A 288358-nucleotide genomic window follows, 5' to 3' on the forward strand; every position below is an offset into this window, starting at 1 on the left:
TCTAGCACGATTTGTTGTAGATTGAAATTTAACAATAAATCAATAAGTGTTTCCGATGACTGTGACGTGTACTGCATGTTGTTCCAATTTATGCCGGGGAGGTTAAAGTCACCCATGATGATTAGTCGAGAATTATGGGCATGACTTTGAAGATATTCTTGGATCGCTATAATACCTCGGTTTCCTGATGAGGGGCTTCTGTAAACGCACCCTGTTACTATGGTAATTCCATCGCAATGAATTTTACAGAATACCGCCTCTGCGCCCATAACATCGGGAAGCACGACAAAAGGAATCGATTTGCTTATCAGCAGGGCCACACCTCCACCACGTGTGGGACGATCTTTCCGGATGACAGCGTACTCCGGGGGAGCGAATTCGTCGTTTGAGATACCAGGCGTCAGCCACGTTTCCGTGATGGCGACTATGTGTGGCTCTTGAACAAGCAGTAGTTGTTCAAGGCTTGCTGTTTTATTTAGTATACTGCGGGCATTTATGGTTAGTAACGTTATTTCTTCGATTGAGCGTGTTGTGGGGTCTTTGGGCGGTTTACTGTGCCGTTTTTTTCTACTGGTACCCTTTCACCCTTTTCATCGTCCCAGATAAAAGTGACATCGTTAATATAAAGCTTGATGTATGCCAGTGCGACTTTGTCTTTTTTTTCCCGATTAGTTTTGGCGCTGTCCCAAAGCTTTTTCCTTGTCTCACGCGTTTTGCGAGCGAAATCCTCCCCTATAGAGAGATTAGTATTCTTGAGCTTGAAGCAATTCTTCAGAATACTCCCTTTCTGTCTCGAGCCAAGAAGCTTCAGAATCACTGGCCGTGTCTTGTTTGGCGCATATCTGCCTAATCTATGAATTCTTTCAATTTGAACCGGCTCCAGCTCAAGAACACTTTCTATGATATGTTTGTTAACTGCTTGCTCCAGTTTATCGCTTGTTTCGTATTTCATTTCTTCTAGGCCATAAATAATTAAGTTTGACCGACGGCTGCGGTTCTCAAGCTCTTCAACTCTTTGCTCAAGCGTTTGAATTGTGCTATTCATGGCAAAAACCTGATCGTGGCAGGCGTTAAGTTTTTCTTCGAGTGCGCCTAGAGCGTCCAGTTTGTTTTCAATATCCGCTAGTCTCTGTTCCTTAATTTCCTTAATGTCTGCGGAAATTACATTCAATTGCTTGATAATTTGAGCGAGCTCAGGTCCGGGATTGGTCTCTACATCACCACCAAGCAACAACAGTTTTCTCACGAACAATAAGCATTCAAACAACAGATCACACAGCCGCGGGCACGGCAGCACGAACAGGCATCGGTCACTAGAGCGGATACATTTACCGAAACGCTTCCTTACCTGCACAAGGAATACGAAGTGGTTAGGGATCCGCATGGCCAAGGTGCCGCCGTGCCCTTTGGCTGCCGCGCTCCTGGGTGACAAACTTATAGGCGGATCCGCGAGGGGCGTCCAGGGGTGGGCGCATGCGCCGGAATCCGTGCGCGTTGACGAGTGCTGATGGCGTTGATTATCCAGGGCGATCCATGCAACTGTATTTGGCACGTGGCTGTTCGTTGCATTCCAGGTGTCGCTAACCGAAAATGGCTTTCCGGCAGCGCTGGTGCAGGGGCGAAACAGCAGGCCGAGTAGAAACTGCACAAGGAATACGAAGTGGTTCGTGCATTGCTCCTATTCTAAGTGATTTATTTCTTGGAGCTCGAGACAAAGTGCTGGTAGATCTTTTAGAAGGCTCAAGTGTTCTTACGATTTTCAGATTTGTTGGTGACTTTTTAATTATTTTTGAAGGTACTGGACAAAAAGATGCATGCATTGAACCTATTTTAGTGAGTTTTAATGAATCTTTTAAGCCTTTAATTTATCCCATGAAGAACCAGAGAACAATAGCATTCGTTTTTTAGACTTGCGCCTCCATTCCCACAATGATCATGTGTGCTGGATTTATGAGCCTCGTGCCCAAAAACCATTGTTACCATTTAACTCAGCCCATTCAAAACTTTTAAAAAGAAGCCTAGCCCACTCATGCCTCACAAATGCACTTACAAAATCATGTGATCACATGACCCAGGAAAGTTTCCGTTCGCAAATTGACCGGCTCAGCAATGCTGGGTACCACCAGCCATTACTTGTGTCAGTGTCTGAAGGCCTGATTAGTAAAATAAAGAAACGTTGCACGAGCCGTCACGATGACCTTGAAGACACAACGGAACCCAGGAAAAAGATAGCGGTCATCCCTTACTACCATAAGCTCTCCCACAATCTTAAGAAGATTGGTCAACGTGTTGGCGTCAACGTTGTATTTTCTGCACCAAATTGTCTCAGCTAAGTAAATGAAGCAACCCTGTCCGCAAAGAAAAAAAACCAAGTGTAGTACTAATCATAACGAACAATTCACTGAATGCGAAAGCGGCGTTGTGTACCGGATTCCTATGGCCTGTGGTAAGGAATATATAGGCCAGACAGGCCGATGCTTGAATGAACGACTGCAAGAACAATGTCCGTCGGGCTTCACAAGGCCACGTGTGGCAGCACTTACGTGACTGCCTGCTCTGTGCTGGTCGAATCCTTGTGTTCCATAACACAACAGAAATCTTTAAGAGCAGGAACCAGACCACGAGGGAACTTGCTGAAGCTGCAATGATTGAAAGAGCTGGTGATAAATGTGTTAGTGTGCCCTCGTTAGCTATCACGCCACAGGAAATCGCATTCTTGGACGCCAGAGAAAAGTGCATGTGGCGATAAATTCAGTGACGCAATAATAGTTTGACAGGCTGGGCATCCTTCTCTTTTTGTGCGCAGTTGTTGCATTTTTCCCCTGTAAGTGTGCTATTTATTTTCCGCAGCTTGCAATAAAGCCATCAGTTGATAGTCAGCGCTTGTGATGTGTAGCTCTGTCCGTCCATTTTAGAATGTGCGCTGTTCCTTCTTTTGTATTGTACCTCATTGAGTCTTATATCCCATCTAAAACGATTTCTAATACACCTAAAAAAACCAAACCCTGGTTCACCAGGGAAGTTAAAGCTCTACTAAATAAAAAGCACCGACGTTTTCGCAGGTATGAAGCTGACAGGAATGAAGATTTGTTTTGCACTCTTGATGCCTTAGGAAAAGAAATTAGGCTAAAGATCAAGGTAGCAAAAGATAACTTTTTCATCGTTGGGTAACAAGCTCAAAGTCCTGAAGAGATGTGGAAGTTTGTGAAATCTAATGGCAAGGGGGAAGGTTCAATAACGCCAATATCAGGTCCCCAGGGTGAAATCACTGATGATATTCAAAAAGATGATCATTTCAATGACTATTTCAGGTCAGTATTCGCCGCCCCTATCACTGACGTCCATGCTTTGCCCGATCCCAACTACAGTCATCCCTCGTTATAACGAAATCGCTTTACTCGAAATACCGCTTTATTCGAAATTTCTTCTGGTCCCAGCCCAAACTCATGTATTTTAGACCGCATTGCTCGAAGCGCATGAACAGCTGGAACCGCTTAGAGCGAAGTGGCGAGCGGAGGGGTAGCCGAGCGGCGGTGACCGATCGGCGAGTCAGGTGGTCAACATGGTGGGTTGGTGTTTCCCGGGCGCTTTTCTCGAGCCGGCCACGCTCGATTCGCGGCATCCGCCTTCAGACAAACGTCCAAAAGCGTGGTAGCGTGGTAGGGTGATTGAATTTTGTTCCTAGAGATTGGTCAATGGCCTGGAGGTGACGGCGCGCGAACACTGACACTCGAAGCGCAGAATTAGCAGTGTCGTCGACAGCAGGGCGAGGAAAAACTCTTGTTTTGCAAACTTAACGGCTGCACACCTCGCAAAAAAATTGTCCAGTGATCATGCAAGACCCCTAGAACAAAACCCATCAGTTTTCATGACTGGGTTGTGTATTCACAATGAGCGGGTTCTCTTTTTTTGAGCTCAACAAATATAACCTCAGACGCAAGCCGCGGCATTTGTGGCGCTTTTCAGCGCGCAACTCTCGCAGCGTTCCGTGACGCCCGCAGCTTCCGCCCCCCTGTAAAAGTGGCCGCTGCCTTCTCCTCCTCATTCGCTCAGCAGACTGCGGGGCGTTCGGTTGCCAGTCGCTGCTTCGCCCATTGGAGCAAGGGTTGCTCACGCCCGGAAAAAAAACATGAAACAGCCAAAACTCACTGCCTTTATCACCTGAATAGTTTTGCTTCACTGAATACATTGTGATTTTATTCTTCGCACTTGTGGCGCAATTGAATCTCAACTACTTAAGCTTTCCTCGCGTGGTCGCTTATATCGAAATACCGCTTATAACAAAATTTTTCGCCTTCCCGCTGACTTCGTTATAACGAGGGATTACTGTATATTTAAGTAATGCCTGAAATCTCAGCGTCCTTTGAGGGAGTGTGTAAACTCTTGTCTAAGCTAAAGTCAAACTCAGCCACTGGACCACACCATATCACGTGCTATGTTCTCAAAACATGTGCTTCCGTGATTTCTAGATACCTTGTTGTTTTGTTAAGATTGTCTCTTGATTCCAGTGACCTTCCTTGGTACTGGAAAACTGCGAATGTCACTCCAGTTCATGAAGCGGGTCTCCGCAAAGACGCAAGAAATTACAGACTCATATCCCTAACAGATATGTGTTGCAAAACATTTGAGGATGTGTTATACTCAACCATTTTTCACCACTTAGAGGCGAACAATTTTTTTCAACCATGCCCAGCATGGCTTTCTTGCGGGTTTTTCATGCGTCACCCAGTTGGTTGAATTCTCCAACGATATTTTTTCTTCATTGGACGCTGGTAAACAAGTTTACTTCATTTTGCTATACTGTAAAAAAAGCCTTCGACACTGTCCCCCATTCTCTATTGTTCCTTATGATGTCCCTCCTTGGCCTTCCTGATTACGTGCTTGGCTGAGTGCGAAATTATATGTCGGGTCGTTCACAAAAAGTGGCTATCAACGGCTCTGAATCAGATCTTGCGGCTGCACTTCGGGGGTGCCGCAAGGATCTGTTTTAGGACCACTTTTATTTCTCATCTACATCAATGACATCACCGTGAACATTACATCCAAAATAAGGCTGTACGCGGTTGATTGCGTGGTTTATAGGGACATAGAAAATGACGTTGATGCTTCCTCCTTACAATGTGACCTTGACCGAATCCTAGTTTGGGGCCATAAGTGGCACATGAACCGAAAAAATGTACCCATATTAACTTCAGCAGAAAGCGGGCTAACATTATCCAAAACTACCACTTAGGCAGCGTTCCAATTGAAAAAGTAGATCACGCTAAATATCTCGGTGTATTCTTTTCATCAGACCTTTTATGGAATAAACATGTCGAGTACATCACCTTAAAAGCTGGACGTGTTCTTAACTTCATTAAGGAAATTTTAGTAAGGCTCCTCAACACGTCAAACAAATATTGTACTCTTCTAACCTACATTAGATTTTAGAGTATGCTGTTGTGGTATGGGACCAACACTAAGATCCTTATAAATAAACTGGAGGCAATTCAAAATCGTGCTGCACGATTTGTTACTAACTCTTACAGTTATAAAGTTAGCGTTACAGACCTTAAACGTTCTATTTCATGGGACACTCTACAACTGCGACGAACCTTTTCTAGGTGTTTATTTTTGAAACAGATTGTGCGCGAGGAGGTGGCAATATTTATTTATTTATTTATTTATTTATTTATTTATTTATTTATTTATTTATTTATTTATTTATTTACAGATATCTTACAGGCCCTTGGCGAGGGCATTGAGTAAGGGGGGCTAACAAAGGCATGAGTACAAGTTTAACAAATACCACAAGTAAATGCGTAAAAGGAGCCAGGAAGCAAGCGCGAAACATACAATGGAAACTAGAAATAAATATCTATAAGTGAAACATGACATATAATCACCGAACCACATAGACTCAACTCAAGGCACATAGCATTAGAAAAACTATACAATATCTGTAACTGGCCGTGACAAAACAATGTTGCATAACAAACAGGAAATGTTATAGCAGCGCTTACAGCAAATCTGAACAGATTGTTCAGATAGGGTTTTACAAACAAAAATGAACCAAGAAAGATCAGTGGGCAGAATGATTAGCAAAAGAACTTTCGCAGATCACAAAAAATGTCATATACAATCAAGAACAAAGTACTAACACCTTAAGTTATCAACTGAAGTGCAAGACCAATTTGTTGCGGAAGGAAAGTGGGTTGGGGTCTGATACCAAGTTATCGGGAAAATCATTCCACAACGTAATGGCTCGAGGCAATGCGGATGCGTTAAAAGAGTTTGTTTTACCGTACATGCGGGAAAAGCTAAGCTCGTTGTGTAGTCTAGTTGATAAGTAGGAGGGTAGTTCAATAAGAAGTCTGGTCATTTTAGTACTATTTGCATATTTATGAAAGAAGCATAAAAGAGAAATATTGCGGCGAGTGGCTTATGATTGAAGGGAATAATCCCTTTTAACTTGAGTTAAACTGAAGCAGAAATTATAGTTTCGAGAAATATATCGGACTGCCCTATTTTGGACTGCCTCGATCATGTCAGTTAAGTAGTTTTGGTGGGGGGACCAGATTGGTGAGGCAAATTCGAGTTGAGGTCGAACAAAAGTTTCGTAAGCCAACTTGCGGACGTTAGCGGGGAAAGAATGTAGGTTACGACGTAGGTATCCCAGGGATCTCGTGGCATTCGGACAGATATTAGTAATCTGAGAGGACCATGAAAGATTTTGTGTGAAGTGTACGCCCAAATATTTGTACGTGGAAACATGAGAAAGCACTTCGTTATTTATACGGTACGAGAAAATGGAGGTGTCACGCTTACGACTGAAAGAGAGGGTTTTACATTTTTATGCGTTCAGCACCATTTGCCAAGATTCACACCATTTGATAATTACGTCTAGACTTTTCTGTAGTGCGTAATGATCGTTAAAATTTTGATAGGATGGTAGAATATGCAGACGTCGGCAAATATTCGTAAGAATGATGTTACACCATTTGTCAAGTCATTAATATAGATGAGAAATAGCAGCGGCGCGAGCACGCTGCCTTGCGGCACTCAGGAAGTTACATCACACATTGGTGACGAATCATTATCGATGACCGTGAATTGTTGGGCCCTCTGGGCCGTTCAGAAATCTGCATAAAAGAATTTCCGCCTCCTCCTCCCCAACTTCGTCCTCTTCTAGTCCTCCTTTCGCTCCTCCTCATACTCCTCCCTCCTCCTGATCCTCCTCCACCGTCTTTGCTGCCGATCTCGTCGTCTCCGTCGGCGGTGGCAGAGACGGAAACGTGAATCGTCTGACACATGGCTTGAGCTTCCTTTAATTTTATAAAAAAAGAGTTTGCTCTCACGTGCTTTACCAATACAACTCAACCAGCCGCCGTTATTGAATCATGCAGGGATTTAACCTTAACAAAGAATATCTCTTTCAAGTATAAAGGATGCAGTTAAGTGCATTTCACTTGTCTCTGGTTTCACTATTTGTAGAGGCCCGTGAGTGAATTTAAGTGACGTCGTATGCGTAATCGTTTTAGGTGCAGTTTGCAGCTTTGCTTTCCAACCACATTTACAGGGTGGATTGGCGCGTTTTTTTTTTCACTTATTTCATTCTTAGTCTCTTCTAGGCCATAAACGATTAAATTTGACCGTCGGATGCGGTTCTCAAGCTCCTCAATGCGTTGTTTAAGCGGTTGGATTGTGCTACTCATGGAAAAAATTTGGTCTTGTTTTTCTTCGAGTGCGCCTAAAGCATGTAGTTTGTTGTCGATATCGCCCAGTCTCTGTTTCTCGATTTCCTTTATATCCGCTGAAATTTGTTTCAGTTGTTTCATAATTTGAATAAGTTAAGGTCCGGGATTAATCTCCACGTCACCTCTCAGTAACAGTCTGCCGAGAAACAATGCGCAGTCATACGCCAAGTCACAGCCGAGGGCACGGCAGCACCAACAAACAGCGGTCACTTGAGCGGATACATTTACCAAAACGTTTCCTCAACTGTGCGATGAAGACGAAGTGGTTAGGGAACCGCATCGCTAGGGTGCCGCCATGCCCTGTGTACTAGTTCCATCTCCACCGTTGCTGCGGTCACATTGCGGTATACCCAGCTCCAAGTATTACGTGGGCTGGTCTTGTCGATTTTCACAGTGACTACTACCTCTCTGGGTTGTCCCCTTCCCCAGCCAATCTGAGGGAGAGAAGGGGGGGGGAGGCTACTGAAGAGGAATCCGCCTCTCTTTTCCCCCATCCCCGACCCGGGCAAGATAAAGTTCTTCACTCACTCACTCGAGCCAAGAGTTCAGTCTATTACCCAAATGTGATGTCTCTTTGTCGGCAACATCAAACTAAGCAACGCAAAAGCGAACGCTTGTCTGGTTGCCCAACGGCGGACGCTTGATGAGCGCTCCAGGAGCTGTGTCGTTTTATTTTATTTATGTTGTACATAAGAGACACGGCTAAACTGCGCTGCAAAACACTTGAAATTCTATAGAGAGGAAGTTTTGTTTATTGTAGGCGGCAGTGGTGGCTGAGGGTGCTGTGTTGATATATCGATAAGATGTAATACAAACTATGTAATATGTCAAATACTTACTAAGTTCACCCAAAACTATCTCTATTAATCCCTGCAGGGATATGAACCCAGAAGTCGGTTACCCTGACACACGCTTATGCTTGTTGCCCATGGGTGCCGAGCGTATCACGGTTAGATTGTTTTAACAAACATCACTTTTTGCAGTAAAGCGAGCAAAATAGCCGCTATACACGATCCCGGGAACACACACGCAAACAAAAAAATTTTGACGAAGTATTGCCGACATACGTTCGACAAGGCATCGTTTACCCACCGTGGACCACGCTACCTCGAGGGGAATTTCAGCTCTACCACGGCCCAAAATGGCGCCGATTTAGGCCAGATCGCTTAAACTGTCCTATGCAAAAACGTTTCCATAAAGTATACTGCAGTAGAACGGAAAGTTGAGCTACTTGGATTTGATTCATGTTTCAAGCGCGGACAGACGAAACACAAGAAGAGGACAACACGAGCGCTTGTGTTGTCCTGTTCTTGTGTTTCGTCTGTCCGCGCTTCAAACATGAAACAATTGGCCGCGTATCTGCTCCTTTCGTTGCAAATGCCGTCAAAAGACGATAGTCTTTATCGGCTTTTGCGAAGTAAATGCTTTCCTTCGCTTTCCCGCTCACCTCGCATGTTGTTCCTTTTGCGTCGCGCTCCTCCCAAGGTAAAGACGCCAAATGTTTGCTTAAATCATTTTAAATTTCCCGCGTTCCACTGCTCCAAACCGTACTACGGAAAAGAACGTACAACGCGCTACAACAGAAAATTCACCCAGCCGCCCCTGGCACCCATGCGCCGCAGAGCAAACGCCGAAGCTGCTACAAGAGGGCGCTGCGCACGCAAGATGGCGGCGCCCTCGTTGGAACGGGTGAGCCTCATTTCACACACGATTTCTATACCTGCCCTTCAGGAGAGGAATTAACCAACCTTTTGGGCGGGTGAGGAGCATCGCTAGGTGGATGTGACGTCACGTTTGCTCGCAGCGTTCCCGCGCGGTATGTTTACATTTTTCCGAGTGCTGCCTACATGGCGTACGTGCCGTAGCGATTCAAGTAGTCGCGTTCGACTTATGCGGTCAACGCAAGAATTCATAAACTGGCGATGGTTGTCGCCCTGTCAGTCGTCGTTCAACAGCTCCAGCGTCTTCTGGCACTACAGCTTTGCAGTTATCTGTGGTCGTTCAACTGTCCACCATCGGCCGACCAGGTCAGTGTTTTTTGGCGGGTTTGCAGTCACTTCGCATATCTCCTACTGCAAAGCTTGCTTTCTGCTCGCGTCAGTTATATTAGCGACGTTTACGTTTACGGCTATCGCGAGCTGTTGACGGTTTGTTGCACGGCGTGGAAACTCGCTCGCATTGCAAACCCGTCTCGCCCATGACGTTTCCTTGTCTCTTTAATGTGGCGTCATTAACATCACTTGTTTTCCTCGACGCTTTTTCTAGACAACGTGCCTTGTGCTAACCGATCTTAATATTGTAACGAACATGAACTTGCAGTACGATCTGTTGCTGAAGTTAGGAGCATGACAGGTCCCTGTTGGCAAGGTTTTCGTGTGTGCGTGTGGTTCGTGAGGGCGTTGTAACACGCTATTTTAGCCTGTTGCACTCGTTGCTGCATCCAGCACTTTTGCTGCCAGGAGTGCCTGCCAAGGGATGCTTACGTCGTTATGTGTTTTCATATTTAATAGTGGGGCCAATTGGCGTACAATAACCGATGGAAATTCAGCGGGAACGACCCGGATAACGCAGGGCGGCCAAGGGCACTGCTTGTGTGGTCTTCGCTTTCGTTTGCCCTTTTTTTAGTCATCCTAGATTGTTTATTTACTGCTGCCTCAACGGTGCTTCATTCCTCATATTCCATTTCTTTCTCTTGCAGCATCTCCTGACTGCAGTCACGGTGCCCCTAGCCTGCCTGCAGCACTCATCCTGGCATTCTAGTGGGAACTGCCATTCTAGTGCAGGCCACTTGTCCCAACCAAACGGGTTCCCGACTTTTCCTGGCTTCTATTTGATGGTATACTTTAGATCCACCAGTGAGTTCTCACTCCGTGTACATTTAAAGCGAGGGTTTACAGTAACACGGTAGTTGATAGCCATGAAGGCAGCAGCGTGTGTACTAAAAATCAAGTTTAGTTATTTATGCCAATGTCAAAAAACCAACCTGGTCTATGCATCCATTCCAGCCTGACATTTTCAAATACAAGTCTTCAGTAACTAGTGAAACAATGAAGAGGTAGGGATAGCTCATGCACTGCTTAATTACTACCTTCATTTTTTTACTGTTGAAAATTTATGGATGATGCTATATGTACCACCTAGTGAAGTCCCACCAGAAATTGTTATATGCACTACCGATATAGCACAATCTATGAGGTGGGCTGGCGTGACCTTCGTGCAAACAGCACCGTACGTGGTTTCCGTCACGACAAAGTTTGCACTGTAGTCTTGGGCGTGTAATGGGTTATGGCTGACCACAGGGCCGTTTACAGTGCTTTCCAGCTTCCAGTGGAGGCAGGAACATAAATTACGTGGTCGGCCAGGGCACAGTACATGGTGTTAGTCAACACCATAGATATACCGTGCCTCGGATGCCCGCGTCATATATATATATATATATTTTAATTTTACTTTTGAGTTTTGTGTACGCAAGGATGTATCTAGTGCCCCTATGCTGTCTATCCTTGGTTTTTGTAAACACTAAGTAATATCGCACGGTAGCTTTATTCATCGTAATGAGATTTCTCAGGTGCCAGATTGCTCAGATCTCACATGGTTTCCTATGGCTGCAGGGATGTACAATGTCTTGGGTTCGATTCTTGGCTGCCGTGGCTGCATTGAATTTATAAAGCCAAAAAAATTAACCTTCTGTACACAATGTCTTGGTTTACGCTAAAGATCCTTGAGTGAGAGGTCTACCACACTGCCCTGTGCCTCATAGTGCGAAGTGACCTCAGTTTACTCGATTATGATGCAATTACTTAATGCCTTCTCATGTAAACTCTTGAGTGCAAACGGGAGAAGGTGCACCTACCTCGCCTTGAGCTGTCAGACTAATTAAGTTGCCTTTTTCGCACATCTAAGCTGTCTGAGAAAGCCATACAGGGCTAAGAATGTTGTAAGAAATGCCTCTTACTTGAGGCAGCTCATACATAATATTTAAAAAAAGCGTGTCACATTATTTAGCAGTGCGCTCTTTAAACGTTTTACACCCCTCCTATCACCCTGCTTTTATTGTTAATAAAGGCACTTTGCATATGTAGACACAGGAAAATGAGGCAGAAAGACATGTAGATATTTTTTTCCGCTGCAGTGTCGCAGGCTATGCACCTGACGCAATGCTGTTTGTTCATCACGGTTTGCACTGTGCTTTGAAACAGTTTGTTACCAAGGTCCAAAGATTCACTTGGCTATTTCATGTCAGGATTGATACAAAGGGATCATCTGTGGAAGCAATGCCCATCTTATTCTTGTCATTTTGTAGTTTATGAGAGCTGCTGCAGCCAAGCATTCTATGGTATATTTATGAACTAGAAAACACATGGAAAAGGCAGTCTCTAAGCTGGAGGGAAACCATCGAGTAGCATATGCATTTAGTTTAAATAGTGGCGGGTTGCCCAACTGCTGGGCAACCGCATTAAGTTTATGCCGTGCTTGTGATTTGCTCAAGTATGTGAACTAGTCTTAGGCATTTACGTGTTGATAAAAGAATTCCGTGCTATCTTCATTCATTCACTGCAACTCGTTTGTGCTCATGGGGAGCATTTGGAATATGACCCTTAGCATGATAAAAATCAGAATACGCTTTACTCAGTTGGACTCCAGATATACCTGATCAGGACACGTCTACTCCTGAATGCTTAAATACCTGATCACCTAAAAAATGGCCAACTTAACAAGCTTCAGGAAAAGAAGCAGCCCCCTTCCTTCACCATAAAATAAAAAGAAGACAAGAAGAAACTATTTTACATTTTCAAAATGTCCAGGCGAGGCTGTTGTTTCTTACGCTTTCAAGAATACATTAATACTGTTGTTGTCTTACAATATAAAGTGAATTTTCCTTACACTACTTCCTCCACTTCAGTTGTTTTCCTTTCTGGGTGACCTATGAGACCAAAGGTGCAATGTAATTAACAGTATGGCTATGTTGGTTGTAAACATGATAGAAAAGGAGCACAAAAATATGCATGGCAAAACTCAGGACTTTTGTTGTGTTGTTTTTCATTTATAGTTAATTTTGTTTTGTCCTATGGCACATTGCAATTCTCGAAACCAGCTTTCCTCAGAAACCTATTGAGCACAATTTTTCATACTAGGCAACATTACATGCAATGCCTGCACAACACTTTTTGCCTGAATATAAATGTGGCTAAAAAATGTCTTTGTTATTTTGAAGCAGGCAGTTTTCATTGCCAGTCAGACAAAATGGGGCCAGATGCCATCTGCGCAGAACCGCATGTGACCCCACCATGGGAGGAGGAGGACAAACATTTTATTGAGCCTTTAAAGGCCCCTTAGTGGACGTGGTGACCGGCGTACCGGTGTCCGCAGCAGCCCTCGCCGTGACCACCCGTTGGGTAGGCAGGTCGGAGCTGCCCAGGGCCTCAGCCCAGTGCCCACCGTCTGCTAAGAGAGGATAGGGGTTTTGGGGACAGTTCCAAAGAAGATGGTCCAGTGTTTCCACTGCTCCACTGGCCGTGCAGTTGGTGGAGGGGTAGACGGAAGGATAAATACGGTGCAGGTGGTAGCGACATGGGAGGGTATGGGTTTGCAACAGTCGCCATAGCCGTTCTTCCCTGTTGGATAAATCCGGGTGTGGGGGGGGGGGGGGGAGCGAGCTGGCGGCGTGAGAGGCGGTAATGTGCCGTAATGTCTTGGAAGGTCAAGAGACTGCCCCGAGCTGATAGGGCTCCGTGAAAGGGTTCGAGGCTAGGGCCTGCTCGGATGGTGAGCTCTCGAGCGGCCCTATGTGCTGCCTCATTTCCCCCCACGCCCATGTGGGCCGGAGTCCAGATCAGCTTTATTTGTATGGTAGGAGGATTTTTCAGGAGAATTCCGAGCGCCAGGGGCGAGATCATGCCTCTGGCGTAATTTCGAATGGCCGTTTTCGAATCCGAGATGATAGTGATAGGGGGCGGCCTATGTGTAAGGGCTAACGCGATAGGTGACCGGTAAAAAGCGCAAAGGCTCATGGGTACGTTGTCTGCTCCAGCCACTTCCGGTTCGAGATCTCGCCTGGCCTTCCGTACGCCGGCGGCTTTCCCGCGCGTGTGTGCGTGTTGTTTATTTGCCACAGAGTGCTAACCTTTCAGAGAAGCCCCTAGTAGAATTCACTGTTGTTACACATTGAATGTGCGATGCATGATCGGTTTTTTTTCAGTGGAAACAGATAAACAACAAGCACAAGCGCGCGTGAAAGCCGTCGGCGTATGGGAGGCCAGGAGAGCTCTCGAACCGGAAGTAACAGAACTCCGCGGGAGCAGACAATGCACCCATGAGTATTAGCGCTTTTTACCTGTCACCTATTGCCGCCTCTTCCGCCTCAGCGGGTCAGTTGGTGGGGTCTGTTAGGGATATAAGACGAGGAGTGTTGGGATGGTTGATTACTACTGCGGCAGCATGTAAGTGCTTGTGCTCGTAGTTCCCTACTCTGCTTGTTGAAAACAGGGTGATATTCCGCGGTAAAGGGTGGATAGTGAGGGAGCCATGAATGTCGGCTGGTACCAGAAGTCTGTCATCACAGAGGATAGGGGCTTTAAGGTTAAGAGTAACAAGGAGAGTGTGACCGGTGGGGGTGGATGAGAGCCAATTTAGCTGGCCGATAAGGTGGGCTTCAATGAGTTCCTCCGCAGTATTGTAAATGCCGAGTTTCTCGAGTCTGGCAGTGGTAGTGCTATGAGGGATTTGTAGCGCCGTTTTTTAGGTCTTTCGAATGAGGCAGTTGACTTTAGAGAGTTCGGTACGCGAGGGCAAGAGATACGGGAGGGAGTAAGTGAGAAGGCTGAGCCCAAATGCCTGTATCAGCCGGATACGCTCCGTTTCTTTGAGCCCCTTGTTGAGGGCAGATATCCTGCGGATGAGGGCGATCGTCTGATTCACCTGAGAAGTCAGCTGTGCTAGGTACTTAATGTTTGCGCAATTGCGCTGTATGCAGAGCCCAATTATTTTCAGGACTTCCACTTGGGAAACATCCCTACCCCGAATCCGGACCTCAATGGTGGGTGTCTGGGCTGGATTGCCGGTTGATTTGGCGGGGAGGATTAAAAGCTCAGATTTTTCAGGTGAGCATCCAAGCCCAACTTGCGCGGCGGCGGTAACTAAGTCAGCTCCCTGTTAGAGAACCTCCTCGATTTGAAAGTCGCTGCCTCTGGTGGTCCACAGCATAATATTATCGGCGTATATGCTGTGGAGTAAGCGAGGGATCGCGGCGAGCTTACTGGGAAGGTGGATTGGGGCAATGTTAAATAGGAGTGGGGATAATACTGCTCCTTGAGGCGTGCCAATGGTTGGGAAATGGATAGTGTCGGATTGTAGGTCACCGAGATGAATAACAGCCGTGCGGTTCGAAAGGAAGTTACGGATATAGTATGTTCGGCGACCCGGAGTGAAAGTGGCAACGTTACACCAAATAGCCTGGTGTGATACGCGATCAAAGCTTTCTGAAGATCAAGTGCCAAAATGGCTCAATTATGTACCTTTGAAGGGGCAGCGATAATTCCGTGTTTTAATTGCAGGAGTACATCTTCGGTTTGCGCACCATTGGAAGTGTTGTCCAGTTTCTTGATAAATCGCTTGTTAGCCCTATGGGAACCCCAGCACGTGTAGTGACTGCCATAATCTTTGTCTCAGCCTTATAAATTGATGCGAACCTTTTTCCTCCTTACTTAAAACACATTTCCTTTTTTGTTGTTTGATCCTGTTTACAGCAAGCACTTTTTTGTAGAGAAAAGGAACTGCCACCTGAAGAAAACCACCTCTGCTTCAAAAATGCACTGATCAAGCTTAGTATCATACTACAATGAGAACATATAAATGTTAAAATGTAAAAAAATTAGCCATATACACAAATAACTAATGAAGTGTGCCGCTGCACAAATTGTTTTTCAATACATAAACAAAGGAGTGCTTCAAAGAGAAAGGACAAGAAAAAGGGCAGGGGTGTTTTCTGGTCTGTTTCACTACAACCTAAAATGATGCTTTGGCTCTCGGGAAGATTAAGTACACTGTTTATATGGTACTAGGAAGTGTCCAAGCATCATTTCTGACTCACCCCGTCTTTCTACGAGCATTACTGACAGTTTCTCTCTTGTTGATCGAAGAAAGAACTGAAACGCGCTGAAAGCATCAAATCTGCATTCGCACCGTTCAGTTGCATGGTCTGGCTCATTAACAAGGAACCACACGACAAACAGATGTGCTCACACGTCAGCTCAGAGTTGCGTATCGAGAAATTGTGGGCGAGCTAGAGAAGCTTGCCAGGTCTTGCACTTAAACATCAGTAAAGCATGCATTATGCGACAAACCAACGACGACAGAAATAGCTACCTTCATACTGGGCAAGTGTTCGAACCACTGTGGCGTGTTAACGCCGCGATCAGAAAGTTGCCACGCCAGCTTGACAGCCCTGGCGCGAATCGTGTGTGTCAGTCCGGCCCACAATTGAAGACTTCCGCGTTATTACCGTGATTTGTGGCAGCCAGATTGGTGGGATTGACCCATGGATGATCGGTCAGAAGCAGTGACAAGCAGCCATGTTGACCCTCCGAACGCTTGAAAGTACGTGTAAACATATAAAAAAGTGTTTCTGACTGCCCCTAGATAATGCTATATCGGTGGTGGGTATAGCACTTCGTAGGTTGTATTCACTGGTGTGGCCCACAAGTGGGCGACCGTGTCTGTGCGCCGCCATGTATGTGCAGCAGCGTCTGTGATACGTCGGACTCCATGAGATTGCGGTAATGGACCTTTTTCTATTAGCAATCTGCACATGCGGGGGCTGGTAATCTGCCATTCTAGGCAGTCGTCTCGGGCAAAACAAACAAAAGGGTGCCCCCTCCACTTGTTGCTGGGGTAGCAGCTATGCTTTCTAGTGATGCACGTTTTTATTTCTTCTTTTTCGACAGCATGTGGTGAGTTGTGCGTGCACACAAAGAATTTCAGAGGAAAGGGGTGAAGACTTGAGGTTGACCACGGTACGAGCACATGGCTACCAGCAAGGGGGTGAGCGGTGCAAGCATGGCACAACTCGGGAGATGGCATCACGTGCACTGGCTTCATTTAATATAAATATAGAATATAAATATAAATCGGCGTGTGCATAAAGCATTTCTTCGAAAGGAATATTTGGTTTTTGTTTTCAGCTGTGCATTAAACGGCACTTGTGTCAACATCGGTAGTCGCAGGCGACTGCAGCGTTGCCTCTGGCATGCCGTGTCGCTTTCGTTTATAGCCACAGTTTCACTCTACAGTGACGCAAAGTTCTTGAGGGCAAGGAGAGCACCACCACGTAATTTGAGTGCAATTAATAGGTCTTCTCTTAATACTAAGGCCGACAATCGGGTTGAAGTGGTGCAGACGATATGCACCGAGGTTTTCTTTTTTCTGCGAGGTGTGGGCACAATGCGCAGGCACAGACGTGGTGGTTTCCAGTGTTGTCGGGTGAAGAAATCTCCCTCTGAAATTTTCAGTGAATAGCATCTACTGGGTTGCAGTCCAGTATTTCTGAAAGGTTCACTGCTATTGTGACAAATTTTTTAGAGCAGTCATGGTCGCTAAGATGGTAGTCATGAGAAGCAGAATCACTGTTCCAGAGGAGGCTGGAACAACTGCGCTATTGCTCCGCTTGTTCCCAGGCTTGGGTTGCGACATCAGTGTCCTGACAGCACCACACCTAGCTTGCTCATCCCAGACCTTGCAGTCTCCTCCTGATGCATTTTTCTTGCTATTTGCTCCGCCTCCTTTCCATCTTGAGGTTCGTGCTTAAATACTCTAATCATGTCTTTGCAGCACCTGCTGACTGGGCTCTAGCCTGTGCCTGCTGGTGAAGAGAAGTTTGTTGTGAGACGAGGGTCTTGACGAGCACGTAACTCCTGTTGTTAAAGTGAAGCTTTCAGGACCTCACTGATTGCATTAAATGTGGCTACATAATGCACTGCAGGAAAGCTAACTTTACACAGTGAGTTTCACAAAGCGATGAGGATGATAAGCAAAAGCACATCAAGCACCTCAAGAAAAAACACTTTCCATGGTCATAATGGAACCAGTGTCCCTTGCATTACGAAACCATTGTCTGTCAGACTGCGCCCTTCTGATACGGTCGAAGCAGTTTATATTTTGGACTTTGACTCAAGTCGCAAGAGAGAGAGAGAGATAATAAACTTTAATTAAATGCACAAAATGCTTCAGAAGGTGTCCTCATTCCAGGATGCCTTGAGCTCAAGCCGCGTTGACAGTCCTTTTGATCAGGCGCAGCTGACCTTGGAGGCCGGAGCTGGCCAGAAAGCTTCGAGTTAGAAAGGAACATCAGTTTTTGATCAAAAACTTTATTTTTACAGTTATGATGATAAGAATCGGGGGATGCATATGGTTTTTCATTGAAACTGTAAATATAAAATTTGTTTCTGTGTAATACGACTCTATTCACATTTATTTGGATTTTTATGTTTGATTTTACGACAGCCTTTATAAAAACTGCTGGAGTGGCGCAGCTGAATAAAGTACCAGTTAACTGTGCACAATTCAAGGAGTGCAATAATACTAGCTTTATCATTCTATCTGGTCTGTAGCAGAAGTTACAGCCATGTGAAGTTTGGGCCTAGAAAATGGGAACCAGGAAAACTGGTGTTGCCGTCCAGGCCCAAACTTCAAACAGCTGTCACTTCTGCTACAGACCATATATAATGATAATGTTAGTCTTATGGCAGTCAGTCCTTGATTTGTGCACAGTTCACCTGTACCTTGTTCAGCTGCATCCCTCAAGCAGTTGTTCTACAAAGGCTGTCAAAAAATCAAACATAACAGCCAAATAAAGTTGAATATAGGTGTTTTACACAGAAACAAACTTCATATCTACAATTTCAATGAAAAACCACCTGCATCACCGAATTTTTATCGCCCTAACTGTAAAAACCATGTTTTTTTGTTTAAGACCAGGGTGCCCCCTTAGAAAAAAAGAATTTGAGTTTTTTGGTAGACAGCCCGGTAAAAGACCTCCCAAAAGCAAAGATTGCGGTGTGTTTCCGCCATACTACTCTAGGGTGCTGGTGGCAACTGCCCTGGACGAACTGCTTTTAAACTTTATTTCACGAAATGAGTGAAGATCCACCCCCTTTTACGGTGGGGTGCTACATGAATGGTTCATTTTTAGCAACTAGATTCAAATGTCATGTCTTCATCCTCTCTCTAAAGGGTTTTGGCACCTCCCCTTAAGGGTGATTGACCTTGACTTGTGACAGCCACGCAGCACTTTTTTCATTTGTAACATCATGGCAATTCGCAGTCCCACTTCCAGTTTGTTTCCTCCTACTGTGTACTGTGGAGTACAGAGTACTGGGTGGTAGTAGTGTCGCCAGCAAGCAGTCCTCTAGCTCCCACGTTGCTGTTCATCTATACCATCCAGCCACACGCCTGGTTGATAAGAAAGTACAGTGGCTACTAAGACTCCCAACCCTTAATTTTGTCCATTTGCCGTATTCTTCGCCTCTGTTCAGCTGCGTGGGAAGGTTCAGCCGCAGCTGCTGTGCTCTTCTATTGCTCAGTCTCCTATCCAGAGAGTTACTCTCCACAGTTATATGCAAATCTGTGGTTGTCAGTTTCATCATTGCTCTCTGTTACTTGTTCTGTCATGTGTTCATTAGTTGCTGTAATTGCAAGGGAAAAAAACGTGCACGCTTTTGTCTTAGGACAATAATGGTTTTTAAAGCAAAGCTTTTTACCTCTACCCCCCAAGGGTTCTTTCGCGACCGTTGGTGTCACCAGAAAACTCCAGCGAACAAATAAAAGAATTCACTGGAACTGCCGGGAATCGAACCTGGAACTAATAGACTAACAAAGCGAGAACCCGTTGTCTTACCGATTCAGCTACGAGCTCACAGCTCCTTGTCGTCCGCCCTCACGCCAAACCAAGGAACACATTCAAATACTCCTTGATGGCCAGGCCATCACTCCAAGCCCCAGCATCAAGATCCTGGGCCTACATCTCAAAGCTAACACCAAGAGTGACGTCTCCTTGCAGCGCGTCAAAAACAGCATTAATCAAATCAAACACATGATCAGGCGAGTTGCCCCCAAGAAGCGACGCCTAAAGGAATCCGGTACCTTTTGATTAATTGAAGCTATTGTCCTCTCCAGAGTTTCTTACGTTAACCCCCTGTCTTCTTCTCGACAAGGAAGACATAGAGATGCTTTATATAATGATTAGAAAGGCAGTCGAGCAGGCCATTGGTCTTCTCATGAGTGCGTCCATAGAGAGGCTGCTTAGCACGGGGCTCCACAACACGGCGGAAGAGCTAATAGAAGGCCATCTTTCTAACCAGAAGGTCCGACTCAGAACTACGATGGGTAACCGCATGCTTCACCAGATTGGCTGGGCAGCCCAGAATGTCACTCCGCTTGACGTGCTCCCAGACTCTTGGTGACTAATACTAAAGATGCTCCCTTTGCTTAGAAACATGAACCCTTCACATGACGAGGGTCACGGAAAAGCATGGGTTCAAGCGCTAAACACCACCCTCGGTGGGGATCATGCAGCTATCTATCTACACAGACGCCTCCAAAAATCGAGGGCAGCAATACGCCATCATCGTGGCTACCAACCAACCTCCTTGCGTGTACCTCGCTTAGGAACCAAAAAATGACGGCAGCAGAAGAGGCAGCCATCACCTTGGCTCTCGCTCAACCAGGGGTTCGGACGGTAGTCATCGATCCCCAGCAAGCCTACTGGAATTACCAGTAGGGTTGGGTGTCCTGACCTGCACTGCGCGTGCTAAAAAACCACTCCACAAACGGTTGCATTCAGCTCATCTGGACACTCCTTCACGCTTCAATGGAGGGCAACAAATACGCCCACCCAACAAGCCTGCGGTTTTACCTCCCGTGCTATGGAGCTGCAGGAGGACAGCCACCCGCTTGTCACGTTCAGGCAGATAACCCAGCATTATCGCCTTCTGAGACAGACCGTACCTTCGCCTTACCCTGACCTTTCCAGAGAACAACAAACTACCCTACGGCTCATACAATCCGGGCTCCTTCCCACAGCCTACGCGTCTTCACTTAATGTATCCGAATCGCTACGACGCTGAATATAAATTTTGCTCAGAAGTAGGAACACTCCGCCCGTAATCGGGGTGTATGACTTTAGCCCTGAGAACCCTCCTCTCTTTCCGTCAACTAGGTACCCAACAAGAGCAATGGGAGATGCTGCTGTCCAGGCCTTTCTACCTACCCAGCTTCAGCGGGTAGACAGAACACAGGCCACACGGACTGCATATGGGCCCCACAGAAGAAGGAATCACTCCCCAGGGCTGCACTCTGGGCCGTTCAGAAATCTGAACACAAGTATTTCTTCCTCCTCCTCCTTCTTTGCGGCAAATCTCGTCGCCTCCGTCCGCGGCGCAGAGGCGGAGAAGACAGATCGTAACACCAGGTGGGAGCTTACTTTAATTTAAAAAAAAGTTTCCACTCTTGTTCTACACCAATACAACTCAAACAAACACCGTTCATGCTTCATACATTGATTTAGCCATAACAAGAATATCTCTTTGAAGTAATAAATGGTGTGGTTAAGTGCATTTCACTTCTCTCTGGTTTTGCTATTTGTAGAGCGATGTGAGTGAATTTAAATGACGTCGCATGGGTAATCGTTATGGATGCCGTTTACAGCTTTGCTTTCCAACCACATTCACGGGGTGGATTGGCGCGATTTTTTTTAACATTTATTGAAATGTAAAAAAAAACACCCGGGGGCCTCTTGCTGGTGCATCAGACCCCCTTAGAAGTAGCAATTAGTTAAAGTTCACGACGGGTATGGGTGGGAAATAGCAAGGGAAAAATACTGGGTCGGTATATGAAATGCAGGAGTGTGTCCCACACTGCCTCCGCTAAATTAGGTGGGTAGGAGGGACGCAAGAGATCATTTAAGGAATTTGGTTGTAAGTTAGTGGGAAGGGTGTCTAGGAGAACCTGTCTTTCAGTTTAACTCAGTTTTCTCGTGAGGGATTCCTTGCTTGATTGTCATCTGAGCTTGGACGTTGCCTGTTTGAGCTATCACTTTTACTTGCATGCTGTTTGGACTTTTGATCGCAGTGGCTTTGAAACTTCGCCGCTTGATTTTGCTTGACGAAAGCTTCGCGTTCAACTGTCGTCGTCATTAGAATGTGAGGTGCACCATTTTTGTCTAATTTTGCATCTCGATGCACCGCTATCCAGATTCAAACTACTTCGACCATGTTGCAATGGTGTCACGGAATAGATGTTGGTTTCACACCGCGAAAGTCCTGATTTGTTTCTGACTGCAGGAAGCCTTTTTTTCTGCACTTTTTTACCCACGATCATTATCATTGTCAGAGAAAGTTGGCTTTTCTGCAATGCCTTTTTGGCATGGCATATTCCACTGGTGAGACATAGAAAGTTTTGCTTTAAAATCAGGGTCTTCAAGCACTTTTGGTCCAGTGAGTAGCAATCTGCACGTATTTGTAACCATACAATACTGAGTTAGCACCCTTCGATCCTTCCTGTCTTGTGCCAGCAGTCTCGTCATCCAACACATGAAAGTGCCCTCGACTTTTGCCCGCACTTTTCACTTATGCCTGACCCAATTACTTTTGCTGATTTCCAGTGTTGCGCACGTCACATTTTCATTCAGGGTCACCTTGGGGCAGATAAGCGCCTGCTTGTATTTTTATCAAGTGGTTTTAGCCACGGAGCATGCTTCGCACTCTTATGTGAGCAGCATTATGGTGCCTTGTTGCTTGTCCAGCAAGTGATGTGATGACATGTCAATAAACATTCTTCAGTGTTTGTGATGACTTTGGTGTTTTCTTGGCTTCACTTTCATATAGTGAGAGTTGCTATCCATCAAGAAGCATGCACTTACAAATGCTAGGTATTCTTATTTTTTCTTGGGAAGACATTTACAAAGTTTCGTTGACAACACAGCATAACATCAAAACAAATAAAACCAACTAAAATGGCAAATGTGGCATATTTTTAAAATTAATAAACGGTAGAAAAACAACACCGCACGAGAGAGAAAGCACGAAAAGTGACAGCACTGCTTGTTTGTACCATTCTGTTGTTTTCATGCTAAATATTTTCAAATAAATAAATATGCAAGGAATGCAGTTGAAGTAGGGTAACTTTTTATTTGAGCTTGTCTCTTGGACATACAAGTACATTTCTTGAATCGATTGCTAGATGCAATTTTCGATATTAGGAAATCACTGGATTCTCGAATGGACACAACAGTACGTTTGTTCAATTCTTATTTGCAATTGCATTGTGCAGTTTAACCCGTACAAAACATTTGGCCAAAGTCCAAAGCATTGGTTTAGGTAGAACAAGAAAAATGCCTGTGTGCCAAGATTTCGAAGCATGTCAAAGATTTATAGGTGGGCTGACTTAACCTATAGCCCTCCACTGCAGTTACCCTTCATAGCTGGCCCAAGTTATGCTCAGCTTTCCTCGTGAAACCTAAAAAGTTGAATTTTGATGTTTACAGCTACGCTGTGCAATGTATAAACCTAGCATAATTTACTCTTCAGTATTTTTATTCTATCCAGGTTTTATGTTTATTACACCACAATCAAAGTTTGCAGGCAGTGTTGAATTGACGAGCGTCAACCAATTCAGGTTGAAAGCACAAAATGCTCTAACAGAAATCGCAGTCTTCACATGTGATCAAATACATAGTTCTTTAACACTAAACAAGGCTACTGGACAAGAATGCTAGCAGCGTAAAATATACTCGATGAGGTGCAGTTGGCCAGTGTGTAATTTAAGCAGCATTGTTTTAAGACAAACGGGAATTGGTGAAACAGCCATGAGCTTCTGACAGCAGCTATCATCGTGACTGGCCAATTCACCTCAGTGGGGATGTTACGGCTATGTGCTATGGCTATTGCCAAGAAGTTTAAAACTCATTGTATGTCGGGTTGCTTGTACCTGTGGACTTTTTTCAGTTTAAGGTCATAATGCGCTCCCTGGGTCCACCTTTAGTCAGCTAGACCAACTGAGCTATAGTGGTGTCAAGGATGTGGTGCTGGACTTGCACTAGGGATGTCCTGGGTTTGATTCCCATGTGGTTTGAACTCTTCCCAAAGTTTTGAACTCGATCCACTCTTTGCTCTCTTTGCACTGCCGGCCGGTTTAGGAGCTGTTGTGCTAGTACAGACAGCGGATAGTGGCACCTTAGTCAATGGGCCACTTATTGCTTTCGCGTTGATAAGGTAGAGTTTTCAAGATTGTGTGTTACGGTCGGTTATACTTGCCACATTTAGGGTGCTTAAATCCGACCATGTGCAAATTTCAGGCATGTGATAAATGGGTACAGGTGATTATCTAGATGCATAAACCTGCGCCTACTGTCAAGGCATGCCGTGAATTTGTTGGTGGAATGGACGTTTACAAACATGCATTCGCATGATTTCCACTGCAGCATAAAAAATTGAGGTAAAAAAGGTCCATTGTAATAAAAGGTGCATAAAAGGTGCATTGTAATTTTGCAGCTCCAAAGTAGTACACTACATAAGACCAGCACTGCTTCCCCTTGTGGTGCTTTGGACGGCTCACAGCAAAGTCCACTAAGCATCAGAATCAGCTAGTGCTTGATGTAGTTGCTACATCTATTCCCTTTGAAACGCAAGCTGCTGGACACCAGATTTCCCTGCACTAATAACATTAGAATTGGGTTAGAAAAGTGAAATGAACTGCAAAGCTGTGGTGAAAAACATGACAATTCCAACAGGGACAAGACCACCTTGTTTTGGGAGCGTTGCCAAGGCACTTGGCAACGAAAGGAGCCCCAGCTGAAAATAGAGCAAGGCCTCACGGCTTGTGGAGGGTGCTTCTCGTGGTAGAATATAACTGCCGGTCACCATGCGATTTCGACTGCCCAGGAGTCTTCACCACCACTGTGTTGACATTGAAGGAAGGTGACAGGAAAGCGTCCGCAAAGTCGCGCATCAAGGCTACTATTCCTGTTGACACTGGACAGATAAAAGCGAAAATACAACTAAACTAGTTTTCTGCACAAGAAAGAGGTCACTTTCTTGTTTTGCCAAAGCTAATAACATGCCCTTAAATAATCCATGCATGACATATGTTCATCACAGATGGGTTTGGGTGCACCAAATTATTTGTTATACGGAACCTTTTTTCCCCGCACTGAGCAGTGCGAACTCGCAGGAAGCAGTTTTATTTAGTGTAAGGCATTTCTAAGAGCAACGCAATCACTTTGTTCTCTGTCTACTTTACTCATACTATCAATTCCTAAATTTATACCAGCAAATAGAAAACAAACAGAAAGAAGAACACAATTTAGCGCACGAGATACCCCCAGCTGTCCATTGCTTTGACACTCGCTGAAAGATTTGTAATGGTCAAGCTGGCATAGATCTGTAGACCGTTTGGTTTTGTTTTCACTGGCATTTCTAGTACACACGCTGCTGTCTTCATGGCTATCCACTGCTGTGTTAGTGTAAACACTCGCTTTAAATGTATGCAGACAGAGAACGCAGCAGTGTATCTGAAGTATACCATCAATTATAAGCCAGGCAAGGGCGGGAACCCGTTAGGTCGTGACAAGTGGCCTGCGAACATCACTTCCCACTAGAATGGCAGGATTGGAGGCGAAAAGCAAAAACGCCCGTGTGTACGAGATTTCGGCGCACGATAAAGATCCCCAGGTGGTCAAAATTAATCCGGAGCCCTCCACTACGGCGCGCCTCATCGCCTGCGTTGCGTCGGCGCGTTAAACCCCACAATCAATCAATCAGAATGGCAGGATGAGTGCTGCACGCAGGCTAGGGGCACCGTGACTGCAGTCAGGAGATGCTGCAAGAGAAAAATGAAACGTGAAGAATCAAACAACGTTCACGCAACAGTAAATAATCTACGACGACTGAAAAGAAGGGCAAACGACAGAGAAGACCACACAAGCACTGCCCCTGCCCTGCGTTGTTATCGGGGTCGTTCCGCCTGCGTTTGCATCAGTTATAAAACGCTGAGTGGTTCACTATTAAATATGAAAACATATAACGAAGTAACCATCCCTTGGCAGGCACTCCTGGCAAGCAAGAGTACTAGATGCAGGAAAGAGGTGCAAGAGGCTAAAGCAGCGTGTTACAACGCCCTCACGAACCACACGCGCACACGAAAACCTTGCCAACAGCGTTCTGTCACGCTCTAACGTCACGTATAGATCGCACAGCAAGTTCATTTTCGTTACAACATTAAGATAGGTTAGCACAAGGCACGTTGCCTAGAAAAATCGTATAGGATAACAAGCGATGTTAATGACGCCACATTGAAGAAGAGACAAAGAAGCGCAACGGGCGAGACGGGTTTCCGCGCCGTGCAACAAACCGCCAACAGCTTGCGATCGCCGACAGACGCGAACAGAGCAGCATAAACAGCAACAATAATGCAAGACGGTGAGAACGCGCCGTTAACAATTTCGTAAACGTTGCTAATCTAACTGCCGCAAGCAGAAAGCACGCTTTGCAGTAGGAGATCTGCGAACTGATCAAACCCGCCAAAAAATACTCACGTGGTCGGCCGATGGCAACTGGTAAACGGCCGATGGTAACTGGCCGATGGCAACAGATAACTGCAAAGCTGTTGCGCCAGAAGACGCTAGAGCTGTTGAAAGACGACTGGCAGGGCGACAACCATCGCCAGTTTATGAATTCTTGCGTTGACCGCATAAGTCGAACGCGACTACCTGAATCGCTACGGCACGTACGCCGTGTAGGCAGCACTCGGAAAAATGTAAACATACCGCGCGGGAACCTTGCGAGCAAACGTGACGTCACATCCGCCTAGCGATGCTCCTCACCCGCCCAAGAGGTTGGTTAATTCCTCTCCTGAAGGGCATGTGATTTCTATGACACCCCCTCGCGCTCCTGTCACGTGATCACAAAGGTCGTGACGTCAAGACCAAACGTCACGTGACAAAGATCGTTTCGTCACTTTCTTGTTTAACCCAAAACAAATCGTGCCGTGCGCGTTTTCTCCACGTTGGCGTCGGCGTTTGTCGGTTCGGTGCTATCCACGTTTGGTGTCAACGGCGGTTATTTAAAACAAGTGCAGCGTCGATCTGCAAACGTTTCTGTCAGGTAAATAAGCGAGCGAGAGTGAGGGAGAGCTATTTTCCCCTTGTTTCCGTCGTTTCGTGGTTGCGGGCGTCGCGTTCGTGCCTGGCGGTCGATCGTTCCGAGTGCGCGGCTGGCCTTGCGCGCCGGGAAGCTGACGCCCACATGTAGTAGTTATTAACCTTACCTTACCTGTTCTTACCTTACCTTACCACACTTATACTGCACTATTGTTAGTCACAAGAGTTACCAAAGCCTGAAAGGAACTTTACAAATTTTTGGTGTGTGTCAGCAGCAGCTGAAAATGCCTTGCTGTAAACAAACTTTGTACCAAACATTATGCTTGCATTATGGCGCATACAGTTGGGATGTTTCGTTGCCGCTGCTGTACATCACAACTTCACATTAATCAGGCAGAGTTCGAATGACAGCAAGCATACCCCACATTTTTTTTTATTGCGATAGTATGCCCATTGGCATAAATACTATGTCACAGGTATGTAAAACAAAATATATAATATAAAATCAGCAAATGTACAAAAAGGCCATTAACTGCGAAAGTAAAATTAGAATTCAATAAGTACACTTGAAACAAAAGAAAAAAACAATATTTTTATGCACAAAAGTGCAATAAAAACAATATCTTGCAGGTAGGTAGTTTATTGTTTATGTGACTGACTTCTTGTTTCTACCTGTAATTCTGCCTTAACAGTGTGAAGCATTCATTATGTCTGTCTAAGGTGTAGCTTATAAGCCACTTAACTGCTCTTAGCAATGCTACAGATCTGTGAGACAGGATAGTTAAGCAGACACCAATTTATTAGAGAGCAGGCCTCAGGTACGTGTCGGTGTACAAACATTCAAATTCAAATAACATACTGAAAGACAAACTAAAATATACATAGGTAAACAATCCAATGTGGAGTAATATGGAAATCAAAGAACAAAAGACCACTCGCACTTTGTTGTACAGATACCAGGACACTGCACCTGTGTGCAATTAAAACTCACAGGCTTTGCACAAAGCCTCCACAAAAATTGTTACAGGCGTTAACGATTGCGCGCCGCAATCGCAAACGCCTCGTTACACGACCGTTAACGTGTTCGCTAACGCAATGGGCGCGCTAAAGTGTTGCTTTCCGCTGTACTAAAACTCTCTACTGTCTGTACAGTGACGACTGCCTCATCGTCGACTCATGGAACCTTTTCTCGTTGTCCGAAAGGTAGCCACGAACAACGGCTGCGATCCGAGACGTCAGTGACCGCTTTCCACTCGCACTTTTGACATAGTGGGCCTTGAGCACCCTGTTTTGGGCTTCAATGCCGTTATTTGTCGTTAGAACGTCAAATTCAAGCCTGTGAAACATTACCCACAGCTCCTTCACACTTAGCCACACCGCTTTAAAGTAGCTGCGAAATTTCTCGTTGTTCCAGTACTCTGAGCTAGAAGCAAGAACAGGTAAGGTAAGGTTAATAACTACTACATGTGGGCGTCAGCTTCCCGGCGCGCAAGGCCAGCCGCGCACTCGGAACGATCGACCGCCAGGCACGAACGCGACGCCCGAAACCACGAAACGACGGAAACAAGGGGAAAATAGCTCTCCCTCACTCTCGCTCGCTTATTTACCTGACAGAAACGTGTGCAGATCGACGCTGCACTTGTTTTAAATAACCGCCGTTGACACCAAACGTGGATAGCACCGAACCGACAAACGCCGACGCCAACGTGGAGAAAACGCGCACGGCACGATTTGTTTTGGGTTAAACAAGAAAGCGACGAAACGATCTTTGTCACGTGACGTTTGGTCTTGACATCACGACCTTTGTGATCACGTGACAGGAGCGCGAGGGGGTGTCATAGAAATCACATGCCCTTCAGGAGAGGAATTAACCAACCTCTTGGGCGGGTGAGGAGCATCGCTAGGCGGATGTGACGTCACGTTTGCTCGCTACGTTCTCGCGCGGTATGTTTACATTTTTCCGAGTGCTGCCTACACGGCGTACGTGCCGTAGCGATTCAGGTAGTCGCGTTCGACTTATGCGGTCAACGCAAGAATTCATAAACTGGCGATGGTTGTCGCCCTGCCAGTCGTCTTTCAACAGCTCCAGCGTCTTCTGGCGCAACAGCTTTGCAGTTATCTGTTACCATCGGCCAGTTACCATCGGCCGTTTACCAGTTACCATCGGCCGACCACGTGAGTATTTTTTGGCGGGTTTGATCAGTTCGCATATCTCCTACTGCAATGCGTGCTTTCTGCTTGCGGCAGTTATATTAGCAACGTTTACGAAATTGTTAACGGCGCGTTCTCACCGTCTTGCATTATTGTTGCTGTTTATGCTGCTCTGTTCGCGTCTGTCGGCGATCGCAAGCTGTTGGCGGTTTGTTGCACGGCGCGGAAACCCGTCTCGCCCGTTGCGCTTCTTTGTCTCTTCTTCAATGTGGCGTCATAAACATCGCTTGTTATCCTATACGATTTTTCTAGGCAACGTGCCTTGTGCTAACCTATCTTAATGTTGTAACGAAAATGAACTTGCTGTGCGATCTATACGTGAAGTTAGAGCGTGACAGAACGCTGTTGGCAAGGTTTTCGTGTGCGCGTGTGGTTCGTGAGGGCGTTGTAACACGCTGCTTTAGCCTCTTGCACCTCTTTCCTGCATCGAGTACTCTTGCTTGCCAGGAGTGTCTGCCAAGAGATGGTTACTTCGTTATATGTTTTCATATTTAATAGTGAACCACTCAGCGTTCTATAACTGATGCAAACGCAGGCGGAACGACCCCCATAACAACGCAGGGCAGGGGCAGTGCTTGTGTGGTCTTCTCTGTCGTTTGCCCTTCTTTTCAGTCGTCGTAGATTATTTACTGTTGCGTGAACGTTGTTTGATTCTTCACGTTTCATTTTTCTCTTGCAGCATCTCCTGACTGCAGTCACGGTGCCCCTAGCCTGCGTGCAGCACTCATCCTGCCATTCTAGTGGGAACTGATGTTCGCAAGCCACTTGTCACGACCTAACGGGTTCCCGCCCTTGCCTGGCTTATAATTGATGGTATACTTCAGATACACTGCTGCGTTCTCTCTCTGCATACATTTAAAGTGAGTGTTTACACTAACACAGCAGTGGATAGCCATGAAGACAGCAGCGTGTGTACTGGAAATGCCAGTGAAAACAAAACCAAACGGTCTACAGATCTATGCCAGCTTGACCATTACAAATCTTTCAGCGAGTGTCAAAGCAATGGACAGCTGGGGGTATCTCGTGCGCTAAATTGTGTTCTTCTTTCTGTTTGTTTTCTATTTGCTGGTATAAATTTAGGAACTGATAGTATGAGTAAAGTAGACAGAGAACAAAGTGATTGCGTTGCTCTTAGAAATGCCTTACACTAAATAAAACTGCTTCCTGCGAGTTCGCACTGCTCAGTGCGGGGAAAAAAGGTTCCGTATAACAAATAATTTGGTGCACCCAAACCCATCTGTGATGAACATATGTCATGCATGGATTATTTAAGGGCATGTTATTAGCTTTGGCAAAACAAGAAAGTGACCTCTTTCTTGGGCAGAAAACTAGTTTAGTTGTATTTTCGCTCTTATCTGTCCAGTGTCAACAGGAATAGTAGCCTTGATGCACGACTTTGCGGACGCTTTCCTGTCACCTTCCTTCAATGTCAACACAGTGGTGGTGAAGACTCCTGGGCAGTCGAAATCGCATGATGACCGGCAGCTATATTCTACCACGAGAAGCACCCTCCACAAGCCGTGAGGCCTTGCTCTATTTTCAGCTGGGGCTCCTTTCGTTGCCAAGTGCCTTGGCAACGCTCCCAAAACAAGGTGGTCTTGTCCCTGTTGGAATTGTCATGTTTTTCACCACAGCTTTGCAGTTCATTTCACTTTTCTAACCCAATTCTAATGTTATTAGTGCAGGGAAATCTGGTGTCCAGCAGCTTGCGTTTCAAAGGGAATAGATGTAGCAACTACATCAAGCACTAGCTGATTCTGATGCTTAGTGGACTTTGCTGTGAGCCGTCCAAAGCACCACAAGGGGAAGCAGTGCTGGTCTTATGTAGTGTACTACTTTGGAGCTGCAAAATTACAATGCACCTTTTATTACAATGCACCTTTTTTACCTCAATTTTTTATGCTGCAGTGGAAATCGTGCGAATGCATGTTTGTAAACGTCCATTCCACCAACAAATTCACGGCATGCCTTGACAGTAGGCGCAGGTTTATGCATCTAGATAATCACCTGTACCCATTTATCACAGGCCTGAAATTTGCACATGATCAGATTTAAGCACCCTAAATGTGGCAAGTATAACCGGCCGTAACACACAATCTTGAAAACTCTACCTTATCAACGCGAAAGCAATAAGTGGCCCATTGACTAAGTAGCCACTATCCGCTGTCTGTACTAGCACAACAGCTCCTAAACCGGCCGGCAGTGCAAAGACAGCAAAGAGTGGATTGAGTTCAAAACTTTGGGAAGAGTTCAAACCACATGGGAATCAAACCCAGGACATCCCTAGTGCAAGTCCAGCACCACATCCTTGACACCACTATAGCTCAGTTGGTCTAGCTGACTAAAGGTGGACCCACGGAGCGCATTATGACCTTAAACTGGAAAAAGTCCACAGGTACAAGCAACCCGACATACAATGAGTTTTAAACTTCTTGGCAATAGCCATAGCACATAGCCGTAACATCCCCACTGAGGTGAATTGGCCAGTCACGATGATAGCTGCTGTCAGAAGCTCATGGCTGTTTCACCAATTCCCGTTTGTCTTAAAACATTGCTGCTTAAATTACACACTGGCCAACTGCACCTCATCGAGTATATTTTACGCTCGTAGCATTCTTGTCCAGTAGCCTTGTTTAGTGTTAAAGAACTATGTATTTGATCACATGTGAAGACTGCGATTTCTGTTAGAGCATTTTGTGCTTTCAACCTGAATTGGTTGACGCTCGTCAATTCAACACTGCCTGCAAACTTTGATTGTGGTGTAATAAACATAAAACCTGGATAGAATAAAAATACTGAAGAGTAAATTATGCTAGGTTTATACATTGCACAGCGTAGCTGTAAACATCAAAATTCAACTTTTTAGGTTTCACGAGGAAAGCTGAGCATAACTTGGGCCAGCTATGAAGGGTAACTGCAGTGGAGAGCTATAGGTTAAGTCAGCCCACCTATAAATCTCTGACATGCTTCGAAATCTTGGCACACAGGCATTTTTTTTGTTCTACCTAAACCAATGCTTTGGACTTTGGCCAAATGTTTTGTACGGGTTAAACTGCACAATGCAATTGCAAATAAGAATTGAACAAACGTACTGATGTGTCCATTCGAGAATCCAGTGATTTCCTAATATCGAAAATTGCATCCAGCAATCGATTCAAGAAATGTACTTGTATGTCCAAGAGACAAGCTCAAATAAAAAGTTACCCTACTTCAACTGCATTCCTTGCATATTTATTTATTTGAAAATATTTAGCATGAAAACAACAGAATGGTACAAACAAGCAGTGCTGTCACTTTTCGTGCTTTCTCTCTCGTGCGGTGTTGTTTTTCTACCGTTTATTAATTTTAAAAATATGCCACATTTGCCATTTTAGTTGGTTTTATTTGTTTTGATGTTATGCTGTGTTGTCAACGAAACTTTGTAAATGTCTTCCCAAGAAAAAATAAGAATACCTAGCATTTGTAAGTGCATGCTTCTTGATGGATAGCAACTCTCACTATATGAATGTGAAGCCAAGAAAACACCAAAGTCATCACAAACACTGAAGAATGTTTATTGACATGTCATCACATCACTTGCTGGACAAGCAACAAGGCACCATAATGCTGCTCACACAAGAGTGCGAAGCATGCTCCGTGGCTAAAACCACTTGATAAAAATACAAGCAGGCGCTTATCTGCCCCAAGGTGACCCTGAATGAAAATGTGACATGCGCAACACTGGAAATCAACAAAAGTAACTGGGTCAGGCATAAGTGAAAAGTGCGGGCAAAAGTCGAGGGCACTTTCATGTGTTGGATGACGAGACTGCTGGCACAAGACAGGAAGGATCGAAGGGTGCTAACTCAGTATTGTATGGTTACAAATACGTGCAGATTGCTACTCACTGGACCAAAAGTGCTTGAAGACCCTGATTTTAAAGCAAAACTTTCTATGTCTCACCAGTGGAATATGCCATGCCAAAAAGGCATTGCAGAAAAGCCAACTTTCTCTGACAATGATAATGATCGTGGGTAAAAAAGTGCAGAAAAAAAGGCTTCCTGCAGTCAGAAACAAATCAGGACCCTCGTGGTGTGAAACCAACATCTATTCCGTGACACCATTGCAACATGGTCGCAGTTGTTTGAATCTGGATAGCGGTGCATCGAGATGCAAAATTAGACAAAAATGGTGCACCTCACATTCTAATGACGACGACAGTTGAACGCGAAGCTTTCGTCAAGCAAAATCAAGCAGCGAAGTTTCAAAGCCACTGCGATCAAAAGTCCAAACAGCATGCAAGTAAAAGTGATAGCTCAAACAGGCAACGTCCAAGCTCAGATGACAATCAAGCAAGGAATCCCTCACGAGAAAACTGAGTTAAACTGAAAGACAGGTTCTCCTAGACACCCTTCCCACTAACTTACAACCAAATTCCTTAAATAATCTCTTGCGTCCCTCCTACCCACCTAATTTAGCGGAAGCAGTGTGGGACACACTCCTGCATTTCATATACCGACCCAGTATTTTTCCCTTGCTATTTCCCACCCATACCCGTCGTGAACTTTAACTAATTGCTACTTCTAAGGGTGTCTGATGCACCAGCAAGAGGCCCCCGGGTGTTTTTTTTTACATTTCAATAGACGTTAAAAAAATCGCGCCAATCCACCCCGTGAATGTGGTTGGAAAGCAAAGCTGTAAACGGCACCCATAACGATTACCCATGCGACGTCACTTAAATTCACTCACATCGCTCTACAAATAGCAAAACCAGAGAGAAGTGAAATGCACTTAACCACACCATTTATTACTTCAAAGAGATATTCTTGTTAAGGCTAAATCAATGTATGAAGCATGAACGGTGTTTGTTTGAGTTGTATTGGTGTAGAACAAGAGTGGAAACTTTTTTTTAAATTAAAGTAAGCTCCCACCTGATGTTACGATCTGTCTTCTCCGCCTCTGCGCCGCGGACGGAGGCGACGAGATTTGCCGCAGAGAAGGAGGAGGAGGAAGAAATACTTGTGTTCAGATTTCTGAACGGCCCAGAGTGCAGCCCTGGGGAGTGATTCCTTCTTCTGTGGGGCCCATATGCAGTTTGTGTGGCCTGTGTTCTGTCTACCCGCTGAAGCTGGGTAGGTAGAAAGGCCTGGACAGCAGCATCTCCCATTGCTCTTGTTGGGTACCTAGTTGACGGAAAGAGAGGAGGGTGCTCAGGGCTAAAGTCGTACACCCCGATTACGGGCGGAGTGTTCCTACTTCTGAGCAAAATTTATATTCAGCGTCGTAGCGATTCGGATACATTAGGTGAAGACGCGTAGGCTGTGGGAAGGAGCCCGGATTGTATGAGCCGTAGGGTAGTTTGTTGTTCTCTGGAAAGGTCAGGGTAAGGCGAAGGTACGGTCTGTCTCAGAAGGCGATAATGCTGGGTTATCTGCCTGAACGTGACAAGCGGGTGGCTGTCCTCCTGCAGCTCCATAGCACGGGAGGTAAAAGCGCAGGCTTGTTGGGTGGGCGTATTTGTTGCCCTCCATTGAAGCGTGAGGGGGTGTCCAGATGAGCTGAATGCAACCGTTTGGGGAGTGGTTTTTTAGCACGCGCAGTGCAGGTCAGGACACCCAAACCTACTGGTAATTCCAGTAGGCTTGCTGGGGATCGATGACTACCGTCCGAACCCCTGGTTGAGCGAGAGCCAAGGTGATGGCTGCCTCTTCTGCTGCCGTCATTTTTTGGTTCCTAAGCGAGGTACACGCAAGGAGGTTGGTTGGTAGACACGATGATGGCGTATTGCTGCCCTCGATTTTTGGAGGCGTCTGTGTAGATAGCTGCATGATCCCCACCGAGGGTGGTGTTTAGCGCTTGAACCCATGCTTTTCCGTGACCCTCGTCATGTGAAGGGTTCATGTGAAGGGTTCATGCAAAGGGAGCATCTTTAGAATTAGTCGCCAAGAGTCTGGGAGTACGTCAAGCGGAGTGACATTCTGGGCTGCCCAGCCAATCTGGTGAAGCATGCGGTTACCCATCGTAGTTCTGAGTCGGACCTTCTGGTTAGAAAGATGGCCTTCTATTAGCTCTTCCGCCGTGTTGTGGAGCCCCGTGCTAAGCAGCCTCTCTATGGACGCACTCATGAGAAGACCAATGGCCTGCTCGACTGCCTTTCTAATCATTATATAAAGCATCTCTATGTCTTCCTTGTCGAGAAGAAGACAGGGGGTTAACGTAAGAAACTCTGGAGAGGACAAAAGCTTCAATTAATCGAAAGGTACCGGATTCCTTTAGGCGTCGCTTCTTGGGGGCAACTCGCCTGATCATGTGTTTGATTTGATTAATGCTGTTTTTGACGCGCTGCAAGGAGACGTCACTTTTGGTGTTAGCTTTGAGATGTAGGCCCAGGATCTTGATGCTGGGGCTTGGAGTGATGGCCTGGCCATCAAGGAGTATTTGAATGTGTTCCTTGGTTTGGAATGAGGGCGGACGACAAGGAGCTGTGATTGTTTACGTCAATACTGGAGGCCACAGGCTTTAGCACATTGGCGTACTAGAAGTGAGATTCCATGCATTGGTGTGAGCTTCCTTTAATTTTTGTAACTCTTAGCACATCAGCAAGGTGCGCACAGGGCCGCTAGACGGGCGTGAGTGGTCGCGTGACGCTTTTACATGGCATTCAGAGAGAACGCAGGGGGTAAACCCATAGATGTGCTTGGTGAGTACACCACCTGTCTTCCCAGTGTTCGCGTGGGCTCGTAGCTGAATCGGTAAGACAACGGGCTCTCGCTTTGTTAGTCTATTAGTTCCAGGTTCGATTCCCGGCAGTGCCAGTGAATTCTTTTATTTGTTCGCTGGAGTTTTCTGGTGACACCAACGGTCGCGAAAGAACCCTTGGGGGGTAGAGGTAAAAAGCTTTGCTTTAAAAGCCATTATTGTCGTAAGACAAAAGCGTGCACGTTTTTTTCCCTTGCAATTACAGCAACTAATGAACACATGACAGAACAAGTAACAGAGAGCAATGATGAAACTGACAACCACAGATTTGCATATAACTGTGGAGAGTAACTCTCTGGATAGTAGACTGAGCAATAGAAGAGCACAGCAGCTGCGGCTGAACCTTCCCACGCAGCTGAACAGAGACGAAGAATACGGCAAATGGACAAAATTAAGGGTTGGAAGTCTTAGTAGCCACTGTACTTTCTTATCAACAAGGCGTGTGGCTGGATGGTATAAATGAACAGCAACGTGGGAGCTAGAGGACTGCTTGCTGGCGACACTACTACCACCCAGTACTCTGTACTCCACAGTACACAGTAAGAGGAAACAAACTGGAAGTGGGACTGCGAATTGCCATGATGTTACAAATGAAAAAAGTGCTGCGTGGCTGTCACAAGTCATGGTCAATCACCCTTAAGGGGAGGTGCCAAAACCCTTCAGAGAGAGGATGAAGACATGACATTTGAAGAGAGAGAGAGAGAGAAAACGTTTATTGTGAGAGCATTTATGGGGTTCTTGTAGGAGTGGTTCCCTCTTCACATCTAGTGGCTAAAAATGAACCATTCATGTAGCACCCCACCGTAAAAGGGGATTGATCTTCACTCATTTCCTGAAATAAAGTTTAAAAGCAGTTCATCCAGGGCAGTTGCTACCAGCACCCTAGAGTAGTATGGCGGAAACACACCACAATCTTTGCTTTGGGAGGTCTTTTACCGGGCTGTCTACCAAAAAACTCAAATTCTTTTTTTCTAAGGGGGCACCCTGGTCTTAAACAAAAAAACATGGTTTTTACAGTTAGGACGATAAAAATCGGGGGATGCATGTGGTTTTTCATTGAAATTGTAGATATGAAGTTTGTTTCTGTGTAAAACACGTTTATCCAACTTTATTTGGCTTTTATGTTTGATTTTTTGACAGCCTTTGTAAAACAACTGCTTGAGGGATGCAGCTGAACAAGGTACAGGTGAACTGTGCACAAATCAAGGACTGACTGCCATAAGACTAACATTATCATTATATATGGTCTGTAGCAGAAGTGACAGCTGTTTGAAGTTTGGGCCTGGACGGCAACACCAGTTTTCCTGGTTCCCGTTTTCTAGGCCCAAACTTCACATGGCTTTAACTTCTGCTATAGACCAGATAGAATGATAAAGCTAGTATTATTGCACTCCTTGACTTGTGCACAGTTAACTGGTGCTTTATTCAGCTGCGCCCCTCCAGCAGTTTTTTTATAAAGGCTGTCGTAAAATCAAACATAAAAATCCAAATAAATATGAATAGAGTCGTATTACACAGAAACAAATTTTATATCTACAGTTTCAATGAAAAACCACATGCATCCCCCGATTCTTATCATCATAACAGTAAAAATAAAGTTTTTGATCAAAAACTGATGTTCCTTTCTAACTCGAAGCTTTCTGGCCAGCTCCGGCCTCCAAGGTCAGCTGCGCCTGATCAAAAGGACTGTCAAGGCATCCTGGAATGGGGACACCTTCTGAAGCATTTTGTGCATTTAATTAAAGTTTATTATCTCTCTCTCTGTCTCTTGCGACTTGAGTCAAAGTCCAAAATTTAAACAGCTTCGACCGTATCAGAAGGGCGCAGTCTGACAGACAATGGTTTCGTAATGCAAGGGACACTGGTTCCATTATGACCATGGAAAGTGTTTTTTCTTGAGGTGCTTGATGTGCTTTTGCTTATCATCCTCATCGCTTTGTGAAACTCACTGTGTAAAGTTAGCTTTCCTGCAGTGCATTATGTAGCCACATTTAATGCAATCAGTGAGGTCCTGAAAGCTTCACTTTAACAACAGGAGTTACGTGCTCGTCAAGACCCTCGTCTCACAGCAAACTTCTCTTCACCAGCAGGCACAGGCTAGAGCCCAGTCAGCAGGTGCTGCAAAGACATGATGAGAGTATTTAAGCCCGAACCTCAAGATGGAAAGGAGGGGGAGCAAAGAGCAAGAAAAATGCATCAGGAGTAGACTGCAAGCTCTGGGATGAGCAAGCTAGGTGTGGTGCTGTCAGGACACTGATGTCGCAACCCAAGCCTGGGAACAAGCAGAGCAATAGCGCAGTTGTTCCAGCCTCCTCTCGAACAGTGATTCAGCTTCTCATGACTACCATCTTAGCGACCATGACTGCTCTAAAAAATTTGTCACAATAGCAGTGAACCTTTCAGAAATACTGGACTGCAACCCAGTAGATGCTATTCACTGAAAATTTCAGAGGGAGATTTCTTCACCCGACAACACTGGAAACCACCACGTCTGTGCCTGCGCATTGTGCCCACACCTCGCAGAAAAAAGAAAACCTCGGTGCATATCGTCTGCACCACTTCAAACCGATTGTCGGCCTTAGTATTAAGAGAAGACCTATTAATTGCACTCAAATTACGTGGTGGTGCTCTCCTTGCCCTCAAGAACTTTGCGTCACTGTAGAGTGAAACTGTGGCTATGAACGAAAGCGACACGGCATGCCAGAGGCAACGCTGCAGTCGCCTGCGACTACCAATGTTGACACAAGTGCCGTTTAATGCACAGCTGGAAACAAAAACCAAATATCATGTTTTTATTTTCACCAGTACAGCATCCAGTGAAAAAGGGGGTGTGGCCGGAGAAAAAGCCGCTTGGTTACGGCTTGACAAAGCTCCGGTCTCCCACACGGTCGTGACAGGTCGACGCTCAAAGGAAGTAAAATAATTACAATAAAATACACAATCACAAACGCATGCGTTTTGATGACGGGTCCTCAAAATTAAAACATAATTGCAAACACTCAATGACAACAACAGAAATGAAGCATAAAAATTGAAAGACACATTTCTGGCATACTCATGTTATTTCAAAGCCACAGACATATATTTGCGCGTATCTTAGCCTTTTTTTTTTTTTAATCATTGCCGTAATTAATGCATGTCTACTACAAAAAGTTCCTGTATATGAGCTTTGCTTAAGGTCATGACTTCCCTGTGATGACGGTGAAAATTATTTAGTATGTAAGGTAATGTATGACACAGTCGTTGCTGACCGTAGTTGGTGCGGGAAAACGGTATTTGCCATGGTGGTTGGTATCTGTAAGAATATACAGATTCACTCGCACGTAAGTTTGCTAAACATAAGAAAGAGTCCAAATTTCCTTGTACTGCCCTTTTGTAGCTTTGGATTACCTTATATGCGTATATGAAAGGAGCTTTTATAATTTTATTTTTAATGAACAACTCTCTGGTGTGTTCCAGGTAGGGAACATTTTCAACGGCCCGAACTGCTTTCTTCTGTAATAGTGTTAGTTTTTGCAGATTCTGGGCAGTGGTGGTTCCCCAAATTAACGAGCAATAATTTAGTTGCGAGTTAAACAATGACTGGTAAAGTAGCTTTTTTATAGCTTGGGGCAACACGTAACGATGTCTTCTAAGGGTACCGACAATCTTTTGCAGCTTCGAGCTCAAATTATTAATGTGCTCATTCCAGGTCATGTGCTCTGAAAACACAACGCCGAGAGTGTTCACATGCTTTGCTACATTGATTTTGTAAGGGCCTAGTGTAATAGTATCTGGCAAGGTGGGAAGGATTCCTGGTGCTCGAAAAACAACACATTTAGTTTTTGTTTCATTAAGGACAAGGTGGTTCGAGTGTGACCATTCTTTAAGTTTGCAGCAAACTGAGCTAGCCAGGGGCACAATACTTGTTAAATCTTTACCAGGCACAAATACAGTGCAGTCGTCCGCGTATATAATAAACTTGCACTTTTTTTCGAGTTTCGTAATGTCATTGACATAGAATAGAAAAAGAATTGGTCCCAAGATACTGCCTTGTGGCACCCCATTTTTAACTGGTTTTATTGTAGATCTAACGTTATTGATTTCAACGAATTGAACACGTTGCTTTAAATAAGAACATAGAAGATTCAAGGCCAGTCCCCGGAAGCCATATCTTTCCAGTTTTACCAGCAGTAATGTATGGTTTACTCTGTCAAACGCCTTACTGAAATCGAGATAGAGGCCTAGCGTCAGCTCCTTTCTCTCAAAGTTTTCGAGGATGGCTTCTTTTTGCACGGATAAAGCACTTTCAGTTGAGCGCTTCTTTCTAAAGCCGTGTTGGCATTCAGTTAGGAGGTCATGTTTCCCGGTGAAGTTGTCTATACGGGCGTTAATTATTTTTTCTAGACCTTTAGAAAACACCGGAAGAATAGAAATTGGTCGATAGTTTCCCATTTGGTATTTGTCGCCTCCTTTATGTACGATTGTTACCCGTGCGACCTGCATGCCCTTTGGAAATGTACCAGTCGACAGTGCCAAATTAAAAATGTGGGTTAATACAGGGGTCAACAGATCCATAACATATTTAATTGGTTTGATTTCCAAGTCGTCTGCATCCCTACTGCGGCTATTTTTTAGGTTCAAGAAAATGTTGCTAACTTCGGAGGGACATGTAGGCGTCAGGAATAAAGTTTCTGTTAGAGGCGAAATATCTGGCATGATTTGGTCATCATCTACTCTGTTTCCTATTTCTAGAAAAAAGTCATTAAACATGTTGGCAAGTTCTTTTCCTTTTGAAACCTTTCCATCTATATTGATTTCTTCTATTTGACTAGCAGTTTTAGGATTCAAGATTTCATTTAGCCTTTTCCAGACATTTTCACTTCTGCGAAGGCAGTCCGTATCAAATATGCGATGATAGTATTCATTCTTTGCTTTTTCCATTTCTTTGTTTAATTTATTCCTGAATTGCTTGTATTCATTCCACTTGTCTAAGTCGCGACACCGCATGAATGATTGATACAACTTATTTTTCCGCTTAATTTTTCTTAGGAACTGCTTCGTGACCCAAGGCTTACGTGCATTTTTTGCACGTGAGAGCTTTTCTGTGGGAAATATTTTAATAAATATTGTCACGAAGACAAGGACGAAGCTGTTGTCTTGAATTAGAAATACGTTTATTGGAGCGAACTTGCAATGTGCTCCCCTAACAACTCAAAAGAATACAGAGGCGGCGAAGCAGCGGTCAACAAAGTGACTTGCACAGGCGAGTGTCGTCGAATCGAATGCCCCGGCGTCCGCACTGCAGGCTTTTTATCTTTCGGCGCGCGTGGTTCTCGAAACGTCGATTCCCATCGAGAACATAGTAGATCCAAGAAGATTATTCTGGGCTGTTCACGTTAGATCGGAATGCTCTCCCTATCACAACAGATAACACATGCGGCACAGAAAGAAAGAATGGAACACGCGCTTCCCTTGGCGCAGAGATAACGCAGACCGGCGCAGTCGGGCGGTAAAAGCAAAACACAAATAAACAAACCCAATGTATGGTTCGCGGCATTATTGCTTTCGAAGAAATGCTTTATGCACACGCCGGTTTATATTTATATTCTATATTTATATTAAATGAAGCCAGTGCACGTGATGCCATCTCCCGAGTTGTGCCATGCTTGCACCGCTCACCCCCTTGCCGGTAGCCATGTGCTCGTACCTTGGTCAACCTCAAGTCTTCACCCCTTTCCTCTGAAATTCTTTGTGTGCACGCACAACTCACCACATGCTGTCGAAAAAGAAGAAATAAAAACGTGCATCACTAGAAAGCATAGCTGCTACCCCAGCAACAAGTGGAGGGGGCACCCTTTTGTTTGTTTTGCCCGAGACGACTGCCTAGAATGGCAGATTACCAGCCCCCGCATGTGCAGATTGCTAATAGAAAAAGGTCCATTACCGCAATCTCATGGAGTCCGACGTATCACAGACGCTGCGGCACATACATGGCGGCGCACAGACACGGTCGCCCACTTGTGGGCCACACCAGTGAATACAACCTATGAAGTGCTATACCCACCACCGATATAGCATTATCTAGGGGCAGTCAGAAACACTTTTTTATATGTTTACACGTACTTTCAAGCGTTCGGAGGGTCAACATGGCTGCTTGTCATTGCTTCTGACCGATCATCCATGGGTCAATCCCACCAATCTGGCTGCCACAAATCACGGTAATAACGCGGAAGTCTTCAATTGTGGGCCGGACTGACACACACGATTCGCGCCAGGGCTGTCAAGCTGGCGTGGCAACTTTCTGATCGCGGTGTTAACACGCCACAGTGGTTCGAACACTTGCCCAGTATGAAGGTAGCTATTTCTGTCGTCGTTGGTTTGTCGCATAATGCATGCTTTACTGATGTTTAAGTGCAAGACCTGGCAAGCTTCTCTAGCTCGCCCACAATTTCTCAATACGCAACTCTGAGCTGACGTGTGAGCACGTCTGTTTGTCGTGTGGTTCCTTGTTAATGAGCCAGACCACGCAACTGAACGGTGCGAATGCAGATTTGATGCTTTCAGCGCGTTTCACTTCTTTCTTCGATCAACAAGAGAGAAACTCTCAGTAATGCTCGTAGAAAGACGGGGTGAGTCAGAAATGATGCTTGGACACTTCCTAGTTCCATATAAACAGTGTACTTAATCTTCCCGAGAGCCAAAGCATCATTTTAGGTTGTAGTGAAACAGACCAGAAAACACCCCTGCCCTTTTTCTTGTCCTTTCTCTTTGAAGCACTCCTTTGTTTATGTATTGAAACCAATTTGTGCAGCGGCACACTTCATTAGTTATTTGTGTATATGGCTAATTTTTTACATTTTAACATTTATATGTTCTCATTATAGTATGATACTAATCTTGATCAGTGCATTTTTGAAGCAGAGGTGGTTTTCTTCAGGTGGCAGTTCCTTTTCTCTACAAAAAAGTGCTTGCTGTAAACAGGATCAAACAACAAAAAAGGAAATCTGTTTTAAGTAAGGAGGAAAAAGGTTCGCGTCAATTTATAAGGCTGAGACAAAGATTGTGGCAGTCACTACACGTGCTGCGGTTCCCGTAGGGCTAACAAGCGATTTGCAAGAAACTGGACAACACTTCCCTTGGTGCGCAAACCGAAGATGTACTCCTGCAATTAAAACACGGAATTATCGCTGCCCTTTCAAAGGTAGATAATTGAGCCATTTTGGCACTTGATCTTCAGAAAGCTTTGATCGCGTATCACACCAGGCTATTTGGTGTAACGTTGCCACTTTCACTCCGGGTCGCCGCACATACAACTATATCCGTAACTTCCTTTCGAACCGCAAGGCTGTTATTCAGCTCGGTGACCTACAATCCGACACTGTCCATTTCCCAACCATTGGCACGCCTCAAGGCGCAGTATTATCCCCACTCCTATTTAACATTGCCCCAATCCACCTTCCCAGTAAGCTCGCCGCGATCCCTCGCTTACTCCACAGCATATACGCCGATAATATTACGCTGTGGACCACCAGAGGCAGCGACTTTCAAATCGAGGAGGTTCTCTAACAGGGAGCTGACTTAGTTACCGCCGCCGCGAAAGTTGGGCTTGGATGCTCACCTGAAAAATATGAGCTTTTAATCCTCCCCGCCAAATCAACCGGCAAATCAGCCCAGACACCCACCATTGAGGTCCGGATTCGTGGTAGGGATGTTCCCCAAGTGGAAGTCCTGAAAATAATTGGGCTCTGCATACAGCGCAATTGCGCAAACATTAAGTACCTAGCACAGCTGACTTCTCAGGTGAATCAGACGATCGCCCTCATCCGCAGGATTGCTGCCCGCAACAAGGGGCTCAAAGAAACGGAGCGTATCCGGCTGATACAGGCATTTGGGCTCAGCCTTCTCACTTACTCCCTCCCGTATCTCTTGCCCTCGCGTACCGAACTCTCTAAAGTCAACTGCCTCATTCGAAAGACCTAAAAAATGGCGCTACAAATCCCTCAGAGCACTACCACTGCCAGACTCGAGAAACTCGGCATTTACAATACTGCGGAGGAACTCATTGAAGCCCACCTTATCGGCCAGCTAAATAGGCTCTCATCCACCCCCACCGGTCACACTCTCCTTGTTACTCTTAACCTTAAAGCCTCTATCCTCTGTGATGACAGGCTTCTGGTACCAGCCGACATTCATGGCTCCCTCACTATCTACCCTTTACCGCGCAATATCACCCTGTTTTCAACAAGCAGAGTAGGGAACTACGAGCACAAGCACTTACAGAGAAATACCCCGTCCACCCCACTACGGTTTACGTGGACGCAGCTTGCTATCGATGGCAGGATGCATATGCTTCCGCAGTAGTAATCAACCATCCCAACACTCCTCGTCTTATATCGCTAACAGACCCCACCAACTGACCCGCTGAGGCGGAAGAGGCGGCAATAGGTGACCGGTAAAAAGCGCTAATACTCATGGGTGCATTGTCTGCTCCCGCGGAGTTCTGTTACTTCCGGTTCGAGAGCTCTCCTGGCCTCCCATACGCCGACGGCTTTCACGCGCGCTTGTGCTTGTTGTTTATCTGTTTCCACTGAAAAAAAAAACCGCTCATGCATCGCACATTCAATGTGTAACAACAATGAATTCTACTAGGGGCTTCTCTGAAAGGTTAGCACTCTGTGGCAAATAAACAACACGCACACACGCGCGTGAAAGCCGCCGGCGTACGGAAGGCCAGGCGAGATCTCGAACCGGAAGTGGCTGGAGCAGACAACGTACCCATGAGCCTTTGCGCTTTTTACCGGTCACCTATCGCGTTAGCCCTTACACATAGGCCGCCCCCTATCACTATCATCTCGGATTCGAAAACGGCCATTCGAAATTACGACAGAGGCATGATCTCGCCCCTGGCGCTCGGAATTCTCCTGAAAATCCTCCTACCGTACAAATAAAGGTGATCTGGACTCCGGCCCACATGGGCGTGGGGGGAAATGAGGCAGCACATAGGGCCGCTCGAGAGCTCACCGTCCGAGCAGGCCCTAGCCTCGAACCCTTTCACGGAGCCCTATCAGCTCGGGGCAGTCTCTTGACCTTCCAAGACATTACGGCACATTACCGCCTCTCACGCCGCCAGCTCTCCCCCCCCCCCACCCGGATTTATCCAACAGGGAAGAACGGCTATGGCGACTGTTGCAAACCCATACCCTCCCATGTCGCTACCACCTGCACCGTATCTATCCTTCCTTCTATCCCTCCACTAACTGCACGGCCTGTGGAGCAGTGGAAACACTGGACCATCTTCTTTGGAACTGTCCCCACAACCCCTATCCTCTCTTAGCAGACGGTGGGCACTGGGCTGAATCACTGGGCAGCTCCGACCTGCCTACCCAACGGGTGGTAACGGCAAGGGCTGCTGCGGACACCGGTACGCCGGTCACCACGTCCCCTAAGGGGCCTTTATAGGCTCAATAAAATGTTTGTCCTCCTCCTCCCTTGGTGGGGTCACATGCGGTTCTGCACAGATGGCATCTGGCCCCATTTTGTCTGACTGGCAATGAAAACTGCCTGCTTCAAAATAACAAAGACATTTTTTAGCCACATTTATATTCAGGCAAAAAGTGTTGTGCAGGCACTGCATGTAATGTTGCCTAGTATGAAAAATTGTGCTCAATAGGTTTCTGAGGAAAGCTGGTTTCGAGAATTGCAATGTGCCATAGGACAAAACAAAATTAACTATAAATGAAAAACAACACAACAAAAGTCCTGAGTTTTGCCATGCATATTTTTGTGCTCCTTTTCTATCATGTTTACAACCAACATAGCCATACTGTTAATTACATTGCACCTTTGGTCTCATAGGTCACCCAGAAAGGAAAACAACTGAAGTGGAGGAAGTAGTGTAAGGAAAATTCACTTTATATTGTAAGACAACAACAGTATTAATGTATTCTTGAAAGCGTAAGAAACAACAGCCTCGCCTGGACATTTTGCAAATGTAAAATAGTTTCTTCTTGTCTTCTTTTTATTTTATGGTAAAGGAATGGGGCTGCTTCTTTTCCTGCAGCTTGTTAAGTTGGCCATTTTTTATGTGATCAGGTATTTAAGCATTCAGGAGTAGACGTGTCCTGATGAGGTATATCTGGAGTCCAACTGAGTAAAGCGTATTCTGCTTTTTATCATGCTAAGGGTCATATTCCAAATGCTCCCCATGAGCACAAACGAGTTGCAGTGAATGTATGAAGATAGCACGGAATTCTTTTATCAACACGTAAATGCCTAAGACTAGTTCACATACTTGAGCAAATCACAAGCACGGCATAAACTTAATGCGGTTGCCCAGCAGTTGGGCAACACGCCACTATTTAAACTAAATGCATATGCTACTCGATAGTTTCCCTCCAGCTCAGAGACTGCCTTTTCCATGTATTTTCTAGTTCATAAATATACCATAGAATGCTTGGCTGCAGCAGCTCTCAAACTACAAAATGACAGAATAAGATGGACATTGCTTCCACAGATGATCCCTTTGTATCATTCCTGACATGAAATAGCCAAGTGAATCTTTGGACCTTGGTAACAAACTGTTTCAAAGCACAGTGCAAACCGTGATGAACAAACAGCATTGCGTCAGGTGCATAGCCTGCGACACTGTGCAGCTGAAAAAAATATCTATATGTCTTTCTGCTTTATTTTCCTGTGTCTACATATGCAAAGTGCATTTAATAACAATAAAAGCAGGGTGGTAGGAGGGGTGTAAAAGGTTTAAAGAGCGCACTGCTAAATAATGTGACACGCTTTTTTTAAACATTATGTATGAGCTGCCTCACATAAGAGGCATTTCTTACAACATTCTTAGCCCTGTATGGCTTTCTCACACAGCTTAGATGTGCGAAAAAGGCAACTTAGTCTGACAGCTCAAGGCGAGGTAGGTGCACCTTCTCCCGTTTGCACTCAAGAGTTTACATGAGAAGTCATTAAGTAATTGCATCATAATCGAGTAAACTGAGGTCACTTCGCACTATGAGGCACAGGGAAGTGTGGTAGACCTCTCACTCAAGGATCTTTAGCGTAAACCAAGACATTGTGTACAGAAGGTTAATTTTTTTGGCTTTATAAATTCAATGCAGCCACGGCAGCCAAGAATCGAACCCAAGACATTGTACATCCCTGCAGCCATAGGAAACCATGTGAGATCTGAGCAATCTGGCACCTGAGAAATCTCATTACGATGAATAAAGCTACCGTGCGATATTACCTAGTGTTTACAAAAACCAAGGATAGACAGCATAGGGGCACTAGATACATCCTTGCGTACACAAAACTCAAAAGTAAAATTAAAATATATATATATATATATGACGCGGGCATCCGAGGCACGGTATATCTATGGTGTTGACTAACACCATGTACTGTGCCCTGGCCGACCACGTAATTTATGTTCCTGCCTCCACTGGAAGCTGGAAAGCACTGTAAACGGCCCTGTGGTCAGCCATAACCCATTACACGCCCAAGACTACAGTGCAAACTTTGTCGTGACGGAAACCACGTACGGTGCTGTTTGCACGAAGGTCACGCCAGCCCACCTCATAAATTGTGCTATATCGGTAGTGCATATAACAATTTCTGGTGGGACTTCACTAGGTGGTACATATAGCATCATCCATAAATTTTCAACAGTAAAAAAATGAAGGTTGTAATTAAGCAGTGCATGAGCTATCCCTACCTCTTCATTGCTTCACTAGTTACTGAAGGCGTGTATTTGAAAATGTCAGGCTGGAATGGATGCATAGACCAGGTTGGTTTTTTGACATTGGCATAAATAACTAAACTTGATTTTTAGTACACACGCTGCTGCCTTCATGGCTATCAACTACCGTGTTACTGTAAACCCTCGCTTTAAATGTACACGGAGGGAGAACTCACTGGTGGATCTAAAGTATACCATCAAATAGAAGCCAGGAAAAGTCGGGAACCCGTTTGGTTGTGACAAGTGGCCTGCACTAGAATGGCAGTTCCCACTAGAATGCCAGGATGAGTGCTGCAGGCAGGCTAGGGGCACCGTGACGGCAGTCAGGAGATGCTGCAAGAGAAAGAAATGGAACATGAGGAATGAAGCACCGTTGAGGCAGCAGTAAATAAACAATCTAGGATGACTAAAAAAAGGGCAAACGAAAGCGAAGACCACACAAGCAGTGCCCTTGGCCGCCCTGCGTTATCCGGGTCGTTCCCGCTGAATTTCCATCGGTTATTGTACGCCAATTGGCCCCACTATTATATATGAAAACACATAACGACGTAAGCATCCCTTGGCAGGCACTCCTGGCAGCAAAAGTGCTGGATGCAGCAACGAGTGCAACAGGCTAAAATAGCGTGTTACAACGCCCTCACGAACCACACGCACACACGAAAACCTTGCCAACAGGGACCTGTCACGCTCCTAACTTCAGCAACAGATCGTACTACAAGTTCATTTTCGTTACAATATTAAGATCGGTTAGCACAAGGCACGTTGTCTAGAAAAAGCGTCGAGGAAAACAAGTGATGTTAATGACGCCACATTAAAGAGACAAGGAAACGTCATGGGCGAGACGGGTTTGCAATGCGAGCGAGTTTCCACGCCGTGCAACAAACCGTCAACAGCTCGCGATAACCGTAAACGTAAACGTCGCTAATATAACTGCCGCGAGCAGAAAGCAAGCTTTGCAGTAGGAGATATGCGAAGTGACTGCAAACCCGCCAAAAAACACTGACCTGGTCGGCCGATGGTGGACAGTTGAACGACCACAGATAACTGCAAAGCTGTAGTGCCAGAAGACGCTGGAGCTGTTGAACGACGACTGACAGGGCGACAACCATCGCCAGTTTATGAATTCTTGCGTTGACCGCATAAGTCGAACGCGACTACTTGAATCGCTACGGCACGTACGCCGTGTAGGCAGCACTCGGAAAAATGTAAACATACCGCGCGGGAACGCTGCGAGCAAACGTGACGTCACATCCGCCTAGCGATGCTCCTCACCCGCCCAAAAGGTTGGTTAATTCCTCTCCTGAAGGGCAGGTGCTTAGGGATTCGCGCCGCTGTCGTCTGCTACACTCCGCTTGTGAGGGGCAACAGTGCCTGGGCTAGAAATCGCCCGCTTTGTTGCCGTAGTGCGTTAAAAAGCGTATTTCTAGCGACTCAGTTATTATGCCAGCTTCTGACGGATCTGAATAATTTGAAGCTGTATCCTCCACAAGTTTGCAACACACGAAGAGATAGAGAACAACTTTCTTCAGAGTATCGGTCAGAAGATCGTGTGTAACTCGTCCTTTCTTGCTTATTCGCGAGGATCAGCGATCAGAGCTTCTCGATAAGTATTCAAAATGCGTAGGCTTCCCTGCAGTATTTTTGAGATGCTCCTATGAAGACTCAACAGTCTAATACTAGGTACCAAGCAGCGGCCTCTACACGCTCATCGCACAGCAGGAAATAAAGCGGCTTTCTTCTGTTTCTTTCGTTGTTGTCTTGTATCGGATTAATGTTTCTTGCTTTTTTTTTCTGCCCAACGCATTAATTTTTCTGTGCCGTCACCAACTTCTTATTAGGAGGTTTCTGGATCTTTGGGAGCCTCACAAAGGTCGTGTGGATATTTCCTTCATTTTGTATGGCATACATTCCCTTCTTCACAAATTGGCTTTCATTACGGCTGCGTGCAAGAAGGTGCATATCCGCCGCGTGCTTTGTTTATTCACATGCAAATACAATGAGAAGGTTTGTGCTACGCCACCGCGATCGCGCCCTAAACAACGTGGTCCACAGTACTCGAAGGCGGCTTTTGTGCTCCGAATTTCTATTGTAATTATATCGTTATCATAACAAACTGACTCTCAACTCGAACAATGATTACATGATTACGGTGTTGAAGGCATGATATACTCGCTAACTAACGTAATAAATAGTATACCTGTATATATTACAAGACTCGAAACCGAAGAATTCCAAGTAGCTCTTTATTGCTTTTCAACCCTTCCAGGCGCGAAGAACAAATCCTATTCTACTCGGGATGGCGTTCTATGATTTGAAGAAAATTACTTGTACTCTCTTGTCCTGGACTGAGGACCCGGCCCACTAACCAGATCGATTTAATTGTTAAACAAAGTTTCCCCTCCTCCCCTTACTCCTCTTCCTCCTCTTGAGTGCAGTTTTCCTATAACGCATATCCGAATATCAGGAAGATATGGCTGTGCAAAATGTTCCGAAATATCCCTCCAGGTCTTAACAAACATATATGTGTTACTATAAATTTAACGAAGACGTGACTCGTTTTGCTCAATAAACCTCCATACTGGTTAGATGCCTGGTATAGAATCAGCACGCGCGTATATACACACTGGGTTATTTGGAACTCAACCTACAGTTTTTGCAGTCTATAGTGCATGTCGGCAAACTTTCATGCCTTGACAACGTAAAGTGATGTGATAAAACGCGTTCGAGCGTTCGGCAAGGTTGCAAAAACTGTTTTACCTTACATATGATTACAGGGAATCGTGATGCCTTCTGCCAAAGCCGACAGCCCTGAAGGCCTAGAATTTGTTTTGGTCTTCCATTTTCGCTGTTGTCGGTTACTAGCAGCTGACTGTTCCTTTTGTTCGAATGCTTACATGAGATGCTCACGCCTAGCTCCGACTCTTCGCGCTCCGCACAAGACCGGCTTCGCAAGGAATGGGGTGGCGCCGGATAGGTTTCTCCCGTAGCGGTATCCAAAACTATACTTTAATTGACACCATGAGCTAGTGTATGCGATTTTAAGCCTATTATTATGATAAAATGTTACCCACACGCCAATTCTGGTGCGGACAAGCATCAGACGTTGACCGAGCGCAAAGAAACAGCAGGGAGAGCGATCCTGAGTGAAGCAGACGACAAATGCGAGAATCCCTAAGCTGACGTCACGGAGACGCGCTTCGCAGCGCCGCCTCTGTTCGCGCTCACCGCCAATAGGGACTGGGCAGCTGGACGGGTGGCGCAGCTGGACGGATGGCGGCACTCCCCTCGTCAGTGAAATGAGCCGGTGAATTGGACTACACAACCTCCCGTGGTTTTTGTCGTGTTTACTTTGGTGCTTTGAATGTTTTGGTGGTCTTGTAAGCGTATATTTGCGGTGAAACAAAGTCTAGAAAGTGTTGGGTTCTTAAATGCAGTAATGACTACGTAAACTTGTCGGACGCTTCCGAAGTTGGGTATCGGCTGCAATGGCATAAGCGCTTTTTGCAGCAACCTGCGCTTGGCTACACCCGTTCTGAGTGCGAATAAAACTACTATTAGTAGTATTATTTTCTTCTTAAATGCACTAATGGCTACGCAAACTCATTGGATGCCTGTAAGGTTGGGAATGGGCTACATTGACACGAGCGCTTTTTGCAGCGCTCTGCGCCTGGCTCCGCGTGATCTGAGTAGGAATAAAACTATTAGCAATAGTATTATTCATTTCTACCACTTTAAATTATCTTCACTGGTTTCAATGACTACGGTTTACACGCCAGCCTTAGCGCTGAGATACCTCGATACGTGTGCTTTAAATAGAAAGGCACCTGTAAGGTCCACTTACGAGGTCAGTGGCCAGGCGCGCAGGCTGCGCGTGAGAACCCGCCTCTCTGTCTGGTGGCTCAACACTGTGGACTCTACGCGGCAACCGTCGCCAATTCGTCACGGCACGCATGTGCGCCGCCCAAGCAGCCGAGGCCGATTGCCAATGATTGGAAACCCCATGGGTCCCCATTGGCTTCCGAGCCGTCGGCCACTCATCGGTAACTTGGCTGAAAGATTGAGTGAGCGCCAAGCAAACGGCGACCGGAAGTAACGTCACACGGAAGGCTAATCGGAAGCCGAGCTTCAGCTGACGGATAAAAGCGCATTTTGACCTTGAGCTTGCCGAGCCCGTGACGGCGATGGTTAGAGCGGGTGAACAGGCCACAACGCAGCAAAAAGTAGTTACCTAAAGAGCCACAGCACCGGGCCATGAAACAAAGCGTACTTAAACTAAAGTGCAGCGTATTAAAAAAAGCGTGAGATAGTGTTACACGTTCAGTAGGAATGGGTCATTTGTGTGTCCTAAAACAACTGTGACCGTCGAACTACTTCAGCGTTGTGCCTTTGCGCGTTCTTTGAACCCGCGGCGGGGCCGGTGGACGGACGCGTTGCACCGGCCGCTCCGTCTTATTTGTGGCATTGAAACTGCGGTAGTACTCCTGTACGTGTCTGTGAGGTGCATTTTGGTGTCGGTGGCTCTGTGAAGTATACCTGACTGGTGGAATAACATCGTTTGCCTGCTGTGGCCGCCGCTGAAAACGTAAGTCACCGTAAGTGCGGGAGAGCTCGCGCTCGTTCCCGGCAAAACTTCAGCTGTCGTTTATAACAACTGGCGCCCGTGAGTGCTGCTTAGCGTTGTTGGTTCTTGCGAAGAAAAAAGCGGTCACATACATGTGCTTCCATTTGTGTGACGGCAGTTCTAGCTATCCTTTTTCCGGCTTTGTGTGTTTCGAACAAGCGGCCGTGCTCCCACTGCAGGTTCACGACGTTCAGCATGCGTTGAAGCAAGACTCGTGTGCAGTATTAGAGTTGTGGATGTTCTAAGCTGACTTGCTTAAACTCTAGCTATAAATGAAGCTTTCGTTTCATTAATTTCTTGAGCAAAGTAAAGATATTGTCGAGCGACAAAGTAATTACACTGCCGCTCGGCTTCTCCGTCGGTTCCGTTCGCATCTGGCGCGTCTGACAAGGCAGATGTCGAAGCGACTGAAACTTGACTGCAACACCGTACAAATTTAATACTTTATTTGCGGCTTTGTTTTGTTACCCCTTAAAATATAACGCATTCAAAGGGCACAAGGTTTGTATTCAACCTCCAAGTTTGCATAGATGCCTTGCAAAAAAAAAAAAACCTGGACGTTCGTGCGTTCCGATTGATTGTGGGGTTTAACGCGCCGACGCAACGCAGGCGATGAGGCGCGCCGTAGTGGAGGGCTCCGGATTAATTTTGACCACCTGGGGATCTTTAACGTGCGCCGAAATCTCGTACACACGGGCGTTTTTGCTTTTCGCCTCCATCAGAAAAGCGGCCGCCGCGGCCGGGAATCGAACCCGGGACCTCGTGCTCAGCAGCGCAACGGTTCGTGCGTTCCGAACTCATTGTGTAGTGCGTTGCCTTGTAGTCTCTGGGTCCCGCGTTGTTAGCGAACAAAACTTACGCTAATAAAACGTTGACGGCACGACATTTCAGTCGCGATTAAATGTTTATGGGGTACAGTAGCCACAACTAAATTTCGCGGAACCGCTGCCGTGTTGCTTTGTGTATTGGACTTTTGAATTACCTTGCGTGACTGCAACAAGAGTGAAGACCATTTTCGTTGAAATTCCGGACTGTTTTCTCAAAAATGAGCCAAGTAACTGCTACCGTAGAACGCAGTATTGAGAAATGAATAGTGCAGTACGTTTTATGTTTCATAGCGATTGTTAACAAGCTATAACTTTAGGCACGGACATATTTTCACACGGACATGTGGTAAGGCTGGTGCAAAGTGCTGTATTTAGTAAGCAGCGTGCATTTAGCATTGCAGTGAACTATTTTTTTACTTATTACAGATGCTACGTCGTAAAGGTGTTTCCCGTGGACAAGTGGCGGATGCAGCCGAGACATTCCAAGCTGGCCTATTCTACAATAGTGCTGTTGAACAACATATCGTGATCTTGGCAGGTCGGAGAATTACCGGGGATAATGGTCCTGTTTTCATTTACCTGAATGCTTCTGTTTTTATGGCATCTCAAGCATAATCGGTTCGCGCTTCATGAGCAGCGCATTTTAAATTTTTTTCTCGACTATTGTATGTGCTTGCTTTCGTGTTTGTGTTCGTATTCTTGCCACTGTTAAGCCAGGTTTCTTGTAAATTTGATATGCATAATAAAAAAACTACAGAGAGAGACTCGGCGTGTTGTGTTGCTCAATTGTTTTTGACAAGTCACGTAATTGCTTCGCAAAGTTGATGCAAGTTGTTTATTGTGTCTCGCGGTCCAATTTCTGTTTTAGACATGTCATCGTACAAAAAATTATTTAACGAGTGCGCTATAAATAAATAATGCGCACTCGTTAAATAATTTCCTGTACAATGGCATGTATAAAGCAGAAATCGGGCTGCGAGGCAACTCATAAAATAGGCATTGGTCATAAGGACTGGCCACAAAGCCAAAAATGTGCATGAAAATAGCCTGGGGTCCACCTATAGGCAATATTATGGCAACATACTTTGCCAAGCGTTGTCCAATATTGGCCTTCCAGAGCTTGGCCAATTGTTGGCTTGTCACCTTTCCACAAGCGCCAGCCCATGATGGCGGCCGAGGTATTGCCAAGCTCGGACACATTGGCCACTGATGATTTGCCATGCTTGGTATTGGCAATTTCTGCTGCTTGGGCGGATGGTCGGGCCAACGGAATTCCGCTGGGATGATCCCCCATTCAGGACGCAGTCGGTGCCGAAGGAGTTGTAAGAGCCACTGATGAGATCAGCGGCCAGGCGCCCGGGCTGCGCGTGAGAACTCGCCACTCTGTCTGGTGGTTCAACACTGTGGACTCTACACGGCAGCCATCGCCAATTCGTCACGGCATGCAGGGGAGACGGATTGTCTAGCCCACGGATTACCTCGGGGATAATCCCCCATTGAAAACGCAGACGGCGCCGCCGGGTTCCGAGAAGCAACGGGGAGGTGTAATGGCCGACGTCGGGGTGTCCGCCGCGCGAGCCTCCATTGTTAACGCGCTCCTTAAGCATAGTGCACTGTCGCCGCCTTTCGCCCTCACCCCGCGGGGTCGCGCGCGCTTGCTCGTCCGCGAGCGGGCCGTTGACCCAAAGATGGTGGCGCCTCATTTATTATTCCGTACCGCGCTCTGTCTACGTGAATTCGGGCACTCCCTTACGCGTGTACGAACGCTTCAGGGGCGTTCCCGAGAGAGCGTGAGCTCGAGGTGTTATAAGGCCGAACTTGGCTGTTAGAATTCGTTCTTGTCTGAGCGCCGAGCTGGGCAGTTCCCGGCTGGACAAGCAGTCTCGACCGTTGAAGCTAGGTTGGGATTTGTGAGCCCCCTATGCTAGAGGTTAGGATCGCGTCGGAAGTTTAGGGTACAGCGCCGTACCCGGACTCTAGATGGATCCTGCGGCGAGACAGGGTCTCGGCCCGTTTCTCGAGCGGTTTGTGTACGCTCTGAGAATAGGAGAGTTAGACGAAGTTGAGAAGCTCAAGTGATTTGTGCGCACTTGGAGCTAGCGTGTATCTGAAGTTTGAAGTTTTTCTTTCTATTACTCATGTACCCAGTTTTCCTACTGTAAATAACTGTATATAAACTCTTCGTTTCTCTTAATCAACCTCAACGCCTCGAGTTTGTTAATTCGACCACCGCCTCCAAGAACTTCAACACCATCGCCCTGCCAGCCTCCTGCCAAGTCAACCGGAGCCCAGGCGATTGGGTTCCTGATCGACACCGGACTTCGGGGAAACGAACCACAACCATCTTTACTGGCGCAGTCGACAGGATTTGGCAGAAGAAATCGCCAGGCCACGACCAGGGGATGCAAGCAGACGCAAGCCCGCCCTCATCGGCAACAGCCGAACTCCGCGCGGAGTGGAGCAGCAGAGCCAAGCCAGCGCACGGGGCCAACGACGCGGCAGCCGACCACCGAAGGTGCTGGTGAGTGCGATTTCTTGCGCTTCGTTGTGGCGGTGTAGGCTGAGTCTGGGGTTGCACGGTAGTCATGCGGAGCATGCTGGCGAACATGGCGGAAGGAGACGGAAATGGTCAGACGCATGAAGCGCCACCTCAAGGAGGAACAGCGGCAGGAGGGGTGGTCCAAGCGGAGTCTTGACGATAATTCTTAGACGAATGGAGTTGGAGTTTCAGGAACGGGAGAGAAAAGCAGCGCGCGAAGCGGAGGAGCGAGAGAGAAAAGAAGCGCGCGAAGCGGAGGAAAGAGCGCGAGAAGCGGAGGAGAGAGAGAGAAGAGAGAGGCGCGAAAATCGAAGGAGCGCAGGCAAAAGCTGAAGCTCGAATCTCAAGAGTGGTTGCGAAGGTATGAGTTCGAGCTGGAGCGGAAAAGGTAGACGCCCTTGCGCTAGGACACCCGCGAGCGGAAGCAATGGGGCACAGACCCAGCAAGTCGTATAGCGACAGCGAAGTTGAATGGTTCCGGCCAGTGTTTGGAAGTTGTACATTGCGATGACAAAGTAAGCAGCCATGACTGCGTACACGAGGCTAGCATTTCCGCTGGTGTCGAACGGGTGGAGACGGACGTTGGGATGAGGAGCGACGAGGTAAGCGCGTCCGGTGATACCGTAGAGCGGCGTAATGAAGCGATGCTCGAACATGACGAGCAGCCTCGCGGGCGAAATTTGGGGATGGAGCTGCAGCGCATGAGACAGAACCCTTCGAACAGGCCCAGTTATGCAGTGACAGCAAAGGTGAATGGGGGCAGCCTGTTTTCCAACTTGAAGCCGCGCGAGGACGAGAGAAGCGGCCGTCGCTGCGCACAGGTGGCGAGCGGCTCAGCCGAGAACAGCTGCATGGAAAGGGAGGCGCACACGCGGAGTGTTTTAGCGAGCGAGTCCGGTATAAGAGCAGAGTCAAGGGGTAACCCTGTTGTTGCAAGGGTAGGGCCGCAAGTTACGTTTGCACCAGACACTGAGCTAATACATGCCGAACTTGCTGGCGCGGGCAGTACCCAAACTCTAATCGGTGGACCTGAGGAGATTGGCGTCGCACAGGAAGGTCCTGGGGCCCGCCACGTTCGTAATTCCGCTCAAAATTCGCACGAGAAAGGGAACTCCGTGTCGGGCGTTCAGGAGCTCGCCCCGAAGCGAACGGAGAGAGAAGACGAGGAAGCATGTGACGAGACGGGGCGAAAAAGAGACGGAGTTCACAATCAGGCTGAGGGAAAGCACGAGTTAAGGGCGGATAAGGGAGCTGAGAAGGTTGACTGGGTTGAACATGGAGAAATTGAGAGAGAACGCAAGAAGGCGGAATACGAGGCGCTGAGAGCATTTGACGAGGGTAGGAACGATACGGAGATGTCGCATGGGTTATGTAGTCTTGATGGTGAGAGTGTAACCGAGGAGGCTGATGGAGAACACCAAAACTCATGCGTGGAGACTGCGAAACCAAGAATGAGAGCTCCCGAGGAGGTTGCGAAGGAGAGGGAAAAACCATGTGAGGAGGCAGCTACACTTGAAACAGAGGAACGAGACGCAATCGGCGATCTCGCGAAGCCGGTGTCTGAGATAGAGCTTCGTAGCCTTAGTGTCGGTTGCGGCCATTACCGAGATTTAGTCGGGAGCCGCGCTGGAAGGGTTGACGCACTACGTTCTGCGACCTGGCAGTGTGTCACAGGCCCTAGTTCTGAGTTGTGCCAGGATGAGTGCGTGCTGGGACAGCTGAAAAAAACCCGCCCCCATCTTCCCACGGGGGGAACTCAAGTAAATGCGTCGCAGAGTGGTGGGGGTATCGCGCGAATGTTGCGTAATTGGGTATGGTTTGGGAATGCTTAATTGTTATTTCGTCTTTATTATTCTTATTTATTGAATGACGGAGAAGCGAAGGCAAGGAGTGTAAAGTTAAAGTCTGTCTTTATTGCTTGGTGCCGTCAAGCAAAGCGTCAAGTCAAGCGAAAGCCAAGCAAAGACGCCCTTGACTGAATTCCGAACGCGCGCACCGCCTTTATACAAGCCGCCCGCGTTCGAGGGAGAGGAGTACGGGGGAGAGACGCGCATGCGCACACTTCCGTACACAAGCGCGCGAACTTTCCACGCACCCACCACGCCGTTATCACGTGTACACGCCCTGCCGCCGTTACTGTTGATCGCGATGCAGCGCACGGGTAGCTACGACGCATGCGCGCACAGACGCGCTCCCCCCGCACCGCCGCAGCTGTTGTTGAGAGCGACGGAGCGCACGGGGTACACGCGCTCCTCCCGCACCGCCGCACCTGTTGTTGAGAGCGAGGAGGGTACGGGGGAGAGACGCGCACCTGCGCCTCGACGCGACGCGCATGCGCAGTGAGCGTGTGGACGGCGCCGACAACATCGACGAGTGACATCGCGAGCCTAAGAAATGCTCCGAATTTAAAACTGTCTTTGTCAGGCCGCTGCTCAGAATGCACTCTTTTGAGGGTAAGTTGCGCTTGTTAAGAACACTGAGACGGACACGGGAAAAAAACGTAGACTTTCACGAAAAGACGGCCGTCTTTTCGTGAAAGTCTACGTTTTTTTCCCGTGTCCGTCTCAGTGTTCTTAACAACCGCAACTTACCCTCAAAAGAATGCTACACCAACTAGCCCGACATCAAGCTTTACTGAACTTCAGAATGCACATAGCGTGCAAGAGCGGTTTTTGGTAATAACAGATGTTTCTGAGGTTGTTGCTGTGGGGCAGTCTGTACGTAAGGGAAAGAATGATCCCGAGAAGGTCGTCGCGTTCGCGGGCCGCCATTTCGCTCCAACATCAGCCCTTCGCTAACGCTATCAGCACGCAGCATTGCCTTACGTTGGGGCATTGGGGAGGCATGGTCACTTGGCCTATAGAACAGAAATCGAAGTCGCATTTTACGATACCACTCCGTCCTCCCCGAAGTTGTGTTCGCCGGCTAAATTGTCGAGACTTGCGTTGACATTGCAACGTTAAACGGTCTGGATCATCTGCAGAGGGGGCTCGAAGTACGCGAATGCACTCCCCTGCTTTCAGAATGTTGTTTGGGGAGGCTAGTATTGAATTGCCTCCCAGCTTTAACACCGCCACGACGGACGTGAACGTTCCCGTTCAGCCGCCCTTTTTCGTCGGTGGTGTGTGTGTGTGTGTGTGCCGTGGTTGTGCGCGACGAGATGCCTTGGGTGCTCGATCCGTGCGCCGAATTGATCGATCGGCGCACCGAACCGAACTTTCTGTGCACCGCTAGTGAGCGAAAGCACAGCCGAACATTCTTGAAGGAACGTTATCAGGCTACGCCGTCAAGGAGGACATTTGCACGCGTGCGCATAATGGCAATGCAAACTTTCTTAACGTTTTATTTTTGTTGACTGCAAAATTGCCCATGTTGTTTGCCAGTCCTTATTCCTTTCGTTCTTGTTGTCGAGTGCCGGAATGTTTGTGCGTGTTTGCCGTTATAGCGCACATCAGTGTTATAGGTTGAGTTGTCTCGTTGTTGGTGGCGTTTACGCGCCCCGGAGACACGACCCAATTTGTTTTTACTCGCACTTAGTGGTTTTAGCATTTTTTGATGTGTTTCCGGTTTGCTAGAGTATTCCGTCCCTGTTGAATGGCTAGTGAATAGGTTGTGTTGGTAGTTGAGGTGAGAGAAGGTTCGGATCAGCTGCAGAAATGGTAGAGCGCTCATTTGTGGTTATACCTAGCTCCTTACACGTGTTTTTTTTTTGTTTGTTCCGCTGTTATTGCTGAAGGAGAGATGAAACGAGTGGCCCTTTTAAATTCTTTTCGGATTGACTGAACCAAGAGGTCCAGTATCCCTCTTGAAGGGGGGAGTTGTAAGGTCCACTTATGAGGTCAGTGGCCAGGCGCGCAGGCTGCGCGTGAGAACCCGCCACTCTGTCTGGTGGTTCAACACTGTGGACTCTACGCGGCAGCCGTCGCCAATTCGTCGCGGCACGCATGGGCGCCGGATGGTCGGGCCAACGGAATTCCGCTGGGATGATCCCCTATTGAAAACGCAGACGGCGCCGCCGGGTTCCGAGAAGCACCAGGGAGGTGTAATTGCCGACGTCGGGGCGTGCGCCGCGCGAGCCTCCATTGTTAACGCGCTCCTTCGGCATAGTGCACTGTCGCCGCCTTTCGCCCTCACCCCGCGAGGTCGCGCGCGCTTGCTCGTCCGCGAGCGGGCCGTTGACCCAAAGATGGTGGCGCCTCATTGAATATTCCGTACCGCGCTGAGTGACAGCTGTCTACGTGAATTCGGGCACTCCCTTACGCGTGTACGAACGCTACAGGGACGTTCCGGAGAGAGCGTGAGCTCGTGGTGTTATAAGGCCGAACTTGGCCGTTAGAAATCGTTCTTGTCTGAGCGCCGAGCTGGGCAGTTGCCGGCGGGACAAGGAGTCTCGACCGTTGAAGCTAGGTTGGGATTTGTGAGCCCCCTAGGCTAGAGGTTAGGATCGCGTCGGAAGTTTAGGGTACAGCGCCGTACCCGGACTCTAGATGGATCCTGCGGCGAGACAGGGTCTCGGCCCGTTTCTCGAGCGGTTTGTGTACGCTCTGAGAATAGGAGAGTTAGACGAAGTTGAGAAGCTCAAGTGATTTGTGCGCACTTGGAGCTAGCGTGTATCTGAAGTTTGAAGTTTTTCTTTCTATTACTCATGTACCCAGTTTTCCTACTGTAAATAACTGTATATAAACTCTTCGTTTCTCTTAATCAACCTCAACGCCTCGAGTTTGTTAATTCGACCACCGCCTCCAAGAACTTCAACACCATCGCCCTGCCAGCCTCCTGCCAAGTCAACCGGAGCCCAGGCGATTGGGTTCCTGATCGACACCGGACTTCGGGGAAACGAACCACAACCATCTTTACTGGCGCAGTCGACAGGATTTGGCAGAAGAAATCGCCAGGCCACGACCAGGGGATGCAAGCAGACGCAAGCCCGCCCTCATCGGCAACAGCCGAACTCCGCGCGGAGTGGAGCAGCAGAGCCAAGCCAGCGCACGGGGCCAACGACGCGGCAGCCGACCACCGAAGGTGCTGGTGAGTGCGATTTCTTGCGCTTCGTTGTGGCGGTGTAGGCTGAGTCTGGGGTTGCACGGTAGTCATGCGGAGCATGCTGGCGAACATGGCGGAAGGAGACGGAAATGGTCAGACGCATGAAGCGCCACCTCAAGGAGGAACAGCGGCAGGAGGGGTGGTCCAAGCGGAGTCTTGACGATAATTCTTAGACGAATGGAGTTGGAGTTTCAGGAACGGGAGAGAAAAGCAGCGCGCGAAGCGGAGGAGCGAGAGAGAAAAGAAGCGCGCGAAGCGGAGGAAAGAGCGCGAGAAGCGGAGGAGAGAGAGAGAAGAGAGAGGCGCGAAAATCGAAGGTGCGCAGGCAAAAGCTGAAGCTCGAATCTGAAGAGTGGTTGCGAAGGTATGAGTTCGAGCTGGAGCGGAAAAGGTAGACGCCCTTGCGCTAGGACACCCGCGAGCGGAAGCAATGGGGCACAGACCCAGCAAGTCGTATAGCGACAGCGAAGTTGAATGGTTCCGGCCAGTGTTTGGAAGTTGTACATTGCGATGACAAAGTAAGCAGCCATGACTGCGTACACGAGGCTAGCATTTCCGCTGGTGTCGAACGGGTGGAGACGAACGTTGGGATGAGGAGCGACGAGGTAAGCGCGTCCGGTGATACCGTAGAGCGGCGTAATGAAGCGATGCTCGAACATGACGAGCAGCCTCGCGGGCGAAATTTGGGGATGGAGCTGCAGCGCATGAGACAGAACCCTTCGAACAGGCCCAGTTATGCAGTGACAGCAAAGGTGAATGGGGGCAGCCTGTTTTCCAACTTGAAGCCGCGCGAGGACGAGAGAAGCGGCCGTCGCTGCGCACAGGTGGCGAGCGGCTCAGCCGAGAACAGCTGCATGGAAAGGGAGGCGCACACGCGGAGTGTTTTAGCGAGCGAGTCCGGTATAAGAGCAGAGTCAAGGGGTAACCCTGTTGTTGCAAGGGTAGGGCCGCAAGTTACGTTTGCACCAGACACTGAGCTAATACATGCCGAACTTGCTGGCGCGGGCAGTACCCAAACTCTAATCGGTGGACCTGAGGAGATTGGCGTCGCACAGGAAGGTCCTGGGGCCCGCCACGTTCGTAATTCCGCTCAAAATTCGCACGAGAAAGGGAACTCCGTGTCGGGCGTTCAGGAGCTCGCCCCGAAGCGAACGGAGAGAGACGACGAGGAAGCATGTGACGAGACGGGGCGAAAAAGAGACGGAGTTCACAATCAGGCTGAGGGAAAGCACGAGTTAAGGGCGGATAAGGGAGCTGAGAAGGTTGACTGGGTTGAACATGGAGAAATTGAGAGAGAACGCAAGAAGGCGGAATACGAGGCGCTGAGAGCATTTGACGAGGGTAGGAACGATACGGAGATGTCGCATGGGTTATGTAGTCTTGATGGTGAGAGTGTAACCGAGGAGGCTGATGGAGAACACCAAAACTCATGCGTGGAGACTGCGAAACCAAGAATGAGAGCTCCCGAGGAGGTTGCGAAGGAGAGGGAAAAACCATGTGAGGAGGCAGCTACACTTGAAACAGAGGAACGAGACGCAATCGGCGATCTCGCGAAGCCGGTGTCTGAGATAGAGCTTCGTAGCCTTAGTGTCGGTTGCGGCCATTACCGAGATTTAGTCGGGAGCCGCGCTGGAAGGGTTGACGCACTACGTTCTGCGACCTGGCAGTGTGTCACAGGCCCTAGTTCTGAGTTGTGCCAGGATGAGTGCGTGCTGGGACAGCTGAAAAAAACCCGCCCCCATCTTCCCACGGGGGGAACTCAAGTAAATGCGTCGCAGAGTGGTGGGGGTATCGCGCGAATGTTGCGTAATTGGGTATGGTTTGGGAATGCTTAATTGTTATTTCGTCTTTATTATTCTTATTTATTGAATGACGGAGAAGCGAAGGCAAGGAGTGTAAAGTTAAAGTCTGTCTTTATTGCTTGGTGCCGTCAAGCAAAGCGTCAAGTCAAGCGAAAGCCAAGCAAAGACGCCCTTGACTGAATTCCGAACGCGCGCACCGCCTTTATACAAGCCGCCCGCGTTCGAGGGAGAGGAGTACGGGGGAGAGACGCGCATGCGCACACTTCCGTACACAAGCGCGCGAACTTTCCACGCACCCACCACGCCGTTATCACGTGTACACGCCCTGCCGCCGTTACTGTTGAGCGCGATGCAGCGCACGGGTAGCTACGACGCATGCGCGCACAGACGCGCTCCCCCCGCACCGCCGCAGCTGTTGTTGAGAGCGACGGAGCGCACGGGGTACACGCGCTCCTCCCGCACCGCCGCACCTGTTGTTGAGAGCGAGGAGGGTACGGGGGAGAGACGCGCACCTGCGCCTCGACGCGACGCGCATGCGCAGTGAGCGTGTGGACGGCGCCGACAACATCGACGAGTGACATCGCGAGCCTAAGAAATGCTCCGCATTTAAAACTGTCTTTGTCAGGCCGCTGCTCAGAATGCACTCTTTTGAGGGTAAGTTGCGCTTGTTAAGAACACTGAGACGGACACGGGAAAAAAACGTAGACTTTCACGAAAAGACGGCCGTCTTTTCGTGAAAGTCTACGTTTTTTTCCCGTGTCCGTCTCAGTGTTCTTAACAACCGCAACTTACCCTCAAAAGAATGCTACACCAACTAGCCCGACATCAAGCTTTACTGAACTTCAGAATGCACATAGCGTGCACGAGCGGTTTTTGGTAATAACAGATGTTTCTGAGGTTGTTGCTGTGGGGCAGTCTGTACGTAAGGGAAAGAATGATCCCGAGAAGGTCGTCGCGTTCGCGGGCCGCCATTTCGCTCCAACATCAGCCCTTCGCTAACGCTATCAGCACGCAGCATTGCCTTACGTTGGGGCATTGGGGAGGCATGGTCACTTGGCCTATAGAACAGAAATCGAAGTCGCATTTTACGATACCACTCCGTCCTCCCCGAAGTTGTGTTCGCCGGCTAAATTGTCGAGACTTGCGTTGACATTGCAACGTTAAACGGTCTGGATCATCTGCAGAGGGGGCTCGAAGTACGCGAATGCACTCCCCTGCTTTCAGAATGTTGCTTGGGGAGGCTAGTATTGAATTGCCTCCCAGCTTTAACACCGCCACGACGGACGTGAACGTTCCCGTTCAGCCGCCCTTTTTCGTCGGTGGTGTGTGTGTGTGTGTGTGCCGTGGTTGTGCGCGACGAGATGCCTTGGGTGCTCGATCCGTGCGCCGAATTGATCGATCGGCGCACCGAACCGAACTTTCTGTGCACCGCTAGTGAGCGAAAGCACAGCCGAACATTCTTGAAGGAACGTTATCAGGCTACGCCGTCAAGGAGGACATTTGCACGCGTGCGCATAATGGCAATGCAAACTTTCTTAACGTTTTATTTTTGTTGACTGCAAAATTGCCCATGTTGTTTGCCAGTCCTTATTCCTTTCGTTCTTGTTGTCGAGTGCCGGAATGTTTGTGCGTGTTTGCCGTTATAGCGCACATCAGTGTTATAGGTTGAGTTGTCTCGTTGTTGGTGGCGTTTACGCGCCCCGGAGACACGACCCAATTTGTTTTTACTCGCACTTAGTGGTTTTAGCATTTTTTGATGTGTTTCCGGTTTGCTAGAGTATTCCGTCCCTGTTGAATGGCTAGTGAATAGGTTGTGTTGGTAGTTGAGGTGAGAGAAGGTTCGGATCAGCTGCAGAAATGGTAGGGCGCTCATTTGTGGTTATACCTAGCTCCTTACACGTGTTTTTTTTTGTTTGTTCCGCTGTTATTGCTGAAGGAGAGATGAAACGAGTGGCCCTTTTAAATTCTTTTCGGATTGACTGAACCAAGAGGTCCAGTATCCCTCTTGAAGGGGGGAGTTGTAAGGTCCACTTATGAGGTCAGTGGCCAGGCGCGCAGGCTGCGCGTGAGAACCCGCCACTCTGTCTGGTGGTTCAACACTGTGGACTCTACGCGGCAGCCGTCGCCAATTCGTCGCGGCACGCATGGGCGCCGGATGGTCGGGCCAACGGAATTCCGCTGGGATGATCCCCTATTGAAAACGCAGACGGCGCCGCCGGGTTCCGAGAAGCACCAGGGAGGTGTAATTGCCGACGTCGGGGCGTGCGCCGCGCGAGCCTCCATTGTTAACGCGCTCCTTCGGCATAGTGCACTGTCGCCGCCTTTCGCCCTCACCCCGCGGGGTCGCGCGCGCTTGCTCGTCCGCGAGCGGGCCGTTGACCCAAAGATGGTGGCGCCTCATTGAATATTCCGTACCGCGCTGAGTGACAGCTGTCTACGTGAATTCGGGCACTCCCTTACGCGTGTACGAACGCTACAGGGACGTTCCGGAGAGAGCGTGAGCTCGTGGTGTTATAAGGCCGAACTTGGCCGTTAGAAATCGTTCTTGTCTGAGCGCCGAGCTGGGCAGTTGCCGGCGGGACAAGGAGTCTCGACCGTTGAAGCTAGGTTGGGATTTGTGAGCCCCCTAGGCTAGAGGTTAGGATCGCGTCGGAAGTTTAGGGTACAGCGCCGTACCCGGCAACCAGACGGATCCTGCGGCGAGACAGGGTCTCGGCCCGTTTCTCGAGCGGTTTGTGTACGCTCTGAGAATAGGAGAGTTGGACGAAGTTGAGAAGCTCAAGTGATTTGTGCGCACTTGGAGCTAGCATCTAGCTGAAGTTCGAAGTTTTTCTTTGTATTACTCATGTACGCAGTTTTCCTACTGTAAATAGCTGTATATAAACTCTTCCTTTCACTTAATCAACCTCAAGGCCTCGAGTTCGTCAATTCGACCGCCGCCTCCAAGAACTTCAACACCATCGCCCTGCCAGACTCCTGCCAAGACAACCAGAGCCCGGGCGATTGGGTTCCTGATCGACACCGGACTTCGGGGAAACGAACCACTACAATCTTTACTGCACCTGCATACGAGATGGATTACCGTGTAGCCGTAGACATGTTGCGGTAGTTTACACTTTCTGTAACTCTGAGCTTTGTGCCTTCGGTTTTGGTGAGCGACACTGACAGAATGGGAGCCTGAAAGCCGAAGTGTAAATCCCACATTTGTGGTGGTAATTTTATCAAAAGCCAAAGTTATTCACCAACTCAACAGCCCAAGCTACAAACCATCCACCATCCCTCCTTCTCTTCCCGTTTTACCTCCTGCGTAGAATAAAGGCTGGCACCGATAGTTAAAAAATGTGGCAGCGTTAACGTCAGCCGGTGTTTTTTAAAGCTTAAGTATTCTTTATAGAGTACCTAAAAAATCGTGTAATGCCTGGTGAAGACACCAAAAACGCGCGATTAGTTGCCTCAAATATGGGTGCATCAGCCCGAGTCCTCCAGCACAGACACATTTCCGACACGCTGGACAAAGTTTAGATTTTGAGAGGGGGGCATGGAAGTTCAAAATAAACAGAAAAATCATCTAGCTCTAAGTCTAATGATTATGATGGTTGAACGCAAAGCTTTCTTCCTGCGAAATCGAATGGAAATGGTCAAAGTCAAAGACGCTGCGATCAAAAGACAAAACTGCGTGCTGGTCAAATTCGACGGTCAACTAGTCAAAGTTTAAATCCAGAAGGCAACGAAGGAAACCCATACGATAGAGCTTTGCGATAAACCCTCATCCTCGTTAGACGAAGGTGTGCATGATTTTTCAAGCATAGGTGGCAGCTTGTAAACCGACCGCAGCATTCTGTTGTGAAGAGTACAGGATTCGGGCACCCTCCTGTCTTGCGTCCTTCAGCCACGCAGGAATTGGTTTTTGAAAAACCATTTACCAACTAGCCAGCAACCATTGCAATTCTTGTAAAGAAATGCTTCTCCACAACAAGCAATAACGTTCTACTATCATGCAGTATTCATTCTATCAACGATTCCCGATGACTGTACTAAGAGCATTTCTGTGAAATTAAACACGTTTCAGCCGCAGGTAATGAAGTTATGGAAGCGTCGTCCATCACAATTTCTGTTTTGAGGTAAATCTTAGACGACACCCCCCAACTTTGTATTTCGCTTGTGCACGACGTCGACGCCGTTTCGTCATCAACTGCCCAAGGCCAGCGACGCAACATTCCTAAATCGGTTGCACACACGGGCTTTGTGGGAGCATTTAGCTGCACTATCCTCCTCGATACGCAAAACTGCATGCAGGCATAAAAAAAATTGCATGAAGCAACGAACTTTCACTGCCAGCTTGACTTCCAGCTTGGCGCATTGGGCGTCGTCTGCTATTTGTAAATACTGAGTATGGGCGTAAATCACACGCATGGCATGCCTCGTAAAGGTAACATGCACGCTCAAGATTTACCGATCTGAAAAATGCACGTGGGGTTACGTACGCTTTGCAAGCCGCACCGAAGAAAAACGACAGAAAGCCATGCACAGTTACGCTGCGCTGACCGCCACCGGCATTCCACTGACGAGTGGTTCGCCACGGGCGGCGCTGTTCGCAGAAGCGACGTTGGTGCCATACAACGGCCGCCCGGTCCCTATATGCGCAATAGCAGCTGTCCACGACCCCCTTCCGCGCAGCAACGGATCCTGAAGGAATCTCACAAACGACGACGTTCACGGATCATTTCCGCATGCCTGGCGGCGCTATTGTGTCGTCGGGTGGGCGGTTAAGCGCATGGGCAGTACCACCGTGGGAGAACACTATAAAAGAAGATCTTCAACGACCTCCTGGCAGTGGGCACGGCCGCAATGCCAAGATTCAGTCGTCCAACCCATTTCTCTTCTTCATTCAGGCCCAGCTTGGATCGCTGTTCGTATCAAACTTCCGTGCGTTTCGCACTTGCGGCGAGAAATCTTCCCCAATAGAAAAATCGGTATATTTATGTTGAGGACCATTAGGTTTTGAAAAAGGTGAATTTTTCTATTACGGGCCGACACCGGTCTGGCGAGTGGCGACCAAGACGGTGAGGCACGCTCAATTTCCTTTGATTCAGTATATATTTTGAAGTGGTCCCTGCAGAACGCAGTGATTAGCTCCTCAGACTGTACGTAGGTCTCGGATGGCGTGTCGTCCGCTATTCCGTAAAACAGCAAGTTGTTCTACCGGGAACCGCGTCGTCCAGCCGAGCCTCCAGAACCAAGACCTGGCTAGCAGTCTGGGAGGTGTTGCTTGTTACGGTGCCTAATTCCGTTCTGAGGGCTTGAACCTGATGTTAGTGATTCTAAGCAGTCGATTCTTTTGCCTAGTACGGAAATTCCTTTATCGGTGTTAGAGAGCTGGCTTTTTAGGTTGTGCAAGTCACCAATAAGCTGAGCTTGACCGGAGGACAAGTTTTAAAGAAAACCTTTTTACCTCTAGCCCCAAGCGTTTTTTCGCGACCATTGGTGTCAACAGAAAACTTCCGCTAACAAATAAAAGAATTTACTGCCACTGTTAGGAATTGAACCGGGAACTGACAGAGTTACAAAGCCAGAGCCTGTTGTCTTACCGACTTAGCTACGAGCCCAGGTGGAGGCGGAAACAAGAAGTGGTGCACTCAACGAGCACATCTACGGGTTTAACCCCTGAATTCGCCCTGAAAGCCACGCGATAGGGATTAAAGGAAGCTCACACCAACCCATGACATCTCACTTCTACTACGCCAATGTGCTAAATAAAGCCTGTGGCTTCCAGTGTTCACGTAAAAAATCTCAGCTCCTTGTAGTCCGCCCTCACGCCAAACGACACCTCAAGGAACACATTCAAATAATCCTTGACGGCTAGGCTATCACTCCAAGCCCCAGCATCAGAATCCTAAGCCTACATCTTAAGGCCAACACCAAGAGTGCCGTATCCTTTCAGCGCCTCAAATACAGACAAATCAATAAAATCATACACATCATCAGGCGAGTTGCCACCAAGAAGCGAGGCCTCAAGGGATCGGATACCTTTCGATTAGTTCAAGCTTTTGTATAACTGAATAACTGAATAACCAGAATAACTGAATAACTTACGTCAACCCCCTGTCTTCTTCTCGGCAAGGAGGACATAAAGATGTTTTATATAATGATTAGAGGGGCGGTTGAGCAAGCTATTGTTCTTCCCATGAGTGCGTCCACAGTGAGGCTGATAGAGGGCCATCTTTCTATACAGAAGCTCGAGCAGAACTGCGGCGGGCCGCCGCATCCTTCACCAGATTGGCTGGGCAGCACAGAATGTCACTCCGCTTGATGTGCTCCTGGACTTTTGGCGACGAGAAGAAAAGGTGCTCTCTTTGCTTATAAATATGAACCCCTCACACGAAGAGGGTCGCCAACAAGCACGGGCTCAAGCGCTCAACACCACCTCGGTGGTGATCATGCAGACGCCTCCCAACATCGAGGGCAGCAGTACGCCGTCATCGTGGCTACCTCCACAACCAAACTCCTTGCTCGTGATTTACCCAAGACCGACGAAATCAGGGCAGCAGAAGAGGCAGCCATCGCCTTGGCTCTCACTGAACCAGGGGTTCGTAAGGTAGTCACCGATTCCCATGCAAGCCTACCGGAATGACCAGTCGGCTTTGGTGTCGCAACCTGCACTGCGCGTTCTAATAAACCACTCCCCAAATGGTTCCACTCAGCTCATCTAAACACCCGCTCACGCTTCCACGGAGGGCAACAAATACGCCCACCAAGCCTGCACATTTACCCCCCGTGCTATGGAGCTGCACGAGGACAGCCACCCACTTGTCTCGTTCAGGGACATAACCAAGCATTATCGCCTTCTGAGACAGACCCTACCTTCGCCTTACCCGGACGTTTCCATAGAACAACAAACTACCCTACGGCTCATACAATCCGGCTTCTTCACACACCCGACGCGTCTTCCCTTAATGCACCGGAATCGCTACGACGCTGAATGTAAATTTTGCTCAAAAGTAGGAACACTCTGCCACATAATCGAGGTGTGCGACTTTAGCCCTGAGCCCCCTCTTCCCTTTACACGGAACCATTACTCCATTCCACATTCCTCTCACTACTTCCCCTTTGTTATACCCCCATAGAGCTCTATGCTTCATTATAGCTGCGTTTCGCTTTCCCTTACCCTTACGTTGCTCCTCGTGAGTTTTTAAGTACTGATCCTTTTCGTTTACCCACACTCCCAAATATTTACATTCCTTCACTCGGGGTAATTCGCCTTGCTGGATAGACACAGCGTCAGTGGAAGCGTCATTGAAAACCATTATTTCCGATTTTTCTGCGCTAAAATTTAAGCCAAGGTCGGTAGCTATCTGACCGCTAATATCTATTAGCCGTTGCATATCGGTTTGGTTATCAGCTAAAAGAACAATGTCGTCTGCGTATAACGTTCCCGGAATAGCTTGTTGTACCACTTCGCCTTGCAGCATATGGGTTAGACTGAACCCTACTTGACTTACTTTCAGTTTCTTTTCTAACCCTGCCATGTAAAGCATAAACAGTATTGGGCTCAAAGGGCATCCCTGTTTCAGTCCCCGATGGGTGTTGACCTGCTCGGCGCATTTCTGTCCTTCCCATGTAAGGTGCACTCTATTGTCTTTACAGATTGCCATAAGGAACTGTATTAACTCGTCATGCAATTCCTGTAGTTTCAGCAGTCTCCACCACAGTTTTGTGTTTACGTTGTCATATGCCCCTTTAATGTCCAAGAACGTAATCCATAATGGTCTATTCTGCGCTTTCGCAATTTCAATGCATTCCGTAATCACGAAAAAAATATCATTCAATCACCAGTCTTGTCCAATCCATTCTACAGTTCCCCAAGTGTTTCGTTTTCTTCCATCCATGCTTGAATTTATGATTTTATCGCCTGCATTACGAATCTATACACCACTGACGTTACTGTAAGTGGTCGGTAATATAAATACCGGCTTTGTTGCCTCTGCCTTTATATTGCCGCGAACCATACATTGGGTTTGTTTATTTGTGTTTTGCTTTTACCGCCCGGCTGCGCCGGTCTGCGTTATCTCTGCGCCAAGGGAAGCGCGTGTTCCATTCTTTCTTTCTGTGCCGCATGTGTTATCTGTTGTGATAGGGAGAGCATTCCGATCTAACGTGAACAGCCCAGAATAATCTTTTTGGATCTACTATGTTCTCCATGCGAATCGACGTTTCGAGAACCACGCGCGCCGAAAGATAAAAGCCTGCAGTGCGGACGCCGGGGCATTCGATTCGACGACACTCGCCTGTGCAAGTCACTTTGTTGACCGCTGCTTCGCCGCTCCTGTATTCTTTTGAGTTGTTAGGGGAGCACAAGTTCGCTCCAATAAACGTATTTCTCATTCAAGACAACTGCTTCGTCCTTGTCTTCGTGACATCTGGTGGAGGTGCGGGGTACACGTCCGTTTTCGTGATTTTGTTCAGTCGCCGGTAGTCAACACAAAACCTTAATGTGCCGTCTTTTTTCTTTTACGAGTACGACGGGCGCAGCCCAGGGGCTTTTCGATGGCTGTATAATGTCGTCGCTGAGCATGTCGTCGACTTGAGTCCGGACGGCTTCCCGTTCGTGTGAAGAGACGCGGTACGGTGACTGTCGGGTAGGTCGGGCTCCATCTCCGGTTATTATTCGGTGCTTCGCTAGAGGGGTCTGACGTAGTTTTGCGCTCGACGAAAAACATCCGCTATAGCGACGCAGCAAAGCCAATAATTTGTTCCGTTGTTCCTGCGGTAGCGCCGGATTCACGTCGAAGGGCTGCGGGAGCTTGAAGGTTTCTACGGGGGTGCGTTCAAAGTCGGCGACCGCGATCACGTCACTTGCTTCTTGCGTTTCTTCGAGGAATGCAATTGCCGCGCCCTTGTTTATATGCTGGTACTCTTCGGTGAAATTAGTAACCAAAATGTGGGATTGGTGTTCCTTGAAGCGCGCAATGCCTCTTGCGACACACACACCACGGTTGAGAAGCAACCTTTGGTCACTCTCCACGATAGCGTCAACGTCAGGAGCAGCACCATCACAGTAGACGGTGATCATCAAACTTGCGCGGGGTGGCAGGGTGACATGATCATCGGCTATCCTTACAGCTGCACGGTGTTCGGGGTTCGGTTCCGGCGTCATGGAGTGATCGGAGGAAAAAGTTATCGACTTGGTCTGCAGATCAACTATTGCGCCGTTGTCCGTCAAAAAGTCCATTCCGAGAATTACGTCGCGGGAGCAGTTAGGCAAGATGACGAACGCGGCAGGGTACGTCGTACCGTCTATGGTGACGCGTGATGTGCACGTTCCACTTGGCGTCACGAGGTGGCCTCCTGCTGTGCGTATATGCGGACCGTCCCATCTGGTCATAACTTTCTTCAGTTTAGACGCAAATGGTCCGCTCATTACCGAATAGTCAGCTCCCGTGTCTACGAGGGCTGCGAAAGCAAAGCAAAGCGGCTGCGAAAGGGTAATCGCCTATGCCAGCCGTGGTCTGTCGAAGGAGGAGAAAAACTATTCTGCCTCTGAGAAAGAGTGCCTGGCTATTATATGGGCGATTTCAAAATTTCGCCCATACGTGTATGGAAGGCCATTCAAGGTTGTAACAGACCACCATGCGCTGTGTTGGCTCGCCAATTTGTTCGGACTATCGCTTATGTTAGCATCGGGTTGATGCACTTTTAGAGGGGGGGTAATGCCGCGAACCATACATTGGGTTTGTTTATTTGTGTTTTGCTTTTACCGCCCGGCTGCGCCGGTCTGCGTTATCTCTGCGCCAAGGGAAGCGCGTGTTCCATTCTTTCTTTCTGTGCCGCATGTGTTATCTGTTGTGATAGGGAGAGCATTCCGATCTAACGTGAACAGCCCAGAATAATCTTTTTGGATCTACTATGTTCTCGATGCGAATCGACGTTTCGAGAACCACGCGCGCCGAAAGATAAAAGCCTGCAGTGCGGACGCCGGGGCATTCGATTCGACGACACTCGCCTGTGCAAGTCACTTTGTTGACCGCTGCTTCGCCGCTTCTGTATTCTTTTGAGTTGTTAGGGGAGCACAAGTTCGCTCCAATAAACGTATTTCTCATTCAAGACAACTGCTTCGTCCTTGTCTTCGTGACAATATATTACATTCATCCTACTTCCTAGCCAGTCCTCTGGTATTTGTTTGGTTTGTATTACCTTATCTATTGCCCTCATAAGCGATTTCTTACTTTTAGGTCCAAGCAGGTTTATCACTTGCATTGGTATTCCGTGCGGGCCAACTGCTGTCGGGGGAGGGAAGCATTTTGCTCTGCTTTTTTCCAATCAAGGTTGCTCAAACTTATTTCCCTTTCCGCAGTCTTCTGTGGCGCTGATGTTATCGGTGCAGGCTTCCCCATCACTATTGCCCTAAACTTGTCACTAATCGCTCGATGATTATGCGCCAACGCGTGCTCTCCTTCTAAATGTTTCCCCTCCTCATCAATCAAAAATTTTTTATGGGTATCGTTTTTTGAGCTCAGTAATTTTACATGGTTCCGAAACTTCTTGGATTCGCTTTTGTCCTTCTTTGCTTCCACCATTTTGCTCTTTGCTTGCTTGCATCATGTCCTTCCTTATTTGCTTGCACCATTTTCGGCCCTTCTAGTTGTTTCCCCCGTTAAATATTCCATTTTTCCTTCACTACCTCCGGTTCCATGCCAGTTCTTTTTGCTTCTCTAAGTTGTCTCGACGTCTTTCTTCGCTGATAAATAGCCTCTTTTATCTTCTTATTCCACCACCTTTTCGGTTTTCTCTTCCCTTTCCATCGGTTTCGTTGTTTTGCTTTATTCATCTTACCCTTTATGAACGCAATCACTTCGTTGTAATCCCAATTTTTTCTGGGTATTTATTGATTTCATCTTTCATTCTATCAGCGATGATCTTTAACTTCTCATTGTTCAGATTAGTTCCTGCGATTGTACCTATTTCTAAATTTGTCCGGGTTGCGCCTCCAAAGTGTAAGGTAAGCCGCTTGTGGTCGCTTCCTAGGCTGTCTGCTCCATTTTCATCTATTTTCATTTCCCGCAACCTTGCGTATACTGTCTCGGATACTAAACTATAGTCTTTGCTGGACTGTCTGTTACTGCTTTCCCAAGTTATTTGTCCCTCACACTTGCTTTGCGTGTTTACTATTAGATGCCGGTTTTCCTGACATAGATCAATCACTAGAGAACCGTTGCGGTCTGTGTATCCATCCAAAACTTCTATTTGGTCATTCATATCTCTAACTGAGATTATTTCACCGAAATCTTTGAACTCGTTTATATCTCTTCTCAAACAGTTTACCTTTTCCTCATTTTCCTCCCTAGCGCTACTTTCGGTCCACCGATAGACTACTCCTAACCATGTATTTCTCCCCTCTATGGTCCCTCTAACCCATGGATGCTCTTTACAGCTTTCGTGCACTCTCTGCCAGTCGGTCCCTTGTTTGATGAGCATGCCAACACCTCCCCCCCCCGTCTCGTCATTCTTGTGGTCCTGTTACAACCTTCCCAGACAAAATTGTCTATGACAGGGGGGCTTCCAGGTCTCGGAGGTGAGGCTCGGCTAACGCGTACGCGTTTATTTCTTCCCGTTCAAGTTGGTTTTGAATTTCTACCCACTTATCAGGCTTTCTGCCTCGCTGCATATTTATGTAGCTGATTAAATATTTATTGCATTTGTTTTTGTGTTTCCGTTTGAGGGGTCTAATTTTGTCTTTTACCAAATTGTTCGATCCATTGTTTCCACCTAAATGGCTTCTGTCAACGTTCTCAGTTATTTCTGTAGGTTCTCCAGTTAACTCTAGGCCTGGCTGCCTCCCAGTTTTGAGTGTGCATGTGTCCCTCGCTCTCCCTTCGTCTCCTAGTTTCCCTTCCTTAACTGCGCGGGGACCAATAAAAAAGCTACCGTTCTCCCACCTAAGCGCCACCCAACCTTGTTTTCTAGCCTGGGGCTGAAGTGAATCCCGCCCCACTGAAAAGCGTGCCTATAAACAATACTGCCTATCACTTCAAGACCAAGTTCCCTGCCGCGCCTCACGCTCTCGCTGTTAGCAGCGAGCACTGCCCGTTCGGTGTGCACGCCCTGATTTGTCACCTCCGGCACGGTGCAGACTGCATTGAGCACATTTGGGGCCGTCGCCCGCAAGGTCATTTACCCCCTTCACTATCTCGCGGCCAAGTTTTACCTCCTCTCCCTTCAGACATTGTTAAGCCCCGCGACAATCACCGCAAGGTTTCTAGCTTTACTGGAGAAGGCCAGCTGCCCCTCGCTCGAGTCCTCACCGTCTGCATCGTTTGACCGGGGAAGCACCCAACCTTCACACGCTTATCCCCCTTTACCCTTTCCACTATGGCAGCGCTGCTCCTCTTCAGGTTAGAATCTCCCGCAATGATTACCACGCTATCATCTGCCACGTGCTGCTCTTTACTAGTACCGGGCTTATTGACTGGTTTTGCTGGCCTATCGTGCAGCACGTGGGAGTAGCTGTTGCCTTTCGTTGCTTCCACTCCGTGTGTCACCTCACTGCATGCCTCCCTTCCACTGTACGGGCCGAGGTGTTCGTGATTTGTTGGCGAAATAACGCTCCTTTCTAACTTCCTCTCAGCTGCTTTCTCTCAACGGCCCTCCGTTCGTCGCGTTCGTTACTTAGCGCTCCCTCCAGTTCTGCAACCCACTTAGCTAACCCCGAGTTATCCGCTTCTACGCGTTCTAGCCGCTACACCACTAAGCATAAACGACACACACCTGCCCCTTCGTCTGCCTTGCCGGCATCCCGCTGAAGCTTCTCTGCGTCTACTTGCCGCGACCAGCTTTCTACGCGTCATTTCGGCTGAAAAACCCGACACAGCGAGAGAGAACCGTGCAGGTAAATACTCAGCTTGGGCTGTCCTCCGCTGTCTCTGCCGTTCCGCTGTCCTTCACTGTAGAAACACGCTGTTGTTGGAGAACCAGAAAAGCACGTCCGCACAGGTTGACTGCGCACTGCGCACCCTGTTGTTCTTTGGCTTTAAAATGCCCCATTGCCTCGGCAGCAATAGTTATTTGCAGGTATTGGTGCTTGTTCCACACCTTTCATCGGTGTCCACAAAACACTGCTATAAAATGTGCCAATAATATGTGCCACTGCCTATCTGAAGGTAACACAGGTGTACATAGACACAGTTGTACAGTGCTCAGCGATTGAAACGCGATACTCGGAGCGCGTGGCTGCCGGTGCTTGTTGCGCCACAGGAGAGCGCTTGTGAAAGCGAGCTGATGCATTGTGGTATACGGTGAGGGTGAGAGCGTTCGTGACGCATGCTGACTGCATCCGGCAGACAGCCCTTCAGTGTGTGGTTCTTGGCGGCGTCATAGGGGTGCTACATGCCATGGCTTCAAAACGCTGCGCCTGCGTGCCGCGCCGCGCAAAACTGGGTGAGCTGGCACCGCGCGCGTTATATAAGAAGAATTTGAATGCGCATTTATCGCGATGTGTTATCGTGGCGCGCACGGCACGCAAGCGCAGCGTTTTGAAGCCATGGCATGTAGCACGCCTATGCCACCGCCAAGAACCACACACTGAAGGGCTGTCTCCCGGATGCACTAAGCATGCGTCAGGAACGCTCTCACCCTCATCGTATACCACAATGCGCCAGCTCGCTTTCACAAGCGCTCACCTGTGGCGCAACAGGCAACGGCAGCAACGCGCTCCGAGTATCGCGTTTCAATCGCTGAGCACTGTACATAGAGTTTTCGCACCTGAAAGTGGATCAGTTTGAGAAAGCAGCTTGTCTCGATCAAAACGAACAGCGACTGCATTCGTACGGGTACGCCGTTGCAGTGCAGCGTGTAAGGTGCAATATAATTTGCAAAAAGTTTCTGTGGGCGTGTGTGTGTACAAGGGGAAGCACTCTGCACTAACTCTGCACCAGGTCAAAATTGTTACGCAATATGCGTACGTGTCGACCAATTTCAGAGCTTGATACACCACTAATGTAAAAAGCATCTAACATGCTGAAAATAGGGCTAAATGATTTTGTACTGTACCGCCCAGGCCTAAGCGACGTGCAGGCGGAGATTTGGAAGAATAATTGTGCGGCAAATCGGCAAATTTTACGCCAATTCACTCCGTACGCGTGCGAGCGAGTACGTATGCTTGCAATCACTTACGCCCTAGCTGCATGCAGAGCGGCGATATCTAGGTTACTGTTTCGCGATTCCAGTGCTGCGGGGACGTAATGATTTGGAGTAGATGCACCTAGCACTGAAGGTACCAGCCAAACGATTGCGTGCGCATGCTTCCTAGGCGGAAGCGACGTGCAAATCACCGAGATTCAGTTTCGCTGCTAACTGCGCCAGCGCGGCGCGCCTCTCAGGTCAAAGCAAACGGGCAGCGAACTCTCGCAAAGGCGTAGCGACGACTTCAGCAATACCAGAGTCCTTCAATGCTTTACTGGTCACGAAACTGCTCCCTAACTAAATGGGAGAGCTTCACATGCTGCGTTTGGCCGCCGCGCGGTGGCGCCACCCTCTCATTGAGGTCACTCCTCTGGCGGCGTTGCGCTGGCTTGAACGGCGGAGCCGCGGCGAGTTGTGTTTGTTTTGTGCAGGAAAAAAATGTGACGTGCATATCGCGCTCTGGTGATGCGACTTGAGTACAACGACGATGCCGAACATGTGTTGCGTCCCGGGATGTCGTTCCTTGTACAACGATACCACAGAAAATGTTTCCTTGTTCTGTTGACCGAGCGACGGGCAGCTGCGTGTGAATTGGAGGGGCGCCATTCCATGGCAAGCAACGGGAGATTTCAGCTTCGATAATAAGTGTGCGAAGTGTGTGGAAATGCACTGTGTGTGAGAATGAAAAAAAATCCCCGCACCTCCCCGAGGGGGATTGTGAGGATGCACAAATGCATTGGGTGCACCGATGAGTGTGATGCGATTAATGGCGAAGAGAGAGGCGAGAGTGTGAGCGTAATCATTTATTTTTTTCTTTTCCCACACCCGTCATTTCCGCTTCGTTATAGAGAAGCGTCTTCGAGACCGCGTTGAACGCAACCGCCAACTGCAGAGGATCGTTCACGTCAAAGTCGTCGGGAATCGTTTCGAACTCACCGTCAGCATCATCGACGTCGTCTTCCTGCGGTTCCTCTCGTTCGCCGCCGTCATCGAAGTGATCGAGCCGACTCCAATCGACCCGAACGTTGATGGCGCGATACAGCGGGGTGTGTTCCAGGTGCTTGAGCCAAGCCAGGATGTTGCCGCGCTTCACCAACCCGCGCTTGTACGTTGCCGGACTCATCAGCCTCCGCTTGATGTGAACGTCGAACGCAACGTCCTCGGGTACCATGCGAGGAAGGCACCGCACAACCTTCGATACGTCGATGGGCACGTTCACCGCCTGTCCCTTGATTCCAAACTGCCCGTTGCCTCGAGTCAGCCGCCTGATGCTCATGAAGGGGAGTCGAGGCGCGATGAGCCGCTCTTCGACCGGGTTCAGATCGGGAAGATGCGCCGGCCGAGGAGGATAACGGTAGCCAAAACTCACGAAGCCCTCCTCTTCGCAGCTTTGTCTTCTTCTCCTTCTTCTTCTTCAGCGGTTCCCCTACGGGAAGATGACGACGGTGGTTGAACGCGAAGCTATCTCGTGATGGATTGTTTGGTTGGCCAATCCCTAGGGGCATCATGCCACAATCATCATCAGACGCGCTGCGCACGCCGGCCAAGGGACGCACGACAACCCCCGACTATAATGCATTTCTGCATAAAAGCAATGTACCATTTTGAGAGCACCGTGGACCTAGAATTGTACATTGCTAACTTAAAGCCGGATTTTTGTCATATAAGTCAGGTTGTAGCAGTGCTTCATTATCTGGTTGCAAACTTGTATTACCTTGCGCTCAGGCTCGCGTGTAAAAAAGCTTTGGGACGTCCTTGGGCTTTTACTTTTCATATTTCCGCGAATTATCCCTTACGGTTTGTTTTGTTTGTTCTGTAACCGCCCGTGGGCGATTCCGGTTTCTTATCTCGCGTTTCAACTGGAGCGCCCGTTCGCTCTGTTTGTCGTACGTCCCGTCGGGCAATATTGTTTGATATGGAAAGGGTGCCACCTTGTCGCTAACTTGATTTTTTAAAGCCAAGCTTTTTACCTCTAACCCCCAAGGGTTCTTTCGCGACCGTTGGTGTCACCAGAAAACTCCAGCGAACAAATAGAAGAATTTACTGCACCGCCAGGAATCGAACCTGGAACTAACAGAGTAACAAAGCAAGAGCCCGTTATCTTAGCGATTGAGCTACGAGCCCACTTTTTTTTTCTTTAATGCATTGAAATGTTAGAAAACTTCAAAAGACGAGACACTTAACACACAATTTAAGCACTAACAGACAGTCGAACAGAGATCAAAACTCAGGCAAGCAAACGCACGTATCCAAAAGAGGCAGCCACTCTGGTGGATCACTCTGCGCCGCATAAACGCTCCGCACCAACGCCGCCTGTTCCCGAAAAATGCACTTGGTCGGCCTAGGGGGCTCCGCATGCCTATCAGTCATGCGGCACTTCCACAAGCTAAACAATCCTAGGAGAACGAAAACGTCATATGGCACCCGATTAACATCTTCAAATGGCAGGAAGCGAATGGTGTACGGGGTGATGCGGAAACGGGGAAGAAAAGTGGTTCACTCATCGAGCACATCTATGGGTTTAAACCCTGCATTCACGCTGAATGCCACGCGATAGGGATTAAAGGTAGCTCACACGAACCCATGGCGTCTCACTACTAGTACGCCAATGTGCTAAAGCCTGTGGCTTCCAGTGTTCACGTAAAAACTGTCAGGTCCTTGTCGTCTGCTTTCACGCCAAACGACACCTCAAGGAACACATTCAAATACTCCTTGATGGCCAGGCCATCACGCCAATCCCCAGTATCAAGATCCTGGGCCTACATCTTCAGGCCAACACCAAGAGTGACGTATCCTTGCAGCGCCTCAAACACAGTATCAATAAAATCATACACATGATCAGGCGAGTTGCCACCAAAAAGCGAGGCCTCAAGAAATTCGATACCTTTCGATTAATTCAAGCTGTTCTGCTCTCGAGAATCACATACGTCAACCCCGTCTTCTACTCGGCAAGGAGGACATAAAGATGCTTTATATAATTATTAGAAAGGCGGTTAAGCAAGCCATTGGTCTTCCAATGAGTGCGTCCACAGAGAGGCTGCTTAGCACGGGGCTCTGCAACACGGTGGAAGAGCGGTTAAAGGGCCATCTTTCTATCCAAAGCACCGAATGAGCAGAACTGCGGCGGGTCGCAGGATCCTTCTCCCGATTAGCTGGGCAGCACAGAATGCCAATCCGCTTGATATACTCCTGGACTTCTGGCGACAAGAAATAAAGGTGCTCCCTATGCTTTGAAATATAAACCCCTCACACCACGAGGGTCGGCGACAAGCACGCGCTCAGCGCCGAACACCAGCCTCGGTAGCATCATGCAGTTATCTACACAGACGCCTCCCAACATTGAGGGCAGCAGTACGCCATCATTGTGGCTACCTCCAGAACCAACCTTCTTGCTTGTGCCTCACTGGAGACCGAAGTAATGACGGCAGCAGAAAAGGCAGCCATCGCCTTGGCTCTCACTCTAACAGGGGTTCGTAAGGTAGTCACCGATTCCTAACGAGCCTATCAGAATAACCAGTCAGGTTTGGTGTCCCGACCTGCACTGCGCGTGCTAAACACCACTAACTAAATGGTTCCATTCAGCTCATCTGGACACCCCCTCACGCTTCAATGGAGGGCAACAAATACGCCCACCCAACAAGCCTGCGCTTTTACCTCCCGTGCTATGGAGCTGCAGGAGGACAGCCACCCGCTTGTCACGTTCAGGGAGATAACCCAGCATTATCACCTTCTGAGACAGACCGTACCTTCGCCTTACCCTGACCTTTCCATAGAACATCAAACTAGCCTACGGCTCATACAATCCGGCTCCTTCCCACACCCTACGCGTCTTCACCTAATGCACCCGAATCGCTACGACGCTGAATGTAAATTTTGCTCAGAAGTAGGAATGCTCTGCCACATAATCGGGGTGTGCAACTTTAGCCCTGAGCACCCTCCTCTCTTTCCGTCAACTACCGCACAAGAGGAATGTGAGATGCTGCGGTCCAGCCCCTTTCTGCCTACCCAGTTTCAGCTGGTGGGCAGAGCACAGGCGGCGCGGACAGAATATGCGCTACAGTGAAGAAGGAATCAGTCCCCTGGGCGGCACTCTGCGCCGTTCAGAAATCTGAATAGAAGTATTTCCTCATGCTCTCCCTCCTTCTCTTTCTCCTCCGCCGACTCTGCAGCCGATCTCATCGCCTCCGTCCGCGACGGCAGAGACGGAGAAGTCAGGTTGTCTAACCGGGTTTGAGATTTAATTTTATAAAAAAAGTGTTTCCTATAATTTGCTACACCAATACAACTCAATCTACGACCGGTAATGCATCGTGCATTTATTTAACGTTACCAAGAATATCTCTTTAAAGTAATAGAGGGTGTGGTTAAGTGCATTCCACTTCTGTCTGGCTTCACTATTTGTAGAGCGACGTGAGTGAATTTAATTGACGTCACATGGGTATTCATTGTATGTGTCGTTTACAGCTTTGTTTTCCAGCCACATTCACAGTGTGGATTGGCGCTAATTTTTGTTTCTTCGACAATGTTCTCGATCGTATTTCCATGGATCTGAAATTAATAACGTTCCGAGAGTAATGCATGCATAGCAAACGCCGCGCAACTCACTTTATCGACGTTCATCTGTGTACGTCACACTGCAGACTGCTTCTTCGACGTTTGTGTTTCATTCTAGTCTTTTGTAGTGCAGGAGATCGCTAGCTCGCTGCGTTCAGAAAAGCTTTGCTTCATTCTTGGCTACGTGGAAATATTCTGTTTCCTCCATGTGCTGCACATCGCAGCGCGAAAAAATAATTTTTTGTACGCTGGACCACGCTCTTTTTTCTCCCTTCGTAACATTGAATTTTTTTGCTGCGTGTGATAAAATCAGTTTTATTGTTCTTTTTTCGCTTCCTGTTTTTGCAAGTATTGCAAAGCGTGGATGCAGAAAGACACATGGTGCAACATATATGTCTTCGTGTTTTGATCCTTCGCGTTTCTGCAGCGTTTTTAGATGTTCTCAAGTATGTACCCACTCATCGAAGCGACAATACTATTGGGCTATCTCTTTTATTGTTCTGTGCATACGGATTCATTAAGCGTAGTCTGAACGACGCGTACTTGGTTTCTTTCAGTTTTTTTATTGCATTATCGATAGGCCCGCAGCTATCCGTGACTACACTGCTACCGTATATGTGGTAATTACAACTTTGCTTTAAGAAAAGAAGCAAAATAGATTTAAAAATCCGTAAACACGACGGCGCAGCGCTTGTGCCAGAGCACACACAAGCCGTTGCCGTTCGCGGCCGAAGTCTACGGTAATTTACTTCGACAAATAAAACCCCATTGAAGGCAGGTGATATACACAATGACTGGACTATTCATCGCTAACTACTACAAAAAAACACACTTAATCAGTGCGCAAACACCAAAAGCAGCAAGCGTTTGCACGCCAAGAGCTGGTCAATACGCCGCACGCGCGGCGGCTGGATGACCTTCGTTCGGCGGTGGCGCCTGTAGTGGCGCGCGCGGTCCCTATATGAAACGAGCGCCGAAGTTTCGTGACCAGTAAAGCATTGAAGGACTCTGGCAATACGTAACGGTGCGTGTAGTTTGCCAAAGCACGCATCCTGAGCTATAAAGCAAGCGCAATTCCTGAGAGGCTGAGACGCCACAGCAGGAATGCTTTCAAACGGGCGCCGCCAGTTTGGCTACAGCTTCAGTGGAAGTGGCGTCACGATGCTGGACCGCTGTTTAGGGGTGTGTGGTCGGCCTGGTCCCCTACGGGATATGGTTTGGGCATAGTCGGCCCGCCTGGAATACCAACTTAGGAACTCGCAAGGAGCAACTTAAGAGTAAAGGAAAGAGAAACGCAGCTATAATGAAGCATAGAGCTCCGGGAGGTATAACAAGTTTGAAGTAGTGAGAGGAATGTGGAAGGCATTTATGATTCCGGGCCTCATATTTGCGAATGCAATACTCTCCTTAAAATTAGACGCTCTAGCATGCCTTTTAGTTCATCAGAGAATTGTAGGAGTGCAAGGTAAAGCAACTAACGAAGCAGTGCAGACAGATGTGGGCTGGGCGTCGTTTGAAGCTCGACAAGCTCAGAGTAAAATATGTTTTGAGGGGAGGTTTAGAGCATTGGATCAAGATGGGTGGACAGCTAAAGTTTTTAAGCACCTATACATGAAACGCGTGGACACGCAGTGGTTAAGGAAGACAAGAAGGCTCTCGATGAAATGCGGAAAAAACCGTGGAGAATCAAAGACAGCCAATGTAACCCAAAAAGAAGCAACGCAGATAGAAACGAACCAATGGAGAGTGGAGTGGAAGAAACGTTTATTTAGCCTGCAAAACCGATGCGGGGCGAGCCTTGGCCCGCGTAACGCCCGTCGACCGGGCCTAGGTGGCCTTCGGGGGAGCGTCCCGATCCTGTCTGGCCGCTGCCTCTCGGGCTTAATGGACGGCCCAGAGCTGTTCGTCTTGGTCGTACGAGGACAGTGCCGCTTCAAGTCGCGGCGGTAGCGTTCCTGTTTTTGCTTGTTCGGGATGACCCTTGCAGACCCACAGCACGTGCGTGAGAGTCGCCCTTCCCTGCGGCAGACCTTGTACTTGGTGGATCATGGGGTACGTCTTGGGCAGGAGTTGTGGTGTCGGGAAGGTTCCCGTCTGTAGTTGTCGAAATGTTACCGCCTGGGCTCTGTCCAGCTTGTCGCTGGGTGGAGGGAGCTTCTTTCAAGCCAGTCGGCGCGCCTTCGTGATCTCGTTGTAGGTGGTCATTTTGTCCTTCGTGCTGTGCCAGAGTCTTTCTGCGTCTGCCTCGTTACCCGCGGCGCGGAGAGATAGTGCGTGCAATGGAGAGAAAAAAATGTCACCTGAAACGTCGTTAGGGATTGTGGGGATCTTAATTGGGGCTACTCCCAATTACGCGAGCACGCTAGCCTACAATCCCCTCTCCAAAAGGGGCGAGGATAGCCCCTCGCGCCCTCTCCCTGCAAGGGGGTGCGGGCTGACCAATGCGCGGCGGTCCGTGGGCCACGTGGTGCGTGACGTAGTGGCCCCGCCGAAGGGCTCGCGGCGGCGGGCGCGCGCTTCGGTCGGACCCAGGAGAGATTGGCTGGGTGCCGACTCCTATAGGTACTTCGTGATCGCACGCTGCTCGCTCACTTCCGCCTGAGCGACCGCCGCTTTCTCACTTCCGTGAGGTCGGCGAACGTACCGGGATTTGGATTTCTCAGTCAGTCTGGCGGTCGGTTCCGGTCATAGCCGGGCCCATCCCCCGCAGCGCTTTGGTGGCTTACGCCACTGGACCAACAGATGCCGATTACCCTCCCTGCGCGTCGGGCTCTGTGGCTTGAAGCGTATGGTCGGCGGGTACCCCCCTCTCTGCCCCAGGGCTGGGAGTGATATACCAGGGCTGGTTGCTGTACCGTGGATTACCCGGAATTAAACCAAGTTCTGAGGAGCTACTTCGTCTTCGCGGAGTGACTGCGCACGTGTGGCGAGTACCGCCGCGGCCGTTTACGGCTTGGCTCGCTCGAACCCGTGATGGGCACCTTGGCAGGCTGCACTGCATTGCACAGGTGAGGCCCACAGGATGCACAGGGAAGGGAAATTGGACACCAGAAAGAAAATTTTCTACGATATTTCCCAGTGCAGTGCTTTGCTTTTTGAGGACGAGCAGGTTAGTTAAGAACTAAGAGCTTTGTGGGGAAGTATATACGTATATATACACGAAGTATATGCGTGGTCTGCGGAAAAGAAACCGAAACTATGCGGCACATAGTGTTGGAATGTGAGTGTATCCATCCAAATCTACACAAGTGAAATATTCGGCTTCCAGAAGCCCTGGGATATAAGGGTAGCACAGGTGGAGTTAACTTCAAGGCTGTCAAGGCGACAAAAGAGCATTAGAATGCGGGACGAAAAGCAGAGGGTAATATTGCCTAGCACAGCTAGCACCTGTAACAGAAAAAATAAGTATTTTATGCCTGCCCTAAGAGCAGCGGTAGTATGAAACGAAGATCATAAAACATTGATATATAGTTTCTTTTTACACTCAGTATCCCGTTACAAAGAGGATACTGCAATTGATCATCAGCAGCAGCATTGTCATAGAAAGTTGTCCCGGCTATAGCTGTTTACATATAACAACCTAGCTAGCCGTGTGCAGAGCGGCGGCCTCGGTGCAGCCATGTTGGACCAGTGGCTGTTAGACCGTGTTGGTGGGTGCGGCTGTTACCCGCGTTAGACCAGCCAGCGGCCATTAGTGAGCCGGGGTGAATCGGCGAACGCCGGAGTGGCTCTATGGGCGACTTAATTGTGCCCATAATTTGCAGTATCGCTGTGAGTGAGGACTTATCGGACACGAATATATTCTGTGTCAGACTTCGAGGACTACTTCGTTCCGAGAAATGTTCCATGCAGCTTTTAAATGCATAGCATTTTAGTAACTCACAATGTCACGCGGCGTTGGCGTGCCTTGTCGTAGTCCGCATGCGCGTCTTGTCGTAGTCCGCATGCGCGCCTTGTCGTAGTCCGCAGCCAGGAAGAAATAAAATAACAGTTTCCGGCGCCCGGTTTCGAACCCATGACGCCGCGGGCGGAACGCAAGGTGCCCGGCGCCCTACCGACCGAGCCACGAAACCGACACACATTTCGACGCACCGAACGCGCCTTATATCCTTCACTCATTTCTCGTGTGTTTCGAAAGCGCCACAAGTTGTCCCGCGCCTCCAAAAGATGGCGACACGGGTCCCGCAATCAAGAGATACGACTTGCCGGCGCACCCCCTCGGAAATGCTGTGCATTTGATCGTGCCCCTCGCGAGGGGGATGTCTTTTTCAGTTAGGTCCTTTTGTTGGTTGAATAGGAGATGTATGTGGGTGGCTGAGGTTTCTGTATATTTTTTTCTGGGTTTCTTTGGGTATCCAGGGATTGCTTTATTCTTAAAGCAGTACTTTGTTAAACACATTGGAATAATGGTGCTCCCATAATAAGATGGTGGTTTCGCATTTGCTCATTTTTACAAAAGCTACCCACTAAAAAGAGGGGAATAATTTGAGTGCCACTTTCAATTGCCTGGTCAAATTCTTTAGAAATTTCTTTGAAAAATCTATAAATGGTTGCGTTCGAGATGTGTTTATTTTTAAAGCGCTCTTGTGACTGGCGCCCATCGCCAAACCCTAGCTGCTCACGCGTCTTATAGCTGTCTGACGGCCTTTCGTTTTCTGTCTCTACGTACACAGCAACAACGTATATGAGGGGTTGAAATATGCGGCTCACGGGCAGCACGCGGGGAATATTATGCGGACCCCGCCATTACGTCAGGACCTCCCTCCCTGAAGGCTGGCATGGCAATTCTAACCTCAAATAGGTTTGTACAGAAAGAAACCAAGGTCGCTTCCAGTTGGCATTGCTTCCCATCTGCACACTTAGCCAGAAAACGTCTTCACTTCCTTTCTTTGCACCGCCTGAAAAACATCCGCATTAGATGTTTGTGATCTCGGGTGTCGGAGAATGGCCAGGTTACAAGCCTGTGGGAAAACATTGGCCGCGTGTCTGCTCCTTTCGTTGCAAATGTCGTCAAAACACGTCTTTGTAGACATTTGCCAAGGAAATGCCCCCCTTTGCTTTCCCGCTCACCTCTCATGCTGTTCGTGTACCGTCGCGCTCATCCCAAGGTAAACACACTAAAGGTTTGCGCAAGGCGATTTGAATTTACCGCGTTCCACTGCTACAGGCCGGGTTCCTCGATGCCAGCGCTGCAGTACGGCGGAGACGCGCGTGAATGCAGGCGGCCGACTACAAGGTTTATAGCACCGCGTGGCCGTGCTCCACGTGCGTTCCAAGCAGAACGTGGAACCTAGCTAGTGGAACCTTTCGTTGCTGTTGCCGTGTGATTTTTCATATGCCGCCAAGAGGCGGCGGTTTCCTGCAGTAGATGTAGAATATCATTTGTCATAGAAAAACCAAGCATCCATAAATTTTTTAATAAAGGAACACTGTAAATGTTTCCGGTGTATTAATTTTCGGTCTTATATTTGCGTAATGTCTTGTTCATGTTCAACAAAGTTGACAAGTATGAACATATAAGCTGGGCTTAGACGTTTACATTCGGCGGTGAGTATATAAGACTATTGCGCAATATCAATTTTACATTGGCCGGATGGCTGAATCGAGTTACAGACAGACAGACCGACAGACCGACATACAGACAGACCAAAAATTCTGGGTTTAAGTAGCCTAAGAAAGCCTATCGTCTTTAATAAAGGCGGCACTCTGAATGCAATCGTTGTGACCTCTGCTTCGTGTACAGCGGCGCGTTCGCGCTAAACGCGAAGGCATCGCCTCCCGGGACGACTGGATGAAGTCACGAACACGGATGGCGCTCTGTCTCGTTAACCGCTGTTCTGGTGCTCGATAGATAATGTCTTGGTTATTTTCGCGCATATTAAGCGCACACAACCACAACAACCTACCTATATGTACGTCCTCGTAACTGAAACCGACCAGCTCTTTAGACTTTTCTCGCATAACACGCCTGGCTTAAGTAGCGCCGCCATTCTGCTTTAGGGGAGGAACGCTTCTTTTATTAGCTCACAATCTTCCTCTACTCCCAGGGGGAGATGTGCGCTCACCTTTTTGAAACGAGAAAATTTCTACCTTTTAGGAGGCAATTATGAGACATTCCTGTTTCACCCTTAAAGGAGTACTGACACGAAATTTCTCGCTTTCAGTTTTTATGCTGTAAAGAATACCTATTGGCCCAGTAATTACGAAAATCGAACCGAATGCCGTCAGCCGCCAACACAGAATTAATTATAGCACGTTTATTGCAACCAATTTCAAATTTGGTCGCCGCGCGGGAAAATGGCCGTTCGAAGGCCAGCCTGCAAGCGGGCAGCCTTACGTCACGGTCTTACCCGTGACGTCAGGGACGTTTTTCTTTCCTCCATGCGTTCGCCGCATCGTCTGCTACGATTGTACATGGTCCGCGACTCGCCCGCGCAGTCGACATGTCATATGAATCTTCAGACTCGGATGAGTCACTGCCACCCGACAGACAGAACAACTTTATTTGGCCAGGCGATTAGGCCGGCGATGTCTTTGCCGTCGTCCGTTTTTTAATATCACTGCGGCTCGAACCGGCGCAGACCGTGATGGCAACAGCTTGTCGCCACTCTTCTAATCAATCTGATCACAAAAAAGAAGCTCTACATGCGAGAAACTAGATGTTAGTGTGTTGAAAATTGTGCTAGGAGTTGTTATCAGAGCTGAATTTAAAAGTGGCGTTCAGATATTTGCCGCGATGGGAAGCGTAGGTTCGGCGCTCCGACCCAGCACTGTCGGCACCACGGTGCGGCGAGCGGCCTCAAGATGGCGCCACCTGCGCGCTAGAATCAAAACAGGCCGCGGCAGATGTCTTGGTCACCGATCGCAGAAACGGAAATTATTGCCAAAATAAAGCTTCATATGCGAAAAAGGGGATGATAGTGTGGTGAAAAGTTGTGTAAGGGATGGTCATTCGCAGTTGTACAGATACCAGCGATCAAATAGTCGCCACGATACTAAGTTCCCAACACCCAAGGTGACCCGTGCAACCCCGAGCCCGCTGGCTTGGGCGACAGTTCTTGCGGCCGCCGGCGTGCACGAACTCCACGAAGTCCACATTTAGCGCTGCATGTCGTCGCGTGGAAAATAATGCATCTTGGCGTCGTCGTCGATTTGCTCGGGCAGGCTTCCACGAGCAGTACTTCGCATACCGCGAGGTTGCCATAGCACAACTTGGGCGAGCTTGGCGACGCGCACCGCCGCGTCACCGCGGTGCCCGTCGACATCGCGCACCACGCCGTTTTCGGCACCAGTGTCGAACACCATGCGCCGGCAACGAACTGAAGAGCAAAGACGTCGAACACGCAACGTTTACAAGCATTGCTCACACAGCTACGCCCACGTCTCCTGCCCAAACGAATACCACCGACAACAGCAGCGCAGGATATCGTTTCCGGTTCTGAAAACGACTATATGACGTCACCCTGAACCGGCCAGACATGTAGGCCAATGTTTCGTCACGACGAAAGCGATTGCGCTAGTGCTGCCGATTTGTGGAAGCTCGCGGCCTGGACAATCAAAATCGATTTTAGATGTGATTCCGGCCTCGGATCGCTGCAAAAATTTCTGTGAGGCATCTGTACAAACTACTGAAGCCAATTATATCGTTTTTTAGGTATCAAAATTTGGTGTCAGTACTCCTTTAAAGGAAGTTCTGACACAAAATTTTGAAGGCGAGATAACTTCGAAGATAAATTGGTGGGAACACACATACATCATCCGCAATATATCAGCGGCAAATAAAGCCTCGAACATATTTAAAATCAATTTTTAAGTGAGGGAAACTCAATCGAACAGCCAGCGGAGCTCCTCGCGCAATCGACATTCCCTGGATGAGGAGTAAATAACGCCGAAACACGTCACGAGTTTGTGTTAGCCGCTTCCGCACTGACGGCGTTTCTCGCCGCTCCGGTCGTAGGTCGGAACTTCTGCTCTCGAGCAACGAACGATTCGATCGTTGGCGGCGGAGGCGCCGGTTTCGTTGGCTCATTCGGCAGCTGGCCGCCACTTGAGTTCTGCAGTGATTCCGGGCACTGTAATTTTATTGCTTTTTATTAGACTGGATGAGAAAACGCGCCGGGGACAGAAAAAGCGCACTGAGCGAGCCGCACGGTCGCTGCGCAGGCGACGGCCACGGCCGCGAAGCGGAGCAGGCCGGCGCAGGTAGCTCGAGCGATAGGTTGTTACCTCCGCACGAAATGTGACAGAAAACCAAACGATGCAGCTCATACGAGAAAGGGGTTAATGATGCGATGGCGAATTGCATTAAAAATCGTCATCTGCACCGCTAACGAAAGCGGCAGTCGAATATCCGCAGCAATGTCAAACCTAACACATCAGTAGGCAAACCTGTAGGCAGACCGGCCGGCTGCTCCCACCGTGCGTCTCCGCACCCAGTGTCTCGAGCGTCGGGCGTCGTTCTCTAGCCGAGGCAGCAATTTTCACTTGCGACGCCTGCATCACGTCCACGGTCACGTTTTAATTAGGCGGCAGACGAAACAATGGCTAAGCTCGGTCTTATTCAGGTGGTCACGTTTCCAACGCGAATACATGCGGCAAGTTCGACAAAACTGGGTTTATTGTTTCTATCCGAGGGGACGTTTGATTATGAAATTGATGTGGAAGAAGGAATATCCGACAACAAAGCAGTAATTGCGTCTCTTAAAGTCAGCAATAAACTCTTAATAAAGAAATCGGCTAGCAAAGTATTTGATTTCTTACGAGCCGACGACACATCAATTCTCGACTGCATGGAAAACGGTGTCGATTAAATGCCACATCATGCAGACGTAAATGTGCTCTGGCGCCACTTTCTGGGAGTGGTAAATGATTGTTTGTTCAAATATGTTCCCCCAAAAATAAAAAGAACTGATAGGCCAAAACCATGGATAACACGAGATATTATTAATCTAAAACGACGACTGGGCCGCGCAGGTAAGAGAATTCAAAGAGATGTGACAGCTATCAGTAACCTCAGTGCGCAAGTGCATAGCGAGTCAAAAAAAGCAAAAAAGCTTTTTCTTTTTTAATACGTTGACTAAATATATGCAAGAATCGCCGCAGAAGTTTTGGAGGTATATGTCAAGGAGTAAAGACACAATCGAAGCCGTTCTTGTAGATGGTATGCCGTGTTCTGAGCCATCTTTTATGGCGGAAGCATTTAACAAATACTTCTGCTCTGTATTCACTGCAAAGGACGACAGCACTGTTGTAAATCACTCAGACATGAATCTTTCCGACAATGATATTGTTATCACGAAAGAAGGCATAATTACTGCCTGGCTAAATCTAGACGACAAGAAGTCACCGGGCCCGGGCAAGATTCCAAACGCTTTTCTGAAACGTTATTCTGAGTGGGTAGCGTGCTTTATCGAAAAGCTTTTTCCGTTATCGCTTCATAGTGCTATCATACCTACTGACTGGCTGATGGCAGTAAAACCAGTTTTCAGATCTGGAAGCAAGCTTGCTATTGGGAATTATCGCCCGATTTCTATTACGTGCACAATATGTTAGGTCCTGGAACACATAACTGCTAAGGAGTTAGTACAGTGCATACAAAATAATAATCTTTTTACAGTAAGCAACATGGCTTTCGCAGAAGCCTATCAACTGTGACGCAATTGTTTGAAACTGTCCACAGCTTCACTGAAGCTGTCAACTCGAAAGTGCAAGTGGACGTAATTTCAATTGATATGCCAAAGGCATTTGACAAGGTCTGCCACAGGAAACTCACAAGGAAGCTTTATGACCTTGGGGTCCACCAACAAATTATTAATTGGATTCAAGCGTACTTGTCAAATAGGCTGCAATTTGTTGAAATTAATGGTCAACACTCCCCAAAGTTTACCGGTGTTTTCGGGTGTACCGCAAGAGTCAGTGTTGGGGCCAATATTATTCTTGATTTATAATAATGATATAGCCGAGCATGTAGATACCAGTGTTGAAGTTCGTTTATTTGTAGACGATTGTATATTGTACTGCCCTGTAAAATCAATAGATGATCAAGAATTATAAATCCTTGGAAGTAATTCATAATTGGTGCTCCAAATGGAATATGGAAATTAATTTTGAGAAGACCACGTGTATGACTGTGTCGAACAAGAAGATGCCACTTAGGTTTAATTACTCTGTAGGCAACAAGCAAATAACCCGCACTACAAAGCTCGGTGTCACCATTTCGAATAGCCTCATTGGAAGGATCATGTAAATAACATATGTGGATCTGCTCAGCGAAAACTTGGATTTTTGAAGCAAAAAATTTCCGCGCCTTCCTGCAAGGGGAACTCGAGTAAATGCAGAGCATTGGGGCCTCAGTACTGGTTGAAGGCGCTGTTGCTTCCATCGCTTCTCCCGTGATGCTGGAGTAGCAGACACGAGTAAACGTGGGAGCGAGCGTCAACCAAGGAAGGAAGGAGCAACGCAGTGACTGAAGCACGAGCGACCGCTAGCCGCTTTATATTTGCAGCACGCGCAGTAGAGGGAGAGCAGTACGGGGTGGAGAGCGCGCATGCGCAAGCAGCGAGCGCCCTTCCACGCCCCACCGCGCTTCTATCACGCACCTGTTACGCCGAGACCGCGACGGAGCGAACGGGCTGACTACGACGCATGCGCGCGCCAGCTGCTGTTGAGAGAGAGGAGGAAAGGAGGAGAGGCGCACCTGCTGCGGACGCGGAGCTGTGGACGCCGTCCGACGCAGGAAGAGGCGAGGCTAAGAAATGCTCTGCATTTAAAATTGGTGCATGCAACACCTGCAGTAAAGCTTAAGGCGTACACAGCCGTCGTACGTCCTTCTTTGGAATACGCTAGTGTTATATGGGACCCTCACCAGTAATACCAGATTAACCAACTTGAACGCATACAGAAACTTGCAGTGCGGTTTATATTTTCAGCGTATCGCAAAACACAGTCCGTAACCACCTTGCTCGCTAGGGTAAATTTATCAACACTGGCAACACGCAGAAAGATCGCCCGACTGAAGTTTTTGTACCAGCTCTCTACTAACAAATTCAGTTTAGATCAGTCGCGCTATTTGTCCCGCCCTGGCAGAGTCTCTCCCCGTGTGAATCACCCGTATATTTTTACGTCTTAAAATGCCAGAATTGATGTTTTTAAATAGTCTCCCCTTGTTAAGACAACAGAAAATTGGAATGCGCTTGATGCACAGATTTTCGATGACGCAATGACTGTACAATCCTTTGAACGAAAGTTGGAAATGTACCTCTCGTTATGTGTTTATTTTGTTCCATGGCTCAATGTGTTGACAAAATGTAACTCGCCCTGCATGGCCATATTCGTGAAGAATGCCCTCCCGCGTCCCCATATAGCAATGGAGGCACATCGTGCGACTTTTCATCGAAGGGACTACTCAGGGGAAATTTGCCGGCCTACCGGGAGGTCTAGTATTTCGGTAAGCCGCATTATCTAAGCTTACCGTGATGATCAGGGAAGACTCATTGACGCAGAGCAAAGCGGGTGGCCTAAAGTCACCAGTGAGGAGCAGGAACTACTGATCGTCGCCGCCGCTGTGGCAGATTCCTTCCTGTCCGCAAAAGAAATTCTACAGGAGCTGTCATCGAATATTTTCTGCGAGACCATTCGAAGACGACTGAAGGAGGCGGGACTCGGGAGTTGCGTGGCAGCGCAGAAACCGCACCTGACGGACCACCAGTGGCTGGATAGGAGGCTGGAGTTCGCACGGGCGGTGGAGCAGTGGACAGTGGACGAGTGGAAGGAAGTTATATTCACAGACGAATCGACTTTCTCCACTCGCTGGTATCAACAGCGGCGTGTTTGGAGTCCGATGAGCTGCAGGTACGCAACTGAACTGTGAAACGTAGCTGGTAATGTGCATTCTAGACGATACATAAACTACTATAGCGTAAGAGGACAAATTGAGAGCACAGTTTAATGTGAAAATTGCTGAGCATTCCTTCGGGGGTCCCGAGTGCAACGCGAAGCGTAATTTTTAAGTCTAGCAATGCATAACTGCCTCTTAATAACTACATTTCGGAGCAACCGATAAACAATATCCCTGTAAATTTTATTCAGCTGGGTTCATTTGAAACGTTTTAATCGTAGTTTTAATCGTAGCACCGTTTGTTAAGCGTTTCTTGTCGCTGTTTTTACGAAACGCTTCAGGTAACCCGCATCGGCTAACGGGGAATTTCGTAGTTCTCGCCGTGGAAAGCGGATGAAATCGAAGCATAGTTTTATACAGGATACTGTTGCCTACGTGGCAGGGGGGGGGGTGCAGCCTCCTACCAAAAAATGTGCCAGTAATTTCAATCGATACGAACTAGCAATCACGGCGAATGTCCTTTCATTGATTTAGCTATTATACCCTCCGAATATCTTTTAAGCCACTCTCGGAAATATCTTTTATTTATTTTATTTATTTATTTATTATCATACTCTCAAGGCCCAGATGCATTACAGAGAGGACTGGGTACTGTTACAAACAAATTTATTGACAATATTTTTAAAGTGAGTGGCTTCGGTGATAGGAGCAATGGAGGAAGGAAGATGGTTCCAGTCATTCGTTGTTCGTGGTAAAAACGAATCAAAATGAACATTGGTGCGAGATGCAGGAACTTCAACCTTGAAACGATGATCTGTGCGCGATGAAATGTATGATGGCGGGAGCATTAGCTCGTTCCTGAGGGTCTCATTAGAATAATAAATCCTTTGAAAAAGACACAAGCGAAAGTATTTACGACGTAGTTCTAGGTTAGGCAAACCAAGGGTTAGTTTCATCGCGAAACACTTGCATGGCGAGAATAATTACGAAGAATAAACCGAGCAGCTGGATTTTGGATTGATTCAAGAGTATTTTTGAGATATACAGCAGAAGGGTCAAAAATAGAGCATGCATATTCCAGCTTAGGCCTCACTAAGGATTTATACAAAAGCAACTTGACAGCTGGAGTTGCCGATGAAAAATTACGCCGCAAGAATCCGAGCATGCGGCTGGCATTACTGTAAATGTAATTTATATGCGTGTTCCAGGTGAGGTTATGTGAAATGTAAATACCAAGATACTTGTAGGAGGAGACACCTTCTATAGCTACATTGTTAATGCTGTACTTAGGAGGAGCAATATTCTTCAACGCGCGAGAAACACGCAATGCCTTGCACTTATTAATGTTAAGCTTCATTTGTGATTTAGAGCACCAGGATGTTACTATGCCAATATCTGATTGAAGAGCATTGCAGTCACCAGGATTGGAAATAACTCGATACAGAACACAGTCATCAGCGAAGAGCTTAATTGACGAGTTAATTTGGCCCGGGAGATCGTTAATGTAAATTAAAAGTAATAGAGGTCCTAAGACAGATCCCTGAGGTACTCCAGAGGTTACACGAGCAGTAGAAGAGTAACATTCGTTAGCAAAAACAAACTGTGAACGATTGGACAAAAAACCCTTAATCCAGGAAAGTACATTGGGATCGATGCTTAGCTTTCTTAGTTTAGCCAGAAGAATTGTGTGTGAAACAGTATCGAACGCTTTGGCGAAATCTAAAAAAATACAGTCTACAATAATGTTAGCGTCCATCGCTTGAAATAAATCATTTGTGAAAGACAAAAGCTGGGTATCACAGGAAAAGTGTTTCCTAAATCCATGTTGGTGCGGAGTAACAAATAAGTTTGACTCAAGAAATGAAACCAGGTGTGAATAAATTATGTGCTCCATTAATTTGCAGGGGACGCTAGTTAAGGATATAGGCCTATAATTGAGCGGAGAGAAACAACTACCAGAATTGTGTACGGGAATAACCATTCCTGCCTTCCAATCACTTGGCAGAGCGCCGGTTTGAAGTGACTGAGCAAAGATTTCACGCAAGATGACAGATGAATAAGCAATGGTGCCCTTCAGAAATTTCGAGTTGATACCGTCAACACCAGAGCATGCAGACACTTTTGAATTCTGTATCAACTTCACAACGCCATCAAGATCATCGAAAATCGGCGACATTGAAATGTGAGGTACATCAGGAAGGTATACATCTTTCCTGAATGCATTTCTGTATTTAGAATACGAATTCCCTTTATTCATTTTTCAGATTCCAGCCCGGCTACAATCAAAGCGTCCTTCTCAGTGGGCGGTGCTCCCTCAGCGTATGGGGCGCAATTAGTGCGGATGGCCTGGGACCCCTCGTCAGAATTTCTGGGCCATTTAATGCTTCCCAGTACTCCAACATCATTACGACAAGTATGCTCCCCGGGTGCTTCATCCTGCAACAGGACCGAAGCCCTGTCCACACAGCACGAGCCATGAGCGCACTGTTCGAGGACCACCGGGTGCGACAGCTGTGGTGGCTTCCATGCGGGGCAGATCTAAATCCAGTAGAAAATGTGTGGAGGATTATGGAAATGAATCTCGGTAAACGAGATGACTGCGGTCGCACGGCAGACGAGTTGTGGCAGGCGGTGGCAAATGAATGGGGACGCCTGCGCTCCCGTCCCAAAATAATAAAGTCGCTTTACGAGTCGCTCCCCCGACGCATTCGTGAAGTTATCTAAAACGACGGAAACTTCACACACAATCACCGAAGTTTTTTTTTTGTTCCGAAGCGAATAACACATCGCTGTTTTCACTTCTTGATATCCACTGCATGTTCATCGCGTAACGACCAGCACTGGTTCAGTCATGTGTGAATCGTTGTCGTAGCCTTTCTTCAACGCCAGTTTGCGTTCCAGTCAATAAAATGATAAAAAGAACGCCGAACAAACATTTTCAGATGACGCACAGTTACGCGGCACCAGCGCGCATGCCGCACGCTGCTGCCACGCATCTCGCCGCTCCGTAGGCATTCGAGAGGAACGAAGTGCTGCAGCCGAAATCAAGGAAATGGACATGCGCAAACTGTAGGGAGGGACACGCATGCGCCCTCCGCTATGTCGACAGCAGGCGCTGGGCCGGAAATTCCGATAGTTTTCGCGCACAGCTCGCTTGGTCCCGTTTATTCTGTGGCCGCCTGTACACCGCATCTCACCAGATGTCACGTAGCCAAGGACGACTCAGGCTTTTTTTAAGGAACAAAAGTTTCTTGGAGCGAACTTGTCCTCCACAAAAACTCGAAGGAAATACAAGCGGCGTAGCAGCAGCCAACCAAGTGACGTGCGAAGACTGGCGTCGGCGAAACGAATACCGCGATGCGAGCATTTATCTTTCGGCGTTAATGCTTCCAGAACCGTCTAATCACATCTAGAACATTGGTGTTCGAGTGGCGACAGGGTGACACACTGTTCCTATCAAATATGGTAGCCTGCGCAGGATACAAAACAAACTGACTGTAACACGCACTTCACTTCGAACATATATAAGACAGCTGCGTGCTCCCAGACACTGACGACAACACAGAAGTAAACAAAACAGAAGGCGTGAATTCCACCCGTATCCCACTGTTAGTATAATTGATTTTGGTTTTGGTTTCTAATATGTAAACTTTACCTTTTCAGCTTTGTCTGTCTGCTCTTTTGAAGCAAAGCTTTTTACCTCTACCCCCCAAGGGTTCTTTCGCGACCGTTGGTGTCACCAGAAAACTCCAGCGAACAAATAAAAGAGTTTATTGGCACCGCCGGGAATCGAACCTGCAACTACCAGGCTAACAAAGCGAGAGCCCGTTGTCTTACCGATTTAGCTACGAGCCCACGCGAAGACTGGGAACACAGGTGGTGTACTCACCAAGCACATCTACGGGTTTACCCCCTGCGTTCTCTCTGAATGCCACGTGAAAGCGTCACGCGACCACTCACGCCCATCTAGCGGCCCTGTGCGCACCTTTCTCGTGTGCTAAGAGTTACAAAAATTAAAGGAAGCTCACACCAATGCATGGCATCTCACTTCTAGTACGACAATTTGCTAAAGCGTGTGGCCTCCAGTGTTCACGTAAAAAATCCGAGCTCCTTGTCGTCCGCCCTCACGCAAATCAAGGAATACATTCAAATACTCCTTGATGGCCAGGCCATCACTCCAAGCCCCAGCATCAAGAGCCTGGGCCTACATCTTGTGGCTAACACCAAGAGTGACGTCTCCTTGCAGCGCCTCAAAAACAGCATTGATCAAATCATACACATGATCAGGCGAGTTGCCACCAAGAAGCGAAGCCTAAAGGAATTTGGTACCTTTCGATTAATTGAAGCTTTTGTCCTCTCTAGAGTCACTTACGTCAACCCCATGTCTTCTCGACAAGGAAGACATAGAGATGCTTTATATAATGATTAGAAAGGCGGTGGAGCAGGCCATTGGTCTTCTCATGAGTGCGTCCACAGAGAGGCTGCTGAGGATGGGGCTCCATAACACGGTGGAAGAGCTGAGAGAAGGCCATCTCTCAAACCAGAAGGTCCGACTCAGAACTGCGGTGGGTAACCGCATGCTTCACCAGATTGGCTGGGCAGCCCAGAATGTCACTCCGCTTGACGTACTCCCAGACTCTTGGTGACTAAGACTAAGGATGCTCCCTTTGCTTAGAAATATGAACCCCTCACATGACGAGGGTCACCGGAAAGCACGGGCTCAAGCGCTAAACACGACCCTCGGTGGGGTTCATGCAGTTATCTACACAGGCGCTCCAAATATCGAGGGCAGCAATACGCCATCACCGTGGCTACCTCCAGAACCAACCTCCTTGCTTGTACTTCGCTTAGGACCCAAGACATGACGGCAGCAGAAGAGGCAGCCATCACTTTGGCTCTGACTCAACCAGGGGTTCGGAGGGTAGTCACCGATTTCCAGCAAGCCTACTGGAATTAACAGTCGGGTTGGGTGTCCTGACCTGCAGTGCGCGTGCTAAAAAACCACTCCCCAAACGGCTCCGTTCAGCTCATCTGGACACCCCCTCACGCTTCAATGGAGAGCAACAAATACGCCCACCCAACAAGCCTGCTCTTTTACCTCCCGTGCTATGGAGCTGCACGAGGACAGACACCCGCTTGTCACGTTCAGGGAGATAACTCAGCATTATCGCCTTCACAGACAGACCGTACCTTCGCCTTACCCTGACGTTTCCAGAGAACAACAAACTACCCTACGACTCATACCATACGGGCTCCTTCCTACAGGCTACGCGTCTTCACTTCATGCATCCGAATGGCTACGACGCTGAATGTAAATTTTGCTCAGAAGTAGGAACACTCCGCCCCGTAATCGGGGTGTGCGACTTTAGCCCTGAGCACCCACCTCTCTTTCCGTCAACTACCCAACAGTGATGATGATGATGGTTTAATTTTGTTGGCGCAAGGCCGAAATGGGCAAAGAGCGCCAAACACAAAGTGATTTGATGAGGAGAGAACATGAAATAAAATCAGTTGAAAACTATGAGCACGGCTGGTGTAAAGGGCCAGGGTGAAGAACAAGAGTGGTTAAAAGATAAATAAGGTGGCTGGGGTATAGGACCAGGGGTAAAGCTATGGGTGGTATGAGATGAGTTGTAAAAAGTGAACTTCTGATAGGAAGTTAAAGGTGCGCTGAACAGAAAACATGGCATCATCTCCTAAGAAGTATGATGAGTGTGGTGGAATATGTCGTGTGTGTAGTTGAGGGAAGTGTTTGCGTCGTGTAGTGTCGAGTGCCTTACATTGTATGAGGATGTGCATCACGGATAGGGCCTCTCCGCACCTGCTGCACAGAGGTCTTGGAGATCCAGTGAGAAGGTGCGAGTGTGTTGCATGAGTTTGCCCTATCCGTTATCTAGCCAAGGCGACTTCAGTGTATCTATTGCGTGTGTCGGTGGTGTATGGTCCCAAGTGTGGTTTTATTACGTGTAACTTGTTGTCTGTTTGTTCGCTCCAGTGTGTTTGCCATGTTTTGCGAAGTTGTTGTCTGATGTGTAGTTTCACGTCGGTGTAGGGTAATGTGGTTATGTCTACTGTATTCAAGAGTGTAGCAGCAGCAGCCATTCGATCCGCTGCTTCGTTACGGGTTATACCACAGTGGCCAGGGACCCAGCAAAGGACTAGTTCAAATTTGCGCACATACACAGACATAATACCCTTGACTATTAGATTTACAACGTGATTTTTTGAAGAATTTGTTGACGACAACTCCCGCACGACACTGAGGGAGTCTGTATATATAATGGATTGTGGGATGTGACTTTGAAGGATATGATTAACAACAAGAAGTACACCATAAGCCTCTGCCGTAAAGATACTGGTATTACTATTAAGAGTTCTAGTGACATTAAGGCCGGGCCCATGCGCCGCGCAGGACACAGAGGTGGAAGTTTTAGAGGCGTCCGTATAAAATTCAGAAAATTGATACTTCTGTTGCAAATACAAGAAGTGCTGCAGAATTGCACATGTGGGAGCTCGGTTTTTATCTACATGTGTGAAAGATGTGTCGCATAAGACTGGGCGGAGATTCCATGGTGCTATAAAATCTGTTTGAGAACTTTGTATGGTGTCTAAAAAGGAGACAAAAAGCTCTGACGCTTCCTCTCTAACTCTGTAAGAGAGTGGCGCAGAGAACGATGGTCGGTTTAGGAGTAGTGCAGTCATATACGTATCATAAAAAGCTGATTTAAAAGGATGGTGTGGCATAGATGAAATTTTAAAAGCAAAAAGGCGATCTGTGTATGCTCGCTGACGTTGTAGGTTCCACTTATTACACTCCACATAGAGGCTTTCGACCGGGCTAGTCCGGAAAGCGCCACATGCCAGCCGGAGCCCCAGATGAAGCACTGGGTCCAGCATTTTTAGTGATGTCTTACTTGCTGACCCATAAACAACACTTCCATAGTCCAATCGTGAACCTATCAGGCTAGTAAAAACACGTAAAAGAAGTTGTTTGTCAGCACCATATGAAGAGTGGGAGAGAACCTTGAGTATATTCATGGCCTTTAAGCATTTATGTTTAAGTTGTTTTATATGTGGAATGAACGAGAGCTTTTCGTCAAGGACTACACCTAAAAACTTGTGTTCATTTCTGACTGGAATTGAGACACCATTGAGTTTGATGTCTGGATCCGGCCGAATGCCACGCCTTTTCGAAAACAAAACACAAGTACACTTTACTGGATTAAATTTAAAACCGTTTCTATCTGCCCAGCCAGCTAGCTTGTTAACACCAAGCTGGACTTGGCACTCGCAGATAGACAGGTTACAAGACTTAAAGGATAATTGCACGTAGTCTACATAGATTGAGCAGGAAATGGTTAGTGGCAGAGCCTTCCGAAGAGAGTTCATTTTTACAATAAACAAAGTGCAACTCAAAACTCCACCTTGCGGAACACCGTTTTCCTGCACATGAACTCTAGAGAGTGCAGTTCCAAATCGCACGCGAAACGTTCTTTCAGAAAGGTAACTGGCAAGCGTGTTCCACATGTTACCCGACATACGAAAGGACTTCAAATCGCTGAGGATGCCGTACCGCCAAGCAGTGTCGTACGCCTTTTCAAGATCAAAGAATACTGTCATACAGTACTGCTTATAGAGGAAAGCATCTTTAATATATGACTCTAACGCAACGAGTTGATCGTTCGTAGATCGCCCCGCCCTAAAGCCCGCCTGGCAGCTCTCGAGAAGACCGCTGTACTCTAAGAAGTACACGAGTCTCCTGTTTATCATCTTCTCGAAGAGCTTACACAGGCAGCTTGTCAGGGCAATGGGGCGATAACTGGCGGGAGAGGAAGGGTCCTTCCCTACTTTTAGGAAAGCCACTACTATGGCCTCCCTCCAAGAGCGTGGGAAGTGCCCCGAAAGAAATATTTTATTGTAGAGGTGAAGAAGTGTTTCAAGCGTGTCTGCATGTAAGTGTTGTATCATTGTGTATGAAATCCTGTCTGCACCTGGAGCTGAAGGTTTACAAGTACCGAGTGCGACCTTCAGCTCATGGAGTGAAAAGGGGGTGTTATAGGGTGAGTTCGACTTATTACTGTCTCGCAAAGACTTCTTCTCACATGATGCTTTGGGTTTAATGAAAGTGTTGGTGTAGTGTGCTGAGCTGGACACGTGTTCGAAGTGTTGTGCAAGCGTGTTGGCCTGGTCTTCGAGTGTGTCCCCTGTTGTGCTAACCAGGGGCAGGCTGTGTGTCTGTTGTCCTTTTAGCTTGCGTATTCGTGTCCAGACTTTGTGAGTGTCGATGTATGAGTTGATGGAAGTGAGGAAGGCGCGCCAACTCTCCCTTTTCGCCTCACGACGCACACGCTTCCCAAGAGCCTTTGCCCGTTTAAAGGAAATGAGATTATCTGGCGTGGGGTACCGGCGAAGGGCACCCCACGCGTTGTTCTGGGCCTCCCGCGCCCGCCTACAGTCCTCGTTCCACCAGGGCCTCCTTGGGGTGCGGGACGCACTGGAGGCCTGGGGCACGGACTTTTCGGCGGCGTCGAGTATGTGTGCCGCGACGAGTTGGGCTGCTTCCTCCACGTGTAGGTGTTTTATGGTTGTGTGGTGTAGTTTAGATGTTTCTGTGAATGTACTCCAGTTTGCTTTTGAGTCATTAAACCTGTTATGGGAAGATGGACTGCTCGGGCCTATACCTATATACGTTAATGAAGTGGGGAAATGGTCACTACCATACGGGTCTGTGCCCACAACCCACTCAAGACATGGAAAGAGAACTGCGGAACCAATCGCCAAGTCAAGATGAGAGTATGTATTGTGTCCTAAGTTATGGTATGTAGGCTGTTTTTTGTTGAAGAGGCATGCTCCGGAGGATGTAAGAAACTTCTCTATCAGGCGACCTCGGGCATCCGTTCTGGAGGAGCCCCAAAGATAGTTGTACGCATTAAGGACGTCTGTTAATATGTATGGTTCGGGCAGCTGGTCGACCAGCGCCTCGAAATCAGAGCTCGAAAGTGCATGATCAGGAGGAATGTATATGGAGCATACCGTTATCAACCTATTAAATATTATCGTACGGATCGCTACAGCCTCGAGGACAGTGTTTAAAGAGAGAGGGTGGCATGCTAATGATTTCCGGGCGATAATGGCCACACCTCCTTAAGAGCGGGTGCAGCCAACCCTGTCCTTTCTGAATACCATGTACCTATTTAAGAAATTTGTTTGTTTAGAATTGAGGTGGGTTTCCTGCAGACACATGATACTTGGCTGACTGGCATGCAGAATGTCATACGCATCGTCAAGATTTTTAAGGAGGCCTCTGCAGTTCCATTGAATGATGTTTTCTGTTCCCGTTATTTAAATTTAAGAATGACTGGAGTGTGTGTGTTCGTGTGTGTTCATGTGTCGTCTTTCGGGGCTGTTACTCTTGGATTAGGCTTTTTAGGCCTTTCTACTGGCTTGGCCGTCGGAGCCGCTCCTTGCGCTGCGTTGCAGGCAGGAACGGCCCGACATCCATTTCGTCGTCGGATGTCCGAGGGGTGCCCGACGGACCGGGCCCCCCGGACTTGGCCCCCCTTCGGGAGCCCTTCGTTTGAGCCGCCACCACCGCGGGCGTTGGGGACGCCAAAAGTGGCACGGGCGGTGCGGTGGCGGTGGGAGCCGATGCGGGGCCTGTGGTGTCCATCACCTCGGTACCCTCCAAAGCACTGGAGGACGGGGAGACAGAGGCGGGAGCGGCACCGGTCCCGACAGAAGTGGTTTGCGCTACAACCGCTGCTGCCTCAGCAAGCGGCTTGGTGCCGGGTTGGGCTGCGTGAGGCAACCCAGCGGGGGGCGGGGGCGGGACCAGGTCAGACTCGCTGAACTGGGTCCCTGTGGACACCAGACGCCGCTCCGCCCCCCGGCGAGCCGCGTCAGCGTACCTCCCCAGAGGGAAAGAGGCGAACCTCTTTCTCGCCTCTGGAAAGGTGATGTTCTCGGTTACCTTAATGTTTATGATCTTTTTTTCCAGTTGGAATTTTTCGCACTTGCGGGAGTATGCCGCATGCGGGCCCCCGCAGTTTACACAAGTTAGGGTTTCGGATTGGCAGTTGTCACTAGGATGATCGTGCGCTGCGCATTTTGCACAGGTCGTTCGGCCACGGCAAGAGTTCGTACCGTGCCTGAACCGCTGGCACTTAAAACAGCGCCGCGGGTTCGGGATGTACGGACGTATTGAGCACCGGATAAAACCTGCATATATATGTTGTGGTGGAACTGCGCGGTCAAAGGTCAAGATGATGTGCTTAGTGGGAATCTCCTTGTCGTCTCTACGGATAGTGATGCGTCTCACGGCAGTGACGCCCTGATCCTTCAACCCGGCAAGGAGATCCGCATCCGTTTCGTTCAGAAGGTCTGTCTCGGATATCACACCCTGCGAGCTGTTGAGGCTCCGATGGGGTGTGACCCTGATGTCGAGATCAGCCAGTCTAGTCTGAGCTAAAAGCTTTGCAGACTGCTGCTAGTCATTTATTTCAATTAGGAGTTCACCAGACCTTTGTTTTTTGCACTTATACGATTTTCCTACTATTGCTTCAAGATACTTGGCGATCAAGAAGACTGACTGAGATGCAAGAGGGTGGGTTGGATTGAGGGATTCCATGACAAGAAATAGAGAAAAATGATCCGGTTCAGGAAAGGTTAACGACGTCAATGGAGGAAAGGATACTTCGGTGCGGCCCCTTTTCAGGGACCGATCACGGTTGGGGGGGGGGTGGTTTAGACCATACCATAAAGCATAGTATAAAAGCAGGGAGACGGGGGTGCTTTCTCCTTTGACCTTACCCTGGTAGTCAAAGAGGTCCCGGAGCACCCTGCTTGGTAGACAGGCAGGGAGCCCATCGGCCGGAGCTTGAGCAAGGCTCCGACGGCCACCGTTTACGGCTTCTACCCTCCACCTTTAAACACCTCGCCACGGTTGGACACGGCTTATGTTGGGAGCTCGGGGTCCGAGGTGTCGCTGCTCACCGTCACCATGAATGCTCAAGGTGCCCCGTGCGGGGAACTACCCAACAAGAGCCATGGGAGATGCTGCTGTCCAGGCCCTCTCTATCTACCCAGCTTCAGCGGGTGGACGGAACACAGGCGGCTCGGACTGCATATGGGCCCCCCAGAACAAGGAATCACTCCCCGGGGCTACACTCTGGGCCGTTCAGAAATTTGAACAGAAGTATTTCTTCTTCCTTCTCTGCCGCAAATCTCGTCGCCTCCGTCCGCGGCCCAGAGACGGAGAAGTCAGATCGTCTTACACCGGGTTGGAGCTTACTTTAATTTTATAAAAAAAGATTCCACTCTTGTGCTACACCAATACAACTCAACCAAACACCGTTCATGTAACATGCATTGATTTAGCCTTACCAAGAATATCTCTTTGAAGTAATAAATGGCGTGGTTAAGTGCATTTCACTTCTCTTTGATTTTACTATTCGTAGGGCTATGTGAGTGAATTAAACTGATGTCGCATGGGTAATCGTTATGGGTGCCGTTTACAGCTTTGCTTTCCAACCGGATTCACGGGGTGGATTGGCGCGATTTTTTTTTTCAAGCGCATGCACTTCACAGCGGTTCTACGGAAAACGCGTATAGTTTTTCAACGAGTGAAAAACTGTCGCCGCATTTTAAAGGTTAAAACACGCTCGTTGGTCTGATGCTTTACTAAGTTTAGGAAGCTACTGACATGCGAGTATTCGCAAGTGAAAACAGTGAAATTACGCCAGGAAACAGAAAGATGCAAAAACCACCTTCTCCCTGACCCTCACGCCCTGCTTTGTAGTACATTATTGCGCCTTCAATACTCGTCCTGGTGGGCGTCTTATCACGAGAACAAAGGTGGCACTGCACAATATTTCGGTGAACGTCAGACGGCAGCACCTGGAGGCTGCGCAGTTACTGCGAAGCCCTCCGTGAGCAGCGCAGGTGCGCTGCTTCGACGAGCTCGACTTACCATGGTATCAGTGCCCGTGTGTGGCGTATCCGGCAATGTTCAACGCGCACATGCCCGCGTCGTTCGCACCGGCAAAACAGGCCACTCTAGGGCGATATATTTTCGTATGCTCATGAGCCGGCAATATGAACTCTCGTGATGTTATGAGTGGTTGCTGTTTTAGCACTGCTCGCAAGTCAGCATGCTCAATCAGATATTCTGGACAAAAAATTATTTTCGTAGGCCTTGTCAGAATCCCGATGTAATTAAAAATGTTCATGCAACAGCTCACCAAGCAGTGTGTTTACGAAAGAGGAAATCATTTTTACGTGCTATACACATTACGATTTTGAAACTTGGCGCACGCGGGTTGCGATACTTCGGTGAGAGTGGTAACTTCTGAATATTTTCTTGAACAGTAGCGGCAACAGGACATCAGAAATGTTTAGCTCAACGTATGGCGTCTGAAAACAAAAACTCGATAAGGCACGTGTCATTTTACTTTAGTCGGAAGGATCAGTCGTAAGCTTTTACTCGAAGAGGAGGCCGCCAGAACCTCTCCAGTGGATGCGCTCTGCTGGGAATTCAATTTTACGCCTGTGTTATTGGAAGTGGTGTCCACCAGAATCGAGGCGTCGTGATCAGTAGTGGAACGTGTAACTCAGCCACGCAGGCGTTACGACTAGACTGCACTGTAAGTGTACATGCAACGTAAACGAAAAAATAGTTCCTTTCCACTCTGTGAAGGATGACCTGCGAAGCTAGACGCAGGGTATACGGCGAGCACGAAACAAAACACACTTATTTGTAATTTGCGACTGAGCATACTTCCAAGAAAATTAGCTGACTAATACTCGGAAGGACCCTAGCTTTATTCTAGCGGACAGACATGGAGCTGCATGTTTCACTTCCGCACAGTAGTACGCATCTTACTGTTTCTGTAACACACCAACCCAACCCGCTCGAACACAGAGAACGGACAGGTTGCATTGAGCTGTGTGACATCCACATTTAAACCCTCCGCCAGCACAACGGTCGTGTCATCAGTAAAGGCCTGACACCTATAGTTGCGCGTGCACGCTCCCGGTGCACGCATATACCGGCCACCGGTTATGTGCGCGTGCTTAGCAGGGAAAGGCACCGTCGAAAATATCGCTCTGAAATCCTTTAAATTAAGCTGGACAAGCAATATTGGCTCACGTCGGTGTTACAAGCGAGCAAGTTGTTCATTCGGGAGGGATTCGCAGCTACTCGACGAGCTGGAAATTGAGGCGGTAACAGTGGAGGCCGCGGCTTTCTATTGTTGTCGCGCCCATTTCCGCTTCTGTTCAGGCCGACGCTTCTTCACTTCCTGCTCTTCTTCAAAGCGAACGCCATGCGTCCGCCTCATAGCGAGTGAAACCTGGAAGGACTCGAGCTTTATTCTAGTGGACAAACATGTGGCTGTCCGCTTCCCTCCCCCGTCGTCGGCATCTTACTGTCTGGGTAACACACCAACACAGAGCCATATTGCTCGATTATGGAAGACAGCTGACAGGGCGCATTAAAGGCATGAGTCTTCCACGTTTAAATTTCCCGCCAGCGCACCGGGCATGTCATTGGCAGCGGCATGAAGTCCAGCTGCGTGTGCACGGCCCCCGCTTCCTCCCTCCAAACCTGGCACGCATAAGCCGGCAACCTATTATGGACGCATACTTAGGTGTGAAATACACCAGCGAAAATATCGCTCGGAAGGCCTTTCAAGCTGAAGAATAATTATGTGCTCACGCCGGCGTTCCAAACGGGCGAGTCGCTCTTCAGCCGAGAGGGATTCGCAGCTACACGGCAAGGTAGAATTTCAGGGGGCAACGGCGTTGCCTACATGTTCGGCGGCGGCGGCTTTCGGTCGTTTCTACGTCCATTCGCGCTTCAGTTGACTTTCTGCAATACTGTGATAACGCGCTACCGCCGAATAACAGTTGTGGAAGAGGGCTCGGCGGTTTCCAGGAGGTCGAGAGTGAAGCGGCTTCACCGTGATGAAAATTCCCCGCATTTCCCCGAGGGGAAGAATGTGAAAGTGCGAATGCACGAGTTGAATTTGCGCGGTTCGGTAATGTTCGCGAAAGAGAGATCACACAGACACACACAACTACAAAGAAAGAAAGATGCATTTAAGCGGGTGCATTAGCCCTTCTCACGCCCGATTCCTGGCCAATCCCCCACGTGGGTATGTGCCATGTCAGCGGCCAGGCAGCGCGCGCCCATCTCCCCTCGTTGCCAAGGAAGATGAGGAGATTTCTGGCCAATCCCCCACGTGGGTATGTGATGCGGACATCGCCGGTGGACGCAGGTTCAGGGTCGCTTAAGAAGTGCATTGCACTTAAAACAGGGCGGGGGTACACATACACTGCTTCGTAGTAACAAATTGGGGCCAATCCACGCTGTGAAGGTCGTTGGACTATGTTAGCTTCGTGCAATTCTATCAAACAATGAAACATTTCTAAACGCTAAGCTGTAACAATGCGTGAGATTAGAACTCACACGAAACGCAAAATCCGTGCGAAATCAGCGAAATCATGCCAATTAATACGCTTCTGCGGGTATGTTCCGTCTTGTGTGTAGAGGAGGAGGAGGAGGAGGAGGAATAAACGTTTATTGATTCCTATAAAAGGAAGATTGAGAGCTGGATGATCTTCAGTGTAGTAGCGTTGACCATCCATGGTGGGTGGCGTCCCTAGTCCAGGATGCCATGGCCCTCAGCTGCTTGTCTGGCCCGGATCACCAGGCCGCGCTGGTCATCCAGGACCTCGCTGGAGAGCAGGGCCTCCCACTGCTCCGTCGATGGCGCCAGGACCTCTGGGACTCCAGCTCAGGGCCGTCCAGCGGCTCGAGGCTGCTCTGGCGCGGCAACGGCGAAAGGAGGACCCGCGCTCCCCCTCGGTTGCTTCCCTCGGGAATGGTGACAGGAGGCGGGGCGGGGACACCCCTAGTAGCCCGAGCCGCAGGCCAGGCCCATTGCTTCGAGGTCAGCCCGATACCTAGAATAGGTAGATAGACAGGGGTGACGGCGAAGTCCTGCGTGGCCTGACCCGCACCCCCCGCCGGACAACGCAATAAAGGTCATTTCTCTCTCTCTCTGGGAGTTCCTTCACACCCTTGCACTCCCACACCATGTGGTAGAGAGTGTTGGGGGTGCCGCAGAATTGGCAGTCGTAACTGTACAGGCTGGGATGAATCATGTGCAACTGTGAGGCGTGCGGGAAAGAGTTAGTTTGAAGTCTTCTTAACTGCGTCGCTTCTTCTTTGGTGAGTTGTGGATGAGGAGGTGGATATTTCCGTCTGCTCAATCTGTAATGTTCTATTATGTCCCTGGTGCGTCGTGGGATAGGTGGGAACATCGGCGGGGGAGTGGCTTGAGCTTCTGTGATGGGGGTGAGGGTAGCGGTTGTTGCCCGGTGGGAATGATCTCGGGCAGCGGCATCAGCCGCCACATTACCCTCTAGAAACTCGTGCCCCGGTGTCCACACGATGTATATGTCCGGTACATCTTATTCTTTTTGATCCTTTAGCTTCAGGAGTATATTAAGCGCTACTGTGGAGATGAGACCCTTCTGAAAATTTCTGCAGGCTGTTTGGGAATCTGTGATTATGATCATCCGAGCTTGGCTTTGCTTGATCGTCGTAGTAGCGAGAGCAATCGCTGCTTCTTCCGCGGAGTCAATGTTTTCAGTCGGGACAGTTGCCGAGCTTAGTTCTTTTTCTTTGCAGTCGGTCACGGTTATCGCGTGTGCTGCATGGTTTGCGCTTGAATATCTTGCGGCGTCGACGTACCTCGTTCCGCTATCCTTACCATAAGCTTTTTTCAGTGCCTTTACCCTGGCATTTCTCCTTCCTTTGTGGTAAAGAGGGTGCATGTTGCGAGGGATATTGGAAACCGTGATGTAGTCCCTCAGACAGAGTGGGATGCGGCTTTTTTGGGTTTGGGAATCCAAGTTCACCTCATACCCGAGACGACGTAAAGTTGGGTGACCTGTTTCTGTGAGTTTCAGCCGTTCAATTTGGCTAACCCTGTGGGCCTCTACAAGTTCCTCCCACGTGTTATGTACCCCTAGTTGCAGGAGCTTCTCCGTCGAAGTCTTCGCCGGTAGACCTAGTGCCAATTTGTATGTTTGCCGGATGAGGATGTTGAGTTTTTCTTTTTCGGCATTCTTTATCCCCAAATATGGGGTACCATATGTAATTCTGCTGATAATTAATGCTTGTATTAATCGAATTGTATCTTCTTCCTTGAGGCCATGTTTTTTGTTCATAACCCTTTTGACCAGGTGGGTTACCTGGGTGATGGTGCTTTTGAGCTTGTAGAGTGTAGCAGCTCCTGTTCCGTCCTTGTGGAGAGTGAGGCCTAATACTCGCAGTGTTTCGACTTTTGGGATAGGGATGCCATGAAGCTTCACTTCCGGGTCTGGTGCTTCCGGCGGGGGTGTGCCTCTCGTCCTCTTTCTTAGTACAAGAAGTTCCGATTTTTGTGAGGCGACGGAAAGTCCACACTGCTTGAGGTATGCCTCGGTGCGGTCTGCAGGGAATCCTGCAGGGAATCCTGTTGGTTTCCCGTTTGTGAGACCGCGTGTTAAGCAGGCGGGCGTGTGGCCCACGGAGGATGATCAACGACAAGTGATGCCATGGGTTCAGCACATGTTGAGCGGGTATTCCAACACTGAATATATTGGGGACGGAACGCGCACACAAGCGAAATAAAAAAAAAACACTAACAGGTCCGATCCACAAGAGTTCGGGAGAGAAGCGGGGGAAAAAAACAATGCCACGCTCACGGCTCTGTCCCACAGGGATGGCGCTCAGTCGCCACGGCGTTGACGCCCTCGCCACAGGGTTTCGGAAGACGGTGGACCAGTCGCGGTTCCGCTGAGTCACGCGCCGCTGGCTCCGCTCGCTAGGCCTTGCCTCGGAACTGCGGCCACGAACCTCGAACCTTGAAAGCCACGAAAGCCTCGACCCGCCTGCCGGTCGTTTTGGTCCAGCTGCCCTCCGGAACCTCCGCCGCTCGCTCCGCTTCCCAGGCCAGCCCTCCATGATGATGCTATTCCCCTCCTGGCACACACCCTCTAATGGAAAATGGCCCGGTCACCATCTTCTTCTTCTTCTCGTGGAACCTGCTCTGCGCCGTCGTCCGGGTTTTTCCCCACTCGTGGGACGCCAGTCATCACACCGTTGACCCGTTTGCTGTCCAGAATGTGAGGTCATCAGCGTAGATGGCATGTCTAAGACCAGGGATTGCATTTAGCTCGTCAGGTAGGTTGATCATCGCGATATTGAAAAGTAACGGCGAGATCACTGAGCCCTGTGGGGTGCCCTTTGCTGGGACCTGGAATTTGTCACTCCGAAGCTTTCCAAGGCCCGCAGTCACCGTCCGAGACGAAAGGAAGTCCCGAACGTAGTTATAGGCCCTCACCCCACATTCCGAGTCTTGTAAGTTCTTCAGTATGGCCCCGTGCGATACATTATCAAACGCACCTTCAACGTCAAGCGCCAGGATGGCGCTTTTGTGTGACGTGCTGAGGTTGTCAATGACCTCCTCTTTGATCTGTAGCAGAATATCTTGCGTCGATAAGTATGGCCGGAAACCGTACATGGAGTCTGCAATCCTTATTTTGTTGTTGTGCTCCATGTGAAGGGTTAGGCGATCCAGAACCATGTGCTCCATGAGTTTCCCTACGCACGATGTCAATGAAATCGGTCTGAGGTTGGACAATCCGATAGGCTTGTTGGGCTTTGGCAGCATGGTCACGTTGGCATGCTTCCACGGCGCCGGTATAGTTCCACTCTCCCATACCTCGTTTATTCTGTTGAGAAGATCCTCCTTGATTTGTTCTGGGATGTTGCGGAGTATTCTGTTGGTAATTTTGTCCGCTCCTGGCGCAGTGTTCCTTGTGAGCTTGGCGAGCGCCGCATCCAGCTCGGCCCTGGTGAATGGGGTGTCGATGTCGAGGTGTACAGGACGAAAAAATTTATTGAAGTCACGGATTGCCCTGTGAAGTATATGCGCGCCTAGCTCACTGCTTCATCTGTATCACTTTCTTTCTTCGCGTTTTCTACTTCTAATTTTCATTAAATGGTGTTAGTTTTTACTTTTTTATTTTTTTCTCTAATCTCCTCACTTTTATTTCACTAGTCATCTACTACTAATCTATTCTAATATTTAAATATTTTTTCCCTACAAAATTTCGGTAAAGCGGCCATTTCCTGGCCAACCCCCCTGGGTGGGTATGCGCCATTTCACTGGAACCACCACTACCACCACGATTACGAGGTGGCTGTGTCCGGTAGTTGAAGCTTGCCGGTGGCCAAGGCAGACTGTCCTGTCAGACTTTTCTGCCTCTGCGGCTCTGAGCTACCCAGTGCCGCCTCCCATTACTCTGTCGTACAGATTAATGGGAAAGAATCTTTGTATCATGCCCACATGGTGTGATGGAGGGTGTCCTTCAAGCCAAATACGGGGAATTTCGGGGATTAATACAGGGTGGGGTGAATTAGGTGCAGCCGACATGAGACGCCACAAGCGTTCTTCAGAGACGAGCAGGCGGGATTATGCGGGGCGGCGAAGCGGTAATATGTTAGGCAGCTCGAACGGCGTGTCTTGCGTGTAACGGCGTGTCGTGCAGTGTAAAATTAACTTATCCTCAAGCTGGAAGTCCCTGTTCCCGTCGTCGAGCCTAATGTATGTGTAGCGCCAGGCCATCGCATATCCCCTCCTCTCACCAGCCCAAGCACACTCACCAACCACCACTGTCACGGACGAAACGAAAAAAAATCACGCCATATCCACGGAATGAATGATGATAAGTGGGGCGAAGCTCGAGAGGGGGAGATCATCGGTAACCGTAACTCTCCCGTGAAAGTTCGCCCATTACATCATTAAGAAAGACGTAAGACTGTGTGCGTACATTGTACAAATCAACTTTTATTTTCGGAGTCAATGCTCCCAGGCCCAGACCTGGTGAAAGACCCCGCGCCATCGACGACTACTCCGCACCTCCACCACAATTTGTCACGTAGGATGGGACACAACGGTAAAGAAAGAACTTTTATTTAGGGCGACCTTGTGCCCGAACAAGACGAGAGGAAACGAGCAAGGGTCCTTGCGTCTCGTTCGATCTCCGAGAACGACTGCCTGCGTTTGTGGCGTGATCTCTTGTGTGACCTCCCCCTCGCAGTGCACGTGCGCTCGCGCCTCCGTTGGCGAACACAGACAAGCTCGCGCTCCCGGTGCCGAGTTTGCGCTGCCGGTTGCAGCCGGTTCTTGCGCGTGCAACGCGGCCCACTTTGCGACATCTCCGAAAGCATGCGGCGGTCACGTACCACGAGACACAAGGGATGGACAGACCCATGACTTAAGGAGCTTCGCCCCTAAAATCCCCAGGCGAGAGCGGTATACTGCTAACGTGCTAAAGAATATTTATCAGAGTGCAGTATTGGGGAGTTGGCAATACATCTTAATAATGCAGCGCAACAAAAACAACGACTAAAGCTGAGGCACACAGGAGGAGCCCTCATTTCCAGCTGAAGTTTTATTGTGGAGATATTTCATATTTATAAACGCACACCTGATTAGCAATTGATAGCAACTATGCCAAAAACCCGAGATTCAAAGACAAAAACCCAAAATGCTTACCCGCCCCTCGCACGGTGCACGTGCTGTGTCCTTTGATGTGGCTGTTATGTCGTCTCACCCATGTTAATAATCTCGTTCCTGGGTGGACAGAGCTATAGAAGGCTCACTGACGGATTCTTGGCTAGTCTTCCGTTTTCCACAGCCTCCACGATTTCCCTCGTCATCTGGTCAGAATGACGCTGATTGACTTGGCATTCGTCGAATTTCGTAATGCACTGTCCGGCGGCGCTCTTGCAATCTCGGCAGCGTATGTCTAAGTGCCCTTTCTGACTTCTGTGGGCGTCGTTATTATGTTGTCTGAGCCTTGCGTTTAGAAACCCGCCCGTCCGGCCCACATACAGGGGGAATTAAAAGAAATTCGAATAACGGAGCGCACAGCCTACGACGCATGCCGCACCATCTTTCTGCAACGTCAGAATACTGCGCGTATGCGCACTTTTTCGAAGGCGTTTGAGAGTGTGACCTGCATTTATGGGAAATGCTTGATCAGAAAGCGACGGCGGTCGTTTATTTTGAGACGCCTATTCAGGCTGCGTCGCCACTGAGCAGGATGATCGTTGAAGGGCATCATGCTAGTTCCAATCAGCCTGCTGCCTGCTTGGCCCCGGAATGTAGTAGGTAACAACAGGATGCTCAGTGGCGGCAAGGCTTAAAAGGCGCCTCAAAAAAATTACGCCCACCTCCCCTCGCGGGAACCCTGGTGTGATGCGACGCTGAAGGGGGTTCCATTGTGCGTTTCCGTTGGGTCGATTACTCGAATTGCGTGAGCAATCGTCGGGTAATGCGAGAGAGAGAGAGAGAGAGAGAGAGAGAGAGAGAGAGAGGAGAGAGAGAGCAAGCGTAGCGCGGACGACCGTCGACTGAGAAACCGGCCGGAGCGCGGCACGCCGCTTATATGCGCAGCGCGCCCGAACAAGAGGAGACCACGGAGAGAGAGGGCGCTGCACATGCGCACAGCGTGCTTGCGCCGCGCGCAGCGCCGCCCACCGGCGGAGTGAGAGTGCGCTGCGCCACGCGCCCGCAGATGTTGGGCGAGAGTGTTCGCTATCGGAGAGAGGAGAGGGGGTGAGCGGAGGAGAGACGCAGCTGTGCGGACGCGGACGACGACGACGCAGGAAAGACAGGGCCGCCGGCAAGAGATGCCCCGCCCAAACTGCCCGGCATGTGGCGCTCGAGATACCACGCCACACGCCATTTGGTAATGCCCCTCTTTACCCCCGCTCCGTTTACCCAACCCTCCCACTACCTGGCTGGAGGTGACCGGGAGCTCCTCGCCCGAGCTACAGCTCCTGACCGCCACTAAGGCTCAGGATTACCTGGCGCGCCTCCTTCACCTGAGGGACACTCGCTAGGACGGAGCCTCGTCGCAAATAAAGTTATTCTCTCTCTCTCTCTCTCTCTCTCTCTCTCTCTCTCTCTCTCTCTCTCTCTCTCTCTCCTCTCAGCGTCACATCTAATAAATTTCAGGCGTCGCTTCTTTATCAAGCATTTCCCATAACAGTATCCCACACTCTCAAACGCTCCGAAAGAACTACGCATGCCCGCAGTTTCCTGACAGTGCAGCCAGACAGTGAAGCATGCGTCGGAGGCTGTGTTCTCTGTTGTTCGTATTTCTTTTAATCCCCCCCTGTACTTTTTTCTGCCTGTCAAGGAAATCTTGTTGACTACCGACATTGTGCATGCGACAAATTCCGTTTTGTGCTCATTGGAGCACTTGTGGGGTTCCTTTTTCGGGAGGTGCGCCTTTTTGCGAAGGGCTGCCAAGGGGCCCTTGGCTAAAAAAAGTACTTTTACATCGGCGGCGTTCGGCATTTTCATTAGCCTATAGGCTACATCATGTATGTGGGGAATCACCGCTACCTTCCTCTTTCTCTTTTTCTGATATGCCCTCGCCCTCGCTGCGGCGGTGCTTTTGCTTGGGCTTCCTGAGAATTTACCCTGCCACAGACGTCACCACGTAAACGTCACCACATGGTGACGTGAGGTCCCCACATGAAAAGGGTGGTAGCAAAGATATGCCTGCTTAGTGCACTAAAAAGATCATGCCAACAGGATGCTACAAAGCATACAAGTACAACGAGCACGCCTGCACAGATCTTGCTATCCAACTGACGTGGTAACGTCTGCGGCGGGGCAACTTCTAAAGAAGCTCAAGCAAAAGCGCTGCCGGGCGAGGTCGATGGCATGGTCAAATCAGAAAAAAGAAAGAGGAAGGTAGCGGTGATCCCCTACATTCATGATGCAGCCCCTAGGCTAATGAAAATGGGAAACGCCACCGATGTAAAAATACTTTTTTTAGCCTCTCGCAAACTGGCGGCCATTTGTAAAAAGCCGTACCCCCATTTTCATTAGCCTAGGGGCTACATCATGAATGTAGGGGATCACCGCTACCTTCCTCTTTCTTTTTTTCTGATTTGACCATGCCATCGACCTCGCCCGGCAGCGCTTTTGCTTGAGCTTCTTTAGAAGTTGCCCCGCCGCAGACGTTACCACGTCAGTTGGATAGCAAGATCTGTGCAGGCGTGCTCGTTGTACTTGTATGCTTTGTTGCATCCTGTTGGCATGATCTTCTTAGTGCACTAAGCAGGCATATCTTTGCTACCACCCTTTTCATGTGGGGACCTCACGTCACCATGTGGTGACGTTTACGTGGTGACGTCTGTGGCAGGGTAAATTCTCAGGAAGCCCAAGCAAAAGCACCGCCGCAGCGAGGGCGAGGGCATATCAGAAAAAAAGAAAGAGGAAGGTAGCGGTGATTCCCCACATACATGATGTAGCCTATAGGCTAATGAAAATGCCGAACGCCGCCGATTTAAAAGTACTTTTTTTAGCCCGCAAACTGGCGGCCATTTGTAAAAAGCCGTACCTCTCTAAAAAATCCCCCCAAAAGTGCACATTGAGCCCAAACCGAAGCTTGTCGTATGCACAACGTCGGTGGTGCACGAGACGGGCAGGTGTCCAAACACAAGGCTAAGAGATTACAACGACCCGCCGCGGTGGTTTAGTGTTAAGGCGTTGTGCTGCAGCGCCCAAGGACATGGGTTCGATTCCCGGCCACGGCGGCCGCTTTTCTGATGGAGGGGAACAGCAAAAACGCCCGTGTGTTCGAGATTCCGACGCACGTTAAAGACCCCCAGGTGACCAAATTAATCCGGAGCCCTCCATTACGGCGCGCACCATCGCCTGCGAAGTGTCGGCGCGTTAAACGTCATACTCAATCAACATAATAAAAGCGTCCATAAAAGTGGGGCACTTAGGCATACAATGCCGAGATTGGAACAGAACCGCGGGAAAGTCAATTCCGAAATTAGACGAATGTTAAGTCATTCAGGGTCATTGTGACCAGATGACAAGGGAAATCGTGGAGGCTGCGGAAATTGCAAGGCTAGGCGTCAGCGTGCCTTCTATAGCCCTGTCCACCAAAGAACACGATAAAAACGACGTAACATAGCTAGCCATATCAAAGTATCAAAGGACACAACACGATCATAGTGCGAGGAAGGGGGGGGGGGGGGTAAGCATTTCGTGTTTTTGTTTTTGTGCCTCAGGTTTTTGGTATAGTTGCTCTCAATTACTTATCGGCTCGACTGTCTTCATCATTAGTGTGTGTATGCGCGTCTATAAATATGTATATAAATATATACATATATAAATGAAAATATAAAATATATATAAATATATATATAAATATAAATATATAAATATAAATACATACATTTTTTACATCTCCGTGGCCTAAACGTATCTCCCCCCAAGTGCTATTCGTTCAATCATGCCTGGATTGTATTTCTGTTAAGTTATATGAGGTCATTCCGGTATCCACAATCGAGCGAGAAACTGAGTTTTACTTTCAAAACCCCTTCTCTTCCGCTGCAAAACTTCTACCAGGCTCGCTATTAGCCGCTATTTTAAATGAATATTTATCCAAGTATCCTGCTTCAGAAGGGAAAAGGTTTGGGCGTGTTGGTTCATCGGCAGACGGAAAACAAGCGCTAAATAAAAAGCTATTTCTTTTGCAGTGCGAAGCCAGAAGTGGCGAAGACCGGAGATGCTGAGCGGAACGCGTTCCGCTCCCCGCTAGCAGACGACGCTTGCTTTCCTAGCGCAACTCGCAACCGCAGCGCCGCGGTGGCGAGAGTCACGGCCGGCCGCCTTCTCTCCACGGCCGCGGCGGGGAGATACGGAACTGAAACTAAAGCGTGGCAAACTGTTCGCATGGCGACGCAGTGAAACATCCCCCTCGCGAGGGGCACGATCAAATGCAGAGCATTTCCGGGGGCGCACGACGTTAAGTAGTTTGCGTTACGTTAATGTTGTTGCACTTGTGGCAACTGCTGACGAGAGAGCGCTCGTCAGCAGTAAAATTGGCAGCCTCGGCGCACGTTGAGTCCGAGAGAGGGGAGAGAGTGTCCTTGAAACGTGCCTGGGCGCGCTATCGAATGTTGATCGCGCCGATACCGAAACGTCTGAGCCGGGCATGTCGAGGCGAGCGATGCGGACAACTACAGACGCCAAGAACGGGTGACATCGTGAGTTAAAGAAATGCTATGCATTTAAAACACAGGACGAGAAAGCTGGAATTGGTATTTTTTCACAATCTTTAGACTGGAGTTATTGGCTGCGAATCCCGGATTACACACCCATTTTTATGGCCGCATTTTTAGCAATAGCTCTCCCTCTATGCAAGGTACCGCAGCATGTATCAAAAATCATCATATTATCTGATTCGATGGCAGTTATATCGGCGTTAAAGGGGCACTGACACAAAATTTTGAAGGCGAGATAACTTCGGAGATAGATTGGTGGGAACACATATACATCATCTGCAAAACATCAGCGGCGAATACAGCCTAGAACATATTTAAAATCTATTTTAAAGTGTGCGAAACGCAACCGCGCAGCCAGCAGAGGACCACGCGCAATCGACATCCCGAGGATATGGTGTAAATAAACAACATCTAAACACGTTACGAGTTTGTGTTTGCCGCTTCCGCACTGCCGCCGTTTTTCGCCGGCTCGCCCGGCTCGCCGCTCCAATCGGAGGGCCGGAGGGCGGAGCTTCTGCTCTCGAGAACGAACGACCCGATCGTTGGCGGCGGAGGCGCCGTGATTTCGTCAGCTAATCGGGCAGCTGGCCGCGACCTAAGTTCTACAGCGATTCCAGGCACTCTGTTTCTATTACTGTTTATTACCATTGGATGCGAAAACGCGCCGGAAGCACGAAAAGCCCACTGAGCTAGCCGCACGGTCGCTGTGCAGGCGGCGGCCACGGCCGCGAAGTGGCCCAGGCCGGCGCAGGTGGCTCGAGTGATAGCTTGTTACCGCTGCACGAAATTGACCCCAAGTCCCGACCATGGTGGCTTACATGAGAAAGGAGTTAATGATGTGATGGCAAGTTGCATTAAAAATTGTCATCTGCACCGCTTACGAGAGTGGCACTCGAATATCCGCCGCAGTGCTAAGCGGAACACATCTGTAGGCAGACCGGCCGGCTGCTCCCATCGCGCGTCTTGCCACCCACCGTCTCGAGCATCGCGCGTCGTTCTTTAGCCGCGGTAGCATTTGCACTGGCAGCGCCTGCGTCACATCCACGGTCGCTTTTTAATTAAGCGCCTCACGAGATCAGTACGTGGGGGCATTCGCAGAAATTGCCGTCGATGCGGATTCGGCAGTGCTACGGCGGCTCTCCTCTGTGATATCCCTCCGACAGTCACGTGGTCATCTTTGTTCACACAAAATCCACAAAATCCATCGATTCGCGGCACTCGCTGAAACCGAAACTGCGACTGGCCGCATTGAAAATGCCTCTAATTAAACAACCATCGCACGCTGAAGCAAATGAGGTTTCTACAGGTTATAAGTAGGTCACTAGCTACTATCGCAACAAAAAAAACAAGATGCAAAATTTTTGTGTCAGTGCCCTTTTAACTTCCTCTTCGGACTCTCCGTTGTACCACACACTATTATATTTTGTTCCCAGGCACGTGAAGGAGGTACGCTTGTCTTGGGTCCCAGGCCATACGGACATCAGGGGCAACGAGCAAACGGACCATTTGCTAATCTCGCCGTCACAGCTCCCATTCAATTCGGAATTCCTAATCTGGCTCTATTTGCATCTGCGAGACTAAGACGATATTGGCATTTAGACGCCACCCGTTCCGATTCACTTTTATCATTTGAAGAGTTCCAACATTTAAAGTTCGGGTGGAGTGTTGATTTTTGTGGCTCTCGGCAATGCGAGGTGACCTTCACCGAGCTGCGCTGCAGGGTTCCAAGGCTTAATTTCTTTCTGTTCAGATCAGAACTTTCACCTACAGAACTATGTGTGCGGTGCCAGGTCCCCGAAACCATCGAACATTTTTTTCTCGACTGTCGCCGTTTCTCAACAGCTAAACAACTGTTTTTGAAGGAGCCGATTGAGCGGTTGGGGTTTACTTTATCGATAACTCTTATATTATCTATTGGCGCATCAAAGCTGGGGTTTGGAAGAACGGATATATATAATTGCATTCAAAATTTTCTTTCTGCCTCAGGTCGTTTGAATTGCTAAACGGTGCTGATTAATGGGTAATTCGGGTTTCATTCACAACTAAGTTTCCATTTACAGCCTCTTTCCGGAAATAAGTATTTTGAAGTCCCCACGTATTTAACCGGTTTAGCCCTGGCCAATCCCCCCTTGTGGGTACGTGCCAAAATATTTGAGGACATCATAATCATCATCAAATATGTCATGTTTCCGCAATAAAGTTCAATTGCAAGTCAGCGCTCGTCCTGTGTGCTTTAGAGCCTTTGTGGTTGTTTTTGTTGCGCTGTAATAAAAGTATTGCATTAGGTTTCAATCAGTTTGCATTCGTGCGCGAGTGAATAGCAATAGCGAGTGAACAACAAACTTTTAGTCGCTGAGCAGGAGATTGCGGGTTCAAGTGGCGGCCGCGCCGGTCGCTTTTCTGATGGAGGCGAAAAGCAACAACACCGGTGTGGTCGAGGTTTCGGCGCGCGTCAAACATCCCAGGTGGTCTAAATTAATCCGGAGCCCTCGACTACGGCGCGCCTCATCTTCAGTGTAGCGTGGGCGCTTTTAGCCCTCCAATCAATCAGCTAACGTTTCGTTCGCTCCAAGCAACCAGCCCGAGAGGACCGGCCAAGAAAGCAGTCGACTCCACGTGGGGCACAACCAATCCTTTATTTTGAAGGCACACCAGCGGCAAAGACAGCTCAGCACACTTTGTCTAGAGTTTTTCGCAAGCACCTCTCAGTAATCCACAGCACCCGAATCACTCGTCTTGTCCGCGCCAGCCTTTCCTTCCGCAGCTCAGGTGTCGCAGTGGCCGGCCGCCAGCGCATCCGCAGCAGACGCGGGCACTGGCACTGTGGCTCGCGATTCTGCAGTCACGTGACACCGACGACCGGCACTTGGGCAGGCTGAGCGCAAAATCCCCATCTTTCGAACGTTCCAAGTGGCTGCGTTCTCCGGCTTTAATGCTGGCACCGCTGAACCACGTGCGATCGTCGACTTCCTTTCTTGTAGAACTCGTTGATTCAGTCGTGGACCACTGGAGAAGCACCGCGCTGGCTCTAGGTTCCCGGGCACGAAACAGCGGATCGAGATGCCCCAAGGCGGTGATGGGCGCGCCTTCCGAGGCCGTCACCCGCGTTTCGCCGGCGATGTCCGCGGTCGTTGGGGGACGACAGTTTCCGGGGGCCGTTGCCGTCGTGCATGCTTGACTTGGGCCTCGGCGGCTCCGCGTGCTTGCCCAGGCTGTTCTTCGAGCCATTGGCGGAGCCAGGAGCACCGAGCCTGCTGTCTTTGCCGCCGGGTTTGAGCTCCGCGGGCCAGGCGTAGTCGATCCAGGGCTCGGAAGGCCGAGGTTCGCCCCCAGCCGTCGCTGAGTCGTTCCTACGTGGCGCCACGTTGAGGCTTTTCAGCGTGCCAGCGCTGTACACGCGTACAGCTTTCGGCCGTGCACCTCCATGGGCCACTGGCGGCGGTTCAATCGGGGCCACATTTTGGGCAGCGCGCTCTGCTTTGGCCTTTGCCTCCCTCTTTGCCAAAAGCCGGTCCACCAGGTCGTGGTCCGGCTCGGGTTCAGGCGACGACAAGTCACGGGACGGGCTCTCCCGGTACAGCCACTGCGGCGTGGCGGCGCCTCTGGGGCCCTGAGGCGGAGCGCAGTCGTAGCCTCGCGGCGGGGTCGACGCAGGCGGCGGTGCATATGGCGGAACGGGGTTGAACGGCGTCGGCCCCCGCACCAGGAGTGGTTGCGGAAACCAGGTCGGGCCCCCCATGTAGGACAGGCCTGCAAGCAGCTGCTCGCGCGAGAAGTGCGGGACGAAGACCCTCGGGGGTATGCCGTAGAAGGCGCTGGGTCTGATCCACAAGGGAAGCGGCGGGGCAGGCATTCCGGTCACGCCATCGTACGCCGTGTACTCCGTGGGGAGGGTTGGTCCCGGCGTCCAGGGGAAAGAGGGAGGAAGGCCCATCGCCTTCTGCACGCTGGCTATGCCACCACTCGATTCAGGATCCATGGCGTAGCGGAGGTCCTCGAGGGGGTGCCTAGGTGGAGCCGGCATAAATCCCCCAGACAGCCCGCGCATCGGCCCGGCGAAGTTGTTTGCAGGAGCCCCGCCGAAGAATCCGGGAGCCCCGGCCGCGTTCGGTGGCATCCCGCCGCCGAAGAACCCCTCGGCCGCAGCTGCGCCGCCGAATTCTCCGGGAAGATCCTCCACTTCAAAAGGCACCTGGCCACCACTGCCGCCGGTGGCCATATCTGCGGAGGCTGATGCCAAACGGGTCCAGCCGGCGATGGAACGCGCTGCCCTTCGACTGGAACGGCGACTGCTCTCGTAGAGGTCGAAGCAGCAAATGCGCCCGTGGCCTCGCGCTGTGCTGGCACGCGCTGTGCTGGCACTTCGCCTCTTCTTCGTCACTCGGGCGCACAACTGACTTTCTTTGCTTTCTTTCCCGTGTGGTACGTCGGAAGTTTTATCTATATTTCTTTTACAGAGCTTTTATAGCTTCATCAAGCTGTTCGTGTCGTTCCCTTTCGTTTACGACTGGTTTGACTGCATGTTAACCAGTATTCTCAATTAGTGGGTAATATATTTGGGAAAAAGGATTAGCGTAATTTCCTCCCCAGAGTGCGTAGCCCAATGCTTCTAACGCAAGCTCTATAAATATAAGCGGCTGAATGGTGATGATGACCAAGGTCTCTATGCTTCAGGGAAGCAATATGTGCGGCCGTTCCCGGGGGCCTGAGACTGCGATACTTCGCGATTTTGGTGTGTTAATACTACCCACAATAAAATGTTTTTTCACATTTGGTTCCTCCGTCGCCTGCTATCCTTAGCACTGCTTTTATCCCCATGAATTCTTCCACTCTGATTTGTAATGAACCTATCCAAGGAGTGAACCATGAACTCAGACTCGTGCACTCTCTGTGTATTCCTCTGTTTGTTGAGTGTCCTGACACCAATCTATTAACTTAGATTTGGGCTCTTCGCTAATCTAAACCAAGAACAGATTGTTCACCTTGAAGAACAGTACCTGCGGATCATTGTAAGACCTCTACGCTCGCTCGGCGTTTTTCGCGCACCTTCACTCCCTTGATTAATTTGTGGACGGTCACGCGTGAACGAGCCTTTCACTTGTTGCAAGCACGTTTAGTACTACAATGGAGAATGAGCGGGTGAATCAGGGATCTACTTTTCCGAAACGCACGCATGGAGGCAGTACGTAGGTATTCCCGCGTTTTGATAATCGTCTGAAAGGAATTTATTATATAGCCCTTTAATTGCATGATCCATCTACAGAGAAGTGGGAAAAACTAAAAACGCATTTTATCCTAAGCCATACCTGTCTTATGAAAGTAAGAGTATTCACAGCGACGTGGTTCGCTTAGACCTGAGGAGGATAACGGGATGGAGCAATCTGGTCCATGGGGCGCGCTCTGCTTTCTCCACAAGTCAACCCAATTTTTATGATGGCCATGCTCAAAGCCAAGAGCCATCCTGCCTATGCTCGCCATTGCCCTTTCTTCTCACCTAAAGCACACAACAACCACCGCACTATTTGGAACAAGCGGAGCCCCCAACCTTAAAGTTTCGTAAGTGTTTTTTTTTTCTGCGATAAGGAAACCACTGCAGCCAAGATTCGCAAATGAAACCTCCGGCGTTGATCCCTACTGCGTTAGACCCCGCCGTCAATGAATTTCGCGGTATATACGTAGCACCTTCGCTGAATTATGATATGTACGTCCAAAAAGATCAGACCGAATCTAAAATTCTTGTCAGCCACTCTGCTTCCGCTGCGCATGCGACATTCAGAAGGAAGTCACAACGGTCACAGTCAAAGAGCTTTTGTTAAAAGGACCCAGAAAAGCTTTGTAAAGGTGGCAATCAAATGCATTCAGGTGGTAGAACACATAACGGAGGATTTTTGAGCCAAGTGTGAGCCCCATACGTTGTACGGATAATTTGTAAACAATTTTTGAAGATCGCCTTTCTCAGCCGATCAGCGCGCCGCCGCAGCGAGCCGACCGCGGCTGACGCAACGGCGACCGCGGCTGACGCAACGGCGATCGCGGCTGACGCAACGGCGAGGCGCCCCCCTGATTCGGCCGATCGTCGGTCGCCGGCAACGTCACTGCCATTGGCTTCCGGTTGCTCTTCCTCCTTCCTGCGAATCCCGAAGCAAAGGCGGGTCTCTCAGCGATTGACGCGTGCCTATAGCACAGGAATGTAGCTAGCGAAGAACGGAAGTCGAGCGTCGCGATGTCACATGGCTATTCCCAGTGTTTCCAGCTGCTTTGAAAGACGCAGAGAGGGAGGAGGAATTGATAGGCAAGGGGGAGAGGTGCGCTTAATTGCTTCTGGCAGCTAATACTAAATGTAGATAAATAATTCCAACGGCATTGCATCGCTATATTGGTACTACGCGACAAGAAAGGCCTTTTGTAACTTTTACAAAAGGCTTTTCTGGGTCGCTTTAAGATTGCTCATGCAGGAAAAATGTCCTCAGCTGACAATTGGCTCACGAACAGAAGTAAATCGGTGAATCTCGCGGTGATTGTAAAGTCGCCCCTTGTCAGAAAATCTTCCATTTGAAAGGTATTCTACGCATTTTGATGGGGAGGAAAATTTTTGGGGACAGTAGGGAAGATTTTCGTTGTAGCCGAAGGAAGCTCAGAAACCCTTCAAGAAGCTCTTTTTTTTCGACGCATGTTTCTGCAATGTGTGTATACGCTCCAGTAAACAAGGAAACTGAAACTCTAACAGAAAAATAGTCATATCATTCATTTGAATACCTCAAAACTGAAAAAAGATAATTAACAAAGAAAAGCAATATTGTAAATGTCTCACAAAAATAAAAATACGAGGCAAAAAAAAAGAAAAAGACCTGGACCCAGCCAATCCCCCTTCGCGAGTGCGAGCCACTACATAAGGTGAAGAAGAAGAAGAAGGATAAGAAGAAGAAGCAGAAGAAGAAGAAGAAGAAGAAGAAGAAGAAGAAGAAGAAGAATCAAATTTACGATTAGCTCAAACGATTTCTTATTCACCTGCCGACGGTTCTCCTCTATAAGGGGAAGGTACTTAGAAAGCACATGTAACCGGCTAAACATCCCACTGTCTGCTACACTGATTTTGTCATTCGGGGCGAAAGAACTGGGATTCTGCCACTGGGATCTTTGCCGTGCGTTACACTGATTCATCCTAGATCAGGCCGTCTGCCGGATTAGATATCGTTGGGCCCTGCTGGATTCCCCTGTCAAGCCTATGCGCGCCTAGCTCACTGCTTCACCTGCACCACATTGTTTCTTCGTGATTCTTACTTCCAATTTTCATTCAATGGTGTTCGTTTTTACTCTTTTTATTTCTTTATACAATCTTCTTACCTTAATTTCTCTAGTCATCTACTGCCTAATATTTAAATATTTTTCTTTCCCTACAGAATTTACATAATTTCTTCCGCAAAGGCGCCCATTTCCTGGCCAATTCCCCTGAGTGGGTATGAGCCATTTCACTGGTACCACTACCACCACCTACGGTATCGTAAGTTTGTCGTTTTTGTCTTGCTGAGAAGTGACCGCTTGGCGTTAAAAATCCGAGCGACTTCTACGCACCTGCATACTCTGGGTGTACAACGAGGGACCTTTCCTCACAGAACACTCGACATATCCGATTCAGGTAGCGAAACGATTACTTCCAAGGAATACTTGCAAGGGGACGGCTGGGCTTTCCGCCCGAGCTCAGCGGTTACCTTGAGCACTGTGACGTCCTTGCGGGAACTCGTCGCGTCTCTGACTAAAAGTTGGTTTCAGCGTCTCTCAGCCTCGGTGACTGCGTGCCCCGTCACCAGATTTGGCGGATGGATGCGAGCCGGCCAACCGACAGCGTCAGTGTCTCGGACCGCGTTGAAGGATGCGCTGTACCCGCCGTGTCACTGCCCCACTACGATGGGATGAGTCTCGCTGGAGCCCGCTTTCAAGAAAGGTGAGCTCCACCTAATGACACAGTGTTAAAGTTTATGTTTGTCGGGTAGGGTGGAACGTTAATTCGCCATGTGCGATGGCATTAGCGTGCGTGAGGCGAGATGTGAGAACCTCTTACAGCAGTTTTTTTCGTGCCGTGAGTTGCGCGCAGATTTTAGTCCGGCCCGTGTATGACCCGTTTGTCGGGCATGGCGAATGGCCCCAGGTTTTTTACCAGGTGGTTGGGCCCCCCGCCAGAGCAGAAGGTGTGAGCGATGCGTTCAGTTGGAATTTCGCTCGCCTCCTCACGAGGGAGAGTGCGTAAACTGACGTTTTGGGCGTTTTGAGGAGCGTCTAGCTGCCGCGTGCTCCAGATTATATGGTTGCCATGCTTTTATGTGTCAGACGTTTGCACGTCGCGTCGGGGCCTGACCCCGACGGCATTCGAGGCCACGGATCAGGCTAAATAAGCGTGCCTTCATTTACTGTTCCAAAGGTGTGGACAGAGGTTAACTTAGGTGAATGTGTTTGGCGCGATCGAATTGAGAGTTCAGAAATGGCAGCCTTGAAACTAGTTAAAGAAGCTTAGTAGTAATTAGAGCATAATATGTATATCAGGCTTCTTGGTGACTCGTCGACTTCCTATAGCGGGTCCTGTTTTAGTTCTAGTAGATTCTCTTTTGACCCATTCTTGGCAATCTACAATTGCCAAAGTGACATAAGTTATTTTTATTTTATCTCAAAAAACCCCTGAAGGCCCTTGGGGAGGGTATTACACAGGGTAGGGGGGTTACACAGGTGTCACAAAAAATACAACAAGAACAAAATAAACACAGAGCTAAAAACGGCAAAAAATGTACATCACTAGAGTGGAAACAAATCAAAAAACATTCGGTAGAACAATAAAAACAGCTATTGGTACAGTAACTAGAACAAACTACACAGATTATAACCACGTGTAATATTAGCACATATCATTTGACAACGCAAGAACTGAGTGAAAGGAGGCACTGAAATGATGCATATTATATATTGATATTTTTGCTCAAAGCATTAGTACATTTCATGGTATTCGGTTCAGTAACAATGTTTGATGGTAGATTATTCCAATCTATTGTGGTACGAGGAACAAATGATTCGGCAAAAGCAACGGTACGACATGTGATGCGTTTGATTTTGCATGAATGATCTCGACGCGGAAAAATCGCTGCGGGTTCACAGATAAATTCGTTACGAAAGGATACATGGTAGTACAGTTTATGAAATAATGTTAAGCGAAATATGTTCGATTTCGAGTTCAGCACGATAAGGGTTCGAGTTCAGCACGATTTTTTAATCCGGTTACGCTGGTATAGGGTGAGTAATCAGAAAACATGAAGCGGACAGCACGGTTTTGTAAGGCTTCTAAGTCATTTATTAAATATGCCTGATGAGGGTCCCAAATGGCAGCCGCGTACTCTAGTTTAGGGCGTATTAGTGTAATATATGTCAACTTTCGCTAACGCGCGAGGGCATGTCTGAGGTTACGTTTGAGGAAACCAAGCGAACGGTTAGCAGACGCGTGGATATGGTTACGGTGATTATTCCATGTCAAGTTACTGGTTAGACGTACGCCAAGGTATTTATAGGTGGAAGTTTTGTCCACGAGGCTGTCGGTTAATATATAGGATGCTGAATTTTGGGAGGCGTGATTGATAAATGACACTAGTTTTGTTTTAGCAAGGTTTAGAGGCATTAGCCAAGTTGAGCACCACGTGTTTATAGCATTAAGGTCAGATTGAAGAATGTCGTGGTCATGGTGAGATTGAATTTTGCGGCATAATACGCAGTCATCCGCAAATAGTCTGATGCTAGATTTCCGCAGTCTGGTAGATCATTAATATAAACTAGAAAAAGCAAGGGCCCGAGCACACTTCCCTGAGGGACACCAGATGGTACGGGGTCTAGAGATGAGTTGCGATTGTCGACTGATGTAAATTGAATCCTCTTAGAAAGAAAGTCCTTTATTCATGTTATAACAGCAGGGTCGATGTTCAGTACCGTAAGCTTGTGAATAAGTCGATGGTGAGGAACACGATCAAATGCTTTTGAAACGTCTAGGAAAATTGCGTGAACTTTAATTCCAGCGTCTACAGATGAATGTAATTCGTGAATAAAGCCAGCTAGTTGGGTGTCACATGAAAAGCCTTTACGAAAACCGTGCTGATGCGGAAAAATAAGATTATGTTTTTCGAGGTAGTTAATGATCTGGGAGTGTATAATCTGCTCGATGAGTTTGCATATGGTACTGGTTAGTGAAATGGGGCGATAGTTCAGGGGTGAGGTACGATCACCAGATTTGAAAAACGGAACAACCTTCGCCACCTTCCAGTAATGGGGTATAACGCCGGTGGTTAGAGACTTTTGGAATAGGGCGGATAATATTGGGAAGATGGTTTGTGCTACATTTTTTAGAATAGTTTTATTAAACCAGTGTTGTCAGCGGAAGAAGCAATCGTCTTTCAACTTCAAATTTATTCAGAAAAGTACAAGAGTGTATTAACATTGGGGGAATTTACTGGAGGAGGTCCCAAGGTTTCAGAACCGCAGGCGGGACCTCCCATGCTAGATGTTTTGGCGATAACAAGTTGTGAGCACAATACAACCAGTATATATAGCATACGTTATACAAATGTTATAAAACGTCGTGTAAGAATGGGATATTAAAGAAAATACAACACATTGTGGAAAAAACAGGAAAATTGTAATCGATTGACAACAGAACACGCAGGGAAAGATGTCACACAAGAAAAATATTTTAGAAGTTACTGGTGAGTAGCTAAGAACATTTTGAATTTTCTTTTAAAGGGTTGAAGCGAGCTAACTATCTTTATTTCCAGTGGTACGTCATTCCAAAAAGAAACAGCAGAAAAAAATTCGACTAAATTTGCCATAATTAGTTCTTACATTGGGCAATAACAAGTTCTGACGGGAGTAAAATCTAGTGCAATTAGGGTTGGTTAACATGTGGCGAGGGAAAATGTCAAGATCTAGGAGGCTATGCAGCACTTCAAACAACAGAACTCCAACGCTATACAAATACATCTTTGGCAAAGGTAATATATTAAGTTGAGTAAAGATAGGAAGAGATGGTGACATTTTTGGGGAAAACATTATTATACGCATTGCTCGGTTTTGAAGGTTTTCTAATGCTGAAAGGTGATTTTTATACGATCGTCCCCACGATGTGATGCAGTAGTTCAAGTGGCTATGAATAAATGCATAATATAAATCCAACAGAGTTTTCGTACTGAAGTACAGTATAGCTCTAAGAAGAGCTCGAATGCCAAATGATATCTTTTTGCAAATTGGGCAGATATGGCATTGGAACCTTAGGTGAGTGTCAACAATAACACCTAAAAAGGGTGTTTGGTTCCGCAGTAGAATGGGATTGTGACATAAATGGTGGCAAGGATTTATTTGAAAATTTTTATTCGGGGAGTGAAATACCATTAGGGACGATTGGGATAGATGGGATTGTGACCTATATGGGGGCAAGGATTTATTTGCAACTTTTTATTCGGGGAGGGAAATACCATTGGGATCGGGGAGTGAAATACCATTAGATAACTAATCTTGAGATTAGTCAGTAGAGAATATATGCCAGCCTCGGTTATAGCTATTTCTGGCATAAACGCATCAGTGCAACTGCATGCCTGTGGGTGGAAAGATTCAACTGCAAATACTAAGGAAAATGTTTTGTTCAGTAGTTCCGAACAGTCACTGCCGGTTATTATTACACCATTCTGATCAGTAAACACGATGTCGGGGTTATGCTTGGGATTGATGACACGCCAGAAACGCCGAGGATTATTTGTGTTAGCATGGACGATAAATCACGATGGAAAAACTGTAAGCGCGTGGTTTTGAGCAATTTTTGATATTTTCTGTCACATTCCTTATACCGATGCCAGGAAACAGTTAATTTATTTTTAGAGCTTGCCTGAATAATCTATTCTTCTTGTTGTTTAGGCGGCGAAGTTTCTGTGAAAACCAAGGAGCAGTATTATCGGATTTTATAGAGACGACCAGGATGTACTGACCTCTCAGATTAGTGAGAGCGTTTTTCAGTAGTAACCAGTTTTCTTCGACAGTCCGTGACAAGTTATCTGTTAGAAAGTCAATGGCAAAAAGTGATAGTTTGTGGTTAATACGATCGAAATTAGCTTTTTTGTAACATCGAATGAGCTTGCTAAATGGTTGCCGTTTGATAAAAGGAGGAACTATGCGACCGGCTAACCCGTCATGATCGGATAAACCATTAAGATGTGTTATATCAGAGCATATATCTGCGTTGTTAGTCCGTACTAAGTCAAGAATATCCGAGCAGTGGGTTGAACGCCGTGCTGGGCTTGTAACTAATCGGGTGAGGTTGAAATCAAGACAACATTGTAGAAACGCATTAGACTAGTATGGTGTGCTATAAGTTAATTGATTAGACCACGCTATGTCAGGGAAATTAAAATCCCCCAAAATTATGTTTGACTGCGGAAACCGACGAGCAAGTTCGGCAAGAATACGATAAACTTCTGCAGTGAAACAATGTGTACAATCTGGAGGGCGATAAAAAACGCTAACAATTATATTACTGGATTTGAATTTTAAAGAAATTACTACACATTCCAGAAAAGTGCTGATGATCACTGGCACAACCAACTTACAGCAAGAAGGACACCGCCACCCCGGCGGTTTTGCCTATCGCAACAAAAAATATTGAAGCCTGATTAACAAATAAATATGCCATTGCTAGGAATAGAATCATTTAACCAAGTTTCAGTTAAAGCTATAATAAGTGCCATTCACTTCAGTAACCACTTCTCCAAGCCTAAAACAACATTCCTATATTGTTATGGATTAATTAGACACATATTATATCTAGAGAGAAGGGCAATCCCCTAAGGGCTGTGAGATAGAGAGATGGGCTGGGGAAGAGGAAGATGAAGACGAAGGAGGAGATCGCGCGACTGACTGGTTCGGGACGGATGATTAAACCTGTTACTGTGTTCGTGTTAACCGGTGTGTACTTGTGAATAGTTACCCGTAGCATTTTTGGTGGCAGCGGTGGGATAGACATAATGACCCGCCGTCAAGCTCGAGCCATCGCCGAGATGCCGTCCCTTCTTGCCGCGCCTGCATCCAGCATCGAGGAGTCCCCTGAGAGGCAGAGCCGCGCGACTACAAGCCAAGATGGCGGCCTGTTCTTGCCACAAGGAGTTAGATCGGCGAGTGACCCATCCGCATCGCTTCCCGTGAATGGTCTCCCGTCCAGCAGTCCGGCCGCCGCCCAATACATCCAGCGTGTCGACGACGGGGCCCACGCTACAGGTCAGGATCTGCGCGAGCCTCATATTCAACCGACGGCAAGCCCCAACGTTGTCTCTGATTCTGCTGCAAGGAGCGAAGCATATTCGGGCATTTGGCAGCTTCGTCGACTGCCTGGACCGCCATAACTGCGCCATCGACGAAAAGATGAGCTCAATCACTGAGATTGCCGCCTGGTTAGCGGATGCCAATGGTCGAATAGCTGACCTGTCCAATCGTATGGCACTCGTGGAATCGTCGTATCGGCCGGTTGCCCCGGACCTGACTGCGCCCGTTGTACCTTCCACGCATGTTGTACCGCAGGTGGCAACTCAGCACCAGTGTGTGCCACTTCGTCCACCTGTTTTTGATGGCTCTACCTCGTGGGCAGCCTTCCGTATTCACTTTGAGTCGGTGTGTTCTGGTGGTTCGTGTTCTGGTGGCACAGCTACGCCCTCCTGCCTCTGATGTATTGGAATACGTGTCGGAATACACGAGACTCGACTAGCGCTGCTTGATTACGGCCATGGAATACCGCTTTGTCGACGTCCGTTTCCAGCAGCTACATTTCGCCGAGCTGAAGCGTGTGCGACCGCAAGGTATGATTTTTGAGGACCTCGCGAATCGCGTGGAGAGCCTAACGCACAAGGCACTCGCTGGTTCTCTGAACACCACAAAAGATCTCATTGGCACCGGAGCACTTGTTGACGCCCTGGAGAACCACAACGTTTAGCGTTTTGGGCTCTCGCTCGGCCGATGACTGTCCGTGCGGCTCTTGGATTGGCGCTCGAAGCTTCAGCTGTGAAATCTCCTGCTGCACAGCAAGTTGAGCCCATCGCTTCGACTTCCAACTGTCGGCTACCTTACGCCGGGGTTCGGCAGCCTTCTCCTGCCAGTGAACCTGTGTGGTGCCCCAGGTCACTATGCGCGTGATTGTGACCGCCGAGCAGATTCTCTGTCTAGCCGACCGGAAAACGCCAGCGGGGCTCGTCGAGGGCCGGAACCCGCGTAACTTACCAAGCCCCTCGCCTGTCGCCAGAGGTTACTTCGGGGCGTACGGACTCGGATGTACCAGAAATGGCCAAGGTCAGCGAAACAACTACAGACGAGGTAAACCCTGTAGTGTTGTCAATGCCCACTGTGGCTGCGGGAGTGCCGGACAAAACTACCGTTCGGGCGAAGGTTTCCCACGATGCACCTTACGTGTGTCTCGACGTGGTCGTGCTGGGCTAATCACTAAAGGCTCTAGTGGACACGGGGGCTACCGTCAACATTTTGGACCGTTCGGTCATCCCTCATGTGCCTCACTTAGTCCAGTCCGCATCCACGACACGGTTGCTTGCCTTCAACGGAGCTATGATACAACCGATCGGTTATGCACTTCTGGATGTGAGGGTTCTCGGTAGGCTCCACCATGTTGAGTTCGTGGTATCCGAAAGCCCAATCTGGCCTGTAATCATCGGATGTGGCTGGTGCCAACAGGCTGGTGTCGAAATAACATTTTCGCCAAAGCCCAGCTGCATGCGCCTTGATGACATTACTGCTCGTGCAAAAGCTGCTGGTTGGTACTACCTGCTCGCAATTATGCTTGCTTTCGTTGTACGTCCATTAATGTGTATCTGTGCTAAATGGAAGGGTCTTCTCGATCATGTCTTCGTGGGGTTTGCTACACAAGAGGCACACGAATGTTATATCGGAGCGGCAGCAGCTGTTAGCACAGGTTTACCGCCAATGGCAGGGGCTGTGGTGGAAGCGCAAGCACAAGGCAACATGACTGAACACGTATTGTTTGAGCCAGTGGTTTGCGCAGCCCCATTTAAGCGAGTTGCCAGCAGACCAAGGCGGCAGCGGAGCACGACGACGACGCAGTGCTACCAGTGCCACAAGCTGGGACACTTTGCCCACGAGGGCTTCCAAGACGGAGCCGGCGGAGGAAGCAGGGGCCGAGACCTGGGCCCACGCGGCGTGGTCTGCGGTGGGGGCGGCCGTGGTGGCTATTACGGAAGGACGACACAATAGAGACCTGGGCCATGGCTGAACTTAGCGGGGACGATCACTTTACTCGCACGGTCTACACGATGATGATAACAATGGTAATGACTGGTTCATACCCGAGATTCAACACTCCCGCGCCCAGAACGTTCGTATCCGGCCACGAGTAGAAACGCTGTACGGACGCCGATAAATCAATCCACCATCCTAACAATTTGTTTTCCGGTCCATTATGTCAATCCTAATGAAGCCGCCAGTGAACGCTGTCCTTTTTTGTCTCCACCGGTGCATACACCGTCTCGCAGCTTTCACTACAGCCAAACGCCGCCAAGGTGCAGCAGCCGACATCCAAACTGGGCTCCAAGCCCACTGAGACGTGTCCAGTCGTTTGGTCGAGTACATATCCCGCTGAAGCTGCTGCTGTGAAAGTCTCAACGGTTCATTGCGCCTGCAGCTCTGATGCAACGAATCGGTCGGTGGATTCTGACTTGTCTTGTGCCTGTCTCGTGTTTGCGTTTGAGCGGTTTCCGATTCTGGCGAGCAAATTTTCCTGATGGGAATAAAGTCGGAATATGGCTCGGCTGCTTTGAGACCAGGCCTCAATGGCTGCTCGCTGTGACAAGAAAGGGTCATCAAGTGTGATTCAGAGTTTCCACCCTCAGCAACACGGAAGAACTCATATTGGCACTTAGGTGCACCCTCTTGGACTACTTCTACGAACGTAGCTAGCTGACTTCCAGGAAGGCCCTGTAAGGATTCATCCTTCATGAAGTCGGGAACAAAGATGTACTCAAACGGAAACTGCCTCATCTTTTTTGTCTTCCAGTTGAACGGAAGCAGCCGAGTCGTCCTTGTCTGTGGAACGCGTATCCTCGCGGTCTTCACCCTTGCCTTTTGTTGAGACACTCGAGGCTACCGCATTCTTAGGTCCCACCTGCATGTTCGTGTGTTCGGCCTTTTGGTATGAAGATTCCTGCGCTGCGACGATGTCTTGTTCCTGTACGGACACTTGAGGGGCGCTTGTGGACGAAATGCTCAGGGTATTGGTCTGTATCGTGTTCTCTCGTTCTCGCAGGGTCAAAAAGAGCTTCCGCTCGTCCCACGTCGCGTTGGACTGAACCGGTCTTTGCACTGCCGTCCTGGAGCAGTTCTGCGGACTAGCTCTTTGCGCACTGTTAGAAGTAGAGATTTCCGACGTCGCAATGTACGGGAAACGGCAGAATGGGTTCTTGCTAGGTTTTCGTCGCGTGGTGGACGTAAACGTCGAATCCTCTGGCCGCTGCATGTCGGACAAGACCGTGTGGTCATGGGACGTCACCTGGAAATGGTTCCCAAGCCTCTGCAGTTCATCCAGCCCACCTTTAACCGTGCTAACCTGCAGCGTTGGTGGGACAGCTTGCAAGGTTGGTGTATGTAAGTGCACGTGAGAGGGGGGTCGCCTCTGCGGGTTGCTGTGCGAACACTGTTGGACATAATGGTCAGTGGTCGAGGGAAATGTGGCCTGCTAGGAGTGGCGTTGGTGGTACCTCTCATGCCGGATGCCTTTGAGACCTTCAAGTCACTGCGGAGCCGGTTCTCGAAGCCAAGGCCTCGAAGTATACGCGCTCGACTTCCTCATGGTCAAGAATATCGATAATTTTCTGGTCTATCTTATACATTTTTATTTTATTTATTTATTTATTTCCAGGTACTGTTGGCCGATTGGGCCGTTACAGGGGTGGGGTAGAAAAATGACGTAACAACCGTCATGTCAAGCGTAAAGAAGAAATGCATAGCCGATACAAAATGAATACATCACTACACTACATTCTACAACTTACATGCTACATCACATACATCACAAAATACACTTCACAATATTACATCCTACAATGTACATGAGTCAAGTTACAGCAAATACATTCAAATTTACAACAGAACACAGGCGGATCAAGCAGATCAATGGTCGCTTGCAAGTCGTGCGGAGATAGAGACGGGGCTCCCAGAAGCTCATTAGCTGCCTCCAGCAGTCTAGATACGCGAAATATGCGTTGCGGCCGGCGCAGCTCATCCGTTCGACACTTACTGTCGGTCGTCACTGGACGGTCTGGGCCAGCCATGCCGACCTCCGGCTGAGGGCGGGGCTGATCAGCGGAAACAGTCAAACGAGCGGGGTTCTGCGAACCTCAAGCCGGAGGGGACGTCGGTGGTCTCCTTTGTCGCGTGCGGTCATCCTCCCGGGTTTAACGGCACCAGAAAATATTAACGGAAGAACGAGAGAAGCGAGACATGGGCTATGGCTGCCCTTAGCGGGGATGATCACTTTACTCGCACGTTCTACACGACGATGATGACAATGGTAATGACTGGTTCATACCCGAGATTCAACAGTGGCCGCATGGACTACAAGCCGCCCATCAGGAAGAGGTGCTACAAGTGCAACCGGGCAGGTCACTTTTCCAGGGACTGCAAGGAGGCTGAGGGCCGGTGTTACAGCTGCAACGGCACGGGCAACATCTCCAAGGATTGCAAGCATAAATTGGACGAGATATCGTGCTACAACTGCGGCAAGAGGGGCCACATTGCCCGCGGGTGTAAGGAGCAAGAGGAGACGTGCAACATCTGCCACCAGCTGGGCCACCTCACGCAGGACTGCCCCAACAGTGAGCGGAAGAACCGCGACTGCTACAACTGCGGCAACCTGCAGCATATCAGACGCGACTGCCCCGAGGCCGGCGGCAACGACCCTGTCGAGAACGTCTACTACCGCTGCAACAAGTGCGGGCACATAGCGCAAAACTGCCTTGCCGCGTGCGCTAGGCAGTCACCGCGAACATTGCCGTGAGCTGTTATCATAGGGGCCACCGTTATACAGGTCTGCTCTTCGGCCTTCTCACGCCCCTCCGGGGGAGGGGGGGGAAGAAAAATGCTACGGGCAACTATTCACAAGTACACACCGGTTAACAGGAACACAGTAAGAGGTTTAGTCATCCGTCCCGAACCAGTCAGTCGCGCGATGTCCTCCATCGTCTTCATCTTCCTCTTGCCCAGCCAATCTCTCTAACTATCTCACAGCCCTTAGGGGATTGCCCTTCTCTCTAGATATAATATGTGTCTAATTAATTCATAACAACATGCAATGGTGTTTGTGCAACATTGTGAAAATAGTGTGACGCCGCGAATATTTCTTATGTTGAACTGTCGGGTGAAGCTAATGCTGATAATCGTAGCACTGAGAATCATCGCCTCCTTTTTTATTATTCTTCTCGAACTAAGAGACCCCAGGACCTACGCTCGTCTAAATCATTCAACTGTGGCGTCTTTCAATGCGGGCGACTGAGCTGCGCACTTGAGGTAGTTTAGTGATGTCTAGACGCGGAAAGGTAAGCCTCGGACATGGTTTGATGAGGAGCACTAGTCCCCTTCGCGAACTAAAAACTGGGGCGGCTGCACCCTTTGCATGGGTGAGTGATAATTTCGGCCATAAGACTGCCCCATTGCCACATATAGCACCTTTATAGCACTGAAATATCTTAGTGTACAAAACAACAGTTCCACGACTGTTACGGCTACTTTGCTATTTTGTCTGGAGCATGCATGCATTATGGACTGCGTAAGAACACAATAGCCGAGCTTTCAGGCAACTGGACGTGCAGAAAAATCATCATGCGGGTGGCGCCGAAGCTCATAGGTCGACAGACGTTGCAGAAAAAAGTGCCGGATGTTATTTCTTCAATGAACAGCATGCTCGGGCCCCGTGTATTGGATGTGGGGGGAGGTGGATCGGAGCAGATTTTCAAGCGGGCCTTCCTTGGTCCCAAAAACGTACTTCCTTCCTTGATGCATGGGACTCTTATAATCACGAGCCTGAAGACGAAGTATGTATAGGCAAGTCGTTTCCACTGGTTCATACATGTCCACAGTGCTCAGCGGCGTAGAGGCGGTTATTGAGGACGGAAGGACAGAAGCTAGCGGGAGCCGGCACGCATGCTGGAGCGACCCCGGTGTGAGGACCACCGCAAGACGTGCTTCGGAGGCGTAGGCCCGAGACCGTGGCCAATAGGCACCCCCACCGGGCCGACCAGGGCATGTCATCTTGGCGCCGAGCCGTGGCCATACTTGGGCACCTCCGACCACCACCCCCGGCTTTGGTTCTTGCAGCCACCCCGGCATTCGTTCGCAGTACACGACGTCACACACACGGTGAGGCTCGGCAGCGTTCTTTTATTTAAAAACAACTCGCACTGCATTCTTTCTTGCGAAAATAGGGTGTCACACGTGGAGCTGCTCCCACAAAAATTTATTTATTTATTTATTTATTTATTTATTTATTTATTTATTTACAGATACCTCAAAGCAGCGATGGCGTAGAGGTAGAACACCCGCCTCGCGTGCAGAAGGACCGTGGTTTGAATCCCGGTGCCGGACAATTCCCACCGGATTAAAAAAAAATCCGCGCATTGATGGAATTGCACAAAGGGGCTTGGGGTGCGGCCTGACCCCGGCGACCATTGCCGGCAATGCACTCCCTCACCAGAGCAGGATTGGCCACCCTGGTGTAGTAACGGCCACAACCTCCCATGAATACGCCAATTAACCCTCGGCCCTCACTCCCCAACGGCTGCGAAGCAACTGACCACGGCGGCGGTCAGACCTGTGACGCAGCAGAGGGTGCTAAGAATCCCTGGATCCGGACAGGCCGCCAATGGAGTCTGAACCTGGCAACGTTTAACGCGCGAACCTTATCTAGCGAAACAAGTCTCGAGGTGTTGTTAGAGGAATTAGAGGGCATTAAATGGGATGTAATAGGGCTTAGTGAGGTTAGGAGGGCAGGAGAATCCTTTACGGTGCTGAGAAATGGACACGTCCTATGTTACCGTGGTCTAGAGGCGACATGAAGGACTTGAAAAATTATAGGCCGATTATTGTCAGTCAACTACAAGGTATTTACCAAGGTAATCGCTAACCGAATCTCTGCAACCTTAGATTTCAGTCAACCTAAAGAACAAGCAGGGTTCCGTAAAGGTTATTCAACAATGGACCATATTCACACGATCAATCAGGTGATAGAAAAGTGCGCTGAGTATACTGAACCCCTATATATAGCCTTCATAGATTATGAGAAAGCATTTGACTCGGTCGAAACCCTAGCAGTCATTGAGGCATTACGGAACCAGGGGGTAGATGAGCATTATGTAAGAATACTAGAGGATATCTACAATGGGTCTACGGCTACCATCACCCTCCATAGGGAGAGCAGCAAAATACCTATAAGGAAGGGTGTCAGACAAGGAGACACAATCTCTCCAATGTTATTCACAGCATGCTTACAAGAAGGTAAAATACAGGTAAAATACAAGTTTGCTTTACTCGGAAGATTTCGTGTTTTATCGGGCCCCCTGCGCATGTCCGGATACAAATGATGTTTTATTCACTGAGAAATCAATCAATTTAATTTAAAATTATTATTATTCCACTAAATCGTGTGTTTTCGTGGTCCGCAATGACATCACAGGAACCGACCGCTCTGCAGCCTGGGATCCCTTAATTCAAACGTCCGCCGTACAGGATGGAGACACATATACGCTAACGCCGCCATTTTGGGTCACTCGCTCTCCGCCCAAGCAAGTCATTGTATCAAAACCGCGATAAAATTATCGCCAGAACGCGGTTTAGAGGCGAAATTTGAATCATTTTGTCTGTTTCGCGTTGCTGAGTCTCGTGGCAAACTAAAAGAACAACGCGTTGAGAACGTTGACCCAGTTGCGGCGGCACGTAACCATTCAAAGGGTGTCAGTCCGTCCACCCTGTACGGCAGCGCTGGCATGGAGGGCCCTACGGCGGCGTCGCGCGTTTGTTTACGTTACTGAACCTAGATGGCGCCACCACACTGTAGCAAGCCGTATTTAAACCAGGCTTCTTTTTGTTATGAGAGAAAACAATGGTCTCGTAAAACATACTGTTCGCTCAACAAATATGGTCACGTAAGACACCATTAATTGCTTGCGTCAATCGGCAGTGTCGTCTGAGACAACCTCAGAGTCCCGCAGTGCTGTGCAGCTAAATCAAGCATAGTGCGCGCAGTACCAACAGCAGTACGCATCAGTACATCTATGTTTACTGTGCTTTCGTAACGTCCACTGCTTGTCCCACCATTCTTATTGCTTTAAAAAGAATATGCCCTAAATGTAAGCACAAATAGCTCGTTCTGCAAGCTTATAAGCTCAGCCTAATTTGCGTTTGCTTTTGCCGGCTTCCGTCAACCATAGAGCAGGCTGGTATGACATCATACGTTCTGTTGCGGGAAATGAGCGAGTGGGTCGCATGGCCATTCCCTTTTTTTCTAATTATATTGAGAGACGATGGAAAGCGTGACCTGTTTATTCGGACACTCGGACGAAAGACCCCATCAAGTGCTGATGATGATTATGTACAGGTGATGATGATGCCGGGGCCATGAGAGCTAGCACTGATAATAATGTACCGATTACGAGGAAATGTTCGTAACGTGTTGAAGAGCACAGGCTGTCTCACATAATTACCCCTCCGCGGCCGGAAGCGGCCACCTGGCCGCGGCTGATTGTTCTGTCCTGCGGTTGAACGGCTTGAGGCGAGACACGTGTACGATTTCAGTACCACGGCGGCGCCGATCTGACGACTGTTCAACTGGCGTCACACGGTAATTAACTGGCGAAGTCTGTTCTGTGATTTTGTATGTACCAAGAAAGCGATGAAGGAATTTCTCGCACAGACCGGGTACACGAACAGGGGTCCATAACAATACTTCATCACCTGGCCGAAATTGAACAGAGCGATGTGCGACGTCGTAGCGAGCTTTGCGTTCTTGTTGTTGACTTTCGGTTCGACTTCGCGCGAGTTCGCGGCAGTGGGCGAGCCGTGAAACGTACTGCTCCCGGGATGACATTTCAGAGGGGACAGGAGCATAGAAGAAAGTCGACTCGAAGGTAATAGAGGGAGAGCGGCCAAATACTAAGAAGAATGGTGAGTATCCAGTCGTTTTTTGCGTTGCAGTATTGTACGAAAAAGTCACAAATGGCAGGATGGTATCCCAGTTGCGATGATCAGGGCTGATGTACATCGAGAGCATGTCCGCGAGGGTTCGATGGAATCTCTCTGTTAATCCATTCGTCTGGGGATGGTAGCTGGACGTTGTCTTGTGCACGGTCTTGGAGGCACGCAGAAGCTCTTCGACTACAGCGGACAGAAAAGCCCTGCCGCGATCGCTGAGGAGGACGCGTGGCGCGCCATGGCGCAAAATAAGGTTGTGCAGTATAAAGTCAGCGACTTCAGCAGCCGTTCCAGAGCGAATGGGTGCTGTTTCAGCGTATCGTGTCAGATGGTCTACAGCCGTAACTATCCAACGGTATCCAGATGGCGTTGGAGGTAGTGGTCCGAACAAATCGATGCCGACGGTCCCGAAAGGCTCTGGCGGACAAGGGAGAAGTTGAAGTAGTCCGGCAGGAGGAGTAGTTGAGCGCTTGCGGTGCTGGCAGGAGGCGCACGAGCGAACGTATTTGGCAACAGAACTGAACAGGCCAGGCCAAAAGTAGAGACTACGTATTCGCTCGTACGTTTTTGCAAAACCAAGGTGCCCAGCGGTAGCTGCATCGTGGTAGGCTTCGAGAATAGGGCGCCGGAGTGTACGAGGCACAACGGGGACCCATTTTCTGCCATTTGGATGGTAATTTTGCCGGTAAAGAACGCCATGAAATAGTTTGAACTTACTGAGTTGGCGATGCGCACGGCTGTTAGGAGGTGTTAAACGACCGTCGAGATAATCAATGATGGGGCCACAATATGCGTCTGCGCGTTGCAGCGACGGCAAATCGACGCGTCCCTCAATGTTTGAGAAGATAACGGGGGCCAAACAAAGTGTGTTATCGGCAGGCTCCTGCGCATCGTAAGATGAAGAGGACAATGGGCAACGAGAGAGAGCATCGGCGTCCATGTGCTTCTTCCCTGACTTATACACCACGGAAAAATCGTACTGCTGGGGGCGGAGAACCCAGCGGCCAAGGCGTCCAGAAAGGTTTTTCATGGTGGACAACCAGCATAGCGCATGATGGTCGGTCACCACTGTAAAATGACGGCCATGAAGGTAAGGGCGAAATTTCTGAACAGCCCAAACGATGGCAAGGCACTCCTGTTCAGTTATGGTGTAATTCTCTACAGGTGTCAACGACCGGCTTGCGTAGGCGACGACCCTCTCCCGAAGTTTATCATCACTTTGGAGAAGAACACCGCCAATGCCATGGCCACTAGCATCCGTGTGGAGTATAGTGGGCTTTGTTTCGTCAAAGTGGCAGAGCACCGGAACAGACGTTAGGGCGGCTTTCAGATCGTCAAAAGCACGTTGACAGTCATCGGACCAAACGTACTGGGCGCCAGACTGTAGGAGATGGTTCAGTGGGGACGCAATGGTGGCAAAATTCCGGACAAAGCGGCGAAAATACGAAGCCAACCCGAGAAAACTACGGAGGTCTTTTTGTTGATGGGGACGAGGAAAGCTGACAACGGCAGCGATTTTCTCAGGATCGGGTCTGATGCCATCTTTACTAACGACATGGCCAAGCACCTTGATGGTTTTGGTAGCAAAGCGGCATTTTTTTTAGTTGAGTTGAAGTCCGGCGTTAGAAATGCATGTGAGTACCTCGTCCAGACGCTTAAGATGTTCTGTAAACGTCGACGAGAAGACAACGACGTCGTCCAGGTAGCAGAAACAGGTCTTCCATTTCAGTCCTCTGAGCACCGAATCCATCATGCGTTCAAATGTCGCCGGAGCGTTGCACAACCCGAATGGCATGACATTAAATTCGTATAGGCCATCGGGAGTTGCAAACGCGGTCTTTTCTTTGTCGGACTCATGCATCGGGATCTGCCAATAGCCAGAACGCAAGTCAAGGCTCGAAAAGTATTCGGCTCCTTGAAGGCAGTCCAGGGCGTCGTCTATGCGTGGCATGGGATATACATCCTTTCTGGTAATCTTGTTGAGGGCACGATAGTCAACGCAAAAGCGCACGTTGCCATCTTTCTTCTCGACCAGCACGACCGGGGACGACCAAGGACTACATGAAGGCCGGATAACATTGCGTTTCAGCATGTCAGCCACATTTTCCTCGATGACTTGCCTTTCTGATGAGGAGACGCGATACGGGCGACGGCGAACAATAGACGACCCTTCGGTTTCGATGCGATGCGTGGCCGTGGTTGTGTGGGGAAGAACGGTTGAGTAGGAGTCGAACGATGCACGGTGCTTATTTAAAAGCTCCAAGACTGATCATTTCTGTGACTCTGTGAGGTCCGGGCTGACGGTGACTGCAAGAGAAGGCTTCGAGGACGTAGTAGCTGAAGCCAGGCATGTAAGGGGACGGGAACGCGAAGGCAGAATGGTCACCTCGACATCGGAGACAGATGCAATTGTGGATCCTTGCGGAAGCAGAACGTCTTCTGCGGTGGTGTTTTGCACAGGTATAAGAGCTTGCCCTTCGCAAAAACGAACGAGACACGCGGCAACAGCAAGTCCACGGGAAAGGAGGCGGCTGCAGGGAACGACCAGGACATCACCGTCAAGTATAGTGCTAGCAGAAACTGAAAGGATGTGCTCACAACGGGAGGGTACGACGTGATCGGTCGTCAGCACCAAAGAAATCGGCTCTATCGGGGAAACAGTTGAATGATGAGTATCTGTGATGCTAATAGCAGGAGTTCGACAACAAATGACAGCGGACGTCGATCAAAGAAAGTCCCAGCCAAGAATTAGGTCGTATGGACACGTGGAGGGCACGGCACACTGGATATGATGACAAATTCCTTCAATGGAGACACGCACTGTACATAATGCAAAAGGATCGATGCGTGCCTCATTTGCACCACGTAATGAGGGACCCATAAACGGTGTTCTCACCTTGCGTAACCTTTTGCACAGATCAGCATGAATAATTGAGACGCTTGCAGCAGTGTCCACCAACGCTTCGATGCGGATGCCTTCGACGAATACACACAAAATGTTCGAGGGATGCTTTGGAGGAGTTTTTATCTTTTCCCTGTATGCAGTTTCCCCTCCAAAAACTGCATGGCTTAGTTTTCAGAGAGACGAGCGCTGTCGTGCACGACGGGGCGAAGCGGCGATACAGATCGGCGAAAAGGCGAAGGAGAGCGGCGTCGTTGATCACGTGAATTGCGCTGTATCCCAGGGGAATCGGCTGGGGGAGGAGTCTGGCGGGTCGGAGATTGGTAGCCTCGCTGGCGATATCCATAACGAGGGCTCGTTACGTCGCGCTCGTAGGTGTCGTAGCCACGCCGTTCATCCTTGGCGGTCCCCAAGGATGAACGGCGGGCTTGGCGGTCCCCACGTGCGATAGTAAGGCTGCGGCCAAATGGCATGGTTGATCGTTGCCACATATCCGGGCAGAGGCTGCGAGGTAACCGGGGCCATGGGCAGGGGCGGCCTTCCAGCAACTTCCGAATAGGACGGTACGGCATAAGGGGCGGCAAGATCAGGCACTGACCGACCAGGTACACAGGCAAGCTCCTCCTTGATTATCTGTCGAAGATTGGTGCTTGCTGAGTGGTGAGCAGGAGCAGAAACACACACGGAGGCTCGGCCGTCAAGCTCCTCCCGAATCAGCTGCCTTATAAGCACGCGAAGGTATTCGTCGCCTAAGCGCGTGGCCGATGTATCCTGCTGAATGCGGATCGACTGCAGATCGTCAAGACGTTGGCAAGTAGTGGTGACATCCGAGACGGCTCTTGGGTTCTGAAGGGCGAGCGCAGTGAAAGCGAACTGGTTAATACCTTTCAGTATCTGGCGTACGCGGTCCGACTCTGACATATCCTTGTTGACCTTCCGGCACAGTGAGAGAACATCTTCGATATAAGAGGTGTAGCTTTCGCACGGCTGTTGCACGCGCGCTTCCAGTTTCTTTTTCGCGTCCTCAGAGCGAGCTGCGGATGTCCCAAAAATCTTGCTGATCTCGGTTGTAAAGGTCGTCCAATCGGGTAGGCGCCCCGCGTTATTGCGGTACCACGTCTTCGCGATCTCGGTGAGGGAAAAGCCGACAGTCAGCCGTTTTAGCTTGTCGTCCCACCCGTTATATGCGCTGACCCTTTCAAAGTTCTCCAACCACTCTTCTACATCATCCCCACGAAGGCCAGCGAAGTCGGGCGGATCTCGCTGCCGGCTGATAAAACATTGCGGGGGAGGCGTAGTCGTGGCGCTGGCTGGATCGAGCGTCATGGGCATGGTCTCCTGAGGCAGACGGCGGCCCGAACGGAGCTCCAGGAGTGGCGCTGCAGAGGTAGACTGCGGGACCGAAAGGCACCCTCCCCCACTTGAGAGACGATGGAAAGCGTGACCGGTTTATTCGGACACTCGGACGAAAGACCCCATCAAGTGCTGATGATGATTATGTACAGGTGATGATGATGCCGGGGCCATGAGAGCTAGCACTGATGATAATGTACCGATTACGAGGAAATGTTCGTAACGTGTTGAAGAGCACAGGCTGTCTCACAATATAGCTTATTTGAGCGAGCTTTACGTTAAAACCGATGACAGCATGATTCTAACGAGGCCGTCTTTTGAATGAACCAAACATGTTTTGTCTTCATGGCTCCTTTAAAATGGCGCCAGAAGCCATAGTGGTGCGGGCTACAGCAGGCGACGGCGGAGTGAATTTTTTTCCTGTAGTTGATGAAGTATTTAATTTCGCAAAAATCTAGCATGTATGATTTTTTATAAAGGAACACTGCAAATATCACTTCTGTAATTATTTGTTGTCTTACATTTGCGTAATGTTTTGTTCTTCTTGAACAATGTTGACAGGTATGAACATTACATCGGACTGAGACGGGTAGATTTAGCTGTGACTATATAAGACCATTGCGCATGCCTTGTATTACTTTGGCCGGGTGGCTATATCGAGTAACACACAGACGGACAGACATACAGACAGACGAAAATTTCTGGGATTATGTAGCCCAAGAAAGACTGTCGTCTTTAAAAACGATATTGCCGTCGTTGCCTTCAGGGTCTCCGTTTGACGCCGCGTCCGCACGGTGTGTTAGTCTGCGGTGTTAAGTCCTCTTTCAGCTTCGGCCAAAATTGGAGTCGGCTGCGCTCAATTACAAAACGCGCACGTTATCGGCGGGCAACTTTTCAAATAAAATTGCATTTTTTATGAGCGCCTTTCTGAGTATCCTGGAAGTGGCGTAAACACTATACGTTTTTAGGGCTACGAAGTTAAATGGCGCAATGAGCGATCAAGGTGGCGTCCGGCGTTCGTAACAAAAAAAAAATGGCTGGCGATTGCGATACTCCCTAATGCGATAATTGGGCGCAGCTGTTTAGCTCTTTTGACTGCGCAAAATAGGTTGAGGCAAAGAATAGACCCTATGCAAAATGCGCCCCGACATCTCACGTCGACTCCGGTGACTAGGTACGCCATTTTGGTACGGTCGTTTGAAACCGAAACCAATTAGCAAAACATAGAAAGCGGGCATTGACCGCTCTTGGTGATGGACTACAATGCCGGAGCATTGCTTCGTGCCGCAGTGCACGCAATGCGGAAATACCGGTCCAAATGGAGAAAGGGTACGTGAAGTTCCACGCTCTCGAACGAACTTTCTGACGCGAACTATGCCAGCGCGAGCAACCTTTGTGACACGCTGGGCGCGGTGCGCTGGGAGCGAATATTTGTCGTTGGTTCGCTAAGCGCGGGATTCCGTAGTCGCTGTCTGGATGAAAAATACAGCTGCGTTGGAGTTCTGTGGTCCAGCCTTTGTATTCTAAATGAAGCCTGAGCGTGCGCCACCTTTTCATGCGACTGACAGCGGCGCTCGACCGGGAAAACAGTACCACACGTTGCCAAAATTAGGCTGTTTCTTCACTCATCCCTGTGGCGCTGCGCCCGCTTCATTTCATTGTTGAATGGTAACGCTTAGCCCCTACACGAGCCTTTATCTTACCTAGGGCTGTAAACAAACTTTTCTTGTCGCAATACGCCGTCACGGCGCGGTTGACAATTTCATCTTTGGCGGCCGCGCACGGTACGTTGCATTTAGCTGCGTGTCGTTGCAGTAGTGGCGTACACTGTTTTATGATGATCTAACGGTGGAAAATTTGAGCTTTTGCACTTGGTTCCCGATTTGCCGGGCTGAACGGTTCGTTGTTACGTCAAGTTAACTTGTTGCTCATTGTCATTTCAGCCACGATGTATTTACTGTCGAATATTTTGCGACTAAAATACACACTCACTCCTCTAGTTTGTCACATGCTGCATGCATGCCTCCGACGTAATGATAGTGGCCATTGACGTAGGTAGCTGAGTCAATTTTCAAGTTTTATTCAAAAAAAAGAAAAAAGAAAACGGCCAAAGTTGCATCAGGCCGCCGCGCATCAGCTTGAGTGCTTTTGCTTTTTTTTTGTATCCACAGTGAAAATCCCGGTAAATTAAACTACTTCGCTGATTTATAGCGCGTGCAGTATTGCAAACTGTGGATATAAATCGAACAAAGGGAAGCATTCGCGCAGCCTGCATGCCGCGATCTAGTAAACACGACGTTGCCCAGCCTCTGCGTGCTCGCGAGATGACCATGGCGTAATGTGGCATGAATGCTTGCTGGTAGCTCATTGGTGACCCTTCAGGTGCCATGCCAGTCCTAGTTTCTGTCACTGGGGGTGGGGGGGGGGGCAGAAAAAGTGGGGCAAAAAGCCCGATCCCAAGTCTACCAAGTTTTCTCCCAAGCGCCTGCACGGCACTTTGTTGCTGCTCGCATTGCTCGTGTACTCGACGTGCATCGAACCGACGCATTGGCAAGGAAAGGGAGGGGTAATTTTCTCGCGGGCGTCTCCTGTAAATGTCTTGGACGCTCGCTGGCTTAATGCCCTGCTGTCTCGGACGTCCCCACTGTTATGGCAGCTCAGTGCACGCAAGCTCCGGTGGCGCCTCTTAAAACCTTTGGCTTGCAAGAGGGCACTGCACCTTCCTTCGGGAACTGCACCTTCCTTCAATGCCCAGTAAGCGCGGTCAATCTCGACAAATTTACGTGAATCGTATGCGTATACGTAATGTACTTTTCGAGAAAATGAAGGCCACATACCTTGCATGTTTTGCCTATAGCTCTTTGTCCGCGCGGGGAATCACTCTTTTCCATTGGCTCATAAGGTATACAGATCCGATGGCGGCGCTAAAAACTGACGCTTCTGAATATTGCTTCTGTATCCGCTCGTACAGCCGGGTGCGAAACACAATGGCATTGCGGTAAGTCATGCTCGATCATCAGAGAAAACAGCGTGTTGACGGAGTCAAGAAATCCTCGATGAAATCGGCACTGTTCAATAGCGTCATACATCGAACGCACTGAAAGGGCAAGGTTCACGCACAGGGGTCAAGACAAGCGCAAACGAAAGGAAGAAACTTGTAGAGCAGCATGAAACTGCGCCGCAACTTTGAGCTCAGCCGACTGGCGCACGAATACATACTCTTCTGGAAGAGTGGACTCGGAAGAACTACACAAGGGGCTACAAAAAAACCTAGCAGCAGCCTGGAAAAAAATCAGGGGAACTTGCACTTACGGGGAAGACTTCAATGGCGATGCTTTGATAGATTAGCTTTGCCGGGCACATTGCTAAGTTTCGGTATCACTGTTAATTTGCATAGGTGCGGTGCTAGTAATCGTCGTCATACGCATCGAAGAGGTCGTCGTCGTCTTCGCGGGGAGCAGTACGGAGCAAAGTAATCCTCAGCATTGTAGACTTCCGTCAGCTCTTCGTCATAGACTCGAGGCAGCGGTGTCGGGATCTGCAAGTCGTCTCGGGAAGGAGTGGCACACTCGTAGCCATGTCTCCAATTACCCAAAATGGCTTCTAGAGAATGCGGCGGCTACAGTGACCTCTCCCAAGCAGGGCGTGTTTTCACCTTTAGCATTAGCATGACCACAGCGCTGAAGTTTTTTTTTTTTTAAAGCCACTGCGCGAGCCGTGGACTAGGCGGTCGCCGCGAGGCACGCGTTCATGAGCACTCGGCATTTTCTTGGTATTTTTCCCTGCAGCGTTGAACTTAAGGCTCCGATGTTAAAAAAATCGAGGCTACATGCTGACCAGACGACGACCGGGTAAAAGTGTCGTAGTGTAGAAAAGATATCACCTTGGCAGGAGGTGGTGCAAGAAAGTGCAAGGCGCTTTCTTCGCCGATTAGCACCGCCTGAACCTCCCACCATGGCCGTTGGGTGAAGTTCTCCTTTGACGTGCGTGAAAGGAGAAGTTGAGCAAAAGAGGAGAGGCCGTGTTTCCTCCCCCCTGTTTCCTGTTGAATTAAAAAGTTTAAGGGCAGGCGAGCAGCAATGCTGACTGGATGCCAGCATCGGTGAGTGAGCATGCATGCCCTTTGTTGTGCAGAAAGTAGCGGGCGACTGTAGACCTCCTGGGACCAGGACTGGCATTTTTTGGGAGGTGCACGGTTCAAGGTATTTTCACTTTTCAGTCTTCGCAACCGCCGTGAATCAACACATCCCGTTTATACTCTCAGAAATCGCCGCAGGTAGGCTTTAGCCCAAAGCCACTGAACGGCCAACCAGCCTGACCGAACTTGGCAAACGACCGAACTTGGCGACCTTGGCGAATGACGATGCCCAGCATGTGATTAGAGTCAAAAAAAGAATCTGCGCAGGGACAAGAGAGCAAAGCGTGCACGCTTCGCACCGATTCTATTTTTGACTCTATTCACATGCTGGGCCTCGTCATTCGCCAAGTTCGCACATTTGGTCAGGCTGGTTGGCCGTTCAGTGGCGTTGGGCTTAAGCCTACCTGCGGCGATTTCCCTGCGTGTAGAATCTTTGTCCCTTCATCTAACATTAATCACCTGCCTACGGGGATATGGGTGTGGATTCCACGACTCCATTACTCGTAAATGCATGCATAGCGCTAACAACTCTGTAGGAGTTATCAAGTTCCCTATTAACGGCACAGCCGTCTTTCGCCATTCCCCCCTTTTCCACTTATTCGTCCAAAACATGCTCGCAGAATCGCGCCACAAGCAGCACCGGTTCTTTTACTCGTTATTGGAGAGGCAAAACGGAGCAAGCGCGGGTACTTCTAAAGCCATGGTTAGCCGCAAGCGCAACAGAGATGAGTCGGAACGCGGTTCGTTTCAGCTCGCCCTTTCGACGTTCGTTATGCTCCGGACATTGAGGATTACAGATTGGTCTAGACCAATAATACCAATTAGCCCCCCCATGAAGACGGTGACGTGTGACTCAAAATGTCTACTTCAAAATGTCTACTTGCGATGTGAAAGGATCCTAACTCAATCGTCGGTCACACAGCCAGCTGAGGGTAAAATTCTGCCCCCAGTGGGCAAAGCGCTCGAATTCAAATACGAAACGCGAATTTCCTTCGTTAATGATCGACATAAACGTGACCTCATAGCGGTGTTCTCACACTCCTCAAATGAAGAGGCTGTCGTGAGCACCCTAATTTCAGCGGAGCAGCTTTGTTAATCCCCACTGCCGTTCTCGAAAAAAAAATTCAATGAAGCACCCCACCCCGCCGGGCTACTCAAGCGCAGTACTTACCTTTTTACGACTGCCTCAACAGTGACGCATTTCAGCAGGTGTTCCGTTGCAGTGCCTAACGCAAGGATGTTGATTACGTCCCTCTTCTATCTGAATTCTGAGCTCACGTGATGCAACGACAGCCTGGGCTCGTTCTGCGGATTTCATTGCGACGCAAAGGTTCTTTTAAAGCAAAGCTTTTTACCTCTACCCCCCAACGGTTCTTTCGCGACGGTTGGTGTCAACAGAAAACTCCCGAGAAGAAATAAAAGAATTTACTGGCAACGCCAGGAATCGAACCTGTAACTAATATAGTAACAAAGCCAGAACCCGTTGTCTTACCGATTTAGCAACGAGCCCACGCGGAGACGGGGAAGACAAGTGGTGCACTCATCAAGCACACCCTCGGGTTTAAACCCTGCATTTTCGCTGAATGCCACGCGATAGCCATTAGATGAAGCTTACACCAACCCATGGCATCTCACTTCTTGTACGCCAATGTGCAAAAAACTGTGGCTTTCAGTTCACGTGAAAAATCTCAGCTCCTTGTCCTCCGCCCCCACTCCAAACGACACCTCAAGGAACCCATTCAAATACTCCGTGATGGCCAGGCCATCACTCCAAGCCCCAGCATCAAGATCCTGGGCCTACATCTTCAGGCCAACACCAAGAGTGACGTAACCTTGCAGCGCCTCGAACACAGTCAAATCAACAAAATCACACACATGATCAGGCGAGTTGCCACCAAGAAGCGAGGCCTCAAGGGATCCGATACCTTTTGTCTTGTTTCAAGCTTTTGTCCTCTCGAGAATCACTTACGTCAAGCCCTTGTTTTATTCTCGGCAAGGAGGACATAAAGATGTTTTATATAATGATTAGAGAGGCCGTTGAGCAAGCCATTGTTCTTTCCATGAGTGCGTCCACAGAGAGGCTGTTTAGTACGGTGCTCTACAACACGGTGGAAGAGCTTATAGAGGGCCATCTTTCCATCCAGAAGTTGCGAATGAACACAACTGCGGCGGGCCGCCGTATCCTTCACCAGATTGGCTGGGCTGCACAGAATGTTACTCCGCTTGATGTACTCCTTGACTTTTGGTGACAAGAACTAAAGATGCTTCTTTTGCTTAGAAATATGGTTAAGTGGTGGCAGGACAGACAACATGAACGATGTATTTATACCTTATTTACATGGCGACTAAGGCAGAGCCCGTGCAGGCAGCGCGCACCCACAGATCTGCTTCATCGTCCTAAGCTGGGATGAGAGCCACGCTGCGTTGCCCTTTTCGTCGTCTTTTTGTGACAATATGAACCACTCACACGACGAGGGGAACCGACAAGCACGAGCTCAAGCCCTCAACACCTCCCTCGGTGGGGATCACGCAGTAATCTACACAGAAACCTCTAAACATCGAGGGCAGCAGTACGCAAACCTCCAGAACCAACCTCCTTTCTTGTGCCTCACTCAAGACCAACGACATGACGGCAGTAGAAGAGGCAGCCATCGCCTTGGCTCTCAATCAACCAGCGGTTCATAAGGTAGTCACCGATTACCATGCAAGCCTACCGGAATTACCAGTCGGGTTCGGTGTCCCGACCTGCACTGCGTGTGCTAACAACTCACTCCCCAAATGGTTCCATTTAGCTCATTTGGACACCCGCTCAAGCTTCAATGGGGGGCAAGGAATACGCCCACCAAGCCTGCGCTATTACCCCCCCCCCCCCGTGCTATGGAGCTGCACGAGGCACGTCACCCTCTTGTCTCGTTCAGGGAAACAACCCAGCATTATCACCTTTTGAGACTGACCCTACCTTCGCCTTACCGTGACCATTGCATAGAACAACAAACTACCCTGCGGCTCATACGATCCGGCTCCTTCTCACACCCGACGCGTCTTCACCTAATGCACCCGAATCGCTACAACGCTGAATGTAAATTTTGCTCAGAAGTAGGAACACTCTGCCACATTATCGGGGTGTGCGACTTTAGCCCTGAGCACCCTCCTCTGTTTCCGTCAACTATCGAACAAGAGCAGTGGGAGACGCTGTTTTCCAGCCCCTCTCTGCTTACCCAGCTTCAACTGGTGGACAGAGCAAGGCGGCGCGGACCGTATATGGGCTACAGTGAATAAGGAACACCTCCCCTGGGCCGCACTCTGGGCCGTTTAGAAATCTGAATAGAAGTATTTTCTCATCCTCCTCCTGCTGCTACTCCTGCTGCTCCACCGTCTCTGCCGCAGATCTCGTCGCCTCCTTCCGCGACGGCAGAGACGGAGAAGTGAGATCGTCTAACACCGGGTTTGAACTTTAATTTTATAAAAAGAGTTTCCACTCATGTGCTACACCAATACAACTCAAGCAACCACCGTTCATGCATCAGGCATTAATTTAACCATTCCAAGAATATGTCTTTGAAGTAATAGAGGGTGTGGTTAGTGCATTTCACTTCTCTCTGGTTTCACTATTTGTAGAGCGACGTGAGTGAATTTATTTGAGGTCGCATGGGTAATCGTTGTGGGTGCCGTTTACAGCTTTGCTTTCCAACCACATTCACAGGGTGGATTCGCGCTAATTTTTTTTAAGCGAACATTCTTTGGCTACAGTTCCGTGCATTTTTCTTGCTAGCGACAAAAACGCCCATGCGGCAAAGCCAACTTTATCGCGACTGCTTGGCAGAAAATCTTGGGAAAAAGCGCGAGAAAACGACTACACGTAGAAAAGAACAGAGGACGGCGGGCTACTAGAAACTGATTTTTATTTGGAAAGAACAGACATTTATAATGTGAAAAAAATCGCGCCAATCCACCCCGTGAATCTGGTTGTAAAGCAAAGCTGTAAACGGCACCCATAACGATTACCCATGCGACATCAGTTTAATTCACTCACATCGCCCTACGAATAGTAAAACCAGAGAGAAGTGAAATCGATTCGATGGTGGTTTATTTATCACAAAAAAACAACATACAAAGGGTATATACAGGAGGAGGTCCCGAAGTCAATGACTGCAGGGGGACCTCCTATAAAACAAGCATCAACAAGTAAAAGTTTTAACAAACAGTGGTTACAGTATTATGTTGAAACCGACAAAACATATTACAAAACAGATTGCACAATCAAAGTAAGAAAGCAAACAAAACATGTGATAAACGCGAACAAAATGAACTCAAATTGACTGAAGATGAGCACGTAAGCTATTTTTGAAAGAAAAAATATTTGAAGCACTTTTTGTCAAGTGAGGCAAACAGTTCCATTCGTAAGTAGCAGAAAAATGAACAGCTTGTTTACCATAATTAGTTTGAGCTTTAGGAGGTAAAACATTGTTATGAAGGGCAAAACGAGTGCAGCTCTGAAGTGGGAGTTGGTTAGCAGTGATAATTTCGATGGGAAGCCTACCGCTGAAGAATTTAAATACTATGATGCAAAGAGAATACTTAACCAAATTAGAAACTGATAAAATGTTATGTGCACGAAGCAGCGGTAAAGAACTGCAACGGAAATGACTATGAGTAATAATCCGTATGGCTTGATTCTGCATATGTTGCAAGGGGGATAGGTGCGTCGGGTATGTATTGCCCCACGACGATATGCAATAACTAATGTGACTATGAATGAAAGCATAGTAAAATGAAATTAGAGTCTTCAAGCCAAAATAAGGACGAACCTTAATTAATATTCGTATTCCATATGCTACCTTTTTAGTTAAAAAAGAGATGTGTTTTTGGAATTTGAGATGTTTATCAAGCTCAACACCTAAAAAAGTGGCGTAGTCCGAGCAAAGAAGTTGAGTATCATTTAGGCAGATGGAAGAGTTTTCCGGGATTATTTTGTGTTGAGATCTAAAAAAAACTCCCACCTCCCCTCGCGGGAACCCCTGTGTAGATGCGACGCATAGGCGGAGCGGCGAAGGGACCGCGTTTTATAGCGCGCATAACGTTGAGGGGACTGCGTAAGCCGGTCCCAGTCGATGACGACGTTGGCGTACTTGTAAAGCGGCGTGGACTCTAGGTGTTTGAGCCAAGCGTGGATGTTGCTTCGCCTGAGAATGGCACACCGGTTATATGCGCAGCGCGCCCTAAGGAGAGGAAACCGCGGGAGAGAGAGTACTGCACATGCGCCGGCCCCAGCGCGTCTGCCGCGGCTATGACGCAACACAATCCAACACAATTCACTTTAATCCAATCCAATCCAATCCAAATCCAATCCCTGCCAAGCCAAGCCAAGCCAATCCAATCCCCTCACGAGAGAGTGTTCGCTATCGGAGAGGACAGGGGGTGAGCGGCGGAGAGCGCAGCTGGCGCGGCGAGGAGAATGCGGGAGGGGTGGACAACGCCGACGACAACGACGACGACGCCGGCGGGACAAGGCGAGTGAATCAGATGCTCTGCATCTAATAATAAATCGAGATTTGGACGAGTTAATGGTTAACATGTTTTCCCGACACCATGCAGCTAAATTATTACTATCAGCATTAAGCTTCACAATTAGCGATTCTAAATTCATATCAGTTGTAAAGATAGTGGTATCGTCAGCATAAAGTACACCAGTTGAAAATTTAAGGCATTGCGGGAGATCATTGATAAAGATTAAAAATAAAAGAGGACCAAGAAGAGATCCCTGTGGTACGCCTATATTTGTTAATTTGAATTCAGAGTAAGTACCAGAGATGCATACGGTTTGTTTCCTATCAAATAAATAACTTTTTATTAGGGTTAGAGCAGGGCCGGTAATTCCAACTGCATTTATATTTTTAAACAATATGGTATGGTTCAGAGAGTCGAAAGCTTTAGACAGGTCAATAAACAGCGCACCAACCAGATATCCCGCATCAATGGCTTCTTTAAATTTATCAGTTAGAAATATTAAAGCAAGTTCAGTGGAATACCCAGCCCTGAACCCGATTTGATTCGCCGATAGTATGCTAAATTTTGATATATAACTTGTGAGCCTCAGAACAAGTAGCGTTTCAATAATTTTGCTAAAGAAGGATAATACGGCTATGGGGCGGTAGTTTGATATGTGAAGTCTGTCCCCGTTCTTAAACACCGGTGTTAGCTTGGCGTTTTTCAAAACGGATGGGAATACACCAGTCTTAAAGATAAGATTTACAATGTGGGCGAATGCTCCAGAGACGAGATGCGCAATCAACTTGATATATGAAGGCTTAAAGTTATCTAATCCCGGACCCGTGTCGTTCAAATTCTGAATAACCCTATACACTTCTTCATCGGGCAGACCGGCCTACATCGGGCAGACCTACATCGGGCCTACATCGGGCAGACCGGTCGGTGCCTCAACATCCGACTACGTGAGCAGAACAGCTCTTTGAAGGGCAGACCTCACACGCACTTAGCAGTGCATTGTAAGGAGTGAAAAAAGGATGGGTGCAGGCCTCTCTTTGATAAGACGACAGTCATGTACAGACACAAGGGAAGAACCCAAAGAAAGATAATTGAAGCGCACCATATCAGCCGGTGTCACCCTTCACTGAGACTGCAGAATGCGGAACTGGAATTTTTGGAACCGCACGTGAAGTGACCATGTTGCATAACACGTTCTGTTTTAAAGCAAAGCTTTTTACCTCTACCCCACAAGGGTTCTTTCGCGACCGTTGGTGTCACCAGAAAACTCCAGCGAACAAATAAAAGAGTTTACTGGCACCGCCGGGAATCGAACCTGCAACTACTACACTAACAAAGCGAGAGCCCGTTGTCTTACCGATTTAGCTACGAGCCCACGCGAAGACTGGGAACACAGGTGGTGTACTCACCAAGCACATCTACGGGTTTACCCCCTGCGTTCTCTCTGAATACCACGTGAAAGCGTCACGCGACCACTCACGCCCATCTAGCGGCCCTGTGCGCACCTTCCTCGTGTGCTAAGAGTTACAAAAATTAAAGGAAACTCACACCAATGCATGGCATCTCACTTATAGTACGCCAATTTGCTAAACCGTGTGGCCTCCAGTGTTCACGTAAAAAATCCGAGCTCCTTGTCACCCGCCCTCGCGCCAAATCAAGGAATACATTCAAATACTCCTCGATGGCCAGGCCCCAGCATCAAGAGCCTGGGCCTACATCTCGTGGCTAACACCAAGAGTGACGTCTCCTTGCAGCGCCTCAAAAACAGCATTGATCAAATCATACACATGATCAGGCGAGTTGCCACCAAGAAGCGAGGCCTAAAGGAATTTGGTACCTTTCGATTAATTGAAGCTTTTGTCCTCTCTAGAGTCACTTCCGTCAACCCCATGTCTTCTCGACAAGGAAGACATAGAGATGCTTCACATAATGATTAGAAAGGCGGTGGAGTAGGCCATTGGTCTTGTCATGAGTGCGTCCACAGAGAGGCTGCTGAGGATGGGCCTCCATAACACGGTGGAAGAGCTGAGAGAAGGCCATCTCTCAAACCAGAAGGTCCGACTCAGAACTGCGGTGGGTAACCGCATGCTTCACCAGATTGGCTGGGCAGCCCAGAATGTCACTCCGCTTGACGTACTCCCAGACTCTTGGTGACTAAAACTAAGGATGCTCCCTTTGCTTAGAAATATGAAACCCTCACATGACGAGCGTCACCGAAAAGCACGGGCTCAAGCGCTAAACACGACCCTCGGTGGGGTTCATGCAGTTATCTACACAGGCGCTCCAAATATCGAGGGCAGCAATACGCCATCATCGTGGCTACCTCCAGAACCAACCTCCTTGCGTGTACTTCGCTTAGGACCCAAGAAATGACGGCAGCAGAAGAGGCAGCCATCACTTTGGCTCTCACTCAACCAGGGGTTCGGAGGTTAGTCACCGATTTCCAGCAAGCCTACTGGAAATAACAGTCGGGTTGGGTGTCCTGACCTGCAGTGCGCGTGCTACAAAACCATTCCCCAAACGGTTCCGTTCAGCTCATCTGGACACCCCCTCACGCTTAAATGGAGGGCAACAAATACGCCCACCCAACAAGCCTGCGCTTTTACCTCCCGTGCTATGGAGCTGCACGAGGACAGACACCCGCTTGACACGTTCAGGGAGGTAACCCAGCATTATCGCCTTCACAGACAGACCGTACCTTCGCCTTACCCTGACCTTTCCAGAGAACAACAAACTACCCTACGACTCATACCATACGGGCTCCTTCCTACAGCCTACGCGTCTTCACTTCATGCATCCGAATCGCTACGGCGCTGAATGTAAATTTCGCTCAGAAGTAGGAACACTCCGCCCCGTAATCGGTGTGTGCGACTTTAGCCCTGAGCACCCTCCTCTCTTTCTGTCAACTACTCAACAACAGCCATGGGAGATGCTGCTGTACAGGCCCTCTCTATCTACCCAGCTTCAGCGGGTGGACGGAACACTGGCCGCTTGGACTGCATATGGGCCCCCCAGAACAAGGAATCACTCCCCGGGGCTACGCTCTGGGCCGTTCAGAAATTTGAACAGAAGTATTTCTTCTTCCTTCTCTGCCGCAAATCTCGTCGCCTCCGTCCGCGGCCCAGAGACGGAGAAGTCAGATCGTCTAACACCGGGTTGGAGCTTACTTTAATTTTATAAAAAAAGATTCCACTCTTGTGCTACACCAATATAACTCAACCAAACACCGTTCATGTATCATGCATTGATTTAACCTTACCAAGAATATCTCTTTGAAGTAATAAATGGCGTGGTTATAGTGCCTTTCACTTCTCTCTGGTTTTGCTATTCGTAGGGCGATGTGAGTGAATTAAACTGATGTCGCATGGGTAATCGTAATGGGTGCCGTTTACAGCTTTGCTTTCCAACAAGATTCACGGGGTGGATTGGCGCGATTTTTTTACAATGTTTTTATGTTTTTATTTGTATTTTTTGTTTCTATGTACTCGTGCGAGAACATTGATGAGGTTGCGCTTTTTACATTTCTGTTCTTTCCAAATAAAAATCACTTGTAGTGCGCCGTCCTGCGTTGGCTTCTACGTGTAGTCGTTTTTCGCGCTTTTTCCCAAGATGTATCACCAACTCGCCCAACTTTGAATTGTGGCAGAAAATGGCTGTAACTCCTGATTTATGATTAGAGACCGGAAGTTTAGCCCCCAAATTCCATGTTTTAGGCGAATAGGCATTTGGGCATTCATAGGCACGAAATACTGTCGTTTAGTCACTAACTCGCTCAATTCGTGTTTATTTGAGCAGCATATTTTACGACAAATATTTGAATTGCAGTAACAACCACGGACAAGTCTTGCGCTTTGGGAAAGTAAATTTTTTTTCTTCGTGAAGATTAGCCACTCAACAGTTTCTATTTTAACAGATTTACGTGACATTCAGGGTGATTCGACAACAAACGAAAAGCGTGAAAGACATGACAAACCAGAGCCATATTAATAATTTGCGGCTTGGGGTTGTAGCTCATTTTAGACATCAATTGTTTGCGAAATACAGCACTCAACGTTTATTGAAGTTCGGGGAGCATCCTAGTACTTCGAGGCGCTCCACCTGATTTCATCTCGATAATGAGAATGTTAGGTGCTCAGAACTTTCGGCAGTTCTTTTACCACATGAATCCTGGAATTTCGGTTCAGGCAGAATGGCATATTGTCAGTCAGGAATAGCTATGTCAGCAACGGGTCCTTTGGAGATGATAGCGGATCTGTCCTGGACCTTCGACATAAGCTCAGCATTCTTAGAGTGGCGCCGAAGTCCTCAACTGCGGAAATTATTTCTGCTAATAGTGTGAAATAAGCACACGAATGTGCCAAGTCACGTTCAAGTGTAGCGTGGTGTGAGTAATTCCAGCTGCGACGCTTCTCCCGCCTGCAATGCTGTTAGTAATACCGGTGAGTGCATTTGTAGTAGTATTTTGCCCTTACCCGAGTTTTTTAAAAGGTAACACTCGGCTCTGGTGGAAGAGGCATCATCGGTAACTGCTGCTTGAAGACGCAACTGCAGAAAGACAAAGCAGAACGACCTCCTCGGTTCTTCAGAGCACCAATTAATCCCATAGATCTTTCAGGGAAGCGCAATATTTAAGTACAAATTACTGAGCTATTCTGCTCTGCAGAAGCGGATGATTAGGGAAGCTACGGGAATACCACTATTCAGCTACTATGCATTCTATGATGATTATCAGTACTAGGCAGCACGCAACATTATTTGCAAATAATTCCCTTATTGCTAGGTTTGCAAATGCCCTTGAAGGTTACCGGGCACGGGAAATGATGGCTGTGCCGAAATGCTCATTCTGGTAACGTCCGTTTATCGTTCCTTCTTCGTCCTACACGTGCTGCATCTTGCCCTCCGGTGGCGTTCTCGTGATCAGCGGATGACTGTGCACATGTTCGCCCCGCGCCGGCTATAAATTCGATGCGTCAGATGAGCAGGTTTTCCCCTAGAAGGTGTCTTTGACCTTCAGTGGCTTGTGCGTGGCTGGGCGGCGTTGATTTTCTTCATTTTTTTGGTTTTCTATGAATAGAGCATATGGGCAAAAGTTTTCGCCGTTAGCCCTCGAACACAGTGCGTCAGAAGGACATGGAACAAAACAGCTCGTGTGTACAGGTGTGACGTCGGGAAGGGCCTCTGGCGGATCGGCCGATGTGGCTCGTGCACGGTTTGCTCTTCTCGGCTTGTATCGCATGGCTCGTGGATTTTTTAGATGCGACTGCATCTCATTCACTCGCCTTGTCCCTGCATCCGGCGTCGTCGTCGTCGGCGTCCGCCCCTCCCCCATTCTCCTCGCCGTGCGAGCTGCGCTCTCCGCCGCTCACCCACTCTCCTCTCCGATGCCCCTCTCTCGCGAGGGGCATTGGATTGGATTGGATTGGATTGGACTCTATCGATGTAGAGGACCTCTTTTATTCAATTCCTCAAGGGGAACTTCTGGTTGCAGTCAGAGATGCAATTGAAGAGTCTGGGCCAGTATCCTTCCAGAACAAGGTGGGTATAACTGTAGGTAACTTTTTAGAATTGCTGTCATTTTATCTTCTGCCACTTTTGTCACTTTTAATAATGAATCTTTTATCCAGAAACAGGGCGTCTGCATCGGGTCGTGTATTGCACAGGTTTTAAGTAATTTGTTTTGAGCAAAGTGTGACAGGATCATTGCGACGCATATTGACACGGCTAAGATAGCAAAGATTTTTAGGTATGTCGATGATTACATGGTTGTCACTAGGTCGGTGTAGCAAGAGGAAGTAAATGTTTTAGTCAAGACCGTTAAGCAAACATTTCTAGAGTGTACGGACGGCTTGAAGTTCACCCATGAATTAGCAAATGATGGGTCCTTGCAGTTCCTCGATGTGTGTTTTAATTTCAGTGGAACACAAGTGTGTCGGGCGTATAGGCCGCGGTCAAAAAAGGCAATTTTGGATTATCGTTCAGCTCATTCGAAGATAGTGAAAAGGGGTATTGGCGTTAGCTGTCTTCGCGGTGCCCTCGAGAAGTCATGTCAGCACCTAGTCGCCGATAGTGTTCAGCACCAAGGTGCACGTTTGAAAGATGCCGGCTTCCCTCGGGAAGTAATAGCATCAGTGGTGGAAAGCCTATTGCGTGACGTCAAGTCAGGGGCACGACGTCAAAGGCGAGATGAACCTCGCAAAGCAAAGAGGCCTGTGGTCGTCCCCTACGTGCACAATTTCTCCAACCACCTTAAAAAGGTTGCGGGGAAATGTGGTGCCGACGTTGTGTTCTCCGCCCCCGATAAACTAGCACGAATGTGCTCCGCGGTGAATGGCGAGAAAAAGGGCAACCGCTGTGCTAAGAGACATGCGACGCAGTTTGTTGGTTGCAAACAAGGTGTTGTGTACGAAGTGCCTCTATCCTGTGGAAAATGCTATATCGGGCAGACTGGTAGGTGCATTAACGACAGGCTCCAGGAGCACCGTACAGCTGTTCAAGCGCTCTCTGCGGGGGGCCATTTAGCTGACCATTGCCGCCGCTGCCGGTGAGTTCAACAATGTGTTCCACTTTACGAGAAGACACAAATATTGCGTTGTTTTAAGGACCAAGCCAGCCGTGAATTGTTCGAGGCGTGGCGCATCATGAAAGGCGGTGTTAAGTGTGTAAGCACGGCATCTATTAAATAGTTTGTCAAAAAAAGAAATAGAGTATCTGAATGCGAACTTGCCACGTGTGTAACCGAATGCACCACTTGACCCTGTCATGATTTGTCTTTGTATTTTGAGCATGTTCACGCATGCGCGCTCCCGTATATATATTTCGATACGTGTAGTAAAAATTCAGTTGATGTCTAGCGCTAGTCCTGTGTGGTCTCTACTTTTGTTCCGTCCCTACCACGCTACTTAACCATGTTTCAATGCTGTGTCGTCCTGCGTCACGGCTTGGATCGCATAAAAGGGGCCCCACACTACTCCTGGCTTCACTTGGCATAACTACTTCTTAAGCGCCAAAAACTACAGGGACATAGAATGAGACAGGGACACGCGCTATCGATAGCGCGTGTCCCTGTCTCATTCTATGTCCCTGTAGTTTTTGGCGCTTAAGAAGTAGTTATGGAACACCAAGTAGCCCGAACGCAAGCCCTTCTTCACTTGGCAGTAGCGGCGAACCATGTACGCACCGCTCGGAAAACTTTGTGTTTTTACTACAGGGCCCCACAACCAAGTAGCTGCACGCGACGCCCGACACGGTCCATCACTGCGTCTGCGTGGACGCAAGAGTCAATCTTTTGGCACCGGAGGTGTGGCCGTCAGCTGCACCAGTCACCTGCTGTGTCGTCCTGCGTCACGGCTTGGACCGCATAAAAGGGGCCCTACACTACTCCTGGCTTCACTTGGAAGTACCGGCGAACCATGTACGCACCGCTCTGAAAACTTTGTGTTTTTACTACAGGTTAGTAAGAATCTATACTGTACAAACTACGTTTGCTTTGTGAATATTTCGTCGCTGCTGCCAAGTGTACAAGTGTATAGCATTGCTATAGTAGAGTGCTTTGTTTCACCGTGCTTGAGAGCTTCTGTTAACCACTTGTACAATGACCAAAGACGCGGGAAAACTGAAAGAGGAAATGAAAGGTGAAATAGCTAAACTGAAGGAAGAAACAAAGCAGGAACTGAAGTTATTTCGAGAAACCATTGAGAGGGAGATGCGGATCGAAATCCGTGACCTGAAATCTGAACAGAAAGAAATAATTAAAAGTCTCGATAATGCCCATGACGAAATACGTGACCTCAAAAAGGCACTAGACCAAGCTGCTGAAAACAACAGGCAACTTGAGAAAATGAACGAGGCCCTTCGCGCCAAGTGTTCGTTCACAGACACAAAGGTACAGGGCATAGACAATAGGTTAGTTCAGTCCGAACAGTACTCGAGGCGAAGTAACCTTGAAATTTAAGGTGTCGTGAGAAAAGGACACGAATCTGTTGGAAGCATAGTTGCAAAGATCGGTTCGGCAATCAGCGAGCCGATTAACGAGAGCGATATCGAGGTCTGCCATCGCGTTCCAACTCGGAACGCCGAAAAGACTAACATCGTTGTCCAGATCCGCTCACGGGCGAAACGCGATAACGCGCTAACAAAAGCCAAAAACAAACGCCTCACCAACAACGATCTCGATCTAAACAGCCCAGCGGCTGTTTATGTGAACGAGCACCCCCGCCCCACACTGAAGAGGCTTCTTGCAATGTGTGTCAAGAAAACGTACGAGTGCAATTGGAAGTCTGTATGGACCAGTAACGGCAAAATTTTTGCCAGGCAATCTGATGGGGCAACCAAGGTGCAAATATCGAGCGAGAAGGAGGTTGAGAGGGTGTTTGGTGCTGGGAGTGGTAGCCAACTCTTTGAGCGATCCCCAGAAGACGGCAACGGCCAGGCGCGGCCACTGGCGGGGGCTTCTAACCCTGATGGTCGGGCGAATTCTGGTGTAGATAATGTTTGAGCCGCTACTTGTCTACTAGCACCGCTCTGATGAGTTGTCACAAACTCTTAGCTCCTTCGGCACTCAAGAGGCTTGTAAATGAAAATACACTAGGAATTTTTCATCTAAACTGTCGCTCAATAAACAACAAGTTTGATGATTTGCAGTTGTTTTTTGACTCGCTTGGTTTCTCTTTCAATGTGATAATGTTCAGTGAAACATGGTATGATGACGAATTCGAATACTTTGCCCTAGATGGTTATAACCACTTTTTCCTTAGCAGACCTGATCGCAAGGGGGGTGGCGTGTCGATGCATGTTCGTAATTCAATTCGCGCTGAGCAAAACTTGCAAGTTACGTTTGCAAAGGATGATCTCGAACTATTGACTATAGAAAGTCGAAATAGCACTTTTAGTGTTCTATATCGTCCCCCAAATGCCAAACTAGGCGCGTTTTTTTAGACATTAGAAGCCCTTTTCGATTACGCGTCTTCAAATGGAAGATCCCTTTACCTGGCAGGCGATGTGAATGTAGACATGAAATGTGTATCGAAACCAGGAAAGGAACTTGAGGCATTAATTGTTGCCTATGGTTTTTGCAACGTTATCGAAGCCCAGACGCGCATTACATGTTCCACGGCAACGCGTATTGGCGTTATCATCACTAATGCCGATAAACCCAACATAAATGCCGGTACCATTGCCGGTGACTTCAGCGATCTCCTGCCAATTTTTGCTTTCGTTAACAATGCTGGACCTGATACCGCTTGCAGGCCGAATAATTTGACGTATCATCGTATCGATATTAACACATTAAGCAACTTTTCGGAACGTGATTTCCGCAAATGACTGGAACTACGTCTTATCACTAAATGACGCTGACAGAGCCTACGACGTTTTCTGTCCAAAATTAAGGCCGCTTATGACGCTTCCTTTCCTCTCAGGCATGCCAGGAAATGTAAAAATAGAAAACCCTGGATAACGGCAGAATCATTGCGAAAAATTAAATTTAAAACTAAGTTATACGCGCAGTTCATAAAATCACGGGATCCTCAAAAACTAGATATATATAAAAAAACACCGAAATCAGCTAAACCGAGAACTGAAGAGAGCAAAACTGGAGTACCTCAGCAATCTTTTCGATCGCTCTTCAAGTAACAGTGCGAGAGACCACAACTAAAACGCTCGCTCAACTTCGGGTCGCACCGCCAAATTGCTTCGATTGAAAAAAAGAGGAAGTTCTATGCGGGAAAGAACTTTCCAACCAGTTTAATCGGTTTTTAGTCAAAATAACGAAAACGTTGTGCGTGCAAATAGATGTCCCTGTTAGTTATGCCTGTGGGACACCAAGCGTACAGGAAACGCTGTTTATGTTTCCAACGACCGAATCTGAAGTGGTATCGATGTTTTCAAACCTCCGATCAAGTGCATCCAGGAATAAAGACGGTTTTCAAATTCAACCGTTTAAATTTGTAATAGACCTATTGGCCCCGACAATGTTAGATATCTATAACCTATGTCTCAGTACTGGCGTCTTCCCAAAACAAATGCAAATTACAAAGGTTGTCGCCATACATAAAACTGGTTCTGTTTCAGACTTTTCTAGCTACAGACCGGTATCTATTCTTCCAGTATTATCTAAAGTGAAAATTATTCATTGCAGATTATCTAACTTTTTAAGTGCGCACTCTGTTCTTTCCGATTGCCAGTTCGGATTTAGAAAACAGATCCACTGAAATGGCATTAACGAAACAATGGAATGGAATGGATGACTTTATTACAGGAGGAGGCCAATAGGCCCTGGTGTGGGGCACGGGGAAAAGGGGAGGGGAAGATTGTTCATATAAAGTCTGCACTACACTGTGAGCGTTCACTTAGCACGATATGCACAGGTGAAGTTGTGACGAGGGCACTCTACTACGACCATGATTGGGGTATCCAAAAGGAGCCGTTCAGGAGCCACAAGGGGTGTGTTTGGGGGTACATCTAGAGAGAGGGTGAACGATCCGCCATCATACTACTTTATAGAGACCTGTTTTGAGACCGAATTCTGTAATCTTCTGTAAAATTTGGGGGTTGTTTCTGACGTGTTGGACATGTTCTTCAGAAGTCGTCGGGCGTACGTGCGTCGTAAGGAACTGGTCGCGGTCAGTCGAGTAAGCTGAACAAGCCCAGATGAGGTGGAAAAGATTCGGTGTATTGTTGCTGCCACAGTAGGGGCACCGAGGACTAGCAAGGTGCCTATGCGTTGTCCATTTGGAGATGACGTCCGGAGTGTAGGCCGAGTCAGCGTAGACTTTATTAGCGAAAATTTCTCCTGTTCTTGGCAGGGACTGCAGAGGAGCAAGAAAACCAGGTGGTGAGGCGTCGGCAAGCCGTTGCCGGCTGAGGTTCTTAATTCGAAGGTATTTTTGCTGCCAGTCCATTTCGCATGCCTGTTGGGGCTCAGGTCTTCCTTGGATGGACACGGGAACCATGGGAGGATTGCGGAAACACTCCCGGGCAGCATTATGCGCCGAATGGTTTCCGTCCGCTCCATATGTGTGAGCAGGAGTCCAGACCAGGCGTATCTTGAACCCTTCGTGAGTGAGGTCACGAATTTTGTAAAGAATGTTGGTGGCCGTAGAATTGGGCGAGAAGGACCTGTTCAGTTCCCGTATTGCGACATGGGAGTCAGTGATGACACGGAACTTGTTGGTGGTGATAAATGAGGTCGCACTTTGTATGGCCTGAATGGCGCCGAGGATTCCGAAAAGTTCGGCTTCATCAGTGAGACCGTATGTGTTTGTTATATTGCGAGAGCCATTAAGCTGGGGGATGTCAGGGCAGGTCCAGGCCACCGCTGCTGTTGTTCCGTTGATGGATGCGTCGGTAAAAATGTCTATTTCATCGGGAGCTTTGTCGTTGGCGAGAGTGCGGACATATTGTTCCCGTACGGCGCGGTTACGGCGAGAAGTGGGTCGGCGCCTGAGGTGGCCCAGGGCGGGTGGCTCCCAGGGTGGAATAGCAGGTGGAAAAGTGTCAGCATTAAAAGTACTGTTTAATGTGTCCCACTTCAAAATAGATTGTCCTTGAGGCACGTGTTCAAGGTGCTTCTGAAAGCGGAGTGTCGTCTCCTCTACCAGGTTAGCGATGGGGGGAAGCGAAACTGCTTCCGACAGTACGTCTGTTTTGGTATGGAGTGGAAGCTCCGAGATGGTACGGATTAGATGTCTGTTGAGGATGTTCAGCTCGTTTAAATGGCGGGGACGCAATTCATAAACGGGGAACCCGTACGTCAGTCGTCCGTGCGCAACGGCACGAGCAAGCGTGAGACATGCATTCTGACGTGATCCGCCATATTTTCCAGAGATGCGAGCTATTAAGTGTAATGTGGAGCGCCAAGTTGTTCTTAAATGGCGAATCCACGCAGCAGGACTATTACAGCTGCTTATCTGCAACCCCAGGAGCTTAATAATGCCATTTTTAGAGGTAATAACCTTGTTGGCCACTTGAAGTTCGATGGTTTGATCCGGGTTCGTCGCGCGCTTGCCGTCCACGCTGAGGAATTCTGTCTTATTAGGAGATAATTGCAGATTGAATGTAGCGAGGGTGCGCTCCAAGCTGAACACAGCAGCTTGAAGCTCAATTTGCATACCTTCCTTGGAGTCATAGTCGGCAGCTTCTGTCCACACGACGATATCATCTGCATACATGGCGAACCGTGCAGTAGAGTCTGTTTCGAGTGTGCGAGAAACGCGGTTCATAGCCAGGTTGAATAGTAGAGGTCCAAGAATCGAGCCTTGAGGAACGCCTCTGTCAAGGTAGTAGGTTGTGGGCGTTGCGTCCCGCGGGTTTAGACGAATGGGTCGGTGCTCTAGAAAGCAACGAACCCATTTCTGCGCCTTTTTACTGGGGAAGGCAGCGGCCAATTCTCGGAGTATGCCCTCTTGGCTGACGTTGTCGAAAGCCTTGTGAATATCGAGAGCGACGATGTAGTCAGGAGTACTCTTGCGGGATGTTCGGTTCACTACTCGACGGAGAAGCCAAAGATAGTCGTGCGTTCCCAAATTAGGGCGGAAGCCAGTTAAGGCCGGGTGAAACCAACCAGTCGTCTCGAGATAATGTTGAAGCCTGTTATTGATCATTCGCTCTATTAATTTGCATAGGACAGGGGTTAATGCAATAGGCCTAAGGTTTTCGGGTTTACGAGAGTCTTTGCCCGGCTTGGGTATAGGATGAATAATCGACGTTTTGAGATGCTCAGAAACTTCTCCAGTGTCCCAGGACTGGTTTACGAGAGCCAAAAGTGCCTCTTGCCCATTAGGTGGTAGGTTACGGACATCCTGCCATTTAATTCGGTCGTGACCTGGTGCTGACTTCGGCTTTCCCTGTGACATAGCGACTTGGAGCTCGCTCAAAGTGAATGGGGAGTCGAGGTCTCCAAGGGTCGTAGGAATCTTGATAACAGGCAGGGGACGAAGAGGCAGCAGCGGCGACGCACAGTACGGCCACGCTGAACGCTCTTCTTCGTGCAGGTTCCCTTTTCGCCGGAAAGCTGCAAGTTTTGCCCGCCCCCGCTTCGGTGTCAACTGAAGCAACAGTGATAGCCCAGCGGCGACCAAGGGGCGAGACTATCAGCCTGGCCATCACCTGCTGCATCGAGCCCTACGTCACAGCTTCATCGGATAGAAAAGGAGTGCTCCTTCGGCTGCCGCTCATTTGGCAGCAGCGGCGACGCACAGTACGGCCACGCTGAACACTCTTCTTCGTGCTGGTCAGTCTATTGCCTAAAGGGATATTGTCATTAATGTAGTCGTCGCTGCTGCTGCCAAAAATTGTTGTTCTTTGGTTGGAAGTGTTGCGTGCAACCACTGTTCAGGATGAGCAAAGACATTGCCAAGGTGAAAGAGGAAATGAAAGCTGAATTTGCTCGCCTTAAAGATGAAATGAAACAAGAGATGAAGGTATTTAAAGACTCTGTAGAAAGAGAACTACGCAATGATCTAAGAGAAATAAAAAACGAACACAAAGCAATCACTCAAAGCCTAGAGTTTGCCCACGCTTCAATCAAGGAGCTTCAACAGCAGTTAAAGATAGAGCAAGAAAAGAATGTTGCACTTAACAACGAAAATAAAGCCCTCCAGAAATCGTACCACGACCTAGAAGGTAAAACGGAAGGACTGGAGAGCTGCGTTGTGCAGTCACAGCAGTACTCGAGAAACAAGAACATTGAAATCCGAGGAGTTGTCGAGTGCGAGAACGAGAATACTTTTGCGGTCGTAGCAAAGATTGGCGAAGCTATCAAAGAGCCCATAACGAAGCTCGACGTTGAATGCTGTCACCGTGTACCGGTCCGGAACTCGGATAATGGCAACATTATTGTGCAGCTCAAGTCAAGGGAAAAGCGCAATGCGATACTACAGAAGGCTAAAAAAGTGCGGCTCACAAATGATGCCTTGGAACTGCAAAACAGCGAGCCAATATACGTAAACGAACACCTCTGCCCGGCTCTTAAGAAACTGCTAGGCATGACCGTCAGCAGGAAACGAGAATATGCGTGGAAGTCGGCCTGGACATTCAATGGAAAAATTTTTGCGAAAAAGACGGACGACTCGCGCATGATACAGATTAATAACGAAAGGGACCTAGAAAAGATCTGCTGAAAAGAGCGCAGCAGGTAGCGCACCAGACCAATTCTAAAATGCGCTATCTCGAACTTGCCTCGCCCTCTCAAGTTAAACAGTTTCAACCTTCCAATGCGTCTGCGTTACACTTCAACGCACGTTCTGTAAGAAACAAAGTTGATGAAATAGATCTATTCCTTCACCAGTTCAGTTTTAAATTTGACTTCATAATGGTATCGGAAACGTGGTGTCAAAATGATGTTGGCCTGCCTACCATAAGCGGATACCACCCTTTTAAAGCAAAGCTTTTTACCTCTACCCCCCAAGGGTTCTTTCGCGACCGTTGGTGTCACCAGAAAACTCCCAGCGAACAAATAAAAGAATTCACTGGCACTGCCGGGAATCGAACCTGGAACTAATAGACTAACAAAGCGAGAGCCCGTTGTCTTACCGATTCAGCTACGAGCCCACGCAAACACTGGGAAGACAGGTGGTGTACTCACCAAGCACATCTATGGGTTTACCCCCTGCGTTCTCTCTGAATGCCACGTAAAAGCGTCACGCGACCACTCACGCCCGTCTAGCGGCCCTGTGCGCACCTTGCTGATGTGCTAAGAGTTACAAAATTTAAAGGAAGCTCACACCAATGCATGGAATCTCACTTCTAGTACGCCAATGTGCTAAAGCCTGTGGCCTCCAGTGTTGACGTAAACAATCACAGCTCCTTGTCGTCCGCCCTCACGCCAAACCAAGGAACACATTCAAATACTCCTTGATGGCCAGGCCATCACTCCAAGCCCCAGCATCAAGATCCTGGGCCTACATCTCAAAGCTAACACCAAGAGTGACGTCTCCTTGCAGCGCGTCAAAAACCGCATTAATCAAATCAAACACATGATCAGGCGAGTTGCCCCCAAGAAGCGACGCCTAAAGGAATCCGGTACCTTTCGATTAATTGAAGCTATTGTCCTCTCCAGAGTTTCTTACGTTAACCCCCTGTCTTCTTCTCGACAAGGAAGACATAGAGATGCTTTATATAATGATTAGAAAGGCAGTCGAGCAGGCCATTGGTCTTCTCATGAGTGCGTCCATAGAGAGGCTGCTTAGCACGGGGCTCCACAACACGGCGGAAGAGCTAATAGAAGGCCATCTTTCTAACCAGAAGGTCCGACTCAGAACTACGATGGGTAACCGCATGCTTCACCAGATTGGCTGGGCAGCCCAGAATGTCACTCCGCTTGACGTGCTCCCAGACTCTTGGCGACTAATACTAGAGATGCTCCCTTTGCTTAGAAACATGAACCCTTCACATGACGAGGGTCACGGAAAAGCATGGGTTCAAGCGCTAAACACCACCCTCGGTGGGGAAAATGCAGCTATCTACACAGACGCCTCCAAAAATCGAGGGCAGCAATACGCCATCATCGTGGCTACCAACCAACCTCCTTGCGTGTACCTCACTTAGGAACCAAAAAATGACGGCAGCAGAAGAGGCAGCCATCACCTTGGCTCTCGCTCAACCAGGGGTTCGGACGGTAGTCATCGATCCCCAGCAAGCCTACTGGAATTACCAGTAAGGTTGAGTGTCCTGACCTGCACTGCGCGTGCTAAAAAACCACTCCCCAAACGGCTGCATTCAGCTCATCTGGACACCCCCTCACGCTTCAATGGAGGGCAACAAATACGCCCACCCAACAAGCCTGCGCTTTTACCTCCCGTGCTATGGAGCTGCAGGAGGACAGCCACCCGCTTGTCACGTTCAGGCAGATAACCCAGCATTATCGCCTTCTGAGACAGACCGTACCTTCGCCTTACCCTGACCTTTCCAGAGAACAACAAACTACCCTACGGCTCATACAATCCGGGCTCCTTCCCACAGCTTACGCGTCTTCACTTAATGTATCCGAATCGCTACGACGCTGAATATAAATTTTGCTCAGAAGTAGGAACACTCCGCCCGTAATCGGGGTGTACGACTTTAGCCCTGAGCACCCTCCTCTCTTTCCGTCAACTAGGTACCCAACAAGAGCAATGGGAGATGCTGCTGTCCAGGCCCTCTCTACCTACCCAGCTTCAGCGGGTAGACAGAACACAGGCCACGCGGACTGCATATGGGCCCCACAGAAGAAGGAATCACTCCCCAGGGCTGCACTCTGGGCCGTTCAGAAATCTGAACACAAGTATTTCTTTTTCCTCCTCCTTCTCTGCGGCAAATCTCGTTGCCTCCGTCCGCGGCGCAGAGGCGGAGAAGACAGATCGTAACATCAGGTGGGAGCTTACTTTAATTTAAAAAAAAGTTTCCACTATTGTTCTACACCAATACAACTCAAACAAACACCGTTCATGCTTCATACATTGATTTAGCCTTAACAAGAATATCTCTTTGAAGTAATAAATGGTGTGGTTGAGTGCATTTCACTTCTCTCTGGTTTTGCTATTTGTAGAGCGATGTGAGTGAATTTAAGTGACGTCGCATGGGTAATCGTTATGGGTGCCGTTTACAGCTTTGCTTTCCAACCACATTCACGGGGTGGATTGGCGCGATTTTTTTTTCCATGAACCGAACAAGTAAACGAGGTGGCGGTGTAGCACTTTACGCGATAAATTGTCGCCACTGTGAAGTAGTACCAGAGTTTTGCTCATTAATGCCGGATTACGAAATAATAATGGTAAAAACTGGCAATGAAATTATTTCAACAGTATATCGCCCCCCAACTGGAAACATTGAAAGGTTTTTGAATTTCTTTGACGGGCTTCTGGAATATGTTTCCCTAAACCGTTTTCTTCTTGTATGTGGAGGCGATTTTAATATCGACATTCTTAATGATAACAATTATTCACACGTATTTATTACGAGGCTTTTTTCGTCTGGCTTCATGAGCACGATAACCAGGCCTACGCGTGTTACACCTTCGCGCTCGTCTTGTCTTGACCTGCTCATTACAAACTTTAATGCTGATATTTCAACAGCAGGAACAATTTCGTCAGACATTAGTGACCATTGCCCGGTGTTTATGATTTACCCTGGTACAAACAAAAGAAATACCAGCAATTCATTCACGTTTCAATTGGTTTCCGAGAACGGATTAGAATCATCTAAACAGGAAATAAGCACGTATGATTGGAGCTGCGTGATGCAGAAAAGGGATGTCAATGAAGCGTACGCAAGTTTTATCGAACCTTTCGTCCGCATTTATAGGAAACATTTTCCTTTCACTACCGTTAAACGCTCGAAAAGACTCAGGAAGCCCTGGATAACGCAAGAGCATAAAAAAGCTATAAAAGAAAAAAACCGCCTTTACCATACTTTCTTGAGGACACGTTCGCAGGAAAAATTGAAGGAATTGAAGCAATTAGGAATAACCTAATAGAACACTGAAGCAAGCCAAAGCAGTGTATTATAACAACCTCTTAACCAGTAATGGTAGAGTACGCCCTGATACAGTATGGAAGGTCATGAATACTATTCTTGGTCGAAATAAAGAAAGCCATGTTCTTCAAACGATAAACGTAAATGGCCATGAATTTCGCGGAACGCAACTTGCCGACTACTTCAATTCGCACTTTGTAAGCGCAGCGTTATCTGATGAGCAATATTATCAGGATCTAACCACGCTAAAACACAGTCCCATAAATAGCTTGTTCCTTGAACCGACTGACGAAACTGAAGTTTTCAAAACATTCAGGAGCTTAAACAACAGCAAAGCTTTAGACAAGGACGATATACAAATCAGACCAGTAAAGTATGTCCTCGAATCAATTGCTTCAGTATTGTCCTACATTTATAATTTAGCTCTTGAATCGGGCACGTTTCCCAATGATATGAAGGAAGCTAGAGTTCGTGTAATTCATAAAGGCGGTCATAAAAACGATAAGAATAACTATAGGCCGATATCTGTGCTTCCCACTTTTTCTAAAGGTTTAGAAAAAATTATCTCGTGCCGCGTAACCGATTTTCTTGATAAGAACCAAACACTCACTGCTTCGCAGTTCGGTTTTCGGAAGGGAAGATCTTCCGAAACCGCCCTTTTAGCACTTAAAGAGCGTATAGCCCAAAATATTGACTCTGGATTATTTTCGCTTGGCCTTTTTATCGATTTTACCAAAGCGTTCCATTGCCTTAATCACGATATCTTAATCAATAAACTTTCGTTTTACGGCATACGCGGAAGCCCCCTAAGTTTGATGACATCCTACCTAAAATATAGAACTCAATGCGTATGTATAGGGGATCAAAACTCATCGGCTCTCCCAGTGCAAAGCGGTGTACCACAGGGTAGTATACTGGGTCCGTTATTGTTTAATATCTATATTAATGACGTAGTGAATATTGACCTCATTCCACACTACTATATATATGCAGATGACAGCACCCTGCTTTTTACTGGCAGTGACCCTGACTTCCTAGTGCTACAATGTAATAACACTTTGGAGAAATTACACAAATGGTCTAAGTCAAACTCTATTAAAATAAATCCACTAAAAACGAAGGCTATACTTTTCAGGCCTAAAAATAAGGGGTTCATCTTACATCAGAAAATATCACTCTGTGACAGGGACATTGAGCTTGTTGACGAACATAAAGTTCTTGGATTTATACTTACTTGCAATCTGAGTTGGAATAGTCATATACAATCTCTGTGTCGACGCCTATCTGTCGCGGTGGCCGCATTATCTTGCAGTAGAGCATTGGTGCCGGTTAATGTCAAAATTCAACTATACTATGCTCTATTTGCATCTCAGGCTAACTACTGCAGTCTCGTTTGGAGTTCGACTACAAAAAATAATATAGATAAAATCACTGTGCTTCAGAAAGCAGCTTTACGCCATATAGCACGTGTTGACCGAATGGCTAGCACTCGAGAACTATTTCAAAAATATAATATCATTCGATTTGAAAACCACTATAACTACAGGTTGATGCACTGTTTCTTCTTTTTCCAATGTATTTTAAAAAATTTTTTAATACTTTTATCATCCCTACGGCCACACGATACAGCTGTCCACACTAGAGATCCTGAACCATGGTTCGTTCCCCGTTTTCGTACACAATACAAATTGCAATCATTAAAACACAACCTCCCTGTGCTACTTAATAAATATAAAAATGTAAGTATCGTTAGTCGCAAGTGCTTACGCGAGTATTTTATTAACTTACCATGTGTACCTTAGTGTGTTTGTGTCATAAAATTTTATTGCTTGTGACGTTGCGTACTTATGACGCATGTATGTTTTATGTCCCTGTATAGAATTCTCAATGTATGAGTGTGCATTGATTGTATGAACATTACTTAGGTCAGTGAGAATGTATCGGTATTTTTTGTGTTTGTTTCGTTACTTCGAGCGAGATGTAAGCGTACCGTAATTTATTTTCTTCTTCTTGTAAATTGTCAATGTTGGATTGTTGCCATTATGTACAAAGGCTCCCGGGCCCCTGTCAAGCTGCTCATTGCAGCTTTTAGCCCAGGAGACCATCCAGAGCTACACTTGTGTGTATCTGGTAAATAAAATTTGACTTGACTTGACTTGAGCCGCTTTGTCGGTAGTAGCATGGGGGAAAAAGGTCGTTATAAGAGTTTTTTCAAATTCAGGGTAGTCATAGTGCAAGCACATTTCCTGTACGATCTGCAGTCTTGCCTTTGCTCGACCGCTTAGACTTTGAAAAAGGCCCCATAGGCGCGAAATACCTCTCTCCTGTCCAAGGCGTTGACAGAGATTGTGCCAATTTTCAGACTGAAGAATTTTCTGGTATTCATTTATCTTGTAGTGGCGTTTAAGTTTCATGAGATCTTTGTGGCGTTTTCCGTGTGTTCGATATTTTTTTGTGAGGCGTTCAGCAGTACGCAGGAGTCTGTGCATGTGCGCATCCGGTAGATCGACTTCGACGGTACTAGTCACGGACTCTAGAGCCAAGCTGCGTGCTTCATTCAGGGTGGCGACAAACTCAGATAGGTCAGGTTGAGGAGCCGTATGAAATAGTGAACGGAATACATTCCAGTTGACGGCAGTATACGTATTCTTAGTGCGTAATTTTTGACCGTTTAGGTGGATTAGAATCGGGAAGTGGTCGCTGCCCCACGTACACGTCAGGGCCTGCCATCTTTTTACTATGCCCGGTGTAGCGATGGTAAGATCCGAAGTGGTATCTTGTTGTGAGCTGTGAAGACCGACTCGAGTAGGAACGAAAGGTTATTGCACAGTTGTAGGGGGCTAAATTCCAGCGTTTGTTGCAAAAGCTTTCCACGGAGATCACAATGGGAGTAACCCCATAGTGTGCTTTTAGCATTAAAATCTCCACCAATAATAACCGGGCCGTTAAAATTTAGAGAAAATATATGCGAAATCCAATCATATGAGTCCCTTGTTCCTGAGTTGCATTGCGGCCGGTAGTAGACTGATACTACGAGCAGAGGTTTGCCACGTGGCGGTTCAATGCGAACGACGACGACTTCTCTGTTAGGATTACTTGCTGCATCCCATCGGTGCTGAACAGATTGGCAAGAATTATGTACCAACACGGCTGTCTGTCCAGGTGCATTGGGAACTTTCGCCGGGTTTTTGGGGGTGTAAGTGATTTTAGGATCCATGTACGTTGTATAGTTGGGAATCCTACATGAGCCTCTCGTCTCCTGCAGAAGTACGGCGAGTGGACAAATTGAAGATATCTGTGAGGTGAGTAGCGGTCCATTTTGAGTGAAACTACGACAATTCCATTGCATTATTAAACGGCTTGGGGGCATCGAGTGGGGCATCTATTGAGGCGGCTTATTTTTACATATCGTAGTATGCGGAGTGACCATTTGTGTGACTTTGTGCATTTCCTCCACGATCTTCTGTATGTCTTGTCTCAGAGTGGTAAATTGACCCTGAAGATCCGCAATATTGTTCAAAGCCTTTTGCCATTCCTTGGATGCTTCAAACTTTAGTTGCGCTTCTCGTTGCGCCAACACTTCTTGAGTAATGAAAGGCGTGGAGCTGAAGCCTGTCGATTGCGAAGCTACATCTGCTTTTTTGCGTGAAATGCGAGAACGGCTCTGTCGGGCAGATTTAGGTGCAGATCGGGAAGGGGAAACAAACTGACGACGTGTAGCCGCTCTTCGGAGGAATGCAAGCTCTTTACGCAATGCCTCGAGCTCCAAACGAAGCTCCTGAAGGTTTTGTTTTAGCTGCGAATTTTCCAGCACTATGGGATGGTCATTCGGTAGCGGCATTATGGGGTTATGGCCGGCTTTCTGGGTGGATCCTGTGACGGCGGTAGCCCAGGAGACACCACTAGTGACATGTCGATGCAAGGCTTTACTGCTGCGTTTGGGTTCTTGATCGTTTTGAGGGCCCGTTTTAGACACTTTGTCTTCCTGTTTGGGAAGGCGACTGGGACAGACTTTGCTAACCACTAGGTGACCATCTGCTTGACACGCGACGCAAAAGGTCGTGGACTCGCACTCTCCTTCAGCAGCGTGGGTGCGACCGCATTCTTTGCACACGCTGGGTGACGGACAGTACTTGGACATGTGTCCCACACTGTGGCAGTTAAAGCACACCAACCTTTTGGGGCGGTACTCAGCCACGCGTACCAGTTCCATGTAGTATTTCACTACTCTGGGCAAGGTAGTCGAGTTAAATGTAAGAATGGCTCTGTCCGATTTGCCGATCTTCTGGACACGAAGAACTTCAGCTTGTTCACATCGAATCCAGCTGTGGATTGCTTCATTACTTTCATTCGGGTCTACTCGGATGACACCTCGTATGGTGTTCTTGTTGGAGGGCATGAGTTCTATCGCCACTTCGATAGTTTCGATCTTCCCGTTCTGGCGGAATGAAAGGTGATCTATTTTGGCTAGCTTGTTTGCATGGCTTTCATCGTACAGCGTTATATGCGCGCTGTTTGCAGCATCATCAAATGTTACGGCTGCCATTTCAGCTAGTTCGGGGCTGGGGGCTGTGAGTCCGATTGCGCTAGCGATAGCGTGTCGGGGGATGTTCCTAATTTTAATCTTGGCCAAAGGTCTCAGTTGTAATAGATGCTGGGATCGACTCACCCGATCAGTGCGTGTGGGCTGCCTTTTCTTGGCTAGGGGAACTCGTTGCCATCCCTCTTCGTCAGTAGTTCCGTCGTCCTCTTCAACTTCTTGCATTTGGTCTTCGGTGATGTCCTCTTCGTAGTTGTCCGTTTCAGAAACTTGTCGGGTAATGGGGGTCTGGTTGAGTTGGACCTCTTGCAAGATTGTTGCGCTGGCCATTGTAGACGCTGCGTCGTCTTGAAGTTGCGTCGAACAAAGCGCCAACTTAGATGTGCGGCTGCCCGCATCTGCCGTGACAGCCACGCATGCAGCCTCTTCGCCGAAATCTGCAGTCCGAGTGGGGCGAGGCCATGAGAGGCGGCGGAAGGTTAGGCCTAACCGCCGGCTGGGGTAGTCGGGCCTTGGTTTTGGGCGGCTGGAAGATCCAGTGGGCGGAATTTTCGGTTCAGTGGTGTCAGCACACATTCACGAAAGCTATGGAACACTGCATTAGGGCCAACGTCGCAGCAAAAAACGCGGACACAAGCGAAAAACTCAGGAGCATCAGCGAAGCGCGACCGCTTGCAGAAACTGATGATGCAGAAACGAAACAAAAAGAAATTATAATTGACGCATTTGAAGAAAAGCTCCTTGCTGTCGGCATATACGTAGATTTATCCAAGGCATTTGACCTGATTGATCACTCTGTCTTATTTCAAAAGCTCAGTCACTATGGCATTCGGGGAATTGGCCTTCCTTTAATACAGTCATACCTAATGTACCGTAGACAAATGGTGTCTTTCAAAAAAAGATTGTCAGACGATGAGTCCATCAGTCTGGTGTACCACAGGGCAGCATTTTGGGGCCTTTGTTGTTTCTGGTATATCTAAATGATATTTTTGATATCCCTTTTCCAGTTCATATCGTAGCTTACGCTGATGATATTACAATGCTTGCCACAAGAAACACACTAGCTGAGTTATCACTCTGCGGCAACCAATTTTTGGAATATTTGCGTTGCTGGTGCAATAGAAATCGTCGTAAGGTTAATACGTGTAAGACGAATGCTGTGATATATACAACAAAAAATAGAGTAGTAAGTAGTGACATCGAATTGCTTTCTGGAAATGACAAGATCTACAGTCCTTATCTTGGAATCTACCCAAATACTTAAATATTCTCGATGGTAATAACTTTAATATTCGAATGTTTTCTACGACAACTTTCATAGAATTGACACATCTTCTTGAGCCTTCAACCGAATAGGCTCATCTAAGTAACAATTTTACAATGAAATGTCATGATGTATTATTTTCGCTGTATTTTTCTTGCCTTTGACATTAGAATTGTGTAATGGTACTTGTGTGGAATTGTGTACTTGTATATATTTAGAATTGTATAACAATGTTATTACCGATCTGAATTTCTGTAGTTGTGTATATTTTTTCACATTGTCGCGTTGCGTTTGTACTCTAACCACATAACTGCTAAGTGGGGCGTAAGGGGTCTTCAAGCTGCATATGGCAGCTTCTTCCCTTCCGTCCTCTCTCATTGTGTACTTTGTGTACTTTGAAGTACATAATAAAGAATACGCCGACCACCACAGAAACTAAAACAATGACGTTTCGACACCCCGAACGGGAGCCTTGTTCACACTAAAAGCAGAGACAGAAAGCTAAGAGTTTAAGTAGTATGAAGCACGTGACCTAAACACCTTGCGTAAGCGGGGGGAAGATTGCCGTCAGTGCGGTTCAGGGTGTTTTTGTTCGTGTGTATCATTATGGATTCAAGATACAGCCTAGAGGCGAAGTCCTTCTCGGTGGCGACAACACGTGCCTTGCCCCAGTCTATCTCATGGTTAGACGATTGTGCATGTTCCGCGAGGGCGTTAGTGGACACTTTTCCTTTCTTTACGTCGTTACAATGCTCTTTTAACCGTCTTTCAAAATTTCCAGATTCCCCTATGTATAATCTATCACAGTTCGCGCATGGCACTTCATATACAACACCGGGAAATCGTTCTTTCGGTAATCTATCTTTCACTTTCACAAGAGCGTCCTTTAGCTTCTGGGTAGGAACGTGGGCAACGTGCACGTCATACGTGCGCAGGACTAGGGCCAAAGTCTCACTCAATACCGGCACATACGGAATGCTGCAAGTTCATGGTACAGCCATGGGGGCGTCAATTTCGGTAATAGCCACCAATTTGACAATGGAGTTTGTAGAACGACGAGTGCTTTCGTTCGCTCCAGCCCCGAAGATTTTCCTTCGCTGAGTTGACGATTGCTTCTGCAAAATTAAGAAAAAAAATTTGGACTCATTTGCGCATCACTTAAACTGCAGTGAAGATTCCATTCAGTTCAAAGTGGAAAAAGAAAACAGAGAATTGCCCTTCCTGGACGTTCTAATCAAACGGGATGGTACTAAACTATCTTTCGCTGTTTTTAGAAAAAGCACGCACACGGGATGTTACTTGAACTTCAAGTCGGTGCACCCTGCAGCGCACAAGAGGTCCGTGGTGTCTTCTTTAATGCAACGTTCCCGCACTATCTGCTCCACGGCTGCCGACCACTCGGCTGATGTCCAACGTGTACGTCGCGACCTGTCTGCAAGCGGCTACCCGGATTCCTTCGTGACTTCGGTGGAAAAGAAGTTGGATCGCGCCTCTGCAGCCTCACAGAGATGCTCAAAAAGATGCAGCAGTCCGTATGTGCCAGGAGTGAGTGAGACTTTGGCCCGAGTCCTGCGCACGTATGACGTGCACGTTGCCCACGTTCCTAGCCAGAAGCTAAAGGACGCTCTTGTGAAAGTGAAAGATAGATTACCGAAAGAACGATTTCCCGGTGTTGTATATGAAGTGCCGTGCGCGAACTGTGATAGATTATACATAGGGGAATCTGGAAATTTTGAAAGACGGTTAAAATAGCATTGTAATGACGTAAAGAAAGGAAAAGTGTCCACTAACGCCCTCGCGGAACATGCACAATCGTCTAACCATGAGGTAGACTGGGGCAAGGCACGTGTTATCGCCACCGAGAAGGACTTCGCCTCTAGGCTGTATCTTGAATCCATAATGATACAGACGAACAAAAACACCCTGAACCGCACTGACGGCTACCTTCCCCCCGCTTACGCAAGGTGTTAGGTCACGTGCTTCATACTACTTAAACTCTTAGCTCTCTGTCTGTGCTTTTAGTGTGAACAAGGCTCCCGTTCGGGGTGCCGAAACGTCATCGTTTTATTTTCTCTGGTGGTCGGCGTATTCTTTATTATGTACTTCAGTGTCATTCCCGACCAGACGGGCGTCCGTCGAAGCCTCGATTTGCGCACTTTGATTGTGTACTTTGTTTGAGAGAAATAAAACATATCATATCATCATATAAGCCCATTCAGTCAAGAGAGGCGCTAAAACGCCCAAAAAATCGCGCCAATCCACCCCGTGAATCTTGTTGGAAAGCAAAGCTGTAAACGGCACCCATAACGATTACCCATGAGACACCAGTTTAATTCACTCACATCGCCCTACGAATAGTAAAACCAGAGAGAAGTGAAAGGCACTTAACCACGCCATTTATTACTTCAAAGAGATATTCTTGGTAAGGTTAAATCAATGCATGATACATGAACGGTGTTTGGTTGAGCTGTATTGGTGTAGCACAAGAGTGGAATCTTTTTTATAAAATTAAAGTAAGCTCCAACCCGGTGTTAGACGATCTGACTTCTCCGTCTCTGGGCCGCGGACGGAGGCGACGAGATTTGCGGCAGAGAAGGAAGAAGAAATACTTCTGTTCAAATTTCTGAACGGACCAGAGTGTAGCCCCGGGGAGTGATTCCTTGTTCTGGGGGGCCCATATGCAGTCCGAGCGGCCTGTGTTCCGTCCACCCGCTGAAGCTGGGTAGATAGAGAGGGCCTGGACAGCAGCATGTCCCATGGCTCTTGTTGAGTAGTTGACGGAAAGAGAGGAGGGTGCTCAGGGCTAACGTAGCACACCCCGATGACGGGGCGGAGTGTTCCTACTTCTGAGCGAAATTTACATTCAGCGTCGTAGCGATTCGGATGCATGAAGTGAAGACACGTAGGCTGTAGGAAGGAGCCCGTATTGTATGAGTCGTAGGGTAGTTTGTTGTTCTCTGGAAAGGTCAGGGTAAGGCGAAGGTACGGTCTGTCTGTGAAGGCGATAATGCTGGGTTATCTCCCTGAACGTGTCAAGCGGGTGTCTGTCCTCGTGCAGCTCCATAGCACGGGAGGTAAAAGCGGAGGCTTGTTGGGTGGGCGTATTTGTTGCCCTCCATTGAAGCGTGAGGGGGTGTCCAGATGAGCTGAACTGAACCGTTTGGGGAGTGGTTTTTTAGCACGCGCACTGCAGGTCAGGACACCCAACCCGACTGTTATTTCCAGTAGGCTTGCTGGAAATCGGTGACTACCCTCCGAACCCCTGGTTGAGTAAGAGCCAAAGTGATGGCTGCCTCTTCTGCTGCCGTCATTTCTTGGGTCCTAAGCGAAGTACACGCAAGGAGGTTGGTTGTGGAGGTAGCCACGATGAAGGCGTATTGCTGCCCTCGATATTTGGAGCGCCTGTGGAGATAACTGCATGAACCCCACCGAGGGTCGTGTTTAGCGCTTGAGCCCGTGCTTTTCGGTGACACTCGTCATGTGAGGGGTTCATATTTCTAAGCAAAGGGAGCATCCTTAGTTTTAGTCACCAAGAGTCTGGGAGTACGTCAAGCGGAGTGACATTCAGGGCTGCCCAGCCAATCTGGTGAAGCATGCGGTCACCCACCGCAGTTCTGAGTCGGACCTTCTGGTTTGAGAGATGGCCTTCTCTCAGCTCTTACACCGTGTTATGGAGCCCCATCCTCAGCAGCCTCTCTGTGGACGCACTCATGAGAAGACCAATGGCCTGCTCCACCGCCTTTTTAATCATTATGTAAAGCATCTCTATGTCTTCCTTGTCGAGAAGACATGGGGTTGACGTAACTGACTCTAGAGAGGACAAAAGCTTCAAATAATCGAAAGGTACCAAATTCCTTTAGGCCTCGCTTCTTGGTGGCAACTCGCCTGATCATGTGTATGATTTGATCAATGCTGTTTTTGAGGCGCTGCAAGGAGACGTCACTCTTGGTGTTAGCCACGAGATGTAGGCCCAGGCTCTTGATGCTGGGGCTTGGAGTGATGGCCTGGCCATCAAGGAGTATTTGAATGTATTCCTTGATTTGGCGTGAGGGCGGACGACAAGGAGCTCGGATTTTTTACGTGAACACTGGAGGCCACACACTTTAGCAAATTGGCGTACTATAAGTGAGATGCCACGCATTGGTGTGAGCTTCCTTTAATTTTTGTAACTCTTAGCACACGAGGAAGGTGCGCACAGGGCCTCTAGATGGGCGTGAGTGGTCGCGTGACGCTTTCACGTGGTATTCAGAGAGAACGGAGGGGGTAAACCCGTAGATGTGCTTGGTGAGTACACCATCTGCGTTCCCAGTCTTCGCTTGGGCTCGTAGCTAAATCGGTAAGACAACGGGCTCTCGCTTTGTTAGTCTAGTTGCAGGTTCGATTTCCGGCGGTGCCAGTATACTCTTTTAAAGCAAAGCTTTTTACCTCTACCCCCCAAGGGATCTTTCGCGACCGTTGGTGTCACCAGAAAACTCCAGCGAACAATAAAAGAATTTACTGGCACCACCGGGAATCGAACCTGGAACTATTAGGCTAGCAAAGTGAGAGTCCGTCGTCTTACCGATTTAGCTACGAGACCACGCGAAGGCGGTGTACTCACCAACTACATCTACGGGTTTACCCCCTGCGTTCTCGCTGAATGCCACGTGAAAGCGTCACGCGACCACTCATGCCCGTTTAGCGGCCCTGTGCGCACGTTGCTCATGTGCTAAGAGTTACAAAAATTGAAGGAAGCTCGCACCAATGCATGGGTTCTCACTTCTAGTATGACAATGAGCTAAAGCCTGTGGCCTCCAGTGTTCACGTAGAAAATCGCAGCTCCTTGTCGTCCACCCTCACGCCAAATAAAGGAATACATTCAAATACTCCTTGATGGCCAGGCCATCACACCAAGCCCCAGCATCAAGATCCTGGGCCTACATCTCAAGGCTAACACCAAGAGTGACGTATCCTCCCAGCATCTCTAAAACAGCATCAATCAAATTATACACATGATCAGGCTAGTTGCCACCAAGAAGCGAGGCCTAAAGGAATCCGGTACCTTTCGATTAATTCAAGCTTTTGTCCTCTCGAGAGTCACTTACGTCAATTCCCTGTCTTCTTTTCGACAAGGAAGACTAAATAATGATTAGAAAGGCGGTCGAGCAGACCATTGGTCTTCTCATGAGTGCGTCCACATAGAGGCTGCTTAGCACGGGGATCCACAATACGGTGGAAGAGCTGATAGAAGGCCATGTTTCTAACCAGAAGATCCGACTCAGAACTGCGGTGGGTAACTGCAGCCTTCACCAGATTGGCTGGGCAGCCCAGAATGTCACTCCGCTTGACGTACTACCAGACTCTTGGCGACCAAAACTAGATGCTCTTTTTGCTTAGAAATATGAACCCCTCACACGACGAGGGTCACCGAAAAGCACGGGCTCAAGCGCTAAACACCACCCTCGGTGGGGATCGTGCAGTTATCTACACAGACGCCTTCAAACATCGAGGGCAGCAATACGCCGTCATCGTGGCTACCTCCAGAACCAACCTCCTTGCGTGTACCTCGCTTAGGACCCAAGAAATGATGGCAGCAGAACAGACAGCCATCACCTTGGCTCTCACTCAACCGGAAAGTAGTTAGGAGGGTAGTCACCGATTCCAAGCAAGCCTACTGGAATAACCAGTCGAGTTGGGTGTCCTGACCTGCACTGCGCGTGCTAAAAAACCACTCCCCAAACGGTTTCATACAGATCATCTGGACACCCCCTCACGCTTGAATGGAGGGCAACAAATATGCCCACCCGACAAGCCTGCGCTTTTACCTACCGTGCTATGGAGCTGCACGAGGACAGTCATCTGCTTGTCACGCTCAGGGAGATAACACAGCATTATCGCCTTCTGAGACAGACCGTAGCTTCGCCTTACCCTGACCTTTCCAGGGAACAACAAACTACCCTACGGCTCATACAATCCGGGCTCCTTCCCACAGCCTACGCGTCTTCACTTAAGGTATCCGAATCGCTACGACGCTGAATGTAAATTTTGCTCAGAAGTAGGAACACTCGGCCCCGTAATCGGGGTGTGCGACTTTAGTCCTGAGCACCCTCCTCTCTTTCCGTCAACTACCCAACAAGAGCAATGGGAGATGCTGCTGTCCAGGCCCTCTCTACCTACCCAGCCCCTGCGGGTGGACAGAACACAGTCCGCGCGGAATGAATATGAGCCCCACAGAAGAAGGAATCACTCCCGAGGGCTGCCCTCTGGGCCGTTCAGAAATCTCAACAGAAGTATTTCTTCCGCCTCCTTCTCCTTCTCTGCCGCCAATCTCGCCGCCTCCGTCCGCGGCGCAGAGACGCAGAAGTCAGATCGTCTAACACCGGGTTGGAACTTTAATTTTATAAAAAAAAGTTTCCACGCTTGTGCTACACCAATGCAACTCAACTAAACACCGTTCATGCATCATGCATTGATTTAACCTTACCAAGACTATCTCTTTGAAGTAATAAATGGTGTTGTTAAGTGCAATTCCCTTTTCTCTGGTTTTACTATTTGTAGAGCGATGTGAGTGAATTTAAGTGACGTCGCATGGGAAATCGTCATGGGTGCCGTTTACAGCTTTGCTTTCCAACCACATTCACGGGGTGGATTGGCGCGATTTTTTATTTGTTCGCTGGAGTTTTCTGGTGACACCAACGGTCGCGAAAGAACACTTGGGGGGTAGAGGTAAAAAGCTTTGCTTTAAAAGTTCAAGTAGGCACTGATGGGCACAATAAACTATTGCAGATTAAAATGTCCCCATTCCCTTAGTTCATGCGGGTATGTTAAACAACGTGTTGCGGACTCGAGGGAAAAATAGGCATTTTGCCGAAAGTTCCCGTCTCTATTTATGATCACTTCTCCACACGCGACTATCGTTGCGGCGAGTTTTATTTGTATGTCACAGTTAGTTCACCGTTCCGTCTTCTGTCTACTGTCATACACAAGATGTATACGGATGGAGTATGGTTGCAGAAAACGGCTGTGACTTGTTTTGTGCAAACGTTCCCAACAAAACTCAAATTACAATTGTCCACTGAGAGTCATTTGCCGAGTTTCATTCACCCATCATGTTTAGTTGGTTCAGAATATATGAGTTTGTAGCTTTGTTCAAAATTATGTCACCTTTGCGTGGAGTGCTTCGCTGGTCATCCACATCTCACACAGTGGAGTAATAGCTCTAGACACTCCCGCCGTGGTGGCTGAGTGGCTAAGGCTTCCTACTGCTGAGCCAAAGACGCGGGTTTGCTCCCAGTCGTGGTGGCCGTTTTTGATATTTAGGCGAACAACGAAAGCGCCCGTGCCGCGAGATTTCGGCGCACACTAATGACCCACAGGCGGTAGAAATTCATCCGAGGCCCCCACTAAGGCCCAGGTGTGACATCGGTGCGTGAAACCGCAAATTTTTTTTGCCCTATACGGGTGGGAGCCTTTCGGTTGCTACCCCGCGCTCTTCCCCTTTTTGTGTCTAGGTCCCACCAGAAACACTTTGAATTGCAGTAAAATACGGTTAAAACCCGATCTAACGACGACACGGAGAACCGCGAATTACTTCGTTAAATCTACCCGCCGCGGTGGCTCAGTGTCTAAGGCGTTGCACTGATGAGCACGAGGTCGCGTGTTCAATTCCCGGTCGCGGCGGCCGCTTTTCTGATGGAGGCGAAAAGCAAAAATTACCTCATCTTCCCGAGGGCAACCCTGAGTAGGATGCGGAGCATCGCGGGGTTCACCTACATTTCCCCCAAACCCAACTACTAGCACAACGGAACGCAACGGAACCCCCGCTGGGAATGTAGACGTTGTTGGCGTTTACAAACGGCTTCCCGTTCTCGAAGGTTCGGTTCCGCCGCTCGCTTCGTATGTTCGCGTTCCACTTCACGTTGTCGAAGTTCCAGTACCGCCGCTCGACGTTCTCGAACCGACGCTGCTTGACGTTGCCGAAGCTCAGGGTCCGCTGCTCGACGTTGACGCTTCGAAGCTGCTTCGCGCTGACGAAGTTCCGAGTCCGCCGCTCGCTTCAAGCGTTTGCGTTCAGCGTCGCGTGCCCTTCGCTTCGCAGCTTTGTATTGAGTGGACGTAACGTTGCTATTAGTGTTTGGGCTGATGCTGACGCGTGCTTGCGTCAGCCCACTCACTGACGGGAACGTTGCTTCCATCACACTTCATCGGAAGCATCAACGGAGTAAACCGAAGCAAGCGCTGCACTGAACGCGCGCAGCGCTCTACCCGCTTATTTTCACACATGAAGGAGAGCAGACTAGAGGAGGAGAGTAGCGCATGCGCCGCGAGAGGAAAAGCGAGAACGCAGGAGAAGCGCAAGCAGGTGGTAGGAGAGAAGTGGAGAGAGTAACGCGCAGCTGTTGGAGCGCGGGGAGGAGTTGCGCGTGCGTAGTGTGAGTGCGGACGCCGACGCCGCGGGACATACACCGTGCAAGAGATGCTCCGCATCTAAAACGCCCGTGTGCACGAGACTTAGGAGCACGATAAAGATCCCCAGGTGGTCAAAATTAAGCCGGAGCCCTCCACTACGGCGCGCCTCATCACCTGCGTTGCGTTGGCGCGTTACGCTCCAATCAATCAATTTTCCCGAAGGACACATGTTACTGATAACGTTTCATCTGCTGGCCCCCAACACACTACCGCATAGCTATCTCCCACACAAAGCGTAAACAATGCACCCATCATGTTCACAAATGTAATGAGACCCCTATTACAAGGGGTCCCATTACAGTGCCAAACTCTGGGACCCCTTTCTGTATAATATTTTTTCACACATTGTATACTGTGTTACGAATAATAAACTGAAACTGAAACTGAAAAAAAAAAATGCTCGAAGCGTTCTTAACAAATCCATAGCACTTTCTTCCTCTGTTGATTCTTGCTCCGCTGATATTGTCATCCTGACTGAAACATGGCTTTCAGCAAAAATTAAGAACAGCGAGATATTAGACTGTGAAAAGTTGTACTGTTCCTACAGATACGACCATGACGTTCGATCCGGAGGAGGAATGCTTATAGCGGTCAACGATACACTTGTTTCGCATGTAATTTCGGAAGTGACGCCCCTTGAGCTTGTTTACGCGCGCATACTTCTTGCTAGCCGAGAATTCATTATCTGGGCCTGTTATTTTGCACACCCTCCGGTCAGAGTGCTGAAGGCAGTGTCGGTATCTGAGGGACTGTCTTCGAGTGGCCAATTCTTCTGAGGTGGTCGGCAGGAAGGACTGGAGAGTGTACACCGTGAGTGGTACGACTGTGCAGTGAACCTCACGGAGGTTTTGTGGCGCAAGGTTTGGTCCTCTTTGCCAAAAAAGGAGAAGGTCAACGCAGAGCCACAGAAGCTGGTGACGCACACGTGGATGAAGAGCAGCAAGAAATTCTCAGGTTGGGAGCCAAGTTCTGCACGGAACCGTCGCTACAAACACCGGAGAAGCTGGCATTAGCAAGGCACATCTCCAGGAACGTGAGTGAAGCGGAGAAGGAGTTGTGTGTCAGAGACTGTGTTGAAGTCGTAGCTGATGCCAAACGCAAGTGTAAACGGCAACTGTGTATCACCTCGTTGGCTCGCTCTTTACATTCAAAGGAGGTTGGACAAGTAAGAACAGACAAAGAAGGGTGCCTTGTGGTGATGACTGATACTATGTACTCTGAAAAAGGCCTGGACGTGATGCACAAGTGCTTTAGGGAAGTAACAGTAAAGCCTCAGAATGCAAAGAAAAAAGCATTGGCTTTGCTAGAAAGGTGCAATCTAGAGAAGTTGGCTTCACAAGTAAAAGAAGGAAAAGGGAAAACGCTGGAGGTGTTTCTCGCAGCAAAAACACATAAGCTTGAAGTTCCGTTCAGAGCCATTGTTTCAGAGCACAACTCGTGGCAGTTTCTAATATCTGCCTTCCTTAAAAAAATGCTCGCGTCGTTGAGAGTGAGTGACCCATTTCTTGTTAAAAATTCTGAAGAAGTTGTGGACTATGTTTCGGGTATGAAGGAAGGGAGTTACATGGGTTTCAGCGTTGACATACAAGACCTGTATTATTCTCTGCCTCAGGGGGGTTTACTGCAGAGAGTGAGAGATTGTGTTGAACAGTACAATGATGAAGTCGCGTTTCCTAATATAGGTGGAATGTCGCTGGAAGCCTTTGTAGAACTACTGGGTCTGTATCTGGAGAGTACTTACGGGAAGTACAAAGACAAGCTGTTCCTTCAGAAACAGGGCGTGTGCATTGGGTCGAAAGTAGCCCCTGTGTTAAGTACAATTTTTTGAGTAGGGTGGATAGTCGTGTAAAGACTGATTTAGAAAGAAGTGTGCTCAGAATCTCCAGATACGTAGACGATTATTTAGTACTGGGCCAATATACAGAGTTGGAGGTGTTCAAAGCACATGTGTTAAAAGTCTTCAGAGTTAGAGGCGAAGGGTTAAGTTTCACGTATGTGGTACCGAAAGAAAACATGCTGCAGTTCCTGGATGTGAGTTTCACATTTGAAGAGCACCACATGTGCTGGAAATACTCGCCACGTACGGAAAACCCACTCCTGGATTACACGTCTGGGCACTCAAGGATAGTAAAAAACGCTATCGCCATGGGATGTTTCAAATCCGCTCTCACCAAGACTTGCAAACACAAAATGGGTGACGCATACCGTGAGCAAGAGCACCGGCTCAAAAAGGCTGGGTACCCAACCTCAGCATTGCTGACTGCTTGCGAAAGGCTATTGAAAAGAATGAAGTCGGAGTGCAAGGCGAAGGAAAGAAGCCCAGAAAATAAAATTTCAGTAATCTCTTACGTGCATGGACTGTCACACAAACTTAAAAAGGTTGCAGCCAAGTATAATGTAAATGTCGTTTTCGCGGCAAAGAACAAGGTGGGGAGTGTCTGCCCGGCAGTGAATAAATTGTACGGAGGACAAAAAAGAGCCGAAACTAGGAAGTGCACGATGAGTGCCAAACACAAGTTTTTGGACTGCAGAAAGAACGTAGTTTACAAGATTCCTTTCCCTTGCGGGCAGCATTATGTCGGTCAAACAAGCAGATGTGTAAATGTTAGGCTTAGGGAACACTTGTCCAGCTTGAAAGGAAGGCCATGTACGCATTTGGCAATGCACTGTGAGCAATGTACGTTAGACAAGTGCGAGCCTTTGTTTAATCGAACTACCAGAGAAATTGTTGAAGCATGGCACATGGCTGCAATCAAAGGAGCATGCGTGAACCCAACCTTCAGTCGCCTTGTCAGAAAAAGAAATCCAGTTGCTGAGCAATACTAGATAGTTTAATATGATTGTATGGTTATCATGTTTTTAAAGCAAAGCTTTTTACCTCTACCCCCGAAGGGTTCTTTCGCGACCGTTGCTGTCACCAGAAAACTCCAGCGAACGAATAAAAGAATTTACTGCCACCGCCGGGAATCGAACCTGGCACTAATAGACTAACAAAGCGGAAGCCCATTGTCTTACCGATTTAGCTACGAGCCCACGCGAAGACAGGGAAGACAGGTGGTGTACTCACCAAGCACATCTACGGGTTTACCCCCATTGTTCTCGCTGAATGCCACGTGAAAGCGTCACGCGACCACTCACGCCCGTCTAGCGGGCCTGTGCGCACCTTGCTCATGTGCTAAGAGTTACAAAAATTAAAGGAAGCTCACACCAATGCATGGCATCTCACTTCTAGTCCGCCAATGTGCTATCAAGCCTGTGGCCTCCAGTGTTCACGTAAACAATCACAGCTCCTTGTCGTCCGCCCTCACGCCAAACCAAGGAATACATTCAAATACTCTTTGATGGTCAGGCCATCACTCCAAACCCCAGCATCAAGATCCTGGGCCTACATTTCCAGGCCAACACCAAGAGTGACGTCTGCTTGCAGCGCCTCAAAAACAGCATTAATCTAATCATACACATGATCAGGCGAGTTACCACCAAGAAGCGAGGCCTAAAAGAATCCGGTACCTTTCGATTAATTGAAGCTTTTGTCCTCTCGAGAGTTACTTACGACAAACCCCTATCTTCTTCTCGACAAGGAAGACATAGAGATGCTTTATATAATGATTAGAAAGGCGGTCGAGCAGGCCATTGGTCTTATCATTAGTGCGTCCACACAGAGGCTGCTTAGCACAGGGCTCCACAACACGGTGGAAGAGCTGATAGAAGGCCATCTTTCTAACCAGAAGGTCCGACTCAGAACAGCGATGGGTAACCGCATGCTTCACCAGATTGGCTGGGCAGCCCAAAATGTCACTCAGCTTGACGTACTCCCAGACGTTTAGCGACTGAAACTAAAGATGCTCCCTTTGCTTACAAATATGAACCCCTCACATGACGAGGGTCACCGAAAAGCACGGGCTCAAGTGCTAAACACCACTCTCGGTGGGGATCATGCAGTTATCTACACAGATGCCTCCAAACATCGGGGGCAGCAATACGCCATCATCGTGGCTTCTTCCAGAATCAACCTCCTTGCGTGTACCTCGCTTAGGACCCAAGAAATGACGGCAGCAGAAAAGGCAGCCATTACCTTGGCTCTCGCTAAACCAGGGGTTCGGAGGATAGTCAACGATTCCGAGAAAGCCTACTGGAATTACCAGTAGGGTTGGGTGTCCCGACCTGCACTGCGCGTGCTAAACACCACTAACTAAATGGTTCCATTCAGCTCATCTGGACACCCCCTCACGCTTCAATGGAGGGCAACAAATACGCCCACCCAACAAGCCTGCGCTTTTACCTCCCGTTCTATGGAGCTGCACGAGGACAGTCTCCCGCGTGTCACGTTCAGGGAGATAACCCAGCATTATCACCTTCTGAGACAGACCGTACCTTCGCCTTACCCTGACCTTTCGAGAGAACAACAAACTACCCCACGGCTCATACAATCCGGGCTCCTTCCCACAGCCTACGCGTCTTCACTTAATGTATCCGAATCGCTACGACGCTGAATGTAAATTTTGCTCTGAAGTAGGAACACTCCGCCCCGTAATCGGCGTGTGCGACTTTAGCCCTGACCGCCTCCTCTCCTCTCTTTCCATCAACTACCCAACAAGAGCAATCGGAGATGCTGCTGTCCAGGCCCTGTCTACCTACCCAGCTTCAGCGGGTGGACAGAACACAGGCTGCGCGGACTGCATATGGGCCCCACAGAAGGAGGAATAACTCCCCAGGGCTGCACTCTGGGCCGCTCAGAAATAACAGAAGTATTTCTTCTTCCTCCTCCTGCTTCTCTTCCGCAAATCTCGTCGCCTCCGTCCGCGGCGCAGAGACGGAGAAGACAGATCGTCTAACCCCGGGTTGTAGCTTACTTTAATTTTATTAAAAAAAACGTTTCCACTCTGGCGCTACACCAGTACAACTCAACCAAACACCGTTCATGCTTCAAGCATTGATTTAACCTTAACAAGAATATTTCTTTGAAGTAATAAATGATGTGGTTAAGTGCAGTTGACTTCTCTCTGGTTTTGCTATAAGTAGAGCGATGTGAGTGAATTTAAGTGACGTCGCATGGGTAATCGTTATGGGTGCCGTTTACAGCTTTGTTTCCAACGACATTCACGGGGTGGTTTGGCGCGATTTTTTTATTCTGTTGGAACCTGTACTCATCCGGTCATGCGCGGTGATCAATTGTTGTTAGTGAGTGTATATATATATGTGTTGCTGGTCTTCGTGTCCCTTTTTGTATCAGTCTCCGTCTAAAGTTGCTCAAAAGTTACAGCCATGAACTGTCAACCTCTTTAAAGAAACCCGAATGGTAGATACAGACATAAAGATCACGCCCCACCGCACGCTGAACAGGTCACAGGGCGTTATCTCTGATCCTGACCTGATGAACGAAACAGAGACAGATCTGCTCGAGGGCCTTCGAGATCAGGGCGTGACGGCAATGCGAAGAATAACCTTGCGTCGAAATGACACCGAAATCCGTACAAAACAGTTGATCTTGACATTTGACTGCTCAACGCTCCAGAGTCGGTCAATGCAGGCTTCATACGATGTCTAGTCCGACCTTACAAACCAATCCTGCGTCGCTGCTTCAAATGCCAGCGGTTCGTGCACGGCACAAACTCTTGCCGCGGCAAAACGACCTGTGCCAAATGCGCCGCACAGGACTACCCGACAGATAATTGCAACTCCACCACCTTCAATTGTGTTAACTGCGGGGGACCACAGGCGGCGTACTCCCGCAAATGTGAGAAATTCCAACAAGAAGAGAAAATAATCAATGTGAAAGTAACAGAGAACATCACCTTCCACGAGGCGCGAAAGAGATTCGCCTCTTTCCCCCTGGGGAGGCACGCCGACGCAGCTCGCCGGAGGGCGGAGAGGCGTCTGGTTTTGGCGGGGACCCAGTACCGAGAGTTGAACTTGGTCCCGCTATCGCCCCCCCCCCCCTGGGTTGCTTTGGGCAGCCGAACCCCCTTCCGCCCCCCTCGCTGAGCCAGCAGCGGCTGTGGTGGCATCCACGTCCGTTGGGGATGCTGCTGCATCCACCGTTTCCTCTCCACCGGCCCGAAGCACACGTGAGGGCACACAGGAGATGCAGGCAGAAGAAGCCGCAGTAGTTCCCACCCCCGCCGCACCGCCTGTGCCACCCGGGGCGCTCCTGACGCCCTCGGAGGTCGCGGTTCGAAGGAAGGGCACCGGAAAGGGTGCCAAGTCTGGAGGGTCCAGTCATCGTCCGGGGGGTACGGTCACCACTTCAAAATCTGATGATTGCATAGATGTGGGACCTTTCCTATCTGCTTCGGCGTGGAAGGAGCGCGTCCCTCCATCTAAACCTCTAGAGAAGGATAAAAAACCCTTCTCAAGAGTGCAAGCCCCGAAAGACCTTACGTAAATAGTCACACCCCAGCAGCTCCGAACACTTCATAATGGGAAGAGAAAACATAATACAATGAAACTGCAGAGGCCTTAAAAATCTTGACGATGTATACGAAATACTGAATGCTAATCAGCCCAGTGTAATGGCTGTTCAGGACACAGATTTGCATTCCAAACACACAAATTTCTTAAATAGTTACCTGGTATACAGAAAGGCCAGGGATGGCTGCACACTCTTTTGGGGGTGTGGCCATAATCGCCCGGAAATCCTTAGCATGCCACCCGGTGACTTTGAACACTGTCCTTGAGGTTGTAGCAATTCGCACAATAATATTCAATAGGTTTATAACGGTATGCTCCATATACATTCCTCCTGATATTGCACTTTGGAGCTCTGACTTCAAGGCGCTGGTCGACCAGCTGCCCGAACCATACATCCTAACAGGCGACCAATTCTCTTGGGGGCTCTTCTCGCACGGATGCCCGAGTTCGCCTTATATAGAAATTCCTTACATATTACGGAGCATGCCTTTTCAACAAAAATGAGCTTACATACGTTAATATAGGATACAGCACACACTCGTATCTTGACTTGGCTATTGGCCCCGCAGTTCTCTTTCACTTTCTCGAGTGGAGTGTGGACACTGCCCCTTATGGTAGGGACCACTTCCCCACCTCACCAACATATATAGGTAAGGGCCCGTCTTCCCAGAACAGGTTCGATGAAGCAAGAGCTAACTGGAATACATTTCCAGAGACATCCAGACTACTCTACGTACCATAAGACACCTACACATTGAAGAAGCTACCCAACTCCTCACGGTGCACATCCTCAACGCCACCAAAAAGTCCATTCCCCACGCCTCTGGTGCCCCGCGCAATCAGAGGACGCCGTGGTGGAATGAGGACTGTAGGTGGGCGCCAGAGGCCCAGAACAAGGCGTGCGGTATTCTTCGACGCTACCCCACGTCGGATAATCTCCTTTTATTCAAGTGGTCAATGCGTTCGGAAAACGTGTGCGCAGTGAGGCAAAACGAAAGAGTTGGCACACCTTCTTGACATCCGGTAATTCATACATGGACACACACAAAGTTTGGACACGTGTACGCAAGCTCAAAGAACAACAGACACACAACCTGCCCCTGGTGAGCACAACAGGGGACACATATGAAGACCAGGCGACACACTTGCACAACAATTCGAACACGTGTCCAGTTCAGCACACTACACAAACACTTTCATGAAACACAAAACATCTGCAGAAAAGAAGTCACTGCGTGATAGCAACAAGTCACACACTTCCTACCATTCTCCTTTTTTAATTCATGAGCTGAAGGCAGCCCTGACCAAATGTTAGGCTTCAGCTCCAGGTGCAGACAAAATCACATACACCATGATACAACACCTACACTCAGACACCCTTGAAACACTTCTACATCTATACAATAAAATATGGATTTCGGGACACATTCTACGCTCTTGGAGGGAGGCAATAGTAGTGGCTTTCCTGAAAGAAGGGAAGGACACTTCCTCCCCTGCTAGTTATCGGCCGATTTCTTTGACAAGCTGCCTATGCAAGCTTCTCGAGAAGATAATGAACAGGAGACTCGTGTACTTAGAGTACAACGGTTTTCTCGAGAGCTGCCAGGCAGGCTTTAGGGCGGGGCGATCTACCAACGATCAGCTCGTTGCATTAGAGTCGCATATCAAAGATGCTTTCTTCCGCAAGCAATATTGTATTACCGTATTCTTCGATCTGGAAAAAGCGTATGATACCGCGTGGCGGTACGATATCCTAAGCGACCTGAAGTCCTTCGGCATGTCGGGTAACATGCTAAACACTCTTTCCAGCTACTTGTCTGAAAGAACCTTTCGTGTTAGAGTTGGAAAAGCACTCTCAAGGGTTCATGTACAGGAAAATGGCCTGCCGCAACGGGGAGTTTTGATTTGCACTCTGTTTATTGTAAACATTAATTCACTCAGAAAGGCATTGTCACCATCAATTTCCTGCTCAATCTATGTAAACGACGTGCAATTATCCTTTAAGTCTTGTAACCTGTCTATCTGCGAGCGCGAAGTCCAGCTTGGTGTTAACAAGCTAGCTGTTTGGGCAGATAGCAACGATTTTAAATTAAATCCAGGAAAGTGTACTTGTGTTTTGTTTTCAAAAAGCCGCGGCATTCTGCCGGATCCAGACATCAAACTCAATGGTGTCTCAATTCCAGTCAGAAATGAACACAAGTTTTTGGGCATAGTCCTTGACGAAAAAATCACATTCATTTCACATATAAAACAACTTAAACATAAATGCTTAAAGGCTAAGACTATTCTCAAGGTTCTCCCCCACTCTTCATATGGTGCTGACAAACAACTTCTTTTACGTGTTTTTACTAGTCTGATAGGTTCACGATTGGACTATGGAAGTGTTGTTTATGGGTCAGCAAGTAAAACATCCCTCAAAATGCTAGACCCAGTGCTTCACCTGGGGCTTCGCCTATCATGTAACGCCTTCCGCACTAGCCCCGTCGAAAGCCTCTATATGGAGTGTCACAAATGGAGCCTATAACGTCAGCGGGAACACACAGATCTCCGTTATGGTTTTAAAATTTCTTCCATGCCTCACCATCTTTTTAAATAAGTTTTTTTATGATACCTTCATGACGGAACTCCTGCTAAATCGACCATCGTTCTCTGCGCCCTTTTCTTTCAGAGTTAAAGAAAAAGCGTCACGGCTTGCTGTCTCCTTTCAGATACCATCGAAACTTCTGTAACAGATTTTATATCAGCATAGCATCTCCGCCCTGTATTATGCGACACATCTTTCATACACGTAGATAAAAACCGAGCTCCTAAATGTGCAATTCTGCAGCACTTCTTGCATTTGCAGCAGAAGTATCATTTTTCGGAATTTTATACAGATGCCTCTGAAACTGCCACCTCTGTGTCCTGCGCTGCGCATGGACCCGGCCTTAATGTCACTAAAACTCTGAATAGTAATACTAGTATCTTTACAGCAGAGGCTAACAGTGTACTTCTTGTTGTTAATCATACTTCAAAGCCACATCCCACAATTCATTATCTATACATATTCACTCAGTGTTGTGCGGTTTTGTCGTCAACAAAGTCTTCGAAAAATTACGTTGTCAATCTTATTGTCAAGGGTGTTATGTCTGTGTTTGTCCACAAATTTGAACTGGTCCTTTGCTGGGTCCTTAGCCACCGTGGTATACCCGGGAACGAAGCCGCGGATCGAATGGCTGCTGCTGCTACACTCTTGAATAGAGTAGATATAACCACATTACCCTACACCGACATGAAGCCACACATCAGACAACTTCTCAAAACATGGAAAACACACTGGAGTGAACAGACAACAAGTTACACGTAATAAAACCATACTTGGGACTATACACCACCGACACACGCAATAGATATACAGAAGTCGCCTTGGCTAGATTACGAATAGGGCACACACATGCAACGCACTCGCACCTTCTCACTGGAACTACAAGACCTTTGTGCACCAGGGGCGGAAAGGCCCTATCCGTGTTCCACATCCTCATACAATGCAAAGCACTAGAAAAAACACGACACAGACACTTCTCACCACCATACAGACAACACAATCCAGTACACCCATCGCACTTTTTAGGGAAGGACCCCATAATCACCCCCAAGCGTACTTTTAAGTTGCTTAGCGGTGTCAAGCTTTGCATCTCATTACTTACCATGCATATTGACACCCTGGCCCTCTACACCAGTCATCTACATTGTTTTTTATGTCATTTCACCTATATTCTTAGTTGAATTTTTAGTTGAATTTATTGAATCATCTAATCCTCATAAAACCACTTTTTCTTGGCGCTCTTTGCCCGTAGTCGGCCTTGCGCCAAAAACAACCAACCATCATCAAGTGTCTGTTTCCAGAAATGCTTGTTTAAATCGGAAATGGCGCTCAGGCTATTTCGTTTGTCGAGTTCATAAAAGCATGGAGCCGAATAGGCATGCCTGCGGGGGAATCCAAATTTGTTCGTTAGCTCGGGGAATTTGCAACATCGGGTTTCGTTAGGTCAAGTTCTGTGCGTAAAAAACTGCAATACATGTTACACGTTAAGCACCCCGGAAGGTAGAACACAGCTAGGGCTTTGGTGGAACCAAAAGAGCCGAAGCCGAATCTGAAACACAACATGATTGCTGCAGGGAGCACAACGAAGTTTATATGGACAGCTCAACATTGGTTTAACAGCACGCCTGGAACTGACCACGGAGCTATGAAAAGAACTTTTCATGTAAATAAATGAAGGAAACGTGATAATAAAATCTCGCGCATTGAGATGATTTCGTCACGTAAGAAAGAACGCAGCGTTACCGATGCGTCTTTGCACCTGCATTGGGATGAAATGCTTGAAGTGTTTTATTTATTTATTTATTTATTTATTTATTTATTTATTTATTTATTTATTTACTTATTTATTTATTCAATACTACAACGCCTGTGGCATTACAGTGGGGGGCGGTACAAGGAAATGTACACTAATCAATGTAAGTGATTTAACAATAAATGCAGAGTAAAACTTAAACAACATACACAACTTGAATACACAACTTGAATGTTACAACAAATTGGGCCACAACATGGAAAAGAATGCATCGTTAGACATGAATGTCACAGCATCGCGAGCTAGCCGATTCCAATTCGATATGGTCCTGGGGAAAACTTTCTTGGGCCATCTGTTTTACACTTCATTTCTCTTACCTTATTCACATGATCCAAACGTTAAGAGACAATCAGGCCTAAAAAGTAGTTTTCTCGCTCTATGCCAGTACTGGAGTGAAAGATATTATGAAATAACTTCCGCCTAAGAGTCCTTCTACGTTCTTCTAATGGTTCCTATCCAAGAATCTCTTTCGCACGCTATACAATGAAATTCGTAGTGCAATTTCGGAACACAAAACGGACCGCTAAATTTTGCACTCTTTCGAACTTTTGGACGTCATTCTTTAGCCAAGGGTCCCATACAGTGCAAGAATAATCAAGAATAGAGCAAACGTTCATAAAATACAGTAGCTGTTTAGTTTGGAATGGATAATGTTTTGTATTGCGTCGCAAGAATCCTAATACTCGACATGCCTTGGCTTAAATATACTCGATATGGCGGTGCCACGACAGAGTGGAGGTAAAGAAAACACCAAGATACTTGAACTCAGGAATATATGAAAGCTGCTCAGAGTTAATTGTGTGTTTAACCTGATAGGGAGTACGCTTTATTGAAAAACACAAATGTACAGTTGTCTGCAAATTTATACGCATACCCACTTTTTTCACCACTCTGCTACCCTGTTTAGGTCATCTTGCAAGGCAAAACAATCACTCGTATTATGAATAACTCTATATAACATGGAATCATGAGCGAATAATCTTACATGAGATGAGATGTTAACACTTAGATCATTTATGTAAATTAAGAACAACAGAGAGCCCAAAACAGATCCCTGGTGTACACCTGATGTTACTTCTATCTCGTGCGGCTGTTGACTGTTTAATACTACTTTCTGGTGCCTTGAGGTTAAATATCCCTGAACCCAAGAAATAACTGATTTATTCAAATTATACCAAGATAAATTTTGTACCAATATAATATGCGGAACAACGTCAAAAGCTTTTTTACAATCCAGGAAAACCGAATCAACCGAGCAGCCGTTATATAATGCACTAGCTACATCGTGAGTTAGCTCTGTTGGCTGAGTAACGCAGGAAAAACCGGTACGAAATCTTTGTTGACAAGTGCTTAGCAAGGAGAATCTGTTTACGTGATTAATAATGTTAGTAAAGAGTATATGCTCAAGCACTTTGCACACAGTACTTTTCAAGGAAATCGGCCGGTAATTTCAAACTCTGTTACGTGGTCCCGCCTTGTGCACAGTGTTACGAATGAGCTCACCGCTGGGCTTTGTTTCACCACTCCTTGGCTGTGCGGCGAAGACTCCACTACGTGCGCCTTTCAAGCAGCCTCCTTCCCTACCCCCCCCCCCCCCGCCCTGTCGGTCGCTTGTGGCCTGAATGTCCAACGAGACGAAAGATCCAATCGAGCCTGAATGTCCAACGAGACAAAAGATCCACCGAGACGAAATGTCCAACAATACGTTTACTGCGCTCATTCGGATAAACAATCAATAAAACAGCTTTATTTCCTTTGAAAAGGAGGAGTAAGGGACTAAAAGCTGGAGCAGCTTGACGAGGTCCCGACCCCATTTCAAGTCAGCAAAACAGCAGCTTGATGATCAATCAGGAACAATGAATGCAAATAAATTGACAAATTTTACATAACATCGAGTAATACAAAACTTATGTGACATAACGCACCTACAGTACAGAAAAGTTCCTAGGCATAGTCATGAAGTGACGTGAACACTAAAAGCAGCAATCTAAAAGAAAAGGGAATAAAGTTCAAGGCTTGTACTATTCCCGGGATGAAATGAGCTGGGCGAAGCGTTTGATGAGATCATTTGGATTATATGACGGATCAAAATCTTCATGGTTTATTAAATTTAGCAAGGAAGGTAGTTTGTAAGACAGAGATTGTTCATCATAAGCTGTTCTAGGTGTGGGTACAGGAAACATTTCTTTGTGCCTTGTTATGCGAACACTTGTGTTGCCTTTTAGCTTAGCAAGTTTTATTATGGTATCGGTACCATACTTAACGAAAGCTTTGTAGCACAACATTAACCGATAATCATACAAACAAAACAGAGGAAGAATTTCGTACAGTGGAAACACGTGTTTTGTTGAAGAAGTATAATGCACGGTAGCAATATGACGTATGGCTCTTTTCTGCAGTAAATACAGCTTGCGTAAATTTGTGACACCAGTAGTACACCACACTATGCTGCAGTAATGCAGCAGAGATGATACCAATGCATTGTAAATCATGATTTTTACCTTTGTAGGGAGAATGCGTCGCATACGTGGAAGGACTCCAATTGCGGATGACAACTTTGAATGGAGGTTATTAACATGTTCATTCTATGCAAGGTGCTTAGAGAAATGTACGCCAAGAGTACTAACTGAATCCGCCATCTCTAACTGCTGAGAGGCCAGAAATAAATTCAGTTTTTTTGTGGCTGTTCCTTTAGTCGTGTACAAGATAACTTGCGTTTTCGAAGGGTTAATTTTTAAAGAATTTACCGAGGCCCAGGCATCTATGTTAGACAGCGTTTTGTTGGCCTTCACTTCTATCTCTGTTTCCGGATTTCCTGTAATAAAAACTGTCGGGTCATCTGCATATGAAACAAATGTGGCGTTGTCTGTGCAATGTAAAACGTCATTTATGTAAATTAAAAACAAAATTGGTCCTAGACTGCTTCCTTGTGGCACACCTTGAACAACCGGCGTCCGCGAAGATGTTACATTGTTGTTATCTACGAATTGTGTTCTGTTTGAAAGATATGATTTTAGAAGCGCATGCGCTGTTCCACGCACACCATAGTTTTCTCATTTGCCAAGAAGAATAGAATGATTGATTAAGTCAAATGCTTTGGAGAAATCTACGTATATACCTAAAGCCATTTGTTGGCGATGGAAAGCATCTATAATTATTTCTTTTTGAGTCAAGAGGGCTGTTTCAGTAGAGCGATGCTTCCTAAACTCATGTTGAAAGTCTTGTAATAAATTGCGGCGGTTAAAAAATGCTAGCAGTCTGACTTGAATTAATTTTTGATACCCTTCGAAAACACTGGAATGATAGAAATAGGTCGATAATTGTTCAGTGCCCGTTTATCACCGTGCTTGAAGACAGGAACAACACGCGATGTCTGCATTTGTTTGGGAAACATGCCGGTGGATAATATTAGGTTATAAATATTGGTGAGGACAGGGCATATAATATCAAGCACATACTTTACGGGGCGAATCTGGATACCATCGGCGTCCAGAGACCGGCTATTAGCTATATCGCTAAAGGTAGAAAAAACTTCTAAGGGGCTAGTCAGGGCAAGAAATAGAGTGTTAATAAACGTGTTTGTAGGAAGGAACTGAGCATAGCTGTTTAGTGCGTCATGATCACTAGACGAAGGTTTTAATGAGCAGATTTCGTTAAATGCGTAAGGTATAGCATTTCCAGATAGTTTCTGTCCGTTATGGTACAGAACATCCGGAATAGCTGAATTAGAAGTTGGCTTTTATAGACCATTCAATTTCGCCAGACTACCTCACTTCCTTGATTGGCTGGGTCACGAAACATTCCCATGAAATAAGTATCCTTTGCAGCCCTACGCTGATTTGTTACACTGTTTCTATATTGCTAAAACTGCTTTAGCAGAGCTGGATCTCTTGATTTCACAAATTTGGCATATAAGGCATGTTTCTGTTTCACCATTTCAAGAAGCTCAGGTGTTACAAGGTTTTCGTGCTTTGGATGACCTTGTTATTTTAAAGCAAAGATTTTTACCTCTTTGCCCCAAGGGTTCTATCGCGACCGTTGGTGTCACCAGAAAACTCCAGCGAACAATAAAAGAATTTACCGGCACCGCCGGGAATCGAACCTGGAACTAATAGACTAACAAAGCGAGAGCCCGTCGTCTCACCGATTTAGCTACAAGACCACGCGAAGACGGGAAGACAGGTGGTGTACTCACCAAGCGCATCTATGGGATTTGGGTGGGCTTGGCAGCTGTGACACAATGCAGTTCGCTTACCCGTTCATCCCAACAATGCAGGTGTTCCTTGTAACCGTCGTTCGCCTGCTGCTGCCTGGCCTGGCAGTCACTCCGTTGGACCCGTCGTCGAAATGCAGCTTCCTTCCTGGCAATGGCGAAGCAGGCACTGGCCCTCCCCCCTGCGCTACCGCTCCGACGCTGTTGCCAGCGCCATGGCTTGACTACTCCTCCCCCACTTCACCTTGGACAGCCCCATCGAAGTCATCACCACTCCGAGCACCTATATATCGCGAACGGTCACCGGCGTCAGCTTGTGGGCTTGGCAGCTGTGACACAATGCAGTTCGCTTACCCGTTCATCCCAACAATGCAGGTTAGTAAGCACAGCAGTCTCTACGCGAAAAAATCAAGTGATTACTTTCTAGTGCAGCTGCCGGGCCCACAGTGTCTTGTCGCTATCCTTGCCGAGTGTTTACATGCTGTTTTCTCTGTACTCTTGTTGTTATCCGGCGACATTGAAACTAACCCTGGTCCGGAAATGAAAGAAATCCTCGCAGAACTCGGAAAAATTAGCGCTGGACAAAGCAAACTAATATCAGATTTTGAAGAAGTGAAGAAACAGCTCCTAACAACCGACAAAACATTGTCGGATTTGGGGAAGCGCATGACCGAACTAGAACGCCATTACCAGAATATTGTGCCCATTCGAGCTGACATCGCCGCTATTCAAGCCGACACTACCGCAACCACACAGTTAGTTTCCGAACTTGAAAAACGGTTGGATGACGCAGAAAACCGGTCACGCCGCAATAACTTAATCTTCTATAACCTTCCAGATACTAACGCCAAAGAAACAAATATTGAAACAGAAGAACTTATTATTAACCACTGTCTTGAAAACTTGGAAATAAAAATTGACCCGAAAGAAATAGATCGATCGCATCGCCTCGGCCGCCACAGCCCTGATCGTTGCCGCCCGATAATTGTCAGGTTCACATTCTACAAAACCAAAGAAAACACCCTCTCAAATGCCAAAAAGTTGAAAGGAACAGATTTCAGCATTGGCGAAGATTATTCCCTCTCGGTTCGTACTGCCCGTCGTCATCTCGTTGCTTTCGCCAAGCAGAAATCAGAAAAATTCCAGATACGCTTCAAAACTTTGCACATGGGCTCCAAACGGTACATTTTTGACCACGCATCACAATCGGTCATAGAAGTCGCATAGCGATCACCGCGCCCGCAGACCAAACCGCACCACCGCCAAATCCAATCACGAAATGAACTTTCTTTTTCTGTTATCTTTACTAATATTCGCAGTCTCATGCCGAAGTGTCAACTCGTGTCTAACTTTGTGGCGTCTTCCACCAGCAATATTTTGGTACTAACAGAAACTTGGCTAACCAATGAAGTTACTGACGCCGAAGTGCTCTCGGATTTACCAGATTTTCAGTTATTCCGCACCGACCGCAAACGCGGCCGGGGAGGTGGTGTGCTAATCGCTGTTGGCCCAGAAATACCCTGTTCTGCTGTCGACATAAAATCTGACCTCGAAATTTTGTGGCTGATTTGCCATGCTTCCCCTCAAACATTCTTACTCGGGGTGTGCTACAGGCCACCAAACACCAATACAGGCTTTTCACGTGATTTAAACAATATAATGAGCACACTCACGACCACCTACCCTAACGCTCACATCTTACTTTTCGGTGACTTTAATTTTCCGAAAATTGATTGGCATAACCCTGCACCCTCGTCGGCATACGATGTCGAAACGAAAGATTTTATAGACGTTTGTTTGAATTTTAACTTATCTCAAGTAGTGTCAGAGCCCACGCGCATAGCAGGCGGCTGTGCTAACATCCTAGATTTAATACTAACCGACCGTCCGGATTCCTTATCGTCAATTTCATGCCTACCCGAAATTAGTGACCACAAAGTAATACATGCAGATTTTTCCTTCCCTCTTGAGCGGCGCGACAAACTCAAGAAAACAATTACCTTATACGATAAAGGTAATTATGAGGCCATAAACAACGAGCTCGAAAACTTCTTTCCAGTCTTCGAACATGGCTTTCATTCCCGATCTGTGAACGATAACTGGGGGATCTTTAAAAGAAAGATGAATGAACTAACTGGCAAATTTATCCCCACAAAATCATTCCGTAGCACGCCGCAGAAACCGTGGTTTACAAACAAACTAAAGAGACTAGCGAATAGAAAAAAGCGCCTTTTTCGCACAGCAAAAACAAAAGAAACGCCTGACGCTTGGGCAAAATACCACACAGCCGAAAAAGAATATACCACCGCTATTACTAACGCGAAATATACGTTTTTGAACAATGATTTACCAGCCCTGCTAACCGATAACACACGAACATTCTGGCAAATCGTGAACCCTCGGTCTACCAGCACCATCCACCTTACTAATGACTCCGGTCACGTGCTTTCAGATAATCAATGCGCTGATGTTTTTAACGCCTCGTTTTCATCTGTATTTACTAACGAATCTAGCGTACCTTCCCCTCCTGCCCCGGTGCTGATGACATCCTGTATGTGTTCAATTGTTTTTTGCGCAGATGGTATTTCATGTGTTATTCAAAACATGAAACTGTCCTCATCAGGTGGCATCGATGATATTAATTCAAAAGTGTTAAAAAACATCCATGAAACCATCGCCCCATTTCTGTGCTTGATGTATGCGCAGTCGCTCTCCACAGGCATTCTTCCAGATGACTGGAACATGGGCAAGGTCGTTGCCATCTACAAATCAGGTGATAAGAACTGTCCATTGAACTACCGCCCCAGTTCTTTAACAACCGTCCCGTGCAAAATCATGGAACATGTCATATACTCTCAGATTGTAAACTTTCTAGATTCTAACAACTTTTTTCACCCCAGCCAGCATGGTTTTAGGAAAGGATTCTCCTGCGAAACACAACTAGCAATATTTCTACACGATTTGCATGCTAACCTTGACAACAACTTACAAACTGACGCAATCTTTCTTGATTACGCAAAGGCATTCGACACAGTACCCCACCAAAGACTAATGCTAAAACTATCCCAGTTAAACTTAGACCCAAGTGTACTAAATTGGATCGAAGCATTTCTAACTAACCGTTCTCAGTTCGTGCATGTCAATAATAAATCTTCCGCGTATCTCAAAGTAACATCAGGTGTACCTCAAGGTTCAGTTCTTGGCCCCCTCCTGTTTCTAATATATATTAACGACCTACCCCTCAGCGTATCCTGCAAAATCCGCATGTTTGCAGATGACTGTGTAATCTATCGAACAGTAACTAACACTCACGATCAAACTCTTCTCCAGAAAGATCTTAACCACATTCAAGAATGGTGCGATAATTGGCTTTTGTCTCTTAACCCTAACAAATGCAAACTTGTTACGTTTTCCCGCCGTAAAAATCCTTTCATTTTTTCTTATCATATCGCCAAAGTCCCTGTAGAGTCGCAACCATCCTTCAAGTATCTTGGTGTCACATTGCATTGCGATCTTACTTAGAATGCGCATATTACTAACGTCATTTCATCGGCAAATAAAACTCTGGGCTTCTTGAAGCGTCACCTACGTCATGCACCAAAACATGTGAAGTTACTGGCATATCAGTCCCTCATCAAATCAAAACTCGAATATGCCTCCCCCATATGGAACCCGCCCCAAACATACCTCATTAACGACCTGGAATCTGTCCAAAATCGCGCCGTTCGATTCATTCATTCGCAGTACTCGTACGACATCAGCGTTTCATCCTTGAAAGCACAATCCGGTTTATCATCCCTCTCTGTTCGCCGTCGTATCGCCACCCTTTCCCTCTTTCATAAATTTTTTCATTCTTCCCTCAATGCAGCTCCTTACATCCTCCCCCCGACATACATTTCACACCGCACAAGCCATCCACTTCAAGTGTCCCGTTATCGCAACAGAACTGTCACTTTTGCCGCTTCTTTTTTTCCCCGCGCCGTCAAGGATTGGAACGACCTTCCCTGCTCCATTGTTTCAACCACCTGCCCATCATCCTTCATTACAAATGTTACAAATCACCTGTGCTGCGAAAATTAATGTGTTCAAATGTTTTCTTTTCCTGTGTATCCACCCCTTATGTAATACCCCCCAGTGGGGTCCTTAAGGAAATAAAAATGAAATGAAAAAATGAAATTACCCCCTGCGTTCTCGCTGAATGCCACGTGAAAGCGTCACGCGACCACTCATGCCCGTCTAGCGGCCCTGTGCGCACCTTGCTCATGTGCTAAGAGTTACAAAAATTAAAGGAAGCTCACACCAATGCATGGCATCTCACTTCTAGTACGCCAATGAGCGAAAGCCTGTGCCCTCCAGTGTTCACGTGAAAAATCACAGCTCCTTGTCGTCCGCCCTCACGCCAAATAAAAGAATACATTCAAATACTCCTTGATGGCCAGGCCATCACTCGAAGCCCCAGCATCAAGATCCTGGGCCTACATCTCAAGGCTAACACCAAGAGTGACGTCTCCTTGCAGCATCTCTAAAACAGCATCAATCAAATTATACACATGATCAGGCTAGTTGCCACCAAGACGCCAGGCCTAAAGGAATCCGGTACCTTTCGATTAAATCAAGCTTTTGTCCTCTCGAGAGTCACTTATGTCAATTCCCTGTCTTCTTCTCGACAAGGAAGACTAAATAATAATTAGAAAGGCGGTTGAGCAGACCTTGGTCTTCTCATGAGTGCGTCCACATAGAGGCTGCTTAGCACGGGGATCCACAACACGGTGGAAGAGCTGATAGAAGGCCATCTTTCTAACACAGAAGATCCGACTCAGAACTGCGGTGGGTAACCGCATGCTTCACCAGATTGGCTGGGCATCCCAGAATGTCACTCCGCTTGACGTACTACCAGACTCTTGGCGACCAAAACTAAAGATGTTCTTTTTGCTTAGAAATATGAACCCCTCACATGACGAGGGTCACCGAAAAGCACGGGCTCAAGCGCTAAACACCACCCTCGGTGGGGATCATGCAGTTATCTACACAGACGCCTCCAAACATCGAGGGCAGCAATACGCCATCATCGTGCCTACCTCCAGAACCAACCTCCTTGCGTGTACCTCGCTTAAGACCCAAGAAATGACGGCAGCAGAACAGGCAGCCATTACCTTGGCTCTAACTCAACCGGAGAATAGTTCGGAGGGTAGTCACCGATTCCAAGCAAGCCTACTGGAATAACTAGTCGAGTTGGGTGTCCTGGCCTGCACTGCGCGTGCTAAAAAACCACTCTCTAAACGGTTACGTACAGATCATCTGGACACCCCCTCACGCTTCAATGGAGGGCAGCAAATATGCCCACCCGACAATCTTGCGCTTTTACCTCCCGTGCTGTGGAGCTACACGAGGACAGTCATCCGTTTGTCACGCTCAGGGAGGCAACACAGCATTATCGCCTTCTGAGACAGACCGTAGCTTCTCCTTACCCTGACCTTTCCAGGGAACAACAAACTACCCTACGGCTCATACAATCCGGGCTCCTTCCCACAGCCTACGAGTCTTCACTTAATGTATCCGAATCGCTACGACGCTGAATGTAAATTTTGCTCAGAAGTAAGAACACCCGGCCCCGTAATCGGGGTGTGCGACTTTAGACCTGAGCACCCTCCTCTCTTTGCGTCAACTACCCAACAAGAGCAATGGGAGATGCTGCTGTCCAGGCCCTCTCTACCTACCCAGCTCCAGCGGGTGGACAGAACACGGCCGCGCGGAATGAATATGGGCCCCACAGAAGAAGGAATCACTCCCCAGGGCTGCACTCTGGTCCGTTCAGAAATCTCACCAGAAGTATTTCTTCGTCCTCCTCCTCCTTCTCTGCCGCCAATCTCGCCGCCTCCGTCCGCGGCGCAGAGACGGAGAAGTCAGATCGTCTAACACCGGGTTGGAACTTTAATTTTATAAAAAAAAGTTTCCACGCTTGTGCAACACCAATTCAACTCAACCAAACACCGTTCATGCATCATGCATTGATTTAACCTTACCAAGAATATCTCTTTGAAGTAATAAATGGTGTTGTTAAGTGCAATTCACTTTTTTATTTATTTCATTTATTAGTTCCTTAAGGGCCCGAAGGCATTACATAAGGGGGGCAAATACATATAGGGAAGACAACAAAAAAAAAACGAAAGAAAAAATTAGTGACTGACATGCATCAGTCAGCACAACTAACAACAACAAAAAAAAGCAGATCAGAGAAAACTAATACCAAATTACCAAATACACATGTTCAGTTATAAGACATAAAAGCACAGAAAAAGAAAAGACAAGCAAGAGCAATTGTGCAGGTTCCAACTAGTAAGGATCTATGTTATGAATCAGCATTGATGTTCGGATCTTTAACAACAGCGCAATAGACAAGGACTAGAAAAGAAGCACAGACAAGCGCTGACAAACAACTGAGCGTAATTTATTGCTGCTCGCCTATAAATACGCTTGTCACACGTAAAAATACACAAAAAACAGAAGATTTACACAACCATGAGAAAACGTAATCACGTCTTGTCATATCTACAACCACACGTTTACCCATAATGTAATTTATCTCTTTTTGTGTTAAAGCCACTGACGGCTTGCTGACGCATTTTTCTTTCTTCACCGCAATCTCGAACGCTTCGTGTATCTCCCTCGTGTCTGTATCTCTGTATCGCTTCCAAATGGCGCAGTCATCCAGAAAGGGCACACGGCCGCATGATGTGCAATGAAGAACGAGGTTGCTTCCCGTGCATGTTTTCATCGAGTTTGCGTGTTCAGGCAGCCGGTCATTCACGCATCTTCCAGTTTGCCCGATGTACGATCGACCGCAACGAAGGGGAATGTCGTAAACACCTTCTTTGGTGCACTCCGTAAAGCGTGTGGCATGATTCGTGGTGCACGTTCTTCGATCTTCATTATGTGACTCAGCATTCACTTTGCCACACAAGTTACCCAACTTTTTTTTGCTGAGAAGACCACATTCAGGCCCGCCCGGTTTCCTACTTTCTTGAGGCGATACGATACGCCATGAATATACGGTATAACTGCGACCTTCTCGACTAGCTCCGGCACTTTCTGCCTACGAGTCCTTCGTAGGCAGTCCTTCGTACCCAAGTGAGGCGGTTGGGGGCGGCAGGTTTTCCGAACCAATGCCTGACGGCGGTAGCGGAAAGGCTCCTAGCCGAGTTTACTGGACGAAGGACTCGTAGGCAGAAATTGCCGGAGCTAGTCAAGAAGAAGGTCGCAGTTATACCGTATATTCATGGCGTATCGCATCGCCTCAAGAAAGTAGGAAACCGGGCGGGCGTGAATGTGGTCTTCTCAGCAAAAAACAAGTTGGGTAACTTGTGTGGCAAAGTGAATGCTGAGTCACATAATGAAGATCGAAGAACGTGCACCACGAATCATGCCACACGCTTCACGATGTGCACCAAAGAAGTTGTTTACGACATTCCCCTTCGTTGCGGTCGATCGTACATCGGGCAAACTGGAAGATGCGTGAATGACCGGCTGCGTGAACACGCAAACTCGATGAAAACACGCACGGGAAGCAACCTGGCTCTTCATTGCACATCATGCGGCTGTGTGCCCTTTCTGGATTACTGCGCCATTTTGAAGCGGTACAGAGATACAGACACGAGGGAGATACACGAAGCGTTCGAGATTGCGGTGAAGAAAGAAAAATGCGTCAGCAAGCCTTCGGTGGCTTTAACACATAAAGAGATAAATTACCTTAATGGGTAAACGTGTGGTTGTATATATGACAAGACGTGATTACGTTTTCTCATGGTTGTGTAAATCTTCGGTTTTTTGTGTATTTTTATGTGTGAGAAGCGTATTTATAAGCGAGCAGCAATAAATTACGCTCAGTTGGTTGTCAGCGCTTGTCTGTGCTTCTTTTCTAGTCCTTGTCTATTGCGCTGTTGTTAAAGATCAGAATGAACCAACTGGCCCCAGTCGAGACGCTAATTGATGTTCGGAGTGGTGATAATGGTTGTCCAATTTTTTTCGAAAAGATGCGCGGTCAGTGCATGATACTATATTGTCGGGTAGCGAATTCCAAAGGGTTATTGCATTGGGAAAGAATGAACTTGTGAATGCCGATGTTCGACCGGGTAAGTGTGCTATTGGCTGGGTGTGATTTAGGCGGGCTGACGTGCGGTGGGCCGGTTTTAACAATTCATGCCTGGATTTTGGATGATAGTAGGCCCCATGAAGGAGGCATAAACGTGCGATATGACGGCGCGATACAAGTGACGGAAGGGAGATGGGCTGTTTTAAAGATGTGACGCTGGTACCGGAGGAGAACTGGGAGGTGATAAAGCTAGCTGCGCGATTTTGTATGCATTCTAGGTTAGTGGTCAGATATGCTTGGTTTGGATGCCAGATTGATGACGCGTATTGAAGTTTTGGTCTCACGAATGTTAGATAAGTAATTTTTGTTATTTCTGTGGCCGCAGATTTTAGATTTCGCCGGAGGTAACCAAGAGTCCGTTATGCTTCGGAACAGATTGTTCGATGTGTAATTCCCACGATAATGATGGTGACATGTGAACGCCTAAGTATTTATACGATGTTACAGAGCATATGGGAACAGCATTAATATTGTAACTGTGGTGGGTGATGGAGCGTTTACGAGAGAATGAGATTAGTTTGCATTTCGATAAGTTAAGGGGCATGAGCCAATTATTGCACCATAATGCGATAGTGTTAAGGTCATCTTGCAGGGTGCTGTTATCGTCGGGGCTTTTAATTGCAGAGTAGAGGACACAATCGTCGGCAAAAAGTCTTAGTTTACTTTTTATGTTAGTTGGCAGATCATTTATATAAATTAGAAATAAAAGTGGGGACAGACTGGCGCCCTGTGGTACCCCCGATGTAACAGCTGTAAGCGGTGATTGGTTGTTATTGGCGAACGTGAATTGCATGCGGCCTGTAAGGAAGCCCTGGATCCAATTTATTATGTTTGTAGGCAAACCGAGGCAAGTTATTTTGAGAATAGTTGGTTATGTGGGACGCGATCAAATGCCTTTGCAAAGTCTAAGAAAATGGCGTCCGTTTGAAGGTTGTTATCCATGTTAACTAGAATGTCGTGCGCAAACTCTGCGAGCTGTGTTTCGCACGAGTAAAATGTCCGAAATCCATGTTGGTATGGGAAAAAGAAATTCATGCTTTCCAGATGACTCATGACATGAGATGCTATTATGTGTTCGAGAAGCTTGGACGATATGCACGTAAGAGAAATAGGGCGGTAATTAGCTGGTGAAGAGCGATTGCCTGATTTAAAGACGGGGGTTATTTTTGCTTTTTTCCAGTCGTCTGGGACCTGGCCTCTGCGTACGGATTGATCAAATATTAGACATAGGATTTCACTTGAGACGAGGATAGTATTTTTTAGTAACTTACTGTTAATCTCGTCGCAACTGGCAGATGATGTTAGCTTCAGTGTACTAATTAATTCGGCTATACCTTTAGGAGTAAATTGAATGTCGGGCTGTGCACTGGATGGTGTGTATGTTCGAGCTGTGATGGATGCGTTGTTAACAGGAGTGAACACAGATGTGAAGTAGTCGTTGAGAACTGTAGCACATTTGTTAATGTCTATAAGTTGACCATCCGTGTTTGTGAGTTCAAGTTGATTAGTCTTCGACGTGGGGGACAGTAAGCGCCAGAACTTGTTGGGATTAGTTTTCAGTATGGATAGTAGGTCCGTTGAAAATAATTTATTTTTGGCATCTGCTATTTCTTTTACGTATTGAGTCGCGCATGACTGGTAACGGTCCCACGCTAGTGGTTCATTTTTTGCTTTGGCTGTTCGGTAGAGGCGTTTTTTCTATTACGAATGCGTTTTAGGCAGTTATTAAACCATGGGTTATTGGAATCAGATTTCACAAGTAGGCAAGGAATAAATATATTTTTTAAGTTTATTAGTTCATTTTTGTACAATTCCCAGTTAGCATTAGGAGTGCGTGTTTCGTAGGTTTTACAGAAGAAAGAATAAAATCGCATAACTTCATTGTTAATGGCGTCGTAATTACCACGCTTGTAGTCTGTAATCAGTTTGGTGCTAGGGGATCTTCTTGCAAACGGAAGGGCTATGGTGATGTCGAGCAGACTGTGGTCACTAATGCCGGGCCAAACGTTTACACTTTTAATGTCATCAGGGCAGGTGGTTAGTAACAGATCGAGTGTGTTGTTGCCCCGTGTTGGGCATGATATAACTTGGTGAAGGTTAAAGTCTAAAGCAAGATTAATAAATTGGTTGGCTTCATTAGTAGTGGTTCTGTTCGGCGTCGAAAGCAGAGTCCAGCTTATCTCAGGGAAGTTGAAATCGCCAAATAAGAAAACGGGAGTGTCAGGATGTTTGGTTTTTATGTCAGTTAGGGCACGTGTGAGTGAATCACAAAAGGATCGGTGGCTGTCAGGTGGCCGGTAGCAGACGCTGAAAATCGATTTGACCGCGGGGTTTGTATGAGGATGCACAATAATTTAAGGTTATCGTCCTGTAATACGAGCGATGATGACAGTGTGTTTTTGACAGCGATGAGGACGCCACCTCCTCTGCGACCGACACGATCCCGGCGAAACAGATTAAAGTTTTGGTTAGAAGGGAAGACCTCGTTGTCACTGATGTTGCTGTGCAGCCAAGTTTTGGTTAGTACTACGAGATCGGCTTCAGTGTCATCAATAAAACTGTAAAATTCGGTGCGTCTTGACATTACGCTTCTGATGTTGGTGAACATGACCTTAAGCTGCAGGAATGATAACGGTCGCCGTTGAGATGGGAAGCTGGTGGGACTATCTGGTTTACGTCATTTGACGCCATTGTTAGTTTCAAGAGGTGGTTCGTCATGACCCGCAGAGCTAATCGAAAATTTTGTGCATTCACTAATGCTATCGGTGGCAGGGTTGTACATGTAGCATTTATTGCCCACGAGTACCTCGTCTAATCTCAGTTTAAACGCGCAATTTTTAGGTTTTATGAATTTTAGTAGTTTGGACCGGGCTAGGCGTGTGGCCGATGCGAAGTCTTCCCTAATCGCGTAGTCAGTATTTTTTAGTTTTGGCCCACATGATAATATGCTCTTTTGTTTTGAAGTTAGTAAACTTGACGATGATAGGACGTTTTTTTGTTGAGAGAGGGGGTTCCGATACGATGAGCCCTTTCAATGTTACATGCGTTAAGTTGGAAGTTTAGGTTTGTTTGGCAGAAAGCCACAACTTTTTCTTCCGATTCCTCCCATGACTCTTTATCTGTGTCGTCTAGACCCAGGTACAGCAGGTTATTTCTTCGGAGGCGGTTGCTTAACTCGGTGCTTTCGGTTTTTAACGTTGCTATTTCCTGGATTAACTGGTCGTCAGTGGTCATTTCGGCATTCATGTTACGGTTGCTTAGTTAAGATTCGAGCGCTAGCAGTCGATTGGTTAGAGTGGACAACTGGTAGGAATGTGTTTCATGGGTTAGCTTGAGCTTTTCTATTTCGGTACGTAGGGTGGCTTGCCCAGCTTGTAGCTTTCGAATAGTGGTTAGGATAGGGTCAGGGGTAGTTTTGGGTGGGCCTGGGTTGAGTTCTGCGTCACCAGATAGCAATAAGAGCAGGTTTGACAGTACAAGACAAGCGCCGGCATCGGAGATCAATCGCACAACAGCAATACAATGCAGAGCACTGGGCCAGACACCGCGAAAAGGAAACAGTTACTGCTACGATATTCTTTGGCACAGTCGAGGTAACTAACCTGGAAGCAGAGCAGAAACTTGTACATTGTGCTTGTGGCGGTGTCGAGCCCCAAGCAGCCGGTGTTGTCGGGCGGGTTAAATGTGATTTGCTGGGGTCCCGTGATTGATGACGTCGATGTTGGGGGTTGTTGCCAGGCGAAGGCGCCTGGTTCGGCCAAGAACGGATTTCCGGAGAAGCTGTGACAGCATGGCGGCGCCCAGGGGATCCAGGGCGGTGTTGAGGACGGAGGGAGCGGTCCGGTCACGGGCAATGTATCCAAGGCGGGAGGGGCGGCGGCAGGTAGCCACGACACGATTGCCTGGAAGCAGAGCAGAAACTTGTACATTGTGCTTGTGGCGGTGTCGAGCCCCCTCTGGTTTTACTATTTGTACAGCGATGTGAGTGAATTTAAGTGACGTCGCATGGGAAATCGTCATGGGTGCCGTTTACAGCTTTGCTTTCCAACCACATTCACGGGGTGGATTGGCGCGATTTTTTAGGGGCTGGGGTAAATAAAGCCAACTGCACAAACGTTATTCAATCAATGCTCACCTATGCAGCTCATAGTTCTGCAATCCAACAAGTAAACAGCAATGTCCGATGCAATGTTGGAAACGTCTGTCCTGTCCTCTTTCTTGTGTTCGCCTATTTTTACCGCTAAAAACATGTCGCAAATGTCCGATACGACGGAGGTGGATCTGAAAATATGTACCTGTTATTTGTAAGCCTCGTTGCATGTTAAGGAAGCGTAATTTGATGAAGCACGAAGCGTTGGCATCCACTGTGCGGGTTCAAATCTAGGGGTAGAGCCCTTTTCTTATTGGCCGAATGTGTTTAATTGACCGATTCGCCGATGACGTGGCGCATAGTACGGAGAAAAGGCGTCTAGGTGAGATCCGTAGTTGCGGGAGAGACGCCCCGCGGTTCACCATCTCCGATGAAGTGGAGCACCGGAGTTCAGCCACTGCGTCCACCTCGGCTCGGCCTTACTGCATGAAACGATACTCGTTAGCTTGAAGTGGTGCAAGGAGGTTTATGCGGCCCATTTCTGAAGGCAATAACACGTAAATAGCGGATCATGTAGATTTCTGAAGTATGACCAATCGGCGATTACAGAAAACCTTAGAAACCATATACGTATTGCACGGCAGAACCGAAACCGAAACTGCCTCAAACTCCCACGAAATGTACCACAAAACTACATTCTTACGATTTCACCTCATGCCAATAGCACTTATGTTTTATCTAAGAAAAAATAGCACTAACGTAAGCGAAATTGCGTATGCATGAAATTTAGTACAATAAACAGCGTCCAATCGTATTTCAAGACAAGTTCACCTCACAGGAAACGTCACGCGACGTGCTTGGACGATACCCAGGATTTTAAACTTTATATATACGCAGATGATTCTTTGTCTATGTTATTGTTTTAGAAGTAGCTCTACTACTACTGGCAACAAGCACATGTATCGGAATGTAGTTGTTGTCGTTTACTTTTGGAGAGTTGTTCAAACCAGTTTCGGTTTTGGTTCCCCGCAGCCACATGCTTGGCGCCCAAGGTTATCGCTGGTTGGATGTCGCATGTAGTATTAGTATGAAACTTTAATGAGCCTTGTTAAGTAGGAGTGGTTCCCTAGTCCGGGAATCCAAGTGATGACCGGGCGACCGACGCCCTAGATGCCAGTAGTTGCTGGACGTTAAGCTGGTCGCTGGTAATCCGAATCTCCCACAGCTCATGGAGGGGGAGGGGGGAGGGAAAGGGATGTCGGCTGCATTATAGGTCAGATAAGGATGCCAGACGCGCTTAAAGTCGTAACCTGTACTAGATGACGCGTTCGCAGTGGCTGCACGCCCTCTTCAGCATCGGAGACGCTCAGCTTCTCCAACTTCGGAGCTTGCCTTGCTTGTCTCTGTGTCTCAAGAGGCGCGTTCGCACGAGACCGGCAGTCGGCGGATTCGGCACTGTGCCTCCAAGCTGCCGGTGATATGTCAATATCACGCCAACGAAAACTCGCCAGCGCGTTGAATGCAGTAGATAAAACGTTACCTATACAAAAACAAATAAGCTCCCCCCCCCCACCCAAAAAAAAATTCAACCGGAGATTCGAACCTTCTGCTACGATGCACTGCATCTAGTGCTTCAGAGCAGTCGTCCATTCCAAATTTTTTTTATGCATGAAAAGCTTGCGGTTAATATGCTATACAAAAGTTAGCAGTTATCCAAGAAGGATAACACCCCAGCAGCTTCAATAAGGCAGCCGCCAAAACTTCAGCAAGGAGTCACGCGCGTCCAACAGGTGCAGCCACTCTGGTGGGTAACTTTCCTTTGCATAGATGCTCTCCACCAACGCAGCCAGCTCCCAAAAAACGGACTTCGTTGAACGGGGTACAGAATGTACGCCGAGATGTAGGAGAAAGAGTGTAGATTCTGTGGGCAATTGGGCACGCTCCGGCACGTCATCGAAGAGTGCGATTTCACCGAGACAATCCTCCCACCCGTTATCCAACCCTCCACTACCCTTCCCACACCCCTTAACGAGCGATGGGAGACCTTGCTAACCAGCCCCGCCTTGGAAGACCAGCTCGTCCTGATCTCCAGGGGCCAGGCAGCCGCGGAAGCATATGGGTCCCGGGAAGAGGGAACCACCCCTTTCGGCACGCAGTCGCCGCAATTTTGTGCGGCTAAATAAAGTTGTTCTCTCTCTCTCTCTCTCTCTCTCTCTCTCTCTCTCTCTCTCTCTCTCTCTCTCTCTCTCTCTCTCTCTCTCTCTCGTTGAACGGGGGAGTTCCGCATGCCGGTCAGTCATGCGGCACTTCTACAAGCAACACAATCCAATCACAAAAAATATAACATAGAGCACTTTAGTAGTATCTAGAGAAGGTAAGAACCGCATTGTCTAAAGGGACATGGACACGTAAACGTGTCCATGTCCCTTTTAACAGTTTATTGCAAAACATCCCCAAAACCAGCACATCCCGGCACAAAACAAAGCAACGATTAATCGCTCCTGGTTGATATAAGCGGCAATTGTCGGAGCAAGAGATAGACATTCCTTTGTAGCGCAAGTATGTTTTAAGTCAGAGTTTTGATGTAAGCAGCTTAAAGGAAATTTTTTTTGCATCCGTAAATTCCACACAAATATGTTTCACTAGAGACTGCGTTCTTCAGTCGGGTAAAAAGAGATTGCACATGTGCGATCGTGCTGCTGACCTCTGTGCTAGCTCACCCTGCGCAAACAGTGTTTCGTGTACCTTAAATTTACGCTTTACAAAGAGAGTATTGGACGATGTTTCGGCTTATTACTTCCATTAAATTCGCTGAATATTCTGCCAGTCTTTATTGGCCTTAGATTTTCTACTAGCGTACCAGTTGCGCGGGCAAAGGCAGCTTACAGCTCCCGTGAAGCGAACTCAGTGAAGTGTCGTAAGCCAATATACGTATTGCATGTGCGCTAGCGTAGAGATACATTGACTTGGGCTTTTTTGCAAATAGCAAAATAAAGCCACATTCTTCCGGACTTAATTATTGTAAGGGCTTAGTTGAAACTTAGGGAATGAATTACGACGACCCGCGGGCGGCCGGCATATGGTCAGCGAGCCGCAGTGGGCTCAGTCAAGCAAAGCCTACAAGAGTAAACGTCATACGAAACGTCACAGAAAATCGGCAAGGAGGTTGCAGAGATTAGGTCAACACTTTAAAATTAATTTTTCTACTAAGCAGGTCGCACAAACGCAACCACAGTGGTCAAAACAAAGTCTAGGGAGAGAGATAGGAATTCTGTTGAAATAAAAAAAAACAGAAAGGTCGGCCTGATGGTAGTATATCTGGCCAGCTATTCTGTGTGTGGGAAGGGAAAGAGGAGGAAAGAGCGTGGATAGAGGACTAAAAAAGATGAAGATGGTGGAGAAATGAATAAATGGTTATGTACAGAAGATGCCTATACTTATGCTGGGCATGTGTTAAAGTTTAGCCGGACGGGCCTCAACTACAATATCGCTGACAGGCCGCTGCTGCGCAGAAATGTCAGCACAGCTTTAAATGCCTTGTGGGAACGCTGCGTGTCTGTCCAAGGTAGGGACTCCAGACTATAATCTCCAGAAGTAGTCCCGCCATGTTTACAAATCACTGCTGCACCATCACCTTTGGATAATTCGACTTCCATACACAAGGTAATGTGTATAGAACAACGTCACAGGTGGTCCGCATGTGTTCGTGGTCATGCCTGTTGTGAAGGGTGCATATTCCTCCTTTCCGAGAAAAAAAAATCCGTTCTCCGTCATATTTGAACTTCGTTAGAACGGTGGCTTCGGCTATTTGGTGCATAGTAATTGATGCATAGTAATAGCGCAAAAAGACGTGCAAAAAACACCGCAGTGTGTAGCTGTTTCTTGTCCCGTCTTTCTGCGCTTTTTCAATTCAGTTGGTCACATTTAAATGCTTGAAGAATTTGGCGGGAGTTCTCGACCCTCTGCCGACACTATGGCCAACACAAATCGCGCAGGTATTGCCGTCCGCTAAACCGTCTAATACGTGCTGAGACGTCCCACAGACCGCTTAAAACGTGCCCCCGCATTTCTAAAAACAAATATGTACCTTCCGCTCGTACAAGAAGTGGACAAAAATGAATCGCCAATGTTCGTCCTGGAGCTGCAAAAAACAACTGGATAGGCTTTCACCGAACCGCGTCCCACGTAATGTCGGTCGCTGGGAAATTGAGGCCCGAGAACAACACTTCTATAGAAGGGTGGCGTAAATACACTGCACTGTCGCCCTTGAGGGCCAATATCCCGGCGGTATTTAGCTTACTCAGTTCCTTAAAATAGTTGAATGATCACAGACGAACTAAACATAGCCTTTCGGGCTTTATCCATTCACTCTGGTGAGGCCGGTATTGCGAACACTCTTGCGCTGGATCGAAAGGCAGCCCAGTAAAATGGGGAATTTCTGATATTTATAAATAGTTAGGCTTCCAGGTATAAAGACTAAAGTTATTTGACTGATATAAAGGGGACTTCTGCACTCCCGCAAAACCATCTAAATTATAAAAGAAAATAGGAAAGATCACAATTGAGGAAGTGAATGTTCGCAGATTTCAGGTAGGCTTGCTGCACGTGTCCATGCGGCGGGAAGGAACTTGAGTTCGTTCGTAGGAAGATATTATTTTTAGATAGGCGATTGGCGCTTTCCTAAGGGGAATGGATTAAATCTCGCACACCCTAACACAGGCACACACAGGCATAAAGCAGAATCCAGCGCATTCGCAAAACTTTTCGTTGTGGGCGCTCTTCAGTCGATATGACGGTGATAGCATATATCTCGTAAACTAGTCATTTCATCTTCGTGAAGCTGTTGTTCGGAAACAGCGTTCCGGACCACGTGGAAAGGCTGATACCGGGAGTATATTAAAATTTAAATTATCGTGTACCTAAGCGAAGTGATATACTCGCACATGAAACGCAGACGTTTTCGCTATTAATTTGGTGAATTGGGTAGTGAAGGTGATTGTAGAGTGCTTCAGACGTTCATATAATGCGGAGGAGCCTGAATGTCCAACGAGACGAAAGATCCACCGAGACGGAAGGTCCAATCGAGCCTGAATGTCCAACGAGACGAACGATCCAACGAGACGAAAGGTCCAATCGAGCCCGAATGTCCAACGAGACGAAAGATCCAACGAGACGGAATATCCACTGTTGGACCTTTCGTCTCGTTGGATCTTTCGTCTCGTTGGACCTTTAGACGCTAAATCTCTGTCGGTGACTCACGCTTGCAAGTCTCGACTTGCCTGGATCTCTGGCGCCTATCTATCGGCGCGATCAAACTTCGATGGCGTGCCGACAGCAACACGTAGAGGCCTGCCCCAAGGACACAGATGCCCGCGTCCGCTGCAGAGACCTCCTCTCTCCCCTCTCTCGGACTCAGCGTGCGCCGCTACTACCGACTGCTCACAAACTCTGGAAAGAGTGTTGTGTGTGTGTGTGCTGTTCATGTCGGGTGCACAATCTAGAGGGAACGCTTGTTCCGACCGTTAGCGCTTTGGGTATGAATACGACCGCCCCCAAGCGCTGTAATTCATTCCTGTTTGAGCAGTGAATCAATGCTGTCACTCTGCCCGAGTCCTGTACTGTAACCTCGCCCGTCGAGGCATTTCTCTTTGGCTTCGGCTCACCTCTCGCTATGAAGTAAACTAGTTACGTCTTGCGTACGGCTTCTGGACTTCTTCACAGCAGTAACACTGGCTGGCCGCTCGCTTCAAACCACGCTACCACACGTATGTCGGAGGCGGCGGAGCTCGGCTCGGGTCAGCCTTCCCGTACGCAGCAACGGGTTGGCAGCGGTGAGATGACAACGTATGCAACAACAGGAACAACCTTTGCAGCTTTGCAATCTTCAGGTAAGGCACTTTCTTGTTAGGACTTGTTGAAAATAATAGAAATATATCTCGAAATTGACTCAGCACACGGGGACAGTAATGCAGCCGGTAAAACATCAGGTCCACAAGCCTTCCCTACATCAAATAGCTTCAGTAATATTTCAATTCCTCTCTGATCTATTTCAATGTCTACCATGGGTTGGCCGCCCATTTTGCCGTAATCCATGTTTACAGTATTGGCACTTCCACGTGCCTAAAAAACACAAGCAAAGAATGAATTACAGCAGTTTGCTTTGACAAGGTTGTCATGAACAATGCTGCCGGAGTCGTCTACTGGGGGAATTGATACGTCATCTTTTCTGTTCATTTTGATGAGCGTCCAGAACAACTTAGGCTGGCTATTAATACGCGAGTGAAAAGAACCTAAAAATTCGTTCTTAGCCTGTTTCACAGTACTTTTCATTTCTTTTGTAAGCTGCCGCAATTTAAGCGTTCTTGCGGTTGACCGACTGGCTTTACATTTTATATAAGCATACTGCCTTCGTTTGGCGATATTGCGCTCTTCCTTTGTATACCACGGTTAATTTTTGCAGCGGCGTGACGTCATCACCCATTATGGCACAAAACGTTCGCTAAGCACATAAATTTTACTTTTAAATATGTGCCACAACGCGTGCACGTCACATGTTTCCGATAAGGTTTCAAAAACGGTAAAATACGCCTCTAATGCTCGGGATATATGATGTGTACGGGCCTTTTTGTAACTATATACGCGGCGTTGGCCGCCATCTGCAATTTTAGCGTATCTGAGGTTCATGGTACAAACTATAGCATCGTGATCCCCTATTCCTTGCACAACCACCGTATACTGTGCGGCCATGGGAACGTTTGTGAAAAGAAGATCTAATATATTGTTTCCACGTGTCGGTTGTAACACCAGCTGAGTCAATGCAAAGGAGTGGCATATCTTTATCACTTCTTTAGTTGATGCATTTCCCGAGTTTTCAGTATTGTGTGGCTGTGACCAATCGATTTCAGGAAAAATGATATCCCCTCCGACGACTAACTCTTCGGTGTCCATGGTCTCAATAGAATATACAGGTCACTAAACACTTTCACAGGGCTTCCAGGGGGGCGAACATAACGATAAAGATTTTCCATTCTTCACTCTAACTTGAGCCCAAACAGACTTGCATAAATTTTTTTCTTGCTTCGGCTTTCGGTGCGGGTATGTAGATGTTAAACCATTCAAATAGGTCTTGTCAAAAGTTAGCGTATCGATCGTCCTGTTTTTTTTTTATCCTGATGTGGTCTTCTTGGCTTTGCAATTCGCCTTTGGCTCCTTTATTGCTCAACCGCCAACTTGCCAAACAAGTGCCAACACGCAGCTCAGGCGTGGCTTTCGATGCGCAACGCTGAAAATCTTAACTTGAGCCGGTCTGTTTTGACATGAAAACAGCGATTTGAAACTTGGAATGGACGAAAACGATAAACGCCAATGACCGCTTAGAAAGCGTGAGTCGACCAGCAAATGGACTACCTTGACTAGAACGACAACGCTATGTCGAATTACGCAGTGTGCAATACAAAAGAGAAACCATTCAAACATCTATGTTACCTCAGGGGCGATAATTAACAACGATGCTATTGCAGTTAAAGGGGTTTCTTGGTTTGTTCTGAAATGGACATTTCCTTGACTCGGTAAGGCGCAAGGGTAACCACCCCTGTATGTTATGGAGCACGTGAAATACGTCTTGCGGCATTTAATGGTGGCCTGTGAAGGCCCTCAAAGCCGGGGCCAATACATCAGACGGAAACGTCACCAGGGAAGCGCAATGACGATTTAGTGCGCAGTCTTGTCGTCCCCTCCTCATTAACGGAAGTCTCCGCTCTAGACATGACGTTGGCAGCGAAATGGGAAGCGCCATCCCATCCTGACCTGTGGAGGGGAGGTGGAATCAGGAGTGATGGGATCGTCATTTTCTTGTAGCTTCTGAGAAACAGTGCGGCACGAGAACGCGACCCCGAGAGGCTGGATCATCCACTCCTCAGGTTAGCGCAGCGCGTTCAGGAGTGCGTGTTTCCTGGTACGCCCAACACCGGCCTTCACAATTCTCCTCCGTGGAAATTCTGTCGGAAACGAGATGAACCATGGTCTCACAGCGTAACCGCAATAAGCTGCCGTTCTATCCGCACGTAAACTCGGGCACCACATGAGTGTGAAGCGCAGGCACGAGAAGTTCGATAGCACGAGCCTTAGCTCTGCAGTAATGACTGCTGCGACGGTGGCCCTAGCACCTCTCATTTTCTCCTTTATTTTTCCTCCGATACTCCAACCCCCGCACGATGTTGTATGCAAGTGTACCCTATGACTGAGCGCAATATGATTCGTCGTGCATCCTTTCAAATTGCTCAACAACGAATGACAGTAGCGAAAAGGACGAGCGCCGGCGGAACGCGTGAGAAACAGATCAAAGCCATTTGAAAGCGTAAGGGCGGAGCGTATATCGCGAAGCAAAGCGTGTTAAGAGGACGAACAGGGCTTCAACTGGACATTCTCGTGTGTCTTTGGATTGTCTTCAGACATTGGGTTAATTGCGATGACCCTTGAGGCCTTCGGCGGTGACCAATTCGGATTGGGCAGGGCCAAAAAGGTGGGGAGTAAACTTCGGTTCGTGGTAGAGGTCGAGCAGTGTCGCCGTGGGAGCGTGTGGAGTGCCCGATGACGATGACGCCGGGGGAGAGGAGGAGGAAAAATCTGTTTGAAAGAATATAGAAGCCCGTATATACAGAAGGCACTGAAGACGGCACAAGACAAAGCGAAAACTGGATTGAAGTTAAAAAGCTCCGCAGAGCAGGCGGGAGGTATCGCCGCACGATTTCTGATAGAGGGGCCCGGAGGGCTAAAGGTTGGAGAGAAATGCGCGGGTTCTGGCACCCAGAAACTGCCACGGGAGCACGTCTTGATGCGACAGCTCTCGGTCGCAGCTCCGGGCAAACTCGTTCAAGTGTGCGCATTCTGTCGCCGAGCTGCCTCCTTCGACCGGTCGTCACTCGAAAGCCGCGCGCTAACTACCTGGGGACTTTGACCTCCGCCCTCCATCTGGCGGACAGGGGAGAAAAAACGCATTCCTCTGATGTTGCTCAGGGAACAAAACACTTCCACCGGTGGAGACAACCCCCGCGCTCCCACCGACGGAGGGGACATGGAATAAAACACGCACGAGATGAGAGAGGGAGCCCATCGGCGCTGCCATTACTACAGGGGGCTTTACACGTTTCGTGCTGGATACATTTGGCTTGAGATGTCACACCGACCCAGCCCAACAGATCACACGTAACGCACGTGCATTGATTTGACATTGTCGACGAATGTGTCTGTAGTAGTAGCGAGTTTATTTCATAGCTACAACTTCATTGGGACCCTGTTCAAACAATAACTTCACAGCTCCGCTGGTCATACACGCTCGCACGGCGGCATGTCCTTCAAATTCTTTTTGTTTACTTGTCGACTTCATCGCTCGCTTTCAGCTCCTGTCAGCTTTTCGTTTAGAAGAATGTGCTGTTGGATATTTGCGCCGCTGATACTCTCCGCCATTTATTGGGTGGTTATTTGCAAGCTTTCGGTTTTATTGCAGTATTTACACCTTAGCCCCACTTTCTTTTTCTTATTAAACCACCCTTAATCACCTGTATTTTCATGCAGTGTCTCCCCGACTACCCCGCGTTGTTGTACAGAGGTAGGTAGGTATTTATTGAAGAATGGGAAGAGAAGGTAGCCCACCAGCAGGCAATAAATGTACAATACATATGGTAGTGTTAGATATGGTGGAACAGGGTAACGTAGAAAACAAACTACGGTCAAGCGATAACAGCACTGGGATGAGTAAGAAGGTCATACATATGTTCAAACAAGGAAGATGAAATAAAGAGAGAGAATAATGAAACAACGAAAAAAAATGAAAACAAAAGGAAGCGCACTGACAACACCACAAGTTACACAAGAGAGGCAGGTGATGGACATCAGATGCTTCACACAGCGCACGAGCGCGTGGCGACAATGGGAAGCTGTGCATGAATATTATGTAGGCATATAAAAGCTGGGTAAGGCCGGAACAGTGTCTGTCCGGTTTGTACTTCTCCTATGCGTCAGCGTCATTGTAAAAAGTCCGCCACTGAAGTGGACGTAATAAAAGGTAATCAGAAAGAAGGAAAACGGGGGTGAAAAACCTTTATTTCCGCGTTGCATTGCCGATGTCTGTGTCATTGTCAAACGTCCACGCCTAAAAAATGTACCCAACCTTTCGGAGAAAGAAGGATCAAGTTTTTAGAAAAACTGATTTTACCATGTTACTTCATTTTTACCTGAGCGGTTTTTAAATTTTTGGTTCAAGCTTTTACAGAAACTTTGATTTTACCACTTTACGTAATTTTTACATGAGCATTTTACCATAGTGTGTTCAAAATATATTACCTTGTGTCTGGCGCATTATAGCGAAATTTGGCTGCTGCGCCAATAAAATTCAAATTCATCATCAAGGATAAGGGGGGCAACGTACACAAGTGCTGCGCACATCCAAGATACGATCCAGTGAACTTAAGCTAGGCATAGACAGTAAAGACCGCACCAACATCCCAAAAAATAAAGAACCGAAAAGAAAGAATAAATTGAAGGCCATTCCGCCCAGCGAATGCATATGACCAGCGGAGTTTTAAAGTCATTGCCACTTTGTAGCGACAGTCACAATCGCCATGTTAGAATAGAATAGAATTGAATAGAATAGAATAGAACTTTATTGTTGTTGTCAAAGAATGGTACATCACTGGAAAATAGTCAATGCAGGAGGAGATCCTAGAGTAATAAGCTGTAGTGGGAACCCTTGTTGTTGATAGTATACACAGAAATAGCTTCATTGCAGCTGTAGCAATGAATGGCACCTAATTTTTTTATTACTTATCTAATACAAAAAATAACTAGACTACGCGTAAATAGTGAATTGGTAAGATTGCATGTTTTAGAAATAAATAAGGAATATATTGAACAAATAAAACACACAGCATTGAAACAACACAGGAATATTTAAACAACATCAAGCATCCTATATATGACACAAAGACTACTCTAGGCGAAATGTGGATGTGCACGTCAAAAGTCTATGTGATGGTTCGTCAAAAAAGATCGCAGGAAACATTTAAACGTTGATGGACGTGCTGGTGTTATAACCGTACAAGGTAGCTCGTTCCATATTTTGATTGAAGTAAAAGCGAATGTGTTTACCGTAGTTCGTGCGCACCTTTGGAAGTAAGAAGTCATTTCGCAATGAAAAACGTGTTTGGTTAGTGTTTTCTAGTTTAGTTCTACCGATGATGTACAGAAGGTCGGGTTCATTGAACAGGTGAAATGCAGTGGTGCAACGTTAAATGCTACGGTGTCAGTAATAGGAAGAAGTTTAAGATCTAGAAAAAGGGGGGGGGGGGGCAACGGGAGCATCAAAACGACTACAGGTGATTATACGCAGTACCCGGTTTGGAATTTGCTGTATGATGCTATGTCGGAGTTGTAAGTCAGACCCCATGACCCGATACAATAGTTTGCGAATTTGAAAAAGAGCATAGTACAAGTTTGAAGTTTGAAGTTTGAAGTTTTATTTTTGGCAGAATGGTGTACATGGTGCCGAGGCTAAAGGCGACGTACATGTCGCCTGACTTGGCCTCTGGCTCCCGCTAACACTGGCAGCACAGACAGCGTTTTAAGCTTGAAAACGCTTCACATAACAAAAAGCAAGAGAAAGAAAAAGGAAAGAAAATAAAGAAAAGACGGGATAATCAGATAGCAACACAGAGTTATACAATAGCCAACATTTGACACGAGAAATACAGGATTACACTAATACATACATTGTAGCCAGCAAACAAAATGGGGAGCATAGTTTAAATTCCGAACAAACACTAAAAAAACAGATGCAAAGAGAGCATGAAGGTAGCAAATCAGGTCGATGTAACTCATGATAAATTCATAAAGTAAAGCTTAATTTCATTTTTAAATGATTATAAAGACGTACAACAATCAAGAAGGGATATTATGTCGGGTTGATGGTTTACAAGATTTGGTATCTGCAATTCTAACAATTGAGTACCGTAATTCGTCCTGATCCTGTTTTTCTTGAAAACAGTATGCCGAAAGCTGTAGTGTGGATGAGTGTCTGTGTACTTCAAGAGAAAGGATTCGCGGTCACTTACATATGTTAGGTATATGATCTCAGATAACTTAAATTCGTACATATATCCGATACTAATGATTAAATTTTGTGAGAAATAAGGTAAGGTATCAACAGCCATAGGTAAGTTATTGATAAAAAAATACCCCTTTTCTAAATCGAAACGAGAAAGTTAAGGTTGGAGTTAGAAGTAACACCCCAAAACAAAAGACAATATTGCAGTCGAGAACGGACAAGGGAAAAATACAGTATGCGCTTTACAGGTGTTGGTAATAAAAGGCGCAGTTTATTTAACACTCTAAAAGATTGTGCGGTATTGTGTTTAACAAAACCTACGTGGTAATTCCAAAGAAGATTTTTGTAAAAAAGTACGCCTAAAAATTTGTGTATTTGAACTCTTTCCATTGGACGGGATTGAAAGGTTAGAGGGCAAGGAGTTGTCGTAGGCCTATTCTTAGACGTGAAAATGATATATTTTGTTTTCTTAACATTAAGCTGTAATTGATTTGCATGCAGCTAGAGGAAAGCTGTTGTAACCAGGAATTTGGAGTAGCGATGACGGATGCCAAATCAGTGGACGAAAAAAAAAATATTCGTATCATCAGCATAAAGAACAATATCCTGGGTGAACGGAATCGAATCAATATCATTAATGTATAAAAGAAATCGAGTTGGCCCTAGTATAGGGCCCTGTGGTACAGCATACGATATTTTTTGCCTGTCGGATTGAACATTATGAACTGAGACGAATTGTTCACGGTCTCATAAGTAGCTGCGGAAAAGCTGGAGTGAAGTTGCCCTTATGCCATAATGTGACAGTTTAAGAAAAACAATATTGCCGCGAACCATGCATTGGGTTTGTTTATTTGTGTTTTGCTTGTACCGCCCGGGTGCGCCGGTCTGTGTTATCTCTGTGCCTAGGAAAGCGCGTGTTCCATTCTTTCTTTCTGTGCCGCATGTGTTATCTGTTCTGATAGGGAGAGCATTCCGATCTAACGTGAACAGCCCGGAATAATTTTTTTATCTACAATGTTCTGAATGCGAATCGACGGTTAGAGAACCACGCGCGCCGAAAGATAAAAAAGGACCCATCTCCCCGCGAGGGGGACTCGAGTAAATGCGTCGCATAGGGGGTGAGTGTATTGCGTTAACGTTTAGTGTTTGGGGACCTGGTGGTAGTGAATGCGTTGTATCAGCAGCTTCTTGACGTAGTTTGAATGAGTCAAGGATATAAGGCGCGTTCGTAGCCTTTCATTATGTGTCGGTTTTGTGGCACAGTGGGAAGAGCACCATGTACCTCGCGTTCCGCCCACAGGTAGTGAATGCGTTGTATCAGCAGCTTCTTGACGTAGTTTGAATGAGTCAAGGATATAAGGCGCGTTCGTAGCCTTTCATTCTGTGTCGGTTTTGTGGCGCAGTGGGAAGAGCACCATGTACCTCGCGTTCCGCCCACAGGTAGTGAATGCGTTGTATCAGCAGCTTCTTGACGTAGTTTGAATGAGTCAAGGATATAAGGCGCGTTCGTAGCCTTCCATTCTGTGTCGGCTTTGTGGCGCAGTGGGTAGAGCACCATGTACCTTGCGTTGCGCCCGCAGGGTCGTGGGATCGAAACCAGGCGCCGGTAAGTATTATTTTTTTATATAATGTAGGGGGAGGGGTGCAGACCTGTTGTTGAGAGCGAGGAGGGTAGCGTGATGCGGATGAGGAGGAGTGGGGGAGAGGGCGCACCTGGAACGGCTGTTGCGGACGCCGAGGCACGCCAACGCCGACAACGCCGGGTGACATCGTGAGTTAAAGAAATGCTCTGCATTTAAAAGCCTGCAGAGCAGACGCCGGGGTATTCGACTCTGCGACGTTCGCCGACGCACGTGACTGTTGACCGCTGCTTCGCCGCCTCTGTATTTTTCTGAGTTGTTAGGGGAGCACAAGTTCGCTCCAATAAACTTGTTTCTTTTCTAAAACAACAGCGTCCTCCCTGGCTTCGTGAGAATATCATGTTTTACTGAATCAAAAGCCTTATTAAAGTCTAAAAAAATTCCTACAGTATAAAGACGGTTTTCTATGTTGTGAATAAGGCTATCCTTGATTTTAATTAAAGCAAATTTAGTAGATTTCCCTTTTTGAAATCCATACTGATATTCGGAAAATAATTTCAGCTTTTGAAGGTAACTGGATAGTCTAGAATTTATAACTTTCTCCATGACCTTGGAGAAAATGGGTAGCACTGAAATTGGCTGGTAATTATTCATTTAATCAATCGCATCACTTTTATGTAAAAGAATGACTTTTGCTATTTTCATGCTATCGGCGGAGATTCCATTTTGGCAGCAGCAGCGGTGGTTGGAGCAGCGCAGGCTAAAGCTCTTCTGCTTTTACAGGAAAACTGCCGTAGCCGTGCAACCTAAGCAAGGCTTCAGTCAACTGCCACGCGCGCTCCGGGAAGTACGTGGCCACCATCACCGATCGCTCCGCCAGCGAAGCAAACTCAAGGCTTCGCTGCTTGGATTGTCTGCGCCAAGTGCTGCGCAGTGTGCGTGGGGCATCATCCCGGCGTGGTGAAAAGTGGCGGCACCGTCGTCTGTGGCTCATTTGGCAGCAGCAGCGGTGGTTGGAGCAGCGCAGGCTAAAGCTCTTCTGCTTTTACAGGAAAACTGCCGTAGCCGTGCAACCTAAGCAAGGCTTCAGTCAACTGCCACGCGCGCTCCGGGAAGTACGTGGCCACCATCACCGATCGCTCCGCCAGCGAAGCAAACTCAAGGCTTCGCTGCTTGGATTGTCTGCGCCAAGTGCTGCGCAGTGTGCGTGGGGCATCATCCCGGCATGGTGAAAAGTGGCGGCACCGTCGTCTGTGGCTCATTTGGCAGCAGCAGCGGTGGTTGGAGCAGCGCAGGCTAAAGCTCTTCTGCTTTTACAGGAAAACTGCCGTAGCCGTGCAACCTAAGCAAGGCTTCAGTCAACTGCCACGCGCGCTCCGGGAAGTACGTGGCCACCATCACCGATCGCTCCGCCAGCGAAGCAAACTCAAGGCTTCGCTGCTTGGATTGTCTGCGCCAAGTGCTGCGCAGTGTGCGTGGGGCATCATCCCGGCGTGGTGAAAAGTGGCGGCACCGTCGTCTGTGGCTCATTTGGCAGCAGCAGCGGTGGTTGGAGCAGCGCAGGCTAAAGCTCTTCTGCTTTTACAGGTTGGTCAGCCTTCAGTTGCTTTTCGACAAAAGTTTTCTGCCACCACTGCTGCTGCCACTGCCCTGTATTGAGTGCCTGTGCCTTGCAAAGTGCTGTCATGGTGACGTGTGCTGAACTCGCTAGAAGAATTGATGAACTAGAGGCTCTTTTGGAGCGTAAGATGGCTGACACGGTTGAGCAGGTGTACGCGAAGATCAAAAGTGATGCTGACGCTTCAGCACCGGATCTCGCGTCGATGAAGGTTGAGCTCGATGGTCTGGTAGCTAGTGTTTCGCATCTCAACTCTCTTGTCGAAGAAGCTCGTGCTGAAAACAAAACTCTAGTTGCTGCTAACAAGGCATTGACTGCTCAGAATAATGCACTCACAAAAAGAGTCGCTGAGATGGAACAATACTCTCGGATCAACAATGTAGAGCTGAAGGGAATTCCGTGTACCCAAGGAGAGGACTGCACAGCAATTGTTAAGGCCATTGGCACAAAGGTTAGCTGTACCATTTCAGACACTGACATAGACGTCATTCACCGCGTGCCTACGAAGGCTGGAACAAGCCAAAACATAATTGCCCGTTTCTGTTCCCGCTCCAAAAAACAGGAATTCGTAAGTAAAGCGCGGAAGGCCCGCCTTAACACGAAGGACCTTGATTTCCCCGGACCAGATATCTACCCCGTCTACATTAACGACCATCTCAGCCCTGATAACAAAAGGTTGTTTGCAAAGGCTCTGGTAATCAAAAAAGAAAAAGGGTGGCTTCACTTGTGGACCGACAATGGCCACATTAAAGCAAGACAGACCAATGACAGTCGGGTATTTCGAATTGCATCCGAGACAGATTTCTCGGTGTTTGGCTAGCTGGGATCACCGTGTAGACAACGCGATAATACTAACAATTCCCTTTCATCATGGCCACTTACTATTCACCAGATACACTTAAAGCTCTTCTTCGTAACCCTTCTTTATCAGCAATACACTTTAATGCCCGAAGTTTGAACAAGCACTGTGACGAAATTTATGCTTTCCTTTCAACATTAGAGCGCAATTTTTCTTGTATTTGCATGACAGAAACCTGGCTTTCACGTGATGATAAAAATTTACACAGCCCTCTATCCTACTCATCAGAATACTGCTATCGCTCGAACAGCAATCACGGGGGCGCGGCTATTTTCGTTTCACCTTCCATAAAACACAAAAGACGACTTGATTTGGAACTGCCCGTGATAAATTGCGAATCGGTGTGGATAGAACTTGAAGATTGCCTTTTACCATCTCATTCTAGCAAAATTATCCTAGGTTGCATATATCGTTCCCCGTCATCTTCGGTGTCGGACTTCTGTACCGCCCTTAACGACCTTCTCAGCACCATTTCATCTGAAAAGCAAAAAGTAGTTATAATGGGTGATATTAATATTAATATCTTAGACGAGGAAAATCATACGTGCATTGATTACACCAATTGCTTTTTTGGATTTGGCTACGAATCCTTAATCACTCTCCCCACTAGATGCGTCACTGGTCATGCGGGTACTTTAATTGATGATATATTTTCGAACTTCATGTCACCTCAACACTGTGGCGTCGTAGATGTTCAAATTACTGATCACTATCCAATTTTCTTCGCTTACCCATGTCACCTACCCAGCTCTAATAGATCATTTAACACCGTGAGAACTGATAAGGATCAGTTCACTACCCGCGTAAGTAACGTAAATTGGTCCACTATTTTAGCATCGAATGACGCCAATGATGCTTATGATCAGTTTGCGTTGGTAATTAATAAATGCCTAAACGAGTCTACTGTTACTACAAAGTGCCAGAAAAAGTTCCCTGCTCCCCATAATCCATGGCTAACGACTGGTTTACTTAAAAGCATGCGCAAAAAAGATAATTTGTATAAAAAGAGTAAAAAGCAACCGTATAATATCAAACTCAAAGCCCGCTACAACAAATATTGCAATGTACTAAACAAACTGTTAAAAGAAGCAAAACGAAAGCATTACGAAGCGAAAATTGAGCAAGCTGGTTCTGATGTAAGTAAACAATGGAAAGTGATTAACTCATTTCTAAATCATAAGCATGAGGCACCTATCTCTGAGATTCAGTCATCAGGGTCTGTATTCTATCACCCATTAGATATCGCCAACGCGCTTAATGAATTTTTTTGTTCTAATATACCATGCTCACCAGTAATTCTTGAGCAGCACCACCAACGTTCCTTACACTCATTTTTTATGCTTCCAACTAGCCCGGATGAAGTTATCAAGACCATAAAAGCGACTAAAATTACCAGTGCAGGCCTCGACCAAATTAACCCTTGCAACATTAAATGGGTAGTTCACCAGATAGCTGAACCACTTGCTCACATTATTAATCTTGTTTTCAAAACGGGTGTATTTCCTACACAACTAAAAAGGGCCAAAATCACACCGGTATTTAAAAAAGGAGACCGAACTTTAATATCCAATTACAGACCCATTTCCATTCTCCCGTTTTTTAGCAAAGTAATCGAAAAATGCATTGTTCGGCGTTTAAACAAGTACTTATCCAAATTCAATACCCTATCGAAGCACCAGTTCGGCTTCCGCGCCGGTCACTCCACCAATCTTGCTTTACTATCTTTCACTGACAAAATTAAATATGCAATTGATTCGGGAAATTATGCTGGAGCCCTCTTCATTGATCTAACAAAAGCTTTTGATTCGATAATTCACAGCATTCTCTTTCATAAACTAACTGCAATAGGCGTTGTAGGACCTGCTCTGTCACTGATTCAAAGCTACTTATCGGATAGAAGACAAGCAGTATGTGTTTCCCAAAATCTTTCAAACTTTAAAACCACAAACAAAGGTGTGCCCCAGGGCTCAATACTGGGTCCTCTCCTCTTCTTAATATACATCAATGATCTGCCTAATTGTGTTTACAACTCTGAACCCTTCTTATACGCCGACGATACTACAATATTAGCTACTGACAAATGCCTTCATTCTCTGACAGAAAAACTTACCTCTGACATTAACAATATTTTGCTGTGGTGTCGCCAAAACTGTTTGCATATCAACGCATCTAAAACAAAGTTCATGATCTTCCATTCGAGTCAGCGTCACCTTACACATGAACCAATTATAAGTATTAACAATCATGCCATTCAAGTAGTTAACCAATGCATGTTTCTTGGGGTTGTTCTTGACCGTCATTTAAAATATACTCAGCACATTTCATATTTAAGGACAAAAGCTGCTCATGGCATCAGGATATTACTCAAAGCACGCCATTTCTTTAGTGTGTCAACTTTACTTTCTCTTTACTATGCTTTTATTCATAGCCATTTTACCTACTGCTTATCTTCATGGGGTAACACGTACCCCACTCATTTGATGCCATTGCAATATATCCAAAATCAGGCCATTCGCATATTAACTTTCAGTCCATTCCGCTCCCATGCTTCTTCACTGCTGCAGCAGTTGAGTATATTATCTATCAATGAATTATTCAAATATAACCTAGCAATCCTGTTGTTTAAGTCATTACATAACATGGTACCTCTGAATGTTTTCACCCGGTCAAGTCTTGTTAACGTAAATTCCACTAGGTTTGCCTCTAATCATAATTTGCTGTTACCTAATGTACACTCTAATTATGGAAAACAAACTGCCAATTTTGCCGCTTTCATGTTTTGGAATTCCCTGCCAACTAACGTTAAACTCTCTTCGTCGTTGCATTTAGTTAAAAGAGGTCTTCTTGAATTTTTTCTACAGCCCTAACCACATTGTCTCTTGTAATTGTTAATATGCAACTACCTGTCTTCTGTTACCCTTGACTATGTGTTAATTTTGTTGAATTATTTGATCTACTGCCAATATTTCATGTACCATTGACTATGCGCTTACTCACAGGAGGTCCCCTTTCAGCCCTTGGCTCTGGGACCTCCTTCTGTATTGTCACTCATGTATACAGAATCAACAAACAAATAAACTCTTTTTCTGATTCTGATTCTGATTTCTGATTCCTGTTGACAGAATTAAATTTGCTAGCTGACACAAGACTTCAGCAATCAGGTCTATCACAGCTTTGATTGGTGCGGCCTTAATTTCAGTAGTAGTATGTTTGTGTTTATTGGCGCAAGAGCATCTTGGACCAAAGAGCGCCAAAACTATGTTAATCGGCCTGTCAATAGTCATGTTTAAGCTTAAAATATGTATGAAATGAGTATGATATTTCTTAAACTACTGTATATATGGGTGCAGAGGGCCCGTGGGCAAAAACACGGAGATGTTCATAATGGCGGATGAAGGGGATTGTGGATGGAACTTGACTGTAGCTCGAGCCGAAGAGCATGCTACGTGAGCGTGCCCCTCGTGTGAACAATAAAAACATCAAGGCTTCGCTCAATGCTCGTAGACTCTGAGGTCCCGCACTGTACGAAATGAGCTTTGAAAACTTGACATCTGCAAGATAACATAAAGGAGATTTATTTGTGAACACAGGTTCATCTCCTAAAAACAGTAGCGGGTGCAGCAGAACGTTGAAAGTATAGATTTTAGGGAAACGCCGTTTTCTGTCCTTATTGCAGGATGCGCACTCAACGCATGGAGGACGGAGAGCCGGTTCCCACACTTGTCACAAACTGCTGGGAGTGTGCCATGTAAAATATATGCGTGTGTAGCGTAAGTGTGGCCTATGCGTAGTCTGCAAAGCGATACTTCAATGAATCTCTTTTATTTTTCTGTTGTGTATCTTACTAGGTGTGGTTTTATTGAGTGGAGCTTGTTGTCGGTGTGTGTGTCCCACGTGTCCTGCCAGCATTTACGGATTCCCCTTCGGATCACTCGCTTCAAATCGAGGTAATGGATCTCTGCCACGTCAACACCACTATGGAGGGCTGCCAAAGGGACGTTCTGGTCGGCTGTTTCATTGCCCAGAATGTCACCGTGTCCAGGGATCCAGCAAACAGGTATTTTTAGTTGTAATTTCTAAGCAGTCAGAAGAGCTTTAAAAAGGTGATTGAGGACATTTGGTGCAGGATTAAAGGAATATAGTGCTGTAACGACACTTAGGGAGTCTGTGTAGATAATTGATTATTGTATTCTGTTCTGTCTAATGGGCTCCACTGTGATTAAAATATCATAAGCTTTTGCTGTAAAGATACTGGTATTTTTGTTCAAGGTCCTTGTGCTGGCGAAATCCGCGCCATGTGCAGCACACGACACAGCGGAAGCAGGCTTCGAGGCATCCGTGTAAAATGAGGTGTATGGATATGTGTATTGTAGATGTAAAAAATGCTGCAAGGTCAATTCACGAGGTACACGGCGCTTATCAATACGTTTAAAGGATGTGTCTCAACGAATCGTTGACATTGCCGAAGGCGGGACTACGTCGGCGATGGAGGTCTTCATGCCCTCATCAAAAGACACCCCTATTTCCCCCGCAAGGCCTTTGACACGTAAAGATAAAGGGGCAGGGATCGAAGGGCGCGCTAAATACAAACGGGCAGATGAGACGTCATTCAGAATTGAGCTGCGTGGGTGATTCTTCACCGACATTGTCCTAATAGCATATAGCAGTACTGTATAAGCACGCTGGTGCTCTAGGCACCAGTGGTCACATTTTACATGGAGACTTTGAATTGGACTTGTCCTGAAGGCTCCCGAGGCAAGGCGATGGCCCAAATGTAGCACTGGGTCCAACATTTTTAGGGCAGTTTTAGATGCAGACCCGTAAATTACGCTTCCGTAGTCCATACGCGACCCAACTAAACTGACAAAGAGGCGTAGAAGGCAATCTTTATCATCACTGTAAGACTGATGTGACAACACTTTTAAAATGTTCATGGTGTTTAGGCATTTGTGTTTGAGTGTCTTTATGTGCCGTATGAATGCACACTAAACCTTTTTACGCCCAAAAGGGTGCTTCAGCTTGTCGCCGCAGGAGCACCCTAAAAACTGAATATTTTACACCCTTTAGGGTGTTTGGATTCTGTCGCCGCAGGAGCACCCTTTGTGACGCACCCCAGAAGACAGGTGCCTTATAACACCCTTTTCGGCCTAAAAGTAACCTAGGGTGCTACTTAGCACCCCAATCTGTAGGAGCATCTTCTGCAAAAGCACCTACCTAAAGGGGTACAAAAAGGGTGCGTCATCCTCGGTTCACAAATGGTGCAGCAGGTGTGAGACCACATATTGCACAATATCACACACGATTATGGTACGAAACACTCGTGCTTTCAAAGCTCGGTTCTGTGAGACATTCCATTGAAGCTCAACGTCAGCTGATAATTTCCTTGAACTTGTGTCACCGATTGTTAAAACATCAATTTAAAGAGTCAGGAGCCACATCTCAGTACAGAGTTATAACTTCAGAGGTAGTTGATTATCCAAAACTTTGTAAAAACCAATTGTTCACTTTGGCGAACTGCAGTACACATCCTTCGAGCTTCACTGCACAGCCTAACCATGCTGTGCAGTGAAAGCAATTAGGTGTGCAACACTTCAACCACACAAAACTTCCTTGAACCTTAAAACCCTTGGCTTCTCAGTATTGCATCAAACTTCCAATCAAGGTAGCTACCTGCAATGTTTAGTGCCTTATTCTTGAGCTGAGCAGGAAGGTTCAATATGAAGGAAGACCAAATGCAAAATGTATAGTTTCCTCCGTAATGCGGCTCCTAATATAGTTCCCTCCGTACTGCGGCTCATAATCTACTTGTAAAAGTTGGGTACCCAAGTCATTTATTTTCGTTTGCATTATTCTTTTTGCTTTACGAAAAAATATTCATATGGTACATCACTTGCAAGGTTTGGTGGTATATGGAGTTTTATAAGCATACCTGTAGACTAAATGACCCCACATAGCAATAACAAGAACTGCAAACATCACAGAACAATGCATACAAGTTCCCTGGTGAAGCCCATGGTTGAAATGTAATGTCATTGTTCATAAAACATTATTTTATCATGAGGATAGCTTGTACATGGTGCCTTGCATTATGTCCCTGCCGGTGGATGTGGGCTCATTTGTCACTGTTGCAAATGAAAAGCGAACAGCCAGGGCCCATTAGTTTTGGCTAGTATTACGAGGTGCCTCACGGCAAGCATTCTACGTGGATAGACTTTTTTAGAGTTGACTAGAACTGAAATCAGCAAAAGATTCTTTAAAAAACATTCATTCTATCCGCAGCTTTAGGGTTTGCTAATTTCCATAGTTGGGTTTCTTCTGCCTTTCTTAACAACATTTTTCTTTTGATAAGAAGGTGCACAACCAAAAGCAAAAAGCTTTTCTGCAAACCTTTGGTAGCTATATAATTGTTACAAAATATTTTACACTAAATATGGCAGCTTAAACTGAGAATATTTGCATTTAAAAACATTAAAATAAGTTTAAATTGATCATAAATTTTTAGCTGTTTTTACGCAAAACTGTACATGGGATATGAAGTGCACCACAAGGAGGGCTTTGGATTAGCTTTAGCAAATTTGGGACATTTAAGGTGCACTGAAATCTCTACACATGCGCTTTTTCACTTTCTGTATCCACCAGGAAAATGGCTGCCAATTTAGACAGCGATTCTAAATAGTAGTTCACGTTCATTTTAAAATAATCTCAAACATTAGAGCCGCAAAATAAATTTTTACAAGTTGTAGACATTGCCCGTTACACCAGACATTGGACTACACTGTCAAGAGCTTTGACATCTACAATGACGTCTACAAAGCAAGCTTATACTGGTAGAATGTTTCATACCATAATTACTGTGTGTTCAGAGCTCACGTGTGAAGTATGGATACTGCTGCTTCAGCAAGAACCGAGGGTGAGCACCCTTCCTGGTTCTGAAAAAAAATAACAGAGGAAATGCCTTAAGCAGGATTGTGAAACAGGGTTGAAAGAAACAAGAATGAACAAGAAATTCTTTCAAAACATGTAAAGCAATGCAAACAAACATTTATTTCAACTTCATTTCTACAAAAGACCACCTCATGAAGACTGGTGATGGGGTATTGGCTCAAAAAAAGAGCAGAGAGCACTTATATAAATGCTAGGGAGCCTTCACAGCCAAAAATTGTTTGAGCACCTAAACTAATCACTGTTCAACAAACTCATAAAAAATGTTTGAATGCATAAAAAACCAGTAGTAAACACAGGAAACAGTTAAAACAGAATGACGGCACAGGTTTGTCCCGTCGTTCTCTTCTGTGTCCTGGGTTTTCCTATGGTTTTTCGTCCATTCAAACATGTACCAGCTAGCCCAGTCCAACGCCTTGGTATCATAAAAATATGGATAGTCAATCCTTACAGAAAGTTGAAAAAAAAGTAAGTATAAAGTAGGTGACAAAATTAAAACGACAGCAAATTGATTGGCTTTTAATTTTAAAAGATAACATAAAAATAAATGCATGAATGAAAGTGAGCAGCACGCGAAGTACCGTGTTGCTAGCCCGACATTCCACTTTGAAGCGAAATGTCCGCTTTCAACACTACATAGGCTAAACATGCAATGAGGCAGTCCTTTAGGCACACAAAATATACCATAATTGTTAAAAAGCTACGAATTAGTTGAAAAAACCTGACCACAACAAATTGGAATTAGTGACTAGATACAGTTTCAGAAATACACAGCGACATCATATAAAAATATATGGTTCCCATACAAAGATTGATCATAACAAAAATTCAGGACTACATTTATCAGACTGGCATCAATGTGCAAAGCAGCTTAATGAAGGAAGACGGTCTTCACTAAAAACATGTTAATATTGAGAGCTCATGTGCTTCCCTGCAAGTTGGGTGTGTAAACCCACTGACATCTTAACCCGCCTGAATCATCACTTTATAGACATTGAGGAATTTTACGAATTGGTTTATTGTAGCGAGCTGTCTAGTTTATTTCCCTATTTTTCTTGGCATTTCATGACTAATTCTAAATTTTGTGACTAGATAGCTTTTACTATGGTCATGCACTGGTGACAACGAATATTTGATTTTACTTTTAAAAATTTTCAGTTTTGTTTTATTGCTCACCAGCCAACGATCTGAAATATCAGAGGCGCTTAAAACGTATGTTGGCATTTCCTTCCTGCACTGTAGTACAACTAATCATGACTTTTACCATAATTTGTTCACAAATCGTAATATTCGGAAAGTATTCACCAGAATGAAAATGTCATTTCAGAAGCTTGCACAATCAACAAGGCTTCAATGACTCTCACGACGTGGTCCACTTGTTTCTGTCACAAATAACCTGAGTGCAGACACATTCCACCGAAGACGAAGGTAACATGCCATCTTGGGTGATGAATATTTTAAAATCCTTACGAGTAAATTTGCTACTGAGCACGTGAAATTGTGGCATTAAAACAAAAGATCCCTCTGCGGCATCTTTCACTTGGAAGAGCGCTTGACCACAAACTTTGAGAAGCTTGAAAATGCTCCATGAGCCGCTCCAGCCAGCAGAAACGATGCAGGACACAAGTTGGTAGGCGGACCGTTGGCATCCTGCGATTGTGAAGATATTTCTGTTTAGTAGATGCTCTTTTGTTGTACCACTGTTTATTTCACCTTTAACAAGCAGCTGAACTCCTAAACGTTCGTATAATAAAATGCTGCAATGCGGAACAGTTAGCAGGGTTACCTCAATTTTGCTTTTCTACGATTTAACACAATGTAGGCAATCTGCACACAATTACAATCAAACTACAATTTTCACCTACTTCACTGCTAACATCAGCTTTTGACTGCTCAAGCACAAATACAGGTTAGACATGTGAGCAATCTGCTAAACTTATCCGCACAAACTGAACAATCAGGCATCAGAAATCGGCAAGGAAGGAGGTGTCACCTTTAAATGGCACTTTTCTCGTTCAAAACATAAACAACACCTGGAAGCTTGGAGCGTGAGAGGGAATCTTTCACGCTGACAATGTCAGAACATAGCTTGCTAGTGGGCACGTGCACGATAAGCACAATGTGTTTCTTGAAAATGCGTGCAAAAGCTTGATTGATGTGTAGGACGGGAATTGCAGCACGTTTTGACACAGGCCTTGTGGACGCTTCTGCCTGCTAATGTCAATGCGGATTCCTGCTAGTCGCCCTCTTCGCTTCTTTCTGAATTTAAGGCTTTAGGCAGCGACAAGGAGTGCATCAAAACATGCCGCAATTACCTACGTCCCACACATCGGTGAAACTCTCGCACACATTTTCAAGAAACGCAGTGCATACATCGTGCATGTGCCCACTAGCAAGCTGCGTTCTGACATTGTCAGCGTGAAAGACCCCCTCTCACGCTCCGAGCTTCCGGGTACTGTTTATTAGATTCCATGCGCTGAATGCAAATCAGTGTACATTGGCGAAACGGGCAATCTGCACAGAAGATTAACGCAGCACTGGAACGAAGTGAACAAGGGCCATGCAAAAACAAGCCCACTGGCAGAGCACCGTGAGAGGACGGGAGAGGTCGTCGACTGGAACAAGACAAAATTACTGACAACTGAGTGCAATCTATCTTCTCGATTACTGCTCGAGTTCCTCATCGTTCAGACGACGCCCAACATTATCAACATAATGGATTGCAATCTGCACCATATCTATGCAAACTCATTGCGCCGCGTAATGCCCGATATATAGCTTCGTTTTCCACGACACATGCTCACCGTGAACAAGCACCAAACCGTTAAATGCTTTCTTGACTTGGTCAGTGACCTACGTTTCATCACTGCAATAATGCTTTTACCTGCCTACACGGCATTCCGTCAAACACTGGACTACACCACATGAGCCATTGCCGTTCTTAACCTGCACCAGAGTATATAACCTTTCACTACTGCTATGAGATAGACCCATAAACGCACTTCAATATGGCCTGTATATTTAGTTCTTGGAAACATTATGTATAATTTCACCTTTATGTTGCACCTGCTACAGCAGCTGGTAATATACCAAAAACATGAAAAAAAACGGTGGTTAACACGCCAAAGCTACACTTGGGATATGGGGAGCACTGTAGGGGAAGGCTTCGCATTAATTTTGACCACCTGGGTATTTTTGTGCGCACCGAAATCTCAAAACACGGGCGTCTTTACGTGTTGCCTCCATCTGAAAAGCGGCCACACCAAGCGGTATCTAAACGACATCCGTCTCCCCAGCACACCACCCTAGCCACTGCAGTGGGTTAAACATATAAAATAAAGCGAGTTTTGGAGTGCAAATGCAAATATTAATCGCACGTCTTATTTTCCCAATCGATCTACCTTTTGACATCCACCATGCAATCCCCCCTCCCCTACCGGCCTACCAAAACACCTTTGTCTCAAGAAGTAATCAGGCTGTTTGTTAATGAAGTAAGTATTTACAATTCGAGACTTGCCACCGTTAAAGTCATGCACTTTGTTTTAGAGATAAGCGACATTAGCCATTTGCCGCACGAGGAGTTAATTGTGTTACGATCAGATTGAAAGCATTGGCGGTAGTAGTTGAAAGAAATTGTGTGATAAATTGCAACATCATCTGCAAATAGACCTACATGGGACGATATGCAACATGGAAGATAGACAGGACCAAGCAACCTTCCTGGGGGGACAACAAAGTGGCACGAGCAAAAGAAGTATATAGTTATTAGAAGTAAACTGCATTTGAGAAGAATGAAAATCTTTCGCTCAAGTGAGGACATTAGGGTGAAGTTTGAGAAGTAGTCTGTGGTGTGCAATGCGATTGAATGCTTTAGAAAAATCGAGAAAAACTACCGCAGTTTGTAAGCCTGCGTCAATGGATCAATGTAGATCGTGAACAAATCCTGAAAGTTGTGTTTCTCAAGTAACCCTTGTGAAAACCGTGGTGATACTCGAATGTGATATTGTGATTTTATAAATAATTAGTGACCGGAGAGTGGATGAAATGTTTCCCGACCTTGCATATGGTGCTTGTTAGGGAAATTTAATGGTGAAGTACCGTCTCCTGATTTAAAGATTCGTGCTGCCTCTTCCAATCATTGAGAATAGTGCCAGTCATGAGAGACTGCGAAAAAAGCGCTGTTGGAATTCTACAGACTGCGGGATGTACTTTTCGGTATAGTATGATTAATACCAGTATGATCTGAAGTAGACCAGTTTGTATTGCAAGTTCAAAACCATATCCAAAGATCCTAAATGTTTGCTTGGCTTCATTACATATGAATACTTGCTTCAAAGTCAGTTCAATTTCTCTTCTTGCCCTTTAGTCAACGGCCCCAGATTCTCTTCAATATCTCTGCTAAGCAATGACACGCTCCAAACGCACAGCACTGCTTCATGAAAATGTTTCAAATAATCAGACGCCACAGCACTGCTAACAGGTATACATCATGGCAGGTTCCACAACATGCAATAACTAACCTGAAAGTACATAATCGGTGGGTGCACCGATATGGCAGCAGTGCCTGGACCGATGTGTCGAGCAAATGCGCTGACTTCTGAACGGGTGGTCCAAGCGGCCAGATGATGGATGAATGACCATTCCTGGCGGCAAAGCGTACGGAGGACCAACGAAAGGCCAGGCAGTACTTGGGTACAGCAGGCGCAGTGTCGGTTGGCCAAGGGAGGCCCTGGCAAAGCGTTTGAAACTGGACTGGAAGGCAGCTCACCCAGGACAGCCAGCAGCAGCACCTGCAGGTGCATAATCTGTGAGTGTGCTGACACTTGTTGAAATACAAGAACAGCACACACAAAGCGAATGCTTACATCAACTAGATTTTTAATCGTTTAAAGACAGTAACCTCCAAGGCCCTAATAAGAACATTCCCGGAACACCCCAAGTGAAATTTAGGTCACAGTAAGAATGTATTTATTAGATCCGCAGGTACTGTGAGTGGGGTATGCATGATATATGCAAAGCTCACTGCTGAGCTAATTTGCATGGAACGCATGCTAGCAGCTCATCTGTGTCCCTTGCTTTCAATCGGAACTGGTGTGTGATAGTTGAGGCTCCTCCATTTCAATGTCTGACTTGTATCTGCGCGTTCAATTCTCCAATATAAATTGAGTTGAGTGAGTGCCTACAGCTTTCTTGTTAGTCTCTGTATGGCCTGCGGTTTTGCGAAAATGAGAACTTGCAAATTCGCTCAATTTAAACAATACATATGCCTCTGATATCAAGCCCCAGACTTCCCGAGAGCTACTCTGACGGAATCGGCAGGCGCCTCGTAGGCGTTGTGAAATCTCCCCCACTACCCCGAAACTATGCTAACGCCCTGCGAGGCCAGATGTGCGCATTTCACCTTCAATTTGCACGTATGTGAATTCTTTGCGGCCCGAAGACCGCGAGGCGTACGGTCGCCGGTCTCGCGAGCGCAATAGCTGCGAAGCGCACTGCACGGAATTCATGTAGGGGGGAGATTTCACACCTACGAGACGCCAGCCGAGGAATAAGGTGTACGCTTTTTCACATGCACTTCCAGGGAACCTCCTGTTCATGTTATTTCTTGGTATACCGCGGGTATTCACGAGGGAGGACTAACCACAGCGTTGTGCCACTCACGCGAAATTGCGACTGCGATCTGCAACCGCAAAGGCACTGTTTGAGAGACACATAAACAAACGCCCCGGTGTTAAAGAGCCTTGCGTGATGTGAAATTATTAGCAGCCGTGTACCACAGCGCGAGCATCGTAGCCAAGGTCTAGCTTCAGCGTAAATTGATGCTGACTTCTGCGGAAACGGTGGACTGGGCGCCACACATGTATACTAACTCACGTAAACTCTCAGAGCAAACGAGATGGGGGTCTAGCAAATTACTGACCCATAAACACCAGAACTCATTCCACCCAAATACAGAATAATAAAAAATCCGTACTTACCCGAGCAAAAACGATGTTTCCAACGTACAATTCTCCTTCACTGTCGTCTTCATCTCGCGGACACACGAACACGCTTCGTTCTGATGCAATGTCATCCACTTTTGACGCGCAGTGTTTTATCCGGCGATGATCGTTCTTCCGGGGTCCCCATGTTCAACACACGGGTAGGTTGGAAGGGTAGACATCACCCATAAAGCTTTTATAACTATGATTTAAGCTTGAAATAGATAAAACTGATCAAATCACTCCAGCAACCACTCGGCACAAAACGCCATAAAAAACACACAAAAAGTGAGAGATAGTTGCCAGACTTCAAATGCAGCACCTCTATGTTTAACGAAAATTGTGTTAGTACTGTAATGTTGGTAATTATCTTTCTGCTTTCAAAGTCTGAAATGGGTTTATAACTTAAATTTAAGGTTTTTAAACACAAAAATTGAATACACATAAAGTAATTGACATATATACTGTAATTGTAAAGAGGTTTTGACGTTTGTTTTGGTTTTGTTTTCACGGCGCCCTTCTCAAGAGAGAAGGTGCGAGAAAACGTTTAGGAAGAGGGCGGTAAATGTCGGCGTGATAGAAAGGAAGGAACAGGCGCTTACCCTGGTCGTAAAAAAAAGAGCTAATGAAACCCTCACCGAAAAAAAAACCAGGTTTGACGAGGAATCGAACCATTGACCTACAAAACAGTAAACGGACGCGATAACACTGAGCTATCTCGGCGGGCGGTGCTGGGGACGCTTAAAACAACTCTGTACTTACGTAAGTTGTCAACGAATATTGTCGCTTGTGTCTAGTCATCGCCTCCTTTACTACTACAATGCCTGCGGCGTCACCCCAAAGCGTGCCCGCCTTGCCCTCTCCCCACTGCGCCTGAATTCCGTGTGGTGGCTGGTCTGGTTTATGCTGCATTTTTCAAATTCTGGCTGTCCTAACACTTGTTTCTCACGCACCGGTCTTGCAGACGAGGCCGCATTGCTAGCGCTGCAAGCGATTGAGCCAAAGCTCCCTTATTTGACTCAAGAAAAGCTATCGCAGTCAACCCGACCTTTTCTGCGCAAGCCACGGTAGCCACGAAATAAATGGAATGTGCCGTTAGAATTATGGCGTTGATAACGCTAGTTTGTCCGGCATCGTCTTGCAGACAAGTAACGTCGCGCTAATACTACAAGCGATGTCACTCCTGGCATGTCAGGCGCATCAAACCCGGCGTGTAAAACGACTGCTAACAGTGCGAAAACCTCTGAGTTTGTAACAAGTGGGGATTATTAGAAAGCGACCGAAGCATGCGGTGGCGGCGACGTAATCGGTACAGCAAACAGGTAGGCAGAACGGCAGCGACGAGCGAAAATGATTTTACACGACCGCCCCCGTCGGTCTGCGCAAAAAAGGAATATAGAACCCTGCGTCACCGCCCTCGAAGAAAGCTGTACAGCCGATTCAGTTTGTTGTGGACGAAGAGCAACCGAGGCTACAGCCACAAACGATTGTGCTTGCCGTGGTATGAGCCAAAGCATATCTTCACATCGTTATGTTATCGTCCGTCTGACTGTTACTTAGGGAAAATTCAGAACACAAACGTTGACGTCTAGCGTCTATGCCAGACATAGACGCTGCTGTTTAGGCCCTAAAAACCACCTTTTGGGCGTCTGTCGGTTCTGTCTGATGGCGCGCTCGCGCCGCTGATTACGAACAATTGGCGTTCACTGATCGTGTTGGCGAGCCGGTAAACGCCATCACGGTTAAACTCCCTGTTGGAAGACTACGCTGTTGGGACGATAGACTGCCGACAGAGCTTCTTATTGGCCCCACAAACGCCATCAAGGTTAAACTCCCTGTTGGAAGACTAGGCTATTGGAAGGGTGTACGAAAAAATGTTCCCAATAAAAATGTTCCCGGAAAAAATGGTCCCGGAAGAAATGGTCCGGAAAAATTGGTCAAGGAAAAAATGGTCCCAAAGCCAAGGTAGGAAAAAATGGTCCCGGAGAAAATGGTCCCGGAAAAATTGGTCCGGGAAAAATTAGTCCCGGAAAAAATGGTCCCAAAGCCAAGGTAGGAAGAGAGAGAGAGAGAGAGAAAGAGAAACATTTATTGTACTAATGAGCAGGATGTTCTTAGGGGGCGTATCACGATTGCCCCGCGCGCAGAATCCCCCGTCGCGAAAACCTCGCGACGTTAGCCCCGTGTCTGATTTGCCCCGCGTGCCATTTGCCCCGATGACAGTTTCCCCGACCCATTCTCCCGGGGCGATATTATGGTGCGTCATTTTCTTTTCAGTGACTATAATTTTATTTTAATTAGAGTAAAGTAAGTTTGGACGATCCTCTCAAGAAGAAGATTGGGTTTGCCGCTTTACCGAAGTAGCACTGGCGCGTTACTCCTTCTTCCCTTAGCTGCGATAATTTAGATTTTGGTTGAAAGTACGATGGCGGTAAACGCTATTCCCCCCCACATCCCCCCTCCCTCTCCACTCGGGTCTAGGACATTTCGGTGCACGGACAGTTCGGTGGGCGGACATTTGGGTGCATGGATTGGACGTTTCGGTGCTCAAGCTTTCCGGGAAACGAATTATCTGGTGCTTACTTGTTTTAAACAGTCATTCTATATTTCCGCGTAACTTGTGTTATGGAGCCCAATAATCTACTGCAGTGTTTGCACTTTTACATTAATGCCATTTTTATTGGCCTCAGATATTTGAATAAATTGAGCATTTCAATATTTCTGTTTATACCTTGTTCAGGAAACATTTATTAGCAGCCAACTAATTAAATCCTTTCGCAGACCCTTTTATTTACTACAGCACTTTATAATGTAGATTCGCTCTTTTTTTGCCGCATGCACATCAGCTAAGGAAATCAGCCGATGTTTACGATGTATTTTCCAAGTAATTTTCTCTAAATAAAAGACACACTCCCAATCGCAAGAAAACACTTTTACAAACATTCTGTTGCTCCCAAAATGCAGAAAATATGAAGTGTTTCACGCCGGCAGCGCTGTGACGCTCACATAAACTTGTATATACTGTTGTCGGCAGCTGTTTCTTACGGAGTCGTGAAGGAAGAATGGGCCTTTTTGAAGACAGCTGCAGCTTCTCTCTTAAATCTTGCTAAAGCGTGTATGGATGGTTCCAGGCCTCGCAGTTGTTTGTGCAGTTTTAATCCAATTACTTGCATTAAAATTTTTAATCCATGCTCAGCCCTGCCATCCATTAGTCCATCCATCCATCCATCCATCCATCCATCCATCAAACCATCCACCTGTCCGTCTGTCTGTCTACCCAATTTTCTTTGTTAGATTTTAGCCTCCAAAGGCGTTAATTTCGGCCCCTTATAGGAATATTAAAGCATTCCATCTATTTCTCAACCCTTTAGCTAAAACGCAAAGGGAGAAAATAAAACAGCAAAAAAGTTCACATCCGAATAACTCGAAGAGAAACACGTTGACTGGGCCATGGGACCATTTTTTCCTAGATGATCACTGGGACCATTTTTTTCGGGACCATTTTTTCCGGGACCATTTTCTCCGGGACCATTTTTTCCGGGGCCATTTTTTCCGTTTCCGTATTGGAACGATAGAGTGTCGACAGAACTTCGTATTGGCCCCACAGGCGTGCTGTGAGCCCAACAAGAAAGTCTTGTTGGACTTTTTGCCCGGGGCATGATTATACGGGAACAAATTGTTAGGTAAATTCGATTTCGTTGAGGACACCGATGCCTTGCGTAAAAGTTTATTTATAGGACTACAAGAGGCATTTTGTAGCCTTCCCTTCCCGTGCACCCAGACATCGAAACGAACCTTGTGATACACTCGAAGAAGTAGATTAGTGCAGAGTGGAATTTAAACATTCAGCACGTTTTGTTCAATTTACGAACAGCAGTTTTAGAGCATTTCCCCTGGTCTATGTGGAGAGTTCATATTTAAACATCTCAACGGGAGGTGAAATAGTGCAATGTGCGGTTTGAACATTCAGCCTGTTTTTGTGCAATTTTGCATGCTTGCATTCAAACACCGTTCTTTTAGGCACCCTAACGATAGGGTGCCGTGGTAACACCCCAAACGAGAAGAAATACTTTTTAGCACCCCTTTAATGGTCGTAGCACCCTTTGAAACTGTTGATTACACCCCTGAATTTTGGCACCCTTGAGGTGGGGTGCCCGAGCAATATTGAAAGGTGCAAAAAGGGTGCAAAATGCTTAGTACACCCTTCTAGCACCTTAAATGGCGTAAAAATGTTAAGATTTACACCCCTTAATTTGTGGCACCCTCATGATTGGGTGCCGGAGCAATTTTTTGGTCCCTAAAAGGTGCAACAAGGGTGCAAAATGTTGAGTGCACCCTTTTAGCACCTTAAAGGGTGTTAAAAAGTTTAGTGTGTGTTAGCTTTTCGTCAAGTATAACACCTAAAAACTTATGTTCTTTGTTGACGGGAATTCGTTCTCCGTTCAGTGTGATGTCGGGTTCTGGATGAATTCCACGCTGTCTTGTGAATAAAACACAAGTACTTTTAAGTGCGATGCACTTTATAAGCGACCCTGAATCCGCCGTCCGCATTGCTCCTCCTCCTCTCCCCTAGCAACGGCGCGAGGAGCGGAGAGGAGCGTCTGTAGCAACGGCGCAGCGACGTCACACCCCACGTGACCCGCGCGCGCTCCGCCTCCCGCGCCGTGGCTGCGCGCGCCCGCGCCGGCTCCCGCACCGCTCCTCGCGCCGTGACGTCACACTCCCACGTGACCGCGCGCTGGCGCCTTTGCGTCTGCTCCCCCTCTCCTCGCGCCGTGACGTCACATGCTCTGCAGCTGGCGCGCCTCTCCCCCCGTTAGGTTTGCACTCACCCTCGGCGCGCGCCTCTCCCCTCGCCTGACAGCTCCCCCTCACCGGTACTGCGCCTCTCAAGGCGATGGCAGAATTACTACGCCGTGTACTCTCGGCGCAAGAAATGCATTCGCACTTCCTCACGATTCCCTTCGGGGAGGTGGGGGCAATTTTTTTGAGGATTCAGTTTAAAACCATTTTCCCCTCTCCATTTCACAAGCCTGTTTACACCTAACTGTATTTGCCTTTCACATATGGACAGGTTGGAAGACCTAAAGCTAATATGAACATCGTCAACATACATTGAGTATGAGATTGTGGGTGGCAAGGATTTCCCAAGTGAATTCATTTTAACTACAAATGGAGTGCAGCTTAATACTCCCCATTGAGGAACACCATTTTATTGTATGTACATTCTGGATACAGTTGTCCCTACTCTTACCCTAAATGTTCACTCTGACAAATAACTTTCAATAGCGTTTATCATGTGCCCAGACACACCGAAAGCCTTGAGATCAAGCAGTATGCCGTGGCGCCAAGTTGAGTCATATGCTTTTTCTAAGTCAACGAAAACAGATAGACAGTGGATGTAAGCATCTTTGACATACGACTCAAAGGCTAACAGCTGGTCACTTGTGCTTCAGCCTGATCGAATACCCGCCTGAAAACTGTCCAGGATGCCGTTATATTCAAGAAAATACATGAGCCTCTTATTTACCATTTTTTTGAGAAGCTTTCGCAGGCAACTTGTCAGAGCTATTGTTCCGTAACTGGCAGGTAGTGAGGAATCTTTCCCCTCCTTCAGTACGGCAACTACAACAGCTTCTGTCCAAGCTCTCGGAAAGTATCCTGCTGCCCAAATTTTAATGAATAAGTGCAAGAGTGTTCGAAGAGTTTCTGTGTGCAGATGTTGTATCATTGCATATGATATTCTATTTACCCCTGGCGCTGAAGCCTTACATGTTCCTAGGGAAACCAAAAGCTCCGTTAGAGAAAATTCAGAGTTGTTTGGTTCCTCGGATGTTTTGTTATCTCTAATCGGTTTTTTTTCTCTATGGATGATTTGTGTCGTAAAAAAGTATTCGTGTGGTGAGTAGAACTTAAAAAATATTGAAAGTGTTTTCCAAGTGCGTTTGCCTGGTCCTCGAGGGTGTCACCCGCATTGCTAACCAAGGTTAGGCTGTGTGTTTTACGTGCATTAAGCTTTTTAATTCTATTCCATACTTTGCCTGTATCTGTGTAAGAACTGATAGAAGGGACAAAAGAGCGCCAGCTCTCCTTTTTGGCTTGCTGGCGAATGCGCCTTCCTTGTGCTTTCGCACGCTTGAAGAAAATGAGGTTTTCTGAAGTGGGATACCTGCGAAGGGCACCCCATGGCTTATTTTGAGCCTTCCGTGCATGCCGACACTCCTCATTCTACAACGGCCTCCTAGTGTTAGGTGTGGCACCAGATGTTTGCGGAATTGAGCACTCGGAAGCATGAAGTATATGGGCCGTAATCAGTTCACAAGCTTCGTCAATGCCTAAATGGTTTACAGATGTGTATGAAAGCCGAGATAATTGTTTAAATTTCAGCCAATCTGCAGCACATTCTTTAAACCTTTTATGACAGATGGAACTGATAGGGATTTTGCCAATGCTTTCCAGGATGACTGGGAAGTGGTCGCTCCCATAAGGATTATCGTCCACTCCCCATTCAACAGATGGAAAGAGGACAGAAGAGCCGATTGCGAAGTCTTTGTGTGAGTATGTGTTGTGTGTAGTGTTGTAGTATGTCGGCGGTTTTTTATTGAGTAAGCAAGCTCCGGAAGAGAACAAAAACTTTTCTAGCAAGCGGCCCTGGCATCTGTTCGTTCAGACCCCCAGAGCTCACTGTGAGCATTAAGGTCGCCCACTAATAAGAAGGGCTCCGGGAGCTCATCTATCAGGGACTCGATTCTGAGCTCGATAGACGGCAATTAGGGGGAATGTACGCAGAGCCAACTGTTATTAACCTATTAAAGAGGATTGCTCAGACTGCCAAAGCTTCGCGGGTTGTGAGTAACTGAAGAGGTTGGCAGGGGACAGAGCTTTGCAAGACAATCGCTACACCACCCGAGGAGTGAGTGCAGCAGTCCCTGTCTCTCCTGAATACCGAGTATCCTTTGAGAAAGTTGGTTTATGTAGGTTTTAAGTGTGTTTCTTGTAGGCATAAGATATTTGGATGGTACTTATGAAGGATTTCGTAGACGTCATCGAGGTTTCTAATCAGTCCCCTCCAGTTCCATTTGATAATGTTTTGAACTGCCATAAAAGATTAGAAGAAAGGTGTTGAGCACAGGTTTTGCTTGGATGGAGATCCCCATGTCACTGAGCTCGAATCAGTGCCAGTGACTCGGGGAGCTTGTGGTTTTTTGCCGCTGCAAAGACTGCTGCGCTGTTCTTTGGATGACTGCGATGCAGGCCGAGATGGCGTGACGTCCATTTCCTGGTCTGAGTTTTTGTCGTTGACGGGAGTGAGGTTTTACGGCGCCCATCCCGCAACGCGTTTGATGGGATGGCAGAAGGTTGAACCACCACCTTTTTCGATGTGCTGGACATGACTGCAGAAGATGGACTCCTGTACCCACATCCATTGCCACCGGACCTTCGGCGGCCGGAGTCTGTCGAGGAGCGACAGCAACGCCACTCCCAGGGCAATTCTGGTCAGGTGCAACGCCTGCGGGCACTGCTGGCGATGCACAATTCCTTTGGCCTGCCAAGGGCAGCACCTCGAGGGGTGGGTGTGCCACCAAGTCAGTTTCACTGACCTGAGTGGCCGCAGAAACCAGACTCCACCCCACCTCCCGGCGCGTCGCGCTGGCGAAGGTCCCTGAAGGAAGCAGAGCATAACGCTTACGGGCTGCTCGAAATGAAAAATTTTGCGTCACTTTTAGGTTGATGATTTCTTTTTCTTTCTTAAACTCCTGGCAAGGGCGAGAGGATGCTCCGTGGCGTCCTCCACAGTTGCTGCACTTAAGTTGTGTGCTTTTGTAGTAGTCTGCAGAGTGGTCCTGCTCAGAGCACTTCGCACATGTTTGTTTTCCTCGGCACGAGTTGCTGCCGAGCCTATACCTCTGACAGATGAAATAACGTCGCGGGTTCGGATTGTATGCTCTTGTCTTACAGTGCAGAAATCCTGCATTTACGCACTCAGGCAAAGTGCAGCGATCAAAGGTCAATATTACGTGATTCGTCTTAATTTCGTCTCCGTTTCGTCTCATGGTGATGCGTCGCACAGCGGTTACCCCCTGCTCGCGCAAACGTTTAAGCAGGTCAGAGTCTGTTTCGTTCATCAGTTCTGATTCAGACATGACACCTTCGCAGCTTTTAAGGGTACGGTGGGGATTCACTGTGATTTCAAGGTCGGCTAGCTTGATTTGCTTCAAAAGGGTATTGGACTGCTGTCCACTCTTGACTTCGATCAGCAGGTCCCCAGAAGTGAGCTTTTTCGCTTCATAGTTTTTGCCTTATCAAACTTTCAATGAACTTTGCAACTAAAAACACAGATTTGCTGGTGAGGGGGGTTGCTTTATCAGTTGACTGTATCATTAGAAAGCGTGGGAAGTTGTCAGGGTTCTTGAAAACGAAGTTAGAAATCGGTTTGAACAGTTCTTCGGTGCGGCCTCGTTTCGGTGGCCGATCAGTTCTTTTGGGTGCAATGGAGAAGGAAGCCATGAAATATGGAATGAGTTCGGTGGCAAGGCCAGTCACCCACCACAGAGCCCAAGAAGGGAGCGTGGCTTTGCAGCCCACGCTAACTGTACGTTGCCACTATAACCCTCGCCGCCTGGAGAAAAAACAGTTAAATGAGGAAGAGAGAAGATGACAGGACTGGGTTAGGAAACAAAATAGGAAAGGAAAGGAATGGAGAAGACAGGAAAAGGCGACTGGCTGATTCCCCCCCAGGTCGCGTCAGACTGGGGGCACCGTCTACGGGAAGCGGGGGCCAAAGTGGTGTGTTGCCTCTGCCAGGGGCCCATGAAGGTCCAAAACAACCCTGGCTTCTGCTGAATCACCAGGATGCCCTTTTCCCCGGACACGGCAAAGCCACGCACGGCCGAGGGTGTGGGTGGGTCCAACCCACATTTATTTATTTTTTATTTTATTTTACAAATACTGCTGGCCAGAGGCCAAAGCAGGAGGGGCAAGGTGATACAGTTTTTATGCACAACATTTCAATTACATCACAAGAATGATGAAAATAGAAAGCGGAAAGCGTAACATTTTTATACAAAATCAATGAAAGGTAAGAGTGGGGAGGGGAACGCGGAATAGTTGCAATAGTTAGAGAAAGAATTTCAAACTTCGGCGTAAATAAGCTCAGGAGAGTGCAAACTGCTTGCAGGCAAGACGTTCCACTCTTCAATGGTATGAGGAAAAAAAGAAAATTTGAACAAGTTAGCACGAGCAAAATATGGTGTTAAAGAAAGTGCGTGTGAATGCCGGGTCTGACGTGTTCTTAGTAGTGTGGGGTAGGGGTCAGGGTTCAGAGCAAGCTTGCGGTTTGAAAGGAGGTACAAAAATTTCAGGCGCAAGAATCTGCGTCTTGACTGCAAAGGTGAGATACCATTTGAAAGCATAACATTAGTGACAGAACTACCTGGCTTATAGAGAGAATAAATGAAACGAACTGCCCTCCGCTAAATTTATGGGCTCCGGGTCCGCCATGTCGCCACTACCATCACCTTGAAACGCAAAGTGCCCCTGCGGGGCGGCGTTAATTTCATCAAAGCCGGAAAAACAATTATTTTTTAGACTATTTACCACATTGGTAATTTCAGTTGTAGTAGTAGGATAGAGGAACCTTAAGCTGCACACGTTTTAAGTTAAATGAGCGCTTGGATCCGAGCTACGTGAAGTGGACACCCTGAAAGACAGGAAGCGTTGGTTGAACAAATTAGCGAGGGCTTTTGGACTGAAGGTATCTTTTCCTATTTTTAGTTCAAATGGCACTGAAACCTTTGATTTCCGAAGCAAATTTTTTTATAACTGCCCATGTTTTTGAGGGATCAAACTGAATGCTCGCAAATGTGTTTCAGTAGTACTGAAGGCGCGCTCTCTTTATGTCCATTGTTAATTTATTTCTAACTTTTTTGTAATCCATCAGGACCCTTAAATCCCGGGGTGTTACAAATTTATCAAACAATTTATTGCGTTCTTTTATTCTTTTTCAGAATTCAAGCGGAATTCAAGGCTTTCTAGCTTTTCTGGCTTTAGTCAAAGTAATAAGAGAAAATTCACCATTGTAGGCCTTAATGATCTTGTTAATAAACAAGTCATAAAAGGTATTAGAATTTAATGTTGAGGGAATGCCACTCCAATCTATGGACGACACAAGCTGGCGGAAATGTTTCACATTACCGCTATTGATCTCCCTGGAGATTCTAGTTGGAGATTCTAGTTGCATTTGGCAGCGGCGACGGCGACCAGCGTGCAGCACGACTGAGCTGCGCTTTTTGAACTGACCCAGGATCGTCGCCTATGCATCTTCAAGCCGGGAGCACCCGCAGCTGAGCAACATCCTGGAAAGCCGAAGTGCCGGCCGCATCAAGAGCGCCTGCGCAATCACCGGCCCCGCAAGGAGCGTTTTCGGTGAGGGGCGTTGCAGCGGCATTTGGCAGCGGCGACGGCGACCAGCGTGCAGCCCGACTGAGCTGTGCTTTTTGAAATGACGCAGGATCGTCGCCTATGCATCTTCAAGCCGGGAACCCCCGCAGCTGAGCAACATCCTGGAAAGCCGAAGTGCCGGCCGCATCAAGAGCGCCTGCGCAATCACCGGCCCCGCAAGGAGCCTTTTCGGCGAGGGGCGTTGCAGCGGCATTTGGCAGCGGCGACAGCGACCAGCGTGCAGCCCGACTGAGCTGTGTTTTAAATGCAGAGCATTTCTTAGCCTCGCCTGTTCCTGCGTCGGACGGTGTCAACAGTTTTGCGTCCGCAGCAGGTGCGCCTCTCCTTCCCTCCTCTCTCTCAACAGCAGCTGGCGCGCGCATGCGTCGTAGTCAGCCCGTTCGCTCCGTCGCGGTCTCGGCCTAACAGGTGCGTGATGGCAGCGCGGTGGGTCGTGGAAGGGCGCGCGCTGCTTGCGCATGCGCGCTCTCCCCCCCGTACTGCTCTCCCTCTACTGCGCGCGCTGCAAATACAGCGGCTAGCGGTCGCTCGTGTTTGAGTCACTGCGTTGCTCCTTCCTTCCTTGGTTGACGCTCGTGCCCACGTTTACTCGTGTCTGCTACTCCAGCATCACGGAAGAAGCGATGGAAGCAACACTGCCTTCAATCAGTACTGAGGCCCCAATGCTCTGCATTTACTCGTGTTCCCCTCGCGGGAAGGCGCGGGAATTTTTTAAAAGCAAAGCTTTTTACCTCTACCCCCCCAACGGTTCTTTCGCGACCGTTGGTGTCACCAGAAAACTCCAGCGAACAATTAAAATAATTTACTGGCACCGCCGGGAATCGAACCTGGAACTAATAGACTAACATAGCGAGAGCCGGTTGTCTTACCAATTTAGCTACGAGCCCACGCGAAGACGGGGAAGACAGTTGGTGTACTCACCAAGCACATATACGGGTTTACCCCCTGCGTTCTCGCTGAATGCCACGTGAAAGCGTCACGCGACCACTCACGCCCATCTAGCGGCCCTGTGCGCACCTTGCTCATATGCTAAGAGTTACAAAAATTAAAGCAAGCTCACACCAGTGCATATAGCATCTCACTTCTAATACGCCAATGCGCTAAAGCCTGTGGCCTCCAGTGTTCATGTAAAAAATCACAGCTTCTTGTCGTCCGCCCTCACGCCAAATCAAGGTATACATTCAAATACTCCTTGATGGCCAGGCCATCACTCCAAGCACCAGCGTCAACATCCTGGCCCTACATCTCGAGGCTAACACCAAGAGTGACGTCTCCTTGCAGCGCCTCAAAAACAGCATTAATCAAACCATACACAGGATCGGGCGAGCTGCCACCAAGAAGCGAGGCCTAAATTAATCCTGCACCTTTCGATTAATTGAAGCTTTTGTCCTCTCGAGAGTCACTTACGTCAACTCCCTGTCTTCTTCTCAACCAGGAACAAATAGAGATGCTTTATATAATGAGTAAAAAGGCGGTCGAGCAGGCGATTGGTCTTCTCATGAGTGCGTCCACACTGAGGCTGTTTAGCACGGGGCTCCACAACACGGAGGAAGACCTGATAGAAGGCTATCTTTCTAACCAGAAGGTCCGACTCAGAACTGCGGTGGGTAACCGCATGCTTCACTAGATTGGCTGGGCAGCCCAGAATGTCACTCCGCTTGATGTACTTCCAGAGTCTTGGCGACTAAAACTAAAGATGCTCCCTTTGCTTAGAAACATGAACCCCTCACATGACGAGAGTCACCGAAAAGCACGGGCTCAAGCGCTAAACACCACACTCGGTGGGGATCATGCAGTTATCTACACAGACGCCTCCAAACATCGAGGGCAGCAATACGCCATCATCGTGGCTACCTCCAGAACCAACCTCCTTGCGTCTACCTCACTTAGGACCCAAGAAGTGACGGCAGCAAAAGAGGCAGCCATCACCCTGGCTCTCACTCAACCAGGGGTTCGGAGGGTAGTAACCGATTCCCAGCCAGCCTACTGGAATTAACAGTTGGGTTGGGTGTCCTCACCTGCACTGCGCGTGCTAAAAAACCACTCCCCAAACGGTTCCATTCAGCTCATCTGGACCCCCCCTCACGCTTCAATGGAGGGCAACGAATACGTCCACCCAACAAGCCTGTGCTTTCGCCTCCCGTGCTATGGAGCTGCACGAGGACAGTCACCCGCTTGTCACGTTCAGGGAGATAACCCAGCATTATCGCCTTCTGAGGCAGACGGTACCTTTGCCTTACCCTGACGTTTCCAGAGAACAACAAACTACCCTACGGCTCATACAATCCGGAGTCCTTCCCACAGCCTACGTGTCTTCAAATAATGCATCCGAATCGCTACGACGCTGAATGTAACATTTGCTCAGAAGTAGGAACTCTCCACCCCGTAATCGGGATGTGCGACTTTAGCCCTGGGCACGCTCCTCTCTTTCTGTCAACTACGCAACATGAGCAATGGGAGATGCTGCTGTCCAGGCCCTCTCAACCTACCCAGCTACCGCGGGTGGACAGAACACAGGCCGCGCGGTCTGCATATAGGCGCCACAGGAGAAGGAATCACTCCCCAGGGCTGCACTCTGGGCCGTTCAGAAATCTGAACAGAAGTATTTCTGCCTCCTTCTGCTCCTTCTCCGCCGCAAATCTCGTCGCCTCTGTCCGCGGCGCAGAGACGGAGAAGTCAGATCGTCTAACACCGGGTTGGAGCTTTAATTTTATAAAAAAAGTTTCCACGCTTGTGCTACACCAATACAACTCAAACAAACACCGTTCATGCATCATGCATTGATTTAACCTTACCAAAAATATCTCTTTGAAGTAATAAATGCTGTGGTTAAGTGAAATTTTCTTTTCTCTGGTTTTACTATTTCTAGAGCGGTGTTAGTGAATTTAAGTGACGTCGCATGGGAAATCGTTATAGGTGCCGTTTACAGCTTTGCTTTCCCACCACATTCACGGGGTGGATTGGCGCGATTTTTTTAAACTGACCCAGGTTGGTTGCATATTCCTTGTGCTTCTTTCGCCGCCGTCGCTGCCAAATTTGCTGTCTTGAAAATTAATTTGGATGTACTACGTGGTCTGCCGTCATGTCTCGCTGCTGTACTTGTCGGTCGCTTATTACGGCGAACGCCCGAAGCATGAATTGCTCGGAATGTAAGTTTCTATTTCACGTTGGCGCATGCTCAGGTGTTACTGAGGAGACCTTCAACTCCAAGCGTGACATCTATAAAAAAGCGTGGAAGTGTGATGCATGTAAGGGCGTTACACAGACGTTTGAACGAGACTGAGCGCAAAAACTAACTCAAATTGAAACTAAGCTGGACCACCTCCTAGAGCTACCAAAAAAGATAGAAGAGCTTGAAAAATCCGTGCAGCATATGTCCGATAAGTTCGCCGAATTTCAAAGCCGTCTACTCAAGCAAGAGAACTTGACGAAAGAACTTGTTAATCGGGTCGACGAACTTGAGAACGCGGAGACATCAAAAGAAATTGCCCAGCTCAGAACTGCCGTGGATGATCTTGAGTGGCGGAGCCGTCGACTGAATATTGAAGTACATGGAATTCCGGAAACTGAAAACGAAAATTTGTTGGAGAAAGTTAATAAACTGGCACTGAAACTGAAAATCCCACTTTTCACGGACCATGATATATCAGCGCTGCACAGGCTTCCTGCCAAGCCAGGCAAGACGCCCGGCGTTATCATGGGTTTTGTAAACCAGTCGTTGCGTGATAGCTGGCTTGCGAAGAGGCACGCGCTTAAAGAAATAGAGGACAAGTGCTTCTTCTGTGAAAACATGACTCATTACACTTGCGCCTTGCTGTCAACAACAAAAGAGTGGGCACAAAGAAACGGATATGCGTACGCTTGGCATTCAAATGGAAAGGTGTTGCTAAGAAAACGATCTGGTGAACCATCCATCGTTATTCGAAAAGAGGAGGATCTGGCCAAACTGGGAATGTTGTAATGGCCTTCCCGTACTCTCTTGTTGACTAGGTTGTCTTATGTACAAGGGATGCCTCAACATTCAAATTTTTCTGTTGATGTAATTTATCAAAGCATGAAAGACGTTTTGCTCTTTTTCATTTAAATGCCAGGAGCCTCAGAAACAAAGGTGAGGAGGTTGACCTATTTTTGTCCGACTTAAATTATTCCTTTGAAGTATTATGCTTCAGTGAAACCTGGTTTATGGGCGACGATGATTGCGTTTTATTTTCGGGTTATGACTGTATTACAGCTTGCCGGGCACACAAACGTGGTGGTGGTGTCGCTATATATGTCCGGTCAACCCGCCACGGTGGCTCAGTGGCTAAGGCGTCGCGCTGCTGAGCACAAGGTTGCGGGTTCGATTCCCGGCCGCGGCGGCCGCTTTTCTGATGGAGGCGAAAAGCAAAAACGCCCGTGTGTGCGAGATTTCGGCGCACGTAAAGATCCCCAGGTGGTCAAAATTAATCCGGAGCCCTCCACTACGGCGCGCCTCATCGCCTGCGCTGCGTCGGTGCGTTAAACCGTGCAATCAGATCAGATATATGTCCGGTGAGACGTTCCTTATCAAGTACTTGCAGACTTCAAAATAAGCAATGACAACTTTGAGTTTATTGCGATCAGATGCTACGATGTACTCATTGCTGTGATGTACCGCCCCCCATCAGGATCAGTGAGTGATTTTTTCCAACATTTTGAAAAACTTATTGAGGTTGGTATTGAATTAAAACTTTATATAGCCTTTATCGGTGATTTCATCATAAATGTCAGCCCACAAAACCAAACCTTTCTAACATTTGAAGAGCTGTTTGAATGATATGGTTGTCACAATGCGATTAATGTGCCAACAAGAATAACTTCGAGCTCCCAAACAATCTTATACCTCTGAATCACCAGTTTTCCCCTTGACAATATCCTATCAGGTACGCCTGCATGTAGTATCAGTGATCACCTACCAATTTACTGCTTACTTCCTTCGAAGAAACCGTCGATGTCTAGGCAAAAAGTTTTCGGAAGAAGCATAACAGAACATAGTGTCAAGGCGTTTGTTGACCGTGTCTCAATTTTGGAATGGGACAACGTCATACAATGTACAGATGCGAACACTTGCTATGAAACATTTCTGTCGTATTTCCTTCCTGCTTATAACGCGTCTTTCCCGCTCAAAGTATTTAAACATCGTAGAAAACGACGCAAACCATGGATTTCCGCAGAACTGTATGAACGAATAAAGTACACAAATGGGCTATTCAAAGGTTTTCTAAACACTAGAAGAGAGAGCGACCTACTGAAGTTTAAAAAAGAGCGAAATATCTTAAAGGAGCCATGAAGAGAAAATACAAGTTGGGTTTATTAGAAAGACTGCTTAGTCCCGATAACAATGATACCAATATCATTGCAATCTTCGAACAAATAACGGAGATATTAAAGAAAACGTGTGAAGCAGTCGCGACCCCCTAGCCAATTTCCCGCAACTTTTCCATGACGTCACGGAACGTTGTTTGTGCGATTGGCGGCCGCCTAACTGACCTGTCGCGACGACACATGACTGGACGTCTGTAATGGGGCCTCTAGTTCCATTTGACCGCATCACTTGAATGCTAACGTGCAGTTAACGCACTGAAAATTATGTTTTATTGTTGGCCCGTATGACGTCATTCTTGCTCATAACACGTCACTGTGGCGCGAAATTTGAAAGATTTTAAATACTTCTAGCTTTTTTTTCGTTAAAAAAACACCTTTTGTTGCTGTAATGGAGCTGAGTGAGATACTGAGTCCTAGTTCTTTCAAATTAAACATAGTTGTATTTTCTCTTCATGGCTCCTTTAAAAAGGCAAAATACCATTATTACATAGAGAAATTCTCTGGAACGACAGTAGATGCGCGTTTAGTTTAGAAAACTGTTCACGAAATAATGTCAAAAAGTGCGGTCACTAGACAGTTTAACTTTCAAGCGCCAGGATTATCCGGTGCTGATGTCGCAAATTTATTTAATGATCACTTTGCAGCTGTTGGATGTCCACAACCCCACGTAGTACAGATACCGTGCGAAAAATTTATCACCTCAAATTGTCCCAACACCATCTATTTGTACCCGACAGATGAGCATGAAATACTTAGCGAAATTATGTCTCTTAAAGATGGATGTTCTTCCGGCGCAGATGAGATAAAACCGCGACCGTTAAAAGCTGTAAGTTCTATAGTAAGCATACCACTGGCGCACTTAACCAATCTTATTCTTTCAACTGGCAATTTCCCAGATAAAATGAAACTAACGCGAGTAGTTGCTATCCAAAAAGGGGGCCCACCTGGCGATTTAAACAACTATCTGCCGATCTCTGTGCTCTCGATATTTGCAAAAATAGTTGAACAAATAATAAAAGAATCGTCGGGTTTTTGACTTCAAATTACCTTATTGTAAAGGAGCAATATGGTTTCACAAAAAATAAATCACTCGAGTCGGCTTTACTTGCTATTAAAGAAGACATTATCAAAAATATTGAGAAAAGGGCTCTAACACTAGGCATATGTCTAGAGTTGAAAAAAGCGTTTGACAGCGTTCAACACGACATATTACTGAAAAAGCTTCGTTTTTATGGCATCCAGGGCACTGCATGGTCTCTTCTAAAAAGCTATCTGTCTTCAAGAACACAATATTCGGTAGTAAACGGTCACAACTCCGAGATAGCAGCAAATAAATATGGAGTCCCTCAAGGGTCAATACTTGGGCCTATATTATTCTTATTATATATCAATGACATTTTGAATATACAAGGTAATGCTAAATTAGTGCTATACGCAGACGACACCAACGTATTTTTTTCAGGCGTGGACACTGATGAACTTTTCACATGTGCTAACAGTTGGTTGTTCGGCTTGAATACGTGGCTTACGGCTAACAAATTACAGCTTAACACCGCGAAAACAAAATACCTACTTTTCAGATCTAGAGGACAGGCTGCACCCGGCAACTTGAGCCTAAACTTCAAGAATACCTATGTCGGCCAATCACAAACAATTCGATTTTTAGGTGTTCTGTTTAACGAAACCTTGTCGTGGACGGAACATGTAGACGCCTTGCGGAAAGACCTCTCTCGAGCAGTAGGGGCACTGAATAGACTGCGACATTATCTTCCGAATAAAATTAAACGTCAGATTTATTATGCAATTGTTCATTCTCGACTAAGCTACTGTAGCCTTGTGTGGTCCACCAAAACACAGACAAACTTAAACTACCTTTTTTCGTTACAAAAACGGGCGGTGCGGGCTATAGATAACATATTGCTCCCGGAGAGTTGTATGCCCTACTTTGAGGTAAATGGGATACTAAATATCAGGAAACTATATAAGTATCGGCTGTCTTTAGAAATATATCGTAAGTACCAATGTGACAAACATAAATTTAACACGGAGTTTCATAGAACCCAAAGCCCGTATGAATTAAGAACAAACTTAATCGCGAAACCGTATTCAAGGACAGGTTATGGGGAGCAGCGATTGGCTTCTCGAATACCTCGGTTACTGAATCAGTAGCCTGAGATCTTAGATCTCTTACATGCCGACGTTTCAAAACACAGTTTTAAAAAAAAACTATGAAATCTGTCTTTTTTGCGGAAAATTGATTTAGCAGTGTACTGTTTTGTCTGGTTTTATATCGAATGAAAACCTTCCAACTGTGTGGAAGGAAGGAAGTAAACTTTCTTTTCCTGAGCACCCTTAGTCCAGGGCGCCGTCTTTGGAAGCCGTGGCCATGGCTTCCTCCGCTCTGGACGTCAGCAGGAGCTGTGTCGCAGCGCTGGGGTCAGCCAGACTTGCCTCCCAGGATGCTAGAGTTGGATTCGGGATGGGGGTCAACTTTGGATGTCGATCACAGGCCCATATTGTGTGGAATATGTTTGGGTAACCTCCGAAGAACGAGCAAGTAGGGGTGCCGGGTAAACTTTGAAAGCGATGTGTGAGATGTTCATTGGGTAATGTGTTTGTCTGAATCTGTCGGAGGAGGACGGACTGCCGCCTCGTGAGTGTACGATGGGGAGAAGGGTGTACCTTGCGCTGCGCGCGAAAACACTCGAGGTATTCGCGCGGGCTAAAAGACGGCTGTGTACCGCTTAAAGTTGATGAGAGCTGGTCAGGTGCCCGGTAAATAGTTGCTCGGGCGAGCGTATGTGCCCGCTCATTTCCTGCCAAACCTTCGTGCCCAGGAGTCCAAATAATGTGGAACATGTTCGGCTTGTAGTCGAGCGCGTCTTTGATGAGGCGGGCTGTGCGGTGGTGCAGATCATTTCTGATCAACTGTCTGCAGGTGGCTTGCGAACCGGTGACGATGATGAAGGGTGTTTGCGGACGAACTATATGGGTGGTAGCGGCGTATATGGCTCGTGCAATAGATCGAGTTTCTAGGTCGTCTATATCACGTACATCTGGTTCAAGCGTGACTAGTTCGTAGTTGAGGGGTCCGACGACAGCCGTGATGCCTCCCTCATCTTCCCCAGGATGTGCGTCAACGTAGTAAACGTGCTTGACGGGGACGAGGCGCTGCAGCGTTTTCGAGAGGACGTTGGTCCTGATGTGGCGCCGTTCAGCATGCCGGTCGGGGTCCATGTTCTTTGGCAGGGGAGCGATGGTGATGCGTGCTCGGTGTTCAAGGGAGAGGCATCTTTTTTCCTGCGATGCGGATGATGGTGGGTCCGCAGAGTAGCCAAGATCCTGCAAGATGGCCCTGCCTTGGTCGGTGCTATGGAGTCGGTGGAATTGTCCTAGGCGCTGCGCACTTAGGAGCTCCTCCAGTGTGTTGGTGACTCCGGTGGCCTGGAGCGCTTGCGTCGATGTATATTGCGGCACTCCTAGTGCTTGTTTTAAGGCCTTCCTTCGAACTACATTTATGCGTTCGAGCTCCATCTTCGTGGGATTTTGATATGGGAGGTGATACAATATACGGGAGTCGATGAGCGCTGCGCTGAGTCGCACAAGGTCGGCCTCTCGCATTCCCCTGTGCCGACTGGCTATGCGTCGTAGCATATGTATCACCTGTGTCCCTTGATCTAGCAACTTCCGTATGGTCATAGTTGCTTTGGCATTACTCTGGATTGTGAGACCCAGAACCCTGATGTGAGAGCGTTGGGGAATTAGTCGGCCTTCTATGGTGATGTGCAGTTCTTCTTGTTTCTGATGCGCCGTGTGCTCCGTGACCACCAAGAATTCGGAGTTCTCGGGTGAGCAAGAGAGGCCGCCCCGGGTAGCGTATCTAGCGGTTGCATCAGCAGCTTCTTGTAGCGCCTGCTCTATTTCAGCCGGGGATCCTTCCTTGGTCCATATTGTCGCGAAGACAAGGACGATGCAGTTGTCTTCAATGAGAAACACGTTTATTGGAGTGAACTTGTGCTCCCCTAACAACTCAAAAGAATCCAGAGGCGGCGAAGCAGCGGTCAACAAAGTGACTTGCGTCGGCGAGTGTCGTCGAATCGAATGCCCCGGCGTCCGCACTGCAGGCGTTTTATCTTTCGGCGCGCGTGGTTCTCGAAACGTCGATTCGCATCGAGAACATAGTAGATCCAAGAAGATTATTCTGGGCTGTTCACGTTAGATCGGAATGCGCTCCCTATCACAACAGATAACACATGCGGCACAGAAAGAAAGAATGGAACACGGGCTTCCCTTGGCGCAGAGATAACGCAGACCGGCGCAGCCGGGCGGTAAAAGCAAAACACAAATAAACAAACCCAATGTATGGTTCGCGGCAATATTGTTATGTCGGCCGCATAAATGGCATGTTTAACGCCAAGTATGCGGGCGAGCATTTTGGGCAGTTCCTTCATTGCAAGATTGAAAAGCGTTGGAGACAAGATGGAGCCCTGCGGTGTGCCTCTGTTTGGGGGTTGTTGGATGTCCAATTCATAAGGTCCGAGGGTGAGCGTTATGCTGCGGTCTCGAAGAAAATCTCTAATGTAATTGTACATTTTCTGGCCACAATTCGTGCTTTCTAGATTCTGTAGGATGAGGTCATGTGTGACATTATCAAAAGCTTTAGATAGGTCTAATGCCAGTACTGCCCTGCATCTGCGCTGAGCTAGGGTCATCCAGGATGTCCTCTTTGAGCTGCATGAGACAGTCTTGTGTAGATATAGATTTCCGATAACCAATTAGTGTGTGAGAGAAGGCTTTCGTGCATTCTAGATGTCTGTGGAGCCGGTCTAGAACTATCTTCTCCATCAGTTTGCCGAGGCAAGACGTGAGGGATATTCGTCGGAGATTGTCTAAGCTGAGCTTCTTCCCAGGCTTTGGGATGAGGACTACCTTCGCTGTTTTCCAGGCTTGGGGGAGTTGCCCTGTCTGCCAGGCAATGTTGATAGGTCAACTTATGGTCTTTTGTGATTTCTGTTCTGGTTTGAATTTTGACTTGTTGGTGTAAGCTACTTTGCTTTTGCTGTAAAACAATCACTATTATGATATATTATCTCCACTGTCCGAAAAATGAACTCTTTATTGCGTGTATCTTTTTAAAAGGATTTCTGGGTGTGTTACTGTTGTAGTGTATAGACACGTTTTGTGCGTAGTTGAGCAATTTGCTTTCGTTTGTCAATATTTTTTATGCTCACAGTTAGTGCACTGCATGGTGGGTTGTCTCCAGTTGTTGAATGGGCGTCGTGGCCCCGACAGGCGTTAATTCTGCCTATAGCCATGCCACCCAAGACAAACTTGTAATGGTGATTGTCTTGAATAAATGAAATGAATGAAAAAAAAAATGAAATGAATGAACATAAAGCATGAGTTTTGCGCTCGATCAGTCTTGCAATAAAGCAAAAGAAAGGTAAATGGTCCCCTATGTCACTAGTAAGCACCCCAGCCATGGTATCCTCTCTCTCACAATTTGTTAAACACAGGTCTAGAAGCGTTTCACTGTGGGATGTAATCCTTGTCGGTATATCAATTAGGTTTGTAAAGCCATTGACATGTACTGTGTTTCGCAATCCAGTGTTCAAGTGAGATAGTTGAAGTAAATTGATATTAAAGTCGCCCATTACAACCACTTGCTCTTTTATAATTGAGAGATCTAAGATTGCATTGAAAGCGTCGCAAAACAATTCGAGGGGTACGGAAGGAGGGCAATAAATAACGCCTAGAACATGCCCATTTGTGTCAATGAAGAGCGATTCAATGCCCGAATTCATCACAGTGTATTCAGGAGCGACTTCATACAAAAGGCTCTCGTTCATGTACAAGGCAAGACCACCGCCTTTTTTGATTCTTCGAATATTATTTTCTAGTTTATATCCGTTTAAATTCACTACGCTAGCAGCATCCGAATACCATGTTTCACTGAACGCCAACACATCACAATTGCGGCCCAAAGAGGATAAAAAAATGTTAATTTCATCTTCTTTATTTCTAGAACGGTGCATGTTGAGGTGAAAGAGCGAAAAACAGTTTTAATGCGTTTTGTTCCCACATACATTATTTGTGAAAAATGAACATCATGGTAACCACAGCCAGAAGATGCGAAGGCCATTGCGGTACTAACAGATTACAGCTTGTGCAGCCAAATTAGACCATTTTTTCCAGATCCCACTCATCTTGGATTCGAATCATCTTATCATCTTCATCCTTTCGATCCGAAACGTTTCCGTTATTTTGCCACGCAAAACGATAGCCCACTTCCTCTGCTCTCGCCCGCGCTAGCCACAACAGCCGCCTACTCCAAGGCGTGAGATTATCAAAGAAGCGCATGCCTGGTTCTTGGGCCCTTATGCGAGAACGGGCCTGCATCCACTTCTGCTTCAAGGAAACTGACGTAAACCGCACAATGACAGCGGATTTGTTTCCAGGCTGTTGGGGCTGGCGGTGCATTCCATCGTCAGATTTTGTTAGCTCGGGAAGTTCAAGTTTGCGAGCCACGGTATTCACTTTTTCGAACAAGTCCTCATGCTCTTCTCGAGCCAACCCAAGAATTTCCAAGTTCTGCCGGCGACTATACTGTTCCATCTCGTTTAGTTCTGACCTAATTTGCCTGAGAGCGGGATAGGTACCAGATTCACTGCGGTCAACACGTTTCTTTAGGGCAGCAATATCATAGTCGTGTTTTTCAACCTTAGTCAGTAGGCTGTCGTACTTCTCGGAGAGAAACTTCATAGCAGTCTCAATATTTCCAAGTGTTACGTGAAGTTCAGACAGTGCGTTGACCTTACATTAATAGGCAATAAACTTGGGACATCGTCATTCAATGTCTTTAGTTGAGCAGCAAAGCTCTAGCTTTCAGATTGGGCAGCGACAACGCCACTATTTCTGTCTGCTGCTTCACATATCGCGCAAATCCAGGTTGCCTTAAGAGACTCACTTCTATTGCGAAAGCTAGGAGCAGATACGCCGGAGCATTTACCCAGGTGGTAGACACAGTCACATTTTGTGCATGTGAAGTACATTCTATCCTGAGGCACAACGTCCTGACATACTAAACACTGCAATTCAGGGTCAGTTGACTTATTGGCACCAACAGGCCGAGCAGCAGCAGCGAAATACAGTGTGCATGAAATACTAAGTAGCACGGCAGGATAAAATAACGAACCTGCAAAGTCGAACAGAAGCACTTGGAATCAGCGAGATGAAGCTGATGCGGCTGCCGAGTGCCAGTGCCAGGTGCGTCCGTAGATGCCGTCCTTTTAAAGGCAGCGCGGTTCAGTTGACCCAGACGCAGATGCATCCATGGTTAACGCAGATAGTGGCCGGGGAAACGATGATCTCGGTTCTTGGCCAGCGACCACTGGAAATGCACGAATGAAAATTTTCACAGCAACAGTCTGAAAAGTCGAACAAAAAGTGCCCCCGTCGCATGCCCCCGCGCGAGGGACACGAGTAAATGCAGAGCATTGGGGGTGGTCACGTGGCGTAGGTTGTGGTAGTTGGCGGTGGTAGTTGTAGCTGTTGTTGTCGTACGGGTGCGTCGACGGCGCTTCAAGGCCAAGTACGACGAAATGCACGAGGCGTTGGAGCACGGGGAGTTTGCGAGCTTGGACGGGTTCCTCGCGCCTTCGACGTGCGGTCCGGGGAGGAGTACTCGGAGATTCTGCGGGCTGGCGCGTCGCGTCCGTGCGTGCTTCACGCGAGGACCCCCCCCCCCCTCCCCCCCGAGAAGTGCGTGAACGCGTTCAACCCGTGGATCGGAAGGGTTCTCGACTCCAACATGGACCTGCAGATCATCCTCAACCACTACGCGTGCGGGGCGTACGTCGTGGACTACGTCAACAAGGCCGACCGCGGCATCTCGTTCTCGTAACGCGGGGTCCGCCGCTCGCCGCTGACGTTTCCAAGCCGTGTCTCGATCTCGATTCGATGGATCCGCAGCTCGACGCTGACGGCTGGCGGCAGCCTCTCGTTCTCGACGCTCGGGATCTGCCGCTTGACGCTGACGCTTCGCCGCTGCCTTTGCCTTAGCGCGCGCAGTAGAGGGAGAGGAGGTAGCACCTGCTGCTGCAACGCCTCTTTCAGCGCCGGAGCACGCGCATGCGCGCCCGCACCTGTTATTGAAAGCGGACAACGCCGAGGGACGACGGGTGACAGTGCGAGTTAAAGAAATGCTCTGCATTTAAAACTCCCAACTCCCCTCGCGGGAATCCCTGTGTAGATGCGATGCACAGGGGGTTCACGTTGCAGCGTTGGACAGCGGAGGAACGGCGCTGGAACGATGGAGCGGAGCGGCGCAGGCACCGCGTTTTATAGCGCGCATAACGGTGAGGGGACGCGCCGGCGCCAGTGCGTCTGCCGCGGCTATGATGCAACACAATCCAACGCAATGCACTTTGATCCAATCCAATCCAAATCCAATCCAAGCCAAGCCAAGCTAATCCAATCGAATCCGATCCAATGCCCCTCGCGAGAGAGTGTTCGCTATCGGAGAGGAGAGGGGGTGAGCAGCGGAGAGCGCAGCTGGCGCGGCGAGGAGAATGGGGGAGGGGTGGACGCCGACAACGCCGGATGGATGCAGGGACAAGGCGAGTGAATGAGATGCGGTCGCATCTAAAAGCACTTAGAATCAGCGGGATGAAGCTGCTGCCACTGCCGAGTGCCAGTGCAGGCGCGTCCGTAGATGCAGTCCTTTTATAGGCACCGCGGTTCAGTTGACCCAGACGCAGACGCATCCATGGTTAACGCAGATACTGGCCGGGGACACGATGATCTCGGTTCTTGGCCAGCGACCACTGGAGAGGCATGAATGAAAATTTTCACAGCAACAGTCTGCAAAGTCAAACAAAAACACTTGGAATAAGCGGGATGAAGCTTCTGCCGCTGCCGAGTGCCAGTGATTAGGATCCCTTTCTCGTAGTAATGGCGCCCTTTTATTAGTACCCGAACGCCATATGAAACTTTCTTCCTTATTAGGTTAATGTGTGCATCAAATTTTAGAAAACGGTCCAGTTCAATTCCTAAGAATGTGCATTCATCAGTCGGTATGATGGCGTGATTATTAATGTACACAGGGCTGAGATCGTCACGAGGCCTTGTGGGCGAGCTACAAACCACAAATTTTGTCTTAGATGGGTTAATTAACAACTGATTATTGTGACACCAGTAAGAAATGTTAGCGAAGTCATGGTTCAGCTGTAAAATTGCACTGGAAAGTTTTTCATGGGATGTGAAAATGGTGGTGTCGTCGGCGTGCAAAATGCAGTCAGTTACGGATGTCAGACAATTCTGCAGGCCGTTAATATCAATGAGAAATACTAAGGGGCCAAGAATGGATCCTTGGGGCACACCTTTGTTTACAGTTTTTGTGTCAGAAAGAACCCCTGATATGTTTACTGTTTACATACGATTATGTAAGCAATTGCGGAGGAGCTGTAGTGCGGGACCATTTATGTCTAATGATGCTAGTTTACAAAAAAGTACGTCGTGGTTAATACAGTCAAAGACGAATAAAGAAGCTGCATGTCGTAAAGAAATATACTTGTCATCGCTTTCGCGTGAACTAGATGCATTTTTTCCTGAGTTCCAATCGCATAGTTCATCGTTAGACATGAATGCGCAGTGGAATTTCTTCAAAACAAAGATATTGTCCTTGACCCAAACTTTCATTCCTTCGCGTATCATTTCGGCCAGGCGACGCAATGATAAGCCATGGCTCAGTAGGGAACTCCGATCAAAGATAAATAGAAAGAATCGGTTGTATCGAAAGTATTGCCGCATGCCTGATCCTGCGTTGCTTTCAACAATGAAGGCGATAGGCAAAATGGTGACAAAAGCTATGCGCAGAGCACAAGAAATGTACCTTTGTCATCTAGGCGAGAAACTTAAAACCAACCCTAAGGAAGTGTGGAAATACGTGAAAAATAAAAGTAATTCTAGACACACTATTCCTGACACCATGGACGGGATAAATTACGATTCTAACACGGAAGCCAAAGCTGAGAGTTTCAATACATACTTTCAGTCTGTGTTCTCGCAGCCAGTTAACACACGTAGTGTATGCCAGAATGTTGGCGCGCTCCCGCAAATGAACGACATAGAAATTTCCGAACGCGGTGTCGTGCTCTTGTTGGAAAAAATAAATGTTCACTCTGCTCCTGGTCCTGAATGTATATCCAACTTCGTCTTGAAAAACTGCGCAGTGTCTATCGCCTTTTTTTAACACTCATGTACAAAACGTCGCTTGAACAATGCGTTTTACCAGCTGATTGGAAAAATGCCAACGTAACTCCAGTATATAAAAGCGGAGATAAAACAAAAAAGTGTAACTACAGGCCTATTTCTCTGACAAGCGTGTGCTGCAAGACACTCGAACATATCATTTACACAAACTTAATGAATCATCTACAAAGTAATAACTTCTTTTCCCCATTGCAACACGGTTTCCGCGCGGGTTTTTCGTGCGATACACAATTGGTCGAGTTTACGCACGACATTGCAGCTTCTATTAACTCAGGCCTTCAGGTTGACTGTATATTTCTGGATTTCCAGAAGGCATTTGATTCCGTGTCACATGTGTTGTTGTTGCAAAAGCTTCGTTGTCTAGGTATACCTAATGCCCTTCTCATGTGGATCGAAGCGTACCTTTCTGAAAGACAGCAGTGCGTGATTCTTGACGGTGTGTGCTCATCAAGCGTCGGTGTATTGTCAGGAGTGCCGCAAGGGTCAGTTTTGGGGCCCCTGCTTTTTCTTATTTTTATAAATGATATCTCTGGCAATCTCTCTAGCCGTGTTCGATTGTACGCTGACGATTGCTGCATTTACAATAACATTACCTCTGAAGCGGACACCGTTCAATTGCAGAATGACTTGAACTCTATGGTTTCTTGTTGTGATTCATGGAGAATGACATTAAATGTGTCGAAGTGTAAATTGGTGAGGTTTACGAACAAAAAACAGCCTCGGATTTCAAATTACGTCATGGCCGGGGCTACCTTGCCGGTTGCATCAGAATATAAATATCTAGGGATCATTTTTTCTGCCAACCTGTCTTGGAACGCTCATATTAATTACTTAACATTAAAGGCTAGTCGCGTGCTAAATTTTTTGAGGCGCAATTTTAAACAGGCACCAACTAAGTTGAAAGAAACACTATACATATCCAATGTGCGTCCCCTATTGGAATATGCTTGCAGTGCCTGGGACCCCTCAAAAAAATCAAATATAGAAGCCCTAGAGCGTGTACAGGCACGAGCAGCACGCTTTGTGGCAAGCAATTATAACTTTACCGTAAGATCAGCTGACATTCGTTCAGGATTACAATGGCCTCTGTTAGCTGACCGGCGAAAATACCTACGACTGTCCCTATTTTACAGCATATTCATGAACAGAACAGGCATCGACAAGGATCAGTATATAAGACCACCTACCTATGTGTCACCCCGTACTGACCATTCTTTCAAACTGCGTGAATACGCGTCCAGGATCAACGCATTCAAATACGCCTTTTTTCGAAGGACCACGCATGAGTGGAACGGCTTGCCAGAGGAAATTGTCTCTGCGCCTCCCTCATCTTTTGTTAGAAATTTGCACAATTTTTTTGTTGAACTAATCCCTACTGTAAATAATCCCTACTGCGTTCCGTACTAAATGCTTTTTATTTTATTTTATTGCCCTGTGTAACCGATAGCACTCTTCTTTTTTTGCGTTTTTGCTTTGTATTTGCAATGTCATGCCTTATTTATGACAGTGTAAGTCAACACTTTGTTGTTTCAACCATACAGCCTTTTACCCGCAACCATTTTTTGTTATATTGACTGTACTGTATTCCTTTGCTTGTTTTCCCCCCTACAATAATGCCCGTCAGGGCGATGTAGGTACCTGTATAAATAAATAAATAAAATAAATTAATTAAATAATACACAAACATTCGCAAGAATTTGGCACAGTATAAGCGACGACTGTACAAGAATTGTATTTATTTTCGAAAAAGTACGTGTAGACTTCCGTGACCTAGGGTCTTGCATGTGTAAAGCACAACCCCATTAACGTATGGGCATTAACAGTGTAATTGCTTGTGTTCGTTTCTCCTTTATTAAAGGACACAGCGCAATTTTACAAGGGTGTGGCAAATGTACGGGTATGCATGGGGCTCGTCGTATTTTACGCGTTTTATGTAGTTACTATTTTTCCTTAAAATAACCAACACACTGCCTAATGCACTCTTTGACGTTCCTGAATGGCAGACGGCTGCACTCATCATTAAGAAAAGTTCAAACTGTCGAAGCAATGTGTATAACACATTACACGCTCAAGCGGTGACCACGGCGACATTTTTTTGTGGGACTACACTAGCGCATTATCCGGCCACGGCGCTTCTAGATGAAATCGGCAGGCCGATTTAACTATGCTATTACTTACTACCAAACAAGTGCACAAACCGTCTTTTTGTATCGTGTGCAGCTCGCGTCTTTCGCTGCACGCAAGGTGAACAAGCAGACGACGAGAAAGCGCCATCCACACTAGGAGTGGTTCGTCCCACCGCCACCAGGGGCCGACTGTGTTCGGTCCCTCGGTGTACCTCGGACGGTTGTTCTTGGGTTTTTCTGTACTTCTCCCCTGCTGTGATATCCGCCACTTGAGCGAATACCGATTAATGATCAGTTGGCACGGTTGCAGCGGACGGGCCGCAATGACTCAAAATCCACTCTCGTTCTTCGTTCAGGTGATGCTGCCGATCCTGACTTTTGGCACGCAGCCCTTCTACGCCTGCGTGGGTTACCAGCTGCAAGTCACGGTTCCCGCCAAACCACTCCAGTCTGCGCTCCGAGTTCCAGTGACGGAATTCATCGTGCTTACGGCTTCTTCCGTCAATGTTCGCTTCCCTTGCCCGAGCGCTCCATCGTCATCAACAGCACCAGCAGAGCCAGCTTTAAAAGAGCGGTCCTTCTTGGAATTCACCAGTGGGCACGGTTGCAGCGGACGGGCCGCAATGGCTCAAAATCCACTCTCGTTCTTCGTTCAGGTGCGTAACTATATTTCACTGTATGCTAGAAAGAGTGACAATCTCTGTCTTTTGCTGCTCCCGTGCCCACGGGTATTTTGTGAAGTTTTGTCTGACTGCCTTAACACTGGCATTCTTTTATTAATGGCTGGGGATATAGAAGCCAACCCCGGTCCTCAAAAGAAGGTGCCCTCACAAAAAAGCAAACTTCCTAACCCCTCCGAGAGTGACTCATCGCCCGAACTAGACGAAAGCAGTGAAAGCAGTGAACTAGACGAAAGCAGAAATTCGCAACAGCCAACGAAACATTGAATCTTCTTTAGCTAGCTTCGGGAACAGGCTGACCATTGCTGAGCAAAAAATTCAAAATCTAGAAGAAAACAGCGGAGTAGTGAAGTCAGCGGATCGTACGATGAAAGAGCTTCAGGAACAAAACGTACTTTTGCAAAATCGTGTTGATGAGCAAGAGGACAGGGCCAGACGCGACAACCTTCTGTTTCATGGAATTCCCGATCAAAACGAAAGTTGGGCCGAAAGCGAGAAAAAAATATTAGAACTCTTATCGTCATGTCCCGATACTCACATCGACGATAGCTGCATTGAACGTGCGCATCGACTTGGGCAGTTTCATGAGGCAAAGTGTCGTTCTTTAATTGTGAAATTCGCTAGTTTCAAAACCAGAGATAAAATTTTTCAAGCGAAACCAAAGCTCAAAGAACTGGATGTGAGTGTTAGCGAAGACTACTCGCCTGGAACGCGCATAGCTCACAAAAAGCTAATCGAATTTGCGAAATCCCAGCCCGGTACCCCTTCCTTTAAATTGAAATACAGAAAACTATTATTCAACGGGAAATACTACTCGTATGATCCGTTGATTGCCGAAGTCGTCGAAACTGGGACGATTTCTCATGCTTCAGATACTAATTCCCCTGTACCAACACAGCCAAAATCCTCTGACATATCCTCCACCCAGCATAAGGATCCAGTAGCCAGCACTTCTAACACAAAAAACACATCGCAATAACGGTTGGCGAGGGGTGTGGCTACACAATCCTCATTTCAGGATGTTTCTGTTCTGTTTACGAACATTAGAAGTGTAATAAAAAAGCGTACAGAACTTTTCGCGGCAATCAATTCATGTTCCGCAAATATCGTTGCTTTAACGGAAACATGGCTTCACCGTAATATACGTGACTCTGAAATCTTTGAAACACCCAGCACGTTTCACATTTATCGCTGCGATAGAGAAGCGAGGCAAGGTGGGGGCGTGCTTGTGGCGATAAGCAAACAGTTTGATTCCTTTGCCCTCAATATTCCGACAAATCTAGAAATAGTGTGGGTATCCGTAAAACTATCCCATCGCCGCTTTATCTTGGCCGTATGCTATCGACCGCCAAATGCCTCCTCCTCTTTTGCCGCAGAGCTTCACGACACCATAAAGTCTGTAATAACCCGTTATCCTTCAGTCCCCCTCTTTCTATTGGGTGATTTCAACCTCCCTGGGATTACGTGGACCGAACCGACGCCACATTCAAACCCATTCTCTTCAATTTGTGAGGAATTTATAAATTTATGCTCCACATTTAACCTAACACAAATAGTAGGCCAACCTACTCGGACAACCCCCACAAGCTCAAACTTATTAGATCTAGTTCTTACAACTTGCCCAGACTTGTGCTCTCCGATAACGTTCATGCCTAAGTTGAGTGATCATTCATTACTGAATTTTTCTATTTCAATTCCAGTAAAAAAGCTTACTCGAACAACCAAAATTTTAAGTGATTACCGGAACGCGGATTTCGCCAAAATCAATGACGAGCTACACACTTTCCTGACGAATTATTTGACAGGTTTTGAGAACCACTTTGTAGAATATAACTGGTGTTTAGTCAAAAACAAAATCCTTGAGCTGACCCACCGTTTCGTTCCTGCACGCGTAATCTCGTACAACACTAAAGCGCCCTGGTACAACGCCCATATTCGACGGCTTTCAAACAGAAAAAAACGCTTGTATCGCCTGGCGAAAAAATCCCAAAGCCAACACCGGTGGACTTTGTACCGCGCAGCTGCAGAAACGTATGTTTCAGCGGTTCAAACCGCAAAAAAAGATTACCTTAAAACCACCTTACCAAGCATGTTGCTTAATAACACCAAAAAATTTTGGAATGTTCTCAACCCCCCCGAAAACAATAGAATAGTTCTTACAAGCCCTAAAAGTGAACCAATTGGCGAGAAAGAATGCTCAACCGTATTAAACAGTGTGTTTTCTGATTCGTTTACAAAGCCGTCATGTTCGCAACTACCAGAGTTTCCCCGCAATACGTATGTGCCTATGTATCCAATAATAATTGGCACCGGTGGTATTTCTAAGATTATTAATTCTATTAAAACATCGGGAGCGTTTGGCGTTGATGGTATAAGTCCTAAATTTCTCAAAAACACCAATGTATGTTGTTCCATTCTGTTAGCTAAAATCTTTCAGCAATCTTTGGACACCCGCGAATTACCAGATGATTTCAAAATCGGGAAGGTGGTACCAGCGTTCAAATCTGGAGATAAGCATTCACCCTTAAACTACAGACCCATTTCCATCACTAGCGTGCCGTGCAAAATTCTTGAGCATATAATATATTCGCACATCTCCAACTTTCTCGAGTCCAACTCATTTTTTCACCCATCTCAGCATGGATTCCGCAAAACATTCTCTTGTGAGACGCAACTGCTCCTATTCACTCACAAACTTCATGCTATTCTTGACCGTCGTTCTTTCGCAGACTGCATTTTTTTAGATTTTGCAAAAGCTTTTGAGAAGGTCTCTCATCGGTTACTTCTACTAAAACTCCGCAATATTGGAATTGAAACTAACGTATTAAAGTGGCTTGAAAGTTTCCTTACTAATCGCCAACAATTTGTCACAGCTAACGACGTTAGCTCATCGCTTGCCCCCGTAATATCAGGCGTTCCTCAAGGAACAGTCCTAGGCCCTTTACTTTTTCTTATTTACATAAACGACCTACCTAACTGCGTTTCCTCTTCGATTCATTTATTTGCCGATGATTGTGTTTTTTTCCGAGAAATAACAACTAATGACGACATTCATGCTCTTCAAAGTGACATCAATGCCATTTCCAACTGGTGTAGCACGTGGCAGATGAAGCTAAACGTTAAAAAATGTAAATTCATGCGCGTTTCACGTCTTTCGACAATCCTACCCTCGTATCACCTGGATCACATTGCTCTTGAATCAGTCCCATCGTACAAATATCTCGGCCTTCATATAACAACCGATCTTTCCTGGAAAAAACATATTGATTTCATCACCAACAAAGCAAATCGCATGCTCGGTTATCTTAAACGAAACTTTCAGTCTGCTCCTTCATCTATCAAGCTACTTTTTTACAAATCCATTGTCCGCAGCCAACTCGAGTACGCCTCATCGATATGGGATCCTCACAGAAATACTTGTTCATCAATTAGAAATGATACAAAACAACTCTGCGCGTTTCATTCTTTCAAATTATCAGCGAGCATCCAGTGTGTCTACAATGAAATTGAACTTGGGACTGCCATTGCTCACCACGCGTCGTAAAATCGCTCGGCTCTGCCTTTTCCATAAAATCTTTTATCATGATACCCTTAACGACTTTCTTATAACCCCGCCGTCATATCTATCTTCACGTCTTGACCACTCCCACAAAGTAGGCCAAATTTCATGTCATACAACAACTTTTTCTAAATCATTTATCCCGTCAACGTCAAAATACTGGAACCACCTTCCCCGTGACATTGCTGCAATCGTTCATTCCGAGTTGTTTAATACTGCTCTTCATAATACCGTTGTGTAACCTTATTTTTAACAACGCGGCGTGCGTTGTATAAACACCTTTTGCTGTTGTTATCGCATGTACGTGCAATTAGAGCCACTGTACAATGTCTATTTTTACATATTTTGTACTTACGCTGCTACGTTTTGTTATTGTTGTATTTCGTACCCCACTCCCCTCTTCAATGTATTCACACTGAGGGTATTCACAAATAAAAAAATCATCGTTGACAACGGCGCGCGACATCGTGTTGTGAACGCGCGTGCGTTTGTTTTGGTACGCCCGATGATGATGATGATGGTTGGCAGTGGTACCCCCTTTGTAGCTGGGTGATGACGCGTCATCTCACAAAAAAACTAAAAACAAACTAATATACCTAATGAAATGCACTACTCCAACAATATTCCTTTTTGCTAGAGGTGTACCGTGACACAATGTCGCACTGCAAATCACGTACAAATAGAAAAAGTGACTGCAAATAGAATAAATTATGTTCGAATATGGATACCATTGCTTTAGTGTGTGTACACCTTTGAAAGCTGAGCTCAAAAAGAAAAGATAACTTGGGCAATCACAACCTGACACGTGAGAGTGTGTGCGCGGATAAGAAAACGGTGCAAAAATAGTGAAGAAAAGACAGCGCAGCAGTGGAAAAAACTTGGCATATATTTCTCGAATAAATGTGCTTCTTCAACATGATGTGAATAGAAACATATATGTGACTGGCTGCAGTCCTTCCAGTCATTTAAAAGAGGTCCTTGATACGCATGCCTGCTAAGACCAGCATGTTACTGTAGGCATTGCCAACAACACATTGCCAGCTCAATTTCTCGCTTATGCCATTTTGTTGAGTGGATGGTTCTTTCCGGCACATAAACTCTGCACTGGTAACATTCCACTTCAGCTAATGTACCCCATAGTTAACACATTGGCTTTGTGCAAGGTTTTGCATGCATTAGACTTTTTTGAATGGCGTAGGCTTCGTGCAAAAAAGCCGACCCAAGCAGGCGTGCCTTGCGGTGGAGCTTGCATGTCCCAAACAGCAGTGGGACCGCACGGAGTAACAATGCAACTGGTAAATGTTTTAGATACGACTGCATCTCATTCACTCGCCTTGTCCCTCCATACGGCGTTGTTGTCCGTCCACACCCCTCCCCCTACACTATAAAAAAATAGTTAGCGGCGCCCGGTTTCGATCCCACGACCCTGTGGGTGGAACGCGAGGTACATGGTGCTCTTCCCACTGCGCCACAAAACCGAGAAAGAATTAAATGCTACGAACGCGCCTGATATCCTTGACGCATTCAAACTACGTCAAGATGCTACGGATACAACGCATGATGGGGCAATGATTAACACTTGCAATAAAAGAAAAGAAGCTCCCACTTACAGCAACAATGATGGAGTAAAGGTCGTTGCGACAGCGAATCCCCAAGCATACCACTTAGAGAGATTGACCAAGATTGGCCAATAAAACATACTAATAGTCATAAAACATAATAATCATACGCGTTCCTGACACGTTTCACGCGATTTCAGAATCAATCCAACGGAAACACCAAGTGAACCCCACGATGCGTCGCATCTACACAGGGTTCCCCTTGCGGGGAGGTGGGCGCAATTTTTGACATAAAAGTAAGGCATCGTTTATGAGGGCAATAGATAAGGTGATACAAACCAAACAAATCCCGGAGGACAGGCTAGAAAGTAGGGTGAATTTAATATATAAAGGCAGAGGCAACAAAACCAGTATTGATTCATACAGACCACTCACTGTAACGTCAGTGGTGTATTGATTTGTAATACATGTGATGAAATGAGAAATTCAAGCATGAATGGAAGAAAATGAAATCCTTGGGGAACTGTAGAATGAATTTAGACAAGACAGGCTTGGATGACAATTTGTTCATGATAACGCAATGCATAAAAATTGCGAAAGCGCAGAATAGACCGCTATAAACTACGTTCTTGGACATTAAAGAGGCATATGACAACGTTAACAGAGAACTGCTGCGGAGAATGCTCAAACTCCAGGGATTAGATTACGAGTTAATACAGTTCCTTATTGTAATCTATAAAGATAATAGAGTGCACCTTACATGGGAAGGACAGAAATGCACCCAGCAGGTCGACACCCATAGGGGACTGAAACAGGGATGCCCTTTGAGCCCAATACTGTTTATGCTTTACATGGCAGGGTTAGAAAAGAAACTGAAAGAAAGTCACGTAGGGTTTAAATTAATGCTCACGCTGCAAGGCGAAGTGGTACAACCGCGTATTCCGGGAATGCCATACGCAGACGACATTGTTCTTTTAGCTGATAACAATACCGATATGCAACGGCTCATAAATAGTAGCGGCCAGGAAGCCACCGACTTGGGGTTAAATTGTAGCGCAGAAAAATCGGGAATAACGGTTTTCAATGACACTACCACTGACGCAGTGTCTGTCCACCATGGCTAATTACCCACAGTGAAGGAATATAAATATTTGGGAGTGTGGATAAACGAAGGGGATAACTACATAAGAACTCACGAGGAGCAACTTAAGGGTAAGGGAAAGCAAAACGCAGCAATAATGAAGCATAGAGCAATGTGGGGTATAACAAATATGAAGTAGTGAGATTGATTGTTGTTTGTGTGATTGTAGGGTTGAGCGCACCGACGCAACGCAGGCGATGAGGCGCGCCGTAGTGGAGGGCTTCGGATTAATTTTGACCACCTGGGGATTTTTAACGTGCGCCGAAATCTCTAACACACGGGCGTTTTTGCTTTTCGCCTCCATCAGAAAAGTGGCCGCCGCGGCCGGGAATCCAACCCGCGACCTCGCGCACAGCAGCATAACGCCTTAGCCACTGAGCACAGTAGTGAGGGTAATGTGGTAAGGATTAATGCTTCCGGGCCTCACATTTGCGAATGCTGTACTCTGCTTAAAATCAGATGTTCTATCACCCCTTGAAGTGAACCAGAGAACGGTAGGCCGTTTGGCCTTAGACACGCATGGAAAAACAACTAACGAAGCAGTTCAGGGAGATATGGGCTGGGCGTCGTTTGAAGTTCGAGAAGCACCGAGAAAAATTTGTTTTGGGATGAGGCTGATAGCAATGGATCAACGAAGGTGGACAGCTAAGGTTTTTAGGTCCCTATACTTGAAAAACGTGGACACGCAGTGGCTAAGGAAGACTAGAAGGCTAACGATGAAATACGGAAAGAACAGTGGAGAATCCAAAACAGCCAAGGTAACCAAAAAAGGAGGCAAGGCAGATAGAAACGAATAAATGGAGTGAAAAAACGGAAACTAAAACGTTGTCAGAGGTGTACAGGGCTGAGAAATTGGACATCAGAAAAAAATTCCCCCGCACCTCCCCGGGGGGGATTGTGAGGATGCAGAAATGCATTGGGTGCACCGATGAGTGTGATGCGATTAATGGCGAAGAGAGAGGCGAGAGTGTGAGCGTAATCATTTATTTTTTTCTTTTCCCACACCCGTCATGTCCGCTTCGTTATAGAGAAGCGTCTTCGAGACCGCGTTGAGCGCAACCGCCAACTGTAGAGGATCGTTCACGTCAAAGTCGTCGGGAATCGTTTCGAACTCACCGTCAGCATCACCGACGCCGTCTTCCTGCGGTTCCTCTCGTTCGCCGCCGTCATCGAAGTGATCGAGCCGACTCCAATCGACCCGAGCGTGGATGGCGCGATACAGCGGGGTGTGTTCCAGGTGCTTGAGCCAAGCCAGGATGCTGCCGCACTTCACCAACCCGCGCTTGTACGTTGCCGGACTCATCAGCCTCCGCTTGATGTGAACGTCGAACGCAACGTCCTCGGGTACCATGCGAGGAAGGCACCGCACAACCTTCGATACGTCGATGGGCACGTTCACCGCCTGTCCCTTGATTCCAAACTGCCCGTTGCCTCGAGTCAGCCGTCTGATGCTCATGAAGTGGAGTCGAGGCGCGATGAGCCGCTCTTCGACCGGGTTCAGATCGGGAAGATGCGCCGGCCGAGGAGGATAACGGTAGCCAAAACTCCCGCAGCCCTCCTCTTCGCAGCTTTGTCTTCTTCTCCTTCTTCTTCTTCAGCGGTTCCCCTACGGGAAGATGACGATGGTGGTTGAACGCGAAGCTATCTCGTGATGGATTGTTTGGTTGGCCAATCCCTAGGGGCATCATGCCACAATCATCATCAGACGCGCTGCGGACGCCGGCCAAGGGACGCACGACAACCCCGACTATAATGCATTTCTGCATAAAAATTCTACGATAATTCCCAGGAAAGTGCTCTGCTTTTTGAGGCTAGCAGGCCGTCAGCAGCAAGAAGAGGGCCCGCGCCCTTCCCCGCTGGCCAACGCACCGTCCTGCCCTTTCAGCCTGCGACCACCCTGGGCTCTCCCACAGAGGCATAACACTGCGAGCTTCCCCAGGGCGTTTTCTTTGTGCACGGTCCACTCGCACAAGGGACGTTCCTCTACCACGAGGCGAGTGCCCCTCAGGAGACGAAGCCAGCCAATGGCCTACAATGGCTTATCGAGCTTGTGGGGACTCCGTCCAAGCTCGGGACAGTCGTTCCCTTTGTACATAGTGTACATTTGACCTACTGTGAAGTAAAGTGCACTTCATCTGCTTCACCTGCCTCCGAGATTGGCAGTGGCACGTTCCGGTGAGTCAACAGGAGCCTCAGCGGCACCCATGCAGCGCCATGTGGTGGATTGCGGCTGTGTTTCTCGCGTTCTGGCATGTTGGCCGGGTTTCGTTATAGCCACAAACCCCAGAGAGGGCAATTATGCTACAAAGTAAGAATTATCTTGCTGCTGACAGTCGCGAAAGAGGTAAGAATAGATTTTGCACCGTCGTTGCTTCATCACCCAAACCAAGGAGCAATATTACCGGGCATGAACCGGCTCATGGGAACTGCTTCAGTGTGCTTGTGTCTGCACAAACATTGCAAATGCTGGCAGACTACGCCTAGCGGTGTTGCGATGGTGTTGCCAATGTGGTGTTGCGCCGCGGTGGGCTGATCTCGGAAGGAACAAACTGCCACACATGAACGCCGCCGTGGGCTACCGACGACTGCCCATGTTTATTGGACAGTGCACTTATATGCACATGACAACAGACCACAGCGGAACCAATACGAGTGTACAACAATCGTTTTCGCACATTGCTCACCATGTAAGCACCAGTGGTGAAAATAACTGCGAAAGCAATCTAGCGGCATGGCAGCAACTAGATACAAAACTACCTTCAATGAAGTGAGGCTTTGTTGGTTTGAGATAACGAGTTTGTCGTCCGTCAGTACTCAGTACTCAGGATCGTGAAGCATTTTGGAGACAAAGCACACGATCATTTACAGCGCCCTGGTTGCCGAGGGAAGACTGGAGGACAAAGAGACTGTGCGAAGCCTCGAGTCCAAAACAGGGAATGGCAGTTGTGCACACTATGATTACCATCAGCCCATTTATGTCCACAGCAAAACAAAACTGCGTTCTGCCTTGCCCAAGTTCACTTTCCCTCTGCGCCCATTCAGTTAGTCGGGTGGGCACTGCACACCCAGCCCAGATATTGTACAGGATAGGCCAGGAGGCATCACACTTGAGCACTAGAGATTTGTACGTACTTAGCCTTGTTATTTCACACTGGAAGGAAATTAGGCACAAGGAAAGCAGTATGCACGCTAAAAGAGACTTGTTTTGGCATCCGCTCGACTGAGCTCCCTCGCACAAGCTTACTTCTTACTTGCTTACATTATTTCAATGCCTAAAAACGTGCTTGGCTGATACAGTTCTTGCTCAGTTCACCATACTCTTTTAGTGCGCAAATACGAGGAGGGTAAACCAGAAGATTTCTGTGTAGCACGTACCCACAGCGATATCATGGACAATGTGTTACAAAATAGGCATGCTCTGCCATTCTGGCCAGTCAACCCGTGAAACCTCCTCCAATCACTCACTCACAGTGGAAGCACTATGAAGGTCTCCCACACATGCTCTGAAGCGTAGCACACTTACATACCCTATGTAGCACATACTCTCAGCAGGAATGTATTGGATGCTTTAATTACCCAGAGTCTGAAGCATGCACGTTAAAGCAAACAAGCAAGGTTTATTTGGATCCACTCAATGATAAAGATTAGGCTTGCTCATGCACCTATGTTACATCATCTGCGTTACATCATTACATAGCTCGTTAGGACACAGCGCAGAAAATACAGACTCTGTCCGAGTTTTTCGCACTGTTTCCTAAGGTGTCATGTGTACCCAACTAGCCTAAAGTCACGTTTTAGTGCATTAAATTGCATAATTACTGATTTATCTCATGCAATGATGTGAATTTTAGGGGTGGAACGGGATACCGGGGTTTGAGAGCAGACCTGGGCGCATGCAAAAGTGCCTTTTGTAGCAGGCTCGGGGCAGCCAGAAAGGCCTTTTGGAGCAGCGACATGCAATTTGGAGCAGGTGTAACGCTTTTCACAGCGTTATAGTGCCTCCGTAACCTCCCGGCTGGCCGCTGTGCCAGCCGCATCCACGTTTCGTTTAATCTATCAACTATTGAAGTTTTCTTCCGTGCACTAGGACCTACTCCGACCTAGGCTGGCTCGTGGTGTTGCTTCTTCTACTATATTTGGAGGCTTACAAAATGGGGAGTTATTCAATTCAATTCATTTATTCAGCATTCTTAACAAAGAACAACACGAATGCTAGGTCAGGGACAAAAAGCCGCCATGCAGCAACTTGACAAAGTTCCTTGCCCCTAAGTTTGGCAAGGTGCAGCGACAAGCATGATCGAACAAAAACACAAATACAAGCTTACATTGAACTTAGTGAAAGAACAAGCGTACAACCAACACATATACATTACACCTTGATACAAAGGTTCAAAATGTTTTATAATGAAACAGACAGGAGACAACAACATACAATATGTCATATCTTGAATATCATTTGCAACAATCAAAATATATAGCGAAACACCCCTATCACAGATCAAGATATGTGAGCACAATGTTATTAAAAACAATGTTTGTACTCCAAACGTCATCACCACCATAGCTCTGAGAAATATTTACGGACTTCTTTGTATGTGAATTCGGCTCTATTATGATGCCTATTCAAAACAGATGGAAGATTATGGGCCAAATTTGTAATTTATATTTGGTATGAAAATAAGGTATATTGCAGACCTCATGCCTACGTGTTTGGATATTTTCACTGTGGTATTGTAGATCGGCAAGGGAGGTTAAGAAATGTCTGATGCTAGCTGAAGAAAAACAATACGGCTGTAGAAGGTGAACTTCATAAATGTGTTCTATTTTAATTATGTTATGTCTTATGTTATCTATCTTCCACCCCAGCGAGCATGCCTCATTATCACTGTTCAAAGGTCAAACCGCACGTACACAGCAAAGGGGATCAGATAACAGGCCTGGCTGCGCGTGCGGTATACGGCAGTGTTTAGGTGAACACATGATGGCATTCCGTCAAACAAGTTGTTTGCTTGCATTTTTTCCACCGAACAGCGGTTTTAGTGCGTGCAATGCTGAACATAGTTTTGTCTTCGTCCGTCACGGGGTTGCAAAAGTTCATGAAATAATGGCGTAGCCTACGTAACTACAGAATGCTCTAAAGCATGATTAATGTTGGACCATCCCCCACTACGCAAAGCTAACTCCAAAGTTCACAGGCGGAAATGAGTAATTACCTCCAAGCGAAAGCGAACCGAATTAACAAGCGAGAGCGAAGCGTCCAAGAACCTGTTCGTTCAACACATGCCGCTACGAAAACTTGCGGGCAGAAAAGCCAGGATCGTCAAGAATGGGAGACTAAATTTACCTCCATTAAATTACAACCTTTCATGCAAATATTATTCCATCTGTTTGCGATAAACCATAGAAATATTTTACTTTTGGTAATTTTTCATTGATTGTGTCGCAGAGGCTGGTACCGGCACACGAAATTGTGCAAATGCGAAACGAAGAAATGGAAAGCGAAGGAGGAGAAGGCGCCTGCGGTGCCTATGGACAAGCCAAAGCCAAGTTGCATGACAGCTCATAGCGTTGATGAAACCGACACCATAGCTGTCTTGATGAGACCGAAATAGTTTTTGGGCATGGGGCATCATGGCGGTCGTATCTAGCAATCCAATTCAGGCGCTGTGAGGCAGTTCGGCGCTGATAAACGAGTTTGGCGCTCAGTGGCGCAGCTGTTCCACCCCTGTTATGTTGATAAATGGATATGGATAAGAAAACCTTTGGATAAGAAAACCTTTGTATTTGACCCTGCTTCCAACGCCGTGGTGCAATCGTCAATATAGCTAAAGAAATGTGCTTCCCCAGTGTTCGAAACCAGTCGCAGAGACCCGACGTAGCACCATCACTAACGCTATCCTACACTAACATTCGAAGCCTAATGCCGAAACGCGACCAAATTCTCTCGCTAATAGATGATAGGGACACAGATGTTCTTGCGCTAACGGAAACATGGTTACAACCAGAAATAAATACCAGTGAAAGTTTTGATACTGACAGTTACAATGTCTATCGACACGACCGCGCAGACAAAAGAGGGGGCGGAGTGCTATTGGCGATTAGGAAAACAATACCTTCATTCAGTATCGATACTAACAGTGGACTCAAAATCATCTGGGGTGCATGCTTAACCCCCCCCCCTCCCCTGGTCAAATATTAATAGGTGTGCGCTACCGTCCACCGGACTTCTCCAATTCTTTCGTAGCACAACTTCGAAACAGTATCACTGTTGCTACCCAGCCGTGTAAGTTTTCTAATATTTACCTTTTAGGTCACTTTAATTACCCCCTTATTGACTGGCCTTATCTATCGTCGTCTTGCCGTAGCTCACTTGAATTTGTCAGCCTTACATTAGATTTTAATTTGTTCTAAGTTTTCACTGAACCTACTAGGGGATCTAATACTTTAGACCCTCTTTTAACTAGCTGCCCAGAAAACATTGGAAACATATTGTTCATTAACGGCTTTAGCGACCACAAAGTACTCCAACTACCCATTTATGTCCCATCAACTTTCAATGGTTCCACAACAAAAAAATTCGAGATTACAATAAGGCTAACTATTTGAATATGAACAGTGAACTAATTATGTTTTTTAACGAAACTTTTTTACCGTTGTTCTCTAGCCGGTGTGTAGATGAAAACTGGATGCTGTTGAGGAATAAGATATCAGCGCTCATTGATGAATATGTGCCTCTAATCTCAATAAGTAATGATAAAACTAACCTGTGGTTTAATAACCACACCTCTATCACTTTAACCACACTCTATCACACCTCTATAAGAAGACGTCTATCATTTTCTGATCGGAAGAGAGAAACTGGAGTCAGCAGCGGACGTCATTCAGCAATGCCGCACATTCGAGGCATTAAAGCTGCGTCGCATTACGCCAAAATTTGGTCGCTTAGCTAACGTGACTACCGTCGCCAGTGTTGAGACTGCCCACCGTCTGACTTGGCCGACACCATTCGCCACATCGTGCGCGAAGAACTGTTGCGACATCAAGAATATCGGGAAAGTTCCGACAGTGGCCGTAAGCGCGAAGACTCATTGACAGAACAGGTGCAAACGAACGCTCTTCAGCCCTACAGCGCTGTTCTCAACGACCAAACTCTGCCTCCCGGATTGATAGCCCTAGGCGGGGTGGTAGCCGCGAGTCCGCGGAATATAGTCCCCCGGAGAACTTCCTTCGCCGTTCCCAACGCTACCACTATGCCCCACGTTTCTGCGGCGCAAATAATGAATACCTCACTGACCGCATCCGCGAGGGCCCCGTTTGCTACTTCTGTGGCATTACCGGCCACATCTCCCGCTACTGCCGCCGCCGCCGCCAGGCGACAAGGTACGAACCAGCACGCACGTTCTACCGCTCGGAGGCTGACGATTCACACTACAATGCTAACTGGCCGAGAGGCTCTATTCCTAGAGGACAGCCGCCCGCACGTCATCATTCGCCCGCTTCAGACCGGAGTCTTACACCTCCCACATTCCGCCAGCGACGTTCGCCTTCGCCTCGGCGCAGGTCACCGCCGCAGGAAAACTAGATGGCGCCACCAATGGAGGTGAGGTCGCTAAGGAAACTGCGTCTAACATTCCTCTCACCGGACTGCCTTCAACGGATTTACCTTCACCTGTCCTTATGCTAAAAAACAAAGTTGAAATTGTGGTTGATAATCTTCGAACCATGGCCTTAGTAGATACGGGAGCAACAGTGTCTGTGATGAGCGTTGATTTTAAAAACAGGCTTGGACGTAAGGTGATGTTTATGTGGGACAAGGTGGTTACATTTCGTGGTGTGGGCGGTGAGTGGCTGCACCCTCTTGGAGTATGTTCAGTGAATATCTCCTTCGGCGGCCACTTATTCAGAGCAGAGTTTACTGTGCTCCCGCGGACTACACACGACGTCATCTTGGGAATCGACTTTTTCAAGCAGTGTGGTGCTACGGTTGACTGTAGAAGTGGAGAAATTTTTATAGACGGCACTGCCTTATCTGCGCTTGTTGAAAACCCTGCTGGCCACCAGACCGCTGCATTGGACACATTTTGCGTGTTGGAGGACACCATCATGCCAGCACGATGTGCCCTATTTGTCCCAGTATGGTCCTCCGGAGCCCCAAATCGTTAAATTGACGCTTTAGTGGAGCCCATTTCCGAGAATTGTGCCAAGAAAAACATCGTCGTTCCTCGCGCGGTTGTTACCGTTGTCCATGGTCACTCTACGTTGTGAACTGTCAACTACTCCAGTGAGCCCGTCGTGTTGCCAAGAGGTCTCAAACTTGCCCACCAGATTCCGTATGCGCCCCCTTTAATAGCCGTTCTGAACGACGAGTTGAACGCATCCGTTAATACTTGCCCAGTGGACCCCTCCAAGTTCCTACACATGATTAGCGAGTCACTTCAACCAGATGAACGCCGTTCCCTAGCCGATCTTCTGTCCAAGCATGCAAGTGTTTTCGACTTCTGTCACAACCAACGGCATTTTCCAATTCCGCCAAATCGCACTCAGCATTCAATCCATACTGGGGGAGCAAGACCAATTCTTCAGAAGCCTTACCGTGTTTCCGCGCCAGAGCGACGCCTAATCAATGACCAAGTCCAGGTAATGCTAAGGAATGGCGTAATTCGAGAATCATGCAGTCCTTGGGCAGCACCTGTCATACTCGTCAAGAAGAAGGACGGCTCATGGAGATTTTGCGTCGAATATCGACGCCTCAATGCTGTAACTAAGAAAGATGTCTACCCCACACCTCCACCAAGCTGTTACGTCCGGGAGGGATTTATAAAAGTAAGAGCGCAGGCTCCGACGGCAGAGAAAAGTCAAGCATCGTTGAGCACGACGCGAGCAGCGGTCCGGCTTCTTCTTCGTCTAGTCCAGAGAGCCCAGCTCCCGCATCATCTTTCTCTTCTTCAGCTGATCCAATCCACTAGGCCAAGCCAATGTTGCAGAATTGGTTTACCGTTGCAATATTAAACATTTGAGGAACAAAAAGAAACGCTTGTATGTGAACGCCTAGCGTGCTTCTAGCCCAAGCTCTTGGGCGAAATACAGAGTGTCTGAAAACCTACACGTCTGCTATTACCGCTGCTAAGCACAAATATTTTCATTGCGACTTGCCTTCACTTCTCAAATCTAATCCGAGAAAGTTTTGGGACACAATTTTACCTCACAAAGCAGATAACATTTCTTTACTAGGGTGCAATCAAATGCCTCTTAGAATCAATGAGTGTTCGTCAGCATTTAACACGTATTTCGCATCTGTTTTTACGCGGGAAGATCATTCCAACATCCCCATTGTTCAAGATTTTGACTGGTCATTCATGGAACCCATCGACATCACAGTTCAGGGAATCGCATCACTGATTACTAACCTCAAAACTTCAACTTCCGCTGGCATAGATGGTATTATTTCTAAGTTGTTAAAAAATACTATATCCATCTCGAGTCAGATTCTTTTTCACATCTTTCGACAATCTTTATCATCCGGACAGCTACCCAACGACTGGAAAATTGGAAAAGTGGTTCCGGTCTTTAAGAGTGGCGATAAAACTTCCCCCGATAACTATCGCCCCATTTCAGTGACTTGCATTTGTTGCAAGCTTCTCGAGCATATAATCGCCTCCCACATTTACAATCACCTCGAGTCTAATAATTTCTTTTTGACTAATCAACACGGGTTTACAAAAGTCTTCTCATGTGACACTCAACTTTTAGAATTCACGACTGACTTGCACTCAAACATGGATAACAATCTACAAACCGACTGCATTTTTTTAGACTACCCTAAGGCTTTTGACCGCGTTGCCAACTGCCACCTCATTTCTAAATTATCGTCCCTTCAATTAGATTCCCTTACCCTATCCTGGCTCCGTAACTTCTTATCGTTACGCCAGCAATTTACAATAGTCAATAGTTTCAGCTCCCCCTTCACTGACGTCACATCGGGCGTCCCTCAAGGTAGTGTTCTTGGCCCTTTACTCTATCTAATTTACATTAATGACTTACCTACTAATATCTCGTCTTCCATGAGGCTTTTTGCAGATGATTGCATTATATATCGTCCCATAAGCACTGCTGATGATCATATTGCCCTTCAAAATGACTTAAACAGAATTTATAATTGGTGTAACACCTGGCCGATGGCCCTTAACTTATCCAAGTGTAAAATAAGTTCTTTCTCTCGCAAGCGAAATAATTCCAACCACACATATTCTATCAATACCACTGACTTAACAAGGGCAACGTCATACAAATACCTAGGAGTGCACTTAACACGTAACTTGTCATGGTCGTCTCATATAACCACAGTCTGTGCCAAAGCATCTAATCATTAGGCTACCTACGCCGAAACTTGCGCAACGCACCTACTGACATCCGTAAATTAGCCTATTTAACTTTCGTTCGTCCACAATTAGAGTTTGCTTCATCAGTATGGCCAACACATCAAGCTTATTTAATACAAACGCTAGAATGAATTCAGAATAGAGCTGCGCGCTTCATTTCTGGGAATTACGACCACCACGCCAGTATTACTCAAATTAAAATAGATATGCCAATTCAGCTGTTAGAAACTCGCCGATCAATCGCTCTTCTCTGTCTTTTGCACAACTACATCAATTCAGCTACGCCATCCCCACTGCATCTGGAAGCACCTGTCCGCATGTCAGCACGGCTTCATAATCAATTCAGTTTCAAGCGAATATTTGGTAAGACACGTTCATTCAACTTATCTGCGCTTCCACGTGCCATTTCATTGTGGAATGATCTTCCAAACGCCATCGCCTGCTTACCAAACGGTGATGAATTTCATGAGCGACTTAGCAGCCATTTTTCTTGAAGCTCATTTGCACATCTTAAAATTGTTGTCATATTGTCAAACTTTCTTTTTTTCTTTCCTTTGTTTAAAATTTATATTGTAGTCTACGTTGTGTAATAAACCTTGCTCAAAATTGTATAATGATGTTGCCCCATATTAATGTTTTATGCCATCTCACATTGCTTGTTTTAATTTTCTACCCCGCCTGATACCAAGATGTTCATAATACCCCGTATTCCAAAACTCATGATGCTTCATTGTTGTTTCATTCTTTACCCCAATGTAATTCCAATGTATTGCGCTGTGTATTTTTGTTTATTTTGTTCCCAGCTCACGCAATGCTCTTCGGAGCCTGTGAGGTACTGTGAAATAAATAAATAAAGATGGGCAGGCAGGGGGCGACAGTAGAAGGAACGGAAGAGGAGGATAGGAGGCGCTCACTACCTCGCTAATCGACTCGAGCACCACATCGGAAGCCAGACGCTGGGCTTTTTTCGCTGCACATTTTCTGGTGCAATGTGCAATGCACACATCACATCTATGCTGACTAGGCAACGTTCAGTACGACTTCCTTTCTGTGCAATCGATGCTGGCCGTTGCACACCGGTACACAGTGTAGGGCAACGTACATGAGAGTCTTAGGCGGGAGAGCAGAGTGCAGAGTGGAACAAAAGCAGTCGGGTAAGAAGCGAAATACAGACCACAAATTGACCATACATTTCACAAGCTGCACAGACCAAATTTGAAGCTACATGGCGTACAGTGGCAGTTCCACCTGCATAGCGTCCCTTTGAGGCTTTTTTTATCACACAGCCTCTGCAGAAGCTAGAAGCTATCAATGGGCTGATTAGTTGAGCTGCGTAGCATCCACAGTGCTGCACTCAGCCTAAAAAATGCACAATAAATGCCCCCATAAAGTTACAAACAAAAGCTGTTGCGGTGACACTACAGCATGTCAGCTTAAGTACGCATTCGTTATTTTTAGCTGACTCTTTGTGCTCCTACCTTAAACATAATGCAATAAAAAGCTTCACAATGCAGTTTTCTATACTT

The 288358-nt window shown here is 47.4% G+C and overlaps 2 protein-coding genes and 1 long non-coding RNA gene across 4 annotated transcripts; 2 read left to right on the top strand and 1 right to left on the bottom strand.

Moving 5' to 3' along the window:
• Positions 1–37827: 37827 nt before the first annotated feature.
• On the bottom strand, positions 37828–241865 carry LOC144164836 (uncharacterized). Of its 2 annotated transcripts, XR_013321251.1 has the most exons (4): positions 241310–241865; positions 239852–240121; positions 47753–47890; positions 37828–37950 (listed from the first exon to the last, which is right to left on the bottom strand). It is a non-coding gene; the product is annotated as an uncharacterized LOC144164836 (long non-coding RNA). The 2 variants fall into 2 exon arrangements; XR_013321252.1 differs by lacking the exons at positions 37828–37950; positions 47753–47890 and adding an exon at positions 235820–236981 and having other exon boundaries at positions 241310–241851.
• On the top strand, positions 130149–135190 carry LOC144174130 (uncharacterized). Its single transcript, XM_077702605.1, has 3 exons — positions 130149–130398; positions 132185–132368; positions 134752–135190. The coding sequence occupies exons 1-3, from the start codon at positions 130149–130151 to the stop codon at positions 135188–135190; spliced, it is 873 nt and encodes a 290-aa protein (XP_077558731.1).
• On the top strand, positions 200291–201410 carry LOC144164831 (uncharacterized). The gene has a single exon (XM_077695093.1). The coding sequence runs from the start codon at positions 200333–200335 to the stop codon at positions 201218–201220; it is 888 nt and encodes a 295-aa protein (XP_077551219.1). The 5' UTR covers positions 200291–200332; the 3' UTR covers positions 201221–201410.
• Positions 241866–288358: the final 46493 nt, after the last annotated feature.

This window comes from Haemaphysalis longicornis, unplaced genomic scaffold (genome assembly GCF_048455015.1).
Source record: "Haemaphysalis longicornis isolate Haplotype H1 unplaced genomic scaffold, Haemaphysalis longicornis Haplotype H1 scaffold_1, whole genome shotgun sequence".
NCBI lineage: Eukaryota > Metazoa > Arthropoda > Arachnida > Ixodida > Ixodidae > Haemaphysalis > Haemaphysalis longicornis.

Bases quoted from the DNA above. Each gene is read 5' to 3' on its own strand.
- LOC144174130 (XM_077702605.1), top strand. From the start codon at position 130,149: ATGACCCGCCGTCAAGCTCGAGCCATCGCCGAGATGCCGTCCCTTCTT. The intron at 130,399-132,184 runs GTCAGGATCTGC...TGGTTTGCGCAG, and splicing joins CGACGGGGCCCACGCTACAG to CCCCATTTAAGCGAGTTGCC. The intron at 132,369-134,751 runs CTATTACGGAAG...CCGCATGGACTA, and splicing joins GGTGGGGGCGGCCGTGGTGG to CAAGCCGCCCATCAGGAAGA.
- LOC144164831 (XM_077695093.1), top strand. From the start codon at position 200,333: ATGCAGTTCGCTTACCCGTTCATCCCAACAATGCAGGTTAGTAAGCAC.